The sequence below is a fragment of the Struthio camelus genome, chromosome W, assembly GCF_040807025.1.
Source record: "Struthio camelus isolate bStrCam1 chromosome W, bStrCam1.hap1, whole genome shotgun sequence".
Classification (NCBI taxonomy): Eukaryota; Metazoa; Chordata; class Aves; order Struthioniformes; family Struthionidae; genus Struthio; species Struthio camelus.
Genome location: NC_090981.1, coordinates 26,021,038 through 26,309,395, shown reverse-complemented (window position 1 = coordinate 26,309,395; position 288,358 = coordinate 26,021,038). Strand labels below are relative to the sequence as shown.

The window sequence follows — 288,358 nt, the reverse complement described above, 5'->3', positions numbered from 1 at the left end:
CTTCAGTAGCCCTTTTTATTTTATTCTAACATTTCTCCATCCCTAATTCGCTCTATTTGCTCACATTGCTTTCTGCAAGTTGGAAGAACTGATAAGAAAAAATCAGGAAAGCCCTCCAAATTATGTAGCTATCAGAAATCATTTATTGCTTAAAATATATTCCTATATGCCTTTGTAAGTGTGTAGATAGTCCTTCTGGAAAAAACTTCCAATATAAAAAAGATTTAAGAATTGAGAAAATTTTGCATCTGAATTATTCCCTAAAGACTTGATCCCCCTTTAGACAGGAAGCACCGACAATGTAATGGGTCTTTTAAGAACTCACAAGCGAGACCCATTGGGGTTATAATTTGAATTAAACCACTCAGAAAAGAACATGAGCACTTGAGATGGTGAGAAAGGGGACGATTTTACATACTAGTTTATGTTTTCAGTAAGTCTAGAACAGAAATGGATTTATCTTCATTTGGTTAAAGCTTCTGACTGAATGAAAACCGACAAAGGGAGTCACTCTAACAATGACTGGAAGTAAACTTGAAAGGTGGAGCTGTCCAAAGGCAAGGCTGAAATCAGGAGTTTTCTAAATGAGACAAAGACATAAGCTGTACTGAAACAGAGCAAATATTAGCACTGAATCATGCACTTCTCCAGTTTCTGATTTGTTTGAGAAAAGATTAGGCCAGGTAATTTGCGAAACTGCACAGAAAGCAAGCTGAAACTCTACTCGGTTCTTGGTGATCGCTCAGGATGTCAATTATGAAAAAATGACGACATTAATTCCATACGGATGAAACTAATCAAAATTACTTTAAAAGACTCCTGTACGCAAAAACGAACAATTTGGATTGTTTGGGCTTCATTTTATAGCCCGTGCTGGATTCAAATACTGTACGTATGGTTAGATCTAGAAGATGTCACCAGATGGAAATAGAGCTTTAAAACAAAAGTAATTTTTCTTTTATGCAAGGGATCTGACAGTTTAAGGCGATGTCTGTTTTGCTAATGAATTACGAGAGCCACGTCTGAGACCCTTTTTAGGTAACCACTACTAAAGTGGATGAAAATTGGTACTCTAGGGACGTTTCTTTAGATGAAAATGAACTAAAAGTCAGTTTTTGACTAAAAGAAAAAAAAATAAGTTTTGACCATTTAACAGGTGGGAGTTTTAGTGTCGAGAAAAAGGACTCCTTCATTTGTTTAAATGTTAGAATTTTGTCATCTAAACTTGCCCACGAGTTCAATCGGTTTGCTATTCCTGAGGGCAAGGCTCTCCTTGACCATATTGTTCTGAGTGGCCACAAAACAGCCACAAAACTGTGACTTATTTCAGCTCACTCCTCAAGACTGGATAAAAATGCGTTCCACAGTGCTTGCATGGCCTGGCAGAGGCCAGCTTTGTACTCAGCATCCTCCCCGTCTCCTTCTGAGAGTCGCTATCAGTGCACACATGTGCTAGGGAGGTGGACCTGGCTACATAGATGCATACGTGATGGGCTTTAAGGATTTTGCAGCTGCTGGGGGAACTACGAGCTCTGCTCTGCTGCAGATGTGGCTCCTCGTTGAAGCTAGAGAAAACACTAGTGAGATTATGGTCATTCTGGTGAGACCCTTCCTAACTAGCCACCAAAAAAAAGGAGCAATAACACTGTGGACAGGTTGCATGGGACTTCAGTACGCAACCGAGCTGCGGTTCATGAGGGGCAGGCAGGCAGCCAGCCAGCCATCTTGAGCAAACGTATTAGGTCTTGGGACTACACACTGCTCTGACTAACACAAATCTCTGGGTGGGATTCAGCAGGCGGGGATAAAAGGATTAGGGTAAGTGGACACTCATATAGCAGATGTTTATACCAGCGAATAAAAGAATTGCAGCGTGGCCAAAAAAAAAGAAAAAGGCATCTCAGTCCGTGACTTGTAGTAGCTGGTGGAGTTCTGAGTTTTAGCTTGCAGGCTCCTCTGTTGCATGTGTTTTGTAGGTCTCTCTTCAGAGTCAGGACTGAGAGAGCGGAAATGGCATGCTTTGGTGGTGAAAAATAGTCTCTCCCTGGCAACTGGGTATTTTCTTTTGTTCACTAACTGTATGAGTTAATTTGTATGTTGTAATCGATTGACTGATTTTTTTTTCACTCACAGTTTGCATAGCAGACTGTTGAAAAACACAATAAAAACTCTTACCTCGGATCCTGACCCGCTCGTATCAAATAGGCAAGAGTCTTTTTAAGCCCACCAGGACCCCTCTCTTGTCTGCCAAAAATCTCTTTTGTGTCAATCGGTGGCTTACGGTGTCCTAATGTGTACTCGGCTGAGCCAGCTGCTAGTCCAGCAGTCTGGCTGCCCGGACCTCTCCCAAAGGACCACCACCCAGCCGTGTTGTGGTAACTCCAGTATGTTGACCTTTTTTTCTTATTCAGATCTATACAGATTCTTACTCTTCGGTATGATTCACTGTAATTAAATAAGAATGTGTCTCAGATCTGTTCTGAAGAAATCGCCCCCATTGTATTCTGCCAAATCTTCTTAACAGGATCATAAAATCCTGCTTCCTATTCATTCATTCAGGGTTCGTTGCCCTTTCTATAAATAATAAGACATCAAGAGGAACTAGGTGGTATCAGCAAAGTAGCTATGGTAAAGAACTGAGATCCAAGTTTTAATTTAAAGCCAGACACAACATGGTGTGTGTGTGTAAACACAGCTAAAAGACTTTCATTTGTGAGCTTTCTGAACAAATGTCCTTTACATAGCTGAGAGAAAAAGCAACGCTGTGTAATTGCAGTGGTTTTTTGCAAATTAAACAAAAACCAAAAAACAAACACCTGAGACTTTGTCAGACTTAGTGCTAACACTAGCTGCTGTGACCGTCTGCTAAAACAGGAATGACACATTTTTCAAATTCTTATGAACTGAGTCAATACATGAGTGACTTCATACTGATCCTGAATTATCAGATAATTAAATTTTACAGAGCCACTGGACAAGAAAAATAAATGGTCGGTGGTAACACATGTTAGTCGAAGGAATAAAGAAATTCAACTGCTGCTGAGTTTTAAACACCCCTTCATGGTTTTATTAACAGAGGGTCAGCAGAGCTGAGGGAAGATTTTAGACTCTGCCTCAAACTACTTCAACTCTCAGCTCTGAAGGCAAAATGGAGACTCCTGTAGCTTCTGCGTTTCGTACTTCCAAGCACCTTGGGTTTCTCCCGTGTGTTTTTTTTTGTCTGCAAGTTTCCTCACACGGAAAAGGAGACTGTTTCTCAATGCTTTTATTGCAGGACTGCTTAGATGTTGTATTGGGAAAGGATGAATAACTCTTTTGTTAATATGAGGTCACATGCCTGTGCTATCACATATATACGCACAAGATGTAGACCTCAGTATTTGACAGGGAAAAAGGGGTGCTCAGGTAGCTCAGAGTGGACTGGAGTTTAGGTGACCAGGTGATATCATTTCTAAGTGGTTGCACATGCTGGCAGGTTCCTCTGTGCACCAAGGCTGAGAGTCTGGCATACGCTGCCAGTCAAGACTGTCGTCTTCTGCAACAGAACAAATACTGGAGGATGGGAACGCCAGTTTTTCCTAGTCCTGTGGGAGCCCAAGAGGATAGCACAAATTTACTTGACACTTTGAAGCTATGATTTTAGGTTTCCACCCTAAATACTCAAATAAGAATATGCATCCTGGATTCCATGAATCTGCTCACATTTGGCTCAGGTTTGGCAAATGTCACCCACAGTTAGTTTGGGAAGTTCCCTCAGCTAAAAAGCCTATTATCATGTATATCCACAAAACAAAAAACCAACGATAATCCCAAACACGTCAAAAAGGAGAGGAAAGTTGGAGTTTCTGGAAGCCCTCTCAGTAACGTTCTTTGGGAGATGGCTGGAAGGTTAATACGACACACCAATCTCATTAAAAATGCAGAAAAATCTGTTGTAAGCACGTGCTTCATTGTTGGCAATACCTTAAAAATAAATCCCCAGCTCAAGGACTTTGCTGAATCACAAACAGAGCATCCACAGCCTCAGAACAGTGGAAGACACAAAGGTAGACAAAGAACTTAATATCCTCCTAAGCAGGTGAATAAATGTGGTTTCTTTTTTTTCCCCCCAATGCTTTATAAAAGTCGTCATACTAAAAAGTTGTAGTCAGTACCTGGAAGTAGTGTGTTTTTTTTTTTTTTTAAATAAAGAGCAGCCAGCATGATCAGACATATTTGGGTGGTAGCAGTAGGGAGGAGAGTTACTTTATTTAGAGAACTGGACAAAGTCTAGAGAAAAAGAGAAATTAGACATATCAATATGTAATATTGAACATTTTTTAGGTTGCTACAATCTGTGTTTGAAAACAGGCTTCCAAAGCATTTTTGGCTTGGATAAACTATTTAAGAGGCTGTGATAAAGACCTTATTTTCCTCTTAATTCTTTCTGTCACATAACATCTTTGGGCCGCTCTTGAGAAGAAACACTTGTGTTGTACACTGTCTGGTTCAACTTTTGTGGTCACATTTGTAACGGATTTCATGAAGAAAACATTTGAATTCATTTTTCTGTAATAAGACAAAAATTTAATGAAGTAAACTATACAGCCAATAGTCCTGTTCTAAAACAAGAATAGCATGTTATTTGCCCTGTTCATAAGGAGAGCAACATTTGTTTGAGATTAGGGGGAGAGAAAATTTACAGAATGGCTACCATACATCTGATATTAACTATTAGCATCGCTGCGATGAGAACTCCCTTTGCGGGGCCTTAAATCTGTCAGCAATTTGCTCTTAAAGTGTGTGAGCACTCTGATCCCTCAAAGCTAGATTTTACTCGAACTCGAGCTAGACCAGATTTTAACTAGAGACACCCTGAAGCACGACAGACTGAAAGAAGCAGCTTTATAAGCAACTCTTCCCTCCTGCCCACCGTGTCTTTGAAGGCCAGGTCATTTCTTTGGCATGGGGGAAGGCTGAAGTCAGGGAAAGAGCCAGTGCAGGAGGCACAGCTGGAGGGTGACCTCTTATTTACGTGTCTGGATGTTTTATACTGCTGCTTTGCCAAAGATACTCAATGTTGGAAACACTACTTTTTTAAGTTGTTGAGGAAAGTAGGGGTTTTTTTCAGGTTAACGCTTCCGAAGAGCCTCTTGGCTGGACAGCAATTGCACGATGTCAAGGTAGGTCACGTAACTGATTTTCCCACGAAGGCAGAATAAAGTGCTGCAGAATTCACAAACCATAAGTATCAAGCGCCCCTGAACTCCCCTTTGTGCACCAGGATATTCTTTCCTCAGATGTTTTGCTAAATATTTTATATATTTTCCTTTTTTTTCTCTCCTTCTGCTTCAATAGCTGAGAGAGATCAGCTTTTTAGATCACAGTCAATTTTTCATTTCCTAACAGCTGATTATGGGGTCCTGTGCTGCAAAGCCAGCCTGGAGGCAGCCCATTTTATTAAACCAGACAACCTGAAGGCAGCTTTCATCCTCCCAAAGCCTCTCAGTGCAAGGGATCTGTCTCTCCCCTTACACTGAGGGGAAGGGCTTCAGCGGGACTGGTAGCAAAGGGCTCACCCGGGTGTGCTGAGCCCTTGCTGCTGGGGGGGACTTGCTAAGAGGATGAGTGAGGTGAGCGTGAGCCGCAGCTGACAGCAATTGGATGCTTCAGCCTCTGCGGGTGTTACTGAAGGGAGCACTCTCTGCCCTGCTTTAAATAATACATTTGTGTCTGCTGCTGCATGCTGTAGGGAGGCTGATTTAATTAGTTTGCTCTGGAAACAACTGAAGGGCCAAGTCTTCTGTGGCGATAGATAGAGGACTGCTTGCTTTGGTGTCCTGAGTGAGGGTTAGGTGCTCATCTGAACCAAGGCATTCCTGGGCAAATGCAGAAGTGGGGTTTTAGATGTATTTATATCAAAATTTGGAGCACTTGTGGAGGTTGTGTGCCTTAGATTTAGGCAGCAGTTAAATGTATGTTTTCTGAAGAGCAGTGTTTTACTTGAGTGCCTAAGCTCTGTTTTTGGATCTGGAGGTAAGCCATTTAATGATGTTTGGGGGGAAAAGAACAGTTTCCTTGAAATATGTACCTCTAAGTTGATTTCTGCCTTCTTAGGCCACTACTTACAGTCTGGATGTTATTTTCTTCTCAGATAATTTCTGTCTTTTGAAAAAAAACTGTTCCTTTAAAAAGAAGTTTTTGGTTAAGCTATATGTCTAGACAGCTGCCACAAAACTAGAGATGGAAAAGAGATGGAAAAAGGTAGGGTCATGAAAAAAGGGGGTTTTGCAGGAGAGGAATTAGTTCAGTTGACCAGCAGGCAACTGGGGAACAGGACCCAGAGGTAAGCTTCTCCCTGTATTCCTGGCTTCTGCATGCATCCTTTGGTGTTGCTAGATGATATGTTGGCTTTTTTTTTTCTCCTCTTCTTGCATACCCTGTCATATACATTTTAAAGCAGGTTAATAAGGTTTGTTGGTTTCACCTTCGTTTGATTTTTTTGTTTGTTTGTTTGTTTCTTTTAATTGAAGGTGGATGGTTAAACTAAGTTACTTTAATTTGATGCAAATCACTGAGCATCCAAGGCTTTCCAGAGGCCAACTATCAGCCAAACCAGCTAAGAGCCTGATGGGCCTGACTCATCAGCCCCTGAGTCACGCTCTGTTATGGTGAATGTTTACAGAGTATGGGAAAATTGTGCAAGCTGCTGGCTTTTAATGCAGTCCATCAGTTATAAACAAAAGGAGTGGATACCGTGCAGTTGTCCAGTGCTCTGGAGACATGTGTTGCAGAGAGTATTGGATACCCAACTGCTGGGAGAGAAGGGAGAGGTCAAGTATCGCATATAGCAGCGTGTAGTAACAGCACATTTGCAGAAAGGGAAAGCTTTCGATAGCTCGCGTCTTCCTCAGCAAATCAAGCTGCAAATGAGATTTTGAAGTCCCTTCAATGTACTTGGTTAATCAGTCTGTTCATTGTACTCCAGGCATTAAGAGGATGACTGTTTGGCTAATTACTCATAATCCTCTTTTTACTTTTAAATCAAGGCAGAGAAATACATCTATTCATTGCCTGTAAAGCATGTAGGTACTCCTTGGCGTGGTTCCAACGTGCAATAAAAGCTCTAGCAACAAAACCCAACTGTGGTATAATAAATTCCTTTTAAGACCCCAGCAGGCTGAAATGGAGGGTGTAACTGTCCACGCTTCAAAGCTGAGATCAAAATAGTCTTTCAACAGAGGTAAACAATTATCTTTCATCTCTCTACTTATATAACCTTTTAAATGTCTTTCTTTTTGCCCCTTTTTATTGTAGTTTATTCAGCTGTGTTTGTTAATTCAGATCTGAATAACAGCAGACATTCTCCCACTGAAATTCTGGTTCTGTATGCTAAAAAGCATATGCTAGCCTTAAATGGCTATGCTCTTCTGATTCTGGTCTTTATGACAACTATTAAAAAGATCTTTTTAAGAAAAAAATGAAGTGTAGGGAATACTTACTCTAAGAACACAGGAGGTGAGCGTAGAAACACAAGTGTGTTTGATGTACTTTGCTTTGGGGGGGGGGGGGTGCTCTCCAGTTATCCTCATAAAGTCACCTAGGAGCTTCTAATATTCCATAGCACTATTAGTTTGTTTTATGCAAGATTGACTCACTATGATTAAGAAATATAGGCTATTATACCATTTCTCACTTTTGTTTTATATAAGTGGGAGGAAAAGGAGAGTTTTACCTAGAAGAAGGATGAACTTGCTGTTCTGCTTGCATGAATATACTTACCAGGAAGATTTGATTCCCAAACAGCGGTTTACAGGTGTTGACACTTAAAATCCAGATGGCCAAAAATAGTTAACACTAGTTAAGTGGTGGCCTGGATACAGTGACCTACTTTCTCATCTTTGAGCTGTGTAGACCATAGGTTTAAAGAGAGCTTAATGAGGGTCCGCTTTGTTTTACTGCAGATGTTGCCAAAAAAACCCATGTTTAAAGAAAACTATGTCAGAACGTGAAGGGTGTTTTCTAGAGTTAGATCTTGGATAAGGTCTGTTAATCAGTGCTAAAATCATAGCAGGCATGCTTTTGAGTTGTTTATAAGGAGTATAATAAAATAATAACTTATTGTGGGGGAGGAAAAAAAAAGTTTTGTCCAGTGACTGAAATGCCAAAAGTGATGAAGTGGCCTTGACAGAAAAATGAAAAGTCTTGTTAAGGCATGACCAGTTTCATCCTCTTGTCTACATAGATAAGGATGAAAAACAAACATACTGCTGCTTTTGTACTGCTTTGCTCCCTCCTTACGTCTGTACTCTTATTAATTTCCTCAGACTTTTCCATCAGTGTGCAGTGATTTGCTGTATTTAACCACTGATATAATGCATCTCATTCCTATTTATGGTCTGTTCTGTAACTTTTCAATTGTAATCTTGCAGAAGGGGGTTATCTTTAAGCCGTAGCCCAAATGTGTAGACAGCACCACCTAGGTCCTTTGGCTGCAATTCTAACAGCAACAATTGCACATTGTATTCTTAGTGGCATACTGTTAATCATCCTGTCACCTTTCTCTGACTAAAGGTAGGGAAAGGGTTTTCTTAGAGGAGTGATGGAGAAGCCATGGACACTTCAATCCGGAAGGAGATGATTTGAGAGGAAATGACAGAGCTCTATGAAATCATGACTTGCAGGGAGACAGTAGATAGAGATCGTCTTATTGACTGTCTTGCCCTGCACAAGAACGAGGAGGCATCAAAGGGAAGCTGTTAGGAACCAAGTTCAAAGCAAATAGAAGGAAGTGGCTCTCCATGCAATGAAGGCTACTGCCTGCAATATTGCTCTTTGCCAAAAGGTACTGTGAATAATACAAGTTACATTTCCTTGCTGAACAAGCAAGGAAAAACAAGAAGAAAAAATCCATCACGGGTTGCTAAATAGCAGAAACCTTAAGCAGTTCAGGAAGTAAAGGGAGGTGAGTATCTATCTGCTTGATACGTTCTTATGCTACCCTTTATGGCCAGACCATATATCAAAATAAGTGACCCAGTATGGCCGGTTCTTATTTGCCTGTGGAAGACATTGCTGTCATCAGATATTTTTGGATATATCACATATGCAAATATCGAGTGAGACTATCTCTTGCAGAACCCCTAAAAACTTGAATACTTGAGCTTCAAAACCAGTTCTGATGAGTTCTTTCCCAGTAGTAGTAGCTTCTTTCCAAACTGTATTTCTAGTGAAAGGTGGAGTTAAAAACCCTTCAGGTGTTCAGTCATCTGAGAACAGAGAAACAAAGGTTTTCTGTTCTTTGTGGATAGCATCAGAGATGCCCATCTAGCTTAGCTAAATATAAGATAACTTGTATGTTAGTGTGAATACTATTAGCTGTGTTGAAGAGAGTGGGCCTGTTCGTCGTCCTTGGGAGACAGGAGCTACTGTATTTTGTGTGGGTGGGTGTGTGCGCAAGAACAAGCTTTTGGAATTATGCAGCACTTCCTTTGAGTGCAAGTTTCCCTTGCATAGATTGGCTCTTTCACAAATCAGGTGTTAAGCAGTGCAGTTACCCGTGTGGTTCCAAGCTTAAGGTACTTGTCAGCTAAAATAAACACAGCTACATCCAGATTAGGATCTGGGTTTGTTTGTTTTTTTTTTTGTTTCTCCCACACATTTCTGCTCTCTGTTTGCAGGAAATACTCTTTAACCGCGTAGGTAGGTCTGTAGATCAAGCTTTTAGTGACTGGAGTGAAAGGTTTTCATGTATTCAGCAGTCTTTATACCAGAAGACTGACTGAGCTTCAAATGATGTTATGCAAATGTATATTATTTATGATTAACCTAGATTTTATAGAACATGCATCATTTTGTAGAAGGCACTGTGGGAAACCCATAGGTTACATCTCATAGGTAGCTCTTTTGTTGACTGTTTGAGTAGGTACCCAATAATCAAACTATCGTGCAACCAGAATGCTCAAGTCTTATTCCTAGAAACTGTCATCTAAAATTGCTTAGTTAACAGTGTACAAACTATATCTATGAAATCAAACTAACTGGAAATATCTGATTTTATGCACACTCAAGGAAATCACTGAGTACCAGAATTTATTTTTGTCCTCAGATGCACTGATTGAAATCTGAGCTCTTAAGATGCAGACTTTGCACTGATGGTGATAGGAGGCCTGGAAGCATAACCTAATAAAAACTGTACATGTTACTAAATAGATCCTTAGTATTTATACAAGCCAAGTAAAGAGCACAGGAAGGGAGTAAGATAACTCATTCTTGTCTTACTATGTTTTGCATTTTATCTGCTAGGAAATTAATGATAACACTATAAAATCTCGGAGTATTTACCTGTAAATTGGTCTGATTCTCTGTGCTAACCTGTTCTCAATAATTTCAGCATCAAGACATCTAAATGCCTAATCCCATATCTGCAATAGCAAAGAAAAATGCAGTAACTGGTCAAGTATTCTCATTGCTTAGAGGATAGTTCATAAATACTACAAAACTAATTTGTGAAATCTTAAAGCAGAAAAAGCCAGTGAAAGCAAGAAGAAGTCATAACTGATTTTTGACAAATTCAAAATAGTTGTGCTTTCCAAATGACGCTGTATTAGGCAGCGGCTGCTTTAGGTCAGTCAACTTCCATGTTATTGTTACTGTTAATTTGTATTATGGGAGTATCCTGCAGCTCTAGGCAAACATGGGACTCTTCTGTGCTGGCTGCTGTACGAACACAGAGTAAAAGGTTCATCTTCCACAAGAGTTCACAGCTGCAGTATAAGGGGGAGGGCAACAAAGAAAAATTGAGACACTAATTGAGGAAGGCAAGGAAACAGTAAGCCCACGTAGGTCTGCAGCACGGGCAAGAGTCGCACCATCGCAGACGCCGAACTGCTGAAAAGGCATCAAATGTGGGAGAGTTTGATGGCACCAGCATGTACTGGGGGCAGGCAGGGTAGCCTAAAGCCAGGCGTTAGCCTCCTAACCTAAATGAGTTGTCTGCACTCTTTTTATCCTGAACAAAACCTCTGGAGTCAGTTGACGTTAACTTGACAGTTACTGATGTGAATAACTGGACGATCACAGGCATACAGTCAAGACAAAATAATCTGACCGGGTAAACTGACGTAACTGTCTGAGTTTCTCTACTTCTAATATGTTTGTTTTTTTTCCTAGAGCTGTATCATGTTTACATGCTAACTGATAGGATAACTAAGTCTCATCTCATTAGCTGCAAAATCAGTGACATTCCTCTCTCCAACTTATTTTTATTTATTTATTATTGCTGTGGTCACCTCAATTCAAATTCATTCTGAGTTATACTTATCTTAAGAGCGTGACTTGCAGATTTTGCTGTTCCTGAATGCCAGGGATCATTTACTCTGAAAACCTTTCATTATCTTCATTAGTGAGATACTCTCTTGACAACTGTTAATCTTGTGTGAAGGTAGCTTGATTCTCGCTCCCCCTTGGATCATGCCTTTGAACTGCACACAGCCCAGAGGACTGTTAGGAGTATTAAGAAGTGTTTAGAGCTAAGAAGTAATTATTTGTTACTGTCTATTATTTATTGCTATTGTCAATTCCTTGGAGCTTTTCACTGACAAAAGATTGTCCTGGTAAATTCCCCAGCAGGTAATTATATGCTTCCTACCTGAAGTCCACTTGTAAACTTGGATGGGGTAATCAGTGTTTCCTCTCTTAAAACACTTCCGTGAAGAGCTAACGTACGCAGGATGGTATATTTTCCTACAGATAACTTTTCCTTACTCCTCTGTTTCTCTTCTTCCCTCCAAATATATCACTGCCACATACCTTTTTTGTTTCTTGGGTCAGACAGAAGATTAAGACATTTAGGACTTTAACCATAATCTAACGTGGGCTGCTTCCTTAGTCTGCATCTGTTGTGTCGCTGCCTCTCAAGTATAGTGGCAGTAACAGATGGCTTTCACAGATGAAGTACTGGGCTGCTTTTTTTGTTTTCCTTCTTTTTTTCTGCCCTCCCCCTTTCTTACTTTGAAGGAAGAAAGGAGAGAAAGGGAAGTGAGGGTTGCTACAAGTTATGTTGAGATAAAGGCTTTTCACCCAGTCTCAGTCAGGTAGATGTCAGGTAGGCTAGTTCTCAAAACTTAATTTTAAGCAACTAAATGCATATTGAGACAGATCTATGGCTTCCGGGGTGCTGCCTATTAAATCTACTAAGTGTAGATGAGACTTGGTGCCTAAATATCAAACAAGGAATACACACAAGCTTCTGAGCAGCCCTGTGGCCAAATCTGTCCATGGAAAAAAAGAAAACTGCCGTATCAGTGCTACTTCAGCTAACATTGTGCTCCTGTAGCTCTCTTGCAGGGGAACATTGAGCAGGGTGCATGCGTGTAGTCTCTTTAATCCTCCTTTAAGGAATCCTCGAAGCACTGCAAGTGTCTTTTGCTAACTAGCCCTTGCAAGTGTTGCTACTTGGGATAGGTTAAGGTACAATGACTTTTCTTTAAAGTAAGTGCAATTATTGAAGTATTTTGTTGTTTGCTCATGAATCTTGCTTACCTCTTTAAGGAAAAGATTTTAAGGTGGAAGCTGGACAAATGCTTTGAGTGTGCATTAACATCATTGCTGAGTTACAGTATGACTGCATCACTTGGAGACCTTGTGCCCTTCCCTGGCAGTACAGCAAAACATCTTTCTATCAAGTGCCAGAAAGCAAAGCAGTGTCCTTCAAAGACATTATCATTATTGCTTTAAAAAAAAAAAAAGAATAGGAATGGCAGGAATCATGGTCATAAGTCTCTGCTATCACGTTCTGTGTGCCATAGAAACGGTACCCAGGACTCCCCTGGGGTGCCGGTACATTCGGGAGGGGAAACCCATCTCAGCCAGCCAGCAGAAAAGGGGGCTGCATAAGACCGCAAAGAAGTGATGTGTACGTGGTGGGTACTCAGAGCTAGCTTACATTAAAGCAGTGGGCATCGTGCATAAAAGCAGCCAGAAAGCAAAGTTTTCCCCAATTGTTCTTCAGCCCTTAAAAAGCTGCCGTCTCACCTGCAGTCTGCGAGGAGCCGCAACGCTCCGTATGCGCGAAGCGTGCTGCGAGTAACTGCTAATCAGCCCAAACCTCTCAGGATTTGGCTGCGAGAACATCTTGTCTCTGGCTCACGTGGAGGTTTGGGCGTGAATTCAGCCCGGAGCCGCCAAGAGCGGTGGAGCCTGAGCCAGCCTGGAGGCTGCGCGGGGCCCCGCTCCCAGCGCGGCGGGGAGCTGCCAGCAAGCGAGGGTCTCGCCGGGCTGAAACATCACCCAGGTCAGGGCAGGCGTCCTTGGTTGCACCGTCTTTAGGCTTTTAAATTCGTCCTGCGTCCCATTTTATGTCTTAGGCTGAGATCCAGCACAGGCCATGTTTCAATGTTGGGCTGGTCCTATCTTGCAATTAAGAGAAATTGATTTCTGGCTACTTTTAGCTCTGCCTTTAAGCAGTGCAGACTTCCAGAACCACCTTTACACGAAGGCATGGTAAAAATCTAATGCCAGAATTGGCTGCGCATAAATACTGTTCCCAGTTTGCAAACTGGGTTTCACTAGGTTGAGTGTTGCTATTATACACAATTTACGTTTGTGTCATATTTCGAGACTAATTATGGGCTTAGTTTTTATAACTGGTAATCCTCACTTAAGGAAACTGAAACCTGACGGCTGAGCCAAAGATGGGCTCTGGGAAACTTCCACAGCTGATATGAAGAAAATCAGACAAAATTTGAATGTAAACAAAGAATGATTCATATGTTACTTTGTAGACTCTGATTGCTTTCTTACTGGAACGCGATAGTGAGTAAAAATTGATAAGTTTTATTAAATATTTTAGTATTTACTGGACAAACTAAGCACAGGAAAATACAGGCATATAGGCAGATTTACTTAAGGGCGGTGTCTATTGTTGTGGTGTTATCTGATAAAACACACTTACATGCAGAGTTGCAGTTAATGTTTACAAAGAACAAACATTGTTTAACAATTGCTGGAATTTATCTTTGTGTGGAGGTCTGTCTCTTTGTTTTTTTTTTTTTTCCTTATTATATGTGTTGCATTTTTTTTCTAATTAAAGAACCAAATCCTGGAACCGAGACTCGGTTTTTCACTGTTGAAGCAGTGCTCGTGCCTACAGAGAACAGCTCAAGAGTGCAGACTCCTGGAAAGATTAAGCTGACAAAGACCTGTGAAGGCTGTGTAGGTCAGCTAGCTTACAAATTGAGCAATATGGTGCAGGGCCACCTGAGAGCCCTGTTGCCTTTGGGAATGTTTCTCCCTGTTACACAGAGGAGGTGTGGGGATGGGCCATTGAAGTCGGGCACCTCAACAAGTGTTGAGGGGCTGGTCCTGGCCTTTGCAGCCTTAAAGTGAGGTCTGCGCTGCTGTAATGTGATACTGTATCTCTTCTGCTATCTGTCCGGAGGCTTATTTAAAAAAAATCTGAGACCTTATTTAGAAAGGCTGGCATGGCAGCAGAGTTTGTTGTTGTTTTTTTAAAAAAACAACAACAACAATCTCTAAAACCCACTGGTTATGAATTCCTGCAGTGCCAAAATATATCCCTGTAATGGTTAGCCTAGCACCGGGGGCCTTGCAAGGTTATTCCCGTTAGAAGGAAAATTTGGTGATGTGATCCAGGGTTTCTTCCTTTATAGAAAATATGCACAAACCCACCTTTCCCAGAAGGTGGTAGGAAGGCAGAGAGGGTGTTTTACCTATGTGGCAATTTGCCATCTGGCCCCGCAGTGCGTTCTCCACCCAAGAACCTCTGCCTGCGTTCACCTCGTTGCCTTTCTGCCTTCAAATTCACAGCATGCAAAGCGGCGTCCTAAGCCTTGTATTTGCACCTGTTGATCAGAGTCGGCAGCACACGTTAGTGCTTTGTGTGTGCCTCTGTTGTTCCCAGTCTTTTCTCTGCTCTAAGTTTTTGAAGTGGGTATGGTCCTTCAGCCAGAGCTACCTAACCAATCTATGACTTCCAAGCAGGAGATGTAGGTTATATCTACTGTAACACAGAGGAACGGCAAGAACATGACATTCAAGACATGCTGGAGGCAAAGGGAATTTGAGGGATGGAATAAAGCCTGAAAGGTGCACTCTCTGTGAACTCTCACGCATCAAAAGATGCCCAGCCATGAGTCAACTCCTGCCAGGTGGTGAAAGCAGAAACTAAGAATTTTAAACAAGAAAGTAATAATAGAAGGGAGAAAGCATATCTGTTTCCACATTCCTAAGCAGCAACAGAGTGTGCTTTGCTTTGAAAAGAGCAAATACAGAAGTAAAAGCAGGGGGACATGACTTTAAAAAAAAAAAAAAAAAAAAAAAAAAAAGCTTAAGATGCGTTAATAGACCAAGCTTGCCTTTCCTTCTAAAGAGGCAAACACCCACGTGAAATCAACAATTGAGTTGTTCCAAATGTAAAATCTCTCACGGATCATAACCGGAACCTTTCTTTTTTAGTGCATGCACACACACATTCTCTCTTTATGTATTATATAAATAACGACTGCTGTCAGTACAATATCTGGCCACTTACAAATGTCACGAAAGAACTAGCCTATAAATCAGTTTATTTACCACTGGGACTCGAACAATCTGAGAATATCTTTTTCCAAACACTCCAGATGTGGAAGAAAATAGCTCAAAGGAAATTACTCCAAAAAGAAGCCATACAAACATGAGTTTCCCAACATGATAGCAACATGTGTCTCCAGAAGCTGCTCACTCTGCCTGGAATACTAAGAAAATGGAGGCTAATGTGAAAGTCAATCATGCTATAGTATGGTAGCGAGGTGTCGGAAGGGATGTCTTTGTTACAGAAGAGGTAGGTAGTAAAAAAAGAACTTGCGAAAGCTAAAGATCTTTGTCATCGGTGGGACAGAGATGCCAGCTAACTGAAACATCTTGTAATGGTATTGGTACGTGCAAAGTTCTACTCACTTAGGAACATACCAGTTGAAGTTTGAGGAGAATTTACTTACAAATCATTGAAGGGATCTTTGAAAAAGTACTTGCTCATGTCACAAGCATGTTGCCAGGCCATGCTGCTGCAGGGCCCTAATTTTTTTTGACAGCAAGCATGGAACTCAGACATACAAACATCTTGGCTAGACCATCTTCATAGCAAAAATAGCAGCTTGACATAAACAGGTGATTTTCCGACTTCGAGAAATGCTGAAGACTTCTAGAAAGCATTGGCAATAATTAAGCTGGGGGGAATTCAAGAGCAAGATATCCAAGAAAAAAAAAGATATACCTTAACATTCATCATCCTGACAGGATAGGATGTCAGTGAGAACTGCATCCAAAATACTTAGCATGCAAGATAGTATTATCACATCAGATTGATTAAATTATTGAGAAAAATATTCCCGCAAGAATATATCCTCACTATAATGTAAAAGTTTCCTGAAAGCTAAAGATAGCGTACTAGCCAAATATGAGTCAGGATGTCAAACCTTATGCGCAGATCTGACGCATGTAGGAAATGGCAAGAACCTTTTTGTTGCAGACCACAAGTACTCCATTATTTTGGCTCTTATTTACATTTCTAGACAGTTTCTCCATAGAAAGAGCAACGAAACACAAAGATACCATATTTAAGACCATGTAGTATCAAATGAAGCATATCAGCTAGCCTGCAGTGACACTATGCAGCTGCCCTCCAGGAGATGCCATCCTTCTCTGTAGAGGTTTATCTGAGGTTCTCTCATCTTCTCCCTTTGAACCTTGCAGCCTGTGGAATAATTTTGAGTAAATCTGGTGGTCAAAACAGTCTAGAAAAGCCTGTAAAATCTTGCATTTCATTGCTTGCCATCACATGTTTTTAGATAGGTGTTATTTCCCCTAGTAGTCATGAGTATTTTTTAATGGAGCTATTATCAGATGAACAATGCCTTAAAGCCTTAGCGTTTGCCTGATGACTCTCAACTTGATATCAGGTTATTTTCTATTGTATAACTATTTATCAAAATGTCAACATGCTTATGCTGTCTTTTCTTTTAGATAAGTTTAGTTATGCAAAGTTTTCTTCATCAATTTCAGACTGTTAATAGCTGCCTATTAGCAGATTGGTAACTTAAATGTTCACTCACTTGATCTTCTAAGCTTCTTGTCTTATGCAACATGTATTTGCCTGTTATGGTAGGGTTTCTCAGAGAGATTTGTAGGGGTGATGTTAGGAAGAATTTATTACAGGAGCTCATTTAAGAGAGGAAAAAAGCATTAAATCGTCTTTGCATATTACTATTCTAAGATAAAACATTTGAGAAAAGAGGGGGCCTGTTCTGTAGGGAAAAATAGCTTCACTTTGTCATGTGACAATGGAAGCATAAGCTTCCTGGGGCTAGAGGTCACAAATCAAATAAAACTTTGCTTATGCAAAAACCAAAAAAGTCACTGGAGACGCAATGGTTATATTGCATGACTATATTTTTGCATGAAATAATAGTGAGGTTGCCTTTACAGCCTTCAGAAAGGAACTCCAAAAACAGGTTTCTTCTTACCACCTTCCTTAACAGGAATAGTTCTTCTAAAACATCAAAAGGAGAGGCTCTCACAGTGGGTTGTGTTGCCGAAATAATCTGATGTGCTATGAAATATTCAACAGCTATAGGCATTGGCCAACAATTTGTAGTTTATATATACAGTTTAAAAAAAAAAAAAAAGAGCATACTTTAAAACTAGGGTCCAGAAAATGGCAAAAACCAGCATTTAAAAAGCATCCCCAGGAACTCCTAATGGTAGGTGAAACGTGAAATCAAAGTCCCGCTAACACAAGATTTGGGGCTCTAGTCTGGAGCCTCATCAGCGGGATTGGTGTTAGGTGCTGCAGTCGAATCCCCACACCACGGCAACTGCTCCAACCCTGGTGTTTGAGCAAGGTGAGCCTGCGATGGAGAGCAGCCGTTCCTCCACAGCCTATGGACAGCTGCAGCCTGTAGCCCTCTACGACTGAGGGTTTCCTGTTTGGAGTTTGGTGCATCATGATGACATTTGCATTTTCATTTCAGAGAAGCACAGATGTGTTTATTAACTTCTTTGTTGCATTTTTCTCCATTGATGTGACTGTCCAATCCGTCTCTCTCTGCCTGACTCATGATCTAGGAGAAAGGACGATGTATCACCCAGCTATGTTTCCACAATGAAACTTTACAGGGAAAGACTGACTCATTCTTCAAAGGGACAAACCACACAAATGACACAAGTTTTCCCAATATATTAAGATATTTTCTTATATTCAAATAGATTTTGAGCAAAATACGTGTCCGTGGGTTCTTCTGAATCTCATTCAGAATGTGCTGGCACTCCTGTCATATTTCTTTGTGTTGGAATTTTGGCTGTGTTGTAATATCTCTTTGGTTCAGGGCAAATACTTGTTTTTCCTGAGTTGTATCCTGTATTACCAGTCCCAAATATTCAAAATTTGAGAGCCAGCTCCACAAAATTGGAGAAACATGGAACCCTTCTTGACGCCTGAACGCATCCTATGCACTCAAAACGCGTAGGCATTGATTGCTTGTGACAGCTAAACGTTTAGCAGCTCACCTAAACTGCCAAACCGAGATGATGGCCTTCAATCAAGAGCTTCTACAGGGAAGTGTAACTTGTGCAAATTTGTTCCAAAATTGCAGGTTCCCTGCTGTTGAGGAACTTCCAGCTTTTCCCCAAACCTGAAATTTAAAGGTAATTATTTGCCCGTCAGTTCCCGAGCTGCCAATTCCCTAACGTCTAGCGATGATGTAATACTGCGTCACCATGGCCGCCTTGCAGCCGCTTCTCCCCACTCAGCCCTCACATCTCTCACTTCCTTCTCAGACTTGTTTCTTTCCTGGCAACTGCCCCAGGGCTTTTTCTCTCCCACTTCACCTCCCAACCTCTTCATGGCCCAGTCTTGCACCCACTTTTTCACAGAGGTTCTAAGATAATAGGAAAGCACTCTTTCCTGCAGCCATTGTGGCAGGCTGCTTTTTTACACATAGAGGCAGAGAAATAGGACAGTTGACCGGTGAAAATTTCCCTTTGCCCGGAAAGAGAGGTCCTGCACTGTCAGGGAATCACAGGCCGTTCCAATAAGTGTGCAGCTCTCAAACATCAGCTTCCGCTGTACCTTGGAGTCCCTCCGTTGTCATCAGCTAACTTCTTGTTTTCCTCTTCGTCAGTGCCTCAGGGATAAATTTCTGTCATCTTTATGTTGTGAAAAAAGCTTTACTAGTTGCTTCGACTGTTATGAAAAACTCCTTCTGTCACAGAGTTACTTCTCCCTGGGTAGTTATATAAAACCTCCAAAGCATAGCCAACTATAGAGGTAATTATTAAGGTAAGGGCCTTGGAATGCCCCAAGAGATCTCTGCATGTACATGGTGTAAGTGTGTGCGCATGTGTGTTTGTACAGGTGTCTGTGTGTATACATATATATACATATATATTTCTGTATATATATGCACTTACTTATATTGAAAGGTGACCACTGGATATGATCCTGCGAAAGCAGCACAATGGCTCATGTCACCAAGACCACGTGGCTTCCAACCACCAGGCTGAACAGTATATAGCATTTTTTGCAGGGAACTAACCACTGCAATAGACTGATGAAGCCCACAGGGAGGTATTGTTTAGCCTTTTGGTACAAAACATTGACCAAAGTTCTAATGGTGAATTTGCTTTGATATACTGTGAAAAATGACTCAACAAAACCTACAATTTTTGGACTAAGGATATGTGGAGTAGAACATCTTTCATCATGAGAAGAGAAGTAAGTGGGAAAAAAACATGGATTTTGCAACTGGCAATTTTCATGCATGTCTTAACTGATCGAAGATAGACAATTTAACACTATGTATTTTGGTCAAGCCTAAGGGCTGGAGAAGTCTAAATTTCTTGTGCTATGAGGATCTCAAAGTAGCACTGAGGAGTCTATAAGCCCCTTCCTAGTTTTTCTTATCAGATCAGGCCGTGATGTAGCAATGGACTGTCTTTTCTATTTCAGTGACTGACAGTGTGAAGTATCATTTTGTCAGCAAGGGATGCCATAGATGCCTGCCACCAAGATGTCTCTTGTGGGACCTAGAATTGAGGGGGGGATAGTGGTTCTTTTCTGATGAAGATGCGTATTGAAGAATTTCTGCATTTTAAAAAGGAGATATCATACCCAGGGGCAGATGACTTTCAGGGACAGTTATGCTGTTATCCTGTTCTCTGGATTTAAAGGGAAAGCTGAGGAGGCTCTGTGCTCCTGCCAAATGCTATTAACGTTTTTTTTTTCCTTATAAACTTTGGAGACAATTTTCTGCTATATAACATTCCTCTAGGTTTTATTCATAGGAGTGTATATTGAATTGTTTGTACAATGGAACATTTTGTCAGCAAGGGATGCCATAGATGCCTGCCACCAAGACGTCTCTTGTGGGACCTAGAATTGAGGGGGGGATAATGGCTCTTCGCGGCCGTTGATGCTGCGGCCGTTGGGCGGCTCGCGCGGCGCCGGGGCCGTTCGAATCCGAGCGGCGGACGCGCGCGGCGCCAACGGCCGCCGCGCGGGGCGGGCGGGCGGGCGGGCAGGAAGGAGGAGCTGCCCCCCCTCCCCCTCGCCGCCGCCACCGCCGCCGCCGCCGCCCAGGATGCGATGGGGAACTGCTGGGCGCAGGGGTGCTGCGGGCTCTTCCTGCGGAGGGAAGCGGGACGGCTGCAGCGAGGCGGCGGGAGTGTCCTTATTCTTCAGCTGAAATAGATCAAGAGTTTTGCTTGGAGTACTACAAGCTGCAGCCATAATTAGAAAATCGAAGTATTTTAGAACGTGTTCAACGGGAGAACACTTCACTATAGAGTTTGAGAACCTAGTGGAAAGTGACGAGGGGGAAAGTCCAGGAAGCAGTCACAGGCCTCTGACTGAGGAAGAAATTGCTGACTTGAAAGACAGGCACTATGACTCCATTGCTGAAAAGCAGAGAGCTGTTGATGTGAAACTTCAGTCAGAGTTAGCCTTACAAGAGGAGAAGTTAAGAATAGAAGAGGAGGCTTTATATGCTGCACAATGTGAAGCAGCCAGGGCAGCAAAGCAGGAAAAGCTCTTGGAGGTGAGGGGAAAAAGACCCCAATATATATCAGAGCTTCTGTTCTGTTCTCGTGTATACAGACTTTCCTAATGTCCTTTACATCTGAGGAAATAGCTTTGCTTTGGCTTGTAAATTCCAGTGGAGAAAGATAAAGAAATACCTGACTTTGAAAGTACAACTGACTGATACAACTGAAAATGAACAAAACTGTTTGAAACAACTTATGACACTGAGTATGGAACTTGAATGAGAGAGGTACTTTTTAAAAACATAGAATTAGCTTAACAGACTTTTGAAGAGCAGTTATTGTCTATATAACATATGAAGTGATCTGTGATTGTCTTCTAACGAGAAAAACTGAAATTAAGTACCCATAATGACATCCTTTATATTTATAAAATACACTTCATATATTTATATGCGCTTAATTTTTCCCATTCTCTGTGACTTGCATTAGCATGAAGAAGAAGTGTTTCTTAATCTATATTCATTGTTGACTCTGCTTTGAGCCAGAGGTTGGACTTGATGACCTTCTAAGGTTCCTTCCAACCTGAATTATTCTATGATTATTCTATGATATAGAAAAGTGTGTGAGCCTACAAAATAACGGAAGTTTGTACCGACAGCAAAATTTGGACAGCTGTGAAGAGCAAGTATTAGAGCTCAACAGTAACTTGCTCTGTCTTGCTTCTTGCAGTGTGCTTGTTTCTGATTGTGATGAGAGAAACATCAGATCTCTTTGATCTCTTTGGAGATCTGCCTCCAGCACACTGTCAGAGCTGATCCATAGATAGACCAGAGCAGAGGAGAGGATGTACTGGAGACAATCTAGGTATCTGGTAGCCTTGCCTAGGTATCGTTGCGTTGCAAGTTTTCTCTGCTTTGAAAGCTCCATAGCAATTACATTTACCTTCTTCACAGCATTAATATGTGCTTTAGTTTTCCTGAATATAGAAGCCTGAAAACCTTGAACCGAAGGTGCCATGCTATGCATTATTCAGCTCTTTGCTGAATAGTTCAGCTCCTTCCTTATCTGGAAGCATCAGGATCTTTGCCTTTTCATTTTTATGCATTTCAAATCTTGTCGTGCTACAGTGTTGGAGCATGACATTTAGCATAACAGGAATTGAGTTCACTTTAAATAAAATATACTTTTAAAAATTGAGCTAGAAAGTGATTTACCAAGGGGAGAAATGATTCTTTCTCATTACATTCACAAGTGGCCATTCCTGAAACGTGATGCTGGCACCATAAAAAGTTCTGTGATGTGCCCCAGTGCTGGTTGATACTTACTTTTTCCTCATCTGAGGAGATGTTGGATTGTGCTGAGTTGTTTTAATCATGGCAGGAGTCATAAGCATGATTCAAGGAATTACAGTCTTTCACATGCATACTATGTAACTGGTAATTGCATTTTAATGACTTTTAGCACAGCTGTCTCATACCCTTCCTGCTTACTTGTTTCTACTCTTACTATTTCATTTTCCTAATTTGTTATGATGACACTATGCCCCAGTTTCCTGTGCTTTAAGCCTCACAAGGATTTTTTCAGCTATCCTGAAAACACTTATTCCCATTCCCTTGTCACCATCTCAGCTGTGCAATAGCAGGGTGAGAGAGATCACAGAACTCATCCCAGCTCAGAACATAATTTTTCACAGAGTTATTCTTAATCCAAACTGATTCCTCTAGTCCGTTCACCGTAAAAGCTCTGGAAACAATGTCTCTAGAAGCATTTATTTGCAATGTAGCTTTAAGATGATGGAAATTGAATCATTCAGATAATCTACTTGTTTCTGCCTGATGAGAAGCAATTTCCCAATTCTTCTTCCCACATATTTCCGCAGTTTTTCAATAGAAGTTACAAGATGTTGTCCCTCCCTTACAATATTTATCAAGCAGACCTACCTTGCTAAGTAAATGGTAAAGCCCAGGCACCTATGCCAGCCTCTGTATTTGATTAGGCAACCACTTTCGGACACTGTCTTCCAAAACCCATAATTGCAAATATGAAACTATTTTTTTTTTGGTAGGTCTGACTAGATCTTTTGACATAATGCGAAAGAAACATTGTTTGGGCTTGCACAGAGACAGAAAGCTCATAGACTGGCTGTGTTCATTCCTCCTGCTAATTTTCCAGAAAGGATCTCTGTCTGACTTTCCGTTTTCCGGACTGTAGGACCTATATTTCCATAACTTTTCCATAGGTACTTTCAGTGGTGACACGTGCTTTATCTATTTGAACTTTTTGTATAATTTCACACTTGGGTTTCCACAGAAACCATACACTGTATAACCGTAATGTTGACGGCTGACTTAGAAAGTGGGGTGTCTCATTTTCCCCTTTCCAGAACTTGGACCCTTGTTTGACTGCTTGTCAAGTAGCTACATTGATTACGGTCTCCTAATCAAGCTAACTTTAAAAACAACTATCTGGAGTTATTAGCAAATGAACAGAAGTATCCATTTTCATGTAGGGTGTTCAGAAGAAAAACCCACAAAACAGGAGAATCAAAACTCTGTGTTTTGCTTCAGTCATCAGGCTTCAAGCTCCCACTTGAGCTTTATACCTAGAACTGCCATTGCTTCTAAACTTCTCAAATAAACAAATCATTGATTTTTCTGTTCAAAAAATAGTCCCTGCTAAATCCTTTACTCCAAGTTAGACCATAAATATCGCTGCACCCTCTGTCAGAATAATGTAAAATTCAGTGGTCAAAATGGCCTAGGCTGGCCCACAAGTGTGCTCACGTGAAGCTGTGGTAGGAAATTTTAACACTATGCATATTCCTTTTTTCACAAATAGCAGGTCTCTTGCCTGCACACGGTTGGGGTTAGGTTGTTATTGCACTGCTCTGAACTTCTCTCCATCACTGGGTTTTTAGCAAAGAAGTCGGTGGGTCAGGAGATCAAGCGTTTGAACGTTAAGTGACGAACTTGATGTCACACAACAAAGGTAACCCAGGCGAGGCCTGAAGACCATGAGGAAGCTCCCCGTGTTTCCGGCAGCTGAAGTATGATTGTGCATGTCCGTGCCGACAGGCGCAAATAGAGCAGGGCTGTTTGTGCCTGCCTGAGCCTGCAAGAGGAAACGTGGGGAAGCCCAGCAGAGATCTGTAGGCTATGAGTGGTCAAGGTGGCTCGGAGCAGAGCTGTGCCAGCCCAGCGCTGCCCCCGCCCTCACGAGCCGTCCCAAGGGGTAACGTGGCAGCACTGTTTCAGGAATCTGCAGGGAGGGATGCCGCTTTGCACGCTGGGGGCTTTCTGGCTCTGGTCTCGGTTAGCCTAGAGGCCTCCATATCGCACACCAGTCTATGCACCACTATAACTACAGCTGGTTTTCTCCATGCTTGGCTGTGAGCAGTCAAGTCCAATGCAGTATGTTTCATGAAACAAGAATTTTCAGAAGTGTTGTTCTTCTTCCCATTTCATTTTGATGCCAGCAGGTGCAGCACGTTGAAATATTTGAATTTGTTTTACTTCTTAGGATGCAATGCAGTTCTTTACTAGAGTTGGAGAATTAGGTAAAGAGTATTATTACAGATCAAGGACACTGAGTGTTTTAAGAATGTTTTCTGATGGCCTAACTTGCCTACAGATTTGTCTGACTGCCTTTCTACGCATACGTGTACTTCAGGCAGTGTCTGGGATGAGCTTGTGCTCAGCGTTTCATAAGTATGGTTCTAGGAATGACCATGCATTCAAATATTTACTTGGTGAATTTGTGTGGTGATGAGAAGGGAGTAGATGACTAATGTATTACATATTTAGATTATTTAAAATTCATATTTGCATCAACTTCTTCCTTTTCATACAATATGCTTTTGTGACTATTAGAACACATGTGCATTAGCATAAGATGGGGAGAATGACCAAACAGAAGTAATTCAGGCCAAAAGAGATTTCTTTGTTGAGGAAGCTCAGGACAATTGAAAAATAAGGAGTTTAAAAAAAAGCAGCAAGTCAAGCCTTCATTTACATTACGTTTTACTCCTCTCTCTGCAACAAATTAATGTTGTGGTTCTTCTTCACGCAAAAATACTTTACCCCTCCCCAAACTTTCTATAAGGTCAGGTAGACAGTGCGTTCACTGTTTTTGGCAAGGTTAGCCCCAACGTTTCACTAGGTAAGGCCTGCCTGTGTTAGGCATTTAACACAATTGCTAAGTTTTGTGTGCAGTTCTTTAAAGTGAAGAAGTCAAGGCGGAAGGAGCTGAGGAAGACAGGACCAAAATTAGCTTTTGTTAAGGCGAGACAGAAGAGCTGTGTCAGTGTTTCATGCCTCAGACCAAGTGTGAGCAGTAACCAGCCCTTGGTGCGGGAAGGGATTCACGCAGGGGCTGAGAGAGCTGTGGCGTGAAACTGCTCAACTCCTAACTGCAAGGTGTGACAGCTGCCTAAATCAGCCGGTAGGCTCTTTAATTTTGTGTATTCTGGAGTGATTCCTAAAACAACAAGATTTTGAACCAATGCCTGTGCTCTACCCAGGATCAAATCAAAAGTTACTTTTCCTCTTCTATGTTCTCTGACAGTTTGCCCAAAGAAGCTGTCAGTCATGGCCCCAAGGAGCAATCGGTGCGGCATTTGCTTGGGCTCTGCAGAGGCTGTTGCAATCTCCCATTGCTTCTGGGACTTCTGCTTCATAGCCTGCCTGGTCTGCCTTAGCACGTCTCACTCGGCCTCTCTTCCAAGTGGATGGACAGTACCACAGCCCCAACACTATTCTCTTCTTATTCAGGCAGGCAGTTTCAATCCTTTGGGATTTTTTATTGCCTGTGGATAAAGGTAGCCAATCTGACTGGCCTTGCTCTGGTGTTTTTCTTAATGTGATACAATGCCAGTCCTCCACCAGCACAGCACAGCTGGCCAGTTCGGTCCAGGCTGGAGCCTGCCCCTGCTGTCTCACAGGACCAGTATTCCCTACAGTCTTCTTCCTAGATCCCTATTTTGTCCCTATCCTCTTCTAAAACTACTCACTGGGACTCACCCACTTTCCGATTGCCAGCATGTGTAGAGAAGCACACTTTTATTTTGACTGTGATCTTAGCTGGCTGCCGCAGTTCTCAGCAAAGCAACGGAAGAGGGAGTGAGTAGTGGCCTCTCGCCTATTCCCACCTTCTGTTTCAGGTTGGCAGCTAAGGTAGTTTAGGAGCGTGCGTTCCCTGCAAACACCGAATTTAGACTGCTATGCCCTAGAGCATGCTAAACTACAGGTTAAAATAAGCACTATATGAAAGCCAATCGGGATCTATGTGTTTCTATTTGAAAGTAATTACTTTTAAAATAGTTTGACTGATTCACTTAATACTTGTAAAAAGAAATTTTGTTTTAGGTTTAACTAACTTCTGAGAGCTCTCCCTAAAACCAAATGTCCATAACTGTAGCTGAGCACAAGCGCTTGAATATATTTGTGCAATATTCAGAAAGATTTAAACTCTCAGTCTAGTTCAGTCCAGGCAGATTTCTGCAGTAACATGCAAGACTTATGTGCCGTAGGATTTTTCCTTTCAACCTGAGATTTTGTCTTCTAAGCCTAGTATCTATGTAGTTAACTTGCTTACAGTTTTGCCTGCAGTGTTGCAAGATGTATCGGACAAAATTATTCTTTGCATCTTAGTTACAGAATTAAATAAATGAGATAAAATAAGAATATGATGAGAATAATCCTTTCCAGAGGAGGAAAAAGTGGATCATTTCTAAAGTGAGAATGGGAATGTTTTTGAAATTTGTGAAATCCCCAAGATTTGTTTATTCTTTCTAAAGAACTGAAACGGCTCTTTTCTAGCAGCTTTGGCACTAGAGGAAAGGAAGGTGACAAATCTGCTACCCTTTTTTAAAGGGGGCTCTGCAGGATCCTGGAAATTACCTTCCTTATTTTGGCCTCTGGAGCTAAATTCAATTGCTTTAACATTAACATCTAGCCTAGGTTTTACTTTTTCTTTTTAAGACTGAAGCAAAAATGCTAGAAAAACCGAGGATGAATCACCAACGTGAAACTGCAGGAAAAAAAATAGCAGACCACATACTATGATGTTTAAACTCAAATGTCATCTACAACAGCAAGTGAAACTGATAATCCCTCCGATGCAGTGTTGAGTCTAGTTTCTCTTAAAGAAAAATGTTGACCAAGAATGATCAGAAGTTTAGAAAAAACATGACCTTTAAAAATAGTTTGAACAAATTTTGGTTGGTCAGTCCAAATAGAAATCTGAGGCAGAATAGCATCCTTCAAGAATATAGAAAACACCTGCAGAGAGGACAGTGGTAATGTGTCCTCTTCTTTCATGGTAGAGAAGATAAGGAGTAATGGCCTAAAGTTATCTTATGGGGGATTTAGACTAAATGTTAGAAAAAATATTTGAGCTGTGAGGATGCAGAAGCACTGGTGTAAGATGCCTTGAAAGGCTGTGTAATCTTCATAGCTAGAGGTGCTCAAGAGCATGCTGATGAGCCCTCTGTCCAAAATGATGTAGATATAGTTGATTTTGGCTTGGGAAAGGGTTTGGAAGATCATCTCTTGAAAGCCTCTCTGGTTCTATGAATTTTTTATGAATAATAGTCTCACCCACTATTTACATCCCCTCTTTTAAGTGCTAGGTCTGTGCTTTCTTCTGTCTTTCACTAACTTCTAATGGACTGGTAAAACTATTGCCTGTTGCAATCCTTGTCAGTTGTAATGCATTTAGTTTCTCAGTTATTCAGATTTTACTCACAAAAATTGCTATTCCTTTGTGCTTACCGTTAGTTATGAAGAACGTCAGCTCCAGAGGGACCAAAGCAGAGATCTTGCTGTGACTAGAAGCATCGAAGGAGGAAAGTTTGCCAGAACTATTGTCCTCACTCACCACTGACATTCACTTACCAAACTGCTTTTATCCCAGCTCTTTTCACTTTCCATCTCTTTGATAAAAGTTAATTGCCTTTCCTCTGGGTAAACATTTTATTCTCCGCCAGAACTCAGCAACACGGAAGAAAAGGCTTTCTCAGAAGGGGACAGCAATCTCAAGGGTTTTCCCTGAAAATCACTTTCCCTAAGGAAAATATTTACAAAGGTAGAATATCATAATCCACTACATAATATCCTTCTGCAATTGATCATTTTTTCAGATGATGAAGATCACATCTGTTCAATCATCAGGGACTTGCAGAAAGTTTGCGTTAATGCGCTGTTAAATATGGCTTCAGCTCTGGGCCTGTGCCGGATTTTTCCCTTCTCCCCAGAGATTTGCTCAGCTCCTGTGAAGGAGCTGTGGCCTTGGGAGATACACTAGCTAGTGATTATTGGAAGACTTGTGGTTTTTGGTCTGTGGTTTCCTCTTCGTTGACTGTATTTTCTTAGCATGTGTAGCACATAATGACCTCAGAGACTGTGTGGACAAGGCTATCTTCTCTCCTTTAGGTACTCATCCAGCACTGCAGCCTCGAAAACAGAAGGTTAGGGTCTGAGACCGTGCACCTGGAGACTGTGTGACATTTCTGTTTGTAGACTGAAAGGGTTATACATAGGTTTACCTGTGGTTACAGAAAGGAGAATTGATCTTTTCCTTCTCCACATCTTTTAATTATGATTGTTTCCTTATATTATTCTGATTAATTTTATCTTAGGCTTTATTAGGAGGCTGGAAATCAGTGTTTCTATCGAAGAACAGTTCTTTCAAGTTTCATTTTGATACTGTGATCAAATAAGGCTCCTTGAAAGTAATTCACTGAAAGAAATAGGCATAAGCCTGACCTATCTCATTTATATCCTGAGACTATGTAGGCTTGATAACTTCTGCATCATAGTGGATGCTTAAATAAACTGGCAGTCTTTGTTGCAGGTCTATGTCCTGTGATGATGCTATTGTAAGCAGCCAAGTGAGTTAGGCTAAAGCTAGCTCGGAAATCTCTCTACCATTTACAGTCGCTCCAGGAGTTGCAGTATGATTACCTTTTAAACCAGTGCCATAGCTATATCCTTTGCTGTATTTTAGGGATACAGACAACTTCAAAGAATTAATTTGAGGGACTTGGCTTCTCCATTCTCAGTGGCAACCAACAGAATAAAACAGAACAAACAGAGACTGTAACAGAAAGCACAACAATACATGGGTTAATAGGCTTTCGTTGCTCCAAGGTCATTGTGAATTGGGTGGGTGTACCTAAGTCAGCTGCTTGCAGAGCAGTACTGCAAGAAACACTGAATATAGTCATTCTGCAGCCCACAAGAATGGTGCTTGTGTGTTATATATGAATGTGTTGCACACAGCATACACAAGCTTCTTCAAGCTTTGGTTGTGACCGGTAAGCTCTTGACTAGCTCATCACCCATTCCTTTGTACAGAGTGTAGATATCCATCGCTTATGCCGAGTATAATAAGATGCTACTCAACTGGTCACTCAAACACAACTGAGAATTACGCTATTAACTACGTAAAACAACAAATAAGCTGTGAGGAACTGGGAATGCCTTGTATTTATATTCTTATACTATTGCTTCTGTTGATTTCCATTGGGTAAGAAGTTACTGGCCTTACTCTGTTGCTTCCTAACATGCAATTGCTATTATTAGGATTGGGGCCTGCCACTGATTTCCTGTTTTTGGCATCAAGGAGAGAGTGTACAATATGCATCACACAGCTTCAGCCCATGTATGCAGAAATATTTTTCCAAATTGAAAATGTATTGCATTGTGAATTCACATAGAATTAGAGTTGAGGAAAGCAAGTTAATGCAATAAAGATCTTTTCCAATTAATCACATATTTATTTTATGCCGAAAAAACTTGTTGTAGAAATTAAATGGATAACTTCCAAATTCCTGTTTAGTTCTGATAACCTGAACTGTTTTATCATCTGAGTTATTTTAGGAGCCACTTTGTTTCAATTCCTAAGTAACCGTAGAGTTAAACTGGCATGCTTCTTTTGCAATGCCTGTGCAACACACTTGGGAAGATCTATAAACAGATTTGATTCATAATCTGGGTTATTTAAGGGCTCATTTTGTTCCTATTCCTAATAAATGATAGCTTGAGAATGGTATGCTTTCTTTTGTAATGTCTGAGCAGGAAGCTTTTTAAGATCTAGCTATCCCTCCAATTAGCTAATTTATTTGTTGTGGTCCTGAGTGGTGCCAGCTAGTGGTGTTGAACATGTGTTCATGTGAGTGGTTTCATGGCCTGGAATGTAGGACACCTTGTGATTTGTATATAAAGAGCATCATCAGAAGTTTCTTTCCTCTTCTGTACAGCTACAAAAGAAAAATGTTGGAAGCACCTTATCCAGAGCTATCTGTAAAACTATCATCAAGTCCTCTTCACTGAGGTAGAGTAATTCACCACTAGATTTAATTCTTGCAAGCAGGAAAATATGTGTCAGTCAGAAATTGCTAACCCAACATGCAGGACAGATAATTTAATCTTTAGACCTAGGAAATTCAAATCTCTTGTCCCGATTTCTTTGAAAAACTCTGTGGAGCACCATTTTCTCATTGACTTCACAACTTCACAGACCTGCTGTCTTTCCTAGATCTAAGAGGATCATATTCCTCTTAGAATTCCTCCTTTGAATATTTGTCATATTCAAAATCTCATTTCTGACAAAAGTAACCAGGCCTGGATGCTCATGGACGGGACTGTCTAGGCTGTTTGCTTTTTAATTCTCTTATTTATTTCCAGTGTTTGGAATGATCTGCTTGGCTATCTGTCCTGACTCAGGAACGGCTTACTGTTTGAATGTCTAAGAAAGGCACTTTGCCTCCCTTAGGACTGATCCAGGCCAGTAGTTGCTCAGGCATGCACTTTTTTCTTCAAAATTAAAAGCCAAAGGAAGATTGGGAAATGATATCTTTAGTTAACTGGGTTTATTTCTAAATGTAAGCAAGGAAAATAATACTGGAAAAGTATTTTCTTCAGCCTATTCAGTTTGTCTGAACCATTTCTGTGGCCAGTAACACATCAAAACACAAAGCATGTGTTTATTTTTTCATTTTCTATGATAATCAGTTTCACTGCATAAGCATAATCTGCATACACTTTAAGTGTTTTATCAACTTAACAAGGCATTTCACCAAAAGCACAGCAAACACTCTTTCTGTCAGAAAGGTACTAGCAAAAGTTTGAGTCCTTTTTCTAGATCAGCAGAGGGTTTTAACCACCAGAAACAGGTGGCAATCCCTGTTACCAGGGATTAATATTACCCTGTAATCTCCTGCTTTGCATATCAATTTTTTCCTCAGTTTGTTTATATAAAACATATAAATATTTAAAAATATTTATATTGTGCATATCTATAAATACATATATATATATATATATATATATATATATATATGGGGGGGGGGGGGCGCTCAAAAAGCCAAGCTTAGAAATTTCAGTTTAGTTTGAGTAGATTGTCAGCTCAAGTGGCACAGTTATGTGCTTGCCTTTGAGAGTAATGTAGATTGTCTGGTCTTCAGCAGTGCCTGAAGACAGTCCATGAAATCAGGTTCCCTATTTTCAAGCTCAGATTTCCTTGGATGTTGAACACTAGCTTGCAAGCATGCTCAGAAGCACTGCACTGGGAAGTTGGGGGACGGAGCCTCTCACCAGTCTGAAATGGGAAAAGGGGTCCTGGGGGCTGACCTGCTGGAAAGTAGCTCTGCAGAGAAGGACCTGGGAGTGCTGGTGGACAAGTTAAGCATGAGCCAGCAATGTGCCCTTGTGGCCAAGAAGGCCAATGGTCTCCTGGGCTGCATTAGGCAGAGTGTTGCCAGCAGGTGGAGGGAGGTGATCCTGCCCCTCTTCTCAGCCCTGGTGAGGTCTCACCTGGAGTCCTGTGTCCAGTTCTGGGCTCCCCAAAACAAGAGAGACACGGAGCTCCTGGAGCAAGTCCAGTGGAGGGCTATGAAGAAGATTAGGGAACTGGAGCATCTCTCATGTGAGGAAAGGCTGCGAGAGCTGGGCCTGTTCAGCTTGGAGAAGACTAAGAGGCGATAACATAAGTGTTTACAAGTATCTGAAGGGAGTTGTAAAGAGGATGGGGCCAGACTCTCTTCAGTGGTGCCCAGTGATAGGACGAGAGGCAACAGGCACAAGCTGAAACACAGGAAGGTCTTTCCGAACATGAGGAAAAACTTCTTTACTGGGAGAGTGACTGAGCACTGGAACAGGTTGTGGAGTCTCCATTCTTGGGAGATATTCTTGGGAGATTTGGACACAATCCTGGTCAATGTGCTCTAGGTGACCCTGCTCGAGCAGGGGGATTAGACTAGAAGATCTCCAGAGGTCTCTTCCAACCTCAACCATTCTGTGATTCTGTGAAACCTTCTCAGTGTGGCCTGATTTATTATGCATACTCAAAACGCAGGTGCACAAAGCGTATTAATCACGATAGCATTCATTCTGGAGCAACCCAACTCCACAGAGCAGGGGGAAGCAGCAAATTGTGCTTGAACATGCTGCTCAGGTGTGGGGACCCAAGTGGTTCCTTCTTCTTAGTCAAAAAGAGGGTGGAGGTTTCGGTCTTTTCAGTGTCTGTAGAGTTTGCAGCACAGCGTGTCCAACATGCCTTTTCAACACATTAATTTTTTTTTCTGGTTTCTTTCCTAGAAATAGATCAGAGAGATATCTCATAATCCCTCAAGACCTTTAGGAAAGCTCCCGTGAGGGAGTAAGAACGCTTTGTAGACCTCCAGACAATAACCTACGTGGTCCAGTTCTGGTGATCTTGCAGAAATTTAAAGAGCTCAATTTCCTGATATTTATGCTAAGAACATGATAAATGTCTTGGAATCCATCAGCCATGTGAGTTCTCCAAGTTCTAATTGGAGAAAGAAGCTAAACCTAACTACATATCATAGCTGAGGGTATGAAGAAATTTGTGTTTCTGGCTTTTCCAGATTTCAGCAAAGATTTCCAAGAAAATCATCACTAGGAAACAAAGTATTGATACTGGGATGTTGCTAGAGATCAATGCCAAGATGCTTTCACAAGGCTGTGTGACTTGCCATGGAACATAAATCTTTTCCTCATGTCAGGCTGGAGGAGAAGGAAACACTTTCTAATGCATGAGATGGAAGATGACTGCTCTGAACCCTGAGAATTCAGGTTTGCATTCAAAACATGGGCTTGAAATGGGGATTTTGTTCTTGCCCATGGCCTCATCAGAGTTTCAGAAATGCATTGAGTGTGATTTGTGAGCTAGGGAGCCTGAGACTCATGCAGACGTAGGAAGAGTGGGATAGGGAGATGCAGTGCTGGATAGGGAGATGCAGTGCTGGAGGGAAGCGGCCACAAGAAAGGATTAACAAAACTGAGGAGAAGCCAAGACAGAATATTCACAAACGGGGACGCTGAACCAAATGGTCGAAGTCTGGGAATAAAGTGATTGGCTCTGTTGACTTTTCTGAGGCTTTACTAGTTAAACAGTAAGGCTGATGTTTACCAAATGAGTAGTGAGATTTGTAAAATTCACAGAAACGTCAAACACTACTCAAGTATGCACCATTAAGTCAGATATGACAAAATGGTTAGAAAATGAGGCTTCTGGAACTGAACTCCCAACGGCTCTTATGTAAAGATCATGACTGGGGAATAAGTACCTGTTAATAATAGAAAAGCCACATGTAAAACCTGGCCCCCTGGCATTTTAATTCAGAATGCCAGAGTTCATACTAGTTGAGCTAGCAACCTCTGTGGATGTAAGTATGGTTAAAAGATATGTGTTAAACACCAGGAAAGTTGTTTTGTGTATGAAGTCTATAGGTATTTTCTCTGCAACCGTGACTTAAGTGAAAGAACTAATTTATAAGCACCTGATTCACAGCGAGAAAGTTGTTCTAACGCTGAAGACAAAATATGATATCGTCAGGTCTCAGCAGGGAGAGACGGGAAGTATTTAAAACCCACTTGATCACTTCTGTTTTGGGGGGATTTGCAGTTATCGACATTTTGTGCATCTGAACAAGACTGTCATTCAGTTCCTAAGTGTTTCTAACAGCAAGAAAACATTGAGGAGGAAAGGGAAGAGTATGAAATGTTCTAGAAAGGAAAGTTGTAAGGGAGAGAAGGGCATAACAGTTTCTACTGGAAAGATTCCCAAATAAAATCTACCACACAATAAGGGGAATGTCTGTGAAGAAAAACAAACTCGAAGCTGTTCACGGCTAGCCAGCCTTCCAGGCATTCTTGACACAGAGTTTTATAGGGATCTGGTTGTAATTGCTGTTGCTGATACCACAAAAACAAAATGGGGTGATGAGATTCTCAAAGTTGGGAGGAATAGAAGAAAGTTGTCAGAGTATGCAGGGATCCAAAGAGGAAGGCTAAGGCCCATTTGGAGTTAAATCTGGCAAGGGATATCAAGGACAATAAGAAGGGCTTCTTCAAAACGCATCAGTAGCAAAAGCAAGACTAGGGAAAATGTGGGCCCGCTGCTGAATGGGGCGGGTGCCCTGGTAATGAATGACACAGAGAAGGCGGAGTTACTGAATGCCTTCTTTGCTTCAGCCTTCACTGCTAAGGCCAGCCCTCAGGAACATCCTGGACCCTGGAGACCAGGGAAAAAGTCTACAGGAAGGAAGACTTTCCCTTGGCCAAGGAGGATCGGGTTAGGGATCAGTTAGGCAAGCTTGACACCCACAGATCCATGGGTCCTGATGGGATGCACCCACGAGCGCTGAGGGAGCTGACGGATGTTATTGCTAGGCCACTCTCCATCATCTTGGAAAGGACATGGAGAGCAGGAGAGGTGCCTGAGGACTGGAAGAAAGCCGGTGTCAGGTGTCACCCCCGTCTTCAAAAAGGGCAAGAAGGAGGAGCCAGGGAACTACAGGCCTGTCAGCCTCACCTCCATCCCTGGAAAGGTGATAGAACAGCTCATCCTGGAGGTCATCACTAAGCATGTGGAGGAAAAAATGATGATCAGGAGTAGTCAGCATGGATTCAGCAAGAGGAAATCATGCTTAACCAACCTGGTAGCCTTCTATGATGGGACAACTGGCTGGATAGATGAGGGCAGAGCAGTGGATGTTGTCTACCTAGACTTCAGCAAGGCTTTTGACACTGTCTCCCATCACATCCTCCTAGGTAAGCTCAGGAAGTGTGGGTTGGATGAGTGGAGAGTGAGGTGGATTGAGAACTGGCTGGATGGCCGAGCTCAGAGGGTTGTGGTGAATGGCGCAGAGTCAAGTGGGAGGCCTGTAGCTAGCAGCGTCCCCCAGGGAAACAAGACAGGACCCAGTACTGACAACGTATTCACCAATGACCTGGAGGAAGGGACAGAGAGCACCCTTAGCAAGTTTGCTGGTGATCCAAAACTGGGGGGAGTGGCTGACACACCAGAAGGCTATGCTGCCCTTCAGAAGGACCTAGACAGGTTGGAGAGATGGGAGGAGAAGAGTCTCACATAGTTCAACAAAGGCAAGTGCAGGGTCCTGCCCCTGGGGAGGAATAAGTCCATGCACCAGTGCAGGCTGGGGGCTGACCTGCTGGAAACTGTTCTGTGATTTTCTGAAAGTTTAAACTCAGTAGAAATAGCGTAACAGGGCATGAAATCTGAACCTGCAAATAGCTGTTTCTAAATAAGTTCAGATCTGCAAACCATTAGGAAGATCAACTTTATAGTTCAATAGAAAAATCTGGATAGAGTTGGGATAAGGTATGATATTACAATGAAAATATAGTTATTTCTGCCACCTAACAGGCTCTTGGTACAAAGAACCTGCCTCTATTTTAACCCTTTTCTTGCCAATTAAGATCTAAAAGCTTTTGTTTCAATAGAAATTACATATTGGTCAGCTCCAGCACAAAATAATCTGTAATCTAAGGAATTAAAAAATAGTCACAGCTAATGATGGCTCTTCCTTCAAAAAACTAAAAAAGCTTTCTTTAAAAATCTGTCTAGCCCATCTACTTAGGACAAAGTCATAGAAAAATTTTGAGTGTTGTCACACTCAAAGTGTTGTCACATCTAAATTTCTTATTGTCTCCTGGTTATTTAGTCTTGATATTATAAATATCAGCATATTTTACTGGAATCAATGTACCTAAGTTTATGCTCTCTTTTCCTTTAAAATATTTTACCTCCTGTTAGCGTTTTGAGTATCTCTCACTTGAAGATAAGTTATTAAATCTATATGCCATACTTCTGTTTGTTAATGTTTATTTTGCACTATTTCTCTGCATATACCATGATGCTAAGCTTTGCATTAATCTTTCCAAGGGCTGTTGTTAGGAACATTTCTGCCTGCTTAAGATTGTTGGTACATACAGAATATATCAGGATTGGAGTGAATATTAGTTTCTTTTCTATTTTTTTTTTTTTTGCTAGGGGAAGAATATTTTGGACTGCAAAAGCCAAAGGTCTGCTGCCAGTGGGTCTGACTGAGCTGTTCCTGTGTGAGTGCTGGCACACACCGAAGGCTGGGACACAGTCAGTGCAAGCAACTGCTTCATGCCAAGCCTAAGATAGCAGGTTCTCTTCCGATCCTAAAAACGATGATTTTGCTGCTTTTCCATCTCCTCCCTCAGTTAGAAAATCAGAGTACAGCGCGCTCTTTTTTTTTTTCCTAAAAAAAAAAAAAAGGAATTGAAAATATCAGAAAAGAGGCTCAATAGCTTCAAAGTCACGAGCAGCTGAAATAGCCAGTTTCACGGAGATGTTATGGGACTTTACACCCTTTTCTTAACCGCCCTTCAGAGTGTTTTTGAGATATTGCTTGCCAACTTACAAGTAGTTACAACTTTAAGGCGTTAAAACGAGCTGGCTGTAGTTGGTGTTCATTACTAATAGTTTTCATCAAGAGGCATAAACAGCTGTATACTTGCGTGAGGGAACAGGCATTTCTCAGTAGCAGCCTTTTTAAACACGCTCATCTAGCCTGCAAGACTGACTCTCTGCTGTTTAATCTACCAGAGTTTGCTGTCATCTACAGAAAGGCCTGATTCTCAATTTCTCCTTTGTCACCACTTCGTATAAACCGGTACAGAACAAGCGTTCAGCTTTTACTTCCCTGCAGGTCAAGCCCGGCTTCCCCCAGTGGCTTCCTGGCAGGTCAAGCCCGGCTCCGGGAGCCCAGCAGTGGGGCAGCGCTCCAGCCACGCAGGCCAAGGTAGGGCGGTAGGAAGCTCCTTCTGCCTCCCTGAACTGAGCCCTAAAACCCCCACGATTTCCCTTTCCTCCTCCCGCGCTTGCCCTCTTTTGCGACGTTGTTCTGAGGAAAGCAGCTCAGCGTACCACCCCACGAGTCTGGTTGTGCCCCCTGTTAGCGCGTGAAGGCTGAGGTTCCTGGTACTCGGCAGGGAAGAACCATCTCCCTGATGTTATTTAAGCACAAATCTAAATTCACGGGAACAGAGTTTTGTTTTCCTGTTTGTCCCGCTTACGCCCAGGACTAAACATAGACCCGCCACTAGCTCAGCTCTTCTCTGCCTCTGTGCCAGATTCATCCCCAACAAATTAAGCGTCTGCCTCTGACTCAAACTCCGTTTCAATGTTTCTACCCCACACTATGTTTCTACATTGCACAAAACTCATCTGGAAAACATTTCTCGCCGGTCAAGCCAAGCCTGTGACTAGCCCACACCAGCAGCAGGTCTGAACCAATGCTTCCTGCTCTGGCACTGGACTCCCCTAAGTGTAAAAGCTAAACTTCTTTTACCCTCTATCCTTTGCTCAATCTGTTTCGTGTTACCAGATAACATGAGCAGAAAGATTAAGCCAAAACGTAAGAGGAGATTAATTTGCTGGAAGACATTTAGGTTATTTGGATGCAGATTTTTGGAGAGAGTAAGCAGGAAAGGGAAATAGGGCTGCGAGAGTGGGCAGTCACCTGCGACTGGGAAGAGGTTTGGGGCGCCGACTTGGGCAGGCAGAGACCGTGGGAAGAATCAGTGTGTGGCCCAGGGTCAGCAGAGAGGCGAAACCTTGAACGTGAGATAAGTGAATAAGGTGAAATGGGTAGGCCTTGCGCACGTTTTGCCTGGGCTCCAGCTTTGCTAGCCTAACACAAGCGAAGCAGTACCTCATCCCATGCAATGCGTCAGTGGCTTCTGGGCTAAGCGTACCACGGCGCATGCTACCAGGCATGCTTCAGGAAGAAGGGGTTTCTGGTGGGAGGTGAAAACTCCCTTTCCAGTCCTCCCAGTGACAACCTCCAGCAGCCGTGGTGGGGACCCCTCGCTCCCCAAGCGGCTGCTTTTCCCTCCAAGGGCTGGGTGGGAAAGGCCAGTTCCTCCCCCGGGGCACTGGATCAAGAGCGTGCACCAAGGTATGGCTCCCATAAGGTGCCCCTGCTTGGTATAGCTTATTGGGCTGTCTGGAGACTGTGAGTTGGGTCTGCAGCAGGGCCAGATGCCCATCCAAGTTTGCCCTCAAAGGCTGTGAGATGCAAGGCGTCCTGGATGTCATCTGGGGTGTTACTCTGGAATACTTATGGGTAAAGGGTTTTCTATAGGGTATAAATGTCCCTGGGTAATGTGCTAGCACTGAGGACTGCAGTGCTGGGCAAAAGTACTGAAACTGGGAGTGAAGTGAGACTTAGACATCCCTGTGGCGCTAGTAAGCACAGCTTTCCATTTTCTTTCCCTGAGGTTGTACTACGCTTATCCATTACTCTGCTTGGCAATCTCTCTTGGCAAAGTATAATTCAACATAATTTACATGAAGCAGATTTCTGGCACATTGTTCTTTTTGGACAGAAGGGAATTCAGCTAAGTCCCAGATTCCTGTAATAAAATGTAAAGCATATTGTAGTTGGGTGCAAAACTGATCAGGTGATTATGGAGAAGCAGTTTATTTCTGATCGTTGCTGCAGCTCTAGAAATATCACAGCTTGAGCCCATTTTGATTTGAACCTTCTAATATTGGCTAGACCCGCTCCATATCTCTACCAGATCAGCACGAAGGTATAAGCCGGTCAACACCGTGCTTCAGTCAGGAATGGCAAAATAAGAAAGTGTTTCTTAGCGAGCTGTTAGCAAGATGTTAAGGTTATTTTGCTCCCCATAGTGAATGCTGTAGCTCAGTGTTATTCTTGCTTGAAATCTGAGCTTGTCTTTCATTCAATCATTTCTGATTTAAATCAGATACTTAGTTTACTAAGTTCCGTGAAAAAAAAAATTGCCTTACAAGTTCATCCTTTCCTTTAGAGTGTTCTTTAATTCCACAGATTCATCTGATTATGTGGCTGTTAAAGGCTGTTCAGCTGAAATGTTTAGAAATGTTTTATGAATCGGTCATTACATTAAGTAAGCAACAGAGTACATGAAAGAGCAAAGAGAAGAGAAGGAAATGCTACTGACTTTTTTTTTTTTAAGATTATCAATTGTAGTGGAAAATAAACTGTTGTTTAGAAATCACCGTTTCCAGTCTGAAAGATGTGGTTTTTCAGCTTCTCCAGAAGTTGTGGATCCTGTGACTGCTCCATGAAAGGGCTGCCCTTTCCATTGTACTCCTTTCAACAACAGTGAGGCTGACTTTCTTAAGAATTCATAGCTATTAATGCACTTCACTGAATAAGGGCCTTGTGGTTTCTCCCTTGATAAATCCATCAAGGATTAAGGCAGGTTTCTATTACAATAATTTTACAGTGAAATATTTAGAATGAAATATTTCAAATTCAGGGAACTGATGTTTTCTGACTGATCTTTGCTAGCTAGAAAATTTCTGAGCAACCCAAGCCTAATATGGCTTTGAAGCTAGAAGTTGAAGCTAAAATGACTGAGGAGTAAAAGTTCTGCTGAGGTTCATAACCCCACTTTGGGAATTTAAAAAAAGAAAGGTTTCTCATATGGTCAGCCATATCCCATTGGTATCCAGTTTTAATGCAAGATGTGTCCGTAACAGTCCAGCAGTAGGATGAAAGTTATTTTATTATCAATTTGAAGTGGTCTTCCATTTGTTCAGATTTTGTGAGCACACTAGACTTGATCAAAACACTCCTATTCGCTCCTCTATTCCTCCTTAAAAACTACATTTTAAAGCCTAAGGACATCATGAGTATGCTAAATTCAAGAGAGAAAAATAGCTGAGTTAAACCGGAGTACAACTGAAAGAAAGGGGTAAAAAAGATTACAGCACTGCTGTGATGGCCAACGATTAACTCAGGAAATGCAACCTACACTTCAGCAAAAGCTAAATGTGTTAATAAGGTACAGTCATACAAGACTAATGTACTTGAACTGTCTCAACTCTGATGAGCTGGGACTCCCCAAAAGCATGTCGTTACAGTTCCGGTCTTTAGTGTTTGTGAATCAGACTAGATGCAACTGGCTTCTTAAGACATCTGTTATATCTTCTCAAGAGACCTCAGAAGTGAGGGACAGGAGAAGGCAGAAGAGGAGTTTGACAGCAGGGAGAGAAGGAGGAAAGGGGGAAGCTTAAAAATAAGCATTTGAGAGTGGACTCAGAAAATGATGGGGACTGGATAGGGCTAAAAGAGCACAAGACACTGGGATATGCTTGGACCGATGAAGTGGAGATGGCAACAGAGTAGGGGGTGGCAGTGAGCAGGACAGTAGAGGGAAACCAATAGCTAGCAATCCCTTAAGGGACCCAATATTAATCACAAGAGTCCCGAGACTTTGCAGTCCTCTTCTGGCAGTGAATCACTGTGACCCCTTTTGGGAAGGTATGCTTTCTTCCTTCTAGCGACTGATATGCGTAGAGAGCAACAGGGCCATACTGCTGGGATAAGTCAGCTCAAGTGGGAAGCCTGGATCATGCTGAAGCAAGGTGACTGTCAGTCTGGTTCCTCAGAACCGGAAACTTCTGCTACTGCAGTGTGTTTGCTCTCCTAAAAAGCTAAGAAGTTAATTTTAAAAACAAGAAGTCCTTAGAAAACTTTTCAGGTCACTGTATGAAGTTCTTAAAAGCTAGGATATGCTAGTTTTGGATGTGGTGGGACTTAGACACCTAGCTGCTCAAACCTGGGCCTTTCTGCTTATGCTTAGACCTTTTCAGTCCAAAGCGTAGGCACCGTGTAGAAGCCTGTCGGAGGACTGAGAGAAGAGGAATCCTGTATTAACTTCGGGAACCAAGTGTCCGAGTCCCATTGATGTGCCTAACACTGATGGTCTAATCAACAGCTACCCAAATAACTCTCATTAGCACGGTCTATTATATCAAAAGGTTTCAATGTTTTCCTATAACGCAGATGTGCTCCTGCATTTTGCTGACATGTCCTTTGATCTCTGAGGAGCCTGAAGCACATCAACAGTGACTGCTGTGACTTCCTCTCCAAGCTGCTTGCTCACCTCAGGGCAACCTCTGGTGGTCCGGATTGGGATACGTGAACCATTTCCAAGGGGCCTGTGGAGGCCATTACTGGCATTCAGCTGCTTCTTGTGGTCGGGCATTGGCCAAAGCCAGAAAGTAAGCTCCTGAACACAGGTAGGGACCTCCAACTGGGTTTGTATGTCTAGGACCACGAAGACTAGGGTCCAGGTGTCAGGTGGGAATGTGGTTAAAAAGCGTGGTCCAAACTTTGAATTTCCTTTCTACTGGAGAGGTAGATATTTCAAACGCTTTTTATTTTCATTTCCTCAGAGAAGTAATTCTGAAATAAAAGCTTTTTAGCAAAAAAAATTCAAAAAAATGTGAGTTCCAACCCCTCAGCCAGTTGGACCCAGGAAAAGCAGTGTTTGCCCAGCCGGATGCAGCCGAGCAGTTTGCCCAACAGTGTTTGCCAAGCACTGACTCAACTCCTTCCTTCCTCCCAGACTTCCCTCTAGTAGTCACCCTCTCCCTCCGCCTGTCCTTTCCACACACCTTATGCCATAATTTAAAAAGCTGGCATATCCTATATCCCCAAAGTATAGTTCTACTAAATGTCCTGGGTACCCCTGGCATTTCTGTAGCAGTGGTATAGATTTTACCCAGGAAAATATTGCTTGGATGTACCCAAAATGTATATGGTTTGCCTTTCAGCCGTGTGTATCAAAATACAACAGTAAAATATTGGCTCAGTGAATGCAAGCCAGACTGATGAATTATAATGCCAGTAACGTAGTAACATCGATCAGAAATGTGTACCAAAGTTAGTGACTTCTTGTTGGCTTTCGACTCTTTCTCTTGGTGAGGGCTGGCAGCGCTCCCTCCCACACAGATATCATCTTGACCCACAGGGAAATGGCAGTTTCTCAATCCCATCTTCCCTCTGTTAAGGCATGACCATAAATTTGAGGTCAATCTTCAAGAAAGAACAGGGCTGCCAGGCTGCGGGCGTTAGGGAATAACGTAGATTTTCTGTAAGTCCGTACAAAAAAAAAAAAAAAGGGAAGAGAAAAAAACAAAGAAAAAGAAAGCCTGCGTCTTGTCCGGAGTTATTTCTCTTAATGGAAATCACGTGCAAATCCCTCAAATTTGGCCAACTGCACAGATCAAAAGCTGCTGTCAGAAGACAGGCCTCGGCACTATTTTGCCTACAGCACATAAAAGTAAAAAGTTTTGGATTGCTAGAACTATAAAAATGGATAGATTGTTCCAAATTATTCTTTTTTTTTTCTGTCTCTCTGGTGCATCTACTGGTAATTGAATGCTCTGAAGAACTTTGGAGAAGTTAAAATAGAAAACAGACCTCAAATCATATTTATCAGGATTTGTCATTCCTGAGGTTACTGTTGGTGGAAATTAAGCTAGAGGAGAACAAAGTTGTTGACAGGTATTGTTTATTCACAAGATTTTTCACACGTGAAAAAGCAATTAAAAAGAAGGTAAGTAATTTCTTTTTTCTTAATAGGCTTTCATCTGAATTTACTTAGAAGCATTTTTTGAATGGTAAATTGTCCTTTATAGGTATATAAATGTTTGGTTTGTTCACTTTTCATTTGCTAGTCTGATTATGTTGCCAGTGTTTGCTGGCAGTTTTGTTCTATTCCTGACTCTGGAGACATACATAAGAAAAATAAAAGCATGTGCATATCGACACAGCGATGTGGAAGAGAATTTTAGCCTAACGGTGCTCACACGAAAGCCAAAGCAAGTCATCGTCTTTATTTAACTATTCAGAGGGTTGTTATGGCCTGTTTAGAAAGGACACATGAACAGTGGAAAGCTAAATAATAATATTTTGTTGGTCTGGAATTTCTTCCTTAGACGAGTCTCAGAGATAATTCATAGGCTTCTTGTCAGCTATGTTGCCAGTTTTCATGAGTATCGCAAAACTCACCTTAAGTGATTCTCTTTATTTTAGGATGCACTTTTATTTATGCAGCTGTAGAAAGAGAAATACACAGGTATTTATAAATATCATGTGCGGGCTTTAGAAAGTTTTATGAAGCCCATTAATGACTTCACACAGAAGGCCCTAATAGAAAGGCGGCACGTGGGTTTGCCTCACGTAAGAACATCCCTACGGTTTCTGGATAATGAGAACCTTTAAGAAATTGGGGCTTTGTTGACTTGTTTGGCCACACTGGAAGGGTGATGCATGGGAGCACCCTGGTAAGCCCCACGCTGCGCCGCTACGCACGGCACACATCGACTGTGGCTCAGCGCTGTGACCAGATGCGCTCGGTAGGACAGCACCTCTCCAGGCCAAGGGCTAGGTGAGCACAGCCAGCGCTCGGGGGGTCTGCTCTGCTGCTTCATGCCAGTTAGTGCAACGGATTTTATAGCAGGGCTTTTAAAGCAGCGGTTTAGGATTGGATTTAAAAAACCCACCGCTCACGCCATGCTTTAAATCAGCGATTCTGAGCTCTCGACGGCGGGGCTTGAAAAGCCCCGGGCTGGGCGGCAGGCGGCACCGGCGCGGCTGCGGGAGGAAGGGGAGGAAGAGAGAGAAAGAAAGAGAGAGGGGAAAACTAAAAAAACACGCTCGGGCTGGCAGGCAAGCAGGCAGGCAGTGTTGGCTAATCAGTCTTGGCCCGTCCCCAGCTCAACTGGCCCCCCCAAAAAAAAAGAAAAAAGAAAAAGCCTTTCCTCCCGCAGAGGCGGCTGTCTGCCTGGGTTTCCCTCATGACTCACGCGTGAGAATCATTCCCCGAAAATGTACACGAACTTTCTCTGAAACCGAGATAAGGCCATGTTTAAAACATCCGCGGCGATGCCCTCGGGGAAGGGGGGCGGAGGAAGGGGCTCGGCCCCTGGCTCCCGCCTCGGCCCCGGTGGCCGCCGCCGCCCCGGGGCTCCGGGAGCCGTTCCCGCGGCGCCTCGACCAAACACTGCCGTGGGCCGACGGCACCCGGTGGGCTCCGGAGGGTTGGACACGGGGGCCGCTGCGGGGCCGTCGGAGGGCTCCGGCGGCTCCCGACGGCGCCCCCCCCCCCCGGACCAGGGGGACGGCGGGGCGCTGCCCACGGCGCGGCCGTGCCCCGGGCTGCCCGCCCCGTCGGGGCCGCGGCCCCGCTGGCCAACCTCCCCCGGGCAGCCCCCTCCTTCTCCCCCCACCCCGGCACTGGGGCAGCCCCCCAGCAGCAGGGCAGCCGGCTCTCCTGCGTGCTCGGCTGCCCTCGCTCGCCAGTGCAAGTGTCCCTCGGCTGCGCTGCCGCCGTCGGAGCAAACTAGTGGGGGGGGGGGGCTTCCCAGGGAAGGTGGTATGGAAAGGAAAGCGCTCGCCTTCGAGGAGAAAAAAATAAAAAGCTGTGGGCAATGCAGGGAAATGATCACTCCCCACCCACCCTCCACCCTCTCCCACCGTCCCCTGTTAAAGCGTTGCACTAAAAACGCCCGTGCGACCGCAGCACGGAGGGCATGCCCTCCTGCCCCGTCTGCAGGTGCCCAGAAGCGTTTCGTATCTCGCCTCAGCGAGAAAATGGCATATCACTCCAATAAACTACTCTGGAAGTGAACGCTATGCCGTTATTGGGAGGGTTATTCCCACTTGTTCCGTGCAAGGTTAGTGGGTTGTGGGTTGTTTTTTTTTTTGGTTTGTTTGTTTGTGGGTTTTTTTTTGAATGCCGCGGTCAATTATTATTTATTATCCCAAGTTTCTTTTTGAATCACTATTGACACAACTTCAAGTCTGAATAATTATTATTTACAGTTCTGGAAAAGAGGTGCATGAGGCGTCCAACTGAGCCCCAGTTATGGAATTGGAAACCACCATTTCCGTAGGCGTACAGGTACATATATGAAGCCAGCCACGATCCGAAGCCGAGCAGGAGCAAAACAACGTGTAAAGACACCATGGATAATCACAAGGGTAACCAGTTTTCCTAGTGCTCGCGAAGCACCGACATCCCTCTCTCCAGATCTGTCCTGCGTGCCTTGTCGGGTCACGTAGCGGTGCAGGAGAATTAACCTCTGGCTTTTTCTTACGCAGTCTTTTGTGGCTTGGTCATCTTTCTTCAGATCGCCGACTTGTCGCGACAGTCCACCTACAATTTCAGCATCTGTAACCACGACGAGATACGCGAGGATCTCCTAAACGTTTTGGATCCACACATGACCTTAAACGAGGTTGGTGGTTTCTCTGGTGGCATCAGCGGGAATCTGTCGGGACAGCACTGCCTCCACGATTTTAAACTTGACTGCTGGCAGCCACTTTCTGAAAATCTCGATTAGCAAGCCGGGAGCTGGCTAGTTTAGTAAACTGGTGCATGTGACCAGGACGGGGAAATTATCTCCTACTGTCCTCCGGCGACCTTCCTAAAATGTGAGCTGAAGCCGCAAGTTGCAGGGACGGAGCGCAGGGGCCGGCGGAGGCTCCCGTCCGAGCGCTGCTGCCTTCACTGCCCCCGCAAACCGGTAGCACCGGGAGTCGCCGCCGCCGCCGAAGACGAGTTCCCAGCGGCCAAGGTGATAAGTGGTTTAGAAACGACGCGGGCTGGGCGCACGCACACCCACTCTTTAGTACAGGCTGCAGCTTCGGGAGGCGCGCACGGAGCCGCTGTGCCGCCTCCTGCTCGGCTCCCCGGCAGACGCCGCGCAAACGCCGCGGGCCCCGCAGCTGGCGCGCCCGCGCAGCGCCGAGCACCGCCGGCGCGGCCGCCGCCGGGTGACGGGCGGCCCCTCTCGTTGTCTCCCCCCCCCACCAGGAGCTACAGCTCGATTTTCACTCGTGCGACGAGGCGCCCCCGCCGCCAGCGGGCCCGCAGCACTCCGAGGTTCGCCCGGGTGACCCGCACCCCCGCGGCGGCTAGGTGGCCTTCCCTTCCGCGGCGGGAAAAGAGCGAAAAGATACCGGGATACCGGCGGGGGGGGAGGGGGGGCGAGAAGGGGAAAGGGAGGAAATGGGGAAAAAAGGGCGGAATTGGGAAAAAGGGGGAAACGGAAAAAAGGGGGGAGGAACGTGGGAAAAAGGACGGAAAATGGGGGAGGAACGTGGGAAAAAAGGGGGAAACGGAAAAAAGGGGAGGGACGTGGGAAAAGGGGGGGAACGGAAAAAAAGGGGAGGAACGTGGGGAAAAGGGGGAAATGGCGGGAAAGGGGGAGGGACGTGGGAAAAGGGGGGAAACGGAAAAAAAGGGGGAGGAACGTGGGGAAAAGGGGGAAATGGCGGGAAAGGGGAGGAAAGGGGGAAGCGGGAAACGGCAAGAAGGGGAAATGGGGAAAGGAGGGGAAACGAAAAAAGGGAGAAAGAGGGGAGGGAAGGATGATTTTTTTTTTTTTTGGCTTAACGGAGCGCGGGGAGGGGCGGCAGGGGAGGGGGCCGGCGGGCGGTGGCGGCTGAGCGGCGCGTCCCCGCAGGGCTGGTGGCGGGCGCAGCGGGCGGGCCGGCTCCTGGAGTGCGTCCTGCAGGGGACGCGCGGCTGCGACGGGACGCGGCACGGCGCGCTGTGGCACGGCACCCTGCGCGTCCTGCGGCGCAACTGCCGCGGCTACCGCCCGCCACAGGTAGGTCGGGGAGAGGAGGGACGGGGGGAAGGGATGCTGAAGAGGCCCGGCCGGGCGCTGCGCAGCCCCGCGGCGGCCCCGCCCCGGGCGGCGGTGCCGGTGCGCGGGGCGCTAAGCGGTGTGCGCCCTCAGCGCTGGCAGGACGGCCAGGTGCCCCCGAGCGCAGGGCTGTGCGACGACAGCAAAGTCCAGGAGCTCATGGCCATGTGGAGAAGCTACATGAACCTGGGATAGCGATTCGTCCCACCGGACTTGGCGGAGTATTTATTGCCCACGATGCAGCCGTTGTGACAAAGCGCCCCCGGCGGAGCTGTCTTAATTTATTACAGGGGAAAAAAAAAAGTTGTTTTTTTTTTTTTCTCAAGTACGCACTGTTTGCACACGTGCTTCAAATGCCTTAAAGCCGCAATGTATGGGTGTATCGATTAAAAGCCGTTTCCTGAACCAGTTCGCAGCCCTGACTGTGGGTGCGTGAGCCGGAGGACAGGGGTGCGCCTCGGAGCGGGCTGGAAAGGGCCGGAGGGAGAGGCGGCAGCATAACACGAGGAAAACGCGCGCGGAGAGGGGAGAAGCGGCAGAGTGAAAAGGCGGCAATAAAGGAGATTTGCGGACCGGGTGGCACACGCCGGCAGCGAGAAGCGTTTCCAGGCGTTTTATCGGCCTCAGGGCGCGTTCAGTGCGTGCCCGGGGGTTTGGTCGTGGCTCGGCGGGCTGCGGTTTATGCCTGAAACCAGGCGGGCAGCCTCGGCGGAGCGCGTTGGGGGGGGGGGGGGAGGAGGAGGCCGCTGCTGCCGCCGCCGGGTGCGCGCCCGGTCCCAGGAGCGCGGGAGCCGGCGCCACCCGCCGTTCCCGCTGGCCGGCCGGTGTACGCTTGCTCCTATTCAAAACGTCGGGCCGCGGGGCCCGCCGCACGCCCCTTCCCTCCCAGCGCCGAGGAGACCGGCGGATCGGCTTGGTTTCCTTCGCCCTCCCGCTTCCGCCGCGAGGCCGCGGCGATGGGCGGCGGGCGCCGCTGGGAGGCACCGCCCCCGCCCCTGCGCGGCGCGGCGCGGCGGAACTGCGTGCGCGCGCGCGGGCCGGGGGGTGGGGTGGGGGGAAGGCTTTGCGCGGCGCACGCCGCTCGGCGCCGGAAGCGGCCCGGGGCGCCTCGCGGCGAGCATGGCGGCTGAGGGCGGCGGCGGGCTGTTCGCCGGCTTCCGCGCGCTCGGCCGTTACTCGGGCCCCGTGGCGCACGTGCTGCGCTACCACGGCCGCCACCGCCAGTTCTACGTAGCCGCGGCGGCCGGACGCAGCGTCCACACCTACAACGTGAGTCAGGGCCGCGTGCCGTGTCCCCCCCTCCCCCTCCCGGGGCCTTGCCTCACGCCAGCCCCCTCCCGCCGGGCCGGGCCGGGCCGGGGCCTCGCCGCTTTGGGGGGGGGGTCGGGCCCGCCGAGGCCGCCGCCTGCCAGAGGCGCCTCGGTAACAGCCCGCGGCCGGTCACCGGCTTTGTGAAGGGCTGCGGTTTGGGAGGTGGAGCTCGACCAACGTGCCCTCCCGTTAGACTGCGTTAGAGGTTTTCGCGTAAACAGCCCATGAGCGTGGTGCAGTTCGGCAGGGTGAAGGCCTGTGACGCTGACTCACTTTTGATCCTTACGCTAAAAGCACCTCCGATTTGTCGAGGCGGAATAACAAGAACGAGCAGAGTCACGCGGTTATATTGAACCGCCAGGCGTGGACGATGCAGATCTTCGTATGTCTTGATGGTAGTTTTTCAGGGTTAAGTGCTTCTCCATAGAATTTGAACTGATTTAGTAATGATCATCTCTGGGCAAGGATGAGATGTGATTTGGTGAAGCGCAAATTCTATGTGAACCGATTTAAGATAATAACATAACGTGATTGTCGTGTGAGTAACGTAGGAGCAGAGACAACGTGAAAACAAATTTACCCAAAGTCTGCACAACGTCTGTAAATGTGTGCTTAGTGCCACATGCCTCAAGGTAAAGTTATCGAGAAGCACAGCTCACGGGTGCTGAATGCTTGTCTTTCTGCAGATTGTCCCTTTCCTTTTGACCTGTTATCCGCCAGCTTTCTTGTAGATACTGTTGCCAACTAAGATAAATATTTTTTGTTCCTGGTGAGGGATGCAAATTCCTTTTGTCATCTGGGCTCGTTCCTAGAATTTGAATGGTTATTTATAGCAAATTCAGTGCAACAAACAACTGAAAATGCCTTTTAAAATTTTTGTTGCAGGTAAAGAAACTTGGTATTGTTGCTGTGAGTAAGTATGGGCAGATTGTTCATCTTTTTTTTTAACACCTAATATCTGCAGCTAATTCTGAATTAAAAAATGGAAAATGAATTCTTTATATAAATATTTACACTGAACTATGTTAAAAGGAGTTTTGGAATGAAATACCACGTATTCAATTTGGAAATAAGATTGCCCTTACGACCATAACTTAGTTCTCTTAGGGATATACCTTGTGCGCTTCCCACTTTTTCATTCTGTTCTTAAAAAAGGTTTTAAGGAATGGGCAGTGAAGAAAGCTGCTATTTCCAGATCCCTTGTTTGTTATTACTTTTATTGGAAGTCTGTATAATAAGAGGGAAGTGAATACTGGAACAGATCAGGTGGGGATTGGACTAAAAGACTTTGAAAATTGGCGGGACTGCTGGGTACAAAGGGTAGGACTCAGTGGCTTGATATCCAGTTGGCAGCAACTGGATATAGGTGCTATGGCACCTTATATGTCAGTAATAGAGCCCATGTTGTTCAGTACCTTCATCCACAACCTAGATGATGAGATAGTATCGTCTGCAAATTTTTGCTAGGAATGCATTCTATGTTAGGAGGAGTAGCTGACACGTGGAATGGCACGTGGATTCTGGGCCAACAGAACCTCCCAAAGTTTAGCAAGGGCAAGTGCAGAATTTTGCACCTGGGACAGAACAAGCTGGGAACTGAGCTGCAGTCCTGCTGGAAAGGAGCTGGGGTTGCAGCAGTGCCAGGTTGAATGTGAGCCAACAGTGCAGTCATCGTGAATAAGGCAAGCCACGTACTGAGCTACGTTAGGAGGAGCCTGGCCAGCAGACCAGGGAAAGCTGTTATTCCCCTCTACTAAGCACCGATGAGGCTGCACCTGGGCTGCTGTGTCCAGTTTGTGCACCCCTGCCCATTCAGGAAGGATGTTGAGAAAATGGAGAGAATCAGGGACCTACAGCACATGGCCTGAGAGGAGACTGAAATAAGTTGATTTGTTTAATCTTGTGAAGAGAAAACTAAGGGGTGACAACTACTTGAAGAGCAGTTACAAGGATGGCAGAGCTGAATTTGCGATAATAGTGGCAGACAGAATAAGAAGGGACAACAGCCACAGATTGCAGCTTGAGGGGTCAGAATGGAAGTTAGAAAAAATATCTTCACTAAGAGGGAACGGCAGTGCAATGTAGCGATTGTGAGATCTGCTTTGTTGGAGGTTTTCGACACTTACCTGGGTGTAGCTACAGCTAACCTCATTTAGTACTGGGGATGATCAGCTTTTTGGGAGGGACTGGGTGGGATGCTCAACTATTGACTTCCAAAGGCCCCTTCCAGCCAATGCTGATAGGATTCTGTGAGATGAATGCTGCCTTGAAAATTAGGATTTTACTTCTGTGTGTCACAAAGTTTTTACGCAGATCTCATAAAAAGTATATTTTTGGTTAACTGAGCACCCGGAAACTTGAGAATAATCACTGTTCCGCAACTGGGACTGAATTTAGAAGTGTAGTAGTGAATACTTAGAGCTGTAAACAATTAATGGAAGTTCCGTTTTTAACATATAAAATCATAAAAGTGTTGCATATTCTGTGAAGTCTTAAGCCTTTGGAAGAGTTGAGACACAATTTATTTTTTCAATCATGATTTTGTATTTATGTGCTTCTCTATGTGATGTTATCAGTTTAGTGATGTTATGTGATTGATGCTCTGAACTATTTAATCTGGGCTTGTCTATAACTGTCTTGGCCTAATCAGACTTGCATGCCGCTTATGTGGAGGACCACATATCTGTGCTCTGATTTTAGGCATAAGTCCCTTTAGAAGTGTTGTCAGAAGATATCTAACATGTATAAACAAATGAAACCTCCCATAAGGTTCAGCTTTTCTTATTTTGTTTAGCTCTTCCCCTTGAAGTTGTGCTGCAGTACAGCGAAGAGTATAAAGAGTATAGGATTCTTTTCATCAGATAATTCACAGTATAGAGCAATATTGGGGGGCATACTGTATGATCGTGTAATAAGTTTGCTGTTCTTCCATGGTGACTGAGTTAAGGTTGCACAGATGATTCTTGGTCTTGTGTTTTTCAGACAGTCTTTTAAGTGGGGTGACTTTTATTCTTATACTTTTCTAGATGTAGGAGTATTCTCTCAGGTTTTTATCACATGGAACCCTATCAGCCTCCTCTCAGTGTGATTTGGAGCTTGGATCTGTAACATACTCTTTTACCACTTGAGCTAGTTCAGTAGCTGATTGCAGTAGTAGATTTACGTTCTGAATCAGTCACTAGGTGGGAAATGATGTATATTCTTAAAGCAGTAAGTTCCCTATCGGCTATGCTGTCCTCAGTAGGAGTGTGGCAGTAGCTTCCAGGCTTGCAGAATGGCGTAACCTAATAGGCGTTGCTCATTCTGTGTTTATCATCTGTGTTTCCAGTCCAGTGGGCCGTGGGGCTGTGAGAGTCCTTAGAAGTGTTATTTTGGGATAACTTCTTTATAAACCTTCAGAAATTTAATATTTGCCTTTACTTGCAGTGTTAATTAAGTGTTTTATTATTAAGTCTTTTTCAAAAGAACCACATTGTGACTTTTTTCAATGTGGTGTTGCTTGTGTTCTTCTAAATTGTATGCCTTTAAGACCATGTTCCACAGAATAGCTTTCTTGGTAGGTTACCATGCTAAACAAATACATTGTAGGACTTTCCCTTTTGTTATGAACCTGAAACATGTTGAACTTCCCTCTCTTTTCATTAACAGGTAATGCTTTGTTAGAAGATATTACTTGTTTGGCAGCAGACCGAATGTTGGTATTTGCTTCATATGACAATGTTCTCCATGCTTTTGCCAGGAACAAAGAGGTTTTTATCATTTTACTTGTTACTTGGTAGTATGAAACAGTTGGGTAGGGTTTGTTTTCCAGGCACTTAATTCATTTTCTACACACTTACATTTCCATGGGTGTTTTATACGTTCGGTTTTAGGGAAACAAAACTGTGGTGTTCTGCAGAAGGAGCAATAAAAAGCTTACAGTAGGAGAATGTAAGAACCAATTCTGTAATGGCTGACCTATAGTTTATGTATTAATTGAAGTAGCTTGCCAACACTTTTTAATACCAAATAAAATAATGTGTCTTTTTTCATAAAGATGTGTCATCTTTCCCTGTATTTATTTAAACTTATTTCTAAAGTGTGTGTTGGCAGTCCTCAAGCAGTAAGCTAACATAATGTGTTGCCTGAACGGATTATATTGAAAAAATGTCTATTTTGAAATTCTAGGTAGTTCATACCTATGAAGGTCACAAGGCGAAGATACACCTTCTGCTGCCTTTTGGTGATCACGTCATCTCCGTGGATACTGCTAATGTTCTTATTGTTTGGGATATACAGTCAGAAGGTGAAATACTTTGTTATTGTTACAAGTCTAATGTCTCTATAACGTGTTAGAAATTAGTTTATTTTAAAAAAGCCTTAAACGATAATGTTGCTTAAACAGTAATTTGAATTGCTAATGCTGCAATAATTTTTCATGCATGGATCCTGCACCACGTGTAGAGACACAGTAAAGATCCAGATAGGCGTATAGAAGTCTGCTCGTAGAGGAATTACGTTTTGATGTTCGATTTTTCTGGTAAGCAGTGTGGTACAGCAGCTTTGGCATCATCTCTGAAATCCTGTAATACTTTGATCGTTATCAGTCTGGGTAAGACTAAGTTCCTATGAATAGTCTTTTAGTTGTGTCAGCACCTTCTTATGCCATTGAAAAGTGTCTTACAGAATTCTGTTTTCAGACCTGACTTTTCTTTAGAAAGCATTCTCAAACTGTGATGTTGGCCCATGTCATTCCCCGCGTGCTAGCTCTTTAAGTGGCTGCAAACTGGCTTTAGTGATTTGAAGTTGCTGTTACAAGCAAAAGGTATGCTGATCAGATGAGGTGATTTGCTCAGGCAGGAACAGGAATCCTTCAGAAAGATATAAATCACTGCAGTTTTGCCAGCGTGGTTGTGCTTGGTAGGTTAATAGGGAAAAAATATATACCTTCAGGGCAGCAGATGTTATAATGTGAACAAGTTTAGCCTGTCCAGTTATATGTTAGCTAATCCTTTCATGCAAGAAACCCCATACATTCATGCAGAGTAAACATCAGGTCTGCCTATCACGTTTTCCAAGGGATGAGGAGCCTGCAGATTTGTAGCAGTAGCCATACTAACATTATTTCTTGCTTTTTTGCAGAGGAATATCTTCAAATGGAGTTTGATAAGGCCATTTTTGCAGTTTCTGCAATTCTGCATCCAAGCACCTATTTGAATAAAATTCTCCTTGGTAGTGAACAAGGGACCTTGCAGCTGTGGAATATAAGATCCAAGTAAGATTCTTAATAACTCGAGTATACTTCATGCTCCAAGTAGTTTCATATGCAACAGCTAGTATTTTTAAGTGTGGTAATTTTTGAGGGTGGAATCTTTTACTGAGTCCTTTGGCAGAAATTTTCAGTTGGTTTATCTCCAGGAACACAAGAATGCTGCTGCACCCTTAATGCTGATCTCTTTCAAGTTGGGTGTTGTTTTTTCTGTCCTTGTGAAAAGTCAGGTATTGTTCAGGAGGTGTGTTTTTTTTTTTTTTTTTTACTATGTTACCTTTTTTATTTCTTGGAATCACATAGCTTTCCCATAAAAATATTACTATTAGTAATATTAAATAGTAGATAGTATCTACTATTAAATTAATACTATTACTATTAAATTAATAGTAAAGTATTACTAAATGTATGTTCAGGCCTTCTGCCTCTCTTTTCCAAGCTTGATTGTTATAGTTGGTGCTGGTCCAATGAAGGGGTGGCAGGTAATGTGGAGGCAGTTAGCATCTGATCCTTAGACTTCAGTAAGAGATGCGTAGACGTGTGGTTGTCTCTGAGCATGTCCCAGTAAAGCAGCATCCATAATGACAGTATTTCATGCTTGCCACGATCTGCTGTTTTTTTAACTCTTGAAAGTCAGAGGAAATTCCCTGTTGCTATATATTAATGCATGTATTGCAGATATATGTTAATTCAGATTGCATGGCTGAGTATTTTATTCTCTTAACAGCTGTATACTTGCGGTGATACCACAGACTTTTTTGTTCCATATTTAGTGTTTTGGAGATGCAGTATACACTGCATATAAAACGGGAAATATGAATAATCTAACAAATAAGCTATTTCTAAATACAACCACAGAAAAGGAAATGTCTGTACTCGTCCTACTCTTGTCTCAATCTTTAATGCCTGCCTCAGCACCTGAGATACGATACATGCAAAACATTAAAAAAATATTCCTTAGCTGGCTTAGATTCTCCCGTAAGTACATAAGAACTTAGGACACTTACTGTTTTTTCTGGCAACACAGCTAGGTTGAGTAATTTCTGTTCTCCACTGTTTTTTCTCTAAAACTAAACTGGCAGAATTAGGGGGAAGTGTTGGTAGCCTGTGGCAAGAGAGGAAAGTGAGAGATGGGAGCAAATTGCTATTGCCAATCTTGTAAGAATAGCAACCTATATCTGTGCCTGAGGGAACAATTTTTTAATTGCGTCTGTTCTTAAATCTCATTTTCATATTTACACCCTTAGTAAGCATCTAAAGCACTATGTGAATGCTTTGTGAACGTTCTTGCATCACGTTTTGGCTGTTAGCGCTTATGCTCTTGAAAAAAAGAGGAAAGGGTATACTTGAAAGACAAATTAGTGTCTTCATGTGGTGAAGTTACTCTGCAAATGAAGAATTTGTTTTTATTAGAAGTTGGGCCAAGACTGGCTCATTGTGTGGATGGTAAAAGTTCTGAAGAGGTCTGCTTAGAGGAGAAATGCATAGGGAGCAACTGACTTGGAATGAGTCTTCTCCCTGTTTGTTACATAACAATGTGAACTTTAAAGTATTAATGCATGGCACTAATTTTTTTCATATAAATGTTCTTACCCATAAATTTTATTCCTCACCATATTTAGTAGTGTCATGGGTTTTTTTTTTTTCTTTAAGCAATATATGAAGACAGAAATCTGTCTTACTTTTCTGTGTAAGTGTGTAAAGTGTCCATTTTAATGTGGAAAATTCCTAAACATAAGCTGATTGTTTTTGTTTGTTTGTTTTTGCAGTAAACTCCTATACTCGTTTGCAGGATGGGGCTTAGGGGTCACAACTCTTCAACAAGTTAGTATTTTTGGTATCTTACTGTCTTACGTAACTGGTTGAAAATAGCAGGCAAAATATTGTTGTTTAACATTGCAGTCATAAAGATAACTTTTACTCTTTCAAGTCATGCTAATAACCCTGTCTAGCTTTTTAGACGTTGAAAAGAGGTAGACTTGAAGGCTTATTATACGTCCTTCTTCTAGTCCTAGCAGTTCTCTCATATTTAGCATCTTAGCCACGTTGTATTCGTTGCTTCTGTAATCTTTAACTGAATGACCTAAGGAATTCACAGAAACGATTTGTTTGCAAGATGCAGGTGTATGATGTGTGACTTCGTTACACTGCTAGTTTCTTACTATTTAAAATTAATTTACCTTGGAGGTTTAGAAAATGTATGTCTGCTGATTCAAGAAGAGCTTTTATAATTGTATTTACTATATTTTTGTAAATATAAAAATGAATTAAAACTAACTGGTAGCATTTAAAACATTGGTGACAGCTCAAAAATGTTGGCAGTTGTCCTAGGTAAAACCTGTAAATGTGAATGAGCGAGGCAGGGGTGTATAATGGTCCACCAGAAATACTGAAAACTTAGTGAGCTGTTTTTCCAAGAAGTTCAAGCTTCTGAAAACAGAACAGTTTTATCCAATGAAGAGTAAGTGCAAAGTCTTGCATCTCTCTATTTTTTTGTTTAGATTTATCAGATGGTCAGTCAGGTAATATAACTAGATAATGTCTTGCAAGATGCCTTATTTGTTTATACTTAACAAATTCTGTATTACTTGACCTAGACTTGGATCCGTTGTCTTGTACCTGCTAGTATTACTAGTGTAGGCACAAGCTTTTTGTTTTTCATTTCAGTTGCTATTCAATGTTTCTTGCAGGCCCCAGCAGTGGATGTTGTTGCAGTGGGTCTTGTATCTGGTCACATTGTTGTACATAATATTAAGTTTGATGAAACGCTGATGAAATTTCAACAAGACTGGGGTCCCATCACAGCAATATCTTTTCGGACAGGTAAGTCTTAGCGCTTTCCATGAAAATGTTTATAAAATTAATAGAAGGTAATGCTTTGGTAAGAGCATTTCGGAACCAAAGTATGGGATGAGTGTTAGACTCTTAGTTTTTAAAGGCTATAGATAATCTAAAGAAGTTACCAAAAAGTATGAGAGATTGTGTGTCTTTATCATGCTTGCTGTTTTATAGCACTTTCTTGTGCTCGCACTCACAGTGCACAGGAAGCATGAAGTACAGTACTCCTTTTTTCAAAGTGAAGTGAGCCAGTTTGTATTTATAGTGTGCTAAGAGCTATCGCTGTGGGCGTTAGTGCACGGTAATCGGTACGCTGTAAGTTAGTACGCAGACTTACTTCTCAGTAGTGTAGTCCCAATGAAAACAAGTCAGAATGTTAATAGATACAGGTCTATCTTATACAATTGGATTATGCCTGAATGGATGTTACTGGGGATCACTGAACATATAGTAACTTTTTTTGTTTAATAAGCAAGTACTACACACTCAGCTATTACTTTAATATTGATCCTGCCTACAGCGTTGTGATCCTGAATCTCATCTCTCATTTAACTAGCCTAATTTTCACCTCTTAACAGAATATAGGTTGATGCAGGATCTATTGAGGAGGGATGCGACTGGAGAGACTTGTGAAAAGCAAAAACAGTGCCTTTTTGTGTCAGCCATTTGACCGGAAATATCACAAAAGTTAAATAATTGCTGTTGTCTGCTTGAACACACAGATCCTGGCAATTCTTTTCTTAGGCTCAGACTCCCTCCAATCTCCCTCTCTCTTCCTATCTCTACAGTTGCGAAATATAATGTAAAAATTATTGGATCAGAAGAACCATTTTAGCTCCTTTGAACTCATGTACTCATTTCAGGCTTTGAGTGAAGTTTTCTTTATTAAAATTAAAATGAGCTATTGGCAAATTTCCATATTGGTGAAGCACTACAGAAGAAGAAAGCCCTGGGCCTGTCTGTTTTAGCTGTCTGTGATGTGTGTAATTGTAAATTGGAAGCTGGCCTTTTTTTTTTTTTTTTTTTTTCCTTAGATCTAAAACATTAGTTACCAATTATGCCGGAAATAGATGACTCTCTAACCTTGATGTGATGTGTATCTAACTTACCTGAATATTTATAGTATGTTTCTAGAAGGTGGTATGGCCTGTTAATTTCCTTAACATTAGAAAAGGTAGAATAAGTAGAACAAAAATTAGAAATCATGTGAATTTAATTATTACTTAAAACAATTCAATAAGCATGTAAGCAGCTTGTGAAATTTTTTTGAGAGCTGTTGAGCCAAAAACTTAACAGGATTAAAAAAGAGTGTTAACCTCTAGTGTGGCGTTACAGTAGCTCTTACATTCTGAAGCGTAAAGGCTAATAAGTTTGGGCAAAAATGCAGAATATAGAATAACTTTTTATTCTATATTTATTAATAACTTAGAAACAGTGTCAGTCAAGATTTTTGTCTGCTTTCAAGCAAAACTCCTAGCCTTGGCTGTCGTATCAGAACGCTGCACTTAGATGTATCTGGTGTTATCTGATGTGAACAACTTGTGTTCTTATTATATCTTATTATTATTTATTTTCTCTTTAAAATACTAGAATATTTTGATTAAAAACATCTTTAGAGTTAACTTGAGAATTATTTTTTTTTCTTCAGAATTGTGACATACATCACTTTCTTGCATCAGTTTTAAGATGTGAGAAGTCAATAAGGTTGTACTGAATGTCCAGAAACAAACTTTTTTATTTTTATTTTGTGAGTAGATGGACACCAAGTAATGGCAGCTGGTAGCCCCGTTGGACACATTGCACTGTGGGATCTAGAAGAGAAGAAACTAATTAGTCAAATGCGAAACGCTCATTCCACAGCAATAGCTGGTATGTCGTTTGTCCCTGGAGAACCACTTCTTATCACTAATGGTGCTGATAATGCTATACGGGTAAGTTGCAATAGCTGCTGCTACCTGCTATTGTTTGTTTATTGTTGGGTTGTCCCGTTTTTGCCCCCCCCCCCCCCCCCCCCGCAGTACTCCAAAGCATAAATACTTATTCTAGATTGAAGCAGTGATTTTCAAATGAAAGAAATAAAGCTCAGATTACTGAAGCTGCTGCCTCTCAGTCTCTGTTGATTCGTAATGAGGCAATTTAAGGGTCTACTGCCATGATGAGAACATGGTAGCCTTGAAGAACTAAGTTCTGGATCCAGTCTTCCGGAATCTCAATTTATAGCCTAGCGCACTAACTCAAATTTTCATTTACTTCAGTTTTTGTTAATGTTCTGGGCTGTGAACTGTTGCATCTGAGAAATGCCTGTTGTGTTGTGGGTTCTGTGATGCCAGTAACCTCGAGCAGAGGGGCAGAACGAACAGCTGGGAACAATCGGGTGCCCTGGCACCTCTAAAGTTTTAGGGCAAAGAGTAACAGCCCATGCATGGCATTTGCTGTGCCACCTCCTGGCTTACCCTACTGCCAAGAGGTGTAATTATTGGCACAGCAATGTTTACCAGCCTCATTTTTCTGCATTCTCTGGGGGCAGGTGTGGATTTTTGATGGACCCGGTGGTACTGGCCGTATATTAAGGAGCCGAATGGGACATAGTGCACCTCCAACAAAAATCAGATACCATGGGCAAAATGGAGAGCACATTCTTAGTGCAGGTATGAGTTCTCATTCTCATGTTCTCTCATGTTCTTCAGTCCGATTTCCTGCGAGGAGGATGATAAACAAGCAGAGCTCAATATTTTTGTGTTGTTAATGTAATAAATTATACTTCATGTATTATGGATTATATGTATTTATGAAACATAGCAAGTAATTAGTATAGATAGTGTCATTTATTGTTGTATCGAACTGTTTCGGTTACCCGAAGGGAATGCGTAGGCCAAGAAGTAGTTACAAGCAGACAAGCTTAGGAGCTGCTTTTGTTGCCCATGCTCATGTTTAGCAAAGAAAAATTGCTTCACTGTCTTCTAAGAAACTATTAACTGGTCAAATGAAAACTCTCAAAAAATTAGTGAAATTCTGTTTATGGCATGGGGGAAAGGAGGGAACTTAATGCATTTGGTATCTTGCAGGAGCCACTCCAGTTTTCCTGCTGTTTTGAGCATGGTTTGTGGGTTACAGATGCTTTGTAATTTGGTACATCTTAGTTGCAGCTGGAATATGTCTTCCCAAAATCATTTGTTACCAAGACATTACTCTAAAAATGTAAAAGTGACTAAATTTCCTTAGCAACTAACATATTTTCAAATCTATGAATGGACCCTTTAGGGAATTAGGTGCCCATTCAGACTCCATTTCTGAAGCGTCCTGGGCCACAAAAAAGTAAGAGACTCTTCAAGAAATTGTTTGCATGGGCAACGTTTGGAAACGTTATGCTACGTTTTTAATGAGTGTTCCGCCTAATATGGCACAGCAATGCTAGCACCATCCACCGTAAAACATCTTGGGTGGTCAAGGCCGAGTCAGTAACTTAGCTCAGTCCAGACAAACCACAGTGACAATCAAATTACTTAATAAATCCTCACACTTGCTTTTGCAGTTTACTGTTGTTAACTGTGCTTGGAAAAAAGGAGAGGGCACAGACGCAAGCTCTGAAGTGAAAAGGGTCTCAGGCTTTGAGATCTGATATATCTGCAGTGTAAGGGGACTCTCTACATTCCGTTTCGAACCACTGGCAAAACTTTGTGCAACAGAATTGGGATAGCAGTCCTGTGGGATACCTTTCAAGTGCTACTACAAATCTCCCTAAAACAGGCATTTGGACAAATAAACTTCCTAAGAATCTCACCAGTCTCCCTGGTTTCATCCTGTTTAACACTGCTTCCAGTTCCCAACGTATTCATCCTGATTACATGCAAAGGAATCTCTTTCCTTGCAGTGTCCTGTCTCTATAAATATATATTTTCTTCGTTACACAAGTTTTTCATTACTCCTGCTATGCTGTAGAGTTAAAGATTGCTTGAACACTGTGATTTCTCTGCTTTTACCTTTTGAGTTAACTTACTGGCTAGCCGAGGTCTGGCTCTTAACCAGCCATAGCGTGTGTAGGTTAGACAGGGGATGAAGAAAGGAATATTGTAGTTGGTAAGGCGGAAGTCATGGAGTCGTGGGAAAGCTCTGGAAGTACTATGGAGGGGTTTGAAGGACTTAACAGTATCTTTAATGTGATGGAAGGCTGGGAATAGCTGGATATTGTAATGAAGAAAGCAGGGGATAGAGAAATTGAAGTGTTTTAGGAGAAGATGAATAAAGAAGAGAGATGTCATTTTCATCTGTGTGGTGCAAATTGGTGGGAATGAGATACAGGCCATAGAAAAACTAGGCTTCATTAGCTTCACTGCTTATAGTATATCTACATTTCTCCTTGGATCAGAATTTTTACTAAATACTTTATAATAGTTTTTGTGGTTTCTGAGTGCTTCTCTTCCACTTTTCTTGTTTAGCTAGATTATGCATAATATAAAAGTTGATTTTTGTCCTTCCCTTCTCTACTATTTCATCAGGTCAAGATGGAACATTGCAGTCTTTTTCAACGGTGCATGAAAGATTCAATAAAAGTTTAGGACGTGGTAAGCATTTTGGTGAAAGTACAAATAGCGGTGAACAGAAATTGCAGAAGTATTTATGTCGAAAGAGGCTAAAATACTAGGCCTTATTAGGCCTTCAGTTAAACTATTGTGTGAAAGCCATGCACCTCAGCTGCTCAGCAAATTTAATCCTTCCTGATGTGTATAAAATACACTCCCAGATATGTTTAGCTGATTAAAATATTTAAGCGAAGTATTTTCTCTAACCTGACAGTATATGTTATTTCACTCTGGGAGAAGATGGGTATGATTTTGATGTTAAGAATGAATAAAACAGTTGGTGACGTTTTAGTTCGTTTTGCATGCTTAGCTTTAACTTTTTCTCCATTTCCCTTCCATTGAATTGACTAAATTAATATAAGTAATTCAGATTTCTTGACTTCGGTTCCTTGGATTTAATCATAGAGCTTAAGAATAAAAAACCCCACATCTTCCAAGTGCTGCCATGGTTGTGGGACGTTTTCTTGTACAGCTCAGAAAGTGAGGCTCAGAAAGACCGAGATAACTTTTGTTTTTAGTTATCTGTATCTATATGTGGATATCCAGGTATTTCAATAGATTTAAATAGACAGGTGTAGATGAATTGATTCAATGTCCAAAGTATATAAAGAATTTCAAATTCCTGAGTCTGGTAATCAGAGAGATGGATGTTAATATATTGCTTTAGGTAGTCATGCCTATATGACCATCTCTTTACTTGTGATGGTGGCATCTCTGCCTCAGGCTGTCAGCACGAGATCCTGGGAAAAAGTGAGTTGAGTAGTATGTCTTTGAATATGTCAAGCTAGTGATTTGATCAGCATTGCATGAATTGTGTGACAGGAACTCTGGTTGTGTTCTTAGCTCGTCAAACCCTTGGAAATGACAATGCTATGTCAATGTAGAGATCAATGTTTTCCACTGATGGATCATCTCGGACTTCAGATATTTTACACAAACGCTTGTCAATTAAACTAAAATAGTAGTTAATATCCTTTTCTTTCCTGTTCAGGGACTTGGCCCATATTTTCCAGAGAGGTGTTTGGATAGTTCCAGTCAAACAAAGGGATGTTTAGGTAGTGGAGATTATGGATTCTGTTTCAGGGAAGAATGTGCACTCTATTAGCTATTGATGATATATACCTTAGTATGACAAATACGAGTATTCTCAGTTTTTTTCTATTAAAAAAAAAAAAAAAGGCAAGTCCACAACGTCAAAACAATCCACTTGCTCCTTACATTACTGATAAGTTTCAAAAAACTGCTTCACACCATGGAGAAGCTAGAATTTATTATTTGGAAATTTCTGTAAGTTTCTTTGAAAATGCAAATTATGACCCGAAGCTTGAGTTAAAAGCACCTTTAAAGAGGGAACGAGGATTGGGTAGAGACAAGCTACCGATACTTTTAATTATGGGTGATTCTGTGTCTGTTCAATGTAATAGTAATTTCAAAAAAAAAAAAGCCAACATTTTCTAAGTTTAATAGGAACTTTACATTTAGCAAATTGCCCATTTTAAACCAGTATTCTCAGATCTAGCCCTGAGATACTTATTTGTTTTTTTTTTTTTTAAGGTTCAATTAACAAAAAGAAATCAAAACGGAAGGGTCTTCAGCATGATACCATGGCACTTCCACCCATTACAGCCTTTGCTTCAGGTAAGTAATCTTTGAGATATATGACAGAGTTAATCATATCTTCATTGTTGTCTTTTAACCCTCAGAAAATTAATGGATTGAAAGTCCATGTGGTACTGATGAGATTATTGGTATTCTGTGGCCCTTCATGAGCTGTAGAATGCCTGTTTTAAAATGGCATTTTACATGGTAAACTCTTCTCTTACAAAGAGATTACAAAATAAATTATTTTTTTTTTCCCATTTCCAGTAAGAGCGTTTTATTTCAAACGCCTTTAAGTTTAACCAGCTTTTGTTTGGGAAAAACTCCAGTATAGAAGTGAAGAACTTTTAGCATACGTTCTGTTCCAGGCTGGAGGACCAGCAGTTAGGGTGACGAAGATCTTGGTCAGCTGAGGAATGCTTAGTTATAGCAGTTGGGTTTTTTTTTTTCTTTTTTTCGATCCCCAAATTCCTTTCTCCCCAAGCCCCGTTGACTCAAGTATACAAAGACATCAGATGTAACATACCAAAAAAGTATTGTTTGTTTTGTTACAATTTGAGTTACAACAGGTAATGTTTTGCCTTTTTTTTTTAATTTTTTAATGATAGCCCTTTGACTGTCCAGCATGCATCATTGACATAAAATGTTTTGACTAAAAGTATTTAAGATTGCTGTTACCTGTGATGTAAGAGAAGTTTATTTTACTTCAAAATTACTGTTTCTAAAATGAATGCTTGTTGCACTGCAGAAGTGGCTCGTCAGAATGACTGGGATGGTATTGTTGCCTGCCATCAAGGGTATATAACCTGTACAACATGGAACTATCAGAAGACTTCTATGGGAACTCATAAACTGAGGCCAGAGGCATTTAGCAAAAACAAACCTCTAGATATATATGCAACAGTAAGTTTATTCATGGTAATGTTTCTTCAGTGTTACAGTGTATGCCTTTTTGGTTGGTTGTACAGAAGCCGTATTTAGAATGAGAAAATACTAGCTAGAGGTGTTTCATTTAGTTACTTCGCAGAATCATTTTTTGCGAGTTCAGTGTGTCCTACTTCCTTTTTGTAATGCAAATGGTTTTAAGAAAAATGCCAGATATGCATTTTTCCTTAAACTTTCAGGTTAACTACAAATTCTGTTTTCTGATTCAGATGCTTAGGTGGTCCGTGTTTACCTTTAATTTCTTTCAATGGTGTCGAGCTGATTATATACCTCTGATGGGAAACTCTCATGCTTGCTCTGTAAAGGCAAATTGTTGAAGACACTTTTTGTTTTTAAATAGGAAAAGTGTATTTTTCAAATTACAGGCAGGAAGCTCCCTTTAAAATGTTACGCAACTTAAGCTGCACACAGTGAAAGTCAAGCTCTCCCTGAAAGAGGTATAAATGTTTACTGTGGCTGAAGAGCTTGCAATACAAATAGTTACTGTGGCATAGCTCTTGTGCTATGAGTTCATAGTAGTACTTTATCCTGTGATATCTTGTTTATCTTATCTTACGCTTAGCAGTTTGTGGTAGATGCATGAGTTCTGCTGCAAATACATGGTGTCTCTTAACAGATCCTTCAGAGTTTACCTTTTCAAAGACCAGTGTTTCTTGGTACTTAAGCTCTGTGTGAACTGTTTTGGCGCCTTTTGCAATACTGGCATTTAAGGGGAGTGGTAGCGGGCATGCTTGGACTTTATCTTAGGGATTGAATTCATCGATGCTTTAATACTATAGATTACTTATTTAAGTTACAGTGTTCATGCTGTTTGGTATGACTTATGACGGGAAATGGATGTCGCTAAGTCAAGATCTCATTATTTATCCTTGTAAGCATGTGCTGCCTCATTTATAATTTGTTGCCAGTTTGCTTATTTTAAGATATCTTTTCTCTGCTTTTTTGAGATGGTAAGCTATTGTTTATGCTGTGCAGTTTTCTTTTAAGAAGTCTAATAAAAACATTTTTAAACTTTGCATTCCTAAGATAAGCTGTGTATCTTCTAACAACTTTGCTGGCTGGGTAGGTACTTCAAGAATTATTTTGATGTTTGTTTGTCTTTTTCCCCTTGAAAGGCAGTTGATATTACCACGTGTGGAAACTTTGCTGTAATTGGGATGTCAACAGGGCAGGTAGATGTGTACAACATGCAGTCTGGCATTCACAGAGGGTGTTATGGCAAAGAAAGAGGTAAGAATTGCTGCACTTTAAAAATATTGCCCCTTAGCAGAACAGGAACAAGCTAGCATTCCGTCATCTCAGAGATTTAACATAGTTTGAGTTGAATTCAGGAATCTTACTTTTCAATTTCTGTATTACCCTACACTGTCCTTTCCAAAACTGTCGTCAGAAATAATTTGAAACCTACTGTGAAGGGAAGGATCCCTGCTAGATTTGATAGTTCTGATGTTAACGTTGTTTGGTTTTAATCAACGCAAATTTGTCAGTTAACAACGTGGTCAGCACTAAAACGAGACCCTCTGGCCTCAGCTATTCTTGAGAGCGTCACACCTCTAGTACTTGGCTTCTTACAGTGTTCTCGCTCTCTCTGAGATAAATTTTTTCCTCTGTTTTGTGCTTCCTGCTTAAAAATGAAGGAATGCTTTCATGCATGGGAATGCTTTTATGCATCGTAAGCAAGTCCAGTTCTTTGCAGATGGGTAATTAAATAATAGTATATGCAAACTCAGCACTTCAACATGAGTGGTGTTCAAGCTTTTCCTTTGAACGATTGTGCGCATGCATATTTCATGTCCTATATCCTCATGTGTCAAATATCCCCATATTTACTGCTGCTTTGTAAGTCTTGTACAGTGCTTATTTGAAAGCAGCTTGTTTTGTGGATTTGGTTCCTCAACTGAGGAAGTAAACTTGTAATATTCAAGCGGAGTTGTCAGGTGGCTTTAGAATCTTTTGTCACGTGCTTACTGCTCACTTAGTATGTTTAGGTGAAGTCATACAGAATAGTGGGCTTGAATTCTGAAATGCACTTTCTTTTACCTTGATTTGTAGCACATGAAGGGGCTGTTAGAGGGGTAGCAGTGGATGGATTAAACCAGCTGACAATCACGGCTGGTAGTGAAGGATTAATTAAATTTTGGAAATTCAAAACTAAAGACCTAGTTCACTCCACTGATCTCTCGTCTTCTCCAAGTGCGATTCTGCTTCACAGAGATAGGTAAGAAACTAAAGCTATTTCATATGCATATTGTTTTGCTGTAGGTTGCCTAGGACAGCAACCAAAGGTGCTAATAGCGCCTAAATTTCTGATGCTTTGAAGTACAACTGTCTGTTACTTGTATAAGAAATTTTATTAGGCTGAAGAAATACAGCCTAGTCTCTCTGAGATTATTTCGGGATAAAATTTTTTTTGAGCAAGGTTAGGATGTTTTCCTTTTTCTCCGAGTGTTCACTGTCAAATGTGCTATTGATTTTCGGCAGCGGTATTCTGGGAATTGCCTTTGATGACTTCAGTATTAGTGTTTTGGATATAGAAACCAGGAAGATTGTCAGGAGGTTCTCAGGACACCATGGACGGATTAATGACATGGTAATTGTTAACTTGTTTTCCACAACAGAAGGTGACATGTACAAATACTTAATTATTTTTAAAGATGATTAATTTGTCTGCATATATAAATGCATTGAGTATTATGTTCGGCTATGAGCAGTAAAATTATAGATCAACTCTATAGCAGTTGTGGCCATGTTAGTTTGCAAGTTAAAATGTGCGGTATTCAAAAGATCATAAGTTTTTAGCGTGCTTTGGGATTTTATTATAATTTTATGGCAAGCTATAATTTTGGGTTGAACAAAAAAACATAAGTATTAGGAACACTGAAAGTCATGTTGAGGTGTAAATCTGTGCGAAAGTATTGAACTGTTTGTAGACAAAACATGCCAGTTAAATAACTTCAGATCTGTTTATATCTTGTATTTAACACACTTGTGATTCCTTATTTTGCATCTTGTGAAACAGTGCTTTGCAGTCACTGAAATACTCTAGATTTATAGCTTCCAATTTAATTCTAAAGTATTAGGAAGTGAATATTTATTTGATTTCCCCCCCCCCCCCGCCCTAAGTTTTATGCTCTGTGGCTTTAATCATAAATGTGTACATGAGGCCCAAAATGCATTCCCTAGAGCCACGTGTAAGCTTTGTCAATATATGTGGACTTATTCTGAAATAGGTTATATTTTTGACCTTTTCTCTGTCTAGTAAGAGACTGTTAGGTTTCTTTTTATGGCCGTTCATTTCATCGTGATCTTAGAGAGTGATCTAATCTTCAACTGTGTAAAACAAGACCTATCGTATAGACTACCTTGTCAATTTTGCCTTTAAAGTGATTTTTTTTTTTTTTTAATAGACTTTCAGTCCTGATGGTCGTTGGCTAGTAACTTCATCAATGGACTGTACTATTAAGACTTGGGACCTTCCGTCTGGATGGTGAGTCAGTTTTAAAAGCTATAGCAGACGGTTATGTTAATTCCCATTCTGTTTGTTAAGTGACGGAAAGCCTCTGGCTTTATTATCTGTCACGACCTTGCGCTGTACGAAATTTGAAGTTGCATGTACCCAGTGTTGAGTGTGATGCTAGCAAAATGAGCTTTCCTCTAGGAATATAAAATCTAATTTAGAGTAGCGGCGTCCTGAAGATCTAATGATAAAATATGGAGTAAAAGTATGAAATCGTTCTTTAGCGAGAAGCAGCACAATAATATAAATGGCGAGATGTTACTTAAGATGAATTCTTTAACACTTCAGCATATCATAATGCAGTTGTATTTTCTTATTTACAAAACAAATCCTCTTCTCAATTGCATTCATATTGGCAACACAATAAGGTTTTAGTTCAGTTATATTTTTAATTTGTACTTGCTTGTAACTGCCAAAAATTATGCTGTTTGATCCGTTATGAGTAGTCTTCTCCCAGAGTGAAAAGTTGGTCAAGTGCACAACATTGTTCGGGAGCCCAGGAAAAAATAGGCAAAAATAACTTCACGTTTGCCTAGCGCGTTGTTTTAGCAGCACATCTGATTGATTCTTTATAATTTAAAGTAATGGTGTTCAGAGGGCAGCTCTAGTGCTATCTGGTACTTTATGGTTTCATTTGGATTGATCAATGTTGTTAATATGGTTTAGTAAATAATTTTGCATGCTATGAAAGCTTTCGTTTTACTTCACAGTGTGTGTTGTATCTCAACTAGCAATTGACCTATTTTTAAATGATGCATAGCACCAATCTAAAATGGGTCAGGACTAAAGGAGACTGTCATCGGGCCAGTATGAATGGGGAGGAGATTAACACTCCATTAGGACTTCTGTGTGTTTGTTAACACATTTTTCAATTTCCTTTGCTTCACTCTTCCGCTGTTCTCTTTGTGGAGGTTTGATTTGTATTTGTTGTTAATTTGTTGACGGAGCCTTATCCTTAGGTCAGAGCAATTTCTGTAATGTGTATCCAGTAGTATTATCAAACTCTACTTATTTGCAATTATATGAAATCACTTTTCAATAAATATCGAAACCATTTGTTGAGATTGAAATGCCAAGATCAGTTCAAAGTAAATGGTGCATATCTGTTATGAGAAATAGGTTGATGTGGAATACTTAAGAAGCTAAATAGAAACTAAATTTGTCCAATAAGTGTTTCTGTTTTCTAAGGAAGCTGGAACTACAACAGCTCTAGGAAGTTAGCTCTAAAATAATGTTAAAATTCCTTGTTGTCTTTCGTTTATGTTTTGACTTGAGTTTTAGCGTTGATAGGTTAAGAAAAGAAATTGAGTGTTGGATGTAGTGTTAGTGTTCATAAAAATTTAAATCTAACGTGTATGATAGGGCATTCAAACCAGTTTGCATGGTACAAACACACACAGTTGAAGAGAGATTTTGCATAAGCGTGAAGAAATTTGTGTAGATGCTTGGCTTCTGAGTTTCCTTTCCACATTTGCTAAAGTAGTTAATTGTCCTCTAAACGCTAAAAATGTCTTCTGGAATAAAATGTTTTCTAAATTCTTTCGAAGGCATGTCAATATGTTTGCAGCAAGAGAAAACTTAATTTTGTTCTTTAAGGGAGTGTTGCATAAACACTCTTAAAATTATATTATGAAAGTTGTTCATTTAGTACCCCAAAATAGGAAAAGATGCAGTTAAAGTTGCTGGGCAACATAAATCCTTTTTCCTGCTTTTTTTGGTGCATGTTATAATGCAGCCTTCAGTTACGTGATGACGTGTTTTCCTTGCAGCAGTACCCCTCAGTCTGTGTGCGAGATGAACAGTACTAAGAGGAGAAATAAGTAGCTGATTCAGTATATCAATTGATCTCTTTGACCCTTTTCCCTCTGACTTTCAAATTATAACTTTTTTCTTCTTTTTCATTACTGCTTGAATGGTAACGTTAAATTCACTAGTAAACAGTGACAACAGCACTAGAATGTGAGAAACGTAATATTGTCGATTCACAGACTAATAACTGATGCATAGTAGTCGAAATATTCAGCACTTCCTCTGGTGCTGACTGTGAGTGATCAATTAGTTGAAAAACAGAAATAGGCTTTTTTGAAGTCCCTTGCATCTACAGTGACACCTGCTCTCTTTTGCAGTTTTGAATGATCAGTTATTGTGAAAGTGAATCAAAGGATTGTGAAGCTGAGCGTTAACAGAGAGTGCTGTGGCATCTTTCTTTATAAAACTTTTTGTTTTATGCTTTGGATGGAAAACTTGAGACATAGTTAAGAAAGAAACCTGTTGCCATTCAGATGCCCTAGTTGTGAGATCAGACTTTGTCTTCTGACAGTTTCTTATTTTATACTTTCTGTGGTCCTATTTTTGCAGTAAGGCAGGAAGTATAAAGATGAATGTCTTCAGTCCACAGGCAGGATTCATTTAGCACTTACTGTACATCTTGTGTAAAAAAACACAGGCATGTGTTTCATTGTCCTTCTGAGATTTTTTTTTTTTAAATCCATAATTCTAATAACGATTTAAAAATCAGTAAGTCAGAAAAGTTGATTTAATTCAACTTTTAATTTTTTGTTGTGTTTGTTCTTCGTGGTTACTTTATTGAACAATAATTCTCACTTATTGATAAAGATTAAATTAAAAAGACGGATTTGCAACAAAAACAGTCCTTATGGTAAATTTTTTAGCCAGCATACACTACATTGATGCATACTCAGGCATTTATGGGTTTAGTGTTCGTTTATTTTTATGTTGGAAGTGGTGAATGATGCGCTTCTCATCTGATTAGCTTTTAACTTGTAATTTGTGTCTAACAGCATTCAAAAGGAATATTAAAAAATTCCATTCAGTGCACAAAAATGGAATTTTTAACTTCATTTATCAAATCTTCATAAGAGTGCTGAATACCTTAAAAAAATATGTGTTCACAAGATTTGCACTTTAAACTGCTTCATGAAATTAACATTTTTCTGTGGTTTGTGAACAGAAGAAGTTGTTATTGCTCTGTCCTCCATAATTGTAGTACTAAGTGCAGACAGCCTTTCACACTTTACTATTGATTTCCATCTGTAAACAAGAACAAAGCATTCATCTGTCCATTCAGTCTTCCCCAGTTCTGTAAATGAGCTTATCATCTAACTCAACCACTTCTAAGATTTGAAGTAACTGAAATGTATGCGTCAGCAAGTGACAAGCAGTGCTGAGAACCAGGACCTGAACAGAGGTCTCCTGTGGTATGCATCAGCCCGGACTTCTGACAAAGGCTAGAACTCAAAAGTGACTTATTTTTACACAGTAGTCACAGACCTCAATACATTTTACGTTTCTTTTTATGTGATATTTTCTCAAATTTTTTTTGCAGTAGTGAAAGGAGTGATCGGGGAACTGTATATCATGCTGGAGATGACAGCTTGATACATGGCATGACAAACTGTTGTAGATTATCAGATTTTGCAGGGTACAGTTCGTTCTGTACTTCAGGAACATTGGGTTCCAGTCTTAACCAAGTGTGCAGGAAGGATCTTGAGAGAGGGAGTTGACAACTAGTGGTAGAGAATTAAAAGATGAGGTCAAAGCAGCCTGGGGCTGATTGGAAGTGTAAAACTTATTGTCACCAAAAGGTAAGTGTTAGGCCTGAGGAGCTGAATGTGGGCAGATGGTTCATCATACTTTCCACAAACCATCCATGTGTAAGGAGGTAGCATGAATGTACCAGCTCTAGCTGATTTTAGAGAGCTCTAGAGAGGTGAGTGAGTGGTTGGTTGGCCAGTGTCATTCGTATGTTAAGTTCGTATATTGAAAGTGTTCAAATACTACATAGTCTAGTTTGTATATCTGCTTCCAGTGTTTTGCTTGCATTCAGTCATGGTTATGCTGTAATTTCTGTGTTGTGTTTTCTCTCCTTAGCCTCATAGATTGTTTCTTGCTAGACTCTGCAGCTGTAAGCGTTACTATGTCTCCTACAGGAGATTTTCTAGCTTCATCGCATGTGGATGATCTTGGAATTTATTTGTGGTGAGTATATAATACATCCATTTCTGTACAGAATTTGAGGTGGAGAATAATTCTTTTAATCAACTCCATGGCAAAAACAGAATCGTTCTATAAAGTATCACCCTCTAGAGTTTTGTCATCTCTGTTTCTAAATGAGACTGAAATATCATCTGCTGTTGTGATCTGCAAACCCTGAAATCTCTTATGATTAGGACTTTTTCTCATAAATAACTGAACCCTCTTTTTTTAATGCTTCTCTAAATATAATTCCCGTTATGTCACTACCAGTGTGTTTTTTGTATGACTCTATTTTTGCCCTTCAAAATGTTTTGTCGCTCGTATAGTGTCGCTTTCTGAATGCTCCTCCTTTTGTCCTGCTGTATAATACTGTCTGAGACTTGAGTAGAATTTGGAAATTGTGATGATTTCTGTTTATTAATGATCAGCGCAGGTGTAAACAAAACTGCATTTTACTGCAATCTACTGATGTGGCTTTGAGTCAAATGACTGGTTAGGTCTAGCACTGAAGTAACACACATGATTTGGCCTCATTTTGTTCATTCTAACAGATAGAGATTTCAGTTTACAGTTATTGGCTGTGGTTTTACTTCTGGAGTGTTCAGTTGTTAAACCTTTCTGTGCTTGAGTAAAACGTGCTTCCTTGTCCATAACACAAATGCTTTTACCTAGCCCTGGCTAATACTGACCAAAAAGTCATTTGGTGATATGATGTGTGCGTTCTCTTTACAGATAACTTCTTTGTGGTTCCAAACTGCAGGACAGTTTTCTAAGAGTACTCCTCTGAATTCTGTGAAAGGAGAATAAATCATTTATATTTGCATAATGCATTGTATATAATGAGTATACAGCAAGCTTTTTCAGTAGGCAATTTTGCCATTCCAAATGCGTAAAGTGGTTGGAAGTAATTTTACTTCATAATGGCATACGTATTAAAGGCTTTTGACAGTAACACTTAAGTATAACTTTCATGTTTTAGATTTTTAGAAAGCCTATATCATCACATTTCATTTCTTGTTTACCTTGTAGATCAGGAAATCTAATTTTGAATAGAACCTGGTGATTTGTCATAGCGTGGTAGTATCAGATTGCAGCAAAATCTTGTCGAAAATATTTTCTCCCATTCACCTGAAAATTGTTTTTAAAATGTCTGTCTTATTTTTCAGGTCAAACCGTTCTCTGTATTCGCTCGTCTCTTTACGGCCCCTTCCGGCAGATTACGAACCTGCTACGGTAATGCTTCCTGGAACTTGCCCTGTGCAAGGTAATCTGCAGGTGAAAGAGTATTTTTCAGTTTGGTGTTGAATTTCTAATCAAAGACGCTTAGCTTCCTCAGTGAAAACTCAGTGGTGGCGATTGTTTGTTCCCCTTTTCCCCAACTTTTTTGCCTGCATATATTCTGTAGGATTTTTAGTGCTAGATATTGTCACGGTGGCAAGAGAACTGAGTTCAGCCTGCCTAGTTTGTAATCCTTGTTGGATTCCCAGTGGGAAAAAGGCCTAAATTGCATTTCTGATACAGTTAACAGAGAGAAATAGTTGTGCTTCTGAAGGCCTCTAGAGGGAGATCTTGTCTGCTCAAGTCTAGCAGGTTCTCCTAAGGTAAGCGCCTATGTTTGGATCTCTCTGGAGAAGGAGAGACACTGCAAGATTTCTGTATTGGCCGCGTAAAGAAGCAAGGAACTTACTCAGCTATGATGGCTTCATTAAGCATATACTTAATTCAGGTACTTAAATTAAGGAGACAGGATTTCATCCCAAAACTTGGAATGTTCAGTCCTGTAAGCAATGTCTCGTTCTGGCTGAACATGTGAATTCACTTCCTGTCTTTAGCAAACGTAAGACTTCTGTTTGGCTGTGCTAAGCTTTTAATGTTTTAAGTTTCTTTGTGGTTTTAAGCTTTTCTATGACATTCATAGTTTCAGCCGTATGTAATACTATAGAGTTTTGCAAATAGGAAAGGGAAAATGAAAGTGTTCAAGACCACAGAGAAGTCTTGAGAAGACCTAAGGACAGAACCCAGATTTTCATTGGGTCACATTGTGCTTTAATGTTCAGATATTCTTAATTTTTTATGTGCAGCTTCAGTCATAACTGTGAATGAGTTATTAATATTGTGCACACTTAGATGCAAAGATTCTCCAAATTTGTAACTCAAAACTAAGATGACTGTATACGTATTTCACAATAATTAGTTAATAGAAAAATTTTTCTAAGTATTCCATTATTTTCCCTGTTGAACTTAATCTTTATTAACTGGGTAATTTATTTATTTCTGTAGCTTGTCAGCTGTATGTTATGCTAGCACCAATTTATATGGATATTAGATATATTAGATAAACAGAATTTTCAAAAATTGCAAAAGAAATACTCATATTTTAATTAAAAAAAAAAAAAGAGAGAGAATGTGAAGTGTATATGTTAACAATAGTTACCTGTTCTTGAAAGATGTGGATGCAGCAGGAGCTGAAGAAACATGTGGTGAAATGATAGAATATGATTCACCTGAGCAATTGGGGGAGCAGCTGGTAACCCTGTCCTTATTACCTGAGTCAAGGTGGAAGAATCTCCTCAATCTTGATATCATCAAGGTAATGATATAAGCACACCATCACTTACCAATGTAGTATTTGGATTGTGTGCTTTTTCAAAGTAGGTTAAATAAAGGTTATTTCTCCTGTACTATGAAATGGACAACTGTCTGGAATGTTTCTCTGGTGCTCAAGAAATCCTTGAGAAGGAAGGACTGTTTAGTAATTTTTGCGTTATTATTTTTGCCAGGCCTAAAATAGCTATCTGAAAGAAGGCATTTCCGTGTCAACATAGCTTAATAAGTGCCTCTGAAGCTGTTCTAGGTTATGCCTCCAAACAACTGTCAGGCATTCCTATAACTAAGAGAAGAGGGTGGAAAAAAATATATTATACAGCCAGATGTATTTGCTCTTGCCCTGTGAGCTGCATTTATCTATTCAAGACATGATTCCACCTTCTGTGTATTTTTTAGGATTTTGCAGCAGAAGACTCTATGTTGCTTTTCCCAATGTCTGGGATTGGGGTGGGGAGTTCTACTAAATATCTTCACATTCAGTGGTAAAATGTCTTCCCTGTCTCTTTACTTTTCAGTCGGTCCTTAGAATTTTCACAATAAGGATTTTTTAAAATAATTCTCTTAACAAAAAAAGCCTCCCAATTGTTCTAACTGTGATGATGACTTTAATTCAAATATCTAATTAACAGAAAAAGAATAAACCAAGAGAGCCACCAAAAGTTCCCAAGTCAGCCCCTTTCTTCATCCCAACAGTTCCTGGTCTTATACCACGATATGCTGCTCCAGAACAAGAAAATGATACGCAGGTAAAAACAAGGCTTAATATATACTGCGTACCTTGTGTATTTTTCCAAGCAAATCTTAAATATGCTTTTTAGTCTTCTGTATGACATCTTGCTAAGAACTTTACGAAACCAGTTTTAATGCTTGCTTTCTTCAAATCTCTTTTCCTGTCAGTAGGAAAAGAATCTAATTAGTATGTAGAAAATGTTTGCACGTTCATGTACTCTCTTATACTTTCGTGGTCTAGTCAAAGGTAGTAAACCTTGGAGTACTGGCACAGAAATCTGATTTCTACATTCATCTTGAAGAAGCCCTGAGCACAAACAAATGTAAGTTAACAAGATATTTTACTGAAAACGTACAAGCTACTAATATTTTGACAAATGTTTGTTTCTTGAAGGCAGAATTGGTAAGGAATGCGAGGGGAAAAATCTGCATAGTACAGTAGCAAAGGCAGAGAGAATGCATGTTATGTATAGAACTGAACTATATGTAGGTAATCAAACTAGATCAAACACAAACAGGATGTGATTTTTTTTTTTTTTTAAATGCAGTGTTTTAGTATTTGATTTGATAGTATTCTATTAAACTGCTTCAGAGATACTTGGAGAAGAGAGACAGACATGAGCTGAGTATTTAAAAATCTAGCCAAGCGGTATGGCTGTCTATACTGGGGAACAGGTACACCCAGCTATCGCTGTTGTGGTTGTGGTCCCCATGGCTGCCCTCAGGCCACATCTCTGCTGTAGGGTGGATGTGCTCCAGGGTCTGCGCTGTACTCTCAGGCCCAGGAACCTATTAGTCCAGATCAAGGAAACTGCTGGTGTGTAATATGGCTCCGGGCTGGCCAGTTTACAAGCACCTCTTCCAAAGGCAACTAGGAGATGCAAATGGACAGCATATACTCAAAGACATCCTGGCGTACCACTGGAGTGGAAGCAGGGTTTGCATCTGGGAGCAGGACAGTGGGACATAGATTGTGCTGGACACCTTTTCCAACTACCAATTCCATAATATGCTCTCTTTTTTTAATCTCTTACAGCATAGAGATTAAATAATAAATATTCTCAGTACTGTTAATGTCATAATTGTACTAAAGCTACGTAATGATTTTCTCAGCAATCAAAAATTGACAGGTGGAATCAAATATACTGCCTAAGGAATATTAGCCAATGCCCGTTACCATTAGTTACAGTCTCTTCTTAGCAACTTTAGAAACTGAAGTGCTAATCAGAAGACAGCATTTAAAATTTTGTTACGAACAGCTGTGTGTGTGACCATGTAAGTTTTTTATTTCCATGTTTATAAAGCAGTTGGATAAAAATATCAAAGATCATGTAGGATTGGAGAAATATTGAGGAAGAACGTTTACAAAGAAGAAAGAATTATTTGTAAATCGTATATGTTTCTGCAAGGAAAAGATTTCCCCCCCCCGCCCCCCAAAAAATGAGAAATTTACTTAAAACCAATGATTCCCTTAGAAGGACCAGGTGATCCATAACATAGCTTAATCTTAATAGCAACTTAGAAAGGTTTGCTGCAAGATTAGTATGTAGTTTGTCTCTTCTGGGATATATTTGCAACAACAGCTTGAAGTCCAAGTGAGTAGCTTCTTTTGGCTCAGGAGTAGTGCAAAATGACAGTATTATGCTAATTATAAAATTTCTACAGCTTAAAACACAGAAAAAAGAAAAGCAATACAAATATGAAGATGTTGCTTGTATTTTTCAGAGCAAACTTATTGATAGAGTACAGCTGCCTTATTAGAGGTATACTTCTCTGTAGCATGTGGTGAGAAAGTGAATTAAAGGCAGGATGGCATTTTGGGTAAAAATGAAAAAGTAGGGAAACCATATGAACTTGAGATGTATTGTTACCAAATATCTGCTGGAGAATTTTGAATGTATTTGTCCATGTGAAGGATTTCTAAAGTGCTTTTCTGCAAATGTTATTGATAATTTGTCTTTCAATACTTCAACATAGATACTGCTCCACTTAATTTACTGAAAGACATGGGACCATCCAATATTGAGATAGAACTAAGGGGCTTGGCCCCTGAAGGTGGTGGCTCTGTGGAGGTGATGCTAAGCTTTTTGAGAATGATTGGGATGATGCTGAACAAGAAGTACAACTTCGAACTTGCTCAAGCATACCTTGCACTGTTCTTAAAGGTAACGGTTTTCTGTTAAAACTTGGTGTTAGTCGTAAATGATCGTTGTCCAGTAAAATGATGTGAATTGTCTGTGCAAATTGTCTGGTTTGAAGAATTATCCCAAACAGTTTTTGTTAGAGATGATTTTAAAATGATTTACTCAATGCGTTGGCTAATTTGAAAAATCAGCTGGTCACAATCAGAAAAAAAAAAAAAAAACTTGTAAAAAAACAGATACGATGAAAAGGACAATGCCGGACAGATTTTATTCTAGTATTCCATACTTATGATTGGTATAATTTTTTGTATAATACCTAACATTCTGAATGTTAGGTAATTGCTAAGCTGTGATTTGCTTCATTTTAAGCAAGAAAAGCATTTAATGCACCATGTTTGGCAAAGTAAAAGAGGCATTTTGTTGGACACACTGGAAGCCTGACTTTTACTTTGCATGACAGTGGACTGATTTTGTTTGTTACCTGTTAAGCATCACAAAACTAATAAAATTATTCCTAGATGTGTGCAAGTTAGGAAGCTACCATGATAACATGCAATAGCAGTTACTCTTAGAAAGTAATTCTGTAGAAGAATGCAACCTTTCTGATATGAAAATGTTTACCTGGTAAAAATGCGCTCTACTATATGAAACTGTAGGAAAAATATTATAGCTTAATAGGAGAAGTGTTGATAAACATTCAGACACACGTGGTAATGTCTGCTTAACTTACATTTTTTAATAGTGCTACTGCAGGAATTGGTTTTAAAGCTAGAGGGAGTATAATGCCAGGCAAGTGTAAGTGTATACTTGTTCTTTTTCCTCTGTTGGGGTTAGATAGAACCCGTGGGGCTGTGTCCTCATAGCAAGTAGTGCAGACCAGTAGGAGTAGATTTGTCAAGTGAAACAGTTAAGGTTGTGAGGTCCTGATCTCTACCAGTGGCTTTTTATTTCTGGTCCCATGGACTATATACCCATCAGTAGCTGAAACCTAAGGTGATAGAGTTCATCTTCCGGTTTAGTTTCGTACTCAGAAATACACTTCTGCTCTGAACTGAAGTGCTAATATAAACTTTATGTGTGATATCTGAGCACAAATATCTCTTATTGTAAATTGTAAGTAAAATGGCTCTGAACTTAACAAAACTCCTAGATTTAAGTTGTAGCAAAGGAAATACCTAGTCCATTTATTAAGCAGTAACAATGTATTGCCTCTGTACAAGATTGAGAGGTTTCTTTTCATTATGCTTTGTTCCAGGATTGCCATTTATTCTATGGAGACATCCTCTCCCTTTATCAGAGTAGGGTGTGCTGACATCATTCTTCTTGCATTATGCAACACAGGTTATTTAAATAATGAACTTAATTGACCTCAGGGCATGTGTTTAGCCTTCCTAATCTGAAGAGGAATTTGTGATGCAGTTTAGGAAGAGAGGAAAGTTGCTCTCTAGAGAAATGTGTAATTAGAATAGATTCAGCAGCAGAAGTATATCTACTAAAATGGTAATGTATTAAAGACATTAATCCTGCTGTATCCTATGTAATATATATGTGGGAGTAAAATGGTTTGTGAAAGACTTCTGGCAAAGTGAAGGCAGCATTACATGGAGAAAATCAATTGAAAGCAAATAATCCTCCCCTTGCTGGGGACATTACTGAAAGCAAACCTGTGGAAGTGAGTGAGGAAGATGATATTCCAAATTTTGGTCATCTGAACTTATTTCACTAACTTCTTATTTTTATTTTCAGTTGCATCTTAAGATCCTCTCATCAGATCCAAGCCTACTAGAAGAAGTATCCAGACTGTCAACACAGCTCGAGGAAACTTGGATCAATTTACAGACTTTGTTCAATCAGAGTCTGTGTGTGTTAAAATATATGAAAAGCGCATTGCTGTAAAATATGTTTTTAAATATTTTGGACTGTATAAAAATCCCCTTGGATTATACAACCTACTGCCAAAAAACTGGATTCCAAGCATTATGCTTGGAGCTCTGATGCTGTATTTTATAGTATGCAGCAAAATATTGTTGAAGGTGCATAACTATTTTAGTTAATGTTGGTCCAAGTGACAGCTAATACGTGCAAATTAAATGTACATGTTGTGTTTAAAATAGTTTGTCATTAATGAACAAACAGTTAAAAGGCCGGAGGTAATGCAGCTAGCTATCTGATGCTTTCATGACCAAAAATGTAAATCAGAACAAAGAAATGACTTGCCAAAGAAAAGTGGGAATGTGTTTTCCATGAGGAGACAGAAACTTATATTATGCTTAATAAATTAGTGTTGTTGACTTAAAAATAAAGCACAAAAAGCAACTGAACTATTAAATTATTAATATTGGTTTAAAACAAGAAATATAAAAATTGCATTCCGCTGACATCAGAGGGCCTTTCATATAAGCTATTTATAAAAATTAGTTTTCTTCTCGTTTTGGCGGTCTGGGTTCACTATTTTACCTCAGAGCTTTATTTCTAAAAGCAAGAATTTCTAGCTGCACTACCAATCAAAGAATTAAGAAAGTTCTTTTATAACCAAATTTTCTTACTTTAATTTTGGAGAAGCCATTTCCAAGGAAAATTAGTTATTTTGCTAAGGAGATAAAAATTTTAGCAATAAAAGCTTTGAGTTGTTGGGAATTTTTTTATATCTGAATTGAATGTTATTTTTATGAATTGGTATTTACATTTGAAATAATAGGGTTTGGGGAGAGGTTGGGAACTCTGAAAGGGATTATCTTAAAATTTAAATTTTGTTAGTTGGGAATCCTGCCTTGTATTCATACCAGGAAACTGTTGAACGAGGTGCTTGCTGTATTTCACGTAATCCAGCTGGAGACACTGACTAACAGAGTAACTGATACAAGTATATGTAATTTTGAGTAGAATACTTGAAAGATGGGTTTGCAGTTGACGTAAGATTGAAGGAGTAATGGGTTGGTTTTGTTACTCTGTATACATAATTCTTTTAAAGCAGTTGTATCCTGGAACAAACTATTTGCATACATGTAAACGCAGTGTAGAGTATTCAGTACTGCCTGAAGCAAGCTGCATTTCAGGCTTCTACATGTGGCATTAGATCAGCATCCCTTGAGTTGCTCAAATTTGCAAGAAAGGTTGTCAGGGATATCAAAGGAGTGCAAAGGTGATGGGAAATCAGCTTGTACAGCTTCTCTGTGTTCTGACCGTTCTTTATCCATAACTTTGAATCCTATTAAATATTGAAGAGAAAGGAGAATTAGCAGTTTACATACTGCATCATTCTACCAGTAAGGACTGAGAATACTGAGTTAGTGGGCATGATGTACACCTGAATGTGGGTTTTTTTTTTTTTTCCTCCCATGAAATCTACTATGCCTTATGAAAATCCTTTTTACCCTAGAATAACTAGCTCCTGGTGATATGTTTCTCAATGAATCCATTCATCAAAATTTCTTGAACTGATCTGAATCAGTCCCAAATCTCTCAAGATTCAAAGAGGTAAATGCATGATAAGCCTGGGAGCTTACAGGTGTTCCTATAACAGTCTAATTTAGCAGATGTTAAGTAACTTCCAAAAATGATTCCTTATATGAATCAACACATCAGAAAACATATGGGTATATAAGTCGGAATACTACAGTACTCTCAGATCTGCCTCAGTGAAGGGAGGGGCAGTGGCAAATTCTATAGAAAAAGAACTTTCCACCTGGGGCGGAACAAAGATCTGTCTAGCCTATTGTCCTGACTCTGGCTAGAGCAAAGAAGGGATGCAAAGGGTCCAGCGAACAGGTCGCGTATCGAGTGATACTTTCCCAAGCACATCACACTGACTTTCAGCAGCCAGCTATTTAGACGCTTCCTGACCCAGCTGTATTCGAACAATTGCGTTTAATAATCTGTGACAGACCTGTGCTCTGTGCATTCATCTAATCTCTTTTAGTAACCATTTATAGTGTACAATATCCTGTAGTAATGGGTCCTACAATTTAATTAAGTGCTAAGGGAGAAAATGCATTTCTCTTTGTATATACCAGACCTGCTACCTACTAGTGTTGTATGCCCCTCCTACTTCTTGAATGTGAGAAGTAGTTGTTCTTCAGCCTCTTCGTGCTTCCCTGCCTCTCTGCAGCAAAGCAATTGTGAAATGGTTTTCTACTGGTGAAGAAAATACTTGATTTTACTAAGTGTGCACATGTAATTTCTTTCTCATTGACTAATATCACAAGATATGCCTTGTGCATACAGTTCTAAACGTTTGGGCCCAAACGTAGCTTCTTGGATGTCCAAGTTACTGATTACGGGTGATAAAATACCATGCAACTGAATTGTTAGAATGGACTTTGCATTTCCCATAAGATCCCGTTTTAGGCTATCAGCACTGTAATGGCATATGCTCTCTGGCGTGAGAAGAAAGATTAGGTGGGTTAAAGGATGTAGTTGGTGTTAAGCCTAGGTTTGCTTCTGAGCAGGACAGCTGCTGATGACTTTGCCTTTCTGAGACGATGCCTGTTCTAGGCTAGCTCTGATGAACAACTTGCATAAAGATTCTCATTTCTGCTGTGTCACAGCACTCCCTCTAGCTTTTTCTGTTATTCTTCTGTGCCTGCCTCTGCTCCTGCACTCCATTTCTGCCATGATTTTCTCTGCTCCTTTGGCTTCTGAGCGTGGCTATCCCATTTAGCAACTTCTGTATGCAGCAGTCTTGTCAAGTTACAGCTCTGATCTTATTCTGCTGTCTTTAGACTTTGTGCTTTCCAAATTGAGTTGGTACTTGTGTTTGTGTTGACGCTAAACCAGACAGTTGGAGCTTGTCCCCACGTTTGATGCTGGATTCTAACTCTAACGCTGAAGGTTGCTCTGCTCTCAGCCCTAATAAGCCTTCAATGGAATCCTTACTTTTCCTTCTTTCAGGTAAAAATAGAATTGTTATGAGGAAAAACATGCAGATGCAATGTGAGAATAAATTGTTTATGCAAACTCCTGCAATCAATGTAGAGCACTGACTTGGAGTACCGTGAACCACTCTGTACATCTCAAGGGGGGTAATTCTAGCTTTTTCAGAAGAAATGTTAGGAAAGGTCACAGGTCTGTACAAATTACTGTAACAGAAGTGTCATTGTCCCAGAGTAAGGAAGTTGGAAGATACTTGTTTGCCCTTTTCTTTCTTCTATGAAGTAGAAAAGCTAAAATGTTTGTTGGCGTTTTGAGCTCTATTGCTGACGGAGCTTAGAGTTGTTTAAAGATCACCAAGGTATAATAGCTTCTCCTTTTGGCTGTTGACATCAGGAGATCTTTTTCTGAACATGATGTGTTAGTATATCAGCTTTTTCCTCAGTATATCACATGCTCTAAACCTTGTGCTGCTAGAGAATTACTTGTTTGGTGAAATGTGATTGGTCTTTAAAAATAACTTACATATTTAGAGATTAGGAATCCAATGAGTGCTTTATGGATGTCAGTGCAAGGAGTCTGCTTTATTTTGGAGGGGTTTGCAGTACATGTTACAGGAAAATGAAATGCTCTCTAAATATCCTTAGCACCTGTACTTTCTCTTTGTGAAGCAGTGATATATTGAGGAAAGAGAAGTGAAGGATCTAATAAAAGGATCCTCCTAACATGGCTGTTTTAACCTCCCCAGGAGGATTGAGTGAGCTCTCTCATGTTCTGTTGCATGTCATGGAGCTTTCCTGGCCAGTACCTGTCTTGGGAAGATTTCTCTTTCCCACTAATGTGTGTACCACTAGTTTGCAAAACGGTCCATTTGGGTCAGTAGAGGAGCACATGTTTGCCCTTCCTATCCAGTGGGTTACAACGCTGTTTTGCTGGCTCTGTAAGTGTTCTAGAATACCAATGGTAAGGGTCATCCTTCTGACAGAACAACGTACTTTGGTGATTGGCAATTACCAGAAACCACCCAAAGCATGCACCAGAATAAGGTTGAATAAAATAATGTATTTGTAGAATTCCAAATTGGTTGTAACGTGTGTAAAGGCTATAAAACATGAATGGAAATAGAAAGAAAACTACCTACTTAAATTAGCTCCAAAGGCTTCTTTCATCCCGTGTTACCCAGTAGCCAAGCTGCTAGCTGCTTTACAGCCATTTGGCTGAAGATCTAGTTCTTAGTGTCTCTTGAGAGGCCCGTCGTCTTAGAGGATCTGGATTTAAGGACGTATCCCTTCCTTTGGTGCCCCAAACTCTCCTTGAGGGTTTCTCAGATTCGTTTGTCTCAGAAGGATTTTGTAAACACGGCTCAATAAAAAATCTCTGTCAATCAATGATGTCCCCTCCTGCTTTGGAAATGTTAATATCCCTTCGGCATGGCTGGATCTGAAAAGTCATCAACCTATTTTAAAGCAGCATATCCCTTTCTGTCATATGGAGGAAAATTTAAAAGCCCAGCTAAATGTGATGGTTTTTTTGTTTTTTTTTTTTCCCCCCCCCAAGAGTGTGTCAGGTTACATTTTCTGCCATTTAGGTTTGATTACACAAATAGGGTTATGCAGCTGGTTCTCATTTACAATTGAGATTAACCTTTACATTGGCTGGTAGCTTTAGCTTGATGAAAGGATGAGGGATGACTACCTAATTCCATTTGAAGGATACTATTCCAATGGGATCAAAATAAACATAAGTTATTCTAGCAGTGTTTACATGAGTGTTTTATCCAGATACTTTATTCAAGGTACTAGATAAACATCATATGTCCAGAAATCTGCAGCTCCTTTTAAAGGACAGAGTGTGCTCATTTTGACTCTCTGACCCTTGTTGAGCGTCAGTAATTCAAGGAATTGCTAGGTGGCAGAAGTCCATGTGAAGCAGCCATGAAGGGAAAGGGTGCCTAGGGTTGCTGTCTGTTTTTTAAAACTTGCTGAGAGCTCAGGAGTGAGCAATCCCATTGTGCAAAATGATGGGTGTTGTGTTTTTTTTTTTTTTTTTTTTTTTGGCAGAAGGCCTACTTGACTAGGGAAGAAGCTTCTCAGTGAACTAAGATGAAAAAAGAGAGCATGCCAGAGTTGGAAGTAGGGACGGACAGCAATGGTGAATTATGAAAGCATTGTTCAAGTACTTAAGGGCAAAATCAGAAAGACCAAAATTCCATTAGAGCTAAGACTGGCAAGGAGCATGAACAGCAGCGTGAAGGTATTTTACAGCTATGCTGGTGGCGAAAGGAAGTTCAGGTAAAATGTGGGTATATTGATGGCTGGGGAAGATGACTTAGTGGGAAGTATGGAGAAAGCTATAGCATCTGACTTTTTTTTTTTTTCCCCCCCCCTTTAGTCTTCATAGGCAAAGCCTTCCATTCTTCTGTATGCACCAGCATCCTTTGGGAAAGAGAGGAGCAGCCACCAATGGGGGAGCGATGAGTTAGAGAGACTTTAGAGAACTGGGCATATTCAGATCCATGAGACTGCATAGAGTTCACTTAACCATGCTGGAAGAGCTGGCCAGTATGATAGCACTGCCTGTAGACTATGAAAAGTCATGTTGATCAGGGAGATTCTTGATGACTGGAAGAAGGCTGGTGTGCTTGTTCTTAAGAAAGGTGAAGAGGAGAACTTGGCCCTACCTCAGTCTTCAAAACAATTGTGGAGCTTGTGCTCCATCTCCAGACATGCGAAGGATAAGAAGGTGGTTAAGAACAGCCAGCAGAGATCCCTGAGGGCAAAACATACTTGACCAACTCCGTTACCTTCTCGGATGGAATGACTGGTTATGTGGACGAGGGAGGAACAGTGAATGTAATAATACAATTCAATACAAATATAGCAGTATTTAATTACTTAATATTCTATTATTAAATATTGCAAATAACTAGGATTAGTCACATGCATGCTGTCAATTAAGATTTTGTAAAAATCAGTGCTTGTCCATTGTGCCATGTAACCTATATACTGTCAGTTGTCTTACAGGTGACATGGTCTGCAGCATAGAGGCAAGAATTATTTTTGCAAGAGCTCAGAATAATTGGCATTACTAAAATGAATTTACTCAAGTTCTAATCATGTCCAATGCATTGTTACTTTGTTATATATCCCATAGCAAAGAAGTTCAACTAGATGCAGCAATGTTGAATAATGCTACTAGTATTGAAGAGATTTGGAACAAGGCTTAGAAGAATTTGACTGCGAAGCAAGTTCGGAGTGTTTCAAGTGAATGCCCGATAAGAAAAATAATTCTAAAATTGACAGGTGCCAAAGCATGCTTGACCATTTTATAAGTAGTTACCTTTTATCACCAGAGGTGATCTGATGCTAGAAAATGTAGAGGGACTGATTTTCATTCTCATGCATCACCACCAGACTGTGTCTCCTGCTTGCAGCTGCAGCACTTTCTTCTTTTTATATGTTCTACAGCCCAAGTACTTTATAACCATTTGGTAGTTTTATTCATGTTTGAGCAAAGACCCTCTTCCCAGCACACAAGGCACTTAGTCTGGGAACAGCATCCGTGAGAAGCCCAAAAACCTTGTTAAGAGAGACCATAAAAGCACGTAGCCAGCTGAGAAAGAGACAAAAGTGCTGTTGTCAGAGGGAAAATGTCGTGTCTAGAAACATCTTCCTAGAGGAAGACTCACTGTGTTGCTTAGGTTTGCAGGCAGATAGGAATCTCCTGGGTAGTAAAAGAAAGACTGGGATGGATCTTTTCAGGAGCTAGGGATGTACTACAGTTAGATCTCGCCCCTTAGCAAGGCAAAGGCCTGAGGTGTTGTGAAGGGGTCTTTGCAGCCAGAAGTGAGAAAGGTTGTCAGTCCTTGGGATGAGGATGGACTTCCAGTGCAGTGGTACCTGGCTAAGGAAAGGATATCCTCTCTAACGATGCTGTCCTCTTTGCAGCATCTCCCACATACTCTAATGAAAATATCAGAGCAGAAAGAGATCCAATGAAAAATAGTTTAGGGAGAGAGCAATACAGAGCCTCTGCTCTTTCTGCACGGGAGGAGAGTGGGAGACAGTGAAGTAAACAGCAGTGATTCTACAAGGAAGCAAAGATCTGTTTGCCAAAAGCCCATACTGGGAAGATACAGGTGTCCACATTTTCCTCCAGTTCCCAGCCTAGCAGTGAGAGCTGTAGAAGCCCTCCCTTCCTTACTGCAAGGTGTTTGCAAGGTTGTGTCTTTAGTCCTTGCATAGTCTACTTAGACAGGCTCACAAAAGTTAAAAAGTGGCCACAGCTGGCTGACAGTAAATGAAAAGGATACCATCTGCATGTGTATGTTGTGGGTTTGTTTGTTTGTTTTTTCCAAATGTTACATACAAGTTGCAAGATGTCTCTTGGGCTTCCTTAGGGGATCAGAGAGGAAAGACTCCCTGGTAAACGGGAGCCAAAGCTGGTCTCAGAGAACTGTAGCTGTTTTTATATAAACTGGGCAATGAGTCCATATATTGCATTGCTAATGCCAAGATATTAAGGGGTTACAGAAAGAAGTGATGATAATGTAGCAGGCAACTGCAAAGATATTTTCAGAGCATTAATCTGGCCAAATTCCATGGAAATTTTTCATATGTACTGATTTTTCCCAGCAGAAACCTATTGGTGAAGGATACTGCATGTTTCCAAGGGTTGCCAAGACCCGAACACATTGTCTCTAGAAAATAGAAGGTTAAGGTAAGGTGTTGGTTTTAGTTTTTCATTAAACTATCAGTTTCTATAAGCCTGGAAAAATTGTTAAGCTATCTTAAAAATACTTAATTACATAAATCAGCATTATAAAGAAAATATTAAAATTGTCAATATGAAAGGGAAAATCAGTTAAGTTAGAGGTAAAATATGAAGTTAAACTTCAATCCTAAGGGATAAAGATACTGAAAACAGCATGTGCTAGTGAAAGTTTGGTCATGTTAGATTCTTGTTTCCATTTGTACAAGTATATTTCTTAAATGATCCTAGTGCCTGCTAGTTAAAGAATAAATCTTGGTAGTACAATACCTATATAAAATGGATGGTTTCAGCATGACTGAGGGGGTGCAACTTGATATGCAACTTAAAACATGGGCCAAGAGCTCCTTAATATACCTGGTAAGTGTAATTTGACCCAGCTGCTTTTCTGGCTTCACTTAATGCAGAGACCATGGCATCAAATGATAATGGTTCATATAAGCTGAATCTAAGCTCATTTGAATTAATCAAGCAATAGCCAGGGACTGCTGCTTAGGAATGGAATGTCGCTTTTAAGCTGAACGGTGATGGTGGAGAAGGAAGCAAACCCAAACTGTGGTGGGCGAAGGGAGTTTTGGTAGAATGTTTTGCTCATTTCATTGTGTTCAATCAGCAAGAAAGTGGTTACACAGACCCTCTAGAATACAGCTTTAGTGTTACTCCAGGTTTGTTATTTTTCTGATTTAACTACAGTTTTAAATACACGTTGCAGCCCTAAAAGAAATGCAGTGGTCTAGGTAACTATTAAGCAGTGTTAGCTCTGTGCTTTCGATAACTGACAGCCCAAGTGAACTGTCAATTGAAATGACAGATTCCCATTGACTAGAGATATCTACCACTGAAGATGGTACCACTCTAACCATTGAAGAGAAGAAGGTTTCTATGCCACAGGACAGTCTGCTAAAATAACAAGAAAGAAATTTTATTTTTTTAATAAAATGTAGATGAATTTTCTGCTATTTTTCCCTAATGAAATACTGTGTTATTTTGAAAACGGTTTTGGGGAAAAGCTATAAATAAGAGACTTTTGGTAACTTAAAAAAGATTGCTAAGTAAAACCCTTGAACTGTATTCATGATTGAGAAAAACATTCAGAAAAGCTAAGTAACCATTTTAGGTACAAATGAAAAACCAGTTGCCTTTAAATGGAAAGGGAGAATGGCAGAATTTTGAGTAATGTTCCTGTCTCTGTTGTTCTACTGAAATGAGACTATCTGGCCATAGCCTTTGCACAACTGGGAATGAAAACAAGACTTGCAAAGAAGTAACTGTCATCTTTCATAAATCTAAACCTAACTAGGTATCAGCAATAGGTATAGGTAGTAACAGATAAATAAAAACAGATTTTAAATACGGTAAAACATAAAGTTTTGTACTTAAATATATCATTTTCTTCGTTTTCTTACTAGCTTTTAAATTTTTCTTTTTTCTAAAAAGATGCTGTCTCAGCATCTTCCTCTTAGCTATAATCATGACCTTCCCAAAGCCAGTAAAGCAGAGTTTTATTGACATTAGTTGTTGAGCTTTCCAATTATTTCTTCCAATCCTCTCTCAATTTCTGTGAAACTGTTCACGCGGCATTCACGTTTCTGCTTCTGTGTGTCATGAACAGCAGTTGTAAGAGTTGACTAAAACATTGTGGGAACATCTGGTCAGCCCAGCATTTTCTAATCTATGTTCCATATTGCTAAGCAAGATTCTCTTTTTATATTGCTCAATTAGGCTTTTATCCTTTAATTAAAAGGGAGATTGTCTTACTAAAATGAGGATTATTCCTCAGATTGTACTAAGATAAAGGAAAAATCTTACTCGTTCCATTAAGCTCTTTAATTTCCACTCTAGGATTCAAACTGTAACAATTATCCTTTGTTACAGTCTGCTTCTATTCCTGTTAGTCTCTAACTTAAAAGGCAAATGCTTATTTCCCCATTGTTATCTGGTTAGTAACCATGTTATGAAGAGCTAATTCTCAATCTAAGCAGCACCCACTCATTACATAATGTTGGTAATAATTTCCACTTGCTGAATGGGAGTTTCTTTCATCCAATGACTTCAAAGTGCTTGACTTGAATATACTTAGCTTGACAGCAGCCCGTGATACAGGTAAGTGTTATCAGAACTGTGCTCATGTAGGGAGATGGACAGTGTGACACAGCATCACATAGAAATATCTGTATGGTGTCATGCAGCAGTGTTAGCTACAGATTAGAGAGTTTACGGTTGCATTAGGTTTCTACTTGTGGCTTCCAGTCCTAACTAGCTTGTTTGGTACTAGCTTGCTGAGCTTTGCTTTTTTCATCAAAGGATCCTATACATCCTTTGTTCCTTACTGAAAGTCCTCTCATAAATCAGCAGAAAACTGGAAATAACATAGAGGAATTCCAGCTCTCTTTCCGCTCAGTATTACTCCTGTCTTCAGGAGGTAGTGGTGGGGGCAAGGAGGGACAGTGAAGATCAAGCTTCCTGCGCTCATGGTAAGCTTGACACTAAAATACCTCATCTTTTCATTTCCATGTTGCAATCTATGGTTCTGAGATTTGAACAGTCATATTTTTGTGAAGATTGCTGCTCAGGCATTTATAGGTCCCAATAATCTCACCTATCTTCTCCATCTCTGGGGAAAAGCTTCATTGCTCACCTGTGTTAACTCCAAGCAGCACTTCTATGTTCATAAGGAAAGTACAGAGATTACTATAACAGCACTGGGCAAAATAAGTTACCTGACCAGTCAAATGCTTACTGTCCTTTAAAACTGGTCTGAGTTAGTCTTTCTAGAAACCAAATGGTTAAATCTGGCTCCTAGTAAGACAAGTTCATATAATAGTGTCCATATTGGTAGACAGATAGATATAACTTCTGCATTTGGTTCTGCCCACAAATGAAATTAATGACAAGTTGATCGGTGACTTCAGATCACTTCAAATATGTGAATCATTGTGTTGTTATGTGAGTTCTGACAAATCTAGCTGCAACACTTCTGAAAGGTGTCTCTCTCTCTCTTCTTCCTTTTTCTGCTGTGAAGGTTGCTATCTCTACAGCCAAGGTGGTAGAAAAGAATGTGTTTCTGTCCCTCAGCCATTTCAGTCTGACTTTTTTATATGATAAAGGAAGTTAACATTTAAACACTAGGGACAAAGAACTGAAGCTGCAGTATAGGCCTGCATTTACTATACTGCGTGTGCAGTAAGGCATGAATGAGAGCTATAGGAGTAGTAATACCTTAAATTGCCCTATTTGCATCAGAACACCCAAGTCATATACCTGGCCAGAAGGTATGCTTTCATCACGTCTGATTTGTTAGTATGCTTGTTTTTTCAGGATATTCATTATCTGTGGAGCTAGTAGTGTGATGTATTACTGAAGTGGCCCAGCGTTTTCCCTGAGTTTCTGGGTTTAGTTGCATGTAACTTTAACCATATGTAACTTCAATCTTGGCATCAGAAACCCACATCAGACTTCTTTGCAATTCTCAGGCCATAATAAGGCACCATATGGACTTCCAAATTTAGTGGGCTTCAGGATATGCACGTAAACAATTAATAATTATCTAATGAGCTGTGCAACTGCCTTACTGTGAGTCAAAAACAGCAGTCTTCAGAAGTGCCCACACACATCAGCGGAAGATTTTCTTGGCCCAAATATTTCTGGGTTACGATGAACTAAAAAAGTTATTTAGGGAAATAATAGAAAAATCACTTCAATAAGATAATGTTTTTCTCCAGATTATTAAGTTTTAATTTAAGCTAGCACACGTGAAACTTGCAGATCAGTAAGAATGGTTGTGTTAGATCAGACCAAAGTGGCCGAAAGCAAGTAACAAGGAAAAGTAAAAGAATGCGGCAAGCATATATGATTCAGCCTCTAAAATACTGTGGCAGCCTTTTTCAATTTGAAAGTAATGAACTGTGTGAGGCAAAGGTGGCTTCTAAGTGTTTTGGAATTTTGAACAATGTATTTGTCTGTCAAGAGTCTGCCTGGCCTCCTTTTGATCCATCTATGTTTTCAGCATCCGCAGTATTTCATGGCAAGGAGTTGCACAGCTTAACTGCTCACAGTCACCTCCTTTTTGCTCTGAAGCTGGCTGCATGCTAACTGTATCTCATTTCCCCTAGTTCTTCCATTGGAAAAAGCAGTGAATAATTGATTCTTTACATCCTTTTTATTTCCCTCATGATTTTCTAGCTGTTTAGTTTGGGTGAAATCAAAAAGGAGAGAGTTGCAAAGATGACCTTGTAAAGGAAAACAAAAGCTTCTACCTAAGCAATGTAGATCAGGCATACATAAATGCTGAGCAGCGTGGACGTTCTTATTTAGAAAATGAAAAATAGTTTTTATGTGACTTCGTGTTCTGGGTGCTCAGACAACCATGAGAACTATAATTATTATTATTTTTTAAGTTGCAGGCACCTTGGGACAACGGCAAACATCACAGAGTATGTCACTGGCTATGCAGCCTTATTAGTTAACTGGCGCTGTATTAATCTGAGTGGAAAGAAAATTCAGCAAAGGTCTAGGTAAACCTAATGGAAGTCCTATGCTTGCTTTTAAATGTATCTCAAAAAATCATTCTCAAAACACCAAATGGAGACAAAGCATGTGGGTAACAGAATTAAACTGTTGTTGTCAAATACTTAACAAATGAGAAAGTTCCACTTCCGCAATAAAATACTCATTCACAGTAAATCAACACCTTGTCAGTAATATGCCCTAGCTTGTCGAACTCCAAAATCTCCATTTCATGTAGTTGCCGGAAAGAGCATTTCACAATAACATTGGCATTCCTTGAATGTTTTATAGTAAACAATGCTTTGGGTGAGATCCTGGCCCAAGGGGGCATGCCTTCATGTTACCTAGACCCTCTAAAAGATGAAGGCTGTCTTTTTGCAGGCTCTTTGCAGTGTATGGAGCCATTACCAGTAATGGTGGATAGCCCCACTTGGGATATGATGATCAAAGTACTCTTTGCTCTGGCTCTTCCTCACGGCAGAGGAGTCCGCTCTCCTAAATGCCAGTTTGGCCAGGTACTATTATCTTGAAGCACTGTCCTGCAAAACGTGACATGATGCTTAACACTGGAACAGATGGAAAAAATCATGGAGAAAATAAGTATTTTATTGCATTCTTTTACATACAAGTTTAAATGTTTTGTTATTTTAATGGCATCACTTAGAGCATTTGAGACTCCAGTAACCTTTCTACTGCTCTACAGAAATTATAAAAAGCCTGTTAAATGTTAACATTCAAATAGAGTGAATACTGGTATTAATAAATTACATATGACATTTATTATGCTAGATTTTGTACTGACCTAGAGCTGGTGGAAAGTGCACCTGTTCTGGTTTTTTTTAGAACACAGAATATGGCCTTTATTTGTTCATATTGAGGGTACTTGTGCACAGCAGTGCTTCAGCCTGTTCTCATCTGATCTTTTTGCTTGTTTAGGAGTTTGGGCTATCTAAAGTCTTTCTAATTCCTGTGATTAGTCCCAGGACAGCAAGGACAAATATACTAGGCAGGGATCACCGGAAGAAGCAAAGTTGAAAGTCAGAAGGTAAAACTAAGTTTAGACTAAAAACTAAGTTAAGACCAAATATTAACTGGGATTGTGGAGAACCATCATTTCCTTGTGTTGCATGCAGAACTAGAACAGAAGGCTCTTAGTTCTGTTCTCAGATCTGTCACTACCTCTCATTGACTATAAATAAATCAGTATGCTTTAGTTCCTTCAGCAGTGAAGCGCTGTTCGGTGTGTTACTGTTATCAGGAATTCAAGAGAATTTTCAAAAAGTGAGCAAAATAAACTGACAGACTAGAAGACTAGAAAGGAAGATCCTGCTCAACGTGCAAGTAATGTGGCCTGCTCTGTGCCAGAGTATTATACTGTGCTTATACATGTCTTGTTAGAACAGTTGCATTTAACTTTATTAAAATCTTTCCAGCAGTTGGCCTCCCATAACCGTCAGAATGATTGAGTAATTCGGATGCCTTCCAAGCTCAATCCTTTCCTAGTAACCTAGATCATTTCAGATTGAGCATGTTGTGGAGACAAACATTTGCCAGGAATTTCTGTTACAGGAACGGGTGGAAACATCACTGGAGCTGACTGAAGCCAGGCAACCATATGGTTTGCTATAAATTTGTCTTGGTAGCTCTTGATCACGTGTGTCAAACTTGTTCAGAAATCTTAATATGGCTAATTTTAATATTTGACCTTTTGCATTACGGGCAATGAAATAATCTCTTTGTGAAGTAAAACTAAAAACACAAGCTAACAAGTGGTTGTGAGACTGCCATCCCATGCATGCGGGCAGAGTAGGAAAGAAAACAGAAATTCTATGCAAATGCAGAAAGGAAGTGATGGTCCTGGCCGTGTGTTGTGGCTGCGGGAGCTGGCAGCCTAATGGTGAGTGAGAGGTGTAATCATAACTCATGAAGGGTCTCAGTGGTAAAGACAAGTAATTTTTGTTTGATGTAATAGACACTTTAACTAGAGGAGATATATTAGCAAAGCAGCAGTCTGGGGGAAAGCGATCTCGTTGGCATTATTTTGAGAACGACTAAATTGGATTCGTTGAAACCCAGGAGAAAAAACTTGATGTTTTGGTTACATGGATAGGTAGGAAAAACCATACTATCTGGGAGGAATCTGCAAGACTTGGACACAGCCTGGTTTGTGGCCAGGGAGATCAGTGTCATAAGTGAGGCCTAGCTGTCAGACAGACATGGCAGGGATGTTGAAAGAAGATACTTGGGAATAGGACTGGGCTTAAAGTGCTTTGACTGGTAGAAATCAGATGATAAAAATCATGGCCAGTTCCTAAGCCAGCTGTTAAAAATGACTTTCCGTAAGCTCCACTCCTTCCTCTTGACACACAAGTTGGTGGGTAGCTCTCCAGCTTCTCCAGCTGCTCAGAAGTTCATAGGCCTTGCCCAAAGAGTGTGTTGTCATCCCACCTGTTTCCCCTTTACGCGTAGAACTTGTGGTGGTGAAGTCAGGTTCTTGCTGAACTTTTGCCCAAAGCCCTGGACCACTGGGCATCTTCCCTGCCATTAAGTCCAGTTTAGGAAGAATCTCAGGGGCCACAGTTATGCAGTTGGGGAAGATGTGGCCAGTCTGTTCAGGACCAACTTCTTGGTCTTAAAGTAGTCCAGACGTTCTTTCACTATTGTAAGCATCATCATGCTTTAAGAGTGATATTTTTATGGCACTTGATAGGTATGTGAAGGAGCTGGATTACCTTGCAAAAGTTAATGACTTCACAATTGCTGAGCTGCTGTCTAAGAAAAGGGAAGTCTGACGTAGAATAAGCGGAGGCTGGAGGTCAGGCATCATTTGTGATACTGAACGCAAGAAACCAATTGCTTGTGAAGCTGGTGGTAGAATGTGACTAACAATAACAGTAGTAGAAGGAAGTCTGTCACACTTGAGCAAGAGAATGTGCTCTCCTTAGCAGTCCACTTACTGTGTGAATACCTAATCCAAAACCCACAGAAGTTGATAGGATGGCTACTCTTCATTTCAATATGAGCTGATAGAGGGAGGAGTGACAAGGAAGGTTCCAGAAAACTTGAGATTTTTAAAACTGTTGAATGCTTTTTTTTTTTAGCATTCTTGCTTTTGAGTTGCTAACTTTTCCACTTTTTCTCCCCAAAATATTGCCTGCCACTGTAAAGATTATACTTTTATTTATTTTAACTGAAAGTTGAATTCTGATACAATGCTGTGGCAGCTTCTGGAGCTGTGGGGAAAAGACCAAATATCACAAGAGTCAGCAGCACTAGTAGTGACATGTTTGGGTACCTGGTCAGTGACAGAATGTACAGAATAATGTTCTGTATGCTGTCTGCAGTGTGTTAGCTGATTCCTTTTATATGTTCGTAGATTAAAATCTATGTAGCACTTGTTTTTAAACTGGAGGAGAGCAGCACCCATTTAAAACTTTTGAATCAGCTTTTCAAAGCAGTGGTGCTTCAGCACTTGCAAGGCAGCAAGGACTGCAGCCATGTTAACTAATACTGTTTTCTGCCGCCTTCTTTTCTGAATCAGATAATATTTCCAGCAACTTTGCTATTTAATGTTCTTAAATAATTTTTGCTAATTTCCCACGGTCAATTATTTGACCCCGTGTTGGGAATAGAGCTCCTTGCAGGCTGGGAGGGTGTGCCGTCTGTGGTAGCAATGATGTGAACATTAAATGCAAGTGTTACAGTTTCTCAAGGGTAAAGCAGGCTTAAGATGCAAAAATGTAAATTCACTGAGGATTAACAGATTTTAATGATCAAACATGCGTGTGATAAATTCATCGGAAAGGGGAGAAAAAAAAATAAAAAAAGAACACATTGATAGCATCTAACTGGTGGTGCCCCCCCCCCCCCTTGCATTGCCAGGAGGCAACGGATATTTTTGACCTACCATTTAATGAGAAAATGAGATGTTACTTAAAGATAATTTAGTAACTCACACATATTCATTAGTATCCTGCTTTCATCTGCTAGTTTGCATTCTGGTTATATAATTCTTGGATGTATTATCAGTAGTTTAAGAAAAAATGGGGGAAGAGGGACACAGGGAGCATACTTTCAGCCTCTGCCTGAAGTCAGTGAGGCCCAAGAAGAGAACAGCAGGGGTCTAGCTTTGATCTATCGTAGTAACAGTTTTGTTTCCCAGGTCAGGTCCCTGATAAACAATTCTCCTTTTCACCCTTGCCCCGTGGAGCTCGTGAGAGGAGCCGCTCTCAGCGACAGTGTTAAGGCCCGTGCCCATTTGCAGTCTCTTCATTCTCCAAGAAAGAAGCGTTCCTTCCAGTCATCTGTCTAAGTGTCCTATGGCCTGGCTTAATGTCCTTTCAAGGTGGCTTCTTTTCCCTTTTCTGTGCCCGAGCCATGCCCCAGCGAGGGTGTCTCAGGCCTTGAGGGTTGGTGGTGCTGTGCTTGCCTTTCTGAGTTGCCTGTACCCGTTATGACGCAGGAGCCGGGGAAGGTCCAGCAGCTCAGCCACAAAGGCAAGGCCTGGAAGTGGCTTTCCGTTACTTGCAATGATCTGTTCCTCCTGCCTCTTTAGCTGATTTTCAATTTGTATCCATTTAGTCTGAAGAACAGTAGCCTTCTAAATTAAAATGTAGCCTACCTGGCCCACACAATATATCACATCACCACAATGTCTGTCTGCAAAGAAGAAGAATTGTTTTGTATTGATGTGCTGAATACACCACACTAAATTTGGCACCATCCCCCAGGACTCCTGTTTTCAATAATAAATATAAATGACTCAGCTCTAGAAGCAGCTTTCTACTTGCCAATGGGTTATTTTTTAATGGAAAAATCGAACCTGCCTGTATTTCAAGTATGTGAACTACGGCTGATTGTTCATAAACGTATTTTAATTTATTAGTCTAGTCTGAAGTAATTAAATCTTGTCATGGAGAACATCTGTCTCGCAAACGTCTAAGTTGTAGAGCCAGTCCTTGGAGTATTTCTTCACTACAATTTATAGCATCTCTGCTGTTGGTGTCCTGTTTAGGGCCTGACTATGCTTCTGTTTTAAAACCAGTCATTTAAGAATTCAGTATATAAACGTGATAGTGGCTAAAAGATGGGTCATATACAGATGACCTAGGCAGAAGGGCTTTTTGTTTTCTTGGCTCCCAAGTTTCAAAAAATATAGGCGTATCTGATCCTTTCTCCTTTTTTGTTTTAGATTAAGAAAACATAACAGAGACTGCTGATTGTGGGTGGTGATTTTTTTGTAGTCTACAAAAAAAGTTTGCAGTTTGCATAGCTTCTGTTTTAAACAGACTGCATTTGTTTAGGATGTTAATGAGGGGGAGACTAAATGATCCAGTGGCATGGAACCGAATCTGATTTATTAAAATCTGAAAATTTTGTTATCCGTTTCCCTGAGGATCAAGATTTAAGTTTGTACTCACTACTCCACTTAATCTTTGTCATTGTTCAGCAAGATGTATGCATCTGCTAAAGTTCCACTAAAATCAGCAGCATAAGTTGGAGCCCATCTCTTATGACTTGCTAAATGAAGATATTAGATCTTAGAATCAGAGTCTGTTTTCCAGGACAAATAAGCAGTGGATGTGAATTGGAACCACAAAGGAGGGAACTGCCCTATTCTTGGTGTGGTACATGCTAATTATACACCTATAATCAATCGGAAACAACTGAAAACTCTGATTTCCTGTTACTTCATGAAGAACTTTAAAGAAGCATTTCTGTGAAGATTGGGTCATGACAAAATTACTGCGATTACAAGGGAAGGGATTTGATAGCGCAGGTGCGCTTTTCTAGTCCCCTATATTGGGTTATGATCCAAATTCAACTGAAGTGAAATAATGTGGTTTCAGCAAATGAGTACAGCCTCCTGTGCCTGCCCTGATAGAACTGAAAGCAGATAGGCTTGTTCACAAGAGCTAGGCACGTGCACCTCTATTTACGAAACTGTGCCTGGTTTGTGTAGATGCCGTCTACGCATGTCATTTTGGTGTTAGTCCATGGCAACAAATTCCACTGACATGCGTGGGACCAGGCATTCAGCCTCACATTTGCCTGTTTGTCATTTGTCACAGGTGCTCATTGAATGGGGTGTTCGAGAAGCTTTCTTTATCTCTGTTCTGTCCATATTTCCAGTCTCACTGTCACAACTTGATTGTGCTTCTCTTTGCTTTCAGCCTTTCTTATTGTTTTTCCCTAGATACGTTCAAGTAGTAGAAAATGTATTTTACACTGAGGGGATGATTCTTGGGTTCAAAGGAAAACAAGGTTGTTACTGTGAATATCTGTTACTAGTCTAATGTGAGTAGTCATAAATATCTTCAAAAATACATATGTCATGCTGACTAGAATTCTAGAAAAAATCTTAAATCAAGAGCTGATTTCAGTCTTTTTTTCTTTTATGAACAAGAATTTTGGTTCAAATTGTTGGGTTTTGCCAAGATCTAATAACACTATTAGAATTCTGTGAAGTGTGTCACTACGTGTATATGAACAGGCAAGTTGGTCTATAAAAATACTATGTTTATTTACCAAGTTGTTAGGGTTTTGCCAGTCTGATGATAGTACCAGAGATTGATTAGATGCTTTAAGAGAAACCAATCAAAACCACAAAATATGCTTTTAAAACTGTATCTTAAACTTGCTTGCAAGTATGGCCCGGTTATATTTTGAATAAAGACAGTCTTATGTGCCTTGCCTAGCGATCTGTTATTCTTCAGACCTGGCTTTTTGCTTAGTTCGAAGCATTATACACATGTCATAGTGACTTTCAAAGGAAACTTCTGTTTTGGTTGATTAGATAAAAGAAGGCTAGACTTTAAGTTTGGAGATTTGAGAAAAGCATCCGATGTGGGACTGAGGGAGTTAGTCTAAAGCCAAGGATACCATAGTTTTGAAGACTTTATTTGCTTAGCTCTTTCTTCTCTAACAACAGGGTGGCTGGTGTGGCCTCCAAGTTATTCAGTTTTAATTTTCTGGATTTGCTATTTCCCTCATTTACATGCAGCTAGTGAAAATGCAGGCCAGGCATTGTAGAAATCATTTTTGATGAAAAAGCTGCATAATCACTGAGAATGAGATGCCTTGAAAATGTTGTAATTTTAGCTAGTAATGATGGCAGGGCCATCAACAGTATAGATAAAGCCAGAATTTATAATGTCATTAGGAATCAGTGTAAAATCACAGATTAGAGATCTCATCTCTTCCATTACTAGTTATTAAAGAAGAGTGCATGTTTTATAAACCTGTGATAATAGCTTTAACCAAAGGAGATAGCATTTACATTGCACATGAAAATAATTCAAGCAGTGGACAGTTTTAGAAGAGCAATGGAGATTTTGGGGTTACATACAGGTTACAGGCAGAAAATATTCTGGGTAACTATATTGACAATTATACCACTGTGCCTGCACGTGGTAAGCATGACTTGGCCAAATCTTGCACTTCTGACTTCTTTTTAATCGCCATTAACGCCTTCATCTTTTCTGTAATCGCAAGAATAGTAAGTGCGGTACAATAAACAGTCAAGTGCCTTTATATGCTGGTAAAGGGAGATTGAAGGAGGTGGATATGGGTGTGCCCCTTGAGACTCATTTTCTGTGCAAATCCATTAGATGCATCAGGGATACTTGCCCCACAGTGTTCCTCTCCTGCTGTTTTTCATGCAGAAGACTGTTTTTTCTCCCATGGAGCATCAGATCTCAGGAGAAGCTATTGAAGATGGGTGGTATAAGGAGAAATATACACTTTAAATGCTGACTTCTGAGAAAAGACTCTCACTGGCAGCAGTGGGATCTGCCTCTAAGGACGTCGAGATTTGTCTCAGAAACTTGTATATTATTTCTCCTTTTAGAGGCAGAGGCAGACTGAAAGGGTAAACAACAGGCCAGGATATAGATGGCCTGTATAGTTTCCAACGTATGAAATCCATCTCCTACTTAATAACTGTAGGGCTATAATATTTGAGGATGTAGCATTTAGGATGATGCTCTAGCATTCACTTAACTGAGTCTTTCTCAATGCAAGGTGCTAACCTAGCTGTGTTGACCTTAAACTCTGAATGGCATCACTCCTAGAAAGCATTCACACGGCAGCACTTACATTTGAGTTTCTTTTTGTTATTTCCATTTGTTTGAATGTCCCCATTAGTGATGGTGGCTTTCTTGGTGTCTCTTCTCATTACCTGCTAAACAGGCCTCCTGCTGACATTCTAACATGGAAGAATTAGCCAAGGAAATGGCTGCGAGTGCATGTTGTGTTTTATCACGGTAAGCTGCATTACTCTGATAGATGTGAAAAGCTGTAGCCAGAGTAGATGTACCAAACAGATGGTTCTTTGCTTTCCTGTCTTTTAAACTCTGCCTTGCTTTTTGTTGTCTGTACTGCTGCTTGTCTGTCATAGAGCTGGGGACTTCTTTAACCAACAGCTTCTTTGCAGAAAAAGGCAGTTTTGGTAGGAACAGAACGTTCTCTTTAAGCTAGGCTCAGCAAATTATTTTGTCTGAGAAGAAAATACTGGAAAGAATCAACTGTTTTGTATAGATACTTTTAAAAATTCAAAATTAACTTTTGTTATAAAAAATCCATTGAAAAATATACTAGGGCTGAGTGAAGCAGAGCGTTTTGTTGACTTGAAATAAGTCATTTGCATTTCACTGCAAAATCCCAAAATACTAATTTCAAGTTGCCTTGAACATGTTTGTGTGGGCTTCAGCCAAACAGTTAAAAAGTCTCTTGCACAGCTAGTCTCTTTAGACAAAGAGCGAACACACACACAGTCTTTGTTCTTTAGTGGAGACTCTTTTTGTTACTGCTTGCTTTCTCTCGTTTCAAAATGAAAGTACATCTTTCCAAATGCAGTCAGCAAAACGTAATGAGCTCCGCTATTCTTTAGCTTACTTTAGATAGCACATTTCCTTCCCTATATGAGTGAAGATGCTTATCTACATAACTGCAGACATTTCATAACAGCATCTTCTAAAACTCCTAGAAAAATGTGAACGTAGCAAGTAAAACGTAAGCAGTCTTATGCTGCCAGAGTGCTCAGTTTCTGGAAACTTTGAGTAAAAAAAGGCAAGATTAGTGGGTTAACGAACACCCACCCCTACCCACACACCCACCAGTGCACTTCTCAGCTGGTATTTGAAAAAACTAAATTTTCCAAATCAGTTTTATAACTCCCGACACTGGAAGGGAGCTGATGACAATCTTGAACTTCCTGCAAGGTGGCTGTCCAAATATTTCTTTCATTTACGTCTGCGCAAACACACACAGTTCTTTGGCATTGCAGAGGTGGAACAGCAGGCCAGAACAGTAGTTTATGGTCTATAATTAAATCATACAGTGGATTGTTTAAGCCTTAACAAGACAAAAAATCTAGTATTAGAAACCTCGGTGTAAGAGACAGAAGGCGAGAAACATTGAGAAACATGCAGAAAGGATAGCCTGGAGAGCACTTGATTATTTGGCTTTATTTGTTTCTGTATACTGGTTAGTAAATTTAGCAACGTCTTCCTGCACAGGAGTTTCATGGAAGCAAAAGGATTGTTTTGTGAGTATAAGAGCTTTGTGTACAGCTACAGTAATTGTGTGCATATCAGAATTCAAATTATGCATGAATTTTTACGTACACAACTCTTGTCATGTATTCTTACAAATGTTGAAGGATCATTTTTATTCTCTGGGTATACTCAGCTTTACCATCAAGACTCAGCACAAGGCAGCTTTTTTCTTTCTTACATTTTGAACATCAATTAATATTTAAGCAAAAAATAGATTCATTTGAACAATATACTGATTTATAATCATAGCGTTTTGATATAGTGAATAGTTCTTCAGTGAATTCCTCAGTGTTCAGATTTTGCTGATTGCATTTGAGTTTAGATGGAAAAGAAATGAGGGAGACAACTTTGAGGAAAACGGAATGCCCCTCATTATGTCTCTAAAATTTTGTAATGGCAACAAAAAGAATTTGTGAGCACTTAGTGATTTTAACAGGTCAGATGTTACCAAGGCTTTTAGATACATTACACAAACCGAGGGCCTAAACAATGTTAAGGCTATATATAGTAGCAAACCTACTGAGTGAGAAATAAACAAGAAAAACTGTTTACATAAGCAGTGAAACTGTTCAGCTTTTTGCTTTACTTCTGACATAAAGAGGTCACATTGGGACACGAAGGTGGAGATACTGAAATGCAGTCTTTATACGTGATAACCATCTAGCTCTAGTGGAAATTCTACCAGATTGCTTTATAATCCTTCCTGTAATCCCTGTTCACTTTTATGGGAAAAACAGTAGTTTAAGGAACAAGTATAATAATAGAATAATACATTCCCTCAGTCTGCAGATGTGATTATCGTTGTCAATCCCCACTACCATCATTAGAGGAACAGATTTGTAAAAATTCATCTGTACAAGAATGTGAAATCAACTGCAGCTGATTTTCACCGTGTCCAAATATAACTCCTTACTTGTGCTTGGAAATGCACAACTGTCTTGGTGTAACGTGTTTGTGTGTGCATATATGTACACACACGTGGCATATATGTGACATGCACATAGATACATATGACATGTATATGCATGTATATGTATAAATGTGTCTTTTAGAGAAGAAATTACAGTATCGTGACTTGGAAATATTAAGATCTGTTTTCCCTGAGAGGGATTCAGATTTTTTTTTTTTTACAAGATATAGTGCATCTTCTACAAAGTAGTCTCATATGGTCCCGAGTCATTTGCTAGGTACTTCTAATAAAGTCTATTGGTTTTATGGAGACTCCAGAAGTTGTCTATGCTGTATGCATATAGGGGCACATCTCTCTCAGTGGGTCTTATGATAATGAGTTGTTGAATAACGGTAAGATTTTGCAAATCATCAGCAGTTTTGTGCAAGCCGTTCCTATGTGCGCTCTCATGGGTTACCCTGTATTTATTACAGGGTAAAAGCCCTTCCATGGGTGCTTAGCAGAGAGCAGATGAGGTGCTGTAAGTTCTCCTTTTACCTAAGGGTAGCCTGTTCTTGTCCCTAAGGATTAAATTAGCCACAGTAAATTTTCAGGAAGCAAAAAAAGTCTGGTTGTGGACAAATACAGGGGGGAAGCAGGCGGTGAAGGTGATGAGAGCGAGGAAAGCTGTTTCCAGAAGCCCCCCCAGAACTTTTCCATGGGACCTGTGAAAGAGCCGAGAAGCAGCAAAGCCTCTGAGGAAACAAAGCGGAGGCGACCCCAAGCAGGCCCCTCGCTTGGCCTGGAACCCGCCCCGTCGTCGCGGCACGTTTGGTTTAGGGGAGAAGTTAGGAAAATGGGATTGATTGGACAACGGGCATAAGGTGTTAATCTCCCCGTCCTTCCTGTGACACCCCCCCCCCCCCCCCCGTTAGCCCGCGGAAATCTCCCGCTGCCACAGTTGAGAAGCGCTGGCGGAGGGCCAACAGGCTGTCAGTCCGCGGAAGGCTCCGGAAGGAGGGCCGGTCTGCCCGGCGGTCGGGCAGCAGGGCCGCGGTGTAACCGGGGGTCGAGAACGGACCGCTCGGAGCCGGGGGCTAGACACGTTAGTCGCCTGCCGGCCCAGAGCGGGAAAGGCACAAAAGGGGCCCGTGCGGGGACAGCGGCGGCCTCTTGGCGGTGACGGAGGAGGCGGGAAGCGAAGATGGACGCACTGAAGGGACTCGGGCAGGAGGCACCTCGGCAGCCTTTGTCAAGGCTCGAAGACGCCAGGCAGCCTTTCCCAAGGCTTTTCCCCGAGTGAAAATCTGCTCCCCGGCAGGCTGCGGGACAGCCAGCGCCACTGTGCCCCCTGACCTGGGGCACTGGATCAGGCAGCTGGGGATCCCACCCGCCGCCGCTAACGCGGGTGGGCGCGTGAGTACACCAGCCACCCCCCGGGAGCGAGAAGGGGCGCACGCTCGGGCGTAGCCTGCTTATGAGAAACCGAAGCGGTACGCCGGCTCGGCTGCGGCCCGCTCACCATTGCAGCGCACGTGGTGGCGGCGCGCTGCGCCTGGAGTGGCCTCCTGAGGAGCCCTCGGGCTTGAAGCGGCACCCCCCGCCCCAGGCACGGCCTGCTTGTCCCGTCCCCTGCCCTCTCTCCTCCGCCCCTCCCAGTGTGACCACCAGGCGCCCTTCCCTCACCAGTCCGAGCTCGTGTGCGTGGCCCGTGAATGTTGTAAGTGTTCCTGTTCTGTGTTGCGTGTGGAGTTTGAACGTATTGAATCATTGACTGATTAATTAATTGTATATTGCTGTTATTGCTAGTTCTCAGTTGCTGCTACTCCTGATTATATATATATACAACTTTGTTGTGTGTTCGGGGCTGTTATTTGTGAACTCATTCGTGAGGGACACCTATACTGCCGCCCCGAACCTTTCCTGTAGCGTGGAGTGCTGCGGGGACCAAAATATCAGGCTGCCCCGCGATTGGCTCAGCCGCCCCAGCCGAGCCTCCCGGGACAGCCATGTTTAGGTGAGACGATATGAGTTTAAGGTTGTGTTCTCCTAAACCTTTCCCCTGCACTGGTCTGCAGATAGCTTGTAGACAGCATTCTGTGAGACTAAGATGATCTTCTACTATGTATCTGTGGTCAAACTGTGTCAGAGAGAAATCAGTAGCAGTGACTAGGGCCAGATGGATCCAAAGAGTCAAGGGACTTGTAAAGAAGAAAAGGACAAAGGCGTGGATGCTCAGTCTGAAGGGGGAGTAAATGGGGGAGTTCTTCTGTGAGGAGTGCAGCCAGAAAGAGAAAAAGGCATTTTGGCTCCTTTTGCATCCCCTACATTAGCGTTTTTCCACCACTACCATCTCATTCCTCGTTACAGCCCTAAATACAAGCAACAGGTCTGCCATTTGAAATTGTCCTGTGAAGATCAAAGGTACAGGCTGGTGCTGGACCATAATGCATAGCTAATTATTTCCCTTTCACTTTTAAAGGGCTTGATGTTGTAATTGTTTGTTGTTTTTTATCGGAGTTGGATCTTTTCTAGAGACGTTTTTGCTAACAAATAAGTCTGTTATCATCAGTATCTGGCAGGGCACTCAAAGAAATTAGACTGCAATTAAGCAAGGCCGTAACTGGATGCTTAATCGGAAAGATGTATGAAACGATGACAACAACAAACCACAGCCGTTTCCTTGCTCATAAAAGCTGCAATTTTCCAGAATTTACTGAATTGGCAACTATCCAATCCAAAATCACTGAAGTAAATGAACATGGCCATTTTTCCTATTGTGTACCACATCCTGGATAAAAGTAGTTCCTGGTTTCCACTCATTGGCACTGTTGGCGCAAGAGACCTGATCACAGCTACGCTGCAGTAGTGGTCCTGTCAACTTTTAGCTACCTAAATACAAGGCAAATGCTGGGCAGCAACAGCCAGAACTGATAGGCTGAAATTGTTTTTCACAGCTGCGCTAGTTTGTTTATTTTTTCTTGGTATGAGGGGAGTTTGAGATGTGTAGAAAATAGTACAACTGGAAAGGCAAGAATTACTGGCTAGATCCTGGTGGATATCTATCTGTATGGAACTCCAGTTCAAGGGTGAACCTTGAGTTCTAGCCCTATAATTATAGCCATGGTTATTAACTTCTCTGTTAATGAACCAGCTACTGAAATCACCTTACTGGTGGATTAGATGCTGAGGTCCTGGGAATGTAGAGTCCTGGTTGCCTTTACACCCCTAGTAAGGAACCTTGCACTACTGAATCTAGAAAGTTAAATAGGAAAAACAAGCAAATAGCTTAGACTACACTGCCAAGCAGAGAGAAGCAACCAAGAGAGGGCTCTGCTGAATTTTTAGGTGACTTCTCTCACTTAATCAGCAAAAGAAGGTGCATAACCACCAAGTAACTTTTAAAATGAGGTGAGTGGCAGCTGATTCCCTTTGTGATCTCTGGTATTTGCTTTGAAGTTGAACAAAATATAAATTCCAGCCATTAGAAAAAGTAGTATGGTTTCCCAGTTTTTCCATTTGTTGCGTGTCCACCTAAGCTAATAATGCTGCCATGAACTGACCTCCTTCTGATCTTCCTCTAAAATGACTGCTTTAGTACTGCGCTGAGGTTAGACTTCAGCTTACCCTATGAAAGTGAATTTGCCTAGTACAAATAGCCGTTCCTCAGAAACTGCTAACTTTGCCTTCCTCTTAGTGTTTTACACAATTTCCTGTGTCTGGATATCTTTTTCCCAAATATCAAAATAATGATGAAGTTGGTGCTTCCTGCTTGAAAGGGAAAGAAACGTTTAAAGAAATGTTTAAAATTTTTAAAAGCTAGCAATATTTATAGTACTTGGCTGTGACTAAGACTCTTTGCATCTCTTTTGATAACATTTTCAGTCTTTTCAACTTTATGTATTGCCAGGTATCATCTTGAGCAGAAAGTTTGTATTCTTATATATGGATTTTAGAGTTCACTGCTTTTTTTTTTTTTTAAACCATCGAGTGATGGAGCATGTTTAAACTGCATTCTGAAAAAAAAGGAAAAGACAAGAAAAAAAAGTTCTGTGTTAGGAAACAAGTAATATCATCCCTTTTATTGTAGACAAATATCTTGAGCTGCTAATGATGCCAGGGGACCTCCAGCTCTTTTGAGCTGGGATTAGAGAGGCACAAACAGCTAACTGGGTTTCATTCAAGAAGGGCAACATGGAACCTCTGAGGGTCCTACTAAGTGACTTTTAGTTTGTGAAGCCTGCCAGCAAGGCGTTGGTTTATTTGTATTTAATGACTCGTGAAGGCTTGTGGATCAGCTTTATTTTCTTTAGTAAACCAGAGGGATGGCTCTTTGTTCCTGAAAGTGAAAGGGAACACTTCAAGAATCTTTCTCCATTCTAGAAATCAAAGGATTGATTGAATCATTTAAAGGGGGAAAGGAAAGATCTGTGCTATGCCTAAGCTGCAAAGATGCTGTTCTGTATATTCTCCTACAGTGACTACGAAATGATCCTGGGGCCCACGTAATGTGCTTCAGGGATGGCTGAATCACATTATTTTCTAATAGCCCTTCCTCAGGCAATTACTTTTTTATCCCTACTTGTGCTTTTGCTTTTTCCAAACATTGGTAAAAGTGGTCTCGACTTTAAAATGTGAGTACAGGTCCAGGCAAAAGGACATGTTGCTACTGTGTCTTTTTCTCACCTACTACCACTCTGTAAAGGATCTCGTGAGACTCTTTTCCCCTTCTTTGTTCTTTTGCATGAATACACGTCCTCTCCCTGCCACTACTTTTCTGCTGGCCTCTCCCTGCACCCTGTGCTCATTCTTTTCGAATTTAATCTTTTCACAGATGCAGATGATGAAAGAGTCCATCTTTATCCAGCAGCTCTGTAAAACATTAAGTAGGCTCAGATTTACATTTGAAACAGCATGAAAGATGATAAGTTAAGAGACTATGATGAACTTATTTGATATAAGTCATACAGCGTTCTCTACATAAATAAAAATAGAGAAGTTAGCAGAGGTTTTGGCATCCTTAGCGGATGGGCATTCAGTGGAGGCTTGCACAGTCATCTGGAGGTCCTGGAAGTTGAGTGCAAGATGGAAGATGTTGTAGAAAATAAAATGTAAAGCAAAGCCTGGCGTTCAGTTGGGAAAATCCATGACAGGGAAGGGAAGCGAAAGCTTCTGGGATTTGCCCTGATCTGAACTTTCTTGACTTGTAAGTGACATGCTTTGAATAACTTCTGTCTCAAAAGACCTAGTTTGCATTTCACATATAATAGATAAACCTCAGATCTAGGATGTATGCCAATGTGGAGTCCATGCTGTATATCTATGCAAAGAGGGAAGCTCTAGTATCTGCAGGCTACTGTGAGAGAGAGAACCCTTAATGAGGACAGTCTCTGACAGTTTGCTTCTTATAGATGGCGTTCTCTATTCTACTACAGCTGTGGACATCTTATACCTTCAAGAAGCAACTGCAGTAAAATATATAGAAAAGAAAGCAGTACAGGACAAATGGACATGATTTCTGTTTAAGTATTTTGAAGAAGCACGCTGGTCCAAGGCAGTTTATCCAGGAAAAAGTATCACCCTGAGCTGGCAAGGGTTTATCATATAATTCTTTCAAATGATGCCCCTAAATTATGAAATGCCTATTCAAAACTCTGGACAGAATTTGCTTGGTCTGAAGTTTGTACCCACAGTCCTGACTGCTAGAATTGTATGGAAATGTCAGAAGCTAAGCTTAAAAGGTTCTCATCCCGGGTTTGTTTTTGAAGGAAATACTGGAAAGTGTGGACTGCATATACCTGATGCAGTGATGTTAGTATAAAGGGAAAAGAGCATTCATGAAATGGAACTGCAGCCACTATAGCAGAAAGATTGTTGATCCCATCTCCACCAACATAGCAGATGAGCTCCCTGCTTTGGGTTTAAATTTATGGGTGGCAGGAGAGGGGCAGGAGGTTGGACATCTCTTGCGTGTGTTTTTGTGTTCATAAATACTGCTTCCTTTGCAAGAGTTGGATACGTCCTTGACCTGCCTTTTTCCTCTGAGTCTGTAACCTGGGTTTGGTAGCAAGAAAACCATGGTATCTGTGGCTCCAAGATAAAATTTCACTCACAGTGTGTCACAAGTGCATTTATACTATGAACCTTTCCATTTCAAAATGAAGTTGTGTCAGTAGTTTAGTCTCATGTCCAATAATAACAGTGTGAATCGTCACAGATATGCACTGTGACGCTCAGAAAGATGAGATATGAGTGGAGCAGCACACATTTACGATACTGCCTTTGGTTCTCTGGAGAGTCAGAGAGACATTCATGTGCTGATTACACACAATGTGCAACTGAAGATTTTCTTTAATTTCATATGGCCATACTTGGATATTGTTACTCTAGTTTTTTAGTGGCGTGGAGCTCCTGGAGAATGAGGTGCCAGTCAATCTTAAAGAACTAGGTTATCAGCATGGTCTGATCCAGCCCACTTTGAGGCAGGGTTTTAAGGGAAAGCCTAATGCATTTCAGATACACGGCCCCGTACGAAAAAATATGCTGGTGCTATGTCATATAAGCACAAAGGTCTGTAGTAAGTCCATCTAAAACATTCAAGATGCGAATCTGATCATAGGTCCTGGATAAACATGATCTTACTAAAATAACTGTAAAAGAATGGGACTACAGGTACTCTTTGGGTTACAGAATATGTGAGGTGTTAAAATACCTGACTAAACAAAAATAATATGTGAAATACCGCTGTCTTCTAAATGTGGTGATTGGCTGTTGTGTGTGTGTTTGTGTTTTTAATGGTCAGTGGCCATTTCTTCTCCCAGGAGATGCTGTCAGAAGATGTCATAAGGAAAGAGGGAAAAATGTCACCTAGCAACAGAAGCTTTGAGAAGAAAACTTCCAAACTTACCAGAAGAGACAAAACAAGCTGGAGAGTTGAGAGGAGGCATGAACAAAAGCTGAAAAGGCTGCCTGTCTGCTGCTCTGGGGCTGATCTTAACGCTGTTACGGTAAGTGCTCTGGGCACAAAGTCCGTCTGAAGAGAAGTTTAAGGTCTCTGTCAAAGTGGTTTGCATAGAACTTGGTTTGCATAATAGGACTTTGGGTTACTTTTTCTGTAACTTTCTAATTGAATTTGAAAATGATAAAGTCTTAAATCGTGATGGGAATCTACATTTTCATTTAAAAATAGCAAAAAAGTAAACTTGAGAGGAAAAGGCATTATTCCTCTTATCTATCTCATTTATCTCTTTTATCCTTTCCTACAATTAGCAAAGACTAAATTAGTAGATCTTCCATTATCTGGTTGAGCAGAGAGGGGCTTTTTTTTTTTTTTTCCAAAAAACGTCTTTGAGGCATCAGAGATTCAAAGTTGAGATTACCTGCCCCTGAGTACTGTAAAGAAGTTGGACAACAAGAGGAGTCAGACTTGTTTATAGGGGAATACAAAACAGTTTGGGAAACATTAATAAACCTGAACTGACAAAACACTGAACAGGATTGTGTGCTTGACGTGAACAAGGACTACAGCGTTCAAAAGCAAGCTAGTGGATTGTGGTTGAATATTAGAGGACGAGAGGTCCGTCACTGGTGCTGTACACAGTCCGTTTTACCTCCTGCCTGTGCTCGCGTGGCAGTGAGAGTGGGTGTAAGAGCAGGGAGGAGCTGTGAGTAGGACTGATGGTGGCATACTATGCATGCGAGGCACACACAACTGCCGCTATTTTATTTCAGCACTACACCAACAGTAGCTGCCCTTATATAGACACCTCTGGCTAGGAGTTTTGCAGTCATGGATACAATATACTTTATTATATTTGCATGCATATTGCACCTGTCAAGAGTGGCGTTGCAGCATGGCGATTTTATTTATTTATAGCTTCTTTTAGTTGGGGGAGAGGGAGGAAGGGGAAGCTATTTTTTTGGCTTTCACTGGTTTGTACAGTGTGTGTGAGCCTTGTCAGTGTCTTCCCCAGGAAGTGTTGCTCGTCTCTCGGTCTCTGCCGCCTCCTCCTCCTCCTCCTCCTCCTCCCCAAGTTCCTAGAAAAACGCAGACAGAGCAATCCCGAGCCCCTGTGTTGCCCGCTGCGTCCCGACCCCACCCCCCGAAACGGGCGAAAGGGAGAGCAGCTGAGGCTACGCGCCCTTCCTGGGCTGACCACCGCCCGCGACAAGGAATTGGGGCTCCGAGGGCCGAGCCTGCTGTCCCTGAGCTGCCCCCAGCCCGGGACGGGGAGGCGGGCTCCGGAGCGCGCTGCTCCGCGCGGCGGGCGCCGCCGTCGGGGCGCCGCGCCCCGCTCGCGGGCGGCAGCTCGCTGCCTTATGACGTCATAGCGAGGAGCCCCGGGGCCGGGTGAGCGGGGTGCCGGCGGCGCGGCGCGGCGCGGCGGGGCGGGGCCGGTCGCACGTGCGCGGCGCGGGGCGGGGCTCGCCCCGCCCCTCCGGGCCCCGCCCCTCCCGGCCGCGCCCGGGGCCGCGGGCTGGCGGCGGGGGGCAGCGCCGGTCGCCCCCGCGCCGCCGCTGCCGGCTGGGCCCCGGCGGAGGAGCCGCCTGCCGAGGTGGGTCGCGGCGCGGCGCGGCGGGGCAGGGCAGCGTGTTAGGGCCCGGGGGAGGCGGCGGCGCAGGCAGGTGGCGGCGCGGGGGCGCCCGGTGGGCCGGGGCCGCGGTCATGCTGCCATGGCGGCGGCCGCCCCTGGGCTCGGCTCGGCTCGGGGCGGTGCGGCGCCGCCGCCTCGCCCGGGGCTGCGGAGCTGGCCCCTCGGAGCGGCCCCGGGCGCCGCAGAGCCGCCGCCCCCCGCCGGCAGCTGCCGGGCTGCCCCGTCAGACGGCGCCGCCGCCCCTCCGGGCTGGGGGAGCCGCCGGCGCTCCGGCGCGGCGCGGCGGGGGGGCTGGAGGAGGAGGAAGAGGAGGAGGGGGTGGGAGTCGGGGGGGGGGAGGTGAGGTGCTGCCGCCGCCGCCGCCAGCCGCCTTGTCGCTCTGCTTTCCGCAGCCGGTGCGGAGGAGGGGGCAGCCCCCGGCAGACGTCCCGACATGCTGAAAGTCACCATGCCCTCCTCTTCCTCCTCCTCCTCCTCCTCCTCCACCTCGTCCTCCGGCTCCTCGGCTGCCGGCCGCGCCGCCGCCACCACGCCCGACTACTGGATCGACGGCTCCAACAAGGACACGCTGGCCCACTACTTCGAGCTGGAGTCTGAGCTGGGACGGTGAGCGGTCACACTATGCCGTGCAGGGCCGGGTTGGGGCTGCCGCGGGGGGAACCTGTCGGGGCTGTGCGGCCCCAGTGCCTCCTGGGGCCGGAGCGGTGGTGCGGGGCCGGGGCCAGCATTGCCTCCCCGTTACGGCTGCACCGCTGTGTCACGAGCTGCAAAACTTTGGTTCATGTAAACAGCACAGGACAAGCGTGCCGCTCTTAAGGCACACACATCTGCCAGTTTTTGATGGGAAATAATTCCTTGTAGGAGGTGAGCTTTGCCAATCCTCCAAAGAAAGCGATTTTTCTAAGAGAGGGTATCGGTCCATACGTCCATGTGAGCAGTTTTGCTATAGTCGGGCTACCTGTGTAGTTGTAAACTCCAGACCTAATACTGCATCAGCTGAATATTAAGCATTTCTTTGATAGTACGAAAATGTTTACTAATTCACAGCTTAACTTTATATAAGATCTTTTACCGCTATCTTGGTATCAGCACCTTTAGACCCTGTGTTGGCAGACCCCCTACTGAAGATACCCGTGTGTGGATAGGCCTCTCCCAACAGTGTCTTTTTGCAGGAGTGCAGTGCAGATGAGTGAATTGGTATAGGTTCATTCATGAATCTTACACTGATGCTTCTGCCTGGTAACTTAAAGGTCTCAACTGTTCCTTTTTTTTTTTTTTTTTTTAAACTGAAACCCTTTACCTGTATCTACCATGTAAGTACAATTCCTGGTTCATGTTGAATTTGTGGCTAGAAAATAGCATGTAAAAAGAAAAAGTAGATAAGTAAAGCTTTATCAAGGGTCTTGCAATAAATGACGCTACAGATAGCACAGTTAATAATAGCAGTTGTTAATTTTAGCAATGATAGATGGTTAAAATCCTGGATGATAGTGAGAAGTTTGCAGGTAATAACATGGTTGCCTTGGTGCAGTATTTTTGCAGAAAGGACATGTGTAACGAAAGGTATTGCTACAAAGCATACCTGTACTTGCTGTACTGTAACTGGTAGGGGCAGGAAAAGCTGTAGAAATACAGGAGTATCAATCTTGGCTTGCTGGCTAGGTCTCAAGCGTCTGCTACTTCCTCTTTGTTGCCACTGCCACTCATGCTAGCCAGCTTTAAATAAGCATAGATTTATGTACCCTTACTGCATTTATTCTTTATTTCAGTGTACACCCACACAGACACATAAAAAGTGTAATGCAGGAAATATTGTCCTGTCAGTATAATGTCCAAAATTGGCCTAAGTTTGTCCTCCTGAACAAAAGCAGTTTGTTAACAACTCTGCCACCTGTATTAATGCTGTGTATGTGCGCTCTCTGTAGAATCTCTCTAGAATCCTGTTCAGCATTTATGCTAGTGATTGTAGGCCTAGTTTACAAACATCGTCTATCATCAATACAGACTATATTTATTGCATAGCCTGGGAAAGGGCTTTAAAATGTCTACTCTCCTGCATGGGGGAGGAAAAGTTAATGACAGCTGCAGGAGAGTAGGGTATTCCACCTTGCAAGGTGAGACAGTAGAAGATGCTGAAACCATAACAAAAGCTTTGACTATTAAAGATAACCACACCCAACTAGTGTGGAGATATGAGTCACTAAGTCTGCACTGCTGTTGGATAGAACTAGGAAATCAGATTGAAAATAAAAGCAGAAAGAAGATAGGAAGTAAGAACCATCTTGAACAAAGACCCTGGGGAAGGGAAGAGGGAGAGAAGACCTCAGAGGGTTACGCGCTCAGAGGGGAGATTGCATTAAAGGGTATGGCAGCAAGATCTTGGTCCTGAGCTCCCAAGCCTCATGCTTTGAGATCCATTTTGAGCCAGCATCCCAGGAACTGCTGCCTATCTTAGACCTCCTCTCATAGTTCAGAGGTATCTTAGCAAATCTAATAGGAACTAAGTAAGATTGTTGGATCTCCTAAGTATAATATAAAATTGCATTCTGTGTTTTGTTTTCTCTTGGTAACCTTATCTCCAGCCTTTTAATTTTGAAGATGACTTTGAGTACCGCTCTAAGAAATATACTTTGCCTAAGTTGGTGGTGAAAATGTATGAATGAGACTGAAAAGATGCAAGAAGTCCAAATAACACTAAAAGAAACAACAGGAGACGTTATCCTAAAATATGTTTAACGAATACAGGGATTGGAAGATGTCTTGTCAGGCTGCAAAGACCTGTATTTGGACAGCTGTTGTATGGGATTTCCCTTTGGAAGGAGTGCCCTTTCTGCACAACGTGTCTGGCAAATCCCTTGTTTGTATGGCCAACTGAGGTACCATCGGAGAAGAGGGGGAAGGTCCTCTAGCAAAAGAAAATGTCTAAATGCTTGGGTTGCAGTAAACAGTTTTCACCAGTGGAGTTCCACAGAGGTTAGTACAGGGTCCATACTACTCAACGTCTTCAAAATAAAGGGGCTGAATAGTGAAATTTGCTGGTCTTATTAAATTGCCGAGTGTTTTAAAGACAACATTGCCCATGCAGACTTGTAGAAAGACCTTATTGGACCAAATGGGCATTTAAACAGCAGATGAAATTCAGTTTGTGTGAATAACTGCACATAGGGGTGAGGGAAAAACCCTATGATGCACATAAAAGAGTGAAATCTGATCGAATCTTTACAGTTATAATTTGCAGCTTTCTGAAAATATCAACTCACTGCACACTAATGATCAAAAATCCCCCAAATATAAAGTTAGTCTGTTTTCCTATCCTAGTGAATCCTGTAGTGGGGTTAAGATGGAGATCTGTGAAGTCACGCGAGGCGCAGGACACTTGGTTAGCGGTGTCTGTCTGCTGTGTTGTCTCTGATGCGTGATTTACAGGGCATCAGGTGAGGCTAGCAAGTTCAAAAATGAACAATGGAAGATAAGAATGTATATTTTTTTGTACAGTGTGGAACTGTACGAAGTGGTGGAAGTCCTGGCTACTGTATATTATGGGTGCTAAAAGCTTACATGGGTTCAAGGGGCAACTGGGCAAGTTCACATTGAGGAATTCCATTAAGACTGACAAAATACAAAGATACTGATTCTTGAACCAGAAATTGTTGGATGTTCTGAGAATATTTTCTGATAGCATTGCTATAGGTTTGCGCTGTTCTTGTATTCTTGAGACGTCTGGGTTTGGCCTCCGTTAGGCACAGTATTCCGGGCTAGACGGACTTTTAATCTGACCCAGTGCAACTGTTTATATGTTTTACTGAATGCTTGGCAGATGCACCTTCCTGTTAATCTGTTTCTGACCGGATGATTTTTTTGTGTGCTATATAACAGGAGTTCAAAATGCTGTAAAGATGAAATTTTGGTTGTCTTTGTTTTACCAACTGTATTTGTTATTTCTCTGAAGGTGGCAGCATTGGTGAGTCGTAAATTTTTGAATCTTGTTCTGAGTGACTTTCAACTAAAAGCTTATTTTTCACACTATCTTGAAACAGAATTTTAATAATGCTAGGTACTAAACTTGAATATTCCTTAAAGCTTAATACCTTTTGTTAGCCTTATATAACCTATTCTGTATCATTTGGTGCAGAGTTTGTGAAGTCAAGATTAGTATAGTGATATTTTGAGGCAGGAAGGAAATACAGTAAGAGTTTTTTTGATACTTGGCAACATTACAAAAAAGGACTTTCTCTTTGCTGGGATTTTAGTTAATATTTTACTTAGCGTGCAGTATGTCATGCCTAACTCTAGCAAAATATAGAATGATTTGAGTTGAAACTATCTAAAGTAATTATTATAGGCATATTGCGAATCTATTAAATGTTCAAGAGCAGCTGGAACTATTTCCTACTAAAGCCTTAGGTTTTTCTTTTCATTCCAAAAATAAATAAAAAACACAGGAAAAGTTACAGGCGTTTTTCTTTGTATGAGGATGATCAGCAGGATCTTACAGGGTTACTTTTTCCTTCCTGGGCTGTCTTTCAACTGTGTGGTCCTTGTTGAGGACCTGAAGCTGAAAGACACTTGGGACTTTCAACTTATCTTGAATGGACAGTGAGAGCTGAATCATAGGTGATTTCTGTCCTTGAGTTCTTAATGCAGAGAGTTTGCATCTGAAGTGTGATTTGAACTTGCAGTCTCACTATGCAGAATGACATTTCTTACCCTGTCAATCCTATTTACAGGTGCTGTCATAGTAGCATTTACTTTTTAATGGTAACAGTAGATGAAATCAGGTAACTGCTTCTAAGTGTCATTTTATAGAAATGGATTGTTTTTGCATATTAGGCTTTAAATTTCAAACTGTTTTTACTTTGAAAGTATGCCAGTTAGATTTCCTTCCATTTATCCATAATAAAAAAAAAAAAGAGCCTTTTTTTCCTCAACTGTCTATCTAAAGAATCGTTTGTTATACAGGCTGCCATGTTTACTTTGAAAATCACTTGTTCATTTTGCTTTGCAGTGCGTTTAAAGTAGGTCACTCCCTTCTTCAACACAATCTTTACTTTCATGTTTGTGGCTTTTAATGCTGGACTTCAGGATTTCCCAAGCAGCTACATACAGGCTACTCACAGTATGTGGTGTTGCTGTCTAAATGAGAGTGTGGGGTGCTTAGTTGAGCCAAAGTGAGTAATTCCACATGGAGAATTATCTTTGAACAGTAACTGCCTGTGTAGGTTTGCCTGTCCTCCAGGTCATGTAGCACCACCAATTGCTACTTACTTCTTATCCTGGTAGCTCAGGCCTGCGGACAAGCAGTAAGTGTTTTTGTGCGGACAATTCCTGCTGATCAGCTGATGAGGAAGGCAGATGAAGAGGCAGGCCTGAGGCCTTGGTTGGGGCTGTTTGTGGTATGCTGGATCTTTGCTTGAGGTAGGTAGGAAGATAGGAGTCCTAAAGGGCATGGCCCCTTGTGGGGGTTGGCCAAAGTGTACGGTGGTAGGTGGACACAGAGAACTGTCTCCTTCCTGTATTGCACCAGCAATTGCACCTAGAACTATGGGTCTAGGTGAAGATTTTCAGTTCCCTTTTCAGCTTGAAGGAGTGTTGTTCATCTCATCTTTCCCCTGGAAAAAATGTCCTAAATATTTGGCCACAGGCTCCTCTACGGTAAGCATATTCTTTGCTCCTTCTGTTGAATCTGTGCTGTTATGAGAAGTCAATCTAGTGTTCACTTAGCCAGAAAGAGGACATCAGAGAGAGTTTGGTAAGTAGGGCATACACCTATGAGGGGGTCTGCATGTCAGTCCTCATTAAAATGCGTGTCCTTTTACAGAGAGTCATAAATAAAAATTAATACCAAGCAGTGAGTGTTTTCTGTAGAAGCCCTATAGCTTCTCAGCTCACTGTTCTGGATGAAATTCCTGACTTGGGTACTAGAAACCAGAACTTGCCAATGTAATAACCCAGCTTTTGACAACTAAAGCTTCTTCACTCAGTGCAGGGAGAGTATTTTCTTCTTTTCCATTTGGTTCAGTTCAACAGCTGGTTTATTCAGAGCTGAAAAACTAGGTGTTGGAAGAAGCAAGTGAAGAAATTTTTCTCTACCATTCTGTAAATAGGAAATGGGAGTAGACATACCATTTCACTTGAGGCTCTGTAATCATGGAGACAGATGGGCTTTTAAGGTATTCTGAGCCTTGCCATGGAGGGTTGTGTTATTGACTCGGGCACTGAGTTATTTGCCTAGAAATTAACTCTGTGCATGCGTTTTCTTGATTAGGAAAGGAGGAGGCTTTTTTGGAGCATCTATTGGCATATTTGTTGTTTCATTCTTATTTTCATCATAAAAGGCATTTAAGATTTACAGGCAGTGGTTTGAATTCCTTTACAGTTGGGATTTGCAGCAAAATGCTTGTTCCATTGCAGCCAGGAGTTTTGCATTGAACTGCAAACTCGGCACCTGCATCACTGGGGCTCAAAAAACATGCCAGAATATGCAGCCATTTTTCACAATGGCTTATGTTTGTATCTGATTCATGTTAATACTGTGATTGGGGCATTGCTTCGTGGCCATTACATAACTGAGAGAGAAGAGGATTCAGTCTCCTGTGGACAAAGGAGTTTAGATGTCAACTGTTGTGGACAGTCACAACAGAGAAGCTAACACCACAGTAGTCATCGCCTTCCAGATACATGCTCATGGTTCTTTTTCGGGAAGAAACTATCCTGCTACCTCTGTAAATAAACAGATGATTTGTGTTTTAGTACAATCAGTAATACCTTATCTAAGTCTTAACTGTATTATATCAGAAATAGTTTATTTGAAGCAAGTGTTTTTCCTTCTACATAGGAACCAAAATAGATCACTGGTAAGGGCATGCATCTACATGTTTTCAGTTACAGATGCACTATGACTTTATTTGTAACATTGTATTATACCATACCTATTTTTAAAAGGTAGTTTATAGGCCCATCTACACTGAAGTTTTAATTCAGATGAGTGACAATTTTTTAAATGTGAAAATCCCAATTATACCCTCTTATTGCGCTTTGCTATGCGTCAAGGAGCGATCTGGGAGTGCACAGAGCAGCAGACTGAATGAAACTGAATCAGAAGATGCAGTTCAGGTGCATACCTAATCCACTCTAACCTCTTATGAAAGTTCACTTCACAGGACCAGATTAGAGCGAGCCTGAAGTAAAACTTGCAAAAAGCTTATATGTTGATAACAAGTCATTGACACCATCTGTTCTGCAGGTGTGTTCCTATTGCACTGCAGTATTTGCTTATGCATACGTAGCCTGTATATCCTAGTGATATTGTATTTGAACCTAGCTGTAGTTAATCTGCAAGATGATAATAGGATGCTTACGATGTCACACGTTCAACGTAATGCTCAGGTCAATGTCTTCTCAAGTTTTAATCAACTTGTAAGCTAGAGCGAATATATATTATACAAATGAAAATTTAGGACTTAAAAATGGGCAGTGAAAGAGTAGTGCTTGCAGAATATCGCGTTATCTCTATATCCTTATTAGTCTGTGTACTGAATGTATTGTTCTGTCAATAAATTGAACCTTTACCTTTTTTTTATTAAATTAGTGCTGGGGTAGCTTTGAATAGCTGGAATGAAAAGGTGATCATTTTGTATAATTTTCGCAGCTTGCAAGCATTTAAAGAGGAGCTATTAATAATGAAAAGTGTGACATTAGAGAGTGGTTATTTCTTTATTTTGAAAGTTTTACTTCTGCCAACCGTTGCGTTTTGCAGTTGGTTTTAGTTAACTTTTCTTAATTTGAAAAATAGCATTTCTAATGGAGAAAAAGAATAGCTCTTGAGATAAATGCTGAGAAAGTTTCTGCTTTTAGAAGTTGAAGTAGTGGAATCAGTTATGTTAACACAAATGTTGTATTTGGAAAAACACTGCAGTAGTCTGCAAGGGGTTGAATGTAACAAAATTGTTCCTTTCAGCTTGACGCAGAAACAGTACACATGAAATTGAGTTAGTATTTTCAAGCTCAATTGAAAGCATTTCTGCAAATATGACTGTGTAATAAGCTTCTATGATTGTGTGTAGAGGGCAGGTTAATTTACTGAAGCACATGAGAAGTACTAGGAGTGAATGTCTGTTCGTTCCGCTGCCTCTCTGGTGGTGTGTGTGGGTAAGTACGCGTGCTATTGTGTAAGGAATTGTAATGGACACGGCTGCATGAAAATGAATGCAGAATTCTACCAGTAACAGATGTTTAAATGCTTGCTTACACAGAAAATACCCGTATTTGAAAACACCACACATTATGACTGGTGGTCAGTGAAAGAATATTCACTATTTGCTGTGGCACGCTCCACATCTGTAGAAGTCTAAATACTTGCCGGAGGAGCCTAATTATCCTCTCTAGTGATTGAAGGACAATCAGGGAAATTTTATCTGCCTGAATGTTGTCTGAAAAGGTCAATCAGGAAATAAAAGCTAGGCATCCCCAGCTACTGTGTATAGTCCAATGAATTGAACTGGCTTTACCACAGCAAATCTGAATGATTAGCCAGTAGGTTGGCCTAACTTTTCAAAAAGCAAGTTGCAGACTCTAAATGTTCTATGGAAAAAAGTGCAAAGAGTGGAATATTATTTTCCTCTATGTATATATAATACTTATGAACCATAAGTAGGAGTTAAGAATGCCTAAGAGAACTGATGTATATTCCCTTGTGCCTGCACAATGAGACAGAATTTAAACTCACGTATTTGCAACTGACTTAATTTAGGAATTCTTACCAGTTCTGCTTCCTGTCTTCACAATAAGCAGACCTCTATCTGAGTAGTCGCTAATTTCACAAGGAATTTTTTTTTATAGTACAGGGATGCTCCTTTTGAGTAAGGGTAGTCAAATGTGCCATATATTTCCAAAAGGTGGTGCTGCTTTTGGTTCTTGGTTTGTCTAATGTGATGTTTATGTTTTTCTTTTCTATCCCATTAAAAAAATAAATAATGAAATAATGAAATGAAAGCTTTTGCAAATAGCCGTTGATACGCTGAAAATATTATTCCATTTGTTTTTAATGATCCTTTATTTGGCCTTGCATTGTCACCATCCTCAGCCAGGCAGTAATCACCAGAAAATGCATTTTAACTTACTGGTTGCTGCTTTAAGAACTGAACTCTTTTCATAAATAGCTTTGCTTCCTTATTCTTTGGAATCTGAGCTAGTAGCTCTGTGAAATCTGAGACAGAGATTATTCATTAATAATTCAGATATCTTTGTGTGATGGAAGCATGTGGTCTTTATGTTGTCACCTTTACCTTACTCTTCTACTTCAGTGTTATCAAAGGTCTTTCAGAGTGACCTTTCTTTTGGCAAAAGTGCAGAGGATGTGTTTTCCACGAGTCTTTCCATGTTACTTCTTAAACCTTTAGAAACTCATTTGAACAGGCAAGAAAAGGATACTTCTCCTTTTCTCTGTTCCAAGACTCTAAACTGTTGCTTGTGAAACTGTCCCAACTCTTTAAGGGAAGAGGGGAATTTTCTAGGGAATAAGATCTGTTTTGGAAACCAAGTTCATATGTAATTGTAACCTGGTTTAGTAGGGAAGGTTCTGTCCAGAATGATCTCTCAGTTAGAAGAGCACTTTGGAGCAGCCCCAATGTAGTACACTACTGAAGGTTATACGTTGTTGGGTCAGAATGCCATTTCCCCTAAGGATTACTGGGCAGTGCAAGAAAGTTGGGGTTGTATCTCCTTTTCATTTTCTAGGTGGTTGTGGTTTTTAAGCATGATGCTATAGGAAAGTTCATTGAGATATCTGAGATCAATTTCAAGTACAGAATGTTTGATGAATATATGCATTATATAGCCTCATTTTCTTAGACTATATAATTTCTAAAATGGAAAGATGGAGTCATGATTATATACTGTACCAAAACAATTGCAAATGTACATTTTTGTGATAGAATGAAAGCAAAAATGTGTAGTTACTGTTATCGGTGGCTATAGCTTAAAACGCTAACTGTTGGGGAACAGACCCTCAGTATTACATCTGTTGCTCTGAGAATAGATTTGGGAGGCAGTGTTGCTTTCCTTGTAAAATAATTCTAAAGCTAGGGAAACACTAAAACGATATGACCTTGGAAGGGACCATTCAGTTCCTAGCAAGTAGATTATATGTCCTCTTTGAGCTTCCTCTGCAGGGAATAATAGGAGAGAAATAATTTGGTATGAACCACTAAATTATATGGTCAGGATTGTGTATTAATTCCAAACACCAGTAAAATAATTGTCTGAACAACTTGATACTGTAGCTCATATGTTGTCTGCTTTTCACTCCATATCCCTGCTGGAGTTCAAGACCCACAAAATGTGGATTAAGAAATGAGTAAAATGTGAACCTATTTGAGGAAAAAAAGTTTATAAAACATGTTGCCCTTTGACAGTTTACTATCCACTTGTCATTCCCTTTTGGGGATAAAACAGTGGTGAAACAAGCCCAAGATTCATAATGCACAGCCTCAAAAGTAACAGCATAAAAATTTAAATCCTAGAGCAAATATCTGTTCTGCACTCAGACACATACCTCACTGTGAGCATCTGTATCACACAGGAGATTCCAGAATTGCAATTTTACCTCAGAACTGATGTCACCTCCATGCTCTTCTTCCCCAAACTCTCTCTACTAGAATTGTATGATGCATTTCTCCTGTGGCCCCTCTCTAAGCTTTGTGGAAAAAAAGCAGTTGCTCAGGTTTAAGGAGGAGGCAGCATTCAAAAACAGGGTTTTTTCCCCCCGTCTCTCAATAATTTTTCCTTTTTGCAAGTATTCATACAGTTTCTTCTGAATTCAGACAACACGTTGGTTATCATACACCTAACAGTATTGTTACTTCTTTTTTGTCTTTAACACGTAGTCAAATCTACCAGGTTCACTGCCTTAAAATACTCAGTTAACAGTGTTTTTATTCGTGGAGATGACCCTGATTGTTTTATGAACCTCAGCAGAACCGATTACTGCATAAACAAAATGTTCTACGAATGTCTTGATTTAAAAATGTTATGTTTTCTAATGAGGTAGCAAAGAATCATGTGACTTGAGAGGATCAGTCGGTCAGATCAGGCATAATAAATTGTGAATTGCCTATTGACATTTGTTCATATAAAAAAAAAAAGCTACTGATGTTAGTAGGTGGCCAATTCTTGTGAAGAAGTTGGGATTGGTTTGGAAATGGAATCCAGGGATTCCAATTTAATCTAAATAAGTTACTTTCAGTGAACAATTTTGCTCTCATGAATGAAAATTAAAAAAAAAAAAAAAAGCGTGCAAAATGTTAATGAATATCCATGGGATAAGAAGTCTTGTATTATATTAAAGTACTTTCAAAGTAGTATTCTTACTAATTTCTCTTTAAAAAGTCATAGTTAATGGGTGCACACTGCCAGTACCAAGGAATATTGTACTATCATTTTATTATGTGTTTAACTGAAGAAAAAAAAAAAAAGTATTAGCCTGTTGAAATAAATGCACCTTTGGGCCTCTTCTGTGGAAAGCTGGACATCACTTATACAATCTCAACATGGTATTGAAACATTTTAGGTATTTTTACTTTTTGGAGATTGTTTGAATTTTATTCAAACTTTGGCAAGTGTTCTTTTCTACATGCGCAAGATGGTGTTTGCTGTTTCTGATTTATTAAGTGTTCTGCACCTATATGACAGGCCTATGTGACCTGGTGAGAGTATTTTAAGAATATGCTTTGGGCTGGAAATTATTCCAGTTCTTGTGGCACATGATTTTTTTTTTTTTTTTTTTTACATGGTGGTACTAAATAACTTTAGCAGAGAAAGTGGATGTCTTATAGGAGCGAGGCTTATGATGCCTCAAGATAAAATTTGTTGTGGATTACTACTGATTTTTTTTTCATACCTCTTAATGGATTGGTACTGAATTTGTTTATACCTGTTGACCTGTTTTCTAGATGAATGAACCACAGTTCTGCTCTGTTATACCAGTTCAACCCTGCAATTGCATGTTTTCCTGGAGTTGAATGTTTGCTTGTCAGCTTTCCGTATTGTGCTGTAAAGATTAGCTAAACTAAAACATAAAAGATGTTGAGGACTCTTAATGTCGTTATCATAAACTGAGCTTAGAGCGACCTGCAAGGTATGGGTGCGTGAAAGTTTTACCTGCTAGGTTCATTTGATGCTGCCTGCTTTTGTGCTATAAGGGAAGTGAAGGATGCATCCCTGTGTACTACCTTCAGACCTTCATGCTTTTCTAGCTGATTAGTTTAGCAAAATTAAAAATACAAAAACTGCAAAGTTGGTTTTGTAGTGGGAAGCGGCAGTTTTGTGGGACTAACGATTTTTTCAGTGACTTTAGGTTTTAAGTGGTCAGATCAACAAACATGGTAACTTGTTTTTCTGGAGTTCTTTGCAGCTGGTGTAAACTGCAAATGCTTATAGCGTGTGTCATTCACCGTTTGCAGGTCAGTTAGCTAACTGGCAGGGGATTGACTTAGATTGAAAGAGGAACTCTACTGCAGTCTTGACAAAATATTGTTAGAACCAGTAATATTAATGCAGTGCCTTGACACTATAAAACTTGGCACTATAAAAGCAATATTCATTTTGTTTGGTGCAGAAGGCAAGTAAATTTATGGGGTCTGAGTCTCCCTTCACAGCAACTTAATTAAAGAATACCTCAACTGCAGTCAAGAACAGATTTGGATTGGTATTTGAAATTAATAATTTGTGACTGCTAAGTAAGATCAGTAATCTGTTGCCAGATAGGGTCAACATAAATTGGAAAATCTGCAGTGAAAAGATACCATAAAATTCACTGGCATGTTTTCTGCTCTGGCTCTTATAGTGGCAAAACCATTCTCCATCATAATAAAGACGCAGATGAATTATTTCTTATATTTAATTTCAAATCCTCCTCTCCATGCATAATTCATATCATAGATGTTCAAAAGTAGGTGGAACAGGAGTAAAAATGAGTGAAGAAGGCATTTTTTCATTACTATAAAAACTTGCTCATAGAATTGCTTTGACTGGCAGTAGTGTAAAGAGAATACGCTTCTGTTTCCAGAGAATCATTCATTTCAAATGACACAACAACCTTGGTCATCTCCTCCTCTGCTGCTGCCACTGCCTCTTCCTCCTCCTCAGCAGAAAAATCTCTTTTTGATCATTTCGAATCTTCAGCTTGGCTAGTGGAAGGACAGTAGCCCACGTTTCTATGAAGTAATTTCAGTTGATTTGAGCTATGTTAGCCTATTTCTATTGTTTTAGCGATGTTTATATATAAAAATTTGTATTTTTAAGCTCTTCACCTTCTTTTTCTACGTGACTTCAGGTGAGATTAAATACCTTTTGTGATGGAAATAGTCATGCTAGACGCATTTCCTTTGCAGATGACAGTCTAAATTGGAACTATTGAAATTTATTTTGTAAATAAATTGCCCGACACATCTTTGCTTCTTTCTCCTGACAGTCCATTTTTGTAAACCAGCTCTATTTGCTATTTTTAGCAATAAATATTTACCAAATAGTCTGTTTAACTAGTTTTCCGTGTTGCTTCTTATGAACCGTGTACTTTAACTGTTCTGAGTATCTAAAAAGACCATTTTGTTTTTCTTCTCCCTAGTTGCAGCTGACATGAACTTATGAAACAGAATGATAATGAATAGTAAGGCTTGTTATTCCCGCACAAAGGCGTGCGGCCATCAAAAGAACGTATTTCACCTTGAAGAGTCGCGTATATTGAAGTTAAGTTTTATGCAAACGTTCACATCCCTACAGTAATTGGTAGACCTGAGAAACTCCAGAAATTCCATTCCATGGTAGAGTTCAATGTTTCAGCATTTGTTTTTGTTTTCAATTAGGACAGTAGTTGAAGTATCAACATGCTATGGACAGTGGACAGTTTTACAGCATGGAATTTTTCAACCATTTTAACTTAAAATTTACAAACTCTTTGACACTTTAAATTTAGTGTTAATTGAAGATACTCTTGAATCAAAACAACCAGCTTTCAAGAACAAGCTATGTTTATCTGTTGTGCCATGGTGTCTCATGAGAATTTTGATGCAGCTGCCTTCTTCTCCTGTTTTCCCCTTCTATCTGTGGTTCCTACTTGGATTGTATTTTACATGCCGTACCAAAAGTGGTGCAGTTTGCATATAATTGTGTTCTCCTACTGGAACAGAGTGAGGCTGCAGAAGCTGCATTTATCCACTAAAAATGACTCCAGTTCTAAAATTCTCAGCCTTCCTAATAAGGAAGATATCATTATTGAATGGGGCAGGATCAAATTGGCCTTTCTCACAGCTGTTATCTCAGTAGCTTATAGCCATTGAGTTGTTTCTTGCCTAAACTGTATGTGTTCCATTTTCCTTCCCTGTTTGTGATTGATGAGACTTCTAATTTATAGCAAAGTTCCTGCTAGTTGTCTGTAACACATGACCTTGCATTTAATACAGCTAAATTTTATCCTATTTTTGTGTTATTCCAGTTCCTTGACTAATACAGTTCTTCCTTTTTGATATTACAGCCCTCTCCTGTGTTGCCAATGTCTCCCACCTTTGTCATCAGCAAATTTAATTAACAGTCTTAAGTTTGTGATGAAGCCATTAATGAAAACGTTAAATAGGATGTCTAGCAAACGAAAGAGACGCTGTTCAAAGACACATGTCAGAACAAACTAGATACTGCTCTTCTCTGCTTCAGTGTATGTTTCTGGCAAGCTTTTGAAGATTAGGCTACACAGGCAAATTTCCTTGAGAGGAAGAATGTTCCCCTAAAAGCAAATGTTTTATAAAACTGTTCCCCTCTCTACTGCTATATCACTTAAATGTAACTAGGTAAAAATCAGAATTCTTATAATATTGCCCGAATATATTAAATCTATGCTTTTTTCCCCTCTCTGGGGACTCCTTGCTCTAAAAGCTAAGGAAGTTTGGGACTATTTCCATCTCCCTCCCCCGCACGCCTAGTACTTCCTTTAGAAAACAGTCTTAATGGCTGTTATGCAAAGAGGAAGAAATACTGAATTTTTCACTGTATTTAACTGATGCAGTTTCAGAGGCTGAGAAGATTGGACGTTCTACACCTTTCTTCTTGTGATGAATGCCAAACAGAATATAATTGCTATGCTAGTCAGAAAGCTGGCAGAAATTTTGATGTTTCAGGGGAAGTGAGGGATTAGATTTCATTATGCAGATAGGTGTCTACCAACATCCCGTCTTCCTCCTCCCATGTCTGGAATGTGGATTAAATGATCAATTTAATGATTCTTGAATGTAGAAAGACTCAGCTCCAGTAATACCCTGAAATAAAAATGAAAAGTAGTACATTTTTAAATCACACTTGAAAATTGTATAGGTCTGTGAAATATAGATCCTGATTTAGCATCACCTTTTATCCAGCATAATAATTGCCGCTGTGAAAAAGGACTGCAATTGTGGAATAAAATGCCACCCTTCATATATCTATAGGTTATGAAAAATCCATTTGAATTTACTTGTAAATTTGATCATCTGAGTTACTAATGGAGATGACAAACATAAGTAGTTTTGTGGGTTTTTGAGAAATTGTGTGAAAGACATCCAGAGCAGTTTTTGTTCGGCTAGAGCCCTACTGAATTTAAATTCAGTGACTTAAATAGGGAGGCAGTAGAAGTACAATAAGTTTGAGATTAAAAAAAAATAGCTCAATACTTCAGGTCACCAATTTGAAAACTGAATAAATACATTAGCTGAAATAGTGTATTTACAGTATACGTAAAGAAGTATTAATGCCATTGTAGAAGGCTTTGAATTAAAAAGTTTGTCTGGAATACCATCTCCAGTTCCAAAACCTGTACCTGAGAAAGACAAGCTCGCGGAGGGAACGCTTACTACCGGAGAACGGGCATTAGGATGGTCAATCCTGTCTTCCCAGAGTATGCTAGGAATATGTTTATAAAGCTGTCAGCTTGCCTGTCCATACTTCAGTCTGGCTGAGTGTCAGCTAGCTCTGGTTCAGAAGCATTTTGCTCTGATTCTCCTTAGAGTTCACTGGCTTGCACGTACCACCAAGTTAAATCTGCACTGTGGCTCCTGGGTGGAAGCTGGCTTGTGCCAGCTACGCCGGTGTGGGCAGAGCGAAGTCATGCTTGCGCAGACTTACTGTGTAGGAGCTGGGTTTCTTTACCTCAACAAAATGATGCTGTGGGGAGGAGGTGATGGTTCTGCAGCAGTGAATCAAAGGGATAAAAACCTGTGAGGTAGAATAATTTGCTTAAATTTAAGGACTGCTACTGCACGCAAAGAAGTAGGGAGGTTACTTGGTCATGATTACAATAAGAATGTAATTTAGAAGACAATTTCTAACCGTCCGCAGTTCTGTAGCAGCCTTTTCAATAGCAGCAGCAGAGACAAAAAAGGGACTAAAATTGGTACATGATTATTTTGTGAGAAGGACTGCATGACGTGGTTGTCCATGATACCAAGGGACTGTTTGGGTGCCTCAGGAGAGCTCTTCCAACTTATGTTCAGAATAACCGCACTGATTTTCAGGGTCTGCTTGTTGATAGCAGCAGGTTCAATATTGATTTGTTGACTTCTCCAAGGGATCAGCTGACTTTTAGGCAGGTTCTTACCTTGAATTGAAATCAAAATCTCATTGGAAGCCCTTTTTGTTGTGCTCTTTTACATTGTTATGGCCTTGAGTAGTAGAAAATGTATCTAAATGGAGGCTGTGCTCATCAGTAGTGAGTATGTAGTGCACTGGATACATGTTTAATGGTATTTAAAGGTCTTTCAGTAAGAAGCAACTTTGTAATAATAGAATGGATAAGTTTTGTACTCTGCTTGGCGGTGAATATTTGTGCAGGCATCTTATTTGGAAAAAACAAGTGTATGTTTTCAGTGCTGTCTGCTTTTCAAGATCTCAAAAAATCACATCTAAAAATCATTTTTTCTGTATATTGAGTAATTCATGCATATGTGTTTACTGTGTAAGTTTAAAATGAATTGGCAATCCTAAATTATTTGAGTCTTTATGTTGTAAGAGTGGCTGCACTGGATCAGATCAAAGGTCCACCTAGACTAATACTCTGTCTCTGGCTGTAGTGAGAAGCAAATACCAGGAAGGGAATATAAGAAAAGGGCAAGCGTGTACTGATACTTGCCCAGAACAGTCCCTCAGCCTTCAGAAATGTGAAGCTTTAGCTCTGTTCCCTCCATCAGAATAATAATGTAGGTTTACATGCAGTACTAAAGATGTAACACAGTGATTTTATATAAGGGTATAATGTTTAATAATTCGTAGCAGTTGTTTTGCTTTTGACTACAGTTGAGCTGCTGTTTCTTGGAACTGTTGCTCAGATTTCAAAATTCTTAGCTTGTAATAATAGGCAATTCAGTTTGTTTTGTATGTGAAATTAGAATTATGTTTTCTCATATTCATCATTTCATCTTTTTTACACTGAATTTTGTCTGCCATTTACTACCCCTTCACTGAGTCTCAGAGGGTCCTTCTGCCGTTATTCAATTGGGCAGGACCTTACTATCCTGAAGAGATTTGATGATCAGAATCTCTGTCACCTTGTTTCTCATGTCATTTGTTTACAAATATGTTGAGCAGCAGACATGCCCAGCTCCGGTCCCTGTCAAACTTCTCTGATGACCTCAGTGCACTGTGAGGACTGAACACTTATTCCTTCATCGTTTTCTGTCTTTTAACCAGCAATTAATTGATTTCCTCCTTCTGTGGCTTTCTTAAGAGCTTTTGTGAGAGACTTTGTCAAATAACTTTTGGAAATGCAAGTAGACTAAATCGACCAAATATCCTTTACCTACCTGCTTGCTGACTCTTTGAAAGAATTCCTGTAGTTTTGAGACGTGACTTATAGAAGCCATGTTGAGTCTTCCCTAAGATATCATATTTATCTATACATCCACTGATTACGTTCTAAAAGCTTTTAATGATTTGATCAATCAGCTCTATTGGCCTGCAGTTCTCTGAATGTCTCTCAGAACCCTCTTTAAAAGTTGGTGTTGCATTTGCTGGTTTCCAGTCTACAAGTACTAAGTAAATGTTGTACAAGAAGTTACACAATGGCTTAATCTGAGCTATTTCATCTGTGAGTTCTACTGAAATTGTTGAGCGAGAACCAGCTGGTGCTGATGACATGATGTTGTTCATTTTGTCTGTCTGTTCCATCACCTCTTCTGCTCCTTCCCTCTGCCTTCAGTTTGACGGATTTTGAGGGGTTTTTTTCCTGTATCTCTTCCGAGTCCCCCATAAAGAACAGTTCCTGCATGGGAAACACCTCAGTTTCTTCACACTTCTCATCAGCTGTTTAGTAGATCCAAACTCTTTACAGAATTAATATCTCAAAATTATGGTACAGCAGCTCTTCACTGTATGACGGCCGTTTTATGCTGCAGGTTGTTGTAGAGATTTTCTCCAGAGCAGAAAATCTTTCATTCAGTGGAGAATAGATACAAGATGACTCTCTTGCTTCTTGCAGCAAATGGCTGTACGTATTGGGTCTGAGGGAGGAGTGCGGCAGAAGCAGATGACAACTGCTCATCTTTGTGAGATTCCATCTCGTGCATCTTCCCTTCCTTTGAGCGCACTTTAGTACAGCCTGGGCAAGGTGAAAGCCTTCGCGTGAGGTTAAAGGTTTTGCTTTTTAGGTCTGTTCATGTGGCATTAGTTACTACAAGTTCAGCCAAGCAGAAGTGAATATGACTAAAGATATGCAGAGATTTTGTGAAATTATTCTACATCCCCATGCTGTGACTAATCAGCTTATTTGTCTTTTTGATGAACTGCTCAAGGGACAGAACAGCTTGGGAAGCTGAAGGATAGAAGTTGAATTCTTAGTTAATGGATAGACTGAGAACATGTGTTTGGTGTTGTATGCATATTTTTTGGTACAGAAAATGGTGAATAAGAATTAGAAGTCTTGCATAAAATCTGTTTTTCAGTGGTACTGGAAATGGTTCAGGTTATAAGCTATACTATTTGTATAGCTTATAAAAGAAGTGTGCATGCCTGAATGGCTGGAAGAAAATATTGTCATTACTGAAGAATTGAATTCAAGTCTAAATCACCACCACTTAGCCTGGCTATGCTCTGGAAGGGGAGTTTCAGTGTTTACTAGTCAATAGTTTGTGATTGCTAGCTCTTTGGCATGTTAGTCCTTTCTGTCAGCCTTCGTTCTGTCAGTAGTCACTTATGACCTTACATTACAATATTACTTTTTTTGTAGAAAAAAGTCAATGTTGTTTAACTGCTTGAAAATAAAACAGAAAGTGACAGTGTTGACTCAAACTAATGGTGCAAAGCTGCTTAGCATTGTCTCTAATAACTCAAGAATTACAGTTGTAAGCTCACTACCATTCATGCAAGTGCCTTAAAAAATGCATGCACATCCCTCACAGGGATGAGAAGATAACTTGCCAGTTTTTCAAGTGTAATGACTTTCATGGTTCCTGTGTCACATCATTGGGAACCACCAGAGAATTTGCAGTGTTGAAAATTAAATGAATGACATGTATTTAGAAGCCTAATATAAGACTTCTCTTTCTTTGGAAATGTTGATCTCCGCTTATACCAGCAAGGGTATACCAGAAATTCCTGCAGCACTGTCATCTCCCCCCCTCCACTGCTTCCCTCTGTACTTCCTTTCTCACCTGCTACGGAGGTGTTTCTGAAGAGATGTTTGGGAGAGTTTAATTAACTCCTTTTATGTCTGCATTTTGCTGACTCCACATCTCATCTGTTCGGACTGTCAAATTTCTGTCCACTGCAGTACTACATAATTGCTAGTAAACGTCTAGTAGTAGCTACAGGTTATTTGACCCTTTCTCATCTTTCTGCAGCCAAACTCTCCTTTTGTGTTTCTTCTTAGGGCTGCCTTTCAATAACATGCTCTAGAAGAAAAATCCTCCTTTCTTAATGTCCACAAAATATTTCTAGGGATATTGAGTTTGAGGAAAAAGAGCCACACGGAGTTCACTTCCCCTCATATAGCAGCATGCATGGAATGTAAATGGATAACTCAAAAAAAAGTGTTATTCATGTAAATGAACTGTATTGACCTCAAAAATGTGGGCGTATCTGACACGCTCAAAACATCCTCTGTTCTTCAGTGCTTGAGTGTATGTATACAGAAGATGATAATTATATACTAGTATGTGTATGCACTGTTTATACCATATTCCCCCCTACCCTGAAGAGCTGTTACATGTAAATAATTTTATTGCAATGTTTCTTGCACCTCAGCTGCAATGTTACGATTCTGTAGAGTTGGACAGGGCAGAGGAAGGCTACTGCAGGAATCCTACTACTTCCTCCCTTTTAGTTGTTTAAAGAAATTGCAGAAGTCCCTATGCCTGATTTTGCTTTTTCTACAACCTTGAATTTTGTTAGAACTTTCTCTTACTGAGAAACAATGCATTTTAATGTGATCCCTCAGTCATTCAGAAATGAACACTTTTATTCACTCCAAAAGAAAGTTATTCATGTAAAATGAATTGATCTCAAAAATTTGAAGAGGAGGCTGGAAAACAAAACACGCATTACATAATTCAGAAAGTGTTTGTTTATTGTGTAGCGTCAGACTTCCTAGAGGACTCTATCTTGAATTAGCACTCGTGTCAGGATTTGCCCTGCAATGTAATTAGAATGAGATAATCGTACGCCATCCTGGCAATGGTTTGAGTTCAAACTCCAGTGCAAAATGAATTTTGATAATGTACTTTTCTTTTGTATGGCTCTCGTGTCAGACTCTACCAAAGCTGCTTAAACTAAACTTGAAGCCTAAAGTGAAATATGGAAACTGCTAATCGGCCATGAGGACTTTTGCATCTGGGTTTCATAGGACTGAACTTGGACAAGACTGGGATGACTAATACGATTGCTGTTCATTGGTCTCCCCTACTCCAAGTATTATGCACTGATGTACCGCTAGACCCATTATTATCTTCTGAAATATAAGTCTGAAAATGTATGGATAGCAAAGTACTCTTTCATCCCTAGAGAGAGAGAGCTTTTCATGCTAGGCTGTTATTATGATCATCAGGGAGAAAAGCAGATTTATTTTAAATTTAAAATACATTTAACAGAAATTGATTTATTTTAAATTACAAAAGGGAGACTTTTGTAATAAAACACCTTCTTTGCTTTTATGTAAGAAAATTTGCCTACAACAGTATGAGCAAAGTTTGGGCCGTAGCAAAATTAACGTAGCGTAACATTCATTGTCATGTAACATAAACTTTGCTGAATGTGATTAGTTCAGCTTCTCTGAAAACTGGCTGCAGCCTGTTCTTTCCCTCCCTCACCATCAGCGAATGAAACAAAATGTTAGTTTGAAAGCTTTCTTGAGTTAGTTCAAATGATTGCCTGGGTAGGCACAGTGATTTTAGTTAGAAGTTAGCTGGAATTATAGTACTTAGAAAACAGACTTTTCTTTTTCAACTTCCTGTTATTCTACAGTAAGTTCATTGCTCACCGCTTCAGCTAATAAGGATTGCATTCCAGTATCTGCCTGTTAAAAAGATGAAGATTCTTTCTGGGCATTGATTCTATCATTCTTTTCCTCCTTCTTAGCACATTTTCTTGCAGAAACGATGATTGTTTCTGTCAAGAGTATGAATTAGATCATACAATGTCTAAAGAATCTGTGCAGCACCTTTCGAAGAACTATGCTGTAAACCATCTCTTGTTATCTGAGTTCAGTTTGCTTGGCTAGAGCAGGTGTATGAATGCAGTTTTATGTATCTGTTCCCAAGAATATTAATAAAACAAATCAGGCCAACTCACCTGGCTTGTTGTTTCAGCTTGAATAATATCACAGGTTATACTTAATAGGATAAAAGACCTAAATAAGCTATTAAGAGTTGAAAATGAAGCATTAGCATCAAATTATTGAATAATAGAGCGTACATAATGTCCTGCATGTAGACTGTGTGGATTATCTTGCCACCAAACAGATGGGATTCTGCTTAGAGAATGGTGTTGTATCATTTAAATCTGACCAGAGGAATCTTTTAGTGGATCTGTTTTTAATGAGCTTTTTTGTTAATTATTTTTAAATACATTTTTTGACTTGTTGTTGTTTTAACTAGATCAAAAAATTGTCAGCAATAATGAAAGAAGCAGGAAAGCAGCTCTAATAAAGCACTTAAGTCTGGACTTGAAGCTAAGCATCCGAGTAATCCAGGTGATTACACTTCTGACAAAGTTTCTTAGGAACAGCTTCTGAAACCCAAATTAAGAAATATACAACTACTGATGCATTAAGTGGATTCATGTGACAATAGAGACCTTGTAGGCACTATTTTTTTCTTACAGCAGGTCTGCAGTTAAATAGATCTACATCAAAACATCAGCCAGAAACTCAACTGAAACATGGAAATCTGTCTAGCTCTAGCAAATTGTCTTTTTTTTCCCTCCCTACAGACTTGAATTTAAGAAAGTATGTGGAATAAGAGACAGTTTTTACTCTTTTCTAAATAGTATGATTTAATAAGGGATTAAATAGCTTCTCAACTTCATGCGTGTTTCTACAGACAAAAAGATAATGCCTTGAAAGTATTTTTGCACATACCACTAACGGCAGTTTAATTCCATCATTTGAAATGTCTTGGGGAAGCAATTTTCAAAATAATAGCAGACCACCAGAAATATGGTCACATATGGAATGCACATACACCGCACACTTTGTTCTGCTGTTTCTCTGTTAACTTTCAGAAATATGAGTGAATTTTCAGAGACTTGTAATAGAAAATATTTTTAACCTCTTTTCCAAAACCTATTCAAGTCATGATCAGGTGGTAGATTCTGCTGGTTATTTTTTTGCCATACATCCAGATCCTTATAGAGATGACTCCCTATAATTTCCCTATGCAATCGTTAAATACGTGAAAGTACACAGAAGCCAATTGCCGGGGCAGGACAACTATTTGGCTTAATTTGCAGTAAAGATGATTTACATGAGCTATTAGGAAAGCATTTCTTACAAGATAGATTTCATGAAGCGATCCAGGGATGCAGGTCATGCATCTGTGCTGCAGTGATCTAGTGGGCTGCTCGGCTGCCTGTCATCTCCTCCCCTTCCTCTTTGCTGCCCCCACATTCCTCAGCCTTTGTTTCTTTGGAGCATTCCCCAACCCTTGGATTCCTCCCTCTTTATCCTCCACTTCTGTCACTTAGGAGGGTGACTTTATCGCTCCTCTCTTCTTTTTCTTCCCATCAGTGGGAGGTGTAGAAGCCCTGGGTGTTTGAAGAAGCAGAGGCCTGAGCAGAAGGAAGGAGGACCAAGGCTGCTCTGTCTCTCTCCAGCTTCTTCCTGTGCCCCTGCAGCAGTGCTGGCCCTAGCAGAGCCCAGGCACGTAACCCAGAGAGAGCTGCCTGGTTCCTTTCTGCTCTGAACCTCTTCCAGGATGGTGGCGTGCCTTGCCTCTTGGGAATCGTTGGGCTCGATGGACAGGATGCTGTCTGTGTTTTAGGAAGCTGAAATCCAATGACTTTGCTCCCAGTTAACACTGAATTGAAAGGTCCTGTTTAAACTAAAACTTTTTTTTTTTTGAACACATGCTCTTGAGGTTGTGGAGATTACTCTATATGTCTTCTTACAAATATAAAAAAGTTCAACTAAATACGATCTTATCTAGACCAAATGTCTTGAAAGACACTATAATCAGTTTATGGAAAATTCAAGATTAAGACAGACTTTGTCTGTAGAAGACAGCCTTTCATTCAAGTGCTTGGTCATCTGTAAAATAAAAATATATTCAAGGTGGTAAGAAATATCATAATCTCTACTGTCTCTGCTGCTAATTGCAATTACACAAATACATCAGTATTTTTGGCTAAGAAAAAGATTGTAGTAACCCTGTTCTTCTGGAGTATGGCTGTATTTTTTTGAGGCCTACTTCAATCGTGGAGAAAAGCTCTAAAGAACTTAAAGTGCAAATTTTTAAGTTAAAACTTTTAATTAGTTACACAGGAAGCTATTCCTGTCAGATCCTTACTATCTCAAACTATTGCAAACCTTTCTACAATTTAAGCAACTGGGGTTCTGTGGGAGCCTTTCTCATTTTCTGCATACAATTTAATTCATCAAGCTGTTGTGTGCAAGGTCTTTGCAACAGTTCATCTTCTATCTGTATCATTGCAAATCCAGAGATTTTTTTTATTCTGGGAACACTTGTATTTTTTCAATAATTTTTAAATTTCAGAGAGGTTACAATAGCAGCACAGGTGCATGGATAAACCACTTGCAATCTATTTTGCGTAACTACAATTTAAGTGATGTTGAGGATAAACGGATCCTCTGATCTGCTTAAAAAGCTTCACAAAATGGCTTTTAATCAGGTAATCAATGGAGAGCTTCTGTGGTTTAGTGATGTTTTGCATAGGTTGGCAGAGACGGATGCCATCCTTGCCTTTCTCAGTAGCATTTTGCTTCTCCATCAGCAGCAGGCACTTGAACGCTCCTTGTATGCATGTGCTTTAAGATACACCCATCAGTCTTTTCTGTATCTAACTTTTGATTTCGACAACAAATGACAACCTTGACCAGCCACGTCTAGGCATTTTTGATGCAAGAGGAGCTTTCCCTGGGAAGCTGATATGAACTCTACCAGCAAAAGCCCTTTTTATACTGTAGCAAGGCATTACAGGAACGTTCTTGCCATCCAACACTGACACATCTTCATGACCTTCTAAACATGTTCCAGCCCCCAGAATTAACATTTCCCATCCAATTAACAAACACATTCTTCTGCATCAAATGCAAATTATTTATATGTCTCATTATGTCAACCCAGGAAGTTTCCAGCCTGTTTCCTACCTGCTTCTTGAGGTCAAATTACCAAAGATTTTCGTGAGATCGTCTGTCCCTGTGTAGTTATGTGACCTGTGGTCTGTTTAAAATGAACAGTTTCTGAGTATCATGCAATTGTCATGAAGTGGGAGAAATTAATTTCCTTAACCTGTTGATTAAGACTTATTCTTTTGTCTGGTAGGCTACAATTGTAACTCATATGCTTAAAAAAAGACTGAAATAAGTCCTGAATTTATGTTTGTGATAATTATTAATGAGCTTGAATGATTCTTCTTGAGTGAAACTGCAGCATATGGGCATATTCTGTCATGAAATACTGAAAGTCTGAAACATCAGGGATGCTCCCTACTACTGTCTTCTGGTAGTTGAAGTAGTTTCATGGTGGCACAGGATTGGCAGTCCTCCCTAGAGTACTTCAGAAACATAAGATTCTTTTTCTTTCCTGGGGTAGCTTGCGCTATAATATTTGAGACAATGTTCATGAAAGGCTTGTACAGAAACCTGGCCGATTTTTGTGTTTAGTTCTTAAATGCATCATTTATTTCTATTTATTCTTTTATATGCTGTTGTCTGGATCTCCTCCTAGCATTTCTGCTGCACTGTTGCAGGGAGTTTTTTTCCAGATGTGTCAATATTGTACTGCTTTGTGTGGTAGTTGTTTGTAAAGTATCATTTGCCTATACCCAGATCATCCTCTCTTTGTCCCTTAGCTCTTGAGCAGTAATTTTCTGTCAGTTGTTAACATCTGTTTATAGGTATTTATGAACAAAAGCCAAAGTGATCGAATACATCCTCCGACACACGTAAAGATCTGCTTGGAGACAAGGTGTTTACAGAAGAAGAAGCATTTGGATTTCATCAAATGGAAAGCATAATTGACTGTAACAGAGCTACACTACCTTACATCATTTGAGGACTATGTTTTTTGCTGGCCACCTGACTCTAATGGGCCAAATTCTTCTGTGCTGTGACTCCAGTGGTTTACCAGGTTGCTTATACAGGAGCTGAAAGTGTGCCAATGACTGCATCTAAGCTCTGTTCTTTAAAAATGCAAATATCTGCCTTCAACTGGGTCTTACTATGGACAGAGGGAGAGAAAGACTTTCTCTTTGGTTTATATTTAAATCATTAATTCCCTTTTCAGAATGAATTTCTGGCACAATTAATAAACTCCGTGCAGCAGTCTGCTTTGGTTCCCTTAACAAATGCTTTCACAGGAAGAAGGAAAAGTATGTTGCTATATGCCTGAAAGACAAAACTAATTCTTAAAGAATGAGGGATAAGTGAGAGTGGTCTAGAGTTCAGGGACTAGCTCAAAGAGCACAAATGTACAGCATCGAGTATCCCCTCTGGTGATCAGTACAGTAGTGTAGGAAAATGTAGTTTGCAGGAAACTGTTGAGAGAAAGGTAAACGTGGATGTTTTGGGACATATTTTTCCACTCTGACCTAGTCATGAACTAACAGGAAACGTGTTCAGCTGTGTCCAGATTTGCCAGGATTTCCCTCCGTGATGAAAGGGGCATGTGGGTGTAGAGAGGCTGACTGGGTGAGGTGGTTCAACCTGGAGAACAAAGATTAGCTTTGGGTCATGGGGATATCTGTGCCTTTTAATGTTAGTTATTTGGGGAGTGGTCTTCCTGACTAATGATTTCCTCAGATTGTGTCAAGATTAATTTTAATTGTGTGTCCTTGAGTGGACATTCCCAGCTTAGTAGCCTCCATGTTAAAAAGGCATATTTTTTCCAGCCTTTAGGTAACTCAGCAGTACCAGACCTAGGAACAATTCCATTAAAAACTTCTGGTATTACCTCTGTGCATATGGACAAATGATAACTATCAAGCCATTGATAACTATTCTTTCAATACATTTATTCAGTGTTACACTGACCCTATAGCGTTTCTCCTGGATTGTTTCCCTACATTATTTCAGAGAATGTCGTTTGAGATCAAGTCATAAGCTTTACTGAAGTGAAAGTGTGTGAAATCTGCTGCTTCTGCCCGATAGGGAGGCCTCATACCATGTAGAAGAAAATTTTCTGTTTGATAGGGTTTGTTCTTGACAAATTCAAGCTGGCTGCCAGTCATCTCCTCCTCATTCTCTAGTGCTTACAAATAGTTTGACTGATCTTTTTGTTCTGATATTTTTCCAGGCTGTGAAGCTGTCTGGACTCCGTTTTCCTCTTGTATTTTTTTCCTGTTTAAGAGAGTAACAGTTTGACTTTCTTCTAGTCTTCTGCTGCCTCACTTATTTCCCCTGGGTTCTCAAATATTACAGTTATGGCTTTGAAATTGCTTCAGATCATTCTTTTGATAATCTAAGATAAAATTCATGATGGGCAGCTAGTTTGAAAACACATAATTTATGTAGGTCCTTTTTCATATATTGTCTCCCCAGTCTCAGCTAAGATCTTAATCTGTGACAAGTAGTGGCTCTTCCGTATACCTATTCACAGCTGACCTTTTAGTAGAAGCAAGCCATTACACTGGTACCTTGTAAGGGTTTTATGATGGTTCCTTTCCCTCCATACTAAGTAGCAGACCAGCACTGCCCTTGATCTGCCTCCAAACTGTCTCTTGCCTTTGATAAGACTTCGCTAGTTGCCTTGACTTTTCTGAAATTGTCCATTTAAGCTCTTGCTTTTCTTTTACGCTCATCTTTAGTAACATGACCTATTTTACTTGGGGGGACATGGGGGTGTTGATTGTTCTTGTTTTGATATTTTTCTGCTTTATTTGTTTCTTCATTGTGGTCAATGAAGAGTGTCCGATTTAAGCAAGTTCATCTGTTATTTTACTTCCCATTCCTGTTCTTCATTGCAGTGGTTTGTGCTGCTGTCCACAGCTGTGTTTTCTGTCAGCTCTCCTAAATGCTCTTCTGCCTTAGATTTGCCCGCCTTAGGTCTAACTTACAGTTCGGAGGTTGACTTCAAAAGAGCAAATCCAATGTTCAGCTTGTAATCTATAATGTATCCCATAAGATTATATAAAATATATTTTTAATCTGGTTTTGTGGTTTTTTTTTTTAAAGCACATAATATTCAGCAGTGAGTAAACACAGGTTACAGGCAAACTGCTGTACTACTAATTTTTCTTCTATACTCCTCTCCCTTGAATTCGCATGCTTGACATTTTTGTGTAGTGTTCATGTCAGAAATATTGGATGCAGTAGTAATTAAGTTACATAGCATGTTTAATTCATAGCTCTCAAAGGTTTTTATTATGAAAAGTATGAGGTACAGTTCCTATTTCTCAACAAGGGACAATGAAGAACAGAAGCGAAGTCTTTATCTTGTCACGGGTAGGGTCGGAGGTAGAGGCATGAACAGCCCTTGGGTTTTCTAACTTCAATTTGAAGTGTTTATTCCTGATCTGCTCCTCCTACACCAGCCCTATAGACTCAGAACTATTCAAACTCACAGTCAGGCTATGGGGTTTTGACTGCTTTTGTTAAAAATATCGTTTTTATTCTTCATTGTAGTTTAGTGATAAAGCAGAGGGTCACAGAGTATCCTCGAAAGTTACGCAGCTGAGCTATGTTGCAAATCTATGATTATCGCTGAAAATGTAATGTTGAGAAAGTGCTTATCTAGTTATGTACGTTCAGTAGCTTCTCTCTGAAGTGGAAAAGACACTGATTGCTTTATAAATATGGTCCTTCCTATCGTACAACTATACATTGCAAATAGAGTAAATATTAGCTAATTGGATTAACTTAGTGAGAACAGCTTTTGATTGTAATGTCTAGATGAACAAGAGTGAAGACTTTACAACTGTTTCTCAGGACTGAACAAACGAAGAGTTTATGAGGATTTTTTGTTCAGAAACGGCAGAATGCACCTCTGACAACTGTAGAGATTCATCTCCATTCCTGAGCAATCTGTTAGTAATTATGCTAGATATCACGTATGTCTACACTCATTCAAGTGAGATTTCTAGATAGATTCAGTAACTAGCTTCCATAAAAAGAAAGCTAGGTTATATAGCAGCTGCGCAAAACACATTGACTCTCTTTTCCGTGTGTTGTGTCTTTTCAATGTGCTGTTAGTTCTATTCAGACTTAACAGCCTTATGTTTCTTTTCTACAGGATATTGTGTGCAAATATATTCCTTGCCCAAATGGAAAGATGCACAGATGTAGTATATTTCTTTGGGTCCATTTAAAAAAATAATTCCTTAGGCAATATAGAGTGGTTTTCTTTGTTTTTTGGGGATGTTTTTAGGAGTAGGCGGCAGTATTTAGAATAGTGGCAGATACTTCCCTAGCTCAAAATGACTTGGGGGAAGAGGAAAAATCATGAGTGAAGGCCAAACATGAAACTGGGTTCATCTAGGGCTCACCAGCTATGACTGTGTTTTGTCTAGTTCATTCAGAGCCTCCTTAAGGCGTGCTTATAAAGACCGGTGTTTAATGTAGCGCATCCCTTAATTGCAAACTGCTGTCTTCAACTTGACACAAAGGTATCCAGCTTTGTGCTACTTAAAACCCAGAACTATGATCCACTGAGTCGTGTTTGTCCAAAGTAAATGTACCAACAACTAGACAGCGTTTTTGTTTTACAATCTCATACCTTTTTCCACTTTGACTGTTATGTCATGAAGTAGATTTAGTCTAGTGGTACAATACCCTGTCATATATCTAAGTTCATAGCTGATTTTTAAGCATTTTGTTACATGCTATGCAGCATGTTTTCCACATGCAGTGCAGGCAATATTGCTCATCCAGGATTTAATGAGCCATGCTGCAGGTCAGCCATTGCAGAGAGTCAATATGTGAAAAAGATTGTTACTTCATGGGGAAGATTTCCAGGGCCTGTGAGCTGTTACAGACTCTTAATAATTCGCATAATCATTTGTGTTTGCTGTTTCTTCTGTGACAGGATGAAACATGGAAATATAATGGTGATCACATACTTTAGGATCATAGTCACATACTTTACGGAAAAAAAAAAAGCAAACAACAACTTCTGAGGTCTCAGAGGAGTCATAGAATTACTAACCTAAATTTTTTCAATGTGTCTGCTGCTTCTGAATACTAGATTTTTTTGATCCCTGTGCAACTGACAGTACCTGTGTGTATACTTTTGATCTTACTAAAAATGTTTTAATTTCTGTTCATTTAACTACTTCAAGATCTGTCCATTTCAAGGCTTTGGGGGGTCTTTGTTTTAACCAGGCACTCTATCCCCGCTCTTCAAAGTTGCCATCTTATAAATGCCAAGATGGGCCTCTGAAGATTCACACTTTTTAGATGAGACACGAACTATCCAATTTTTGTTTCACAATGGTGTCTGTTCTTATGAGTTCACGCACAAATTTACCATATCTTTCAGAATACTCGTTTGTGAAGTTGATTAAAACTTGCCACAATGAATTGCTAGCTTTTTTTCTAGAGATTAGGGGAGCAAACAATGAAAAAAATTTAAAAACAATTTTTGAAGGTGATAAAAATATTACTCTGCTTGGCAATAGTTCATTGTCTTGTTTGCATTTCTAGAGGTGGGGAAAATCCTCAATACTGAAAAATATTTGCTCTCCTAAAAAGTTGTATCCTTCAAAATATGATTTGATACTTTTAAGATGGTCATGTTAGAAGCTTTTACTTTGATTTAAGGTGGTGTTTCTGCCCTACACTGTAAAATTCGGATTTCAGTTTCTTGAACTTTTAATACAATTTTTCCTGAGTCAATCCACTCCCCTGGATATAGAAACAAACCCTACTGTTTGCAATTCAGAGTAAACTAGCCTTTCTTGAGCTTTTTCTGCTTTGAATGTTAGGAAGGAAAAAATCCCAGTTATTATTCAGTAATATTTCTGTAGGCAATCTAAATAAAACAGTTCTTAACAAAGAAATCAAAAAGTAGAGCTGGAAATATGTAAACAGGTGATCCTAATGCCAGAGCAGTGGAAGTGCTATGATATTTATGAAGTTCACAAACACACACACACATACTGAAATTGCTAATGAAACTTTTATTTTTTTTTATTTTTTATTTTTTTACACAATTCGTATTGATGCTTGTAATAGTGTTTCCACAGAAGATGCTATGCAAAGGAAGTCTAGAGAACATATTGCCTAGTTCAGTATAAGTTTATTGCTTGGTGTGCTTCAAGGGTTCAAATTCCGTCAAGAATGGATCCAGCGTAGTGAAATGGCTTCTATTTATACTTAACTTTTAAGAGCTGACTCTCCGGCCTGCGGATAATGGCAGGTGACTGCACTATCCATAGAACTTTTATTACTCAAAACTAGTATTTCATTCTGCAGAGCACCACAGAGGCTTTAATTATATCAACTTTAAACTTCAGAAATATCTGGTTATGTGTGACAAAGCAATAAACCTTTAGTGGTTTATGATAGTAGAGTTCATTTTTAGTTAAATTGCTGAGACCTGAGTAACTGTGTAAATCTGCTTCCAGGCAGCGACCTTCTGCTTTGTTTTGCTTTTTCTCACATTAGGAACTGTACTGGTTAGATTCAGTTACAAATTAACAAACTAGTGTGCTGCATCCTGAAGTAACTTCAGCCAACCTCCATGTGTTTGCAAATTCAACCTTTTGCTCAGGAAATTAATTTCTTTAGTCTCGTTAAGGGTGCAAGTAAATAAATAATAGCAGCTATGACAAGCTGTAAAGGTTGTTCTCTCCTCTTCCCCTTTTCCTGATCTGTAGTCAGTCAGTGGCATTTGCTATGATGCAGCTATCAAGCATGCCTGGAATAAATTAAATGTAAAGCCAGCATCTGTTACAGAGTCTACTGATGGCCTATAGACAAATTAGATGCTGTTTATCCAATAGCCGAGTCACCTGAGTTGAAGAGTGTGATATGCAATAAAACACGTTTAGAAATCTGGATGGTGAAATTATAAGATGTAGGTTTTTCATATACTTTTATAAAATGTGTGGCACCAAGGAGATGAGATATGCACTTTAAACATTTCAATGAAATAGGCGATGATGAAGTGAAAGAGCTCATTCATCCAAATTATAAATGAAACATTAAAGTGATCACTGGTGACTGTCCAGTTTTGTTGATACAAAGAGCAGTCAGTTGCTCTTTTAGGTGGTAATTTTGATAGTGTATCAGAAGCACATTCTTTTGAAACAAAAAGCTCTAAAAATCTTGAATTTCTATTGAAGAGTTTTTTGACATAAATCTATTAAAGCAAAAACTACAAAATACTCCAGGATTACAGTTGTCCGCTTAATGAGTCTGATTTTAACTGTGAAAAGAAGATATATAATCCCTTAGTATTTAAGCAGAGAAAGGGAGCAGTGCAGATTCAGAAAGTACACACAGCAAATAAGTAAGCAAGTTAGTAAATGTCAGACACCTGCTCTCAAAATAAATTTCTTTCTTTGGCCTATGCTTTAGAAAGATCGTCAGTGTCCTCAGTTTGTACTTTGCTTAAAACATCTTGAAGTGCTTACTGAGGACCTGAAGATGCTTGGAGCAGGGTAACCCCCAGATGCCAAAGTATTTAGGAGTATGTTTAGAGCATAAGCCACTTCATGTTCACATCAACAAGGTTGTCCAGATTTGTTTTAAAACAGATTTTAAACTTAACCTGAAAAGAGATGGATTTTTGGAAAGATATAGGAGTTATTGAGACTCTGAATCTTCCGATGTTGCTTAGAAAACATCATAGAAAATTCTTCTCTCTCTCTCTCTCTCTCTTTCTATCTTTCTATCTTTCTATCTTTCTATCTTTCTATCTTTCTATCTTTCTATCTTTCTATCTTTCTATCTTTCTATCTTTCTATCTTTCTATCTTTCTATCTTTCTATCTTTCTATCTTTCTATCTTTCTATCTTTCTATCTTTCTATCTTTCTATCTTTCTATCTTTCTATCTTTCTATCTTTCTATCTTTCTATCTTTCTATCTTTCTATCTTTCTATCTTTCTATCTTTCTATCTTTCTATCTTTCTATCTTTCTATCTTTCTATCTTTCTATCTTTCTATCTTTCTATCTTTCTATCTATCTTTCTATCTATCTTTCTATCTATCTTTCTATCTATCTTTCTATCTATCTTTCTATCTATCTTTCTATCTATCTTTCTATCTATCTTTCTATCTATCTTTTCTTTTCTTTCTTTCTTTTCTTTCTTTCTGACTAGTGGTATGGTGAGTGGGGAACTTTTCCTAAAATAAGCTTTGGAGCAGACTCAGAAATATTTCTCTTCAAAATGTATCTTTTTCCCCTTCCTTTAAATCCTATTGCGTTTATTAGAAGTTTATGTAAGTGTTCTTATCTGCTCTAAATTTGCAACAAAAGGAAAAAGGTTTCAGATTGATCATAGTTGTGAAAATTACCGGGTTGCTGTAAACCAATACTATTTAGTTGAGGAAATTATGGAGATTTGGGAATTTAAATGACAAAATAATCTTCTTTTTAAGAGTGAAAGGCTTTGCAGATAGGAGGATAGTATAAAAATAGAAACCTACAAGAAAAGAGAGAGAACAAAAAGATGCGATTCTGCTCTGAAAAGCAATACTGTGAATAGCATTGCAGAGTTTATATACAGAGAGAAAAAATTCTTTTTGTAATTTGTAGACTCCCAGCTTAGATCTCCTGATTTTATAAAAGAGATTTTTCCTACTCTTTCTGGTAAGGCTTGACCATGAATGAAGATTCTTCAGCCTGAACTGGAACCTCAACTTTTGAAAGCACTTGAAAACTGAAGTCCATGTGATATTACTCCTATGTTTAAAATAAAAAGTAGATTTAAAAGCTTTAATAGGTTGGGGCCACATATCCCAGTTCTGCTGCTGATGTTCAGATGGAGAAGTATGAGCTCACTCTCCCTTCTGTTCTGTCTTGCACTGCAAAGCCAGCATGTAAAAACGTGCCATGCTTTCCTTGAATCCATTAAAAAAAAAAAGCAATTTTGAGTGTCAGCAGCTTTGTGTGTTGAATAGAATAATTCTATGCAGGAAGAGTGGCCACAGGTTATCTGTTTTGCGTTTTGTTTAAGTCTATAAGATACTGTAATGGTTAGTAAAATGTAGTGAAGTAAGCCTGGTTTTCAACACAGCATAATACTGCATAGGTACCTGATTTTAACGAAGGGCAGATGCACCTCATGTGACTCATGTACAGCCCATACAGAGTAGGGTGCCACTCGGGAAGTTGCTAATACAGTCATTTGATCAGACAGTGAAGTTAGCAGATTTGAGGCCTCTACTATGTGAAAAGGTATATTCATATGACCAAAGGCATACTTTATTTTAGAAGTAAGTTATTTTTAATTTCTAAACAGCTTTAAATGGAAATCTTTTAAATACATGTCAGCTGGAGCTTTTCACCACAACTTGTGATTTTGCTGACTGGAAATTTAACTGTTTGCTTCTATGCATTATTATTTTTTTCCTAAGAAGGAAGATAATTTCACTAATTTATGAACTCAAATCCAAGATCTTTAAATAGGCAGGAAAATTAAAAAGCCAGAGTAACTGCAGATGCGTCTTGCTGACAGAACAGCAGTTATTTTAGAAAGCTGCATGGAGGAGGGCTGGAGGCTGAGTAGCAACAGAGGTCCAGAAAATGTGTGATCTGAAACACAGCAGCCTTTATATACCTGTCATTCAGAAACTTTAAAACTTTACTAAATTTGAATATGTGACCAAAGCTAACTGTTGAGGTTGCCTACGTTTTTCTTTTAATAAAACAAGAGGGAGGCGGATGTATTAAGTCTTTCCTGACTATTGAATGCTTGAGTGGCTTGCTTTCCAGTGTTATTAACTGAATTTCTGCAAAATCAGTTTTGGCAGTGTTAGAAGTAAGGCTCCCCTCCATAAAAGGCAATATCAGCAAGTTGTATTTGAACTAAAGAGCGGGATGATTATTAGATATTTCTACAACATTGTGTATTTATATAATGGTTTATACATTTATGTAACAGATCTGGAACAGATGTGTTCTAGACTCTCCAGATGCTTTTCCCAAGGGGATTGTTTTCAGAGCATAATGAAATTTGAACATATCTTGGAAAAACAGAGACTCTAAATAATTACAGCTGCGCAAAACCCAGATCAGTAGCTGCTTGTCTGCAGCATCATTTTATAGAGCAGTTCCTGCTTCCAAACGATGTTTCCCCTAGAAATTTTTTCTTACCACGTACTGCGGTATCATTCAGGAGCGACAACAACTGCTTTGAGGCAACACAGCGTCAGAGCACCAGTATCTTATTACCGACAAGGGTTTGCTCTGCCAGCAAAGAAATGGGAAGACAAAGACAAATGATTTCCTTGTGACATCACAGTTTCATTGGGGTAGACCTCATCCTGCCATCCGTAAAGTATGTGCTAAACGGGCAACCACTGATGTAACGCTGTTACAGAGGAGCAGGGCAATGCAGATCCTGCTTGGGGACTATTGGGGGAAGTATTCAATGCAAGAGCTCTTAACTTTTAATAACTAGAAAACGAAACAGCGGCCTGTTCTTGGTAGCTGGTGTGTTCAAAGCTTTAGCGGTTCCGGCCGGGGCCTGGCGGGCGGGCGCTGTCCAGGGTGCTGGGCCGCCGGGAGCCCTGTGCCGCGCTGCGGACGTGGAGTGCCTGAGGCGGGGCAGGGGTCCCTTTCACCGGAGCGAAAGGAAAATCGCAGTTGTTGTTAGGTGAAAACCAGGAAAGGGGCAGGTGATTCTAATGAAGAAATTGAGGAAAAAACAGATATCACCAGATGGCTATATTTTCTTTTCCTTTGTAGCACAGGTAAAGATAGAAGTGTCATGCAGAAGAATTCAGAATCGGAAAACTAGAAAGGCTGTGTTAAACCTCATAGGCAAAAAACTTCATTTGAATTTATGCTCTCTTTTGATCAGACTTCCTACAGAATTATTAGTGTAATAATTTCAGCCATGAGCTGCATGGTTACTTATTGCAGAATGAGTCAGTGGAAGCTGGGGGTTATAAGTAGTAGGAGAAAGAGAGCACCAAGGAATTTCAGCTAGTTAGTCAAGATAAAGTACTGAACTTCTTGGAACGCTTCCAGTTTTGTACTTCTTCATAGATTGGAGAACAATTTTACTGTGGTTTGTTCAAGTTAAATAGCAAAATGACATCCATTAACACTATTTTTTCCTGCCATCCTAGAAACATTTGAACAGTCCTCAATGCTGATCTGTTTTGTTTGTGAATCACAGGCAGTTTTCTTTATCACTGTGAAGCATTGGTAACCGACAATTTTGTTGGTGATAAGGAATTATGTTTTCCCTTCAACGGGACAAAAATCATTTTTTTCCTCAGTGTTTTTCCCCCTTCTGGCCTGAGAAGGCCAATTTTAAAAGTTAAATTTTTATGTGCTGTGCAGCATTTGGAGAAGTCCCATTTCATTGCATCTGAACAGGCTAGATGGAACAGACAGGTTCAAACATTTTGTAGGAACTTCCCCTAGCAACATGTCTGCACTTGCCAAGCCTGCACTTAATTTCTCCTGCATGAGTGAATTAGTAGTCAACGTTATTTTTTGATATCCATCTCTGCAGCCAGCCATCTGTGGTAGAAATCCTCCCCCCTTCGAAGCTGCTGCAAGTTGATTTTCTGTTTATATTAGAAGATCTGGATGATCAAGGCATTTTGCTCGTTTTGTTCTACTGTGGGTTTATTTTCTCTGTCTGTTGTAGCTATTAACAAATCTCCTCTTTGTGAAATTAGAAAACAATTGATTCGGATAAGCCACAATGAATTACTCACTTTTTGGTTAAGTTTTGAGAAGCAGAACAATTTTCATGATATGACCAAATTCAAAAACAATTGCAGAAAATTGTTTGTTTTGTTAAACCTTCTGTACTGGCTACTTTTGATTACATTATTGATAGATTTAATATAGTCTAAGGCAAGAAGGTATCATTACATCATCTAATCTGACCTCCTGTCTAATCCAGACCATTAAATGTCAAGGAGTTACTGAGCTCTATATTGAAGAAAGACCTTACTTTTTGTCAGTGGAGTTGTCTATATGCCTTTAAATGGACTAGCAATACCTAGAAAATACATGCTACCTTCATTTCAAATGCAGGAATTGCAACTAGTGTCAGATTCTGTCATCCTTGCTTTCAGGAAGCAAAGTTGCCGAGTCCCTTGCTGAGATGAAATACATGCAGAGCAAGGTACTGCTGAGCATGAGCAAAGTAGCACAAATTGAGAACAGTAAGTATTGTTTAATTAAAAAGTGCATTACTCTTTTAGGTACCTGCTTACTATTTCAAAATACTATTTTTATGAAAACGCTGTAACATTCAGTGGGAAAGATTTGCAAAATCCCCTGTCCCTCTTAGAAAAATAGTTTCATATTTTCTCTTGCCACAGAACATGCAAATGTACAAATTGACAGGTTTTATTTTTCATGGAAATACTTAACAGTTCATAAATAGCTGGAAAAGACGCTTATGATATAGTTCATGCCAATCTTACAGTCTTCCTTCTGTAGATGCAAAAATGTAACTGCTGGTCTGTATATGAATCCCAAGTGGAACAGTCTTCATATTAAAAAAGAAAGGTAGGCCAGTATTTACTGTGGGCTTTTTTTTCTTTCTTGAGCATGCAAATATATAAGTGTGCACATAGAGTATCTGGGCTGATCAGCTTGCAGGTGAAAGGATTAGTTTTGTATATAGAAGCTGATGGACTATAATGGAGAACTTAAAGCATTCATACATAGGATGTAGAAAAATGGCCACATGATCTCTTCTGGTTTTGATACCTTGAAATAAAATTTCAATTTCCAAAATATAATTTAATCTAACATTTGGCTCTGCATTTGGAAAAACAAAAGATAGAGTCAGATCTTGGAGGCTGGAGCTCTATTTTGTTCTGGTGAACCAGGGAAATCTGGATGAGCTTTCAGAGAAGAAGCAGTGCTTGTAAAGCTGTGAGCCTCCTTTGGAGGAACAGCTGAGGAGGATATCAGTGAGCCAGAAATAATTTACTTTTTGCCTATCTGGAAAAGTCACAGAATGGCCAAGGAAGGCAGAGAGAAAAATTTCTGTGGTATTTTGTTTCTCTGCCTGTAGCAGAGATTTGCACTGAAGCTGGAGAGAGAAATTTAGCTGGGAAACAGCTCCAAGTTCCAGGAACAGCAGGGGTGTTCATGTAAAGGCAGAAAGATGAAGAATCAGAACCTGAAAAGGAAGAAGCATTTGGAAGAGCAGACAGGAAAATGCTATTTGAAGGGACTCTTCGAAACAAAGATGAGGTTTTCAGAAAGTATGAATATTGGGAAAAAGAATATTGGGAAAAGATCAATCCTAGTAGTTAGTTTATTTAATAGCTTGATCTGCAGTAATATATTCTGTTACACTGAAATACATTGCCGAAGAACAGAACTGATGAGCATCATCATTAGATCCCACTGTTGTGGTAGGTGAGTGCTTTGAGGTTTTTGAGGAAGTTGACAAAAGCAGATCTCTGGAGCTCCGGACTCCTCTCTTCTTTGGATCCAACAGATGTTTTATTAGCAGGAAAGCCAAATAATATTCTTGGCTGTGAATAATTGTCACATGTAACTTTTAGTTTTCATTTTTTTCATTTAGAGATAATGTTTTGTTAGATACTATCTTGGAGCAAAGAGGCAAAATAGTATTAACATTGCTTTTTTTTTTAACAAAACAAACAGATGCTTCCTATTCTAGCAGTGATATATTCATCCATTAATTTAACAGGAGTTAAAATTCACCCAGACATGATAAATGAAATCCATTATTTTATGAAAAGGAATAGACTAGATATTACCTCTCTAATCACTCTGTCCACCATAGGATCTTCCTACTCCGCTCCCCAATTTTCTACAGAGGTTCCACAAGAACTATCATTTATCTTTTACCTTTCTTCAAACCTTAGTTTTGAATAATCTTATCTACTGATAAGGTCAGTCATCACTTCATTGTTAACAAATCATAGATACGGCTCTTTACTCCAAGTGTCGTCTCCTACCTCTGTATCTGATGCTTCCTTCTGATGGCAGGACATTGAAGCTGTTGGTCTTTTTTCCAGTTTTTATGCATTAATCCTTTACCTGAGCACGTCGCATCCACCCCATCACTCAAACCTATGTTCTGCCTAACTTTTAAAATAACTAAATAACTTTCTTTCAGAGAAACAAAGGCAAGGAAGGAGAGAGAAACAAGCAGAAAAAGAGTGAGAGTGAGTGAGAGATTTTCTCCATTACATCTTTAGAATACAGAATCACAGAATCGTTTAGGTTGGAAGGGACCTCTGGAGATCATCTAGTCCAACCTCCCTGCTCAAGCAGGGTCACCTAGAGCATATTGCCCAGGATCACATCCAGACGGGTTTTGAATATCTCCAGCGAAGGAGACTCCACTACCTCTCTGGGCAACCTGTTGCAATGCTCAGTCACCCTCACAGTGAAGAAGTTGTTTCTCAGGTTCAGATGGAACTTCCTGTGGTTCAGTTTCTGCCCACTGCCTCTTGTCCTGTTGCTGGGCACCACGGAGAAGAGGCTGGCCTCATCCTCTTGACACCCCCCCTTCAGATACTTATACACATTGATGAGATCGCCTCTCAATCTTCTCTTCTCCAGGCTGAACAGGCCCAGCTCTTGCAGTCTTCCTTCATAGGAGAGGTGCTCCAGCCCTCTAATCATCTTGGTAGCCCTCCGCTGGACTCTCTCCAGGAGTGCCATGTCTCTCTTGTCCTGGGGAGCCCAGAACTGGACACAGGACTCCAGGTGAGGCCTCACCAGGGCTGAGGAGAGGGGCAGGATCACCTCCCTCCACCTGCTGGCAACACTCTGCCTAATGCACCCCAGGAGACCATTGGCCTTCTTGGCCACAAGGGCACATTGCTGGCTCATGTTTAACTTGTTGTCCACCAGCACTCCCAGGTCCTTCTCTGCAGAGCTACCTTCCAGCAGGTCAACCCCCAGCCTGTACTGGTGCATGGGGTTATTCCTGCGTAGGTGCAGGACCCTGCACTTGCCTTTGTGGAACTTCATGAGGTTCCTCTCCGCCCACCTCTCCAGCCTGTCCAGGTCCCTCTGAATGGCAGCACAGTCTTCTGGTGTGTCAGCCACTCCCCCCAGTTTAGTATCATCAGCAAACTTGCTGAGGGTGCACTCTGTCCCTTCCTCCAGGTCATTGATGAATATATTGAACAAGACTGGACCCAGGACTGACCCCTGGGGGACACCGCTAGCCACAGGCCTCCACTTGACTCTGCGCCATTCACCACAACCCTCTGAGCTCGGCCATCCAGCCAGTTCTCAAGCCACCTCACCGTGCACTCATCTAGCCCACACTTCCTGAGCTTACCTATGAGGATGTGATGGGAGACAGTATCAAAGGCCTTGCTGAAGTCAAGGGAGACAACATCCACTGCTCTGCCCTCATCTGTCCAGCCAGTCATTCCGTCATAGAAGGCTATCAGATTGGTCAAGCATGATTTCCCTTTGGTGAATCCATGCTGACTACTCCTGATCACCTTCTTGTCCTCCACATGCTTAGTGATGACCTCCAGGATGAGCTGTTCTATCACCTTTCCAGGGATGGAGGTGAGGCTGACAGGCCTGTAGTTTTCTGGCTCCTCCTTCTTGCCCTTTTTGAAGACTGGCGTGACATTGGCTTTCTCCCAGTCCTCAGGCACCTCTCCTGATCTCCATGTCCTTTCCAAGATGATGGAGAGTGGCCTAGCGATAACATCTGCCAGCTCCCTCAGCACTCGTGGGTGCATCCCGTCAGGGCCTGTGGATTTACGGATGTCAAGTTTGGACAAAAGATCTCTAACCTGATCCTCCTCCACCAAGGGAGAGTCTTCCTTTCTCCAGCCTTCCTCTCTTGTCTCCAAGGTCTGGAATTCCTCAGGACTGGCCTTAGCAGGAAAGACTGAAGCAAAGAAGGCATTCAGCAACTCTGCCTTCTCTGTATCCTTTGTCACCAGGGCACCTGCCCCATTCAGCAGCGGGCCCACATTTTCCCTAGTCTTCCTTTTGCTATTGATGTATTTGAAGAAGGCCTTCTTGTTGTCCTTGACATCCCTTGCCAGATTTAATTCCAACTGGGCCTTAGCCTTCCTTGTCGCATCCCTGCATACTCTGGCCTTCCTTGTCGCATCCCTGCATACTCTGACAATGTCCCTGTATTCCTCCCAAGAGGCCTGTCCCCTTTTCCACATTCTGTACACTTCCTTCTTCTGCTGGAGCTTTGCCAGGAGTTCCTTGCTCATCCATGCAGGTCTCCTGCTGAATCCGCTTTGCTCGACTTCTTCCTCAGAGGGATGCACTGCTCTTGAGCCTGGAGGAGGTGACGCTTGAATATTAACCAGCTTTCTTGGACCCCTCTTCCTTCTAGGGCCCTACCCCATGAGATTCCCCTAAGCAGGTCCCTGAAGAGGCCAAAGTTAGCTCTCCTGAAGTCCAGCGTTGCAATCCTACTCATTGCCCTGCTCCCTCCTCGTAGGATCCTCAACTCCACCATCTCATGGTCACTGCAGCCAAGGCTGCCCCCAACCTTCACCTCTCCAACTAGACCTTCTTTGTTTGTTAGTACAAGGTCTAGCATTGCACCTCTCCTCGTTGGCGTCTCCACCACCTGAGTCAAGAAATTATCATCAATGCTTTGCAGGAACCTGTTTGACTGTTTGTGCCTAGCTGTGCTGTCTTCCCAACAGATGTCAGGGTGCTTGAAGTCTCCCATGAGAACCAGGGCCTGTGATCGTGAGGCTACTTCCAGCTGTCTGTAGAAGACCTCATCGATGACTTCCTCCTGGTCAGGTGGCCTGTAGTAGACCCCCACAACAGTGTCACCCATGTTACCCTGCCCTTTAATCCTTACCCATAGGCTCTCCACTTGCTCTTCATCCACCCCGAGGCAGAGCTCCATACGTTCTAGCTGCTCCCTCACATAAAGAGCAACTCCACCACCTCGCCTTCCTGGCCTGTCTTTCCTGAAAAGCACATAGCCATCCCTGACAGCATCCCAGTCATGTGAACTATCCCACCATGTCTCTGTCACTGCAAGGAGATCATGGCCCTGCGACCGCACACAGACCTCTAACTCTTCCTGTTTATTCCCCATGCTGCGTGCATTGGTATACAGGCATTTCAGAGAGCCGGTCAAGCATGCAGGCTCCCCAGAAGAGGTGCAAGAGGATCCTCCATAGCCATGTCCCATGCTGTCTCCCCTGGCTGTATGCACCTGCTGGAGGCATCCTGACTTGAGCGGTGTTTTACTGACTCTCCTGCCACTATACCACTCCCCTTCCCCCATCTTGCCTAGTTTAAAGCCCTCCTTACCAGGCTGGCCAATCTGTTGGCAAAGACACGTGTGCCCCGCTTGGTAAGGTGGATCCCATCGCTCCCCATCAGCTGTTGATCTTCAAACAGGGTCCCATGGTCATAGAAACCAATACGATGTTTTCTGTCCAGCCGTACAGCTATCACTTGCAACTCTGTTATTTTAGTTTTCTTTTTTCTATCTTAACAATGCAGTCTTGCATTTTTCATTTCTACACAGAACGCTTTTGCAATGGTTAAAGTGACAGACCAAGAAGATCACATTGCCCCTCTCTTTTGTCTCCTTTTGCTGACTGACCTCCAGTCATTTTTTTTTTTTCCTTCTTCATGAACTTCTCACTGATACCTGGTTTTATTCACTTTCTTGTATCTCATGGCTGGAAGGTGGATTCAGTTATGAGGTAGGGACTGTCCTTCTGCGTATGTGCAGCATGCTTTCAAAAGTTTTTGAGCCATGGCTGTTTAAGGTGCTGTATGGAAATACAAATAACAAGGCTATTGTCCCTTTTACTGGGAGAATATCTGAAAACAAAGCTCACAATCTTTGAGAAGATCTCAGGACAGTAAGTGGTGGTGAAGGGAGGACAACCCTCCCCCCCACCCCCACCCGAAGTGCATTGCAAAATTACAACTTTCAGGATATGTGGGAAAGGAATTTGAAAGAGGGGGTGCCAACTGAGAAGGAGCCTTCCAGATTGATTTCTCAGCTGTGCAGTTCTTTCTTCTAGCTTCACACACCATCTTGCATCTTAAATTTGAGGTTGACTTGAGTGGGCTTGAGGTTAGAGAGAAATTTTTCACATGTTGTTCTTCGTCGACAGACAGAATGTAGCAAGGCTTTCTTATACAAATTAAAGCAATGTAAGATTACTTTGGAACTCCTCTTTCTCCTCTAGAGTTGCTTGCCTCTTTCCATTTTTACTCAGAGAGAACATTTCCAGAGCACGTACTGGAATAAAGTCTGCTTTCTTTCTCTAATGCTTATCTGATTGCAAACACTGCTAATGTCCAAATGTTCAGTTTCATCTGGCAGCAGCAAAGTCAATTACTGTTTCCAGATCCAATATACTGGGCACTGCAAGATTAAAAGCATGTTGTCTTCAGAAATATGTTTTTACACATCAATCTAAACCTTTTCCCATCTTGTTTTTGCCCAACAGTAAAAATGGGAAAATCATCTTAAAGGTGTGAAATCCTTCTAATACCCTTAAAACAAGCACTAAATGCTTCTTGCTTTTGCATATGCATATACAGATAATGCAGAGAAGAAATCTTGAAGTGTTGACAGAGAAATTTAATCTTCCAAGTTGTTATGTCTTTCTCAAAACAATTATTTAGAGCACTTATGTGGTAGAATCTTTGTGATCTGCATGTCTGTGTATTGGGATCTGAGCACAAACTTTTCTTAGCAAGCTAGGGCATTTGTCAATAAGGGAAACAGATTTGGTTATTACCCTTGTAATTTGGACTTACTTCATTAACGCTATGGGGGAAATATATCCATGCCCCATTGTGACTTTATTTGAATTTGAGACTCAATTTAGGAGAGTTCCATTCTTTTTCAACTGTATTTTGCATCTGCGAGGTCTCATATTTGCTTCTCTCCTGAATGTTTGTTTTATTCTAGTACACTAACCATTTGGTGTGTCAGTTGCTCTGCTCTTGGTTATTAATACCTACCTATGTATTCAGTGAATTTTCATCCTTTTCACTTTAGGATATATTGTTTCTTTTAATCTCTTTTCTGAGACTAATCAGCTGCTAAGCTGACACAGCCATTTCTGATGCCAGCTCATTTGTATTTGCATAACTCTGAAAGAAAATCTAAGGAACGTTACTGTTTTGTGTTATCATCCAAAGTATATCTGATTTATTTATTTCCCTGATTTTTTTACTTGTCTCTGTTTATTACCATCTCTATGTGTGTGTGCATCTATAATAGATGAATCAGAAATACAATAAAATGTCATCTATCTCTGTTCTCAAACTGCCTCACTGGATAAAAATAACCTTGAGAGAAAGTTAAGTTAAACCACATCCTGTTGGTGTCAAGTACCATACCCTGCCATTCTCATTTTTGTGACTAGCTGATGACAGGATTTTCGTGAAAGTTCAGAAAATTAGGTTGATTTTTGAGGTTTTTTCCTCTGGAGGATTTTGCACCCTCTTGGCTTTGTTGTTTGGATTTTGTTTTGTTTTGTTTTTGTTTTTCTTCCCCACGCAGGCCGCCATGGCAGTTTGGATCCTTACAAAATACCTGTAGTAATCAATCACAGTCCATAGCTTTTGTAATTACAGAACAGGATCCCATGTAACTACAGAATAGCCTTATGGCTGCCTGTATTCTCTGGATTTCTGCTGTATAAAATCACCACTTTTCCTGTGGACTCATCTCTCTTTTAGTGACTACTGTGTTGAGCTTCCATAATCTGAATGCCGTGTAGGTGAACAATCGGTAGACTTAAACGTGCAACTAGGTCATTTGATCTTGATCCTGGCCAGAACTGTTTTCTATGCCATAAGTGATTGTTGAGCAGAATCTGCCAGATTACCAAAATAGATATTAGCTTTATGCTATGCATTTGTTTCATGGCATCATGCTGGAAGATGTTACCAGGAAAGTGTTGTATTGTCAAACCTACTTATGATTAAGTATGCATAGATTTTTTTTTTTTTTTGGGGGGGGGGGGAATACAAGGACATTTCAAATCTGCAAAAATTCATTGATGAGGTGAATTTGTGGAAGAACGATGCGTAAAAAAGACATAAACATTCAACATCTTGGAAAAAACAGGTATTAATCTAATGTCTCTATATTATCATTGATCACTGATGGATTTACAATCATACACTATCTATGTTTTCTGTAGAACAAATTTAAAAGTGCTTTAAAGCTTTACAAGAGGGCTGGGAAAATAGTTGGCTCAGAGAACTGGCAATATGATAACAATCCTGTTACCTTTAACTTCTTAATTAAATCCTGCTGAGTTCTGGAAGTATGTGAGAGTGCTAGTCATTGGTACTTTCGGTTGCCTATTCTGCTTTTTCAGTTTGTTGTCCTCCGTGAGAGCTAAACTTACATGGAAAACATTAAAAATGAGATTTGATGAATCAAAGCTCCAGCTTAGGTAAAGTTACTTAACTTCATGGACTTCAACGGAGTGATAGCCGAGCCTTTGACTTCAAGATGCCATATTCTCATTTTTGGATCTCTACTAAAAATAAACTCTGTTAAAAATTAATATCAAAGGCTTATACAATCTAACCATTCCTTTTTTTTTTTCACTTGTGTTCCTCATGTCCAGGCTTGTAAGCCAAGCATTTAAGTGTCAGTTATTGCTAGAACCCCTAAATTTTAGGAAAGGAATTGGAGAAAGATGCGTTCTGTCATCAGTCTCAGATGCTACTTAATGTGCTGCTCGTTAAGTCTGTGTGATTGTTTTGTTTAGAACCCTGATTGAAATTGATAATGATTGAGCAGTGAGCTGGACTTGACTTTACTAGAAACAAAGTGTAAATAGGGGACAGACTATGAATATGAAAGAAGATCTATTTAAAAAGAGGTTCCTTAAGTCAAAAAGGAGCCTCATAAAAGCTACTTTCTACAAATTGGGGGCTGCAGTGCCATCTCACGTGATGATGGTTTCCAGCAGCTATCCAGGGAGTTACTTTTAAAAAGTAACTTCCCAACAAACGGTCTTTCTGAGCAGGTCTCTAAGCCAGAGCTCTCTAGCTAGCAGTCTGTATCTCTGTTACAGAAGAATGAGGTCAAAGAATCATGATAGCCATTACTGATATGTGGAATATGTCATAACTCTTCTGAGGGAGACCTTATGCCAAGTATCCGTGATTGTTATTGTTCCTTTCAACTGATTGTGCTACATAAAGTATCTGTAAATTCCAGAAGGCTTTTTGCCTGAACAGAAGTTGCCTAGCGTAGCCACAGCTTTTCCCTAGTAGTGTAACTGCACATGATGTGTTACAGACTGAAGAACTATTCTGAAATTAATTAGGAATGATATGGATTATTGAAATTACAGTGAGTGAACACATGGAGGAAGGGAGAAACTACCCTAGCAAATAGCAAAACATTAATAAAAAGGTATTAAACTTGGTCCTGTCATTCGGTGCTTGATTTTATCAACAGGAACATAGGAACATTGCTCCCTAAGTGTCATTTCTTTGTCTTTAATCCAGTCATGAATGTTGTCTCACTTTAGATGTGATTTAACAAGGTTGAGGAAGGGACTCGACATGCAACTGCCATTTCATAATACAGTTTAACAGTAAATGTAATGCTGTTCTTGGCCCGTGTGAGTTTTTTTTCCTTAGTTACGCTAACGTAAATCTGGAGGAGCTGAACGGGCTTCTGCGGTGTTGTTGATGGTTTTCAATTGTTAGATTACCTATGAAATGTAGCCAGAGAGTTGAGATGATATGCTCCTGTGGGACTCAGTATTTCTGAGCAGATTTATATCTTGCATAAATATGAAATCAGAATTTATATCAGTGCAAGCCTGTTTATTGTATTTTGTTTGCAAGCTCTTTTAGTATCCAAGGTGATTATATAGAGCACAGGTACATGCAGATATATATGCTACAATTCTTTTTAGTAATGAGAGACATTCATTGTGCTTTTAAGATCAGAAAGGACTGGTGTACTATTTAAATCTGGCTACCTGCATTAGATAGGTCATGGAGTTTTCACCAAGGCTTTCCTTTATTTGATTCAATAACATGGGGTGGAACTACAGAATATCTCCTAGAAAGCTGGAATTTAAATACTCTCAGATGAAAATGGAATGAAAGGAAGGAAAGAGGGAACTTAAAATATTCCAAAGCTTGTTTCTTTGAACTGGAATTAAAAATCTGGTGTCAATATAGGCTTTTAATCAAATTAGCTTCACACTTGGATGGGAATTTCTTATTGTATCCTTCAAGGGTGTAAATATTTTCATGGATTTTACTTCATGCTGTTGTGTATAGCATAATAGGATGAACGTGACTGCTATTTTGAAGCATGTACAAAGCAGTGTGAGAAAGACGGCAGGCTCTGCCCCAGGGAACTCCCGGGCTGCTGGAAAGGCAGCGCCCACAGGCACGTGCGTCAAGCAAGCAGAGTAGCGGTGCTCTGGGGCTGCGCGCTCTGAATAAAACAAGGCAGCTGGGATCTCCCAAATACATTTCAGGAAAGAAAAAATACAACTGTGACTTGTCTAACCATTTTCAGAAGCTCTGAGTTTCTGTTGGTCAGGGATAGTCGTGCTCATACATCTTTCTGTTGCATTGCTGCTTTGTTTTAGGATTTTATAAGCTGATCAGCACAGACCAGAGGATTTGGAAACGATATGTTTTGTTGCTCCTGGGAGGTGGAAGGACACGTGCAGGGTAAATACCAAATGTACTAAGGCAGCAGGTAGTAGGAAGTATTTTGTGAACAAATAAATATATGAGAGAAGAAAGAACAGGAAGAATACTATAAATGCTATATTTTAGCATAATGCTATTGAATGTGCTCTGTTTTCACTCTGAGTTTTGTTTTCCCTCCGTTGAAATACTGTATGGTGAGCTTTTGACTTTCCTGAGCTGCTCTTGGCCTTAGAACTGCAGCAAGAGAAGATGGAGAAGGGGGAAGCAAAGGTGGTAGACTCCAAGCCATTTTTGTCCCCATCTGGTATGGGAGCTTATTTGGCCAATGGCATATGTTAAATTAGGCTAGTTTAAAAAATATTACAAGAATGCTCCCAGTAGGTGGGTGTTAATGAGAGTCTATGGTTACTTCAAAAAGTGCATCACCTACCGTGAAGGTGTACTGCAGAACCGCTTAAATTTAAGGATTCTCTCACCAACAAGGGGAAACAGGTATGTCGGCTTGGTAGCTGCCAGAGCGGAGCTGTCAGGATACCTGTCTTGGTGAGTGTTAGGATTGTGGAAAGAGTATAGCCCAGCATGAGTGTCCTACTTGTGCTATTGTTAACCTCAGTTTTGTTCTTACAGTCGTATTCTGTGGAAATAAATTTTAGGGTACCTTGGACTCGCTTGAGGGTTTTTATTTTCTTGGTTTTTTTTTTCCCAGTCATGGCTCCCAGCAGTTTATTCCATGTGTTTGCTGCTTTTGTACAGAATGGCTCTAAATTTCTCCAGATCCTATCTATAGTTAATTTCCTAGCTTTAAATGATGTCTCTTGACCTTATGGGTGCTTTCACTAAGTAAACCTTGTTGCCATCAGTGCAATGTAATTTTAAAAGTTTCTTTGAAAATCACTATACAAGCTTTAATTTTAAGATCGCAAGGCAGTGCAGTGTATTAAAAACAGAAACTGTATATTTATATTCTTCAGTCACTTCTATTACAAGTGACCTCTAACATATTATTCAGCAGCTACTTTTCTAAGTTAAAAGTAAGTCACTTGCAAGCCATTCATATGTTCCATCTTTAAGACAGTAAATGGCACCGGGGAGTCTATTGTTAGAGCTAATAAGATTAATAAGTGCGTGCTTAGAGTTAGCAATTTTGGCTTGCTTATGCACATTCCCTCCTGGAAAGCATATGTAATTGTAGATTTAGGATTGTCTCATCTTCTCTGGATCTTTTTGTAACCTTGAGATAAAAGTTTTTGACTTCCATAGCTCAAGCACAAGTTGAGCACAAGACCAAGTTACAAACCTGAGACTTTGGCCTAATTTAGGTTTGCTTCATATCTTTTGTAGAGCAGTTGTCATCTGAAGCGCTAAACCATTTCTTAAATGAAGTGCTAAAACATTTGTTATGGAAAAGACTTCCTGTGTCTCCATCCAATGCTCTGCCATTTTTTGCAGTCACGTTGTGTAATCCTGCAGTATGCCCATCATGTTCCATCTTAAAAGGGGTTCAGCTGTTCATGCCATTTGTTTCTATTAGAAGCTTGATCAAAACCTCTGGTGGTTAATCTGCCTAATTTTTGACCTAAATGTGATCACAGTCAGTTTATACCCCTTGGAATTTGAACCAGTCCTGTGATTTATCTCAAGTGGTTCTTTCTCATCCATGGTGAGGAAATGGAAAACCAGTCTTTGAATAATTGTACCCCATGACTACCCACTAGCTGGCTGCTTCTCTTCTCAGTGCTCTCTATTTCTGAATCTTGTTTCGCTGGTAACACCGACCCTGTAATTCCCCTACTAATCCTTATCCCCTCACATTTAACTAAGAATTTCCCATAAATTCTGATACTTCATTGAAGTCCACAGAGATTACATCTGCTGTATTTCTTACATCTGGAAAATTATGCATCTCAAAATAGAAAAGCATTAGCCCTTACTAAATTTAAATTGCATTTTATTCCATGTTCCGCTTAGCACTATGGCTTTAATTATTCTTTTCTTCAGATTACTGCAGAATTTATGCTAAAGCCTTACATACTGGTGAGTCTATACAACACACTTCTTCTATTGCTGTTCTCCATCTATATGACCGCCTAGTAAAGCTTATATCTTCTGACTAGCTCTTCTGTACAGTCTGTATTGCTTAACAAAACCAGACCTGAAGTGTCTTGTTGAGTCATATACGGTAATATCTTGGCCTGTCTGCAAGCAGCATTTGTTCGCTTTACTTCTGTTAAGTTAGTTAGTGTCTTTACAATGATGCAGTACCTAACCCCTCAAACTTCATGCTTTGTGGTCTAGATCTGCTGCAGCAAAATCTTTACCATCGCTGTCCCTCAAACTGATATAACCCCATTTTATCCAAACTGTCCTTTCTTGTTTCTTCATGATTTACCACATTGTTGGGCAGAACTATATTTCCATCTTTACATTTAGCTCTCTGTTTTTTGAATAATATTGATATTTTAACAGATTGCTATTTCTAGTATTATATAATAGTGTTTTCTGCATCCTGAGAATTCATGAAATAATAGTCTCTGTTCTTCTTTCCTTCCATATGATGAAGAGACAAGTCATATACCAAATAATTCTTTTTCATTGGAATCAAATTAGTCCAAACATTTCAGCTTCTGGTGCTATGATATAAAGTCCCTTTGTATGATTTCCCCAAAGTATATGGGCAAATTTACATACAGCTGTGTGCGTCCTATGATTTTTGTGTGGAACAGGGTGAGATAGGGATCCATTACATTTCCAAAGTTAATTCAGCGATATGGAAAATTTGAGTCCTCCTCAAACATACCTGCTCAGAATAGTTGCTGTGCAAGAGCTTTTTCCTGTAAGACACAGTTTCTAAAACATGCCTTTAAAAAAAAAAAAAAAACAAATAAGCTTGCCCAGAATATGCCCTATCTCAGCCACTCCTGCTCGGTTACTGGAAAAAGAGAAGGTGCATGCAGAAATGTTTAGGACTTCGAACATATGCAGGCTAAGATGCATTTAACTAATTATAAAGTATGCTGAAACATTATTTAAAAGAATTTGGATGATAATTTCCTTTTGATGGCAAGCCTACAGTTAACGTGGTATTTGCACCTAAATATTTTGAATCAGTCTTTTAGATTCTGAGGGTAAATAATAACTACTGAAATGCTGCAAAAATTAATGCAAAAAATCTGTTATTGAAATGACTGAGCCTTATATAATTGCAAGGGTGCTTGTGTTCTTGGTGAATGATAATTACTGCAAGGCATGGACCCTAGCAGACAATAAAGGTCTGCATTTCTTCTGCATTAGGTAGTACTAGTTGAAGGAGTAGGAGAAGATCCCGAAAATAAATGACTGCTTTTTACCAAGGCCAAAAGAATTATTTTTCTTTACTATTGACATGCACAAAGCTTCCAGTCTTGCAGAGTATATAGAAACAAGAGAAACATTTGACCTTTGCCTGAAAACACAGGAAAACTCAGGTCTCATCTGAGTTGTTGCACAGTTAGAATCTCGTGTCATTTGTAAGAAATGCAAGGAACCTAACTAAGGTTTCAACATGTTATTTATTAATTGATTATGTTTAAAACAGAGTTATGATTAATATAAGTCATTGAATTAAAAGATGAACTCTTATTTCTCAGACACCTGATGGCATCAACAAGAAATTTTAATAATAAGTTAAATAAAGTTCAATGAAAGAATCTCTCATAGATTTTGAAGGAAAATCGTTTTGTACTGGACTCTAAATAATGCATAGGAGGGTTGGTCATTTTTGTTACCCGCTTAGGAAGATTAAAACCCAAGTACTTCTTTTTGAGTCTCAGGATCCTTGTGACTGAAGAATGATCAGAAACATATGCTTGGCTTTAATTTAGAAATGCAGAGCCAAGTCTAAATTCTCAGTTTTCTCCTCTATCGAGCTCTACAGTGCAGAGAAAAAAAGGAAAATGTATGCCAGAGCTCCTAAATTTGTGCATTTATTGGCTACCGTTTCAGAGCACTTTTCCAGTTGTTCTGCCATTTCCCGTCTGAAGCAAAGAGATTTACTTTGGGACTGGGGATTCCATCTTGCAGCATTGTCATGGTGTTCTGCCGAACTGCATGAGTCTGTGTCCCTGCTGGAATTTTCCCCTAAAAACCTTGTCAATCTGCCTGAGACATGCATAGAATTTAAAACCCAGTGGATAAAAGGTTGCAGAATCTAATCAGTCATCTAATTAGCAATGAACAGCGTTCATTTAAAAAACATGTTCTGATGATCTGGTTCACTTCTGCTCTCAAATATCAGAGAATGGTTATAAAAGAAACCCTCAGAAACGATGGCTACTGCTACTCAAGTTAAATATCTTTTTCAGTTTGTTTGGGTCTTTTTGTAACGAGAAAAACACAAATAAGACAAATGGATACAATTGATTGCCCTGTAGAATACTGTTTTCCTTTTAAAATGGATCCAGAAATAACAGGGAGAACAATCTGATAGTTAACCTCTTGAATCCTGATGATTTACTGAGGACAGAAACGTACATTTAAATAGCTAGGTGTCAAATTTGAAAAGATGGGAAATGTTGTTGAGAGGGTACCTATTACAGATGTAAGAAAGATATACATCAAGGCTCTTTTCTTACATGGAAAGTAAATGCAGGTCGGCATATAAAAATGTCCTTAGCTCATTAATTATTTAAGAGGCTGATGTCTTGTCATGCTCTTACTTTTTATCTGTCAAGCTTGCCATGAGGAATTAAATGAGCAGCAAAAGTGTGTATCCCACCAAATTTTTTTCTATAGCCTTTTACATACTTCAGTTTAATAATGAAAAGTTGTTAAAAGAAGCTTCTATCCTAAGAGAAAATGATCTGGAAAAGAGGAGGTCAGTAGAAATACAGTGCTTTCCCCTTTCAAGTGGAGAGAACTGATGAGCTGACTCAAGTTTGTAAATTCAGTGACAGAGGAGAATTAGTATGGCAGGCAAAATAATCCTTGTTTACTTAGTAAGCAAAGACTTAACTGGTAGTAGAGTATAAAAAGCGTATAATAGTGATAGTAGAGTATTTACCAGCTGATTCAGTTACTTCCCTAATGGAATGTTGTATTCATTGAAAAAAATTAGAGGATTCGGATGTTTTTCTCCTTACCTAGCTTGGGAATATAGTACCTTGCTCAAGTAGCAAGCCTCATCTTCTAGCACTTATTTCAATAGCTGGAGCTGAGAAAAAAGAATAGATGGTTTATCAGGAAAAAATCAGGTCCTCCCCTTTTCCCAGGAAGTAGTTAGAATTAATATGTATAACAAGAAAACACATCATGAATTACACTATAATCTTTTAAAATTCCTTTTTTCGATATATTGTGAATTGTAACGTGTGGCTGAGGAAGAGGTGGAGCAATTTTGAAGGTTTCTGTGCAGCAGGTTCCAATCTCTGTTAGTATCTTTGCAGCCTGTAATGTTATACATGGAAATTTGCTATTCTTATAACCAATATTATGTTTATTTAGGTCTATTGCATGGTGTTTAACAAGCAACAGTTTTCCATCCTGCTTTCCCGATTAGTTATTTGTACTTTCTCTCGGCCTATTAGTATGTTGGGTTAACTCACAGTGAACAAACAACATCAGGAATCTATTCAAATGGCTTACTGATAAGGCTTGATTTGTCTGGAATATTTTGGGTATCCCAGAGTGCAATTAGAGCGTTCTCAATTAGCTGTAATCACAGATAGCTTAAAAGATATACTACCAGTAAGCAGTCATGGCAAACAAGTATGCCGGACTAAAGTATGTTTTTATAATTGTGTGCTTAAAGCTAAATCCATGTTTATCCACCCGTGATAAACAATCTGTCTTTTTTTTGAAGTACAAGGGCTGTGTACTCAGCATATTCCTCTGGGGTCATCCATTAACAATGCAGCTAGAAGGTAGTAGGTATGTAGTGCTTTTGAGCAAGGTTACTGTATCTTTATTTCAGGAAACACAAGACAGAGTGAAACAATACAAATAGAGATGATCTTACTTTAAACATGGTATCTGTCATCATGCTGCATTAGTAAAACAACTAGAAAGAGAAAATGTCAGAGTCGTGTTGCTTTGCAGTTGCGTATTCAGCTAGTGGTGGTCTGGTAGCGTTTGACTGTGAAAGTTTTTCAAATCTAGTGATTTCAAAATCACTTCCCCCCTCCTTTTGGGGAAAAATATTTGTCACTTTGCTGTTCTGTAATTTCCTTGCTGTTCTGTTCTTTCTTTTCTTTTCAAAAATTGATTTTACTTTACTGGTAGGTCACTCTAACCGTTCAGCACAAATACCGGCCATTTAGAACTCAGTTATGATGCTCTGTAGCCACCGTCTCCTTGTGTAATAAGCTTCTTGAGCCTTTAAACAATTATGCACATTTATGAGAACGTTCCAAATGTGTATATCCCGCAGAGTGTAAGGAGTGAGTGAGGTAATACAGACATCGCTTTTCAAATCCAGTGGTAGAAAGAGTGGTGTCCTTTAGCTGTCGTTGAGTTCTAGATAACTCATTCTTTAGCAGAGTTCGATGAACTGTGTATGTGCAATATACAATTTACTGTTACGAAGGGCAGAATCCTTACGAGGTTTACCAGTTACTAAGTTTCAGCAGTGACATCCACAGCTGGGCCTGCTAGGAAAGACTGAAAGTGCTTCTAGAATGCCTGCCTGATTCATTGACTCAGTGATGAATGGGCATCTTTTTAATAAACCAGTGGATTTAATTAAGAGTAAAACCACCCTGTTCTTTGTATATTCACTCCATAAAAACTGAGAGCTGTCTTAGTTTATCCAGTTGTTGTGTTATTTCAGTGTAATTTTTCAAAATCCATGACAGTTTGTATTTAGTCTTCTACTATAAAAATGAACTATTTTTTTTAAGTAACAAGGTCTGAATAGTACATAGTTTTATTCCAGTCTTTGCCTGTAGATTCTCTGTCTTGTGCAACCAAGATTCATCCAGAGTCACTTGATTCTCCAGTCTTCCAGTCACGTCAGGAATGAAGGAATGGTAGTGTAAAATTTATTCTTTCATTACTGTGGCAGGAAAGCTGTAGCTGAGCAAGAGTGACAATAGCACTAGTAAAAGCAGTTACCTTTTTATTTAAACGTTAAGTGATAAGCTCTAGATGCCCTTGAAACTAAATACTGAGGTTGGCATAAAAAACTTACATTTACTAAGTGCCTATCAGTGGGTAAAGACAGTGCATGAGGGCAAAGTTTGCTTGCAAAATCTATTGTTGGTAGTAGAAGATCAAATTAAAATAGTTTCTTTTTGCTTTACGTTTGTATTTGGGAGCACAAGAGTCTTGCTTTACTTGTACAAGAGAGGATGGGTTTGAGAGGGAAGAGGAGAGGGAATCTATCAAAGATAGATTGATAACGTTAGTTCTTACACTCCTCTCTAGCAGTTGAGTTTTGCAGCTTACAGGATGTGTTTAGTGAAGAGCAGGTGGCTTTTTTTAAGGGGGATGATTTTTCAGGCTTGTTCAGGCGTATCCGGTTTATGGCAACTTACCTGCTTTAAATTAGCCACAGCAGCATCTGCCAGACCTCAGATTGCTAGGTTGCACAACAGAGGCATAGAAATGGCTTGTACAGTTGACACAATCCCATTTAGACCATGTTATGCTCACAGATAGGCCTGGGGTATGGTATTTGAACTTGATGCAGGTGCCACAGGGAACAGTTTATATGGAAATCTGTTTTCCAGTTGCTGTGTGTGGAAAGGTTGAAAGGGCGTTATAGTGTAACAAGTCTATAGCACTGTTTTAACACTTACCATTTGGGGGCTGCAGAGAGCTTTTAAAAATTGGCACAACAATGAATTCTGTATTGCCAGTTTTGCATCTTCTGTAGGATGTTAATGATCGAGTTAAATTGGAAAAAAGGAAGCAAGCACAGCGGAAAGTTGTTTCTTCCTTGCTCCCATGCTTCCCTTTTTGGCTTAAGCTATTACCTGTTTTTCGCCTCATTTTATTCTTTCCTTTACTCGTTTTCCTTTTCTGAACTTGAAAACCAATACAATTGTTTCTATGACACTTTGCTTGCAGTTTTCTTTCCCTCTCTTGTTCTCTGCCATTCTTGATCATCACACGTTCTGTTTCCTCGTACTGTGAAACCACCAGCCTATGTACATGTTCTCTGTTTGCCCCCACCACCCGCTCCTCTCACCACTGTATCCCCATTCTCCTGTCTTCTCACTGCTACATGCTTCTCTCAGGGTCTCACTCTCTTTGCCTGTCTCATCTCCAGATACATATCCCTCTCTGTTTCCCCATCCAGGATGTCTTCTTTTTCCTTTAAAGGGCTGCTCTCCCTGCGTTCGTTCTACTTTGAACACTGTTTTGCTCTGAGGCGATTCCCTGCTGCATGTCCTGCTGCGCAAGCTAGCTGCTTTCTTAGACTGGTTTTGTGACTCGCATTGGTCTGCGCTGGTCAGGATGGGATTCAGAGACACGCAGGAAGTTGTTGGTGCTGGCTGTATCAGGAGAGTACCAAATACTGTTCCCTGACAGAGACAGGGCAGAATCGTGGTGAGCGGTTTCTGCTGCTGCTAGAGACTCTCTAGAAGAAATTGCTGTGATCTGCTTTCACCCACTCACTACTATATGGGCTGCAATACTTAGACAGGGTAGGAGTAATTTCTCCTAACCACAGCCTGTTGCTATTATAGCTGTCTATATAAAGCTTCCTTGGTGGTCAGAGGAGACCGAAAGGTAGTCAGGAGTACTGAAAAGTACTCTCAGAGCATGTTTCACCTAACACCTGTCAGATGTTTTTAGAATGAGGTGAATCACGCTCTAGAATTGCCTGTTTCTCTCTGTTATCTACAAAGAGAAGATTATCTCAGAAGTAAATGCCAGCATTTGAGCAAAAGAGTTGCACTCACTGTTTTTGTACAGACTCAGACAGAAAGAAGGAAATTGTATCTTGAGGCAGACAAATAGTTTGATGATTGAGGAAAAGTTTTCAGCGCTTGGGTTAGCATCACAGGCTGTTCAACAAATGGGGAGATAAAGCCAAGGTAGAGCAAAGCCGTTTGTGCTAATGAGACATCTGATGAGTCTGCTGATAGGGGTGAATCACACAAAGTCTTGTGTTTTAACAAGAGGTAATGTAAATATTGTGGGGGTAAAAACAGCTAGAGGAGTTCTAACACTTCATATCTCAGCTCACAGTCTTACTCTGCAATAGCACATCTTTCTGACTACCTTGCTGGAGCAATACAGAAAGGGAAGCATGTTAATTCACAGTTTTAGGAGTCTTTAGCTTTAAAAGGACTGTAGTGGGTTGGTTTTGTTTTTGTTTTTCTGCAACATCCGGTAGACCTAATAAGTGATTAAGATGATCCTTAGGTTGCAAGATGGGGTTTAGAGTTTACCATGACCATCTTGACCCTCAAGTCTGTATTCATGCACTAAAACGTCCGTTCACCTCTTCAAGCTCCACTGTGGAGTTTTGCTCCCCTTCTTGCTGTGTGTTTATTTTTTGCCCAATATAATTTCCCTTGAGCCGGCATTGTTCACTTTCCACTCTTCTCTTTGTCTTTGTCGAGAACTAATTCCCTCAATGCAGCTTCCTTTAGATTAGCTTGGGGAGAAAATTTACCTCAAAAGAGCCCGGCTAACTTCGAGGAAATTCCATTGATGCTCGTGGAGGTTTTAACTGATCTGTTATAATATATTGTGCTGATAGCTGTCATCTTACATGCTTTGGGCCATATTCTTCCCTATTGTATAACCTCTCCCTTTAACTCAATTAAAAGGTTAAAAATTGGTTAGTTCCATGACTAAAATAGGCTGGAAAAATAAAGCCTTTAAAAATCAGTAGGACAACCAATTTGAAAATGATGCCATATGCTGAATTCCTTCTAGTACTCAGCAAAACAGTTTATCAGTCTTTGCTGGGAAACTGCAGGCATTTCCATCATATGCTTGGATCATGTTTTACTAATATGAAGAAAGCACTGAAAGCTTGTCCAGTTTTTCCAAAAATATCAGTATACCTAGTAAGATAATAGCTCTTCCTGCAAAGTTTGCCTTATATTCTTAGACTGTCATGGCTACAATAACATCATTGCTCTAACAATCACTATAAGGGGTATGACATGTTCATTTTATTGTAGGAACATTACTTGAAATAGCGATGCAGCTTTTTTTTTTTTTTTTTTAAACTCATGTATAAATTTTTGAAATGGAACCAGAACAGCAATTTGGATTATTGTGCTGTTTAGCACTGCAGTAGTATTTGAGTAAATAGAAATTATTTCACATTATTGTAGTGTATTGTCCATTTCTGGTACTGTGGAGTATGCAAATAACTTTGTGTGTTCATTCCTAACAGTCCTTAGGAAATGAAGTGAGATAAATTATAAAAAAACAAACCAAACCAAAAGCAAAACCTTACAAATGCTGAAAGGGGAAAAAAGAAAGACTACAACCAAAAGCCTGTTATTCCTAACTGTATTGTAAACATCTGTATTTACTATGGTTTCTCTAACGGAGTGATCGTGCTTACAAAAAGATGAGTGTAACAGTAAACATTCAGTAATATCAAGAAGTTACCTTTTGAGGATTATTAATATAAGGCTTCCTTATTTTATTTTAATGCTATTTTTTGTATTTTGATGTTTTCGACTTTTAAAAAGGTCATTCATTCAAGGCACTGTACTACATCTTTAAGGTATATCATATATTGCAGGTTTTCTAATTCTCGTTTGTCCGTCACAATTAGATGGGACACATTTCTAGTACTAATGATTCCTGTATGTCTGTCACTAGTTACAGAAGTGAAAAGCTACCACTTGTCGTCACTGATGGCAGCTACAGCCCTTCTCATAAAGAAATGAAGTCCTTGAGGTCCAAGCATCGCATAAGCATGAGGTTATCTGTCACACTCCTGTGCTTTCCAGCTCCCCAGGGTTTATAACCGCTGCACCGTGCAGTCCTGTTATTCTTGTTTTCTCTGTACTGGGAACTGATGAAGTTTGCTTGTCAGATGAGCTTGCCCTCCTTTTTGAATGCAATCTGCTAGGCGGTGCTCGTGTCGTAGACTAATGGGTGGATCTTTCTGATCATGGAGTAATGAAATTACAAAACCAGACCTCTCTTATTAGTAACCTCTTCCTCTCTTTTACTTTAGTAGAGACAAGGGGCTTTCATTTATCACAGCCGGCGTTTTTGGTTATTGAACAAACTGCATTGTTATGAACTAAGCAGCCTGTAATCTTTGTTTATGGATAATTACTGTTCACTCTTTGCAAATTAAATTCACTCTGGACAAACTACGAAACGCTGACTTTCCACCGTTGCAGTTGATAGGAGTAGAATTGAAACTTCAGGGAAAAATTTTAGCAATGGAGCAAGAGTAATGGAGCAAACTTGGAGAAAACAGAGGTTAACTTTTGATCGTGTTAATGCAACTGTCATTGGAGCTTTCTGATTACCTTAGAAAACGTGCTGAACGCCAATCTACACCTTTAAGAACAAAATGCAGTGTCCTTACAAAGTTGCAGAGGCTTTTGGTGGGAGAAGGGGCATATAGATGGAATAGGGATGGATTAGTTGTGACATGCAAAATGGGAAGTTTGATTTGTGTGGGTTTTTTTTTAATACTTATCCAAAAAAAAGTTATGTTGAGTAGAAGGTGGGCAGTAGTTTGTTAGCTTCAGCAGGCAGCTAAACACATTTGTTGAGACATTGGAAAGCAGAGGCTGTTAACATCTTTCTTTCCAAACACAGTTTACTTAAAACAACAAGTCTAGAAGTTGCCCATTACTGGAAATAACTTCTGCTGCGTGTGTTACTGCAGTGAATGTGTACGTTCACGTAGCAGATGCATTAAGCCATGCCATTACTAATTTAGAATAATTTCTGTTGCTATTGTTACCAGTAAGTCCAGATAAAAAGTGCCGTATGTGTGGTGAAATCATACTCTGAAGTACAAGCTCAGAGCTTATTAAGGTCCTGAATAGTATTAACAAATGTCAATTACTTTGTTCATTTATCTTTATGATGCTGTCTTTGAACAAGCAGCAAATATGTCTGTTCTGCAGATTTGAATGGTTGAAATGTCCTCTGTTTAGATTTTTATTTTTTCTAAGGCTAGGTACAATATCTTTTTCAGTCTAGTATCTTGCAAATAGTAATCAAGGTGCTGTGCGTTTTCTCCTCTTGCCATCCATTGTTTATTAAAACATTTGGTAGCTTAATACTGAATGTTGGCTGAGTGCCTAATGGGTTTTCTTAAAAGAGGACGTCTTATTTGCCCAGTTTCCTAATAGCTGAAAATGCGTTGGCTAGCTCTATCAGCTCTGACTACTCTCAGGAGCCGCTGTGGGCATGGTGTGCTTTGCCCCCAGACGCACACCCTGCTGGAGCACAGCTGGGATGATCTGGCCTCAGAGAGCCCGTGCTCGTCAGGGGACGTGCTGGCATGCCTCTGCCCTACCCTGCAGTTGCAGACTTGCTGTCTAGTCTTGAGGACAGCCTGGGTTTGGCAGTAGATTTCTCCTTTTCTATTTCAAATATGGGGGGGAAAGCAAATGAAAGTAAAAGAAGATGAGAGTGCATGGCTGATAATTATGTTTTACCTGCAGTAGGAATAATTCAGTTGATTATAAGCTGCATTCAGAACAAGCTCTTGTATGCAGAATACTTATCCTTTTACAGTCCTTTGATACTGCGGCTAAATTCCCAGAAGTTGAGGAATTATCCACAAACTGTTATCAGATGTAAAAAGGGACATTCTTAATCGTAAATTTGAGTCTATTCACTAGGAGACAGTAGGTTGTGGTAATTACCAGTCTCCAGGAAGCGAAGTAGATACCTAGAAATGGGGGCAATTAGAAGATACTACCCTGCCACTAAATAGAAGGATGGAAAACTTGTTCTTGATTATTGGGGGGGGGGGGGGGGGGGGAAGGGGGGAATAAATCAGTATTTGAAAGCATAAATGAAGCAAGTACAAAAATTGCACTTTGGGTATGTTGCAAGTTTGTATATTTCCATAAAAAGTTTTGGCCTGTTCTCTCTCCCTCTTGTGGTCCACACTAGTATTTTTGCTCCAAGTTGTAGCTGATGGTGCAATGTAACATTCATTGCTTCCTGCTAAATGCAGGATAAGAGATTCTCTGGCACCTGGATTTTAAAGTGCTGCCTCTAATCCTTCTGTGTTGGTGAGGTGTTTTAATATCCCTGCTACAATGAAGAAAGAATTTGGCTCCTTGCAGAGCCAAACTGGAATTAACTTTTGTGTTTTCTACTCTTGACTATGTATCAGTGAAGTGAAAGGATTCATTTGAACTCGTGAGCAGTGAACAATGTCGTGGAACCTCATGAAACTCAGTGAATTAGTAATAGATTCCCAAACAGAGGAAATATGGTCTGGGACTAGTATAAAAAAAAGGAGTAATGTCTGACTTGATAGAGTACTGTTCACCCTTCTCTCACATGTCTGACATTGAAAACATACTTCAGTTTTCCTGCTATAACACACATGCTAACAAATACACTAAGAATATCCTAATTCTGACTATTTTCTTTTTTTCCTTTTGATAAGAGGAGAAGAGTTTGTAATAAACAACAAGAATGTTGTTTGGAATTGCTACAAGCTGAACTGTTGCTGATATTAATTATTATTATTATTATTAAACTATTATTATAGTAACTTCATGATATTTGCCCTGCACACTTGCCCCTTGAGAGCAATCCAGTGACCAAAACTAAGAGCTGTTTCATGACCTAAATCAATCAGACAGAGAAATGTTGATCTTCTGAGTCAGGGTGAGCTTTTCAGTATTTCCTTCCCCCCTTCTCTCCATAGAGTTTCCCCACATGGCCAGGTTATCTGAGTATTTCTGCAGCAACAACATTTGATTTCTCTGCCTATAACCAGGCCCACCCTGTTGAAAGATTAGCAGATGGGCTATGTCAGAAGCTAGTGATTTTTCACTGGTGATGCAATGCATGTATTTTTAGTGATATTTAAATTCCTCGGTTTTACCTGTCAGAAAGGCAGGTATGCCACTTCTTAAAAAATTAGTGTAACTTGACTACCCTAAGGATACAAATTAAAGAATAACATAGCACTTGCAAGTCAGTCTCTCAGATTATCATGACCCTGACAAAGACTAGCTGTTACTGGCAAAAAATTTGTATTTTAAAAAGAAGGATAGTTTTTGCCTTTGGGCAGTTTCTCAGCTAATTAACTTAATTTGGTTAACTTGCATTCTATTATTACATCTCAACACTGCAAAACAATCCGGACGGTAGGCTCAGGTCTTACTGGGGCTATTTGTGAGGTCTATGATGGGGAGTGTTTTGCTCTTTGATAAAAGCTAAGAGGTATGTGAACTATATGACTGATTTCTTTTCCATTTCCCCCTCCCATCATTTTTTTAATGCATCAAGAGTTCCACGTTAGAAGAATGATGCTGTTAAAGAAAGACAGCTCTTGGTTTTTGCTTTTGGTTTTTGCTTTTGGAGCAATGAAGGAGCAAATTTAATGCTGTAATTAGCCATTTCTACAGATTTTGTGCTACAACACTGCACAATTAGGTCTTAATCCTACTCTGATTGTTGTTGATGGCAAATTTGCCCTGTAGGCAAATCTTGCATTTATTCTGCTGCAGAAAGGCTTATGAAGGATGTAGGATTTCAGAAAGTGCTTTAATTGGCTAAATGCAGCAGTAGGGTAAAATCCAGAGATACTGGAGTAAATATAGGGTAGCAGTATGTTTTTTGGGTACCAGGCTTTTTTCCTAAGGGAATGGACACAATGGTTTTGAAGGATCCTATCCAGAAATAAAAATATGCAGAAATGAAGTAATTAATTTGAAATACATGATCTGAAGCTCCTAAGGGCTTGCAGTAGCATGTTATTAGCTTTATGCAAGAACAAGAATGTATAACAGCCAGCAACATTTTTTTGCGAACATCTGTTTTGAGGTGAATTTATTGCTTATAAGTATGAAAGATTAGTAGACACAGCTAGACAGGTGTTACATGGTTTTTCTACACCCTGGCATGTCAGTTCTGGCTCTTTAGCATTAGGTTGCTTTGAGTGAGTTTTGTCCTCTAATTAACTGACATATTTTTTCCAATTTGTGCAGTCATTTTTTACGTGTATAACTGCATGACATCACCCATTGCATGACATGTCCCACTTTTGACCTAAACTGTATTTCAGACCTACATCAGATGTCCACTATTGAAACGCTGTTGTGTAACTCAGCTACTCTTCAGTCTTCATATCCTCCCCCAACTTTCTGCTGTCTTTGAATAGAGATATACAGTGTTTCTGACCTTTTAGAGCAGCAGTAGAATGTGTTTGAGGTTGTCTGTCAACTCTGAATACTTAAACTTTTTACTGGAAAAATGGATGGAAACATCTTTGTAATGTCCTTCTGATGGTTCTCTGTTTGTTGCTTTTGTTTCCGTGGTATTTTTTCCCTAGGAGAACGGAAAACTCTAAGATTGTTGTTGGAGTTGCTGCCTTCAGCGTGGTGTAATGTTACTTAACCTAGCTCTGAATCAGCTCTTCTTCTAGTATGGGTTTACCAGGGGAAGGAGGATGGCTGAAGTGAATTTAAACCCTCATTAGCGCCAACTTATATATTGTATGTGTTCCAGTATCTTGTGATACGGCTACATGGCTGTGCAATCCTGCTGCGTCGCTCAAAACATATTGCAGGTATGTCCATTGCTGCTTCTTGCAAGGGTTAAACATCTTCAAGAGTGGGAATTGGTATATAGATATCTCCCAGCTTCCGTTAGCCTGAACCACATCTTCGATACAGGGAAGCCATGTCTTTGACTGGGGAAAGAGTAGATATTTATTTAGGTATAACCTAAGGCTGTAACATTTTTTCCATGAAGCATTTATCGTTTCAGTTTTGTCCATCTAATTTATTAATTGGCCCTAAACAGAATTAGAGTAGTAGCTGAGATAAATGATGCACAATCATTCCCAAAATATGGAGGTCTGTAGGGGAGAAAAATATAAACCATGGGTAGTAAGATACAAAACTGCTGATATGCAAAGCTCCAGCAGGGAAATGGAGAAAGCAAGAGGCTGCAGGGAGACAGGGACAAAGAGCAGAGCAGAGCCTGGAATATCCTTGAGAATGTATTATGCATTGTGTACAACACTTTGCGGATCCTTGAAAATGTGATATAAATTACTTATGCCGAAGGGCAAGGCTGTGTTTAGCCATGATCATTAATATTTTGTCAGCCATAACCACTTCCCTTTATTATCAAGACAGGACACATTCCTCCAGAAAATTCTGTGACCTGTGTGCTTGGCAATGGTTTTTCAAGTTTGTCAGCGTATTCAGTGTTTAAAAAACATTAATATTGCTTCATTAAAACACTAGTTTCGTGACTGAATTCCCAAATTTGCCATTTCTAACAGGTTTACTCTAGAATAAGTGGGGGAGGGGAGAGACTGCATTCTCAGAGGCTATAGGGGAAAGAAGGAAAAAAACCTGTGAATGAAAAACCAGATAAACTTCTCTGTCAGCATTAATAGTGAACTTTAAAAAATGTGTACGTGTAAATCCTGTATAGGGTATGTTGCAAACACTGCTTAAATGTGATTTCATTCTACATTCTAATAAAGGCTGAAAATGCCAATCTTCAAATGTTTCGTTAGAGTATGGTATACTGGAAGTTTCGGTACTTTGGGGGGAGCATGGAAGATTTAATTTAGTTTTAAATCTACAATGCACCGTTGTGCTGAGTTCTTTCTATATAGCAGTAGAGACCTACCTATATTGGATTAGAATTGTATCACCGATTACGGCACAACTCTGACGACTAAGAATCCCCAATCCTTTGAAAATGGAAATTGCAATCACTGGAAACTATATAGTCTCTAACACAGCCTGTTAAACAGTGGCTTGCTCACAGTGGCTGGTTTAGGGAGCTTCAAGAAAAGACAGCATAAAGATACTCGTGGACTGGACTGTTCGTGGGGAAGATCTGGAATCTTCCCCTAGAAAACAGTAATTTCAGTCTTGTACTTACAGAAAGTTCCCTGATCTCAAGCACTGAGTAGCAGCGACACATTCTTGAAAATGTGATTCGTTGTACATGCACTTGCTTGCGTAGATGTCATTAGTTCCCAGGATTGTGTGCGATCGCCATCACTTAAGAACGGATTCTGTAACGTTCTGAACGTCCTTTTGAAGTTTCTGTAAGTAGATGTGTCTGTATTGAGAGCTGTTAAACAACGTCAAGATTAAAGAGGAATTTCACAAAAAGCAGGAAAGAAGCAGCACAGAACAGAGGACACAGCAGTAGCTCTGGGAATAAGAAAAGCTAATGGTGCAAAGTAAATTTTGTTTACCAAGGAATAGATTTGAGAAACACGTTAGGAGGAAGAGGGGGGGGAAAAAAAGTTAGAAAGAAAATATTACGGAAGACAAGCAAATGTAACATTAGGCAGAGAAAACTGAAGTCTTCATGAAAGATTAATGGTAGCCAGGTAATTAACACCATTTTAACCGGGAAATAAGTGCAGGCACAAATAGAACAGATTTAAGAATATTTAGGTAACTCAAAGGTGCTCATGTTGGTGAGAAGTTGGTGATGTTCACCTCCAAAAGTTGAAGAAACTCTCTGGAGCAGTATCTGAGTCATTAGCTGGTATCTCTGAGAACAGACAGCAGGCAGGAGAGCTCCCAAAAGACTAGAAAAAAGCAAATACCTAGGAGTGAAAAAAGGATGGAGGTGAGGGTCTATGAATCCATGGATTGTAATCCAGTAAGGCTAACATCAATACCTAGGAAAGTATTAAAAGAAATTATTAAATGATCAGTTTTGTAAGAGCTTAGAGAACAATAAAGGAGAAGCAGACAATATTGGTATAACTTAAGTTTTCTTTATGATAAATCAGTGCTTTTGGCTTGTTTTGGTTTGCAGAGGCTCAGCAGCCTAAGGGGTAATGTGGAAGCAGTGAATATAGTGTGTTTTGACTTCTGTTAAGATTTCAGCCCATCATGTGTGGCATTCTTATAATTACAGTTGAGAGGAAGGGGTGAAGCCAAGCAGAAGCTCAAACCATGCAGCAGTGGCTCTGGCCTGGTGCCTGCTTTACCCCTTCGGGAGGGCGGAAGGCAGTGCCGGGGTCTGCGGCACGAATCACCCTGCTGGCAGCTGCCTCTTGTCGGCAGGGACAGCTCAGGAGCGCGCTGGGACCGCTCCTGTGAGCACGCAGAGGAAATCCAGTATGTAGGGAAGCTCTAGCTTTACTTAGTACTGTTGCCTTTCCTGGCCCCTGGATGCACTCATCAGGCTAACCGTAACTGCAAACCCTGTCACTCTGGTTAAAATGAGGCCCCTGCTGACACAAGTTGCCGTGCAGTATATTGTCTTAAGGAAACCTTCCGCTTTCTAGAAAAGCTGCTTTTCTGTTCCGTGTATGTCTCATCGGTGTGCTCAGTGCTGCAGTTTCCTCTTTTTATTGTGGCTCTATTATTGCAATAAAACTGCAGTCCAGTATAGTCTGCAGGTTATCACTATGATTACGATTTAAGCTGGCAAATTAGATCTTTTGGGCAGTTACAGAAATACCAGAAATGACTGATTAGAAATGATTCTATTGTGGGAAACCAGTGATTTCAGTTTATCCTTTTACTTCAAGAATATAGCGTCTCTAAAGGAGTATATAGCATTAGCAAAATGTAATATATTGCTCCTAACTCTTTCCCGTTTCCAGCTTTCGCTCTTATCTCGTAGTTTAAAAAGGGCTGCCCCACCTGCTTCAAGGAGGAGAATATACTGAGAAGACTCAAAGGACTTTAAAATCTGTCAAATATTAAAATTTTGTCTGTCTTGTTGTGGTAAGAGAATCATGGGTTGGCACCGTACATAAACTTTTTGGAAAAAATGGCTTCTTTCAGAGAGACTGTAGCATACAAGTTGTTGATACAGCCCAGCGTTCAGAGTGTGGCGTAACTTAACAAAACGAGGGCTGCTTGTGCCGCTCAGCGTAAGCGTGGGCACAAGAGCTTGCAGTATCCCAGAAATGATTTAGCCTAAATTCGCTGGTAAAGAACTCTGTTCAAAGCTTGGTTTAGATGTGCGGAGATGACTCGCCGTTTCCCATCTGACTTTAAAAGGGTAGTTTTTTCTACACAGAGCAAGCTGCTAATGATCAGATTTCTGTAACTCCCCTTCTGGTTCCCTTCCCTCATCCAGGAAAATTCGTTTGCCTCCGAGAACTGTTGTGCTGTATGAAGCTGTTTATACTGCCATTTTGTTGTCATTTAGTGCAAATATAGGTCTGTCTTCTGCACCTGGAGACTATCACGAATCCATGATGTTGTCACCCATTCAAAATACACACTGTTTAAAACACTTTCTGGAGTGGTGTCCAGACTAATGAAAGAATGTCTTCAAGGGAGAAAAACAGGCAGGCTGTCCAAGAAGAAAGATCCTGCAAAGCATTTTGCAAGCATTTTTAACAAGTTTTTACTGCTTCATACTATTTCTTCGTGCACACACTGCTTCATGAGGATTAAATAAATGATGGGAATGGAATGTTTATTCTTCATTAATACCTCTTCAGAGGAGGGAAAAAAGGAAGGAGAGGGCTGCTTCTGAGATAACGGATTTAACAGTGCTTAAAACAAGGCATGTGTGATGCCATAGGAGCTGTGTTCACTGAAATATTTCTAGTGATGAGGGCTGTGTGTGCTGTTTAGAGAGGAACCATAGCTACACAGTGTGTCACGTAGGTAGCAAGTATGTGCAGCGAATTGTGAGCCGTGAGAATACGCACATGGCTGTCAAGCCAAGGATTTGGCACATCTCACATGTGCGGGTTAAGCACCTGGTTTTGAAAATTTGCTTCGATGTCTTCCAAGTTCAGTATGCCAGGTGAAACCTGAGTTCTGTTGGAAGCGGTGCGAGTTCGGTGGATCAGCTTTTACCTCCTTTTTCTGATTCTGCCTATTTCATTCAACTGCTTAGACATGAGTAGATAAGTCTGTCCCGGAAAAGGGAAGAGCAGTCTCAAGGGAAAACTTGGTTCTAAATAAAATATTCAAAATCATTTCCTAGGTCTATTGAACTGCAAGAGCTTCATGTGGGAAAATAAATTTGACACTATTGCAAGTTGGTTTTCAGGCACCTTCTCCTCTCCCCCCACCGGTAACTTTCAGTTGCAAATTTTTTTCAGACTGGATAGAAAGAAATTGTTTTTGCTATTGTGAGACCAAGAAGAGCAACTTAACCTGTAATGAAGTGGTGATCTCTGATATTCACTGCAGTTCAAATTTTGCTTGCATACTTTAAAATGAACATGTGAGATAATGATAATGGCAATTCTAATAAGTCTGGGTCAGGTTATATTCTTCCATTCGCTAATACACTAAAACTTCCTGATGCTGAAGTTATGTACTTTGACATAACAGACTTAAAGGCAGGGAAGCGAGATTTCTCAAAACTCTTTAAGGTACGTATTTTTCTTGATCTGTTTCCAATCCTGAACATTTTTGCAAAAACAGACTTCAGAAGTAGTGTCTGAGGGGGGAATAGTGTAGTGATAACCTGGATGTTACAGAACACAGATAGTTTAAACCCCAGCTAAATATCTGCAGTTGGTAAAGGCAGTAACCCCAGGTTTGGCAAAGCGGTTACACTCCTCGAGTGATACAGGTCTTTGTTTCTGTAAATCTCCTGCAGTCCTTACAGAATCACAGAATCACAGAACGGTTGAGGTTGGAAGGGACCTCTGGAGATCATCTAGTCCAACTTCCCTGCTCAAGCAGGGTCACCTAGAGCATATTGCCCAGGATCACATCCAGACGGGTTTTGAATATCTCCAGCGAAGGAGGCTCCACTACCTCTCTGGGCAACCTGTTGCAATGCTCTGTCACCCTCACAGTCAAGAAGTTGTTTCTCAGGTTCAGATGGAACTTCCTGTGGTTCAGTTTCTGCCCGTTGCCTCTTGTCCTGTTGCTGGGCACCACGGAGAAGAGACTGGCCTTAACCTAAAGGAGGAGTCCCGCTGGAGGCTACTGAGAAATAAGCCACCACAGCCCCAGCAAGTTGCCTCCAGGCCGGGGCCCCGGGCTCCCTTCTCTGCTTCCCCTGCCCTGCGGCTGCCAAGTAGCAGCTACTGCTCCATGAGTGGGGGCTTGGGCGGCTGTGTTTTAATTAGCGTTTCACCAGCCGACCTAACCCACGCCTAAGGCATTACTGTTCCATAAATTATTATCTGTGAAAGATACAGGTTTAAGAATATTGGTAAATGCTAGTTTGATTACTGTTCATTTACAAGCAACATAAGCCTTTTATAGGGTATGTTAGGAAGATGCAGCTTCTTAAAAATGAGAAAAACGATATGCTTCTCTTGAGAAGCTTCTTGGACTTCCTTTTTTTATCCAGGTGCTTTTATAAGGATCCTTTACATTTGTCTATACAATGCAGTGAAAAGTCTGAATATCTGAAATACCATTTTGGTCTATTGCATTGCCTTTGCAGGCCAGGCTAAAGACCAGGTAGCAGTAGATTGCTCAAATGTCATGTCACGTCATATGCTAGAAAATTTGACGCAGAAAATAGAAATCATAGAATGAAATTTTGAAACGGTATTGATTTTCTTTCTTGTCAAAATCAAGCCAGACAAAACTCTGGAATGTAATGGAATCACCTTTCTTTTCACGAGCTAAGTATGTTTTTCCATCAACCTTGTCGTCTTGAAAATATAATTTTATACTTTCTTGAATCTTGCCTTCTTCAAATAATAATTTTATTATTAATGCTAATAATTTTCTACTAAAATTTTATATGGGATTTCAAGCTGTTTTTTCCCCTACCTCGTTTGTTTTGCAAAATTTTATGCAAATTTTTTATTTTTATTTTATTACTTGCAATTTAATGAGGGGGAAAGGAGGTCTGCAGTTGGACAGAATTGCATGCAAGTCATACACATGGGGAGACTGAGGTTTATAAGAAGCTTTTAGAGTTTTTGAAAGTTTTCTTTTTTTAAAGAATCAGCCTTAAATCAGAAGAGGAGGAGGAGGAGGAATAATATGCATTTACGTAGTCTGTACATGCTTTCGAACTCTTTGTGCTTGTATTTCAGAAAGCAGATTTGAATAATACATTAAAAATTGCTTACGAGTTCACTGCAGAAAAGAAACTTTGTTCTGACAGAACTTCTGCCTTCTCACATAGAAGTATTGAGAATTTCTGAATTTACAGGTATATGCTTTTAAAATGAAAAATAATAGTAATACCATAGAACGTGTAATTTTTTCAAATGTAATTTTCATTTGTGTGGATGCCAGTAGCTTTGTCGATGACTCTTTTTGTTCTACCCCAAACTTTAACTATCTTCAAATGGGACATTTAATTTTGAAGTCTAACAACAGTAATTTCATTGCTATAAATCTATTTTGACCTCCTGGTGTGAATATAAGAGAGTGAAGTAATGTCTTTTATTATGGTACTTCTATAAACTGTAGACATATTTAATATTCTTTATGGAAACCAATACTGGGCTTGAATCTGTTACTGTGGATTCTGGCAGCAGAGATTTCTTTGCCTCTGTATTGTGCACAGTTTTCTTGGGACCATTCATTCTTTCACCTAATTTGATTGGACAAACTAGATTGTGTAATCATTCTGCGACTACATGAAGCACAAACTAATTTATTTAAAAAAAAATCAATTCAGAACTTAAGGAATTTAATCTAAATGAAATTTAGATGAGATTATGTTGAGTGTATTTGTACTGGGTTGATTTGAAATGCACTATAAAACCTGGGATGAGTGAGCATTGTGTGGAGATGCTGACCTACTTTGTGAAAGGACCAATTTTTCTACTTCTAGTGAAAATGCTGTCAGTGACTGTTTGAAATATTTTATTACAGAAACTGCAGCTCCAAGAGTTCACTTTTCTTGTCTATCTGTGACCAAATAGATGTGTGGATGTTTTTCATTTTGTTCCCTTTCTTATTTCTGAGGCAGCTTTTCATGGGAGTAAGGGAGAAGAAGCTTTTTCCAGCGTGGCTCAAATTGTGTCCTTTCTTGTCTTGGCTCTTCTCTCCTGTCCGTTTCCATGGTGGCTTCATGCCTGATTCTGCAAATTCCATTTTATCCTTTATTGCCTTTATGTGCAAATTCACAGTATCACTTCCACCTCCTTACCATCCCTTAGGGACATCCCTGTCTTCATTCCATCTGTGCTGCCACCCTTATTTTTGACTTCATGTACTTGAAATGTGAGCCTCCCTTTTCTCTCGCCTTTGCAGTCTGGACTCCTTAGCACAAGCAGAACCTACCACGTTATCTTCCTCTGCATGTGAGGAAATTCATCTCTGTCATCTGTTGGTTACACAGACCAACGCTGACCTAGTCAGTCCTGCTTTATCTCGGATACTCAGGTAATGCATCTTTTCTGCACCAATCAGCTGCAGGATCTGAGGACTTTAAAATGCAATCGTCATTCTCTCTTAAGTTCCATTTTTTTCTGACTCCTTATTAACATTAGGATCTATTCACATTATTCTCTTTATTTTTAACAACCTAGGTATGCTTCTTCCACTACTTTTTACCCTTGTCTTTCTCTGTGCCTCATCTACAGAACCTAGCCGTCTTTCATAGCTGACAGCCACGGAGGTAGCCTCTTCAGCTTACCGCTCCTGGTTCTTGTTTTGGAGATCTCTGGTTCAGTTCTTGGTGTCAACACAAATGTCTCTTTAGTTCTTTTACTTTAGTTCACCTTCTTTGTGAGCATTAATTAAAATACTGCCTGTAATCTGCTTGTTATTTGATATGTTTATATCAAATGTAGTGTACAAGTAATCGTTTCTGCCGTTCTGCTTGTTTTGAATATTTAAAATTATTCATTGTCCAAATTAGTGCCCTAAAATAATTGAAAATTCAATAACACCAAGCACTGTAAGCAGAAAAATAATCCAAAATACTCAGCCAAGTGTATATTAAAGAGCAAAAGATTTACACATACATTTTAATGTTTAAAAAGGTCTTTCAAACTTATGTGCAAAGTGACACACATGCAGAGATCAGTGATTGGGTTTTGGTCTGATTTCATGTATTAAGTGGTTTTAATGCTTTAAGTGCTTTAATACTTTAAATTGTTCATGCAGTCTTTGGACTAATACCAGAGTAAGTCTGTCAGGTCCCTGAAGTTTTCTACTGCAGAAAAATTGTGTTCTGCTGTAGTACTGAACAGTGTGCGTAGCAGCTGTGATATATTTCGTGTACAGGACATCATGAGGCTTTTGACTTGTTACTGCTCTTAGTGCAGTCAGCCCATCATATGGAAGTAAGTATTTTGTTTATTTTGTTGTCCATTATGACCCAGTAGCGTTAGTTAGATTTATACAGCATTTTAAGCTTTTTTTGTAAGTTCGAAAATGGACATAGAAACCCGTGATGTAGTACAGCATACAGTAAAGCACTGTTTGATTTTTTTTTTTAATTGTTATTTTGTTAGCATATTCACAGTTACATGTGGGCTTTTAAAAATAAATCTTAAAAGAATCATTAAGCTGTTTTCCAGACAGAGATACATATGTCAGTAAAAGGGAATGATGATGTCTTCAGCAAAGTAATTCTTACTGTTCTCTGAGCTGGTGAACTATTTTCATTTCCAACAATATGCCTATTTTTTATATTGTTCCAGCCAACTTTAAGTAATTTATGCTTTGAATTCAGGCAGTCTGTTCTATGCAGAAGGAGGAGATTTGCAACCACAAAATAAAACTGTTCTGTTTTAAACCTAACCATCTTAAAAAGTAAATAAATATAAATGCATAGACACATATACACAAATATAAATAATGTAATACAATATTTGATTTATTTATTTATTTCTCACTAGCCAGAAAGTGGTAGGAGCTGGTAGGAGTAATTTGAAATACGTCAGTGCTATCCAGTGGGTAGTTCTGTGGTTGGCAGACTCACCTGGAGCATGGGAGACTTCATTTCTGGTCCCTAGTCTGAACAGGGAATGGGTTGGGCTGTCAATCACACACTGCAGTGTGTTTCTACAAGTGATTATCAGCTGCTTGAGCCCAGGGTGCTCTCAGTTTCTTCTGTTGAAAATCCATACTGTAGAAATAAATATTCCCTGGTTTCTCAGGCTTATTAAGCAAGTGCCTTAACTATTGGCTGTAGGTGATTTCTTTCTATAACACCATTACTGTTTATTATTCATGCAATGTGGAGCACCAGCTGCAGAGCATGAGACCCCAAGAGGCTCCTAGTCTCTCTGCCTGTCCGTAAATTCCAGGCTTGCCACAAGTGGCATGTGAGTTGCCACAGGAATTTTTGATTTCTGCATATTTCCATTGTCTGACCAAAAGTGTCAGGGAAATGTTTAGGTGGTACGAATCGCAAACCAGCTTCTGCGAATCCCATTGTTGGCAGTCAAGGTTTGATGCTGAAAAGCTCAAGATGAGGGCAGAGACCAGTTACCAATTCTCTGAGTTTTCCAGTTATGCACATGCTTCCTGCCGCTGAAGTTTTCCACTGCTTTTTGGTGACTGAGGATTTAATCGCTCGGATTATATTTGTGACCCTCCAGGTCATACAGACCCGGGAAGGCCCTATGTGCTGGTTCGGCGGAAGGCTCCCCACACTCCTGCAGAAAGCCAAGATAAGCAAAGCAAAATGCATTTCTGTGCACAAGGCAGCTCTGTTTGCATAGGTATATTAAAAAGAAGGGATCTCCAAAGGCTGCTTAAAAAAAAAAAAGAGTGAGAGAGAAAGAAAGAAAGAGAGACTGGTTTTTTTAATCACCAAAGAGCAAAAGAGTCTGCACTTGTAACAGCTGTCTGCTGAGCTTTGCACCAGGACTGGTGTAAGCAGCTGCCACCCTGTTTCTGACTTCTACTGCTGGTTTCCGATGTGGAAGAGGAAGAAGGTCGGGCTGGCTGTTAGCTTGGTGTTCTCTTTCCTTGCTGATAGGAACAGATCCGTCAGGTCTAGGTGCGGACACAATAACAAAGGCGATCTCTCTGAAAGCATTCCCAAGTCTTGTGTTATTTTGTTGCTTGGAGAGAAAGCATTTTGCCCCCAGATTAGGACTCCAGGGGATGTGCTGTTTAGGTCCTTTATGATAGGGGATAATTTCTAAACTAACCTTTCTATGTGCATTTTGAACGGTGACTAACAGGCCTAATTGCATACTGTTCATCTGGACGTTCCTTCTTAAATTCCTTTCTCTCGGTGCTGTCATATGCCTCTGTCTAGGACTGTGCTGCCCCTTTCCCAGCTTTGGGTGCAGCCAAATGAACTGGTAAAGGTGGTGCCATGCTAGCCAGCCCTGCTCGATGAGCTGTCCATCTCATCATTAAGGCAGTTCTGTAAAATCACAGAAAATGTTCTAGTGGTTGGGTTTTTGTTCACGTGGAAAACTTTTCAGAGCCAGGTTGCGAACTGGTTAAGCAAACACTGAAAATAAAATTACTGAGAGACAGTGACCGTCCTCCATCAACTATAGCTCATCTGATTGTGCCCTCAATCTAATAAAGCTCTAAAATATTGTTTGCATAATCATTTTTAGAAAGTTTATTGCCTATTTAACAAGAGCATATATAGATTAATTAGTTATACTGTTTATATTACACTCTGAATAAGTGAAGCGGGATAGAGAAATGATTTATAGTTTATACAGGAACTTCCCATTGCAGTGCTGTAGTGAAATATTGGAGGTGTAAACCTTATCACAGCCGGTCCTTAGACTTTTATCTTTTAACATTTTCAGTTGTACTTAAAAGAAGTGAGGGGTTTTTCATGTGATGTTTTTTTCTTGCTGCATAGAACCATGCGAGAGTTGGCCAAGGAGAAGAAATCTAATTAAATTCATGTAATGATTCTGGGAGTCATTGAGTCTTGCAGTACTCCCACACACCTTATCAATATGCTATTATAAGAGACAAATCGTTTTAGCATTTGAGATGAGGAGTACTGTATGTGTGTTTGATGCACACAAGCCTTCAGATGATTGAGCCGTGTAAACCTTGCTGTAGGTGACCTTTCCTGATGAAGAGGTCTTTCTGTAACGCATATTCTCAGTCAAGTGCCAGTTCCTGTGCTCACCCAGATACTCAGAAGAGTGAGGACATGCCTGTTCAGGGCATCATCAGGCACCTGCACTGGGTCTGCCTGCGCTGTGAAGAGGCAAGTGCAGAGTGTGCATGCAGGCAGCGTATAAGCCAGTTTTGTACAGCACTGCACCCTGCATTATAACCCTTGTAGCGCAGTTTAATTTATATTGACAAACGTGGCTAAGCCATTCCTTTTTTAAAAAACAAGGAACGTGCGTGTCATGCCACAGCCTAAGAGCGTCTCTTATAGACGTAGCAACTTGGGTTTCTTCTGGTTCAGATGCGTCTGCAGTGCATTGCACTGTGTGGTGCATATGGCATCCTTTCACTGCAGAGCTACTGTCTCTGTTGTTCACAAAGTTGTATAGGCTAACAGCAGTCCCCTGCAGCATAAAGATCTACAGCTGCTCAGAATTATCAGGTCCTAAAGCAAGTAATAGAAATCTCATAAGGACAGATTTGCTTGCTGTATTCCACATACTTACTGCTGTCGGTTAGTCCACAAGTGCCGTAAACCCAGTGCTTGCATGCAGCACTTTGGTGCTTCTGTTTTGATGGTGGCTGGCATTAGTATGCTCAAAGATATCTAACAGTAAATGTGGTGGAATATAAAGTTGCCTCAACTGCTTGTAACCTTCATGGTTTTGCCAGAGATTTTTCATCCATTCCGCCAGTTTGTATTGTACAGGCCCCTTCCTTGCAAGTACCAAACAGAACACAGTGAGTAACCTGAGCAGTGGTGACTGACCTGATGTGGGTGTCTGGAGGTCATCGAGTCCAACCTCCCACTCAGAGAAGTGCCTTCCAACCAGCAGTTCTGTAATTTTATGTTATGAGTGCTCAACCCTGGTGCATTGAAATGAGTACACCTTGAAGGCGGCTGGGAAATGTGAGCCCAGTCCAGTGAACAAGCTGTGAAGGAGCGCTGTCAGTTCCCACTGAATTAAGGAGAAGTTCTGCTTGCTTGTACTGGTGCTAAATTTGGCTGCCTGGGCAACTCGGCATGATGTAGCACAGTAGTTGTCTGTTCTCCTCATCTTTGTCTTCCTCGCCATTACTGCCACCAACATTGTTTAAAAAAACTCAACTGATTGTTGCAAATAGATTGCCTCAGCAAAGGCAAGATAGGTTGGTACAGATTTAGAGCCAGATTACTTTCCTCACTGTCTTAGAGAGACTTCCAGAATGTGTCGGGAGCCAAAAAGGGTCTGACTAGAAAAGTGTCTTGAGTTCTTGCAATTTCTGTTGGCTGAATAACCACTGAAGTTCACTGGTCTAACAGAGAGCAGTTTTTACATTGTTTTTGGTTGCATCTGTGGGGAAAAATTGAAGTCTCTTTGCTTCCAAACAGAGAAAAGTAGAAAATGTAGTTTCAGCTGTGACCACCTGATGAAATGAGTTGGGCAACTCTGTTTATTGACATATTCAAACAGGCATATGTACAACTATTCTTCCTTTTTTTTTTTGTTTTAATTTAGTGGGGCTACATCCATTGTCTACAGATGCAGGCAGAAAGGGACCCAGAAACCTTACGCCGTCAAAATGTTGAAGAAGACAGTAAGTTATTTTGGGTTTTTTTGTTTGGGGATGTTGTGTGGGGGGTTTTCTTTTTTTGGGGGGTGTGGTTTCTTTGGGGGGGGGGGGAGTGGATTAGACTGAGGACCCCACTGAGATTTGTATTTTCTGTAGCTGAGCTGCTTCTGTTCCTCATGGTTAAAACGGCTTTTAGAGGTAGCAGTGCTCTGTCGGGAATGTCTTATCCTCACGAATCTTGCTTGTGCCTTCACTTGGCGTCCTCTGCATAGACCTAGATTTGCCCAAAACTTTCTTTTGGACAATTTTTTTTTTTTTTTTACTTTAGCCAAAGAGAAGATGCGGATTCTGATTCATTTAAACATTCTGTAAATTCCTCTTGCTTTAGTACATTGTTTTGCTCAGAAAATACCATTACATGATTTAGCTTTTTCAGGAACTGTTTAAAGCACCAATTCAAAAAGTAAATTCGTTTAGACTTTTGTTTCAGTGCTGCCAAAAGATCTTTTTTAGACTCCAGTAAAATTAAATATTTTTTAGAGGTGTTTTCCCCCCCCTTATAAAACTCCAAGAGAACTAGTTGAGATGTCAGTTATTTTTGCAGCTCTGTATTTATCACGCTTCTACCACAGTTATTTCTGTGTGCTACAAAATGGATGGTGGAAAGCATGAGGAGAGCCTCAAGAAGAAAGGCTAGTAATGGCCTGAGAGACTTCAAGCAGCAAGAGAACATGGGAGATAGGGAAGAGCAGTTCATGTTTCTAAATAGAGAAATTTGAGAGGAAGCTGGCAAGTTATGAAGTATGGACATGATATCTATTCATGAGTGGTTTTGATTCAGTTTGTTCTAGTGGTAAAGCATCCACTGTTCCATAAAGTTCAGGAATGTTCACGTGTAGCAACATAATGATGGGTGGGTAGGTGTAAACATGTCTAGAGGTTGAATGGTCTCTGTGCAAGACATAATGAGCAGGTGCCACATGAGTAAAATGTTGGCATTAATCTGTCGTACTTGAAAATAAGCCAGAGTTTAAACTGGCATAGAAATGTAGTTCTGTGCGCTGCTTTTGAATTTGCATCTGGTGCATCGGAGGAAGCAGAGCATACGTGAAGAGTTTGCACTGCTGCTGCTTACGTTCTCCTTTCCCTGCGGAAATGCAGAGAACTGCAGTTTCAAGTTTGTGTCTGTTCCTTATGCCACTGATTCCCCTAAAGTTTTAGGAATATACTCTCTATTATTTAAAAATGTTGCATTGCCATTTTTTGGCCTTCATAGAGATTAATTCATGTTCATGATGGGCATATTAATACTAGAGCCAACTATTTGTGTCTGGGAACTGTTCAGTTCTGACTTTTAGCATACTTTTGGAGCATGCGAGTTGTTTTTTTATGATGAAAGTGTAGAAAAAATGATGAACAAGAACATAAGAATATTGTTATATAAGTTGTTGGCACAGCAGCAAGAGCTAACCTCAATCAAGCCTTGATTGTATTAGCAGTACGTTTAGCAGTGAGTATAGTTCAGGTAACAGGGTGTTTCCTGTGTAATTGATACATTTTGGGATGTTTTGTTGTATTATGAGAACAAGGGATACTATTATAGTACTGAGTTTTGAGTGCGTAAGAAAGGCCATACTGTAAGGCCGCTGTAGCTGTGTGCCATGAACTATGGTAGCACCAGTTCAGTTTGGACACGCAATTATTATCATCAGTGACAGTGCTAACTGTGTGTTAAACAGCGCTCTCACAGCAGGTGGCCTGATCTTTGCACAGTAACTCAGTATAAAAATAACAAAGTGTGGTCCTAATCATGTATTAACATTTTGATTAGCTTAAGTTTCTTGCTAAGTTTTTTAAACAGCAATTGTAAAGAACGGGATGGCAATTCAGCAGTGGAAGAAAACTGATGGGGGGAAAAAGAGAAGGAGCTTATTGAGCTAAGTTTACTTTTGATGCCGGCAGGCCCACTTCTACAGTTCTATTTTCCAAATGCACATCCGGGAGCTCTGGAGAGCACGGAGAGATTAAAAAGAGAAGACTAAGGAAGATGGTGAAAGAGCAAATTCCTCTGATTTTCCATTCAAATTATCTAACTTTTCATGCTGCTTAGGACAGGACTAACTGAGGAAGGAAGAATGTCCTTAAAAAAAATGGATGAGGGTCGGGGAGAGAGCGGTCCAGCTTATTCTGGAGGAAGTAACAAGCCATCTGTGAGGTGCAGTCTGGTAGCTAACTGACAGCTTCAGATTTGTGCATGCTGATCGTTACGGTACTGTAGCTTAAGGAAAAGCCTCAGGAATCATCGTTTTTGTCCCCTGGGAACAGCTCAGCTAAGGAACAAATGATCCTTTATGAATTGAAGTAAGTAGTATACTGGGAACAGACGGCGAAGAACACAAAATGCCTATCAGTATTCTTTTTACTTAGATAGTAAGACTAATTTTTCATTTTGGCTGACTAACACATTGTCATTTAAGAGGAAACAAAATTTCGGGCAAGACGTATTAGCCATTTCTGAGAATATATACTTGTGGAGAAGTCTGATTTCTTAGGAGTTTCTGTAATATCTCTCTATTATCTAGGTTAAAAAATAGTATTGTTAGATCATTTGCACAGTTCTGTTTGTTTTTTCCAATTGCTAATTAAGCCAACAAAGAGAAATTGATATAAAAATGTTTATACAAAATTTCTTTTTTTTAGTGAAATGAAATAATAATTTGGGAATATTTTATTTCATGTTAGAAGTTTAATTGTTCTTAACCATTAACTAAAATTTTATATTGTTCCCAAAAGAGAAACCACCCCCCCCATTTTTTTTTGTTGGTTTGAAGCAGCTGAAATGGAATGCTTCAGTTTCCTCTTCTGTTTTGTTTTTGCTCAATTCAGCCCAACTTGTGAGTAGTTTTGGATCCTTTAAGTTACACTTCTGATGAATAAAATGTAGTTCAGGAAACATTTACGGTTCTTACCCCTGAAATCTCTGACTGTCAAAGTCAGGAAACTGTCAGACAAATTAGGGCCATAATTTCCAAAGCAGCTCAAAGAAGACAAGAAGGCATTGTTCTGTTAGAAGGGCTAAAAAGGCCAAAAGAAAAGTTGATATATGTAGTAGTGAAAAAAAAAAATGAAATAATGCATAAGAAATTCGATTTGGAATTGGTCTTAGCAGACACAAAAAGAAATATTTTTATAAAACTACATCTATGGGACCGGTAGATGAACAGGCTAAATCCTTTTCCTTTGTCTTTGATTTGCTCGTATTTGCTCATCCAGCCCTCATGCTCAGTCTCCTGAACATAGATCAAAACATAGGGTTGTGTATTATATATTCATTATTTGAGCTTTCCCATGTTTATCACGTCTCTTAAATTCTGTACAGATAAGATATTTAAGGGACTGAGTCAGTTATGTCCTTATGGGGCGATCCATTTCATTTAGCAAAAAAGAAGCAGAAGCAGGCGATTTCATTTGGCACTTCAGAAAAACTTTTCAAACAAGCTAAATACAATAAGGAAGTGTTAACTGCTTATTATACCTTTGCAGATGCAAATATGAAGTTACTTAGCTTTTCATTGGGCAATTTACTTCTGCCTTATGACTCAGTATTTAAAAAGAATGAAGTCTCTTTAGGATACAGTTTACAGAATGATTATTGCTACCCTAAGCAGGGACTTAAAAGTTATATGAAATTTATAACCAATCATTGCAGAACAGTTGCTGTTGCAAACAGCATATAGCACATTGATCCTGTGAGAAGAGCACAGGATTCTTGAATGAAGCGAACGATGCTATTTATGGAATGAAGCCTCTGATCTGCAGCCCTTTGCCTCCTTTGGTCATATGATCAGAAAGATAAATAACATGAACCAAGGCTAGTCTGGAGATCATCTTGTAGTTTGGGCAGGTGAATGCCTTTCATTAAAATTAGATCCACCTCTGCCTTAAATTTCCTGCTTGTGTCTGGACTAGTTGCTTAAAAAAATATTAGTGGGTGTCACTGTTAAACAGAACAGATGGCCCCCGTTCTGTGGTTTCCAAATTGAGATGTTGAGGGCCTACAACTTAGATCTACCAAGTGCTAACAACTGCATGTGAAGTAATTTGGGAGCTGTAGTTGCAATAAAGCAACATGCTTTGAAGGAGGGAGCATGGGATTGTGAGTCAGATGGTCTGGCGTTTGGGTCCTGCTGTGTTCCCGATTCACTGTGCCATTGGCCAAGTTATTTACTCTTTTTGTTTCAACTTTTTCACCCATAAAATGGAGAGAGTATTTATTCATTTTGCTTCACAGTGGTGCTTTGAAGCATAGCCTGCTTAATAGTCCTAGGTTTTAATTGATACATACTGTCCCATAAGAATTATTAAGTATTATGAAGTATGAGACCCTCTGTGCCTCAGTCAATGAGGCATCCAAATACAGATATTATTTTGGAAAATTCTCATTTTGACTTCAGTTTTTTTCATATGTGAGCATCCCCCCTCACAGGGTTTGCGATGCTTAACTAATATCTGTAAGGCACTTTAATTAAAATCAATCTTAATGAAGTAGCATTCTTCTTGAAGACTGGTTGATGTAATTCAAAATCAGACAAGCATTCAGCCACACAAACTTTTTCTCCGATCAGAAACAGAACAACCGTTTTCAAGCTCTGCATGTATTGAAAATAGTAGTTCTAGGATTAATCTGATTATACTAGTCAATTAGTATTGTCAGTTAGACAATTTGAGAAAAAAATAATTTGCACCTGTGGAGCAGAGAGGAGTATGAGTGAAGGGAAAGGTAATAGGCTTCTGGCCCTCCCTCCCTCCCGGAGGTGCAAAAGACATCTAGAGTGAGGATCTGAAGGAAATTACAGCAGGGTATAAGATCATATATAAAAAAAATCTCAACTGAGTTCATGTTTTTCAGTGTTCAGTAGAAAAACTGACTTTCTAATCCTACCAGAAATGAGAGGCGTGCAATGCGATGGGTGTGGGGAAATCTGAGGTGACTGATGATTTTTGTTGTGAGGGACATTGGCTGTGCTGTTTGAGAAATGGGGGTGGCAAATGTTTAAGTCTGTTGCTCTGGCAAGGTCTTGTCCATCTGCTGTTTGTTGGTCCGTGGGAAGTTTCTTACTGATGAAAGGGTTTTTAAAGCCCAAACAGTGGCACTTGAGAGGATTTTTTTTCAAGGCATGATTATCTTCTAATACAGATAGTCATTTTTTAATGATTTTCATTAGTGGGTAGTATATGACAAGCGGGGTGTATAGTTGGCTGGGCTCTTCATTTTGTATTGCAGTGAATTGTAGTACCAAGTGGTAGTCAAGAGGCTCATTCAGACGTTAATCGATGTTCTTGGAGGAGTGCTGCTCTTGGCTGAACCTTGCCAATTGACTGAGAAGGCAAGCATCACAGATGCTTACTCTGAAAAGGGGTCCAGGGATTTTGTATCACACTTGGAGATAATCATTAATAGAATTAATAACATAGGACTTCTGTTGACTTTTTGAGAAAAATCTGTATATTTGTGGTTATAAAATGAAAATTTCCATCTGCTGCTATCTGGCCTTATGGGAGTTACAGTTTGAATACCTCCTGCCTCCGTGTTCCTCTGAGCTCGGTATCTCTATAGGCTCCATAACTAGACTGTATATACCCTGTGATACTATAATTGTCAGTACTCTTGCTGAACTGCCATATGAGAGAGAGGAAGTTTAGCTGAGAAATCGGTTCCACAGAAGAAAATGAGAGCCTGAAATAACTACTCTTGTGTGCCTGAAGTACAATGGCAGTAGTTCTTTTTTCCCCCCCAATTTCTAATGTTTGGAATATCTATCTAAATACATATATGTATATATGTATATTTAAAGAGAAATTTTTCCTCATGAAGCTGGTATTCCTCACTTAAAAAAAAAATTCACTGAAGACAAAATTCAGTTCTCGATTTTAAAAAAAATTTGTCAATTGTTCTTAACTATAGTGCATGATTGCAGTATAGCAAAGCTCTGTCTGAGTAAGCAAACTCAATGTTTTTCATGTTTTTTTCTGAGTTCTCTTATTTGCATTTTCAGTAATATTTTTTAAACATTTTATTCATGTCTAATGTTCTAATTTTTTCAAAAAGAAAAAAGAATAGTGTAATTTCTAACTGCATATGAAAACAGTCAGCTGTACATCAGTACTCACCATTATAAAGGTTTATTTTTGTCAGTCAGCACATACGTTCTCTTGTGTTATTCATTCACAGACACACACACCTCATCCATGTTGGGCAGAAAATGACTGCAGTGAGTTTTGCCAATAATTTCAGTGAGAGCAGGACTTGATCATACCTATGTGCTGTTTCTCAACTACCACTTAACCAATAATACTAGCTAAATAATACATATTTAGGTTACTTTCGTTTTCCTGGTGTGCTCATTTTTAGTCAGTAATGTCACTGCCTGTTATTAATGTGTAGTTCATACTGTTATGTTTCTTCTGAAAGATGAGTACTCAAGGCTTCAGTAAAAATTATTATCAGTAAAGAAATAATGAGAAATGAGGCAGCAAGGCTTTGGCTTTCCACTGCTTATGTCTAGTTTTCCCCTATGTTTAAGGGAAATCTGGCTTTCGTGGTCTGACTCTACATTCCTAAAGAAAACTGCTTCTAAATAAAAAGTAAGGCCATCAAATGCGTAGTGTGTAAACAAGCATAGAAAAGTTAATTTTTCATAAATACAGAACAAAAGAATAGACAACTAAAAGAATATTTGTTCTGCAGTAAGATAGCTATAGGTTTGTGTTTTATGAGCTGTGAAGTTGGACACCCTTTACTGAAAGTGAAAATTTTGCAGAAAAGAAGCTTTGTGATATGTTATTGTAGTCCTTGAAAAGCAAAAGGCAATTTTTGTCTGTATTGCCAGGACATCCTTCAGAAAAAGAAAAAAACCTCACTCTGCACCTGGAAAGTGTGTTCTGTATACATAAGGTTATTTAGCATATAATCTGCATTACAATGTATTGCATTATATTGCGTTGTAATGCAGATGATGTGTAAAAATCACTTAATGTAGAACAATATTTTTTACCTGTCACCATTTAGATTGAATTGCTGTGTTCTTCATGAGTAGGTCGTCCCTTGGGTTAAGATATTAAGTGAAGAACAGAGAGTATGTATTGTGTCTCTTTTTTCCCCCACTGCATTTAATTTACAGATAATTAACTAACATTCATTTCTGGCGTTCACAGCTTATTTTTCAGAAGTATAAAGACAGATTACTAAAAAGAGGAAAATACAAAGGGCAACTCATTGTGCAGTTCAAGGAAGCTTGGCCTACTGCACACTTTGCATTGTTGAGCAAATACTGAGAAACTAAATAATATCCTTTAGATTATTAATTCAGTAAAAAAGAAGCAATTGGCACACACACACACACACTCATTTAGTTTTGAATAACTTAAGAGGAACTTTCACGAAACAATCTGAGCTCCATTTCTTCCTTTACCAACCCCTCCATGGATATTTTGCTCGTGTCCACAGTGATTTCTTCTCCATGGCTTTAAGCATACGTAGAGGCGCTGCGATGTCTCGTTTGTACATAACTGTAGAGGGGCAAGACTGGGAACGGGATGAAATGTGTTACTGCATGATGATATATTTAACACCAAAAGCAAAGCTACAACCTTGCAAAAGGGCAGAGGTAAATATTAGTCTAGCTGAAGCAGAGGTAAATATTAGTCTATCCTGAGATTATAGCCCATCTCTTCAGAAACCCTTCACTATTTACAGCCTATTAAAGACAGTCTAGTAACATGCCTTTGGTTGAGCTGTCCTGCAGGGAAGATGGGGCTTCTGCATAGGTGGACGGTCCGTGAGGCTTGCACTGGAGGGCTTTGAATGTCTCCTGCTTTTGCATTTTAGGATGTCATTGTTTTCAGGAAGCCTGTGCTGTCATCCTGTTGGCACAGTTGAAACAGCAATTCATTTCAAGGGAGGGAAATTGAGTTTCCTTGTTCCTTTAGTCTCTGGACTAAAACAAGGACAGCATATGGCTTACAACTTGGCATCGTGGCTTCGTTCCTCCAGCCTGCAGTCGAGTTCCTCTCTAGCCCCCCAGAGAGGCAAATCCAATTCAGTTTTGTAAAAGAGAGCATTTATTTAAACTAAGAACTGCATAATTAGCATGTACTCATTTGGCAAACTGGTTGCACTAGTATATTTCAAGATAAAATGTGTCCTCTTTGGCCAAACTGGTCCTTTTATCTTGTGTCCTGTAAGAGAAAGAACACAGGTAGGCAGGAATGGAGAAGTGGAGTTGGAAATTAACACAACAGTTGTATAGGCGGCAAGACCTGCGGGTTCAGGTTACAAAAGTGCCTTCAAAAAACCATGAAGCCAGCATAGCTATCTGATCTCCATGGGGTTCGTGATCTGGTCAGAGCTTCTCTTAAGAGCAGTACAAAAGTTCATTACATGGTGGTAAATTTTCAAGCTGAATGTTGCGATGGTGATGGCTGCAGGGCTAGGGTATACGGGTGAGGATCATCCAGATTCTTTGCCAAACTGCTAGCTCTCCATTTGAATTAAGCAGTACTTCCCTATGAAAAAATAAAAACTGAATAATTAATAATAGTATGTTTTCCCATACATGTAAAAAATATATCCATGTTATTCCTTCCTCTTCTTTTTAAGCAGCCTCCTAATACTACTCAGTTTCCAACAAGCTATTCCATTATACTTCACATATATTGCATGAATAGATGTTTGAAATTTCAGCTGGGCTTTTTTTTTTTTTTTAGGAACCAGAGTGCACTAATGTAAATACAGTTGAAAGCAACTGGAAGCTTTTCCATAAATAATAAGAAATAGCCTAAATAAGATGCTTTGTTTGTGAGAGAACACAGTAGCATTTCTGTGTTTTATGGGTGAGGCGAACATAAGGTGCTAAGGCAAGTGGCTAGATCTATAAGGGATTTGGATTCGGGCAATTAGTTGTTACTGTTTTGTGTGTTGTGGTACTATCCACTACATGCTTGTCTTTATGGATGAAATGCATATGGATGAGTTGGGCGTGTGCAAGGCTTTGGGGAAGGCAGTTTTCCTCTTGTTTTGGTTGCCTTACAGTAGCCAGCAGAATGAACAGGACCAGTACAGAGGGCTGAGCAGGAAGAGGTGCGTGTTACATCTCAGCTTTTCTCCAGGAAACAGATATCAAATGCTGTAGTGCAAGAGCACTCGAGAGATAGGAGTTCATAGTTCAGATCTTCTTAGATCTCTAAGTCAGTCCTTTCAAAGATGGGCAAGGATTAAGATGATGGTAATTCCAGTGCTCTTCTGTATGGCAGCTCTGTGATAAAACATTCATGCAGGAATAGGAGATCATGATTAGTGTCCTCCACTTCCTGAGAGCTCTAAACCATACCAGAAGGTCTGCCATATGAGAAGAATGCCATTATCGGCTATTAACTCTTTCCATCCACTTTCTTTCCTGTGGAAATGGTGCTAGCAGGCAGAAGCAACGTTCACGATTCACTGGCTCTGCGTGGCTCTGAGTGGCATGATTCACTGGCCCTGAGAATAGGACGCAAAAGAAGGCATGGCTTCATATGCGATTGGTAGTTCTTCATTCTTTTCAGTTCTTCATTTTTTTCTGTAGACATTATGTAATCAACGGAGGAAAGGGCATAGCATTGGTGGACACTATCTCTGACATATAAACTGTGTAATATAAGCCAGGTCTTCTCCCTCCCGTGTGGTGGATATGTGAAATGTGTCCATAGAGGAACAGTTTTATTAGCACTGAGCTTTGTGCAGAGTTTGTTAGTCCTAAAGTTTATGAGTACAGCCATTTCTAATGGGGACCTCAGGAAACTTAGTTTGAAGGTCTCAGTTCTCAGTCTTGACGAGCTGGATCTCTCGAAAAGCTGAATTAGCCACAGCAGCAGAAGAACCTAAGGAGTCTTCAGGGCTTGCATTCTTTGGTTTAGGTACCAAAATTCCATCCCAAATCACACTTCATGTGACAGAGGTGTATTTTAGCTCTGGCTCTATGCGAGTTGCCAAATCAACATGTGAATTTGGTGGTAGTAAAGGGAGAGGTGGCTGGGTCTCCTGCAATTCAAATATTCCTCTGTTCTGGTCCAGCTCACGTAACTTACGATTGCCTCCTTTCACCTTAATCTCCTCCATCTACCATAAAACTGTACAAAGCATCAGGGAACGTAGCCTTAAATATGGAAGACACCTTGTGGCACTAGTGCACAGAATTTGCAGGTTGGGTTTTTGTCCAGGCTATACCAAGTTCTTCTGCCTGATCTGCTGGAGAGAGAAGTCACTGCACGTTCCTGCTTTTCTCAGCCTACTCAGTGTCTGCCCCTTTTTCCAGCGTGGATCATGGATCCTGCAGAGGAGGCAAGTTAGTATGCTATCGTGGATGTAGTTGAGACATCCGCCACAGGGAGTGGAGAGATGTAGGGACACAAATAGTCCCGTAAATTCTAATGTTATTTATTGATGCATAGCACTAACGAGAAACTTGGCTCGGTTTCTAATCTGTGAAACAAGCTCTCTAAATCAGATATAAAGCCTTTCTTTCACTTGTCTGTCTACTTCTCTTAATCATCTCGCCATCTCTACATGCTTCTCTGCCCTATTTCAACTGTTTCAAGCGTTTTTCATTGTCAGTCTCTGAGAAGTTTCTAGCAAGGGATTCCTTCCCTGCTTTCCTTTGAGGATCTACTGGTTATAAAGTACGTAACTTGTATGTTACAAGCAGTTTGGGAAACAAGGGCTCATTTATTTACTTACTGTAGGTGTAGAATTACAGGTGTTATATATTATCAAACAACATTAAAGCGACTTCAGGACTTCAGCTTTGGGGACCCTTCATTGCCAGGAGTTGGGGCTGATGTATCAGAAGAATAGTCTAAGGGGCCTAGGTCCGGGAGATTACAAGTCTTGTCCAGGTGCCCTTTAAGCAGCCAGTCATGAGATCTGGAGTGACCCATCAGAGAATATGCACAAGACTCGTAATCCGCACCTGAAACTGTCAACATTTCATCCTGCCTGACGTATTTTAAACACTCTTAGTTGATCACCAAACTTGCAGCCAGGCCTTCCCCAAACATTATCTATGTTATTCCTTACAAAATGGAGTGGTAGAGCATGTATATGATAACATGGAATAGTTTGGTATTGAGGTGGAATTTACAATACTAATGATGGCTCCGGCATATCAGACTTCCATTGGGTAAAATTGAAGGTTCGCATGAATCTATGATGTGAGTTAGTACAGATAAGGATGTGTACATTAGCTTAGCATTTCTGTGCAGTTTCTTAAATTGCAGCAAGCATCACACTTGGCTAATAATGTTAGTAAGCGTGCTTACTTTATGACTGAGTTGAGAAGTCCAAACACATTAGAGTAGCTTTAAGATAAAATATTGTACCAGATGACAGGAAATGTCCTATCACCTAACAGCTCTTGGTTTCTAGAGAGACTGCTATTAAGCCAGACACTCAGGAGAAGTGGCAATATGACTTACTTACTGGGGGTGGAGGGGTGAAGCCTTTGCACAGAATGTCAGATGTCTAAAACTGCTTACATCCGTTAGAGTAAAAGCTTGATTAGTAAATTTTAACTTGGAAGTGAGTTAAGTTTTAAATTAGTAAGTGTATAAATGAAAGGCAAGGATGGGCAAGAAAATGGCAAGGACAGTTTTCTAAATAATCCTGTCAACAAGGATATTTGAGGATGGAGATTTGTACTTACCTTTTGATCTACACATTATTCCTTCCATTTTAAAAATCTCCACCACCACCCAGCTCGGGAAACACCAACAATAGCAGTGTCACACTGTAAATAGTGAATAGCTGAAATGAGCAGTGCATGACTACCTAATAGCCTGAAATTTGCTTACGTAAACTGCTCAACATTTATCAAATATATTTGGAAAAATCTGTATATAAATGAGTTAGGACTAGAAATAACAACCGAGTTAGTCAAATAGTTAGACCACAACATATAATAAGGTCTGCTCATTGAACATGTAACTTGTTTTGAACTCAGTTGTAAAATGCATTATTGCAAGTCACCAGCGTTGTCCCAGCTAAAAATGCCGCAGGATCTACCCTTCACTCTGCTGTGATACCACTCACTTCATGTGCCTTTGGCGAATACTATGTGAATCTGGCCAGCTTTACCATTAAAATCTTGTGTTACAAAGTGCAGGGCCTGTTAATTGGATACATCAGCATGCGATTTACTATGTTGTAGTCTATCCTTCAGTCCTGCGGAACATCTCTAGCCATCTGATGGCATGGCTGCCAGTGTGACTCTGACCTCACTGTACAACTGCATTTTGATAAATGAAGAAATCTTGCCCTTTGATTGATAAATTGACATTTAACAGAGTGCTAACATGCTATCATATGCAGATATTACACTTCTCTTTCTTTTTCTTCCCCCCCTTTTTTTTTTTAAAGCATATGCTTGTACAAGCCCAGTTAGTATGTGTTTGCAACCAGCAGGTTTGCAGGTACAAGCAGATATTTAGGCAGATATTTGTCCTGGCAAATACAGGCATGTTAATGTAACTTGCAGTAATTCCTTAAAAGAATCATGTGTGATCTGAAGACTGTGCATCAACTAAAAGATGTGGCTGTAAATTAGAAGTGTGGACATGTGCCTAAAGACAGAAAATATTATTTGCTCTAAAAAATAGTCTACATTTTTGCATTAATAATACAAGTTGACTTACAAAGTCTTTATAAAAATTGTCAGCAACATACAGAGTGAAAACTCCCTGCTGAGTTTATAGAAGATACTGCAGGACTGTGCAATTACCGCCGTGCTTTATTGTATTGTTTGATTTGTTCTTCAGGGACCTCGTGTTCAGCTTGAATAGAGATAGAGCCAGAATAGTCTGCCAAGCTTAAAAGACAGAAAAAACATTTTTTTGAAATATATATATATTTTAAAAGAAAATGTTAGTCCATTATGATTACAAAGGTTGCTGCCTTACAGAGAGAGAGCTGCTGACCTTGCTGAGGAGGTTAAGCGAGAAGGGCCCTTAAAACATAGGAGGAATTCTTTATTTCAGAAACTCACTTTTGTTCAAAAAAAGCTCACCCAAAGAAGCAATCACCTGAAGCTGATGTTGAATAAATGGCCCATTTAGAACAAAGAAGTAATCCTTTATTTCAGAAGGGTCAACTTTTTTAATGCTGGTTTTGCCCTCTGTCCACTGCTACACAGGTGCACTGATTACTAAATTATACCAGAATGGGTCAGAAAGATCACATATAAAGCATCTATTTGTTCTGGTTTTTTTTTGCTACACCACCTTTTGTATCCCTCTAATATTCTTTATTATTTATGGTAAAAGCTGTCATCCAGATCTTCCATTGATACGTAAACCAGCTCAGATGCACGTATTTCAATGGTGCTGTCCAGTTTGGTACAGATTAAAAAAACCCCACATTGTGTGCCTACCTGGAGGCATGGCACATATGTTCAGAAGTTGTCTTACAGTGTTTTTAATCCTGAAGTCTGAAGGGTTTTCTAGGAAGATATTCTGTGTATGAGTTTTCTATGGAGCTGGCTTCAAACTGGAGTTCTTGTTACCCAGGACATTTTGAAAATAAAAAACAAAAGCTAAAACTGAACAGAAAATGCATATTTTGAATCTTCATCTTTTGAAGGAGTTCTAAGTTTTATTTACATTCAAACTTGACAACTTAGTTTCTCCTTTCTTGACGTGTCAAGAGAAGCTGTGAAACCCAGTGGCCCATTGCATAGGTATGAGAACATGGGAATAGACCCTTTAGACCACCAGAGAACAGCAGCTCTGCCTCTGGGTAGTCTATGTGCATGTAATCTTTAATATTTCAGTTTAACTGTAAGAAGACAAAATAATGACAAAGTAAAAAGAGTAATTAGCAATTGACCCCATGAAATATGGAAGAGGGTTAGGCTATAGCATAGTTATTTTAGCTCGGAAAAAAATAACTTTTATTTCTTAGAAACAGTTTTAATATAGTGTGGTGCCAAGCCGGTAACCATTTGCAGCATGTTCCCTGCAAGTCTAGTGAAATATACGCTCAGAGCCTGCATTGTTGGTTCGATAAAACATTCATTTGCTTAAATTAAAGGTATTCATGCACGTCAATGAGCAGAGTATTAAATAAGGAGCAGTGGTGAACAGCCTGGGTACGTGGCTCTCGCTACCCTGCGTCATGGGCATGTGTGACCAGGTGTGCTCATCCATGGCTGCAGGGTCCTGCAGGACGAGGGAGGCAGAGAGCGGGCTCTCGGCATGACAAATGTGCTCTGCATCTTGCTTGCTACCATTTTGAAGGGCCAGTATGCGCGCCGGCCACCTACGTTCTCAGGATAGCGCGCCATACCGCGAGGAAGAAACTAGACTAATTTCGTTATGAAGACAGTTCGTTTTATTTCAGGTTTGGTTTAGTTCAGGTGGAAACAGCGCTTGCACATTTGGTGGTGGTGAAGAATGGACAAATAACTGTGTCAAGGTGACCTGAAAAAGCACTTCTAAAATTGCGGTGGACATACCACAGCAGAAAGGCAGAATGCTGTTTCTTAGGCCTATCACAACAAATGCCTTTTGATAGCTTGCAAATGGAAAATACAGTTCAGTCGAATCTCACCAGTGTTAAAATCACCCAAATGTGGCATTCACCCACCACGGTGCAGAACTAATACAAGCTTTTCATACGGAGAAAAGTAATCTTGTAAGTCAGAATCAAATGATACTAATGAAACATCTGACCAAAAGCATTCTCTGGTCCATTTAGCATAGATTAAAAACAAAGAACAAAGAAAGCTTGTAGAAGAATAATTGCTAAACTGGTAGAACCAGGGCATTGCTGAAAGTTAACATTTGATGTTTCTCACTTTACAAACAGACCGGCTCTGCTGCCCTTTTATTCTTGATTGCGATATATTCACAAGTGATCTCACTGACAGTCTTGTAAGTAATGTTAATTTAAGGAAAGCCCAGATAGGTTGTTACTTACCGCGTTGCTTGTTGAAATCCAAACAGAGACCAAAATAAATCATTTGCAAGCCAGATATTAAATTTGCATAAGTCGAACCACTGTATTTGATGTGTACAAACAGACTTGATTTCCCCAAACATTTGTGGTAACAGGATATTTTGGAAAATTACACAGATTTTAAAATGTGTTACTGCAGTATCCTATGCTGTGGAGTGAAATGCATGATTGTCTTCCTGACAAATGTTTTTTCTCAGGATTATTAATAGCAAATTGTTGATACTCATGCCCAAAGTAAACAAACAGGACAAGTTTGGACCTGATATAAGTAGGTACGTTTAGTTGGAAGGAGCTGAAACAAGGAAAGTATTGTTATAGCTCTATACTTTGTATAAGAGAAGGTAAGAAAATAAAAGTTCTTACCCATAAACATAGAAGTGATAAAGCAGGTTCTCTGTAATAAAATAGCATAGCCAGGTATGGTGCTCCTTCTACTGTAAAATGATTCAGATCACTTACGTATAAATGCTTCTGTTGTAAGATCTATCTCAATAGCTATTTTCCAGGATGCTTATAAAGATTTAGTACTTCTAAGGATTTATATATGGCCAGTTTGTCTTGCATCTTAGCATCCTAAATTTTTAGATGTGATTTCCTCATAGCACCCGGAGGAAATGTTATGAAAGTATTCTTTGTCTGTCAGGTCAGGAACTCAAAACACAGAGACTTGCCTATGGTCATAGAGTAAATCTATAGGAAAGCAAGGATTTGAAACTGAGTCTCGGATCGCTGTTTTTCACTTAATTTGTCGCCACCAGCTAGAGAAGAGGAGGCCTTTATCACTTCTCAGTAATACCTCCTTAGAGCCAAAAGGAAATATCTTCAGAATTTGGACAGCCTATTACATGCTTGTTGCCAGATATTCTTTATGCGTGAACATTTTCAAAATGAGAGAAAACAAACTGTAGGCTGTTCAGTTTGTACCGGTCCTTTTGGAGGAGGTAAATTGCTCAAATCTAAACAGTTTTCATGGGGGAATAACTGTCCGTGCAGTACTGTGCATTAATTTTTCTGATCCTATATGAGGTAGGCAAACCTTGTACAAAGCCTGTCAATCCAGAGTTACATTATTCTTTGAGTCGCCTGAGCCTTGTGATCCTCAAGGAGCTGGGGTGAGCTTTTAGAGCCCCTGGCTATGCATTTTCACTCGTACAAGTAATCCAGAGGTGAGTAACCATGCTGATGTCAAGGGGATTTTGACCCCAAGTGAGACCTCTTCACATAAGTAGAAGTGGGCAGGCTGGTGCTCACAGCATTTTAAGAAAACTGTGTGGGGAAACAATGCTTCAAACCTGCTGTTTGGGCTTTTTCCTGTACAGTGTGCTTTGCAGGTGCTGAGAGATATTTAGTTATTGTCCATGGTCTTTATCTCCAGTAAGATACTCAGATAACGGGCTGTTTCAGTCCTCTTTAATTTTTGCCTTCTACTACTTCTCTGGTTCGTCAGACCTGTTCAAAGTTGTTTTTTCTTTCTTTTTGCTTCCTGTCAAAGTCACTCAAAGCAGATAAATGTCAATGAGTTTCAAGAAAGCCCTAAGGGTCTAATTACTCGTTTACACCACTTTCAGAGCACTGTAGCACTACTAGCTTGGAAATGTTTCTGATTTACACACATGTACACAAGGGATGAATCAAATTTTTTTTCTGTAATTCTGACTGTGACTGATGCTCGAATTTTGTTTTCTCTGGAAAAATAAAATACTGAAATGTCCTTGTGGAAGAAATATGTTAATAATTGTCATCAGTGTAGGATTTCTCTTGGATTTGTGAAAATATTTGTCACCAAGATAGTTTCTTCATAAATGTATTGATTGCATAGTGATTCTTTCATTCTTAAGCACTCAAATTCAGGGGGAAATACAGTTTTCTTTACTGAATGAAATATTCCTCAGGTCTGCATCTGTTGTGAGAAGTGACTGAATTCCCCCAGAGGCTGTGCCTGGGATCTTGAAAGACTGCACAGTTGAGAAGGGAATGAAAGGGAAGGGCTAATCCTTGCAGAGCTTTAACTGAAGGGATAGTCTTTTGTGGAAATAGAACTTTTTTCTTAGTTTTTTCTGAAGCAAGTTAAAATTAAAACCTTATACCCTGTCTGAGGCTAAGGGATGTTTGACGTTTGCATCACTTTTTTCTTCTCAGTATGTGACACTGCTTAGATATCTAAATCCTACATGAGGTGTTCAGAGACCTTGTTTCTTGAACTGTCTAATAGAGCTGTTGATCAGTGTGTTGAAAAGATTCTAGCCTGGTGTAAATTATACCAACTTAAATGGAGATGTGCAAGGGCAGAGTTTAAATGAAAAAATAGGAAATTTGGCCTATTTTTGGATGTCTTCCCTCTGTTTTACTTCTTGTATGACTTAACGTATACATTTGTGAATGTTTTTCCAGAAGCAGATATTTTCCCATTCTAGTAACTGTCTTGTGATAAAGGAAGATTACTCCTTACGGTGTATTTGGTTTATGTCTCTTACACTGACTTTTCCCTAAGAGATCTAAAGCTGCTGTTCATAAATATATTTCTATGATGCAGTTAGAAGTTTCTATGATGTACAGACAAATCAATTTTTCACCTTTTTTCCCTCCCGCTTTCAACCAGGTAGACAAGAAAATTGTCCGCACAGAAATAGGAGTTCTGCTTCGCCTTTCACATCCAAATATTGTAAGTTTAACCATGTTCCACTCTGTGCCCTTTTTAAAAATTCTATCTGTTCCTGAGAGCTCCGTATTGACTGTTGTGGTTCACATATACGGACTTGTGAGAGCCTTGGGTTAAAGCTTAGGATTTTCCTCATACGCACATTAGCAGCTTGTTATGCAAGCCTGTGAAATCATACTTATACTTTAAATTTTTGATGTTCTGACAGAGTTTAGTGAAAAACTGTGCAAAACAAATTCAGTAAATGAAAGGGGATATGGTGGTGTCAGTCCGTGGAGAGTGGGGAAGGTTTTACATTCAGCTTGCTCTGAAAAATTGTCAGACAGATGTTGACAGGCACTAAAGAAAGCAGTTTCTAAACCTCATGTGTTACGGAGAGGTTGCTGAGGTATGAGGAGCATGAAAACAACAAAAAGAGAATGCAGAATAGATAAAATTAGCAAAAAAAAAAAAAAAAAGAACTTTTGTGATAAATTGCATAGCTGAAGGTAAATGACGCACCGGTTTCAGTTGATCTCATCTTTCGTTTTTACTTGGTGTAGTCTGTTTCCTTTAGTTGGCCCTGTGATATTTATGCTCAGCAAATGTGAAAATGAATCATTTTTGTTATCTTTTACCAGATAAAACTGAAGGAGATATTTGAGACCCCTACAGAAATCAGTCTTGTTCTGGAATTGGTCACAGGCGGAGAGCTATTTGACAGGTGAGTGATCCATATGCACCTCATTCTGCACGTTGCGCAAGGCTTCTCCTCTGCACGTAATCCCAATGTTAGTAGTTACTGGAGTTATTTCATCAACATATGTTTTATTCACGTGAATAAATAGCAGCAGGATTTGGCTTCAAATACATGTTTGAAAATGTTATTACCAGGAAATCTTTCTGAAAGGCAAAATGAGCTCACAGTGCAGGAAGCTGTTAGTAAATTCTGAAGAGCACGTACTGTTGAAGGAAGGTGTTCAGCAGGTGAGCAGTGTCAGGGTGTGCTGGACCAGACAAAAGGCAGGAAAAAAAGGCAAAATGACATTGGCAAGTCAGCATAAAATGTGGGAGGTGGCAATCAACCAGCCAGGAGAACAGCATTACATCAGATAAAAAAGATGGTAAGCAGACTGCCAAAAATAAATACTCTTTGTCATTAATTATGTTTAAAAGACTTCTGCTTTTGTTAAAAGTATTCTGCAAGATAGCTATTAAGTTCTGAAGGTAATTTACTCATAGTGCTGCATATTCTTGCAGTATAGATGCATATGTATAAAATGAAAAAATTTTGTAATATTGTTGGGGGCAATATTTTACTCTTAGGCATTTGTTCTTTTAGAGCAAGAGAAAATATAGAAAGTATTTAATACTGGCTTGGGTAAGTCAGATAATTCGCTGAAGTAATCCAAGGAAGGTACAGTGCTTTCCAAATCATGCAAGGACAGGTTATTTAATCTTTGTTCTTCTATAATTAGATTTTTAGTATTGCAGAGGACTGTTATATAAACATGCATTGAAAACTTGGTCTGAAAGGCCCTTTGACTTGAGAAAACAAAAACATACCTTTTTTTGTAGCGTGCTCATAGCTACAACCTTGAGGTGAGCTGTTTCTGAAACATAGCAACAAAAGCAACTCCTCTTGTAACATCTTTAGTTCAAGCAGAAGAAAGATGCCTGCTAATTCAATATGCAGTGGAAACAATCAGGAGAGATGTGCTGCAAGCAAAACAACCAGTGCCCAGTCCTCATCTAGGAAGGACCCTGTGCAAGGTGTCCTACTTTTCACATAGCCCTTTTTATGTGCACCTGGTTTTGGATAGGGTGTTTTTCAGGAAAGTTGGGTACTATGCAGCAGTCTCTGCTGGGTAGTGTTTTGCCAACGGAAAATAAAAATATGCTAGTGAGATGATTGGTTTCTGAGCAGCGACCATATGTTTGGTAGGAAAGCTGAAGATGGAGCATTGCGCGTGATGCAGGATGGGGAAATTGCATTATTTTATGGAACTAGGATTTAATGTTATGACATTTTCAACATTCTGTAATCTTCTGCTTGGGCTGTGATTATAGGATTTGAGTTCTCTGGATTGGTCTTTCCCCAAATTGTGCTCTTAATCCATGAGTTCAGTTATTACAAGCTATCAGGTCGTGCCTGGAACAGAAGCAAAGCCATTTAGTCGCTTCCTAGAATCGCGGTGCCCCCTTGTGATGCGAGGAATGAGCACTAATATCATGGAGCTCTTCTGAATTAAGCCTCCTCCTGTTTTCCATGTACCATAGAACTGAAAGTTTTGGCAGTATGTTCTTATCTGGTCTGTGATTTGGAGGGGAAAAAAAGTTACTTTCAGCTGTTAAAGTTAGCAATAGGAAAATGACTTCACTCTTCAGCTTTATTCTGAAAATAATTCAATAGAAATATGTAGCCGAGATGTTTTGCACTAATAACATGAATTATGTTTGCTGTCCCTTTCCTTTCTTTCAGCTGAGCTGAAGGATTAACGCTCTCACTGTGCTGTACAGTGGCTGCCCTCTGAGTTTTAGTGAGGGAGTATTCTGCTCTCTTCTGTAGGGCAAGCTTCCCCCCTCACATTTAGTCTTTTTATTTCTTACATCTCTATCTCGTGCCTGAGGGAAATGTTCTGATTTACCAAGAGGCCTCATGTGTTGTCTCCTCTGTGTTTGTGCGACTCCAGTCCCCGGAGGAAGCCAAGCCGGGAAATCTCCCGCAAGAGACTGGAGAGCTAGCGGATGAGCAGGCAGGACCCTCCCGTGGCCAGGGACCGCCTTGAGTGTTTTACACAGACAGCGAAGTAACTTCTGTACTTTGAAGGAGTTACTCTTGTGCCTCTTCCAAATTAGCTGTCAGTAGAGGACAACATGAGACCTGTTGCACAAATGCATGTGGTCTCCTTACTCTAAACATCTGTCTATATTCATTGCTAGTACCATTACTACTGATCCTAGTAATATGCAGCTATGTTTTATTTCAACTATTTTATTGCTCTTTCTGCCACCACAGATTTCCATTCTTCTTTTGCATGGTATTTGATTTGCATATGAGCAACTTGTTTCACATACGCTTTCCCCTGTCATGGAGATGACTTTATAAATACCCAAGATCTGATTAGTTTTCTGGAATCTTATTAGCTTTATTTATGCACTGCTAGTTTCATGCTACTCTGACATAAAAGTTCTGGTTAATACAATTATTCACTTCCTTCACTCTATTTAATATTTCCATCACATCAGCCATGTTATGGCTAAAATGAGTTTTCATTATGGCAGTTTTTCAATTGTGTTATCCAAAAGGAGATAAATTCAAACAAAAGTATCTGTTGCACATCTCAGTTAACATAGCTGAAATAAGGCTGGTTTTCTAAAGGTTTTTTTTCTAAAGGAAATCTGTTCCGCAGACTTTAATTCTGGGTCATAACCTAACATGTAAAGTGCCACCACCTTAAACATAACAAATTTAACTCTACAGCCAATTTGAGAAGTTTTTGTAAAGTAGAATGCTTATTGCCAGTTTGCATGATGATTTTTGTCATCCCAGTAGGTGAGCAGTAGCAAAGGGCTTTTGAAGACAAATCTGTATACAAAATGATCAAAACTTAGAGAAAGGCGTAGTAGGTATAAATGAACTGATACTTTAGCTATTTCCTAATACCCTGTCTCCGGCCCAGTTCTGGCACATAGGACTTTGACATTTGTTTGGCCCTCCTGTCTCAGTCGTGCATGTTTAAAACAGCCATGCATGCTTTAAGTGCATTTAAAACAGCAATGTTTTGACAGGGTCCAGGAGGACAACTCTCCTGTATGGTGCTGAGTGCCCCAGCTGCAACGTGTCAAGCAGCATATGGCAGTGTTTCACGCACTGCCAAAATACTGAGGGCAGGCTGCTGTCACACCGGGTCCTCACTGGGGCAGGTTCTTACTAAAAAAGCCAAAACAAAACAAAAATAGCATAGCTGTTCATAGCGTGGCAGAATGATCATGCTAACATTTACCCTTGCTTTGTCTGTCTGCCAGCATAGTCTTTTAAGGACCTTGAACAAGCAGTTTAAATGAAAGCTAGAGTTGCTGCAATCTATGCTGAAGTTTGTTTGAGGTATCCTTGTGGATAGAAAATAGCAGAACCCGAGGAAGGTGGCAGCCAAAGGTCAATTTTCACCCCTCTCTCCCATCTTCCTTCTTACCTCGTCTTCTTAACGGAGCGTGCTGCGGAGCCATAGTTCAGAACATGGGCACTCTCATTTTTTAAATGAGAATTTTGAGTGGTGGAAATAAATAAAGAAATTTGTTTTCTTCGGTTTTTGGGTGACTTCCAATTCAATTCATATTGCACAATATGAACAATAAAGTAATAAGCATTATGTGGGTACTTTTAAAAGGCAGGTTTATAATCAGAAAGGTGTAACGTCTCACCTCTTCTCCATGTAACAGGAGAAAGCTAAAGGCAGAGTCAACTGCGTTAACTCATTAAGTGTTCTCCCATAGATGGCACTGAATTACCTGAATTTGAGCTCAAATAAATGGAATCAGACATTTTAATCTGAATCAAACATCATAGTGGAAAAAAAGTTAAATTCAATGACTTTAAGGGAATGTAGAATGAATCTGGAGTACAAAAATTTCCTGGGAAAGGTAGACCCTGAGGTTGCATCTCGTTTGTGTAGGTAAATGGTCTAAGTAATTGCTTTTTTAAAGCATTTTGATAACTAATCAGTAAATCTTAGACTGTTCAAAAGTTTGATTAGATAAGTACCCAGTGGCCTCTTCTAATTTTATTGTGTTGACCCCTTTGATTATTATAACATCTTCATTTTTCTTTATAGTTCTTCCCTTTTAGAATAGTGATGATTCCTCTTAGGCTTGGTTCATTTACATTTTTCTCTTGTCTGTTCGTTTTGCCTTTCTCTGCCTTCACCGTTCTTTACTTAGGTGTAATTTCTTAATACTGTTAACTTGCCTTTCTTTTCCATCGTGTGGTGTATTTCATCAGATTCTTGATCACTTTGTTGCTCTGGCTTTGTTCCTACCATTTAACCTATGTGTTGTGACAAGCAGTAACAGGTCTTGCAGCACAAGGTAGTCTGATTTCTGTCTTTTATGAGCGTTCTTCTTTTTGAAATTGATCTTTTCTCTTCAGATTTTATTGATATTTATTGCTTTTTTAATCCCTGATATTATATATATACATACATACATACATATATATATATTTCAGCAAAAAAACCCTCAGCACTACTTTAATTTGATTTTACTCAGAGTGCCTGCAGATTGATAAGAATAGTTTTTGTTAGCCTCTTTCTTTTTTCTGTTTGACACTATTATGGCAATCTGTGTGTTCCCCTCGTCTGAACTTTGGCGCCCTGACCGCAGACTCTTTTGTTTCTTCCTTCACCTGGTGATTAAGCGCACTGAACGTCATCCATGATTGACGTACTCTTGACTCTTTATTCTGCAGTAATGTCAAAACCCAGGAATTTACAGAATAACAAATGTATGTTGTTCATTTGTAGTCTTTCTAGTGTTCTTTGGTATTTCCTTCCTGTACAGAGTGGTGGTAATGTCTTTACGCATGTTTATGGTCAGCATTTTATTTTCTGACACTGGACAGAATTACTCTGAGCAAATATCTACTTGACTGCAATGTTCTTTCAAGGTGAGAAATAGTCAAATTCAAATAATTTTTGGTAAATGTTTATATATAAATATAGTGTTTAGAGTATGACCAATACATACACTTAGCGTTTAGATGAAACACCAGGCACCAGAACACACACAGTTACAGCTTTATACATGAAGAAACAACTCAAGCAGTGATGATGGTGCAATTACAATACTGCTTGACCTTTGAAAAGAGTCTATACCTGTGCCTTCTAGTGAGAGAAGAGTCTCCTCTGAGTGTTTTGCTGGCTGCCTGCCACTTTCTAAATATGAACTCATATAATACTAAAGCTTGCCTGGTTCTTAACTCCACTACGGCAGCTTTTCATTTGTAATATTTTCATTTAAAATGTCCTTTTGCCTTATGTTGTTATTGCGCCAGATAATGTTGGAGGAATTGTTAGTGTAGGTCCACCCTAGCTGGGACCAAGCTGCATGTCACTAATCCACTCTGCGAAGTGGGCAAGCCTTTCAAAGGTAGGCCAAATCAGCACCTGTGGAGCGCTTGAGTTTGGTTAGTGGTGTTAGTACCAAGACTCCTTGGGATTTCAGCATCGCTGAGAAATGATTCTCTTTTTTTCTGCCAAGGCTTTATCGTAATAATATGGACATAGCCTACATGCCAGAGAAACCAGAAGATAGATGCATCTGTTAATGTAAATGGGAACTGGACCAAACCTTAGCTGTGATTTCCACAATTGTTAATAAATTTAGCTTTACATTTTTTTTGGAATGCAAAGAGCTGTTGACATGTCGTTTTATGCCAGTGACAAATTGAGGTATATACCTACAGCCATTAGGGAAGTCTCTGGCTGAGCCAAGAGCTAACCATTTGTCTCCTGTGTTGTGAATCAGTGCCTTTCCTGTAATTATAAAAAACAGTTAAGATACAAGAGTTTCATAGATTTTGTTTGTCTATTTGTTTTTTCTCTTTTCTTCATGGCAGGATCGTAAAAGGAAACCAAAATGTTTTAGGAAGCAATATAGTTACCGAAATATTCAGAGCACCAAAATATTTGCCCTAAATGGTAAATAAGTTCATATTATGAGAAAGGTCTGAAAAACAACTCCTTTTTGGATAATGTGCTTCTCAGTTCACCATTGAACTTGGACATACCTAACAGCTGGAGCGAGGATAAGAGGTGCCAAAGCCGCTTAGAAGGACTGTTACATGTCAACCTAAAATTATCCTGAATTGGCTAACATTTACGCATTGAGACATAGAGGAGTATAAGCACCATATATGTTTTTATTCATTACCCAAGTAGTGTTCCATTTCAGAATTTGTTGGTCATTTGTCTATGTTTCAGCCCTGTTGGGAAGTCAGTGATGTCCCAGAATGAGCTCTAGGGTAATGTGTTTAAAATGTCGTGACAGCTAAAGCTGTGCTGTTTTGGCAGGCAGGGCTGGAACGGGCAAGTTATTCACCTGTGTTCTGGCAGCATCCTCAAACATCTTAGGGAGTCCAGGTTTTGTGGCGTTTTCCAGATATTTCTGTAATCTTCCTCTGTGGGCTCTTACTATGGCTCACCAGCCAGGGAGTTAGATTTAGCTTCAAGATTAGGGAAAACTTACTGTCAGTAAATTTGACCAAAAGCCAATTGCCTTGTCCCTAACAGATGCAGAGAATGTGGTTTCTTCCTTTTTTATAGCAAACTTTGACACCTGGAAGACCCTTATTGTCTTACTCGTCCATATTCTAGACTAAATATTCTCAAGTCCTTGCCTTCTCAATGCCTTTCACCCTTGGGCATTTTGTCTATGTCACACTTTGTTACTCTCCTTTGAACTTCCTCCACATTTCTACCTCTTTCTTAAGCTTGCAGCCCAAAGCTGGACAAAGGGATCCAGCTGAAGCCTCGCCAGGACTTAGTCGGGTGGCTTCATTGATTCTTTCATTGCTGCTCTTCCCCCCTTTCCCTGGCCACCACATCCTTTGCAAGCTGCCAGTGACTCTTTGCTTCATCACTTCCCCCGGTAGATGGGAGTCATAAAAAATGGAAATAATTTAGTTTGTGGTCATGTTGCCTTACATATTAGTTGATGTAAAAAAAGAAATAACGCAAACGCATTTGTTTGAGAGATTAATTCGAACTGCCAGTTTATGAGCACTGTGGTTGCATAACCTCTGGAAACAAAGACTATCATTTTAAACAATATCTGCTAAAATTAAGCGCCTGAAAGATGAGCCTGGCTTTTTGAAAATGATAAGAACTGAACTGTGTGTACCAGCATGGGTGCAGACAGCTGGGTGATCAGTACTTTTGAAGATGTGGCTATTTATTTCGTTTCATCTAGCCTTTTAATGTATAATTCCTTATTTAGCTACAAGATTTCTCCTGTTCTGTGGGTGCTATAGAAACACTGAGTAGGAAGTAGAAGGAAAGAAGAAGGGGAGAGGAACCCCTTCGTATCAGATGTAAGAAAGCTGGAATCTTTAAATTCTCCTGTGTGTCCTGGTTATCAGAAATTATCTCTCACTTTAGACGTGAGGAATAATGATGGAGGGAAGACAGTTTTCCTGAATGATAAAAATGCTGCATTTCGTTTCTGAAGAGGATATTAAGTAATTACTTGACTTGGATTCAGATTCAAGCCCGATTCTGTATTTCCTCTTTTCCTTCTTCAAATTATGGGTGGACAGTCTGAGTCATTAGTGTGGCAGTAACTGCTACTCCCAAACAAATTATAAAAATGATCTTAAAATGGGGGAGAATCAGCAATCTGAATCAGATCTATGATGTTTGTATTCATTACTCTTCAATGCTGTAATACAGAAAATACGTATTTACAGAGAAGCATTACTTTTTTAACTAAACAAATGCATCAGAGCAACAAGGAATTGAAACCTACCTCAGTACAGGTATGAGCCAATGCATCTACTCATTGAGAAAGTGTTCCTTGTGGAAACCTTTTTGCTGTTGAACAGAGCAATGTAATTTCCTTTAACCAGTTTCTGACTATTTTTCAGTCTTATCTTTGTAAAAATGTTATAATTTCATTTTAAAATGATGTTTGCATAAGAATTATTTAAGTGAATAGGTACAGAAAAAATGCGCGTGCCAAACAAAGAATTTTAGATAAATGAAAACTTATTATATGCAGTCGGAGATTTTAGAAAATGGTAACCCCCTACTGACACTGGAACAGATTTTATAGCCTTTATATGCTCCAATGTCTCACTGAGGCTGTACATGATATAACAGGATGCAGCCCACAGGTGACACATGGTACAAGTGTTTTGCATAAAAGCCTGCTAGAAGTAGAATGAAAATGACCCTAAAAAGACTTGTGGCATTTTCTGATATTGTGAAATTCATAAAGAATGATCTAAAAATAAAATATAGAAAGGGCATGAAGAAAGAAAGAGAAAGAAAGTAGGGAATTGATAAAGTAATAGAAACTGGGAATAAAACGTTATGGTTTTTCAAGGCTAAATACATTTAGCAGGCCTTTTGCAAACTAAATTATGTGGCTCTAGATTTACCTAACGTTGAAATGCAACCAACTCCACAGGGTGGAGAAATAGTATTTGTAGTAGTAATATTAAGTAATTGCTAAAAAATAGAAGTTTTAGAGTAACTGCTTAGATTGATTAGCACAAAAAGCAACCGCGCTTAGGAGCCTGAGAGGCAGGAAGGAAGGAAGGAAGAGACTTTCTACGCTCAGATTTCAGGCTAGGTCGGAGGATGGATTGAGCGGCCTGCGTAGGAAGGAAGCAGTGAAGTAAAGCTAAGAATAGGAGTAGTAGTGAAATGGGGGGGGGGGGAGAGAAAGTCTGTTTGTTCAAGTGGGTACTTGAACAACTCAAGTTAGAGTTCCAAGTTCTAAGAAGGATGTCGCAGAAGGAGTAGAAGTGCATGAGCTTTCCCAATTACATTACAGGTTGCAGAACTAGAGTTACAGTTTGTAAGAATTTATGTTGCTATTGATGTAGAGCCTGATAAAGTCATGCAAAATAAAAACATTACGAGCAACGGAGGAAGCCTCACACTTTTGTAGTAGAGAAGCATTACAGATGACCAGTGGCTACAGTGAAACCCCCACTCTGGAAAACTAAAGGATTTATCTTGTCAGAACCTTCCAGTATTCAGAGGGAAGACAAATGATAGAAAGGCTGGATGGAAGCTGGCAAGCATTACTGCAAATTATTATACATGGATATGCTTGAAGATCATGTGGAAGTTGCTCATTTCAGCTACCCCTCTATCCATGAGAGTACTGATTACAGAAAATATGCTATACCAGCTCCACTGACTAGCTTTCCTTTTATTTGGTGGTGCAACATTATGGGTTGTTTTGCTCAGCACTAAAAATTCTCTAGCTTCATTTCCTGACAGCATGAGATTTTTCTGTCTCTGGACCTTGGGAGCAGCTGGCCCATGGCAGGCTCTCCTTAGGAGCTGCCTTGGCAAGGCAGCCACAGGCTCGGCAGGGCAGCCCAGGCGGAGGCTCCACTCCTTCCCTTGTCCTGGGCTGCCCAAGGGGAGTGCTTCTTTACCCAGCGGTAGTGAAAAGTGGCACTTAGGAAATGTTTTTTGTTTTTTTTTTTTCCTGTAAGACAGATATGTCTCCAATATGTTCACGCATGCTTGGAAAGCTAAGATTAAATCAGACAGCATTTTAAGAGACCTCGTGCTTGAGGTCACAGCCTCAAAGAATGCACCATGTGCTAGCTGCCACAAAATCACTTACTTTCAGTATGTGGCTAAAACAATATTCTCTTAATCTGCAGCTGTACAACACACATTCTCCTAAAACGTGCTGAGACTTGAGTGTAACTGACAGAAACATCACTCTGGAAGTGTTATATGGCACTTTCTTTGGATTTTTGTGTTGAAAAGTTGCATAACTAAAAATTTCTGATGCAATATCATTTCAAAAATGAAATTTGAAATATTAATTTATCGTAAAAGTGCTGCAGAAAAAAGAAGGGCATTTGCAGTCATGTAAGCGCAACTTCATACATATAAATAGCTGAAATATTAATGCTTTCATCAGTATGTACTTTGTTAGGTGTTTGGCTGTGTGCAAGTGTAAACAACTGAATCAGCATATTTCAATAAATGCCTATATGCAACTACAAAAATATGATCCTACACAAATGTGATTGGAATGTGAATAGTGTATTTCACCGGTGTCATATCTTTGCTTACTCTAGAGCGTCATCTTCAATTTGAATCTCTGTCTTGACTTTACTGATTGTGACCCCACATTTGGCCTTTTGGTCTGTCTGGCGCTTTCATTTATGTATCAAAGACAGTATTTAATTAGCTCCTTATTGTCATTGTTTCTTTCTTCTGAACTCTCAAGGAAGATTTAGTGTTTCTTCATCCATGCTTTTCTTAAGGATTGTTCTGTAAGCAAGGTATAATTATGTTTCTTTTTCATAATGACAAAATAAGATATGCCTGTAGGTTTCCCCTCCCCTTAGGAGTAAAGGGCAATGAGGCAGTGTTCATCTGCAGGCTGAAACTGAAACGTTCTCATGAAGGAGAGGTTTTGTTAGTCTCAGGTGGGAGTGCTGTTATAATAAGCAAATTGGCACACCTACCATTTGCCTCCTGTAAACTGTCACATGGAAGATTCAAAAATACTTATGCAAATAGTCTCCCAGGATTATTACAGGACCTGAACCGCAGGAGAGTCTTCTTTCAGTCCTCTTACTTGTTGCCTGGCATAGAGCCAAGTTTGAGTTTTACAGCAGGGTGCCCTTTAAGAATAAGTGTACATCTTTAGCAAGTGGTATATCTTCTCTCACTTTATTGCTGTTACAGAAGATGAAGCTTTCTATTTGCTAGAATAATATTAATTAAGAATAGGTTTGTATTCTCTGCAAGTCTGGTTTCTAGACTTCGGAATAACTAGATGGTAACTGCATGTGACATAAGCCGTGCACGTGTTATTCACGGGTAGCATACTGTGATGAGCTGTGTGCAAAACATTATTTTCTACAATTGTTTTTTTAATGCTCTCCTGAATTAGGACCCCACACTTCATTACATTGTGTTTATTTGATGTAAAGGGTAAATTCACAAGCGCTTCATCTTTAATGTCTATGTACTTCTGTTGTGCGTTTAAAGGACAGTATCTCATCTATACTGACATATAGTTATCTGAATCAGGGTGGTCTGATCTTCTAAATGCTGTGGGCAGGATGCCGGTTTTGAGCATTGTTTTGAAGTAATTGGTAGTTCCCCAACCAGCGCTGGCATAGCGTTGGCAGGAAGCCAGGATGCTTTTCTTTGATTTGGCAAGTGGAGGGGAATACAAAAAAGGTGGCTGCCGTTAGGGGATGTCATTTTTTTTCTTCTGAAGTTGTATCTACTTGGAGAAGAAAGAACAGAATGAATGTTGTTTTTTAGACTGTATGGTAAAATTAGAAATTCATCAGCTCTGGAGAGAAATGTAAGTTGAATCATGACTGCATTGCCATGTATTTCTCTGATTTTAGTCACATACAGGGGAAAAATCAGAGAAATTTAAATGCTGCTGCTTAAAAGAAACCCACCCTTGTGCCTAGCATGTTTCTGAGGTCACGTGCACAGGGTGACCTCACCGCTGTTTTGATGTGCTCGCTCAAGGTCGAGAGAGACAACCTGGGTTTCCCATACCCAGGGTCAAGGATTCTCCTCGCTTGTGACGCCGCTGAGCTTTAGGATATTGGAATTAAACCCAGAGTACTCTTAGCAGGTCAATGTTCATGCAACAATCCCACATGCAGCCCTGTGCTTTGTGGGGTTTTTTCCCCCACGGTACATTGTGGAATATATTCTAAAAAATAAAGTAATATGGAAGCAGAGGGTCAAACTACCACAGCCCCTCTCTTTTAGGGGAAAGGAACTGCTGGTGGCGTTGTTGAATGCAGGAAGGCAGGTTGGTGGTCCCACTGCGGAGCCTCCTGATCGCAGAAGTCATTAGCATGAACAAAATTGTGTTTGTCACACGAGATCCCAAAACTGACAGTGGGAGCAGCAGAGACTTTTCAGTTTTAGTACCTTGTTACCAAGTTTGAAATTTCTCTCATCAATGTCTCCTGTAACTTATTAAAGAAGGTTGTAAGCTTAACAGAATTATTATACTGTGAATGTTTTTAATACTTAAAATCCCATAAAACAAAGTTTAACATGCTTGTTGTGCCATGGAGGGAGGAGCTGCTTAGCATCAGAATACCAGCCGTGAAGGTAGGACAGGGAAGAAGTCAAGAATCTCAGAAATGCCTTTGAATGCTAAAGACAGGAACCCGCCAGCTAAGCCTAAATACCTTTCTGAATTTAAAAGGAGGAAGAAGCCAAACAAGTATATTTAGGGGAGCAAAGACCCAAGTGGGAGGGCCACTGGGGCTCAGTTTTTAGAGTTGGCAAGTTCAGAGACCCTGATATTGCTACTGAGGCATCCTGCTTTCAAGCATAATGTAACATTGTACTGTGTATTTTATTACTTTTTTTTAACCTCCCTGCTAAGCTGAACACTAAAAGCCTAACATAATTTTCTTGCTCAGTAAACTTTTTTGGTTTCACCCTTGTGAGGGCAAGTGCAAGTAATCTTTCCACAATGGTTTAAACAGTTGACCAAGGTCATGGAAGGGCTGGGGGTACAGAAATACAAAAGTAGAGATACAGGCCCACTGAGGGGGAAGCCATGCATGTGGGATGGTAGCTGAAAGGCTACCAGGAAAAACTTTGTTAGAAGTAAGTCCCCCAAAATTTTGCTGCCAAGAAATCACAGCAAAATGGAATAAGTCTTGTCTGAGGAGTTTTGCTTGCTGTTACCTGATAACAGAGAGGTAGACTTAAAAAAAAAAATTATCTGTGAACACAACGAGTTTAAAGTTAAAGTAATTGTAGTTGCTTAGGATACTCCTATATAGACTATTGTCCACAGTACCATGTTCGCTAGATATGTCTCTGGTGGATTATTATTTTTGCATTGATTCATATTGCACCAAAGGTCTTGGAGAGTAAATAGTAATGCTCTTTATATGCACATTAGTCAAAACCTTTCTGGTCATCATAGTAAAACTGTAAAGAGTTACTTCAGAGGTAGCTCAGTATGAGTGTAGTAGTTAGCAGAAGTGAAGCAGTGAACAAATCCCGCAAAAGGGGAGCGGCGACAAAGGAGGATATCCTTGTTGCCACCGACCAAATCTTCTTCTGGACCCTGGGACAGAAGGTTTCTAGTGGCACCGAACGCTGTTGACCTCAAGCATTACAGGCTTGTTCTTTTCCTGATTCATGGGGCTCTCCCTGCCTTGTTTTGTAAAATTAGCTATCCTAATCTAAATCTAATCTAAATCTTAGCTATCCTAAAAAATCTGCTGTGCTTGCAGGAGATCACTTTATAAAATGTGTAACTGGGCACCGCAAATACTGCTTCTAGGACAACATATGTATGTGTTTTCTTGGGTTTTGAAAAATCAGTACGGTAAAAAATCAAAATTTCAGGTCGAAGGTACCTTAAATATAGCTCTCTGAGGGAGAATTATTGTAGTTCACAATTACTGTGTATAGTTAGATGTACTGGTAAAAATAATAGCTTTCTTAAATGGAGCGTTATTAAGTTTTAATGATAGTTCCTTTATGCACTAACTTTTTATGTGTCGCTGTGCAAATCTGTATGTTCTATTGACCTTGTTTAATTGAACTGTGCATTTATATTTGAGTTCATTCTGTAATGGCAGTTTATATTCTTGAAGAGATGTAATGTAAATCCTGAATCAGCCCCCAAAATCTGTGTCACTGCTGGAGTTCTGAAGGAGTTGTAGTAGTATGCCTGGGCCTTAGGAGGAAAATTGCATCCACCTTGCTGCCCTTTATGGATGTTTCCAAAGTACAACACTTTGGAACATTGCCTTAACAAGGAAAAATGTTTTCTGGGTTAATGTTTTATCGTTATAAAGTTTCAGGGAAATAACATTATTAAAGAAGAAAGTTGGGATTTTTTTTGTTTTTACATAATTGAATTGATGTAAAAGAAAAGGAAAAAGCAGATTATCAGAGATTTTTGGCACTGCTAAACATTGATGAACTCACCAGAAGCTGCACGTGGTCAACACATTTATAAAATCAAGGTATTAAGTGTCATCTGTACAAAATAAACATAGTACACTGGAGATTTACATTAAGAAGAAAAAAAATTAGTTATAATTAAACCATGAGTATTTCTGTTGATTACAGAGCCCCAAATGTAATACCAATGGGAAACAAAAGAAAATTGTTCAGCTCATTGTACTCAAGGGACAATTTGCAGCTAGTAAATTTTGATATCAACCCTTTCTCTTGAGTCCCACCTTGAACAATTCAGATCTTTGTGGGCATAGCTTTTTTTTTTTTTTTAAAGAGGGGAATAAAATAGGGAGAAAAGGCTTGATTTAACTATAAATGTGGAAAAAGCAGCTCCTAACGGATACCTGGTTCATCTGAGGGTAACTCAGATTCCCTGAAGTTTAACACCTTACAGAATTCCAAAACTTTTCAACTGAAAGCGTCTGCATTATGAGTTCCTTACTGAGTGGTATTTTAACTCCAGCTTCTCATTTAACTGGGAATCACAGATAGCCTGGATTACAAGTGGGCTTTTTTTTTATTCTTTAGGGAGCATTGCAGACTCCCAGCTGTACTTAAATTTGATTATTTTCTAGTTCATTTTTCAAAAGAAGCTTTTACTTGCACGGTTTATTTACCTTAATCCATAACACAATTTCTCTTGTTGCTTTTTCTGTAGGATTGTGGAAAAGGGTTATTACAGTGAGCGAGATGCTGCTGATGCTGTTAAACAAATCCTGGAGGCGGTTGCTGTGAGTATTATATAGCATCATGTGCTCAGCACCTAATCTTTCACCTGTAATGGCTCAATAAATACTTAGGTGTGAAAGAAGCAGAGAAGTTCACTGGAGAATAGTCCACGCAAGTTCCCTTCTATAATTATTTTTATATTGATTTTTTTGTTAAGGTAGCGACACTTTGAAGGGGAAGAAGTGACCTTGGATGGCTGTCAGCAACACATTTAGCGCTCATCTGTTGTAGCTGAATGAATGTTCTTTGCCTCTATCCAGTATCAAAAACCTGTAGAGTTCAACACTGATACTTTAGCCCTAAAAGTAATTTGAAATCACTGGCACTTATGTATTCTACCATTCATTTTCTGCAGTGTATGTCGCAGTAATTTATTTGGACTCTAAAACAAAAGAGTGTGTGTTACTCTTACTCTCACCTTAAAAGTATAATAGATTGACTGAACATGTTAGACGGTGCAGAGAGTTGCAAGAATTCAAGTTGGAGAGACTCCTGCAGAACGTTGCCATGAAAATAGTTATCTTTCAGTTGCAGTTGTTGCCTGAAATTGACCCTTCACGCTTTTTGGTGCGTGGGCAGAAGTGTTCAGAGAAACAGTGTTCAAGGACACGTAGCAAGAAAGCGTGGACTACTGGGAAGGTGGATAGTATAGATTACAATGTATCTAATCAAAAATTAATTTCCACCACTCTTCCAATTACACATACGCAGAATGAGAGAGCAGAATAAAGTTTGGGACCACTAGGTTGTACAGTGCCTAATATAGCTTCTTCCTCTACATTTTGTGTGGTTTTTAAAACTTTCAGGTTTTGTACAATTGTTTCACATTCAGAAAGAGAGAAACAAGTCTTCCATGGCTCAGCATAGCTTTGAGGAAGGTATGAATGTCTTTGAGACAACAAGATGAAGTCTCTTAATAGCTACATTTAGTAGTACTGTACATTATCAATATTTCTCATTCACTTGTAACTCTCCCTTCTGATTTCACACCAGAGTTCACTAGGCCAGCAGTCAGATGCTAGGAAAGTACATAAGAAATTAATGAATCAATATATGGTCTACACACTAGCGTTGATCACTTCCAGTGTGGAAAAGAGGGGACGTATTGGACAAGGAAAACGGTCCAGTTGGGACACTCGGAGGACTTAATGCAAAGTCTGTTTCACTTTGTGAAAATACAATGTTAGCTCGGTCTGCGGAGAGATGCACACTAAAGATTTTGCCTTTTGCAGTGCCTGGTAGTCTAACTTCAGAGTCAGCAAATCTATTTTGGTTTTATCCAGCGGCACTGTGTGGTTGTCTACAGCAGATGTTTGGATTGAAGTGGTCAGGTAGGAGAAAGATTGTGAAGACCTTGGAGCAGACAGAAGCACTCAAGGGAGTGCAGATAGTGCAGGTGGGAAGGGGACTGACTTTGGGTGTATTCCAAGAATGCCATACTCTTCAAACAAGTCTCAGCTGTCAATCTCATGCAGAGAGAGGTCAGTCTGGAGGGCTTTTTCACAGTATAGTGATGGCCAAAGCAAGATCTGTACAGATTGTCCAAGGAAACGCAGAATGTAAAAGGAACTGTCTTCAGGATAGGAATGGTGGTGATGATTGACCTCCTTTGGAGGTACCTGATGGTGAGGAAAAGTTAATATGGTTCAAGTGACAATGAGATTATTCAGAAAGAAGAGACTGATTTCCGTATGTTTTCCTAGGATGGTAACGAACTATCTCCTTGTGAAAAACTTCCTATAAATCATGTTTGGTATTGTTTGTAAGCCTGTTCACAATAATTAAGAAATGAGAACAGGTGTTTACTGCAGTAACATGACACATTGCAAGACCATCATGTTCACTTCATGCTGCTTTCTGAATTACTCTGACTGCATACTGAGTCACTCTCATCCAAAGTAATCTAAATTACGTATTTAAATTTAGTGCACAGCATAAGGCATTTGTACAAACTTCTTAAATTTAGATTAGATCATTATTTTATGACCAAATTGTTCTTCCAATAGGATTGCAGCAAATAAGATGGTCCTACATTATTTATCATTCTTTTGCAAAAATTGTGTTTTGCTGAAAAACATTTCAGCTCTTTATTTTTAAAGCCAGGAACTTGGTAAGATCTTCAACTTTTAAGAATTGCAATAGCTGGCTTGAAATCAAGGGAACAGAGGTGAACAAAAGTGGAAAAGCTGACTTTTACATGAGCGTGCAATGGTTTAAGTTTGGACTGTTATAGAACATGGTACCAGATCTGTAGAAGCTAGAAGAGCTTCTATTGACTTGTATTCTTACCGCTGACGTTGGACATCCATGCTGTGTGAAAACTGTGGAAATGGCAGTTCTCGAATTGGGATCTCAGCAGTTGTGTGATGATTTCAATTCCAGCAGAAATACTGTGGCAGAATGGGGTTTGTGGGCAGAACTGGAGTTACCACTAGAAGCTATCTGAAAATACTGCTGCAGAAGAACGGTCTTTCCAGAATGAAAGAAAATATATCCATAGATGATTCTTAAATAATTGTACAGCAGACCATGCCATCTAATAACCCTGTTGACACCAGGTAGACATTCTTGGCCTTTGCACTTGTTCGGTAGTTGCTCTTAGGAAGAGAAGCATTCAGCCTTAATTTTGTTAAACTCTTGAGCTAATCTATTTACTTGTTTTATAAAGCCCTCATTAATGGCTGTTACGATTTTGTAGTAATGGATCTGCCCTCACAACATATCGTTGACATGGGGAGGCATTATGCCTTCATTTATGGAAGGGCTACATTTTCAGAGGGACAGATGTAATTAAAAAATGTAGTGCAATTTTTAAAAATACCTAAGCATTTTTGTTTAATTCCCTTTGAAATTATTAAACCAAATGGAGTTATACTCTTTTTAAAAAATCCCATAAAGACCTGTTTCTTGTAATACCTGAATACCTGAAAGCCTAGCTATAACTGGCTTACTGAGATTAGTCAAGAAGGCAGAGCAGGGCAGAAAAATGAATCCTGGTCTTCCAGGTCATACATAGAACAGCATCAAAATATAACAAATGTTCCCTCCCAAGAGCAAAGGAACCAACAAAAACTATACTGTCACTGCTGCCTGAAGACTGCAGAATCCATTTGGCCTTTTTCCATTATTTTTCTTTCTGCGGGTGGTTGCATCTTATCTGTTGTTCCGGATCCATGACTATATTTGCACACCTTCACCTTTTCCCTTATTCTTCCCTTGTTCTTTAACCAAAGACACTGCTTCATTCATACGATAAAAGCTTTGCACAAAACTAGGGCAAACCAGCGTTCATCTTTTTAGCTCTTTGGATGCGTGATTCAGAGCAGACAGGGAGGTTTTGTTCCTATCCTAGATCTCAGAACAGAATGAATTTAATTCTTGAAAGAGGATGCATTTGAGGACAGTTTTTCTCAGCATATCATTGTCCTTTCTCGCCTTCTCAGAGGATCAGATATATACAGTATTGGTTTTTTGCTCACTTATTCTGGAAGCAATTTTTCTATTTTGTGTTGTAAGTGAGTTTCCACAAGCAGATATCCTGGGGCCAGACCTTCACTGGCTGACTTGCAGAAAGAATTACTGATGTTCAGGAAATCAAATCATTATTGAAATGTTAGTCAAAAGAAGACACCGAAACATTTGTTTGTAAAGGAGATTCTACTTTTGAATTGATTAAGCATAAGAAAATGACACTGCTTTCCTTCAATGTGTACTTTCACAATCCTTCTACTTGTCACTAATAATAAACCACATTCCTTCTTGCCTGGTCTGCATTAGTGTCAAAGTGAAAACTTTCTGCTTAAGGCTTAAATTATTCTTTTCATTATATTTAATTTTGAAATTATTTTTAAGCATTTGCCTTTTGTAATTAGGGCAGTTACTAGCATATCTTTCATATGTGCTTTTGAACTCACCCAGTAGTCTTTTAAGTTAATTTGCCATCACATTTTATGAATGGCTGTTTTCTTCTGATTGGCTATTATTTTATCTAGATAGGAACATTTTCCTGAAGCTGTATGCAGGACTCCCTCCATTTTTGTTTCGATTTTTTTATTTCAATTTTCTGCCACTTCAAACTCCATTGTACGCCTACTCTTTTATACCATTCCTTGTATGGTATTCACAAGGAGTGAATTCACTTAAATTCACAAGGAGTATGCTGAATTCTTAACTGTCGTGGCAAAGGTTGAGGGCACTTAGCCACTTGCAGGTTTGAGAGGGAAAGTCTAGATTAAAGGTTTGTATTAACTTCAATGAACTTTGATCCAACCTATAATGAGCTACGTGGTAGTAGGTAAGAACCAACCACAGATACGCAACTTGCAGGTATATTTTACAGACCCTGAGGCCTTAGTATCTCTAAGAATTAGAGCTTAAACCAAATGAGATAATGAGTTAGACGTTAAAGATCATTTGAGACCCAGGAGAACTGATTAAAATATTTGGGGGTTTTAGAATGCAAAAGTGCAGAGTAGATAAAAAAAAAAAAAAAGAGAAAAGGCTTTTTTTTCCATGCAATCATTGAGTTAGCGCTTGCTGTAGATGTAGGTCATTATTGGCTTTAATTTTAGCCACTGACTATGAGGTTTAACTTGGAAAGGTAAAAATGAGGAGCTCAGGAGTTTTGGACAAGGCAAACGTTATATTTGCAGGCTTAAACAGGCGCACTCTCAAGAAGGGTTAGTGTATTGAGACAAATCAGGAAGAAACGTGGGGCTTAATTCTGTATGAAGTGAAGCATCCTCAAGACAAATTCCACAAAGTGAATGGGAGGGACAGCTATATATCACATCACAGGATAAAGACTGGTATAAAGCAGTAACAAAATCTGAGAATACTGCATGTAAGAGGAGAGATTTTGTGCATAATTATAGATGCGAAAGGATTTTTACTTCCTGCGTTTATAAGATTTTGCAAAAGGTTTCCACTTCAATGGGAGACATATTTATACTTTTAAATCTTTCCCTGATGGATCTGCAGTGTGTTCTGTGCTCTCTGGTATTAGGGAGTGGTTTTCTGAGTCTCTTCCTGAAATAAGTGTGGTTCAAGTTACAGTGAGAAGGCAGCAATTGTTCTGATCGAATTCAATCAGAAACCAGCCATCCCTGAGCTTTTCAGGTGAAGGACAAAGCATGTTTAGCCACATCACAAGAGGAAAGAGAAAGTTCTGTCAAATTTTCCTCATGTTTGCTCAAAAGTGATATCTTAGTAACTTGCAGGTTTTGGCCCTGGAAGAAGTATACAGTTGTGAGTATAAAGAACAAATCTTGATACCATGACAGTGATTTTTATGCTAAGGAATCCGAGGTTGTATCATGTTCTCTTTCAGCATGGTCTGCTTTTGCCATTTTCTTTATAACCCACCAATTGGAAGAAAAGCACACTAATGATTAGTTTTCAGATTTAACACTAGCGCTCAATTATTTGAGCACTTCGTTTTGGCAAATTTTTATGGCAGCATTTTGGAAAAAGAGGAAGATGAGTTTTGAGTTCAGAAGCAATACACCAGCTATTTTTAGTTAAAAACACAGTTTGTGAAGTAATTTGGGGAAAAAATGATGAGCACACTTGTATTCATCCCCTTTTTTAGAAAAAAGGTTATCAATATATGGGAAAAAAATCTGTATTACCTTTATGGTAATTTGTGCCAGGAAAAATACAATATGGAAAGTTTGGACAATAAATCTGTTTTCTTTCTTTGCCTTAATTCTTCAACTGTCTCACATCACTGAGCTAGCCCGGAGCACTGTTAGCCTTAAGCTTTCTTGGGAGGTAAGGACTGATCACAGAGCTTGACTTTGAACCCCTAGCAAGGTGAAATGTCAATACCTGTGCCTGGGAGCTGGGAGTGGTTGCTGTGCAACTACAGCAGGGGCACCAGGCATTCAGGAAGTCTTGTTTTCACTTTGATTTTGTAATGAAACAGAGCTTGGAATATTTGGTGCTGTTTTTTATGGATGAAACACAAACCTGAAGTCTTTAGGATACGCTTTTCCTAGAAGAATATCACTTGTGATATCCTGGAGAGCTGACTGTGTGAATATAACTTTTTGCCTGCCAGATTCCTCCATATGTACCTTTTGTTGAGTTTTTGTTTGTTTTAAACTTTGTCGTATAACCTGTTTGGTGGTTCTGTCGCATTATATGTGCGGCAGAAGGAGGATACACAAGATATCTGATTATGGATGCCTTATTGTCAGGTGAGATCTTCCCGGGGCCAGAATATGCACCCTGTCTCCTGACCAGTTCTCTGTAATGTGGCCTTGGTCTTTGCCTGCTACTTTGCTTCTGATTCAGCATGTAACTGTGATTGGGAAACTCCTGCTAACATAACTTTCCCCAGGGGCAGTCGTTGCTCTCCAATATCCTTCTGTCAACAAATCTTACCCAGTGTGTTCTGGAGCTCTCATTCTAGTCTCCTGAAACTCTGGCCTGTGAGGAAATAAGAGGATATGTGCAAAATTTTGCATATTTGTGGGCTTCTTCATTAGCTATTAGTATTCCAGATACCTTCTTATTTTTGGGAGGAAGATTGGGAGACAAAAATCTTCTTCGAATGAACTTCCTTGCTGGAGATGAGAAAAGAATTTTGCCTGGACCTCATGAAATAGAGGAAAACCTGTTCCAAGTGGAGCGCTCCTCCTTAGGCATCCAGCCCATGTAAAGAATAAGACAAAAGCAAAACGAAGCACCCTTTTTGCCCTTCGCAACTGGATGATATTTTCTCTTGGTGAGTCGAGAAAAGGACAAAGAGGAAGACATACTCATCTGTGTGACCGGCTGCTGAGGCTGGCTTGCTGGGCTTGCAGTAGTTGCAGTGTCAGCCTTGCAGCATGCACTGCCAGCACGGTGGCTAGGATAAGCCTGCCAGTTATAATAAAGAGCTCTTCCTCCAGAAAGCAGCTGTAATTCCATCACAGTGTTGGCTCCTGTCCCATCCTCTTCAAGAAAAACCTCAGGAGGGAGGGCTTTTTGAAATATCCTTCAAAGGTTAGGGCTTCTGTTTGCGTTAGTGTTGAATGGTGATGCAGTGCAGAACATAGTGCCTTTTAATACAGGGAACTCAAGAGTGCTAGTGTAAACGCCTCTGTGCGATCAGACCTGAGGTGTTTTCCATTTTCTAGGGCTTATGTAACTTGAGAAGAAAGAGGAGCAGATGTGTCCAGCAATCTGTAATAAGTCCTGTCATGTTTATTTAGAAATGTCTTCTGGGGAGTGATCCAGTGGCCTTCTGGAGTGTTGTTTTGGGAGTCTGCACAGAGACATATGAGGAGCTTTCTGTGTAACTTCTGTTATATTTGGATTAGTATTCAGTCCTTCTTGTGAACTTGTTAAAGGCTAATGCAACTCCATCGGATTCGGTGGGTCAGTGGGTTTAATGGAACCCTAAAGGTAAACGTTCTTGGTGGCACAGGGAGTAATTGGGCCTCAGTTCTGTTTCAGGGGTTTTAAGGGCAAATGGATTTATATGAAGTCTATTTGTAACAAACTTAACAGAAAATTCAAATTACTGTATATTTGAGTTCTGCCATATTTCTTGAAAAATGTTTTTATATGCATTTCGGAAAAGCTAACTTTTGGTTAATATTAAGGAATCCTTTTCCATTTTCAGAAAACAGTAATGAATGCAAAGACATTGACATGGCTGGACATGTACAAAGTGCGTCGGTGTTAAATAGATGCAATTAATTTTACTCCTTTGTGAAAGCGATATTGATGAAAGGGTTACTAAACAGGTTTTGCAGTAATCTCACGCTACTGAACTGGCCAGCCTTTGAGGATAGTGGGTCCATCACTGCAAAATGTCCCCTATAAAGAAAATTAGCAAGATGTCTAGTGTCAGTTAAGAATTCTGCTTATTTCAGAAATCTGGCCTGAAGTAATGAGGTGTGTTGGACATTTTTCAAATCCCTTCCTTCTCTTGTTGTCTTTTCCTCATACTTTGTACTTTGTCTACAGACATAAAAAATACACCTTAATATTCACTCATTGACACAGAAACACGGGAGAGTACTGACTTTTTATTTGTGAGATTAGGTTAGAGGCCAGATATTATGATGCTGTTTGTCTGAAGAACTACCACCTGAACAGTAACTGAAGCAATATTTGTGCATTCATCCATTGTATTTCATTACTTCTGGAACAAACATCTTCAGTAGTGATCGTTCCTAGCAGCAAACTTAAACTCAAAGAACAGATTTTGTGTGTGTGTGTGAAATATTATGCCTTGTTTACAAAATTGCTGATTTCAAAAACTTCATGTTAAGGACATCTGCATGGCTTGTGGCAGTACGGCTTGCACAAATTGTGCACATGAAGCTTTTCAGGTGGTTGTGCAGAAATCAGGTATATGCTTTTGCACGTTGCCAGTTAAATGCCTAACTGGAGTTATGTCTAAGTGGATAACAGATATGCATATGTACATCATATGCAAGCATGCAATACATAAATCTAAGAGCAATTTGAAAATTATACTGAGAACATCTGCATTTTGTTTAAATAAATTTACCAAAATGGCTGTAAACCCGTAATTACAAATTAGGTTCTGTCATCTGTTAAAACTGAAATTATTACTATTCCTTGAGTGCTTTTTTTGCTTAACTGAAAAATACGTTGTTTTCTGAATATAGAAAGGAGTACAAAGCGTAAAACTTTGCAAATCTGGCTGACCTAGGCAATGGTAGTAACTTCCGTTTCCCCTAAGTGGTTACCCCATATTTAGGGGTGTAATGCATAACTGCATAATTATTTTCACTAGGTAAAATGCATGAAGATAGGAATCACACGTGTTATTTTGTGCAGTCCTGATTATTTCTAAAGGTTGTGGGAGGCAAAAGGAAGGAGGGCAGGCAGGTTTGACATCAGTCCTGCCAGCTGGCTTTGCATCCCGTGTGTCTGTCCCTGCTCCCCATTAAGGAGCCCAATCCTGGTTTTTGCGACAGGCTGCTTGCCTCCTGCTGTCTCGCGTGCCCGCACCAAACTGTCCTCTGCCCTCTGCAGCTGCACGGAGCAACCTATTATCAAGTGACCTCTCTTGTTTCCAGCTATCTCACTCAGTTAAAAAAAAAAAAAAAAAAACCTTACTCGCTTTTGTATTGCATCTTTTTTAGCCTCACTCAGAGAGGTATATTTAGCACACCAATCACTTTTAACTTGTGTGTGATTGACTGTAGATTGAATACCTGTCCTGAAGATTATATTCTAATGTGTAAGCCTCCATAATGACAGTTTTTTCTACTTTTTTTAAGTTAATTTTTTTGATGTGACAAAATCATATATATTTACATGTAAGCTCATAGTGCCTGTAGTCAAACTGATCAGTAGCACTGTATCCAGCAGTCGTAACCCATGAATTATAAAGAAAGGTCTGACCTGAAGATGGGTATACAAGTGATACAACTTTCAGAAAGTTTCAAAACATCGTTCCTTTGTTATGCAAATGAACACAGGCAATGTCAAGGCAGGTATACTGGCTGTACTAACTGATTTAACGAAGTTTGGATAATTGACAGGTACTCTAAATTCTATGTGATGTCTTGTTCTGAAATAAGATAAAAGGCAATAGCTAAATGGGATCCTCTTAAAGGGCAGCTTATCATACTTACTGTGAATGATTTGACAGCGCACCTGAAGTCACAGTAAGGGAAGAGAACTTAGTATATATAATTTTACTATTTATAACATTGTATGCAAATTACAGCACAAGAGAAGTACAGAGATTAGTCTGGTCATTTGTGAGACGCATATTATCAAATGTCTGATGTGATCTTGTTCGTTGCCTCTTGAAATAACATAAATACCTTCTTTAATAAGGAGTTTCTAACAGTATTTTTGAAAAGGACTTCCCCTTCTTCTTGTCCATAATAAACCCTGTATCTCAAGGCAGTGTGTCAGACAGAGAGGAGGACTGAAATGAGAGGAAAATCTTTTTCTTTGCTTGTGTGTACATTAATTGAAGTCAGTGAAGGCAGCCAGGACCCATCGTTGGATTTGTATCAAACTGTGTTTCGCAGGACAAACGTATGCGTTGTTCATGTGAATCTGAACTGAGTATATTGCCATGGATATGGCATGCGTATGGATCTAACAGCATCCACCCTAAGTTTTTTTTGGTTGGTTGGTTTTGGGTTGTTTTTGCTGTTGTTGTTGATTTGGGTTTGGTTTTTTGGTGGCTCCTTTTTTTTTTTTTTTTTTTTTAGTAATTGCCATTGTATGTGTTCCAGGCACAAACTGTTTATTTTGTCAAAATTTGTTTGTGAGGCTTGAAGGTGAATTGTCTCGGAAAGGGGTGATTTAACACATCACGTACAGAGAGGACTCCATAGAAGCAGGGAAATCGTCTCAGCCTTTCCTTCCATTTGGTGACAACATTTTAACAAGGGCTTCGTGAGTGTTCCCAGGAGACCTTTCTAGCACATTGCTGTCAAGAACAAATAAGCAAGTAGGTAAACTGTCAAATTACATAAGAAATCTATTGAAGTGCTGCCGCTGCCTGGGAGAGGAATGCATTTGTGTCCTAAATATGCTATTTCTGAGGCAGTATTAAATAACTAATGGTCTCATAAATAAGATAATCTATTTAAGGGGCGAGGACATTTTGAATGAGTAGATTCATTGTTTTGCTGGTTTACGTTTGTTTGTTTCTCATTTGTTTTAAACAGATTTAAAAGTAATTCTTTTTTTAATAACAAATCTAAATACTGAAAGGTTGGAAGAGTGGGTTTTGTTATCACACCTGCCTGATAGATCAGCGCCTGATAGATTCAGAATTATTTTGTCAAAAGCATTTTTGGGGACCTGTTTAGAGCTTTGTGCAAAGCTCCCTTTGCAGCACACAGAGGAAAAAAAGATGTACAGTGAAAGAGTCTGGCAGTGCTGTCATCAGCAAGGAGGAAATGAGGGTATTGTATTTGCTATTATCCCTAATAGAGGAAATGGAACAAGCACTAATGATTATGCTGCAGATCTACTGTATTACAGTTAATGTCCAGTGCAGCAAAAATTCAGGGTCATATTTGCTAGGTTGTGAGCATCTTAAATTATGCTTTTATCAGACAAAGCTGTCCTCCTCTCACTTTGAAAACAAGTAACTGCAATAGTATTTTTAAAAAATATATGGAAATAGCGCTGAAAATGACTGATTAGTTCTTGTTTCAACGTAAAACACACTGCAAGTTGAGTGCCAAATGCTGTTGTTTTTGAGCCAGTGCCTGCAGTTGATTCTTATGCAAAGAAATTGCCTTTTGCTTGATTAATTATTGCCCAAGAACTGATTAAGGACTTGAGGATTTGACCTGTTCCTCACTCAGCTCAGTGCAAGGTGATTCCCTGTACCTTTATTTATTACACAGGTTGTTGAGTGTGTTGTGTGAGGAAGGTACCGACGCAGTCCAACAGCCAGGCCTATTTACTTGATCTTTGAGCATCATTTGGGGATAACCTGGCTGTCCCCATTAGTGGGTTCCCACCTGGAATTTGGGTGCTCAAAGAAGAAGAAGTGTTTAGGACAGAAATAAGCTGTTTCGGCTGATGCTCAACATCCATATGAGCCTCAGCTGCAGAGGGCCACTCATTGCTTTTCTGTACAGTACCAAGCACAGCGTCAGCAACTAATAAAACGCAAATAAAGGAGGGAGACTGCCTTTAGCTCAGTGTTACCTGCCAAGAAGTATTCCTTTATTCTTTCATGCTGCGTGTATTGCACAAACGATCATGCGGTGACATGCGGTCCAAATACGTGTCCGTATGAGACATAAGTACTGCGTAAGCTGCATCCACAAAATGTACATGCCACGGCAGGATTCTGGCAGGGTTCTCAAGGCCTCAGAGCCAGAGAAAGCCCTAAAGCCTACAGAGAGCCTCCCAGCCTGTTCAGAGAGAGTCATAAATGCTACCACTGGAGATGGCAAGAAGGTGGCAAGAATGATTTATGGTGAATCCCAGTGGAAGACTTCCTTTGCCTTAGAAGTTGCCCTGTGGGAAATAACAAAATAGAAAACCACCCGGCATGCATCAATATTATGGAGAAGACACAAGCTGGCCTTGCAAAAGTGTCAGCAGCAATTACTGCTCTTCACACATATCATGCAACCGTGATAAAAGTGATAGCTGTGTGGACAGATATTACTTATTTCTCTAAGGGGCAGGAAGATGTCTAGTTAAACGTTATATTCTAAAACTTCTCTAAGGTTTGAGAAAACATCTAGAAGTTTAATGATTTTTACAGAAGTCAGTGTAGCACCAATGGCCTGAATACATTTGTGCACAAGGAGCCTCCCTCCTGTCCTCTGTGTAGACGCCGGGATCCTTGTGGAAGTCACTGTTTAATCCCCAAAGAGATTTCCTGAAGCCTAAGGAGGCTTCTCCCCGTTCACAGGGCTGCACTGTCATTCTGTCTCCCAGGCCTTCTCTACCTGCAGAAGTATGTGAGGACAGATTAGTCTCTGTATCTTTTTGTTCTTGCCACAGTAATCAGGGTAAGGAGAAAAATACATTGATTATTCAGAAATAAAATGCAAGTAACCTGTGGAATGACAGTCATTTGCAAAAAAATTGCTTGACAGATCTGCTATAGCCTTGTGCACTTTTTAGTCTCCAAATTCATAGTACCGGACTGATAGCTAACAGGCTAACAGCAAAATGGCCATTTACAGAATTACTCTTTTTCGTTAGGTAATATAGCACCTTACCCAAGCCATTGTGCTTGCAATTTGAAGAAATGCTAAGAGAATTTCTGTCCTTTTCATGGGAGGTTCCTGAAGTGGCAGGAAGAGAGCACAAGCTAAGATTTACTGACACCGATCACTTTTAAATAGACTCTGCTCTAATTTTTCCATCATAGTTTCAGATAAATGACTCAGTTTCTGTGACCCCAGCAGCCTGAGTGAAACAAGCACTTTCCAAATTCTTTACTTATCTCCCAAAATGGGAAAAACCGTGGATCAGTTAGGAACTTGCACTGAAGTTGTTTCTCCCCTTTTTCCATTGCTTCTTTCCTGATAAGTTTTAAGTCTCTGTGCCACTGGCTTGACATGATATTCTCATATGACTTTGCTTGCACGTGCAAGTGCTTTCTCAACTCTTCTATCTCAATTTGTAATGTTTCTCAATAGCTATCAACAAAACTAGTTAGTGTCTTGCCTTTAAATTACAGAAGCCCCTTCTAGACTTTGTCCTAGACTCCTGCGTCTGGAAGACCCAGACTCTAGCGGTGGGGACTAATGAAGTGGATATGTTTTCAGGAGTCAATGTCATTTCACACTCATCCCACCAGTCAGTAGAAGTGCTTCTCTTTACATGCTAGAAATAGCAAGGGAGGGTACATATGTATGTGTATATATATATGTGTGTGTGTGTGTATGTAAGAACCAGTGTGTCCCATTGATTCAGATAGTGGTGACTGGGGGCTTTTTCAGGAGCGCTGCTCTTCCAGGCGTATTACATGATGCCTGAATACAGTGCATACATAGCAGACAGACGTTAGGCTTCCAAGCACAGAGACGTTTGACTGCTTAGTAAACAGGGTTGGATGGGGGGGTTTTGGTGGATTTTCTGGTGCAAGCTGTTGTACAGTAGTAATGATGGTCAGAGGCTGGAATGTAAACAAGCAGTATAATGATAATATGTATTATTGGTGTGTACTTTTTCAAATACTCTGTTCAGCTGAGTCCATCTCAGAAGCACCGACAGCAGAAAATTGGTATGTTGTCAGTTACAAAGTAAACATAGGAGTGTTTTATTGCTTGAATTTTTTAAATTATTTTGTTGTTCCATTGCGGTTTCCTGTCTATAAAGTTTGATGTTCTGGATGTTATTCTTTTGTGCAAGTTTCAGCTACTGTAGAGCTAAACATCGTAAACTATCAGGGCTGCAGGTAGGTCCTTTTTCTTGCATCTGATTGTCTTACTGATGTTTTTATATCTCTAAATGACATATCAATACATGTTTTTATGTTGCTAAAAGAACTTTAACAGGCATACAATAAAAAACTGTCTCAGTTTTAAAGCCTTAAAATTAGGCCTTTCATGTAAAAATTAAATTTAATCTAAAATTTCATTATAAAGTGAAAAGATATATTATGGAAGATTTTAATTTTTTCTGACAAAAACGTCAACCTGGTTTTCTGTGTAGCTACAACTCCCTAGAATAACTTTGTACATGTCGCTGTCTAGAAGGACAAATAATTGAACAAACTCACAAATTAGAACTTAAGAGCTCCCTATCTTTTTAAAGTAAGAATTCTCTCTTCTTGCAAGTGTGCTTCATCAAAGTATCCTTAATTTGAGCATCACATGGACATTCAGATGTATCCTGAAGGCTCATTTTGTTTTGGAGTCTTCATCTTAGTGACAGCACTAAAAAAATCTATTTTCTCTTCCTGGCTGCTTATTTTTCTCAATCTAGAGAGGGAGGGGGGGAGGTAAAGTCTCCAACGTTCCTGTAAGAGGTAGCTGAAATTACTCAATACGCTGAAAATTATCGGTGGAAGGGAGACAGACAGACTCCTTACATCTCTTTTCTCGAGTAACAAAGGCTAAAAGAGATAAATATTATGCTGTTAATGTCCTGAAGAGTAGATCTGTGGAAATAAGGTCTCCCTCCCCTACTATCTTCATCTTGATCCTTTTTATTTTTCCTGAGGTGCTCTCTGTGACTTCATTTCACATTGAAAGTTGTAGCATGGGAGAATCAACAAGCGGAGTAACACTGATTCCCAGCTGCAGGCAGCTCCCTGACTGACACTAAATGCCAGTGGCTTGGCCAAGTGCCCTGGAGATCCCCTTGGAGGAGGTGTTTCCAGGGCTGCCCAGCATCCTCACCAGTGTTTTGCCACTGCTGCCTCGGTCTCCATGCAGCTGCCCAGCTGCAAAGGGAAGTTCCTTGTCCTTTCACTGCAAGGGCAGATGCTGGCAGATGTGCACAGCTGGGCTCTACGAGGATCTTTGCCTTCTCCGTAAGTATTGCTAGAGAGATGACCGCCTTCCACTTGGAATGTTTTTTCCCCAAATCCTGCTCTCCAAGCGGTGCAGCACAGTGATACCACATATTCTCTCTGCCTTTGGGTTTTTTGGAGAGTGGAAGGAGAGGCAGGATGGGCTGCTGTAGCTTATAGGACTGTTGTTTGAGGTCCCACTAGGTAAAATAATCCCCATCACGGTGAAGCATGTGGTGTGTTGCAGCACAGCAGGTTGCTCTCAGTGCATGTGGGGTGAATGGCCTGTGTATGCCGTTCAAATGAAGTAAAGCTGCATGGTTGCACTCACATAAAGGAAAGAAGAAGGGCTCTGGCTCCCTAAGTCTAATTAAAAACATAAAGTAACTCTTCATGCTGTTTGTAACCCATCTGAGACAGGACACATGTCAGGTGCAAAGGATCAATTTTCCATCACTTGTTCCCTGCATGGATTCAATGGCAAAATTGATGAGGGAGAAATATGACAGACGTTCGTCTTCTCCAAATGGACTGAAATATATATGAGAGGGTGGGCAATTATTCGATGTCCATTCAGAAATGGAATGCTTGGCAGGATTTATTTCATGAAGCATGGTGTCTGCTGTTCAGTTACTTAGCAGCTGGTAAATCAGCCAGGTGAACATAAGCCCCACTTTGCCTGTAGGAACAATATAGTTTTAGACAAAGTATGCTCACAAGTAAGAGGTGATCCTACTATTTGAGACTATTTGCCTGCTTTTCTGTGCAAACATGACTCCCTATAGTAACTTTGTATGCATGGCTGTTTACAAGGACAAACCAGTCAAAATAAATTAATAAAGTCACAAATAAAATTAAATGCTTAGCAGCTCCGATCTCTAGTAAGCTGTGAATTCTCTCTTCCTGCAAGAGTATCTCTTTGGATACTATGAACGTACACCTGATAACATACAAAGCAGCCAACTCAAAGATAAAATATTTTGTATTCTCCCTTTAAATACCTGTATGGTCACAGCAACTTGCAGCAAGAATCGGCTCCAATATGTCATTTTTGAATATAAATGAACCATTTCAAGCTCTAAATGTTTCTGAGCTTGTTTACATGTGAGACTGCTGCTGACCTGTGCTGGGTTGTCACAAACGCCATCAGCAGAGAAGTTCAGGTAGCTGCTGCTGCTTTTAGCCAAGTATCAGAGTAGGGGTCTGTGCAGGAGCCCTGCTATGGCCAGAATGCAGAGCTGCTAACTTTTCACACCTGCTGCCAAGGCTGCCTTTTCTCCATCTCTCCAAAGACTCTTGAGGAAAGGGTAGACTGAAGATGATGTATATCTGGGCACATCCCTGTTTATGTTGTGATTTACCGTATCTGTTTTAGGAACGCCTGGGAGATGTTTATAACTGTGTTTTAGTAATATGAAGAAAAACTTAAAATATCATAGTCAAGGTATTTTTCCAAACTATCAGGTAGGGTAAGCAGAAAGAGTAACAATGTAGTTGGACTAACATGGATTCCAGAGCATTTGTTGAAAAATAGCTACTGAAATGGCTGGTAAAACATGGCCTTTTTCTGGGCTTTGTTTAATCCGCTGAGGGTAACCAAATCTAAGTTAAGGACCAGATGCTGGAACTGTTTTCAGGAGCGCTATGTGCCAAGCGTGCTTTGTGATTAACGGCATGCATCAAACTTTGCAGGATAACCACAGCAATGTAGCTGTTTGACTTCTGATGTTCCCAGCTGTGGCGCAGGCCCTGGGCGCAGATGTGCGAGACCAACCTACTGGGCTGCACAGCTCCCTGCGCTCCTGCTTGCTGCCAGCCTCCTCACTAAGCAGATGCCAGAGCCAGCTCAATTTAGATAAGCAGCCTCTGTAACTCTGCTGATGCTATCTTCCCTGGAAAGCCTTTAATCTATGAAAACAAAGATTTACGAAATGCTACAACCCTTCAAGTTTGATGTACTCGACATGAGGTAGTCAAACTGCTGCACAAAATGGGCATGTAGCTTTTTAAAAGTAGATAATTCGTCTCTAACAATGTTACTTTTTACTTATTGTTTTTCTTGGGGGGAGGGGGGAGGGATTTCTGTCGTGACCTTTTCTTTTTATTGATTCCTAGAATTATTCACAATGAAGTGCAGTCCAGTGTGTCTGAACAGTGAAAAAACATGGGCTACTTCACAGCAATCTGTGGGTTTTTGATTTGATTAATATTTTTTTCAGTCTTAGGGTCAATGTGTTTGATTTAGGCAAGGAAAATTCAGTTTTTTAATGTGGTAGGGCACAGCTGAGCAAAAGAAAAGAAGTAATTCATTGGACTGTCATTTTCAAACATAAACAATCCTCCTTGGAGAGTTGGGGTTTATTTCAGAGCTCTGTCCAATATGTTGCGTACTTGGCAAGAGTCTTTGGCTAAATTCCTTCCATGCAGCTTTGCAAATGCGAAAAGAAACTACACAGGCCAAATAAGGTAGCTCTTTATGCTTCCCAGCTGGCCCCCTCACCAAGGATCGTAGGAACAAAAGCTTTCTTCATAGCTCTTCCCCAAAGATCAAGGAAAATCATCCCTGACACAGCCCATCCCAAAAGCCTCATCTGAAGCCAGAGGTGATCAAAAGAGCCTAGCAGCCACTTCATACATGACACCCCAATGCCAGGGTGCCTACAAAAGCCTACTCATGAAAAATAGTGTGAGAAGCACTGCGTATACAAAAGCGTGCCAGTAGAGACTGGAGACTTGTTTAGTCATTGGCCTTCTTGATTGAGTTTGTGGCTCTCCTATTTTAGCTTACTGCTGTTCTCGTAACACTGCAGCACTTGAGGGGACTGCAGAGTTCTTTCAGGTTAGAAAACAATAATTTGTCTTCTGTGAAAATGCTGAGCCCTGAAATGCATGTGGGAAGGAGGTTATCTGCCAGAGATAGGGAGGTGTAGTCCTTTGCCTGGATACTCAGGGCATCAGATACCATGCGGGCAGCTGCATTCGTGCTTTTGGGCGAGGGGCTGATCAGTGAATCCAAACGAACACAGGATGGTGGGCCATAAATGCTCTCCAGTTCCACCAAAACTAGACCCTCCCACACTCAGGCCAGCACACCAGCAGAGAACTGCAATAAAACATATGTATAAAATGTTGGGAGATCAAAGACCCAGCTTTGGACCCATCTCTAGATACAAGCTTTTCTTTTCTATAAGCTGTAGCATCTTACATACTGTAGCTTTCTTCAACCGCTAGCTATTTTCATTTCCTCTTAATTTTATACTTAAATATTTCAAAGGTATTTTAAGTTACCAAAAAGTACATGAGAGTGAAATATCCAAGCAAAAGTTGTGCTGTTGATGAACTGTCAAGCTACTGCTCTTTCTGTGATGCTGGTAGCCTGGCAATGCCAGCAGTTATGTTTAACGTTTGTTTCTGAAGTGGCACAGACTTACAGGACCTTATATTTAGAACAGCTGGCTAATTTTCATAGTGTGACTTAACAAAATAGTGAAAGGGAACAGCACAGTCAAAATGAACGTTGTGTTTTCTTCTTCTTATGGATTTCTGCCTGCAGCCGCCACCACAACAGGAGTTTTTACACAGCATTTGCCATGAAAAGGCAGTGTGTTTAAACCAGAGACAATGGTGCCTTCAGATATGACTGGAAGTAATACATACAAACGGCCTTTGGCCATTTATGAAAAACAGTCATTCTTGGCTGCTAAAATTCAAGGCTCTTTTTAGTATTTGGATTTTTTAGTGTTTTGCTTTTGGCGTTTCTCATGAAAAGAAGTAGCTTATCTGGAGTAAAGCATTGAGACTTTGCAGATTCATATATTCTAATCGGCAGTACACAGAGAAGTGTAGTCAGTCCTTAAGATGTACTGTGTGTACCCCCAAATGTCATATTCCAACAGGCTCTAACTGAGGCAAGTGGAACTTCCAAGACTGAAGTCCTTTAGACCAGTCTTCAGGTGCTGTTCTGATTTTTAGACTACTTTGGGTTTTGGCAAGGGTATTTTCCTAAAGCTGCACTTTTTCCTAGGGATTTTATTAAGTCATTGTAGCTGGCTTAGTTCATGACAGTAATGATAGCTCCATCATCTCTCCCTCCCTTGATTTTCATGAACAGTTATGCAAAGGGAAGGAAGAAATTATGCTCTAAATATGGACAAACAAACCTGTTTGCCAGCTCACCAGCCCATTTCAGAGAATGAAAATAAAACCTCCGTTGAAAGCCTTGAATATCCCTTTTACAAAGTTTTCTAAAAAAATACAGTCAATGCCAGTGAAGAGCAGCTAAAACTAACACATAATACTTTCCTGGGGGCCTCAGTAGCCACCGCTGCGTGGGCTTTCTTTTGGCTTTTAAAACTCTGCATAGATCAGCCATGTGATAAGCAGCAAGGTAGCAATGCCTTCCATAATGAGCGCTTCAACAACTTGTCAAACAGAGATCTTAGAATATTTGTAGAGAATGTTGTCTCTCAGCTGTGTTAAGGACTAATGTGTGGCATCAGGTACAAACGCACAGCTTCACGTGGAAGCAATGTCAGTGCCCTGTGCGGCGCTGAATTTTGCCCTAATATTTAACAGGTTGAATGTATGCGCTTTCCTCTAAAAAACATGTCTGTCTTAACTTAGTTTGTGTGCTTTGTGCTGGTATGTGCTTATATACGCACAGTCATCCGTATAACTTGATAGTCTGTGAATTAACATTCTTGACTGCTCTTAGTAGGCTCTGTAATATTTTTGCATGGAAAATAACCAGCTTTTACCCATGATTTTATGCATTTTGTTAAAATTCCACGATAAAAGCTTCCAAATTCTGGAATAAGACAGCTTAAACTAACTCCCACTAAGAAATAACTGCAGTAAATGTTATTTTAATGATAAAAAATGTCAGCAATTTCATCAGTGTTATATTTCTAAGCTATTGCTGCTGAATCTTGCCTTTGACAGCGTGCCTGATAGTGTCTGTTTCCTTGTTTGGAAACAGCATTGATTTATCTGAAATTGTTCTGTCTTTGTTTAACTATATTTATCTCAACATACTTATTCTCATCCTTGCAAGCTCACAGAAGCTGAACGCTGACTGCTCCTAGCCATCAGGAGAAGCCTCGACCTTTTTGTTCACTGATTTAGCCTGAAAAAAAAAAAACAAGCCTGTACTGAAACCTAGGTACAGGTTACATAAAAGCAGGGCTTTTCCCCAGCTGGCTCCTGTGTGCGTGTGAGTCACCGATGCCGTGCTGCAGTCAGCGGAGCGAACGCACCAGTCGCAAGTCTGGCTCGTTGACTCACCACCTCGGAAAAGAGCATCCTGCCTTCACGGGGCTGCTCCCCTTCGGAGCCCAGGGAGGATGCTTGAATCTGAAATTCAGCCTTTTATTTCCACCTTCTCTGGGGCTGTACTTTCAATGGTTTTATTTTGCTTCCTGTAGTAGTCAGAAATGCAGGGTTGAGACACCAGGATCATCAAGCACAATGCACTGCTGACACAGGTATAGCTTCTCACACAGTGATGAACCCCAGTCAGGGAAGCAGTCGGATCAGTCAGCTTTTTGTTCCCGAGTTCCTGCTGGAAAGTTCTTTCAGTGATTGGGGAGCAGCTTAGGATTTTTCATTTCCATTGCAGATGTTTACCTAATGTCTTGAGAAACAGCAGTCATTTCGCCTCCAAACCTCTGTTCGGCTAAATAAGGCCTTATGTTAGTCTTCTAAGCGCAGGGCTTCAGCGTTAATAGATTTCTTATCAGGAAGCCTGAACCTGATTTCAGGCACTCTGTGCGACTCTCTTGCCAGGTACCATTGTAGGCACCCATGTTCAAGAAAAAATAACTGAAAATGGAACAAATTCTCCCAATCTTTCTGCAAGCTGTTTTCTCTACGTGTATCCCATTATTAATTTAAGACGTGAATTTTCTCCTTGAGAAAATCAGAATTTTCATATTCTCCTAAAATACCTGCTTGCTGTTCAATCGAGAAGAGTTTCAGCATGTAGGTTTGATGTTACGGCATATGGTAGCTTAGCAATCAGCCTTTTTGGCATCTGGTCTAACCGGAGGCTCGTACAGCAGCGTCTCTCTCCACAGGAACACCTCCCTTGCTACATCCAAGGATTGCATTTGTCTGTTGCAAAAATGGCATTGCACTAGGAGTTCATAACTGCATTGAGGCATACAAATAAACCTAAGTCTCTCTTCTGCTCTGGTATTTCCAGCTGATGAATTCCCATCTGTGTGCTTGACAGCATCACACAGATGTCCAGTAACAGAAATGATTACTACCCTTGGGAAATGTTGGTATTTCACAGAACTCGGTGGACTTGCCAATACTGAACTCTGTTCGTCTCTAGCAGTCATGTGAAACGCTCTCTTCGCTGTGCAAGGAAAATGGCAGAGCCGTGCATGTTACAGGATGCACTGTCAGCTTGCTGAAGGGTGCACAAAGGTGGATGTGACCTGATATTTAACACAGATTTTGGAGAGAGTATCTGAGTAATAGGAGCAGTGCAAGAGACCTTGACAGAGAGAGGGGGACAAGCTATAACAACGAGGCAGTGTGATAGCAGAGAAAGGAGGCAGGCCCCTAAATGACCAGGAAAACACAAAGTACCTGAATATTTAGGCCTCTGAGATGAAGAGCAAGAGTGAGAAGAAAAGAAAGGGACCTAGAAACTAGTTTAAAAATAGCAGCAATAGAAACTCAGGTGAATTATAGGCAATCTTATTAGCAGAATTGTGAGGGCTAAGTGGAAGAATATTGATTAGGTAAATGTAAAAACATAAGCAAAAGACCATACATAGACTGAAGACCTTTTAATAAGTTAGACTGTACAGAATCTCAGCTTCGTATTCTGCAGAGCTATCTTTGGTGTTTGCCAGAAGTCTCGAGAGAAACGTGTGCTTGCCAGCGCTCTCTGAGCCTCCCAGACTCAAAGGAGTAATTTTCAGCAGTGACTTCCCTTTTTGTCGCCACCTCAGAGCTCTGAGATCTCTCTGCTCCACTTTCCACCTTGAACTAGCACTAGCAGCTTCTTAAATCATTCCTCTTTGACATGTTCTTAACAGCCTTGCAAAAGACATTGCTCATCTGAAATTCTTCCACTGCAGCACTGAAACGACAGAAAAGTCATTTCCCCTTACTTGCTTACAGCATCTTGTATACTGCTACCTTGGCTGAGTGGAGACTGTTCCTTAGTAGGATGTTGACTGTGGCAAAGATCGAACTGAGATCGATACTGAAATAATGCTGCAGTAGGCGTTTCTGGTTCACTGATGGACCAAAAACCAAAGTCCTTCTAGCTCGTTGCTTCTCTTCTGGCCTTCCTGCTTCCAGTCTCAGTGCCCTGCTCTAATCCTACCATGCAAGTGCCTGAAGCTTGCTCTTACCTGAGAAGCAGGATTTAATGCATGGTGTGAGATGTCCCAACATTGTCCACTAAGTAGCACAATCCACAGAAGCAGCTGGAAGTGGCAACTAAAAAGCATGCAAGAAGCTGTAAGAAGGGAGAGAAAGAAAAATATCCAACACACTGTAAAAGAGGATTTTAATGTGGAAAATGATGATTTTTGGAAAAACACTACTCAATCTAACCTTTAGCTAAAACACAAATTATTTCCCTTTGTAGATAAGAACATGAGGTGTTAGTGTTAATTTGTCATAGTTCATAATTATATTGCATTTTTATTAGAAAATACGTGTAATTTAATCATAATTTATTTTCTCTCCTCAACCATCAAAAAAGTACTTAAAGGTGAGGGATCAGACAGTGTAAGCACAGAGGAAAACTTCAAGTACCATAAATAGCAATTTGGGTTTTTTTTAAGGAACACTGTAATAATAGTCTCTTTTACTCCTCTGTATTGATTCAGAGCAGTGCTAGACTACAGAGCTGCGGCATGAGGTCTCCACACCCCAAATGCAACACTTGGCCTCGTGCTCTGACATCCCCTTTCACACTCCCATGTGTCTCCATCCCTTTCTTCCCCTTTCATGGCACTGTGCAGCCATCACCGGCCAGGGGATGCCCTGGCTGCTGGTGTGGGGCAGGCAGGCAGCAGGGCTGGGATGAGCAGAGGCACTGCAGAGAGGATGAGGATGGAGGTAGGCTGAGCCCTCCCCGTGGGCAGCAGGGCTCAAGCAGATCGTTGCCTCCTGCCTCCCCCTGGAAACGGGACCTGGGTGTCTGCCTCTCCCTGCTTCAGAGTGGAGATCCCTACCCAGTACCATTCCCTGAAGACTGGGAAACCAGCTGATTTTCCCCACTGCCCACTTTAAGAGAGATGATCTAGCAGCGGTTGGTGAATTCACACAAACTCTCCTCAAGATAAAGAAGTTTCTCTCTGCAGGGGCACAGCACCAGACAGCACAAGTATCCTTGGCTCTCCGCTGCAGTCTCTGCCCTTAGGAGAACCATGCCGTGTAGCGCCTTTATAAACGCATGGAGCATCATCTTATAAGCAGTTCAGGCTTTGACCTCCCCACGCTTCTTGGAAGGTTGCCATAAATACTCACTGCTTCCACAGTCAGGAGCCTTTTTCTCATTTCTAGTCTAAAGGTATCCATAGCTAGCTTCTAGCTGGTTTTATGTGCCAGGAATCCTCTAGCTTCAATCACTCCCTTCCGCCTTCCCTGGTTTCTGCCATAATGTCATTCTAGACAGCAGTCAAATCCTCTTGCAAGCCTTTCCTTTGTGTTTCTGAGTAAGGCGAGGTTGGTATAGTCCCACCTCAGCAGCAGCAGCCTCCCATAGCCCTGTTCATCTCTGTGGTCCTTCTCAGCACTTTGACAGGGAGCTTTCCCAAAAGCAGGGGACCAGAGCAGTATGTCACAGCAGTTCTCTAGATGTTTCTCCAATTACAATTGCCTAAATGCTTCCCTCTTCCCCCTGGAGATTCTTCACCTGCTTTGCCCTTGGATTGTGTTCATCTTGTTCACAGCTGTAGCTTGTTGATGACATGTAGCCTGCGAGCAACCAGGACAGCTGAGTTTTACCTCTTGTTTGTTCCAGCCAGGAAGCTCCCAGGTAATGACGGAAAATCTCATCATAAACGTACCTTGCATTTCTCAATACTTCGGCTTGTTTATGGTTTTTTCCCCTGAGCAATATTTCCTGAGTGTACTGAAAATGCCCTCCTGTCTGGTGTCGCCAAGGTGCTCTAAATTTTTGTGAAAGTTAAAAAAAGACCAAACAAGTAGTAATACCAAAGAAGAATAGTTCCTTCAGCCTTCTTCAGCTTCGTATTTCCATTTTCAATGCTATCATCTCCAAGTGAGCCACTTTCCTCTCTGCTTTCCATTTCTCCTACTAATCTCCCTTTTCTTCAGTAAACATTAACCAAACTAGTAATTTTTCTTAAGTTATATCACATAGTTTACTGAAATCCACACGTATTCATGTCTATGATTGTTGCATGAAATTTAGGTGATCAGAACCTCTGAAAACGATGACTTTTTCTGTTCTGTAGTGATCCATAGGCAGCGTGTTTTCTCCTTCAGTGTCAGTGTTCACATTCCCACGGGCTGTGATGCTCAGCGCAGTTGCGGTATCACAATCACAGGGGTATCCAGGGTGGGAATGGCACAGCGCATTCAGAAACGCGTTGAAATCAACATTGATTTGTCTTCCGTTAGCGCAATTCTGTTTAACCAGAGCTTGCAAGGCTGAAATGGGCTTGAGAAATGGGCTGAGAAAGAGTTTTTATTTGCATGTTTCTTCACTGCATTTCACATTCATAACTGAGGTCCTAGTAAGTCAGAAGTCTCTGTGATTGCAAACTAATGATGATGGTATTATAAAGAGCAAGATGGTGAACGTTAAGATGTTAAGAGGCGAATAACTGTCTGATGGGCTGTCTATAGTTCTTTTCTCACTCTAATCAATAGGATTTTAGTCATTGACCTGAAGGAGGCCAAAATAGCTTGTTTTTGTAAACACTGATTTAACTTTAGATACTGAGACTTGAAGTAAAAAGTTTTTCATCCTGATTATAGGCTTACGCATTTCGTTGATTGCACATTTTAATTTTATTTACTGAGATTTTGAGTTAAAAACTTCTTCATAAAGAAGGTTTTAATACCATCATCCCCTCAATGCAGAAGTTACTCTGTAACAATAAATGCATTTTATTTCTCATAGTGAATGTCAAACTAGTCAAACAAGATCAGATTATGTATTCCTAGTTATCCTGTGGTTATTTTGTAGCGTAGGAATAAACTTAACACTGTCCCTAGTCTTTAAACCTCTTGTACTTATTATAAAAAGCACAATCCTAAATTAAAATAGAAAAAGAAAAAAATATATGGCCACCTTAAATTCTTTTTCATCTCTCAAAGCACGGTGATAGCATGTGACTGACTGATGGGTGTTGCACTTGCTTCCCTTTTAAAAATGTGGAATTTCTTGGTTCTCTGTGAGAGTAAGTGTTGACTGCAGGCTGTTAAAGGCTGCTGAGGCATTTGAATTGTGATAGCAGTGTGATAAAAGGACCAAAACTAGCATGTGTGCTTTGCTTTCACTGCAGATGACAGAAACTTTTCCACTGATTTCATACGATTCATTGCAGTTTATCACGTGTAGCTGTACATTCTAATTGAAAACCATTATTTACCAGTGACTCTGAAGACATACGTCTAAGCGTATTTTCCATCCCAGCACCCTCTGCCATGAGAAGCTTTTCTGACTTTACTTTAGAGCTTTGGGAAGAGGTCATAGATGGCAGTGTGGTCTGTGGCTGTGTTTTATCACTGCTTACTGCAGAAATGCTCATATTGTACAAGTTGGTGACAAGATTATTGTTGCTGTCATGCAAAAATAGTCCTGAGGGCTGCTGATTGTAAAAGGTTGACTTGCTTGCACTGGGAATACCATCTGTCCATAAAGTGAAGTCAAAATACTAACTTTTTTTTTTCCAGTTCCGTGGCTATGAATATTGGAAGAATATGTTTTCTAGCACAATATTTTGTTCCCTTCAGATATTTTTACAATGTTTTTCTGAGGCTTGAGAAGAATATGGCATAGTAACTAAGAAGCAGAAATTTAACTTTTGTAGGCTCTTTGGGAGATCTCTGTTATTATAGCAAAACTTAGAATTAGTTGAAGATAGATTCTTGTAGAAGCTAGGAAAGAAAGTGTGGAAAGGTGACTGAAAATTTTTCACTGAAAAAAATCTATTACAGTTTTTTCCAATGTTAGAGGATCTCACCAAATAGCTGTTTTCTGTCTTCTATACATTAGATGTTGGTTGGTTCTGTACTTCGGATGGGAAGTTTTAAAAGTCGGACATGTTGTTTAGAGTTCTGGACTAGAGCACTGAACCCATAGGGAGATTTCTTCGTTAAACAGAAATTAAGCAGCCTATGTTAATCTATTGTGGATCTTTCCGAAAACTGATGAACTAATGGCAAATCCAGGTTTAAAACTGGGTATTTCACAGGGTGGTACTTGATATTCCAGTCTCATCTTTTACCCTTTTAGAATTCTAGCTGTGCAGCATCAGGTATCCAGGGAAAAAAAAGTTGATAAGGCTGTCATATTTTTCAACACAATCTGAATTGTTCTCTGCATTCAGGAGCCTGCACAAATTGCATAATATTCGTTTCAAAAAAACCCGTAATTGTGTTCACATGCAGTCGGAGGTGTCTTTCCAAAGGAGCTAGTCAACTGCATAATAGATATCCACAGCCCCATCATCCTGACTTCTTCCTCTTTCTAGTAGATAAGAATTTTTTATTTCCTTCTAAATATGATTTTGCAGGCATAGACCATTTTTATGGTTTTTTGATTTTGTGTAATATATGATTTCTTCACAAATAATTGCTGATGTCTTGGTGTGTACAACAAAAATGTCTCTTCTTCATGGCATCATATATTCAGGCTTGAAAAACTAGGATGGAATTGAATCTTAACGCATTCTAGCTGTCTGGGGGGATCTAAATTCCTGTCCATGAAGATATTTTTTTCAAATGAAGAGGGTGCTGAGTAACCGTGGTAGAGCTATAATAGACTTCTTTTTTATTTTGGAGCCTAAATTATGCTTTGCAGAAGAATGAAAGAGGCAGATAGTTTACAGATCTCCTAGGTGTACTCCTCAAGTGAAGAAGTTGCTGAGGTAGGATAGAGCTGCCAGAACAGTATCTTGTTTTCCTTCCTCCCTTCAGCATAGGTGTGCATATGGGTCTGTGCTGAGAGGATGGGATCCGTCAGAGAGGGCTGCAGGCTGATGTTAGGGTAACCCATAAGACTGAAACGGGCATTTGTTTGCCTAGGGAAAGACCTCACCTCCAGAGAAGAAATACTTTGAAACCGTTGTGTCCATGTTGACCTTGAGGGTTGTATCCTTTAAAACCATGCTTTGTGAACAGCCTTTAACAAAAGTAAAAGAAGACCTCCTTAGGTTTTTTTATAACAGCTTTAAGGTATAAGGTCTAGGCGTTCCTTTTTTAAATGTATGATCAAAACTAGTCTTAGAAAGTGATGCTATGTATGTAGGCCAGACTTCATAGTGCAAGGCAAGCAGTATAATTAACACAAAAACAACATCTGCATGTTGTTTATGCATAAATGGGAGTTCAAATGCTGAAATATAAATATTCATTAGCTACAATGACGCGTTAAAATGATTGACTTTTTGTACACATAGTTCAGGAAGAGAGTTTCACAGATGGGCAAGAGAAATATAATCATCCTTCGTAGGTTTATTACCCTGAAATTTCACCTTGAAAACCAGTGTAAATCCGACCCCATTAAAACATGTGTATGAGCTGTTTTCTGTAAACTGCTGTGGACAAGTGCATCCCTGATGCACAGTTCCAGCAGTTTGATCTTATTAGCACTGCACTATTTTTATCTTTTTAATTATGAGATCTCTACAGATACTAGTAAATTAGCTGGGGTCATTCTCTGTCACTGAGGCCAACTGACTTGCAACAGCCTACATTCATACTATTAAATTGTGCTAGCCTTCAAAACAAGGTGGCCAGATTCAAGTTGCCAATTGGGAATAATCTTTGGCTTGACTAACTGTGTCTGGGAGTTGTTTCTGTCAGTGCTGATTTATCCAGGACTGTTCAAAAAATTTAACAGCATAGACTATCGAGTTTTAGGACCCAGGAACATTACCTGGCACAGGTTAATTTGCGAGTATAGGTCTACTGTAGATGAAGAATAGAATTGCCTTATTCTTTGAAACCAGCTAGTATAGATTCTAACCCACCCATTTAAGGGTAATATAGTCCCACCTCAGAGCCTGTGATAAAATGTCTTAACGAAAACACGTCTTAACAAAAAAAACTGATAGCAGCTTTAGGCCTATTCCAGACTGGGGCGGTTATTTTTATCTTTTTAGTTTTCTAACAGTAAAACCAAAGACATTACTGGCTTGTAAAAACATTAGTTGCTCTGTGGTAATCTGCTCTGAATGCAGAATTTTGAGACAGCTCTGTTGTTTCAGCTGTACTTCTTTTTAGATTTGCTAGACTTGCAGTAATGCTGCTGAAGTTTGTATTATATATCTGTATGAAAGATTGATACATACCTTCTGCAGATTTATGCCATTAGCTTAAATGAACTCACCTGATTTTGCAGAATTCCTCCCCCCTTCCTTTCAAATGTGCTCTAATTGCATTAATTTACAAAGGCACATATAGCGAATTCACAAAGTTATTGAGTTTTCTCTTACAGGTAACTCTTAGCTTGCTCTTAAAATAACTGTGTCTAATATTTTTAAAATATTTTTCATATTTCAGAGTTAATTAAAAACTGTTGCTCATTATGGATTTTTTAACTTGTTTATGATGTGACAGTGGTTAAGTAGAGTTTAAAAATGCTCAAAATAGACAGCGAGTAGAACAAAGTGATGGCAATGCTTAGTGCATATAATGCATTTTGTCTTCAGAGTGCTGTACAAGCAATTAAACCTCCGCACACTTTGGAGGGTGATGTGTGATGCTGAAAATGAAGTCAGCTAAGCAGAGAATTTCTGAGTTGTGCAGAGCTACAGAGGAAATGGTTGTTAGTACTAGAAATAGGCCGGCTAGTTTTTTGCGTGTGTTTTTTGGTGCAGGGTGGCGGTACAGAGGTAGGTGCAGAAACTTAAACAGGAGAGTTCCTCTGGGCAAGGGGGCTGGGTCATGCCCGGTGTGTCGGGTGCAGCCCATTGCAGAAGAGGAAACATCATCTTCATCTCCTGCACCCCAGACATGGAGAAAAAGCAAGTTTAGGCAGTGCAGCTGTAGGAGGAACTTTTCATTTCATGCTATGCTAATTCTTTGCTTAATTCTCATAGTCTGCAAGTGGGTGACTCTTCTGGATGGGTTTAAGAAGAAACTGCTAGAGCAAAGCTGTTCTTCCTGCTCCAATCCTATGACCTACTTACAGTTTAAGAGGAGAATTTCATGCCGCTGCAGACAGCTCCCTGCACATAGCCCGGTTATTTGGGATTTGTGTGGGAAGGTGCCTGCATTATCCTCTCCTACATATGTTAGACTGCACCGAAATGACTGTACATGATTTGCTGTGATCGCACCTGGTATAGCATTGTTATATTTAAGGCTGCTTCATGCTTCAAAAAGTAGGAACACTTAAGAAATAAAACTGTTTGCAGTTGCAAAAGAAAATAATTGTGGAGCTTACAATTAAAATTTTATATAAACTAATTACTTAACCCAGACAGGAAGTTCTAAATTATTTCATACCTTTGAGTATGGTAGACTAGCAGAGAAAATAAACACGTTTTGATTTATGCATCTATACTGATGCATTTCTTCATACTTTTTTATAATGCTCAGACTCAGTGATTTCATAAATCAAATTGGCTGAAATACATATTTGTAAAAGTACAAAGGCAAATATGCTTTGTTATTGCAAAAATAATATTCTGTTAAAATTAGTTTAAACTAACTGAAGATTTATGAAAATTTTTGGAAGTTAGTACATCAAGTAAGAGACTTCATGCTGTACTACAGATTCCCAGAGCAACTAGAAAATGCAAGACACGTGCAAAAAATAGGATTTCGGGTATGTTTGGAGAAGCTTTCGTTATTTGGTGCCTTTCCAAGACTCTATTTTATTGTTTCAGTAGGTTGTGGAATTCTGTATCTGGGTAATACACCCAGAAGTGAAATCACTCTTGCTTGTGTTTTCTGCAGTGATAAAATGGTCTTACCTTTGGTCCCAAAGCCATTGTGACTGCAATAAGGGAAGAGTAGGGGAGTGAAAATTATGCTGCATATATAATTTGATGTGATGTCATTTCACACTTTTACTACTGCAACCTCATTGACTCCTGTGGAGTTGGGTTATGTAATATACAACAAAAGCTGGGTCTGTCCTTGTAGGCAAGAGCAATGATCTCAAATCACTGACACTATCTTTTTAAAAAGGCTTTATAAGCAAGAATTCTTAAATACTGTATCATGTCTCCAAATAGTCACATTTCCAAAATAATTTCCATTATTGTTTTTTATTTTGGAAACAAAATTTAAAAAAATTATAGCCTTAAATAAGTCAGCGTTTACACTGTAAGCAATCAAATAAAATAAATGCAGTTTTCCACAATCAGCAAAAATCACACTATCCAACTCCCAAAGCCCAAGCATCACTGAATTTCAGGTCCAAATTACCTGGGGTCTGGGAGAGAAATGGAAACAGAGAAAAAGGCCATTAATATTAGCTGTATTACCTTGCTTTTAAATACAGCCTGAACCAATTGAAGCTGTGGAGTTTTAAATTGACTTCAGTGGGGACAGCCCAGTTTTGATGATGGATCGTTATGCAGCCCTGTTGCCCTTTTAAACTTGTCAAACGTCTGAAACACAACTTAAGTGTCACAACAGCTTTAAAGATGTGAAATCTAAGGTATAGAGAAACTATATAATTTGCTTTAGGATAAAAGACAATAGCTCCAGGTCATATACCGTGTCCTCATATCAATCCGTAGTTGTTGCACAGTTGTTGGACATGTGAATTATAATTCACTTGGCACACTCAGAAGATTGTAATAGCATATAGTCACTTGGTAACCGTGAAATTTTAGATTTGTCTTGATCCCCCAAAATTTAATTATCAAAGCCGTACATATCTTCTTTTCCAAAGCCTACACGAATGTGCAGTGTGTGACCAAAGTGTACATATTTGTCTCTCTATATGCAGGAGGATCTGTGCTGAATGGTTATTTTAGACACCAATTATCTGGAGAGTGGCTTTACCATTCTACATATATGAAGTAATTACAAGAGAGTCGATAAGAATAGTTTATTCACCTTCCTCCTCCTAAAGAAAGGAATAGAAAATAGGAATGTGTATTTTTTCTTTAATGAATAGTCCCTCATTGTCCTGCTGGATTATTAAATGGTTATTTAAACTTAGCTACTTCAGAAACATTATCAGTTAACCACATCCCTATCAAACAGTATATAAGTGTAATTAAACTAAATTGCTACATGGTAGCATTCATTACACAATGACACGCTTCTGTTAGGGCTATAGAAAGAGCTTAATTACAAGTCTAGACATCCCTGAGAAGGGAAAAAAAAATGTTCTTTTCAATTTTTTAAAGATTTAGTGTCTACTTTTTTAGCTGAAGATGCCTAATACTGAATTGGAACTTCTGGCTTTGGTTCTTCAGCACTCTGCAGGCTTGGTTTTGTAATTGATTCAACAAGCAAGTCCTAAAAATACCCTAGGTAATAATAAAAGTGATAGAAGTTCTCCTTTCAAAAACATGAGTGAATCTGGTACTCATGAAAGTGGCAGTCATATAGTAAGTGACTGTGGTCATACTCAGCAGCTTTGCCGCATACCTTAACAAAAATTAATGTTTAATAGTATAAAGTTAATAATAATAAAAATACTGCACCAGCCATGGAAGTCCACAAGCTTCTCCTCACAACTAAATCAGTGCACATTGAAAAACTGTCATCTTTACTGAGGAGAAAAAGGAGTGTTGAGTCTGTAACCAAAGCATTTCCCCTGCAGAGACTGTTTGGCTGTGGCAGGTAGCGCGGGGTGTAATACAGGTGTGCTACCTGGTGAATCACATTGCCAGCAGGGCAGTAGCCAGCTGCCTGGTATGGACAAGGGGTGCACATGGAGCTCCCTTAATCATGTCTTTGATTTTCTAATGCAGCTTAACACAAGAAGTGGGCTCACATGTAGCTGGGGGGGCCTGTGAGCCCAGAAAGTGCCAGGAGCTGGTGAGCAGGAGGGCTGAGAGCAGAGGGGTTTTGCAAGGGGTTACAGCACACACAGAGCAGCAGCCATGAGGGTACATGCTGCTACCAGAGCTTTATGTGCTCTAAGATCTTTCTCGATCTGCGACACTGGAAATCATGCCCCGAGCTGGGCCCCCAACTTTGTGTTTTGTTTGGATATCGTGGGACTAAGGCCTGCCATTGAGGGCAGAAAGGAGCTGTCGTCTAGCGGTGGGCTTGCTGAGGGAGCAAGTAAAAGAGATGTAGGAGGAAGCACACAATGATCATATGCGACAACAACAGGATGAGTGTGGAGATCTCAAGAGACAAGATACCAAAATAGCTGGAGAAGGCTGCAAAACAGCAGAAACAGAGGAGGAGCTGGCAGCTTTTTGGAGAAGCTGGAGACAGATGCTTTTCCTTTGCCTGAAAACCACCTACTGCCATCAAGAATATACACTGTCAATCAATGAACATCCTTGAGTGGTTGGGGCAGATAGTTTCTCATGAGTCCACTTGAATGAAGGCTGATGCTCAGCCGAAGACTGAGTTAAATCCTGGAGTTAAACACAAGCAGGAAAGTGGAAAATTGGTCAGGTTGTTTAAGCTTGAGTAATAAAAAGAGCTTGGGTGAGAAGGAAAAAATCGAAAAGGCCAGGACGCAAAATGAGGTGCATGAGATAAAAGGGGAAGCAAAATTAATCTATTGAAAGATCTCTGTGAGAAGACTGCACTGTTTTTGTGGGGTTTTGCATTAGTTTTCGCTAAAAGTTCAGCTATAACTAGATGCTTAGCCCAATTAACAAAGCAGTAAAATGTAAGTCTAGAAGAAAAAAAGGAATAGGGTAGAAGAGTGTTCAGATCATTTCCATCTTTTTTAGTTGGCTGTACCCAGCCAATTAAAACCTTCTCAGTATGATCTTAAAGAACAAGCTTTTAAAGTCTGAATCAGATTTAGCTGTTAACAACAGTCATTTCTGATAGAGGCTAGACAGGGTACCAAATATATGTAGTATTCTGCTACAGGAGGAAGGAAAGGAGGAATTATAGACCAATTGGCTTGATTCCACTTCCCAGAGAAGAACTGTAGTAAATAATGAAGCAAACCAATGTTAGGCACCTGGGAAATAACAAAGCAGAGAGGTTACTGGGAAGGCAAGTTTTTGTTAAGATCAAGTCATGCCAAATCAATCTAATTTTTCTTCTAGCAGGGTAAGAGGCATTGTTAAAGGGGAGGAGCAGGAGGTATCATACACGCTTGATGTGTGTAAAGCTTTTGATACTTGCCTTGCCTGACAGTCTCACAGTAAATGAGGGAAATGTGATCACGATTACTTGATTTTAAGCTGGACACAATGCGGCTTGGATATCTGTATCCAGGGAGTGGTTATCAGTGTATCAAAAGATATCAAGAGAGGATGTTTAAGAACAATTTTTTTGGATCTGATGCTTTCAGTGTTTTTGTTAACAGCCTTGATGATGGACTAGAGATGAGTCTTATGAAAAAAATGGACAACATAAAACTAGAAGAGACTGCAAGTATGTTGGAAAACAGGGTTAGAAATAAAATAAGCTTGATAAAAATTGAAGACCCTTCAGCAGTGTCAAGGACAAGATTGTATATGGGCTGGAATAGTCAACAGTAAAAACATAGGAGTGGGACCAAATCAGAAGGATCTGAAGGTTACAGTGGATCAAAAGGCAAACAGGAGTGTGCTGTGTTGCAAAATAAACAAATATGTTTACCAACACATCCTATGAGATTTGTCAGGCCTTGACTGGGATACATTTTTGCATTTTGAACACATTGATGCAATTCGATACAGCCCAGAGGAGAGCAACAAAGAAGGATCATGGGTCTAGAAAACAGTCTGTAAGAAAAGACTGAAAGAACTGGAGTCTTCTAGTCTTAAGAGAGAAGACGGATGGTGGACATGGGAGCAAGTACACAAACGGCTGTTGCAGGAAAGGGCATAATCTGCTTTCCTCATCTAAGGTATATAAGAAACACAGTAATGGCCTTCATCTGCACCTGTCAAGATCCAGGTGAGACATAGGGAAGTATTTCTTCATTGTCAAGAAAGCACAGCCCCAAAATAAATTGCTTGGGAAGACTGAAGAGTATCAGAGTATCTAGTATCAGGGGGTTTTAGGTGTAATTTAGGCAAACAACTCTTGTAGATATAACTGATATTGCCTGTGAGCATAGTGAGGCATAGATGATTCAGGTTCATTTCAGCACTGCTTTTCTACAATTCTGTGTAGTAGATGCCATAAACAAAAATAAGAAGAAGGACCTAGGAGAGCTAACTTTGGCCTCTTCAGGGACCTGCTTAGGGGAATCTCATGGGGTAGGGCCCTAGAAGGAAGCCCTCTTCCCCCCCCGTCCAAGAAAGCTGGTTAATATTCAAGCGTCACCTCCTCCAGGCTCAAGAGCAGTGCATCCCTCTGAGGAAGAAGTCGAGCAAAGCGGGCAGGAGACCTGCATGGATGAGCAAGGAACTCCTGGCAAAACTCCAGCAGAAGAAGGACGTACACAGAATGTGGAAAAGGGGACAGGCCTCTTGGGAGGAATACAGGGACGTTGTCAGAGCGTGCAGGGATGCGACAAGGAAGGCTAAGGCCCAGTTGGAATTAAATCTGGCAAGGGATGTCAAGGACAATAAGAAGGCTTCTTCAAATATATCAATAGCAAAAGGAAGACTAGGGAAAATGTGGGCCCGCTGCTGAATGGGGCAGGTGCCCTGGTGACAAAGGATACAGAGAAGGCAGAGTTGCTGAATGCCTTCTTTGCTTCAGTCTTTCCTGCTAAGGCCAGTCCTGAGGAATTCCAGACCTTGGAGACAAGAGAGGAAGGCTGGAGAAAGGAAGACTCTCCCTTGGTGGAGGAGGATCAGGTTAGAGATCTTTTGTCCAAACTTGACATCCGTAAATCCACAGGCCCTGACGGGATGCACCCACGAGTGCTGAGGGAGCTGGCGGATGTTATCGCTAGGCCACTCTCCATCATCTTGGAAAGGACATGGAGATCAGGAGAGGTGCCTGAGGACTGGGAGAAAGCCAATGTCCCGCCAGTCTTCAAAAAGGGCAAGAAGGAGGAGCCAGGAAACTACAGGCCTATCAGCCTCACCTCCATCCCTGGAAAGGTGATGGAACAGCTCCTCCTGGAGGTCCTCACTAAGCATGTGGAGGACAAGAAGGTGATCAGGAGTAGTCAGCATGGATTCACCAAAGGGAAATCATGCTTGACCAACCTGATAGCCTTCTCTGATGGAATGACTAGCTGGGTAGATGAGGGCAGAGCAGTGGATGTTGTCTCCCTGGACTTCAGCAAGGCCTTTGATACTGTCTCCCATCACATCCTCATAGGTAAGCTCAGGAAGTGTGGGTTGGATGAGTGGACAGTGAGGTGGATTGAGAACTGGCTGGATGGCCGAGCTCAGAGGGTTGTGGTGAATGGCGCAGAGTCAAGTGGGAGGCCTGTGGCTAGCGGTGTCCCCCAGGGGTCAGTCCTGGGTCCAGTCTTGTTCAATATATTCATCAATGACCTGGAGGAAGGGACAGAGTGCACCCTCAGCAAGTTTGCTGATGATACTAAACTGGGGGGAGTGGCTGACACACCAGAAGACTGTGCTGCCCTTCAGAGGGACCTGGACAGGCTGGAGAGGTGGGCGGAGAGGAATCTCATGAAGTTCCACAAAGGCAAGTGCAGGGTCCCTGCACCTACGCAGGAATAACCCCATGCACCAGTACAGGCTGGGGGTTGACCTGCTGGAAAGTAGCTCTGCAGAGAAGGACCTGGGAGTGCTGGTGGACAACAAGTTAAACATGAGCCAGCAATGTGCCCTTGTGGCCAAGAAGGCCAATGGTCTCCTGGGGTGCATTAGGCAGAGTGTTGCCAGCAGGTGGAGGGAGGTGATCCTGCCCCTCTCCTCAGCCCTGGTGAGGCCTCACCTGGAGTCCTGTGTCCAGTTCTGGGCTCCCCAGGACAAGAGAGACATGGCACTCCTCGAGAGAGTCCAGCGGAGGGCTACCAAGATGATTAGAGGGCTGGAGCACCTCTCCTATGAAGGAAGACTGCAAGAGCTGGGCCAGTTCAGCCTGGAGAAGAGAAGATTGAGAGGCGATCTCATCAATGTGTATAAGTATCTGAAGGGGGGGTGTCAAGAGGATGAGGCCAGCCTCTTCTCCGTGGTGCCCAGCAACAGGACAAGAGGCAGTGGGCAGAAACTGAACCACAGGAAGTTCCATCTGAACCTGAGAAACAACTTCTTCACTGTGAGGGTGACAGAGCATTGCAACAGGTTGCCCAGAGAGGTGGTGGAGTCTCCTTCGCTGGAGATATTCAAAACCCGTCTGGATGTGATCCTGGGCAATATGCTCTAGAGGACCCTGCTTGAGCAGGGAGGTTGGACTAGATGATCTCCAGAGGTCCCATCCAATCTAAACGATTCTGTGATTCTGTGACCTGAGTTTTAAGCAGTCCATGTTAGTCCTCTTATCATAAAATCTGTCAAGTTAGACAAGAACCTGAATTATTAAAGGATAAAGCAAAAAGAAAAAGTAATTCTCATGCAGCAGTTAGAAAGAAACTGAAAAGGAAGAGAAAGGCAGGAAAAAAAAGTCCTTCTTCTGCAGTCACACTTAAAAGGTCATAGCAATTGTACAAACATGAGTTGATGATGTGTGCTGTGGGAATAAAGGCCCAGGTGAAGGCTGCCTTTTTTTAAACAGTAAGTGTTTCAGAAAAGGCCTATGTATTATTCTCATCTGGTGTCGTGCTGAGCCTGGCCTCAGAGTTTATCAAATAGTAATAAAACTATCAAACTCAATTGTGCTGGAATACATTTGTGGCAGATTATCTGAGAGATGATATACGCTAATAATGCAGTAGCCTACTGTGTGCCTGAAGCATAGCTGATTTCACCCGCCTGGCCTACATGCATCTCATTGGGCGAAGCAATTGAAAAATAAGTGTGAGCATAGAACATCCAAGGCCCTATGCTTAACAAATAGAATTTTTTCACTATTTATTTTATTTTTTTTGCATTGCGGTTCACTCAGCTAATACAGACTGCTCAGGGTCTCTAAATGTTGCTAGTTAGTTTCCATTTTATTTTTTCTTGTTCTTGTTCGCTTTTGCTGAGTGGAATAGCCATATGTTCCTGAAAATCAGTAGCATTCCTATTTATAGCACCTGCCTTGATATTCTGTTCAAAAAAAAAACAACAGAGGAACAAATACATGGGAAAATACATTTTTTTTCGCTGTGCCGTTGGCTAGCTTGTCCGATGAAACTGGCGTGCTTGGAGAATGTTTTTTGGTGAACAAAATTTATGGTGGCCTCTCTTCCGTATACATCTCATCAAGCCAGACCAGGTGTTGTTATTCTACGAGTCATACCTTTTAGTACATGGATGTTACAGGACAAGACTGGATCTAAATGTGTTCATGTAATGTTGCCATGGAAATGCAGCACTGTGATGTCAATATAAATTTTCTTTTTGCACCTTTTTATCCCTAACACAGATTAACAAAGCTGCAATCAGAGAACTAACATGTCTTTTTTTTTAGTGGTTAGTATTGTCTACTGAAAGTCAGAAAAAAGTGAAAACGGGACTTTTTAGCTACTATAAGAGTATCTCTTCATATTATGATCACATTTTATGTGCATGCTATGTTAAATTGTTAGATAGCACTGCGCATCTAAAACTCCTCGTCCATCCATAGAATTAAAATGCTTTTCAAGTCTCATCCATATTTTATAGGTGGGGAAAGTGCTGTAATTCAGCAAAGCCTGCTTCATAAAGGGAGTCAGAACCTTATTCTGACTCAGTATCTGTGCCCTGATCTTCTTGTTTCGTCAAATTGTTTCGCCATTGAGAGACACTGGGTATAAGCAGTACAGCGTAGTATATCTAGTCTACTAGTGATTCACTATTTGAATACACAGTGCCCAAAGCTGTACTCCAAATTGGAAGACAGAAACAATTATCATTGAACTTATACTGCGGAGGGCACTGCCTGTAAAGGATAACTTCACTGATTACAATCAATACATGACAAATAACATGAAGAGAAATCAAAATAAAGCATATATAAATTGAAATAAGTGTTATACAAAGGGGATTTTATTAATTTAACTAAATCTGTTTCTAAATCAAGATCGTTAAATTTAGAATATTGCTTACCTGTATATGAGACATTGTTAGTATCAAGTAATCTTCACTACCAGGAGCCATTATGTTACATGGTGAACAGAGCTGGAGGCTAGACTCTTTTCACGTAGCCTGTTTGGACTGGTAAAAACTAGCAGACAATAAGGCCCAGGCTATTTACCAAGTAAGGGAGGAATGCTGAAAGCGGACACAATCTTGGAAGGTCCCATTGGTAGTGGGTTGCACAGCAGAAAAAGCGTTGTGTAAACGACAAATGGCTCCAACTGCGGCGGAGAGGGGAGGGAGCTGCAGTAGCTGCTTGTGCTGGGGATCTTCAGGAACAAGGCTGTTGGGAAGCAGGTGTATTTCATAGAAGTGAAGTCATAGGTCTTCCCTCTTGCAGGAAGCTGGCTGGCAGTTTTGTGTTGATGAAGAGCAAAATTTTTGTGTCGGTGCGAATAATACTTGTTTTAACTTTTATCTAGCCAGATACGTATGATCAGGCTCTCTGTCCTTTTGTATGTCTGTTAGTCCGCAACATAACTATTGACTCTGTTGGCCAGCTTCAACAGAATTTGACCGAAGGTAGGTCTCGAAGCTATAAAATGCCAACAGCAGGCCTGTTAAAAATATGACTTGGCAGCTTCTGGCAGCCCCAGACATATACTTTAGTTTTGGCATAGGGAAAAGTCAGAGGGGGTGAGGTATCCACAGTGGGTGGGTAGGAGAGAGGGGATGCAGAGAGGCTGCGTATGGCGGAAGGAAGGGCAGCTGCGGGTATCGGGATGCGGGGACAGGCGATGAGCTGAGGGTAATGCAGTGCCAGGCTTTGAAAGATGCGGCTTCGGTTTGGGGGGAAAAGAGGTCAGGCAACATTGAAAAATCTATGTCTTTGGTGGGCTCTCCTAGACATTATGGGACACCTCAGTTGTGCCTGTTTTCTGCAAATGGTGTGCTGGATAGAGGAGGGAGATTTTTCCTACGTGGACTCTCTGGTTTATAATAAAACAGAGATCATGCTGCAAACTTAATATAATTCTGTTAAGAAGTCAGTCAGTCATGAGACACAAGCATGGTTACCAGGCGCCGTCAGTTATGGTTCTTGCTTATGTGTGAGAAGGAGTCCTGTGAACCATGCTCGCTTCTCAGCTTAGAGTTGAACAGTTTTTCTCAAATTTCCCTCCCACAAAAAGGCACTTCTGGGGAAAGAGGAAAATTTTGATGTTTTCAGCCTCGCACCAAAAAATGTTGTAAGAATATGGGCGCGTGGAAAAAGGCCTGCTGAAAGACTTCCTGCAGATTTAGCTGGAACATTTCTCTGCATAAATTTGGTCGATGATATTTCATACGAATGAATTGAAAGTGTCTGCTTTCCACTGGCAGATCATGAAATATCTGTTCCTTCTCACTCCTACAGAGACAGCTAAACTGATTTTTAGTACATGAACACAGATCAGTTCAGGAACCTCTTTCTGTCCACTCCAGCTTGATTGCTTTTGGCACGCTCACTGCGTGCTGCTATTACCTCTGCATGTTAAACACATCAGTGCTATGCTGTGGGAGCAGCTTTGCTGCAGTTTTGTCTTCATCGACAGATAAAGATGTATTTTTATCCAGGGAAGACACAGCCTCATTCAGCGCAGCCACGCAGATATGACCACATTGCATGATATAGGAGAGAGCAATCCGTTAGCCTCTCCGTAAATTGTTGTCTGTTTTTACATTGGATAACTAATTAGCTATCGCATTGTAGGACACACAAGCTCTTAAATTTAATGTGGTGTAAAGTAGAGGACACTCTTTGGCTGATCTCCTCAAGCCATGTCATGATAAATACTGCCGCTTTAGGATTTTACAGAAAGTCAAAAAATACATTTATTGCGCTATAAGAGACACTTTAAAAGTGTCAGCGGATGCCAGTAAAATGATGCTGGCAAGGGAAAAGGTATGTATTTTTATTGCATGTTACTTAATAGCTAGCCACTTACACAAACAAAAATCCCAGTGAAAGATGCGCAGTCAAAAGTTCATCCGAGATGCTAACTCAAGTGAACACTGTTGCTTTGCTTTCCTGACTGGTATTCTCTAATGTGTTATTTGCTGAATAGTAGCTCGTGCAGTTTTTTTTTTCTATTGTGAAAACATGGCAATGTAAAAGGCAACTGTAGATCCCAGAAATTCTATTTTCCTGTTGTGCAAGTCAGGAACAGCATTTTTAAAAGAATTCAGTGACGAGTGAATTCACAGGTACTGCATGCGCCTCAGCAAGACAGTTGAATTTTGAGACTGTGAGACTGTATGATATTATAACCCTTTAGCAGTCAGCTCAAGGGATGGCAAAGATTTTATAGTCAGTCCAGGACACATACTACATCCTCTGTTGCAGTTGTCCTCTAACCAAGGCTGTCTGTTTAAGAGTTTAATAATTGTATAACCATTTTCTTACCCCTCAGAATGTTCTAATGTGCAAAAGCTGCCTTCCTCCGAGCCCGACTTTGGCATCTCAGCCTCTCGTAGATTGCTTCCTAGAAGCTACTGTTGTATTAAAAAAAAGGAATAATCTTCTCAGAGCTTTTCTTCTCACATAGGCGTGATGCTATCTTTGCCTTCCCAATTTTCGGTTTCCTATTCAGATCATCACAATATGCACCCAAGGATCTCATGCTGAGCAGGTTTGCAGAAAAAAGCTGCAGAAAATTAGTTAGGTAACTCTGTGTCACAAAGGTAGCAGTCAGTGAACTGCTGCTATAGATTATTAGGAAGATTTTAACTCATGCTCATAACATATCTTATACTCACTTAAATGTTTTGACTTTCTGTCTTTCTAGTACCTGCATGCAAATGGGATTGTGCATCGTGACTTGAAGCCAGAGAATCTGCTCTATGCAACACCAGCACCAGATGCACCATTAAAAATTGGTGAGCAGCATTAAATATATGCTAAATATATTCTTTTGTATCATCAGTGTGTATTTCACACCATCATTCTATTCTATGCGAGTGCTGATACTCAGATGAAGAGGCATGTTAGTTGTTCAGCTGCAGAGTTGTGCATGATGTTTTAAAGAAAAATGCAAAACTAAATTCCTGCCCAGAGGAAGTTACAGCCAAAATTATAGAATATGGCAAAGAATAAAGAATATAGGAGGAACAAGGAAGATCATGAGATTGACTTATCGTTGCAAACATCACTTCTTTGTCCCTTTTTTGTTAAAACTAATATGTTAATTGTGAGAGATCTATTGGCATGGAAGTGCGAATGTGCAGATAAGCAGTAGAAAGCAAACTAAGCAAGGCTGACCTCAGTTTTGAAAGGAGATTTGAAGAATAAGGAGGAGTATTCCTTAAAGAGAATAGAGAAGATCCTTGAGGCACAGTCAGCGCCGCAAGGATGGGTGAGGAGAGAGACAGGGCGTGATCAGGCTGTCCTGGCCTGGGATATGTCCTGCCACTCCTGTCAGGAAGGACAGCCACTTGCCCAGGGCCTGACCTCCAAAAATGCCAGGTACTTCCCCTTCTTGCTGGCACAAACGGGCGCTCTGTGAATCCCTTGGCTTCCGGAGGAGCCAACACTGGGGGCGATGCCCCTCGCCCGACGGCAGCCGGCTGCAGCCCTCGGAGCCTTGCGTTGAGCCGTTGCAGGTTGCCCGCTAGCTTGCGGCGTTGTGGAGCCGCAGCGTGAGGAGACAGAAAGCAGCAGCCTGCTAACTGATGGGCTGCGTGGGCTGCCACGCTTTGGATATGTTAAACTGGGAAAGGGTTGATTTGTCCGTATTAAAGGAAAAAAACAAATCCTGAACTTTCTGCTCTCTTCCTCTTAAAGAAACAGACCTCTTCCATATAGGGTTTCCTAGTAAACAATATTCCAGATGTGCAAAGATACCGGAGCTGTAATCGACTTGGAAATACCACTTTATGCTCCCTTACCGGGAAGCATGTGAGGAGTGAAAGCGTTGCCTTGTTCATCAGGCCTTGTGTTTATCATGGCTTTCAGGAACCAGATTTCCAGGAAGTAGATATCAGCAATTTCATATTAAAGTAAATTTCTAGGAAAGTCTTGCATCTAGGGATGATAGTATCTTAATCTGCATTTTATCCTCGTGCTCACCTTTTCTGGAAAGGTTCTAACAGTGGTATCAGCTAACAGGTTAATGCACTGTCCAGCGGCCTTGGTTTGGCGGGCAGAGTGGTGTGAGGGCTCCTGAGGTATTTGTCTGCGGAAGCGCAGGCTCCCTAGGGGGAAACGTGAAGATGTCTGTCTCTCACTGAAGTTTAAAAGCTGCAAAGTTTTTAGAAATAGAAAGTAGGCTAGTTTGGAATAAGGAGGGATTATTTCCGAGTCCGTGTGACAAACGGAGCAGTACCAAGGGCATGCGTTGTGATGCAGGTCCCGCACGTCTTGCACTTCCTAAGGCAGTGAGGGTTAGAATGACAGCGGGTTGTTTTTTTCTTAAATGCTGTGCTGCTTTATCTCTTGGCTAAAGTTATTGCCTTGTTTAAAATGTGTTCTGATTTACAATGAATGGCAGTTTTTATACCAGTATATTTCTGTTTAGATAAATAATATATCAATGATAAACAGTTAGGGACAAGTGAACCCTAACCGCACATTTCTAAATAAAATGCAACCTGTTTTTATCCTATCCCAAGTCAAAACAGTCATTTTTACGTTCGTGCTGACAAAACAGAAGCATTTGTATTATGTATTTTTTAAGGCCAGATTCTCATTATCTAAGCTGAAATTTGAAGCAGTTGGGTTTATTCTCACTGAAAATAGAACAGGTGGTCAAGGCTTCAGCTTTTCTGTCTTTCAAAAGATGTGCCATACAGGTACCGGGTGCAACACCATGAAGGCTCTTGCTGTCCGGGTAGTGATTCAGGGGGAAGTGCTGCGAACAGGATGATCAGGGCTTCTACTGGCCCACCCTTGGCACTCCCGGAAGGCCTGTATCAAAACGCTGCTGGGGTTTTAGCTTGCAAGGCACTGGGCACTCGGCCCCTTGTCCAAGGACTCACTGATGCACAATATTTTAACACAAAAGTTTTTCTGTTGATTTTATTGGATTACTCACAAAGTAAAAGCTGCATATATACCTAAAATGAATTTCTGGATCATTCCTTATGTGATCAAAAGTAAATCGCATTCCAGGCAGTTTTCAGTTTAGCTCGTAGGTTCAGATAATATCACAAGTCAAAGAGCTCTGTTTGTGAAATATATATTCGCCACTTTTTAAAATTTATGCTGTGTTCTGTCTAGCATGCTAAATATATTCTTGGCCCCTTAGGCATCCCATAGTACTGGCTGTATGTGTTTTTCAGGATAGAATACAAGTTGTATTTTAAAAAAATTCGAGTCCATTAAGGGCCAGCGATACTCATTTGTGCAGACAAATTTTGTTTCTGGGTAATGGTATGGGTGGATTTTTTAAATTCATGCTCATCTCTGGAAATGACAGTACTGTTGATTTAATACCTAATGTTTATTTAATTGCATATACAATGTAAGAAAAATGATTTTACAAAGGAGTGAAAATATTAATATTTCTAAAATTCTTAACAGCTGATTTTGGACTTTCCAAGATTGTGGAAGATCAGGTGACCATGAAGACGGTTTGTGGAACGCCGGGGTACTGTGGTACGTTACCTGATTGTTTACAGTATGCTGAACTTAACACGTGGAGGTTACGTTTTTTCTTTCCTTGGTGAAATGCTTCTTACTAAGTTCAAAATTCAGAAAGCCTTTGAAAAGCAGAAATAAAAATCTAGAAATCCGAATTGGCACTGGCTAAAGTTTTTCTAAACTCATATTCTCAAGCGCTGAAGCTTAATAATCGAAACATATGTTATGGTATAAGTTCATCACTTGCATGGAAGTTAAGTCCAACTGTCATAAAATTGATGAAATTACTGAAATAGTGTTGGAGAAGCATCAGCGGAAATGTGGGTTATGTAAAGCTTCATGGAAAACACTAAAATTTATAGAGGTCATGCTTATTATGAACATTTGAATATTAATTACAGTGAATTTATCTTAAAGTGATACATTTTTAACACAGAGGAAACTGAATTATTCCTTAGAGTAGGGTCGTAACTTCAGCCATATAAACCAAATCATTTCAGTAAGTGCATGTTTTTAAATGTAGGTTTAAATCTTGACTTAAACAGGCTGTTCTGTTCCGTGCTGGAGTTGGACCTGCATAATGGAGAATTATGAGTATAATATCAAGGGGCACATTGTGGCGGATCCTGTCAGCTAGATGGGGGCTGGAGTAGATCTGTTTGTCTCTTTTTGCAGTAAAGAGGCTTTGGAACTTTTAATTAATCTATTTCTCTCCTAAACAAAATTAGAATGAAATCATAGGTTGGCTTCAGTTCTACCATGATAGTGAGATTCAGCCGAAACCGTTCTTTGCCAAATTGACTAATTTGCCTGGGCATTCACAGTACCTGAACAAACATGATTTTATGGATAACATCAGAGGAAACATATGACTCTTGAGCTTAGCCAAAAGGATGTAATACGTAAGGACAGTAATTTTAATTCCTTGACTAATTGAGAAATTAGGTAATTAAATAATTGTTGATGTTGGTTTTATGTTTTTCAATTGATGGCCTTTAAGGACAGTTTTACCTTATTTAATCATGGGAAATGTGCGTACAGTTTAGAAATTGCGTCTTGTCTCAGTTATCCTGTTCTTGTATGTTTCTGTTTTTTCCAAAACGGCACATGGAAAAGTTTATACCGTAAAAGAAACAGTTGTCCACCTTTGATTTGCATGTGAACACACAGGTGCAATCATATCTTTCTCTTTGGGGAAGCTGTTCCTTCAGTCTGAGAAGTCCACCCTAGTGCTATTTTTATTAGAGAAAACAGGTTTAGAAACTTCCGAAATGCTAAATCCAGCATCCCTTGAAATCAGCAACAAATTCCTCTGGATTTGGTGGTGTAAATTAATAATTCTGACTGAATATTTATACCATAATTATTGTAGCATAACTACTAAAGATCAGAAGATTACAGTGATACAAGCTAAACTGATAAGAGTATATATTATTACTGCTCACAACTTCTGCTTTATATTTCTATATCTACTTGGAATTATTTTAATGTGACTTCATATTAAAGTACACATAATTTCCTCGAAAGAAATCGTAACTTATTCATACATCTCAGTCTTGTGGTTGTTAACTATGTAAGGCATCTAATTTGAATACAAAAGAAGTATCGTGGATACTTGAAATTAAAACAAATTTCCAGAGAATCACATTTAGGCAAAAATATGTTCCCACACTGTCATATGGGAGAATGATGTTTTGATAAGCAAGTTACAAAAAACATAATACTAGTAACAGTGTGAATAATTGGCAATGATGTGGTCTCTTTCTCCATTGCTTTGGGGAGAAGAAGGCCCATCAGCCTGCATGCCTCCCGCAGGAGCCACGGCAGACATGGCTCCTGCTGCGGGGAGGCCCTTGCCTGGCTGAAGATGCCCTGCATGGCTTTGCATTTCATTCAGCACAGCTCTCCCGGGCAAACCAGAGCTGTGCCAATCCCCCCAGGGGAGAAGCCTCAAATACTCTGACCGAGCTGTGTGTGCATGCGAATGGGTGGCCTGAGGAGCAGGGTAGGTATCTGAGGAGACATCTGTGGCTCACGCTGCCCTCAGCACCAGCAGAGCCAGGCAGGGCTGAGATGCGCGTCCCAGGCTGCCTGCAGCTCTAAGCGAGGATCGCTGTGCGCTTCTGTGCTCCTCGTGCAGCATCGTTACCACAGCTCCGTTATCAGCAGAGGGACAGCCACCTCCCAGACACAGCCGTGAGAAGCTTGCCTGGACCTCTGGGGCCAGAAAATGCATCAGAGGTGGATCCTCCAGTGCCAAAACATGCGCAAGAAGGAGGCCCCTGGGCTGAAGAGGATTGCAACTACCTCGACAAACTGCTTGCTAGGGCCATGGCAAGGCACTTTCATGTCAACAAACCAGTTAACAGCTGGGGAGGTCAGTGATGTGAATTACTCCAAGGCAAGTCCACTGGGGTGGTTGTGCTTCCCATGGTGGATGCTCACCTCCAACAACCAAGGTGATCTCATGGAGAAACCTATTTCTGCTGTTCTTGCTGAACTCCTGCTCCTGAATGGGCTCTTACGAGAGGCTAGTTTGAGCTGGGGCATCCTTCTGCAACCTGCTAGCAGCATGCTGAGTGGTAAGCATCTCAGGTAGTTTTGGACGCAGCTGAACTGACCCATGTAGAAGCTGAAGGCAATCACATAGAAGTGAAGGGTTAAATGCTGAGCTTTGGGGGGTTTTTAATGACTGCACAGTGGTCCTGAGAGGTGAGTAGAAAAACTGAAAAATCAATTGAATTTTAGTGAGAATTATCTAAATACCTGTGTAACCAGTTGTGCAGTGGATCAGATATATGAGTGAGTCTGTTAAACGTGCTTCACCCTAAAAGAGGACAAAAGGTCACTGTTACTCATGCTCAGGAACGGCAGAGGCTTATACATAGGCTTCTGAAAGTGACTGGTGAGAGATGGGTAACAAACAGGCCAGAAGCCAGCAGTGTAGGGATACCTTGGATTTAACAGAGCGTTTTCTCTCCCAGGGCAGCATGGGGAGTCCCACAGGAAGGGTCACATTCAGTACTGGCTGAGTTCCTCCTAGTATAGGTAGGACTATATTTTAGCCTGCGGCATGAATTAATTTAACTGAAACTTCTAGCTCCTGCAAAGAAAAGAAGCAGGGAGTGAACCTGAGCCTTATAAACTTCTGTGTATATCCCAGTTCTTTGAAACAGTTGTTTTTAATGTTACATTCTTATTATCAGTGAACTGTTATAAAAGTGTATTGAAGGGAATAAACGTAGGAAGGGGTGTGTGATAAAAGATGAGAGAAGGAGCAAATATTTACATTATTGCTGATAATCCCTTCTATGCTTTGTCTGTAGAATCAAAAAATAATTTAGGTTGGGAGGGACCCTTGGAGACCGTCTAGTCCAATGCCCTACTCAGAGCAAGCCTCATCAGATCTGTTTGCCCCGGCCCACATCCGCTCGAGTCTTGAGCTCCTCCAGAGATGGCTATTTCACAGCCTCTCTGGGCCCCTGTGCCAGTATGTGACCACCCTCATGGTGAAAAATATTTTCCTTTTGTTTAATTAGAATTTCCCACATTCCAACTGCTGTCCATTGTCTCTTCTCCTGTCATTGTGCACCTCCAAGAGGAATCTGGCTCTCTCTTCTCTGTACCTTCCTGTTAGGTAGCTGTAAACAGCAGTTAGGTCTTCTCCAAGCTGAACAAACCCGTTCCCCTCAGCCTGTCCTCATACGCCCTCACCAGCTTGGTGGCCTTCCGCTGGACTTGCTCCAGTGTGTCAGTGTCTCACTCGTCCTGGGGAGCCCCAGACTGGACATAGCACTCTACATAGGGTCTCATGAGTGCTGAACAGAGGGCAAGACCACTGCCCTGAACCTGCTAGCTACATTCTTGCTAATACAGCCCTGGATGTGGTTAGCCTTCTCTGCTGCAAGGTCAGACTGCTGCCTCGTGTTCAACTTGTCATCCCCCCAGACCTCCCTAGCCAGTCAGCCCACAGCCTGTCCTGTTGTGTGGGGTTAGTCTATCCCAGATGCAGAACTTTGCGCTTTGTTTTGTTACTGTAGAAGCAAAGGGAAGAAGATGGTGGTGAAAGAAGTAACTTTACTATCTTAGCTCGTAGCTCGGCTGATAGTGTGATCCAGGTGACATGGCCATTAGCTTGTATGACATCTTTACTAAGAACACACAGGTGTCAAACATGCCTTGGAACAAAACTTAGTCCTAATCTTTTCAGTTTCATAAAATTGTACTTTAAGTGTTAAATACTCAAGTCCTTGCTGCCTTCTCTCACGGTTGTTATATTACAAATGCTATAAAATTGTAGTTAGCGTTTAGCCCTTCTTATGCCTATGTTTGTATACTGTAAAAAAAAAAAAAAGGTTAAAGCTTACTCCTATAACAGAGCTCTCAAAGTAGGATTGATTTGGCTAGGAGGGTTGAGGTTGAATGTCTGTGCTGAGAAGGCAACAAAGTAGGGGCTTTGTGCCTGCGGACATGGACCTGCAATCCTTGCTTTACCAGCTGAGTTAACTGACCAGCCAGCATTCCTGGTGCTTGGAAAATATTCAACATTACTTTCCAGAAGTGGAGGAAACCCAGGAGGAACACTGCTGAAATGCCAAATTGAGCTATGAATAAATGATAGTCACAGACTGCCACCTCCAATATCCTGCCCACCCAGCTTTCAACAGCTTCCCCCTAAGGACAGAGCAAGGAGAGTCTGGAGTCTGGATGCTTCGGCGTCAAGGCCTTTTCAATCTGCAGTTTGTGGGACATGCAGAGGTACGCAGAGGACTGAAAGCAAGAAGACTGTCACAAAGAGTTTTGCTTGCCTGAAACATCTTCCTTTGAATGAACTTAAGGAGGGCACAGGTGATTGCTTACAGTAGCACATAAGAACAGGCTAATACAGACTATGATTCATGATGACTCTGGTATAGCCAACATCTCAACTAACAGCAATATTTTAGTGCAATCCATACACCAAGAGAAAACTCCTGGCTATTAAAAAAATGGGTTTGCTAGATATGTAACTGTGTCAACACAGTCCAGATAGCAAAGGTAGCTGCTGTTTTATGCTAATTTATATAGCTGTGCATGAAAATTTTTTGGTCTGCTTTATGGACATTTTACAATACTGAGGCAGAAGGTGGAGAAAAGTGAAAGAAAGGCGTTAAGTATGTGTCTTCTGTCCTTATCCAAAGCAAGAAAACATCCCAAGAAACACTGCATCCTCGAGAAGAGGAACATATCAGCCATGAAAAAAGATTTCTCCTTATGTACTCCGTAACTCCCCACATGGCGTTAACACACATGGCAGGTAGAGCTCAAAAGGCTCCTTTCCTGGACCCTCTGCATCTCCTTCTCTAAGGCCATCAGCTGTTTTGCCTCTGAGCTGTCCTGGTTAGCTACAGGTTGATCTGAGTTGAATTCAACTGGGATCTGGAATCCCTCCTCGAAACATCCTCTCTCTGTTCCTTAGTTTACCTAATAGAAGAATAAGGCAGCAGGAAGAGTCTGTGCTTAGGCTAGCAAGCGTTTGTCCAGGTTCCACATATAGCAGTGATACATAGTGAACTTAGTGATCAGTGTCCTTTGCCTTTTACATTAATGCTTGGTATGTTCCTGATGTAGTAAATCTTTCTGGTAAGTTGAAGAAGTCTAAGCCAGTTAGACTGGAGGCAGTTAGGAAATAGTGCTCCACAAGAGTATCCTTGCATAGTCCTTGGGCCGGAGAGCAGCACTGTGAGAGGTCACCCTCAGGCTGACAACGAAGGAGCAGGACAGGGAGCTGTGAAGTGCCGTGCAGCTCAGGGAAGCCCCCGTCTCTTGGCCCTGTAATTCACAGCTATGAAACTGTAAAGCAGGAAGGTGAAGAGAGATGGTTCGGGTTTGCTTGGCTGCACAGCCAGACTGGGGACTCTGTAGGCACACTGTGGGATAGGGACATGTTTCTGCGGAGCAGAGCTTGCACGGTAGATACAGCAGGAATATGTTCTGGCAACAAAGGTGGTGTATTGCTGTCCTGGTCTCCCAGGTGGAAATCAGAGCCTGTGGGCTGCTGGTAGCAGGCGCAGCGGGTTTGGGATGTCCTGGGAAGGACACGTACGTGCTGCAGCATTGATATATGCAGAGACAGCCAGTCTGCTGTGCCTGAGAAACATGGCAGTCATCACACATGCAGCGTAGAGCTGGTAGGTTCAGGAGCTGTGATGCTGTCTCATCGGTTTGGTAACGCTGATGCAGTGTTTTTTGAGAAGGCCTGCTGATACCTGAAAGCGTGGCTCACTGTCTTCTTTTTAATTATTTTTTCAAAATTAGTTGTATCTTTCTTTTCAGTGGCCATGACATCAGCAAATACCTATATTGTCTGAAGATTATACCAGTTTGCTCAGCTTTCCTTGAGGTGCGTCTGTCAAGTTGCTAGGGCAAAGATTAAGTCCTTTACCGTTACCGAGCCAGAGTCCCCGGAGACGGTCTTTCACTTTATACCTGTTCTGCACTAGAGCAAAAGTAATTCCCTGAAATGGTCTTTTCTTTCCTCAGGGCTGAACTCCTTTATCAGGAGTTAAAGAAAAGCTTCATTTCTGAAGCAATCTGTCTTGTAGTCCATCATAGCCCCAATACTCAGTTTCCATGTAATATGAGTAGGCAAACCAAACTGAAATTCCCTCAGTGTGAACTAGAGAAAAATTAGAGTAAAAGATTTGGGGAATGAAGAGGTAGGCTAGGGGGGAGAGAAGGGAAAATCTGGATCTGGTCAGAACAGTGGTTTGGAATAAAACGTGTTTACAATCTTAATTAACCTTGACATCAGAATTAAATATATTTCTGTAATGGAAATACAAAAAGTGCTAAATAAGGAACCAAATAAATAAAATGCCAAAATAGCAAATACCAAAATAAAAAAAACACTTCCTCTGTCAGACTGCAGCACCAGTGCTAGCATAGCACTCCCACAGTTCCTTTCACTAATCTGAACCTAAAAAGAGATTTGAAAGTTCGCCTTTCACTTTACACTTGCTTCTAGCTATGCTTGGGCCTGGCTCCTGTTGCTTTGTACTCAGTGAATGGGAATCATTTGCCCAATTAAGGGCTTAAGGGAACAGGCCCTAGCTGTTTTTAAAAGATGATTACCGATGCCTTCTGCGTTTAAATGATACAAATCTGAAATTCTTGACCTTTGTGACTGTTATTTCTGCATCCACCTTTTGTCTTACTAACAAGGATTTTGTCATCTGCAGCACCAGAAATTCTGCGAGGATGTGCCTATGGCCCTGAGGTGGACATGTGGTCGTTGGGGATTATCACCTACATCCTGTAAGTGCAGGCGATGCCACAGAGGGGTACACGGGTGTTTCATTTGTAAGCACATTCAAGTTTTTATGACATTTTGGGCTGTGCTGTTGGAAAACAAAAAGATCCTGAACTTGGATTATGATATTCAAATGCTATTTAAATCAGTACAATGCTAGAGGAGCGTGGGAAAAGATTCAGATTATATATTTGATAAATATAACGTTTCGTAGTCAGTAGCAGCAAGGTCTGTGCAGAATCGTGCTATTAATATGCACAAATAACAGCGAAGCTGCTCAAAGAAAAAGAATGGGCACAGATATCAGAAAGCGTCATACTTTTTTTTTCTCATTCACACAAACCGTAAGATACACTGTAAGTGTACTAAGATTTTGAAGTCAAGATAGTCATCACAAACTTCATACACACCAGAAAACAAATGCCCCCTTCCAAAGCTGGCCCCGGTGCTGTGAGGGTGCCCTGCGGACACTTCGCTGCCTGTATAATGGTGCAGCAGCCCAGGGGGCAGCCTGTCGCCGGCAGAGCACTCGAGGGAGAGCTTTGCACACCCAGCTGGGGATCTGGCCTGCCACAGTGAGAATTTGGGATCCCTTGGTAACTATGCTGAAGAGACAACCACGCTCATCTTCACATAGCGAACAATCAGAAGTGTGGCAGAAGAAAGTGGAAGAGAACTGCGCTTTGTTGCAGACCAGGTAGGCATACAGACAGCTGTTTTAATATAGGAGGGGCAAAAAGAAATTAAGGTGCGTGCAGTAATTCTGCTGGCCTTTGCGTATTAGCAAGCACAGCTGCCCCACCTCTGTCAGCCCTACACACAGCTAGAGCTGCTCAGGCATCCCTGCTGCTGTCTCACATTCAGCCCCAGTGCTAGCCAGGAGGCAGGGGACTGCCCTGGACTCTTCACCCTTCAAAACAAATCAGTCTGCTGGCTTAAATGATTAATGTTAAAGGTGGAATGTTCTACATTTCACAAAGTAGCTAGACATACGTTTGACAAAGGGCTGTAAGCAATGCTGATCATAAATATTTTACACAGTTGAAATTGCAGTTGTAGACCAAAATGGTCAAACGGTTGTGTCTAAAGGTAGGGCTTACACCACACTTTAGTATGGCTAGTCCTACTTTGATTGGTAAGGGTCGCAATTATTTTATTGTATCAATGAAATCTGTCAAAGGCAGATTTTTGAGAAGGGAAAATTACTCTATATCTGTTCTGTTGACATTTCTCTTTATGGAAGAACAAATAATTTCAGTTATTCCCTTGGCAACACTGATGCTAAGCTGACTTGCGTGGTTGTATACAACACTTTCAGAATGCCTTTTATAGAAGAAAACAAGATTTTACACATATACATAAAAATACAGAAGACTATGTATTTAGTCCCATTTTCTTTCCGCTTCTGCAACTCACTAAATGTGTCCAACAAGTGGAGTGTGTAATAAAAGAATTATTTTCGTTATGTCTTTTGTAAGAAACAATTTTATTTTCTAGGGTTTCTATTAAAAGCACTTCTCAGCGTATATATGTGCACTCTGACAAACAAAATATTTTGTCGGAAATATTAGAAAACATCCTTTGTTCTGTACCTAAGCTTCCAATAGGATTAATAGCTCCCCTTTCATCTCCCTATAAATAATAGGTTACAGTATTCCTATAATATGTCAGAAAACACATGCAGGTAATAGCGATCAGTTTTGGAGGTCACGCTTTGCATCTTTCTTGTCATTTTGTTATCTTCTCCTTTTAAAATGTGAATCCTCATCTCAGGGCCTGGCTCAAGTCTGTAGAGGATCATATCTCAAATACTGCCTGCTCTTACACCCTGTATTCTGGTAGTGCCAACTTTAGTATCATCCCATTTATGTTTTTGTTTCGGTTTATAGAGTATATTCATCAACAGGTTGAAGTGACTTTTCTGGGGCTGTGCATAGCACTGGCCCAGCTGTCACCTTGCACTGATACAGGGTGGCTGTGTCAGGCTGTTCCAGGCCAAGTGGCAGTGGTTAAAGTTGTTTCGCCACTGTTTCCAAAGCTGAGGTTAGGAAGAGGATGGGTCATTTGCTAAAGTTAATTCATTTCCGATGGTTTCTTAGAACAGTTGTAGTGGCTCAGGCTTCGCAGAGAGATTTCAAATTTGCCAGCAGGGCTGGCGGTGAGATTGGAGGGGTGCCTTTTGTGGTCCCTTGACGAGAACTTCTAGATTGAGCCGTGGGCTTGTCTCGATATTGAATGATTTAGGGATAGCTCTAGTACTTGAAATTCACAGCCGCCTTTAATCTGAACTTGCTTTCAAGTGTAGGCAAGCTCCAAGTAAAAACATACAGCAAACTCCTATTTGAATACATGGAGTGGTATTTGCTACATGCATCTTTTCCTGGTATTTGCAGAATGTATCCTTTCCAAACCTTCCAACAGTTTAGCACATGCTCCCAAGCCGTGTTCACCTACCACACTGGTATAAATATGAACATGCAAGCTAACATTCTGGGTGGGACACGGTGCCAAAACAGATGCTCCTCTAAGTCTTCCTCCACCTGTTCTCTTCCTCCTCCCCCACCAAAATCCATTCGATCTACAGGGATAAGCCAGGCAAAAAAAGGGTCCTATACTATTCCACTTAGCCATCACTTCCATTTAGCTTTAATAATGCTCTATACTTAAAACTTTTTTATTGAGTGTAAAGCTATATAGGTCAACATTTCTGATGGATTAGAAGCTAAGATCAGAAAGGCATCTGTACTGTAACTGCTTCATTAATCCTGTAGCCTTAAGGGCAGTATTGCATGTCTCAGCCTCATATTTTAGTAGAGGGAATGTACATAAGGACAGTCTCAAAATATGTATCTGTATGTACCCAAAAAGTAGAGTGGGTGTAAGAGTTAACTACCATGCTACAGAGTACATGTGTGTAGAACTGCATCTTCTCACCAGTACGGTGTTTACTTCCCATTAATTTAAGAAGAACTTTGACACACACTTTGACAGGACAATTATTATTCTGGATGCAAATTATATTCAGACATATTGATGTAAATTGTTGTAATTCCACGAAAATCACATTTACAGTTGTACTAGCAGAGAGGAGCAGTCCTCCTGTATTCCAGGTTAGAAATACTATTGCACATTTGAGATAGAGCTAGTAGTCAACAAATCTGGAGGCCTTGCCTCTGGTCAAAATAGCATGGATTTAATTAAAAGTGGTGTTTTTTACCAACTTACTTAAAAGGATACAAAACACTGTCTGGTCATTTGTAATTGAATTTTAAACATGTTTACATTGATTTTTCTTTATTCAATATGTAATTGAATTAAAATGAATCAGCATAAATCTGATTTAAAAGAAATCAAGAGCAGCCACACTGGGTTTTACCCTAGTTTAAGTTACCTAATTTGAAAATCGCATCTATAGTTTTATTGATCTAAATTTGCATACAGACAAAAATCTGCCTGTTGAAATGGAAAATTTTACTTTTTCAGGTAGAAGCATATCCGTAGAAACTGTTCATAAGACTCCAATAGGTGATAGTGGTGAGTTGTAATTAAAATATTTCTAGGAGTAAATAGAAAATCACCTAGTTGAGCCTATCTCTACAGCAGACCAAGTAAATACAGATTTCCTCAACATTTTTAAGCATCCACAGGAAGCCAAGGAGATTTCAAATGGATGAGGCTGCATGCAGTGTAGGCTGTGTGTAAAGTGCATTTTTTCCACAGTGTCTACAGTGACAGGTACTGTCTTATCGCAGAGCTAACCATCGCTGCAGTGATATTCAGCCAGAACTCTTGTCGTGCCTAATGCATAGATTCTGCAAAGTCCTGGATGGAGTTAAATTCAAAATGGGCATAGATTTGGGGAAAAAAATCTATTTTGCCTGTTTAACTGGATGCCATTACTGTATTTCCTTTTTAATTATGTTGACTGCTATGAGAGCTTGGTTGATTTTACTGAAATTAATTCTTGAGTGCACCAACTTCCGGATTTCTTCTCACTGTTTACAGTTAATATTTCATTTGCTATGCAGGAAGAGACGCTATATGCTGAATTTTGCATCATTTGGCTCAAATGGTAGCTAAAGGGAACTAGCTCATAGGCACAAATACAGTGCTGAAAGTTAAGGTTTGATTCCGTCCCAAATTAAGCACTTTGTGGCTACAAGCAGCAAGTAGTCAGATCTCTAGCAGACAGGGAAACCTTATATTTTACTGCTTGTGCATTCAGTGCAAGGATGAGGAAGATCCTGAACTGAGGTGGGTTTCTAGCGCTGAACTTGTGTTCTATGTCTGGGTTTATTGTCTGCAGTGTGTCTTCAAATGCTTTAATATGGGAAGGGAGACGACAGACAGGACGCCGGGGGAAGCCACGTCATTCCCTGACTGCACGTACACTGCACGGGAATGGAGGAGGTTCTGCACCTCGCAGGAGGGAACTGTCAGGGCTGAGGGCAAGTTGCTGGTGTTTGAGCCACTGGATTTCAAATTCCAGATAACGCTCAGGATTGGCTTTAGGTTCTGTACTAATTTCAGATGTGGAAGAAGCGTTAGCACAGGAGACAAAGAACAGAAGGATACAGAGGAAACAGAACCATGACAAGATATCGCATGTAGTGACTTCGAAATCACCCACAAAGCACTGCATTTTTAAGCCTATGGAAAGGCACAGCCAGCACGTGCGACATGGAAAAAAGGAGCTACTCTAAAAACCTCAGCTGAAAGCACTTCCATAAGTGAAGGTTTCCAACACAGTCAATGCAAGCCTTAAACATGGTCTCGTATATATAATCAGTTACCTAGTAACCAGCAGATAGTTTTGGCTGAAGCAGTTAGTGGCCTGACAGCCCTACTCAGCAAGGGTGTTCCTTGGGGAACAGAGCCTAATTGAAACAAGCTCAGAAAAGACTGAGAGAGACAGGCAAATGCAAGCAAAGATTGCAGGTTGACCATGGCCAGCTTCCACCTATTGGAGTACCGTATTCAGAGATCGGATCCCTGTATTTTAATCCATTTCTGCCAGACTTGGAAATGAATGTGCTCACACTGGACTTCTCTTTTCCCTGTAGCAGTAGAACATGGTGCAGCTGTTCCACCCACAGGCTACCCCCCACTTTCAAAAAAGCATTTGTTCTTGAACATCTGTCCCCCAGTAAGCACAATGCTTGGCTTTAAATAAATAAGAACATGTTTTCCTGTCATCATCTGGCGTTGCCTGTTGAATTTTCCTGAAACGGGACGCAGATAGACTATTTTTTAGTGCAGGATACCTGCTTGAATAGGAAATCACTTTAAAACATCTGATTACATGTGCAGGCATGATTAAGGTGCATTGAAGCAACAGGAATGGTATTATGTAATGGAAATCATTTCTGTGAATGTGCATTCCCCATAAAATTTTGTTGACTATATCTAACCTATAAATTAAATCTTCATTCAGATAATTTGCAAGGTGGCTGCTTGCATGATGCACAGTGGGACTGTGCAGTGCCACACCACAAGCTGGTGTGGGTGCTAGAGGTTTGTATTCAGTCCAAAAAGGGACTGAAAATTTTCAGGAGAAAAAAGGTCTATGGAAGTCTGTTCAATATAAACATGTAATTTTTGGTTCAAGAAGTCCCTGAGCCACAGATCGCTGTTCCTCTACTCTTCCCGAGATGTCTGCTTTTAGCTAGTCGGAGGCTGAAGGGCTTAAGGAGCTTTTGGTTTGACTTTGTATGGCTATTCTTATGTAAAGTCCCTATATATACAGTTCCAATTGTGACAACAGAAAATTTACAGTTTGATCAGCCTTTCCCAGTGCTTGTGAATGTTTATAGCCAACATTTTGGTTTGCTCTATCATAGAGCTAGAAGTTGAGAGCGAAGTTCAGGTGTACATCCAGATCTGGTTCCCTAAAGTGGTGGACAGGATGTGAAGTGGAGAAAGATCATACTGTTTCTTGCAGCCTGAAACCAATTAATCTTCAATAAACTTCTCTCTTGCTTTGTTATCCTTGCAGACTTTGTGGCTTTGAACCGTTCTATGATGAAAGGGGAGATCAGTACATGTTTAAGAGGATCCTGAACTGTGAATATGACTTTGTTTCCCCCTGGTGGGATGATGTGTCTCTGAATGCCAAGGATTTAGTAAGTGCAACAAAAATGAGAGCATAATATCTTTGCTGATATATATTATATTAGCATCTCTTCCACTGACCAAGGCAGCATGCATTTTGGCAGGGAGGGTGTTGCTTGGCGGGGAATTGGTTAGTTAATTGTTTATATGACTCTGCTTTTTTTTTCTTGTCCTTGGATATATTATGCAGCTATAAAACATCCCCTGTGAATCCAGTGCTGTAATTTTGCAAGGTTCTGAACACTCAAAACTGTGGATGTTCAGGCCCTCCTGCGAATTAAGCCACAGCTTGTTGGCAATTGTCAGTGTTCAAATACGCCTGCTTTTCTTCAGGCTCTGAGGTGTTTCATCATTCCTCTTTGTGGGGCACCCGCCTTCAAGGGGACATAGAAACAAGCCCTACTTCTTGTGCAGTTTTCAAATCTGAACTTCAGAGAAAGACTAAAAAAAGACAATAAAGAGCGAAGCCCCCTGTTCTTGCTGAATGCATTTTTCTATCTATTTAAATTCTTTATTAATAGATAAGGGAAGACTCATTACCATTAAGTATGGTCTATAAGCAAAACGCAAAGGCTGGCATGCTATCTGCACTGTAGTCTTTTACTACTGGATGAAGTAAATTGGATTCAGGAGATACTGGTCTACAAAGATGAATATGCTTGAGTTTGATTTTTAGTCAGCAATACTTGGGCGCTTCAGTTATTTCATTAACAATGAAGAAACAATTACGCAGTTCCATACTGCTTATACAAACTGTCCCATAAAATACTACATTAATTAATGTTCGTAAGTATTTCAGGATGCCTCAAACGAAAGGCACTGTAGAAGTTTGAAGTATTTTTTTGCTGTATTAGATTTTAAGCTTTTCTAAGCTCAGTAAAATATCATTTAGTGCCTTGTGTCATCAAAAGTCAGATGAACAGCAGTTTGCAGCAAAGCTGCATATTTCCTGTACGCGCAGAGCTTTGATCCAGACTGGTCCCTACCATTTTGCTACAATAAAGCTCGAAGTTTCCGTTTTGAACACTTGATAGTAAGTCATAGATAATGATGAAGCCTGTGGCTCTGAAGACAGAATTTGTGCTGTGGGGAATACGGGAGTGTTTTGCTGCAGTGGTTTGTTTGGATGCCTTTGGTGGACTCGCAGCGGAGCGACTGCGCATCGCAGTACCAGTTCTCATGCATGCTCTTCAGGGCACTGTCTTTCTTGAATAGTTGAAGGGATTCTTTGTGAGGGAATTTTAGACGGTCCTAAAGCGCGTCGTCTCCTCGCACTTGGGCCGTGGAGCAGTGGTGGAGCCCTGTGCCGTCACTTGCACCCGGCTCCCAGAGGGTGCGTAGTCAGGAGAGCAGCATAACAGCACTCTGCTGAGTACTGACCTTGTACTTCACTCCATCCTCACCCTTTTTTTTTTTAAACATCACTTGTCCAAATGTACAGCAACCCTGATGAGATGCAGCTTGCCCAGACACCCCTACCTACCCAGCAGTCTGCTGTAGCTCCACACTGAAGGTGCGTCTGTAATGCCACGTTTCCAAAAGTTTCCTGTTATTGTGCTTGGAGAGGTGCAGCTCCCCGGTCGCAGCAGTAGAAGCGGTGGCGTAGTTGACACTAGTTTAAGAGTGGGCTAAGACGGAAATACTTGTACAGTACTTTATAGTTCACGTGTACACCAGGTTATGTAGAGACCAAAAGAAACATTTGATTTTTTTCTCTATCTAGCAGTGATTGCATGGTACAAGTCCACAAAGCAATTGCATAGACTAGAATTTAAACTTTCTAATCCAGTTTAAACCTTCTCTGAATCCAAAAGCGAGATCGACTCTAAAAGAACTGCCTGACTAGGGATTTTCTAATAATTTATTAGTGTTTATGTGACACTTTAGACAGACAATAGTCTAGATAGATATAGGCCAGCTGCACTGGTAAATATTCTTTGAAATAGTGGTAACCGTTTGATTCTTTTTCTCCCTTCTCCCCTGGTAGTGGCTTTTTTATTCAGATATTATTTACAAAGGATCAAAAAATACCAAAACCAAAAGACACGCAAAGACCTGAATGTAAATTCTTACTGGTTTCTTAGAACATCTTTCACTGAATTGCTTCCCAAACTAAGACCAAAACATGCAAAACTTGGCAAATGTCACTGGAGAATGTGTTTAACAGTCTTCTGTATTTCTGCTCTTGTGATGCAGGTTAAGAAGTTGATTGTTTTGGACCCCAAGAAACGCCTCACCACTCTCCAGGCTTTGCAGCACCCATGGGTCACGGGGAAGGCAGCAAACTTTGCACATATGGACAATGCACAAAAGAAACTCCAAGAATTCAATGCTCGGCGTAAACTTAAGGCAAGTCTCTGGACATAATCTCTGTGCTGGCTACAAAGAAATGCAGCAAGATTAGTAGCCTACAGAAGCCTTGCATATTTTCCAGGACAATGTTCTATAACAATATAGAACCTTTTTATTTAAGATGAGTGATGAAGATGAAACAGTTGAAGCTGATGTTGTCATTGTCTGCAGACAGACAAATAAAAACGTGAGGTTGGTTGAAAACTCTGCACAGACAAAACTGCTGAGAATGAACAGCTTTCCTAAATCCTTTCTTTCCTTCTATCTGTCCATCCATCCATCCTGTTTAGTACTGCTTACTGCACACATAGGGTGCTGAACAGAAGCAACAAAATTCTGAGTAGTTTCCTCATGAGGTTAAATGCCCATAAATTAAGAATCTGCTGTTGCATCTTTTGGTCTGTACGCCACCCGCAGTTTCTTTATCTATCACTACAAAGCAGGAACTTAAGCCATTCTTCTGTATGATCTAGAGTCAGCATTTCAGATACTTCATAAAATGTATGAGTTGAGAATAGCAGCCCCAAAACATGCATTTCCAAGTACCTCTGAGAGCAAATGAGCAATTACGTTCCTTATCTGGAAACTGAGCATTGTATAGCAGAGGTACAGGTGGGACCCGCAATGAAAATTGAATTAGGTTTTGAGTCACCAGTTTGCTCCTTTACCATCTAAACTATGTAGCTGCCATGGGAAGTAGCAGGAAAATAATTTTAGGTGTGAATGGCAGGCAGTTTGGCTCCTAACTGACTTGACAGCAGGAAACTTCCTTCTCCTCTAATCCCTTCTTCAGTTGTTTGAGATTTGTGTCTGCTTAGAAGAGACTTCAGGGTTACTTCTGCACAGAGCTTATTATCAACAGCTGCACTGAAGCTGCCTTTTGTAGCCCAGGAGGAGAACAACAAAAAGCATCTTGTCTGGGAGCTGTACAACCCCCTGCAAAACCAAATTCACAAATAATAAATGACCCTTAGCTGTTTATTTTTGCTCATTTTTTTCAATAATGTTAGGGAACTGTGACAGAGAATCTCTACAGGGCAAAAAAAAAAAAAAACAGTTTTGTCATTTACAATAGTCTTGGGCACTGCACATATAATTCACGGTGACACTTTGCCTGTGCAGAACTGCCTAAGTGTGTCTATTAACACTGTTCTCTTCAGAAAGACTTCTGTAGCCTTAGAGCAAGATTGCCCTGTATTTACTGAAGATGCCATACAGCATCATTATATCAAAATGATTTCAGAGCATGAGCAGAGTCATAAAATTCATTATTTCTGAGTGAGCTGTTAGATTTCCTGCCCAGGAGGTCAGAAAGGACTAAGTGCCCTTTTTGCATGTTTTGATTTCGATTCTCTGTTTTATTTTCACACCTTTGAATTGCCAACTAAATTTTTTTAAGTTTATTTAGTTTATTTAGACCTATATAGTTAAACAATTTGTACTTTGGAGTTTAAATGCTGTTGCTTTTTTATGTTGGTTTCTTTACTGCTTTTCTATCAGAGTAAGTGACCAAATCTCTAATTAATAGTTAATAATAATTAACTAGAGTTAATAGTTATTGTATAGGTACTTAATAGTTTTTTACTTACATATACGTATATATGTATACACACACATATATATGGTTAATAAAAACTGTAAGTTTTCAGGTAATTAATTCCTCCCCCTAAAAATAAGAACAGAAAATCAGCTGGTGAATCCATGCTTTAGTTATTGTTCTATTAGAATAATACCCTCTCTTTCCCAGCATACAAGACTAGCATAATACTATTCCTTTACGTTTAAAGACATATTTGTATAAAATAACTCTAAAGCTCAAACTATCAGAACAGTCATGATTTGGTCTATCATGTACAGTGTTGAAGTTGTTTCATATACATCCACATGGTTATTTTGAGTGAAGGGTACATCTTTATGCATTCTAGAATAACTGAATGGCCTATTCTGTTTTAATGTGCTTTCCCAAATCATCTTACCATTGCTGTGCATGCATGTGATTTTCCTTTTACAGGTCCAGAACTCACCTTCAAAATCATTGCCACTTTTATTGATGCATGCCTTTTACTTTTGACTTCACATTCCACAGTAGCTGATTCTTTAATGCCAACTATTATACAGTCTGCTTTTTCCTTAGCATCTTTACACTTTTTTTTTTCTTTTGCATAGTTACTTCTGCAGGTCATCCACAGAACTTTTTATACTCGTTCTCATCCCTTCTGCAGACCTGCTTTTTCTGTGATGCCTAAGCAAAAAGTTAGCCAAGTCAACAATAGGTAGGGTTGTCTCATACACGGAGATTAGTGTTTCTTCTCCCCACCTCCATGTTTTCTTTCAGATAATAAACTTTTCAAGGCAAGAGCTAAGTTAACTGTCCCTAATGGGTGTCTTCACTTTGTGATGTTTTATATGATACAAGAGCCAGTCCCCAGCATCTGCGTATATCCAGGCAGTTGCCAGTATGCTCAGTGCCATTGTAGTTGATATATGCGATACTGATAAATCTTGGTTCCCTTTGTTAATTTTCCCTGAAATAATCAGTGATAATCACATTATTGAGATGGAAGAGCACTTTGTCATTGCCATCTAACTTAAACGGAGGCAATCGTGGTAGTTTTTAAAAATAAAACAGGCCTATGTGCAGCTGAAAAGAGAGTCTGCTTGTGTTGGCCAAGTTTGAGACCTTAGGAAAGCAGCTCTTTAAAATCTCCATACAGTATTTCAGATGGTGTTCCCAATCTGACTGGGCCCATGCAAGTGTCCAAATGTGACATTACCACGAAGACCAAACACAGTAGTGTTCGCTAGCTGCCTGATGCTAAGGTTGTAGTACTGACAGACCGTGTCCTTTAAGGAACATCTGTTTGATCCTCTCTTTCTCAGGCTGCAGTAAAAGCCGTGGTGGCATCCACTCGCCTTGGCAGTGCAAGTGGTCACAGCGTCCATGACAGCAACAAGCCCAGCCGCAATCCGTCTCCTGTCCACGATGGCCAGCCTGAAGAGAAACCCACTCAGGAAGCAGAAGCAGCTCCCGAAGAAACGTCTTAGGTCATTTGCTTCCTTGTTTCAGCTGAGATCTGTCATTTCATACACCAGCTAACTTGTCATTCAGCAAGGAGATTCGTAAGCTTGGCCTCTCTGGTTGTGCTTTGGGGTGCCAAATGCACTGGCTGGTGACTCTACCTTCAATGCATGTGACTGCTTATGAAAATAGTAAACTGTTCCATAAGGCATGTCATGGAAACAGTGTTATTTGCAGTAATACCAACAGGTGAAAACATGAGAATGAGTAACTACCTACCATAATGCATATACTTCATATACATCTATACAGTGTGTCTAGATGGCATTTGAAACAAATCCTATTTAATTTGGTTTTACAGAAGTAGGTGTCTTCTGTATGTCATAACATTTTTTTGAACTGCTTCCTTCCAGAATCATAGTCCTGCAGTAGATGAAATGGAAGGAAATACCAAGCCAATGCTTTTAAAACTGATGTATGAAATAATGCTTTTTATCTGTTATATTTAAAAACTGTTTGGAGATTTATATGCAAAAAACATTCCACTACTTCTGGGAGGAAATTGAAATGTTAGTTCCACTGGGCATGAAAATGTACATTCCTCAAGCTTGTGTTGAGAATGCCTTACTCTGACTTTACCAGTTTATATACAGTATTTTAATGACAACCAAAATTACTCAGATTTTTGCCATTTCATTCTCTAGTAAAATGTTAGCAAATCAAAATTATAGAGTAGAAGAGGATTAGAGTAGATGCAGATTTTTGAAATTCCATTGTATTTATTCATGACTTTCTAAACTGTGCAGCTAGAACATGTTTTTATGGGGCCTAAGGGAATAATCTGCAATTACACAAGTTTTAAATGCTTGAAGGAAGCTATTCCACAGCTTAATAATTTTGCTCTGGGGAAACACTCTTATACAAGGTCTGGGAGCCAGTAATACAATCTGATTGCTTCCCAGGTAATTTAACCTCATGAGTAACTGGTTTCCACTTGTCAGTATAATTAGTCCAGATTTTCCTTACAAAGGACCCATCCTGTAAAATGATCCACCAGCACAGATCTTGCATCCGCCTAGAGCTGCTCTGACTTCAGTTACAAGCTGTGTGCACGGATCAGCTTACAAAATTAGGGTCAGGCTCTTGAGCTGTCTTGATTCTTTGTTGAACATAATGGATAGGAGTCGGAAAATGATCAGACCGTATATCTGACCGTTTACATTTGTTTGTTATTACTTTGATAGCACGTGAATTTCATAATGTATTGGTATATTACAGAAATGAAAAAAGAACCTAATGTACAACAATGTCATTTGTGTTTGTTAAACTTTTTAATACTGATAGTTACCTAAAACCCTAATACACTCAACATTCCTCTATTGCTTTAATTGTTTTCATTTGGAACTGTTGGGCCTTGTGCAACTTGCCTTGACAAAATATATCAGCTACTGAAAAAAGCCAGTGATTAATAAAACATTCAGTAGCTATACTTCCTGTTGAAATTAAGGTAAAAGGTAATAGAATAGTATTCATATGGCAGTTTTGCTAAATAGTACAAAAAAGAAGATTTGAGATGCTGTCTTCACTAGGTGAGAATGCATGCTTATGAATGTATTTTACTTGATATTTTTACTCATTTCTTATAACTCTTTGGACTTGTGAAAAAAAGTTTGCTGATTAAGTGCAGTTGAAATTCAGAGTATCTGTATCCATCCTTTTCCCAGGTGACACGCTTTGAGATAAAGTAAGACTGTAAACTATAAAGGCTGGCAGGTGTATGATGGCTACAACAGTACCAAGAATTCTACCTGATTTTATAGTTCCAACTGAGAACAGGCTGATAAGAAGCTTTTACAGATTTTTCCCTTGGAAAAAAAGATGCTATTGGAGTAATCTCTGGGGAGAAGGTGATAGGTATGTCCACCCATCTTGCTTTTTACCATCTTACTATAGCTGTCCCTGCAAAGCGACTGCAGGGCTAATGCATTTCTCAGCCACAGGTCTCCTCCCTGTGGAGCTTCACTCCAGCAGTGATGCTGTCGGTGTTCAGTCAGTGGGGAGGTATCACGGGAGAGGCCAGATTTCTGTAACGTTTCCTTCCTCATTTCAGGGTCCTGGCCTCTAATGGGCAGAAGTGGATTGGGCTGCACAGTCACTGCATATCTACAAGTCCTTGAGCAGAAATATCTTTACCTGAAATGTCTTTTTTTTTTTTTTTGAGGGCAGAAGTAGTATGTTCCCAGCAGATTCTTAAAATTATTCTGTGCTAAATTATACCATAGCATATCATAAATATGACCTGATGCCATGCAACTAGGGACCTCTTTGTGACAGCGTGATCCTGGAGGTAGCTCAGTCTTGTGCATAAAAGGCTCCGGGGCTTAAAATGTCTTTGCTTAGTTTTCTTTTATTGTGTTCAGTATAAAACAATCAGGATGGCTATGATAAATGAATTAGCAGTATGTGACTCAGCAAAGTAGTACGCCTGGCTTATGCACGATGGTATTGCACAGAAGGAACAGCAGCATTAGGAGGTATGTAGGTTACTAAAGAAAGGAGCGTTACATGCATTGTTTTTGTCTGAAAAGATCACATCCCAGTGGTATCTGCTATAATTCAGACTTGGGAGTGCACCCCTCGTGTGTTTTTGCAGCTAAAAAATATGAACGCAGTACCGCCATCCCAAAGCCATTGGAGGCGAGCCAGTTCCACTTTGGTAGTTATAAAGTAGTTAGACAATTACCAATGTTCTTTCCCGTTGAAATCCTAAGCTTTAAAATTTTTAAATGTTAACCATATCAGCAAAATTCTTCAAGTGCAAAAGGGAGGACCTTGCTCTTTTTAAAGTATCTGAACTTAGTAAAACTTTTCCTCTAGAGGCAAATCACAGTGTTAGCCAGTTAAAGGCTAATATTTGAGAGCTAGACTGAGGATCTGATGGCTGTCCAATGGCCAATGATTTCCTGCCTTTGCACAATAGCTTTTTTCTTTTTTAAAAAAACAAATTCAGAAAGATTCACTCCAAACCAGTAACAGATTTCCTGTCAGTTAGAAGAGTCTGCTTGTGATTTTGCTGTTGATGCAGTGAATTGCTCCCGAGGTCAGGGATGCGCTGGCTAGACTGGTGCTAGTTTGTTACCTGGAGTTTGTCTTTTGCTTTGTGTGAGTGCACGGTAAGGATGCAGACACACCGAGGCCATGATCGTGTCTTTGAATGTAGAAGACCATCGGAGCAAAAAACTGTGATAGCAAATATGCTTCAGAGGAATGGTATTAACAACTCAGTCTTGGAGAGTAAGCAGGCTGCCTGGCACCTAGAGGCAAGTGACAAAACCCATCCAGCATCTGCTTTCCCAGGACTTTGCCCATGTGAATAAAGCAACGTGCTGCAAAAAGCCAGTGGTACTAGCGTAGGATGCATATGGCAACCAAAAAGTTTTGAGCAGGGACTCAGAACAGCAGGGACCAGGGAATCCCAGGCTGGGGAAGGCTGTGGCTCGTTGAAGGCCAGGCTTCAGCAGGTCCTGAATAACCCTTTCCGTCCCACCAGTCCTCCTGCGAATGAAGCGCAGACCCACCTCGCAGCCGTGGGGAAAGGGAGGACACCACCGTGTTTTCTACAATGCAGCAGCAAGGAAAGGAAAGAAGGTGCTAAGACTCACCAGTGTCCAACTTGGCAGATGGACACTTGGCAGTGCTAGGGAGCAAGTACAGGAGGACTCTGAAGAATAAACACCCATTTCCGAGTAACGAGGGCAAGCCATCCCTCAGCTTCTGCACACGTCCGAGGGCATGCTCTTAGCTGGAGTCCTGCAGAGCAGCGTGCAAGGTTAAGTGAGTGCAGTGCCGCTCCCTTTTCTAAGAGAAGCCTCCGAAAGTAAAGAGTGCGGGATTCCCAGCAGATCCTTGTGCAGTCGCCTACTTCCAAAGCGGTGGATGCTCCTGAGTCTTCATGCAGTGTCCTGATTCCTGGCTTGCGCACAGGTTGTGTATTTTCTTGGTGAAGAATTTGATTTTGTGCAGCTGTGTCTGCCTTGTTGCTAGGGAGATTACCAGTGTACAGCTTATATAGGTGCGGTAATCAAGTAACAAAAATATCTTCTTGTAAAGGGGAAAGCAGCAATGAGATTGCCCTAGCAGGATGCACAGCTGGACCTAGAGCACAATGACAGTGGGACACTGTGAACAAGCCAGTCCTGAAGATACCAAAGGTAACTGATGAAACAGCTCAGACTGTTCTTAAAATTACACTGTAACAAAAAATAATGGCACAAAGAATGTCCTTCCTCCCTTTCAGAATCATTTCAGGTAGCAAACAGTTGTTAGAACCAGGATGGTGAAAGTTAATTCTGCTTTTGTGCAAAGAAATAAGCCCCTGCACAATATGATGATGTCTTGAACAAAAATCATCAGCTGCATTGGAAACCAAGGACAAGAGAAAGATAAGGAACTAAAAGGAGAAAAATAGGAATAATATAATTACTTAATCTAGTTATATCTGGAATTTAAAGATGTTAATTCCAGAAAATGTATGAACTTGTACTGACAAGACTAAAATCTTCATATAAGTGAAATTTTTCTTTATGTCTGGGAAGTAAAACTTCTGGCCAGAGTAATTCAACAAAGGCTGGTGGAAGATGAGGACAACAAGGAACACATTCCTTGGAGCAGGAGTATATTATAACGTATGTGTATGTGATTAAAAATACGGCCAAAAAAAAAGTGCACTGCTTGCTCTTCTGCCCTTCCAGAGTGGAAGAGAGAACAAAAACACGTGCCAGAACTTGGTCATTGTTGGCAGGCAATCAGGTAGCGTGGGGATGGACCTAGAAAGGGAACAGAGGGCTTGAGTAGTCAAAGCAGCCCAATTCTGAACACATGTATAAAACTAACTTTATAGATATATATAAAAATATACACTCACACGAATATATAAATTTATCAAAAGAGAAAGAGAAGCAGAGACTGGTCTGTCAGAGCCATGTCTGCATTAAGAATTGCAGTAACTTCTTAAGCCATCTGCCATCTGCCAGCATTACTCTGCTGGAGGTGATGCCATAGTGTTTCACATTCTTGTATACGTGGCTCATCTCTGGATGAAATTCAGTGTAATGGATAACAAGGTCTGAAAGCACAAAATAAGATTAATAAATACAGTGGATTAGAGTTTTCCCCAGCTCTGGCCCCTTTGTACCAAGGCATAGCCAGGAAAAGAGAGCTTCAGTGCTCTCATCCCTTCGTACACTTGAGGCACAGGCCAAAGCGAGGTGACGCAGGTAAAGCACAGCACTTACATGGTGCTTCAAGGAACCCTCTACACTGTGCCCGAGGCCCCCGCCCAGCTACGCGCCATCCACAGCATGTGTAACCAAAACCAGGACTCTAGCCCTACCTGTATATGAAGGTGTTTATTGACCGAGGTGTATTAAGCAGCGTGTGTTTGTTCCTGCTAACTAGTGTAAAGATCCTCCCGTAATGGAAAATACCGGATACTTTGTTTTATCTGCGTGCAATATTGCAGCTCACCGTTGCAGAGTGTTAAATGCCGATAACATAAATAGCAAAGCCTAAGAGAAACGTGCTTTTCCGTTCGAAACTCCAGTTTCAACAAACGTTAATGTACATTCGGGGCCGAATGGCTCGTTTTCCTTCCCCTTTCTGCTTCATCCTTTTTCCTGGCAGTAGACCCCCATGGGCACACGGGGGGTACCGTCAAGCCATCTGACACTTGGCAGGTTTCAGCTGCGGTGCGCTGACAAATCTGCTGTTGCCCTTGGGTCTGTCAGAGGGGTTTCCCTCCTGTTCTTTGAGTTGCTTTGTGCTCCAGAAAGACTCTGGGTTTTATTGGTCGATGCTGTTATACGTTGCTGTAGAAGCCACCCTTGGTGTGATTTGTCATTGCCAGGTCGTACACAGAGAGTGGTGTTTCTCCTTTCCCTCCCCATTTCCGAGACTCATGCTGTTTCTGGTGCCTTCCGTTTCCTTTGTCAAAAGCATATACCCGGTTGACAGAAATGGCCGGGTGCCGTTTAACAAATGCCAGAAGCACCTTGAGTTAGTTTCTAAATAGAAAATGAAGGCCCTGGGGCTGCTTTCGATCCTTCAGCTCCGCTCACTGGTAACGCTCAGGAAGCGAGAGGTTTGGACCAAAGTCACTCGAAAGCAGCATCGTGCCTGGTTCTGCTCCTGAGTGCCAGTAAGCTGCTTTGGCAGTCACATTTTTTTCTTTTTAAGGAGCAGATGTGATTTTAGTCATTCTTAAAAAGAGCATCAGGCTTAGGAACTCTGAGAAATGTCGTGCCTGCTATAACCAGTGATCTTACTAATATCTTAGTAGCTGTTCATCTACTTAATGTCATTTTTAGTGCAGCATTGCCATTTAAAGCACTGGCAGAAGAAACAGCAAAGTCAGTCTGTAGCACTTGGGGCCTGTATCTGAAACTGAAAATAACAATATGTGCTTTGTAATACAAAACTGTTCGGCATCAATCACTGCAGCTGCGTATGGACACGTGGGAGAAGTCTATCGAACAGCAAAGACTGTAACTGTTATTCCTGTGTTGGGTGGATCTGGAGCAGCTCTCCTAAATGAAATTATCGTGTCATAAGGACTTCAGACAGTATTCTGGTAACTCAAAAACAGAGGCAAGCCTTTTAGTATGATTTAAAACTGGGAATGGCCTGCGGTCTCGCCCACAGATGATGTGCTCCAGTAGCCACTGAGTTATGTTCACTGACCCATAGATCCGTGCACAGGGATCGGCTTCATCATATCAGCCCTCAGGATCCTCTGCCATCTCCTTTTGAGCTACTTCTTCCAAAGCAAAGCTTTCTTCTTTAATCCAGGAGATTTAAATTCACTGTGCACAAAGTCAACAGCTGTTCCTCCGCGTCTCCATGACATTGCAGCTCTGAGGCAGGCAGAGTCTTGCTTCTAGCCCCTTTCAAAGCAACGGTGTTGGTACCCA

General features: G+C 40.5%; 3 protein-coding genes across 7 annotated transcripts; all 3 read left to right on the top strand.

Annotated features, from left to right (window-relative positions):
• The first annotated feature begins 20,613 nt into the window (after positions 1–20,613).
• Positions 20,614–21,291, top strand: LOC138064108 (AP-1 complex-associated regulatory protein-like). Its single transcript, XM_068925145.1, has 2 exons — positions 20,614–20,699; positions 20,761–21,291. Exons 1-2 carry the CDS (start codon positions 20,621–20,623, stop codon positions 21,138–21,140), a joined length of 459 nt encoding a protein of 152 aa, XP_068781246.1. The 5' UTR covers positions 20,614–20,620; the 3' UTR covers positions 21,141–21,291.
• A 26,569-nt stretch (positions 21,292–47,860) lies between these two features.
• Positions 47,861–82,592, top strand: LOC104150974 (WD repeat-containing protein 36). Of its 3 annotated transcripts, none has more exons than XM_068924319.1 (23): positions 47,861–48,090; positions 49,018–49,041; positions 51,781–51,881; positions 52,300–52,417; positions 53,254–53,386; positions 55,150–55,204; positions 56,071–56,203; positions 57,974–58,149; positions 58,746–58,866; positions 60,715–60,780; positions 62,353–62,436; positions 63,146–63,300; positions 64,458–64,572; positions 65,395–65,560; positions 65,824–65,932; positions 66,750–66,829; positions 70,751–70,858; positions 72,022–72,119; positions 73,303–73,445; positions 74,092–74,208; positions 74,433–74,514; positions 76,169–76,356; positions 78,082–82,592. In XM_068924319.1, exons 3-23 carry the CDS (start codon positions 51,825–51,827, stop codon positions 78,229–78,231), a joined length of 2,454 nt encoding a protein of 817 aa, XP_068780420.1. In that variant the 5' UTR covers positions 47,861–48,090; positions 49,018–49,041; positions 51,781–51,824; the 3' UTR covers positions 78,232–82,592. The 3 variants fall into 3 exon arrangements, with proteins under 3 accessions (XP_068780420.1, XP_068780419.1, XP_068780418.1); XM_068924317.1 differs by having other exon boundaries at positions 47,867–48,090; positions 49,018–49,045; XM_068924318.1 differs by lacking the exon at positions 49,018–49,041 and having other exon boundaries at positions 47,862–48,090.
• Positions 82,593–107,752: 25,160 nt separating this feature from the next.
• Positions 107,753–282,769, top strand: LOC138060907 (calcium/calmodulin-dependent protein kinase type IV-like). Of its 3 annotated transcripts, XM_068924816.1 has the most exons (13): positions 109,402–109,481; positions 109,913–110,126; positions 180,227–180,358; positions 185,530–185,608; positions 203,230–203,292; positions 203,910–203,992; positions 218,662–218,734; positions 259,826–259,916; positions 262,558–262,632; positions 269,838–269,913; positions 275,904–276,030; positions 278,216–278,368; positions 281,252–282,769. In XM_068924816.1, the coding sequence occupies exons 2-13, from the start codon at positions 109,954–109,956 to the stop codon at positions 281,414–281,416; spliced, it is 1,290 nt and encodes a 429-aa protein (XP_068780917.1). In that variant the 5' UTR covers positions 109,402–109,481; positions 109,913–109,953; the 3' UTR covers positions 281,417–282,769. The 3 variants fall into 3 exon arrangements, with proteins under 3 accessions (XP_068780919.1, XP_068780917.1, XP_068780918.1); XM_068924818.1 differs by lacking the exons at positions 109,402–109,481; positions 180,227–180,358 and adding an exon at positions 107,753–107,933; XM_068924817.1 differs by lacking the exon at positions 180,227–180,358.
• The last annotated feature ends 5,589 nt before the right edge of the window (positions 282,770–288,358 follow it).

Coding starts and splice junctions, on each gene's coding strand:
- LOC138064108 (XM_068925145.1), top strand. CDS start 20,621: ATGGGGAACTGCTGGGCGCAGGGGTGCTGCGGGCTCTTCCTGCGGAGG. Junction 20,700..20,760: donor GCTGCAGCGAGGCGGCGGGA/GTGTCCTTATTC, acceptor TACAAGCTGCAG/CCATAATTAGAAAATCGAAG.
- LOC104150974 (XM_068924317.1), top strand. CDS start 47,941: ATGGCGGCTGAGGGCGGCGGCGGGCTGTTCGCCGGCTTCCGCGCGCTC. Junction 51,882..52,299: donor CTTTTGCCAGGAACAAAGAG/GTTTTTATCATT, acceptor TTGAAATTCTAG/GTAGTTCATACCTATGAAGG. Junction 65,561..65,823: donor ATTCTGCTTCACAGAGATAG/GTAAGAAACTAA, acceptor GATTTTCGGCAG/CGGTATTCTGGGAATTGCCT.
- LOC138060907 (XM_068924816.1), top strand. CDS start 109,954: ATGCTGAAAGTCACCATGCCCTCCTCTTCCTCCTCCTCCTCCTCCTCC. Junction 110,127..180,226: donor CTGGAGTCTGAGCTGGGACG/GTGAGCGGTCAC, acceptor TCGCCTTTGCAG/TCTGGACTCCTTAGCACAAG. Junction 218,735..259,825: donor AAATCCTGGAGGCGGTTGCT/GTGAGTATTATA, acceptor CTGTCTTTCTAG/TACCTGCATGCAAATGGGAT.